We start from the raw sequence: 256301 nt of genomic DNA, 5'->3' as shown, positions 1-256301 counted from the left end.
CTGCGCTTCTCCTCCTAGAGCAGGTATGTCACCCGTGACTGCGGAAGGCGCGGCGTCTCCGGGGTCAGCGTTCCCAGAAGGGGAGCAGAATGAATGTCCAGGCCTGAAGACGCGCCCCGGCCTCGTCTGGAAAGCTCGGGGCGGTGGCGAGGGGCGCAGCCCCTTTCCGGCCTGCGGGGCGCGCGCTGCCGCTTTCGTTTTGGGTTTTATTTTGCTTTTCTTTTCCACCAGTAATCAGTGGGGGGGGGGGGGTTAACTTCTTATTTCTTTTTTGGTGGGGGGATGGATACTTTGCCCCCATGGACGATTCTCTGAAATAAGTCATCTATTCTTCAGGGTGATAGGGCTTCCCCCCCCCCCCCCATTGGTAATACATTCTTCTAAATTCTTTTTTTTTTAAGGTTATTCTCATTTAAATTTAGGGCCTACTTCCAAGAAAGCAGTTCCTTCCATTGTACAAGTGTTGGTTTTTTTTTTTTTTTTTGCTTTAAAAATTCAGCCTTTTTAACACTTAACTTCCAGTCCTTTTAATGGGGGGGGGGAAATCCCCCCGCCATCATTTTCTTTTAAACGTACGTCTCTATATTTTTAAACATCTTATTTAAACGTGGAAATGTAATTTTCAGAATGCCTTTTTACTTTCAAGCCCACCTGCTACATACATACACCCAGAGCTCATTTTATTTAATTGCTTAATAGAGAAGATTAAGCTGTTTCTTTAAGAATCTTAATTTCCCTTCAACACACACAGCTGCCCAGGCTCAGAGATACTCAGCAAGGAAAGCCACAAAGTTTGCTTCGCTGGAATGAGTTAGTTGAAACCTTAAATACCTCTTAAAAGACTAGATTAGCTAGTAGAATGGGACTCTTAAGATAGTCAGGCAACTGTATAATTAAAATAATTTATAAGGCAAATATACATCAGCTGTGGTGATCTGATCCCACTGTAGACAGACTTTTAGTCAACCTTTGACACTTTGAATGTTTGTGTTTGATGGTTTCAAAAGTATCAAAACCTAAAGAAGATAGCCTGGATTAAGTATGAGAGGAAATAAAACTATTTGTGAACATGGATTAACATCGCCTCTGCTAGGAAGAGTCACTATCTGTAAGTAAATATGTTGTTGACCTCTCTCTAATGGGACCAAACATTGCTTGGTGTTGCCAGAGAGCCACTTGCACCACAGCCCAGAGTTTATCAATACCAGCCATTCCAGAGCCAGATGTCTATGGGTCTCTGATAGGGAGCACTGTTGCCAAGTGCCAGTGTCTCAGACCTGTAATCCTAGCTACTCAGGACACTGATATCTGAGGGTAAAGGCAAAAAAATTCCATGAGACTCTTATCTCCAAGTAACTACTAAAAAGCCCTAAATGTAGCTATTGCTCAATGGGTAGAGCTCCAGCCTGGAGAGAAAAGCCAAGGGACAAAGCCCAAGCCTGAGTTCAATCCCTAGTAGTGGTACCCAACACTCCCCATAAAAGCACTGTTTGAACATGAGAAAGGGTAGCAATGTTTGTGAAGTAATGCACCTTCTATCTGGCGAATATAATGTAACCCTTCTATTAATTACAACAAAAATATATTAATAAAGTAAAATAAAAGAGCAAAAAAGCATTATTTGAAAGGAGGTAGAGTTCAAGGTCAGCCTGGGATGCGTAACAAGTTCCAGGTAAGATGGGGATACATAGAAATAGCAAGACTGTCTTAAAAGTCAAAAAGGAGAGAGGAAGAGAGGAGAGGGCAGGGGAAGAGAAGGGTTCAGTTGTTTGGTGAGGTTACCTCTTCCTGTGGTAGATCCTGCTGGCCTCCTCTTCAGGGGTTTCTCTTGGCAGAACCTTTCCCTTTCAAAACAATCTCCCTTCTGACGCATATATTAAGACTCAAGCATATCATCCATATTTGTCAGATGTTCAGTCAACCTCTAGAGCCCTCAGTGGCCTTGGAAGAAAACTGCATGTGCTGCTCTATAAAGCTGGAGGAGGTAAGGCTGGTAGGGGAGTGGAGGGGTCCATCAAGACTCTCATATGGAACATGAGTACCCGGCAGGATTTTCTTCATTTCTGTCCCTCTTATTACTTCTCAGTTTTCAAAGGCAATGAAAATTTGGTAATCTCGATTATAATGCCTTAAAGAAAGAAAAGTAATTAATGACTATGATGTTTTAAAAAGTGTTGTAAAAAAACCCCTTTGAATTGAGATTCAACTCCTAACTGAGATTCATTCAGAAACTCCTAAGTGCTTGGTATGTGCTCAAGGCAGAGAACAAAAGACCCATAATTCATGGAGCTTACATTCTAGTGGACAGAGTACAGTGCTTCAAAAAGTAAAGAATCTGGAGAGCAAAAGGACACAAATAGAGTATAAAATAAATAAATCAATAGAGTACACACATAAGGGTGGAATGAGAAAGTCTCTTTTGCTATGTAAGATGGGAGGACAAAGTAGAGTTCTGCCAAAAAAAATTGAAGGAAATGTGCATGTATCTGCAGGATAATTTTTCAGATAGATGGAATGGCTGTGGAAAAGCCCAAGGACTAACTATGTGTGTAGATGTCAAGTGAAGCACTGTGGCTAAGAAGGATTTTGACTAACAGTGACCACAGCAACCCACCAGCACCTTTTCCCAGGGTACTGTGGAGAGGCTACTTACTCTGACTGGAGAAAAAAGAAAATTTAGTAAAAGGCAGGCATTGGCTTGACTCTTGGTAGTCCAGAACCCTCCTAGGGAACATGGAGTCTCAGTAGAAAATCTGGGAATCTTAGCTGGAGATAGTGCTCATAAAGTTTTTAGAAACAGAGACATCTTGTTAAGCCTCCTTCAGTCAAATCCTCAATTCCAGTGACTTGCATAATTAGGAGCCAGGAAATAACTTCTAATTCAAGGAGATTTTTGTTGCTCAAATGCTGTACCCTGAGTGAAGTATTTCTCCATCTCTCAGTTCTTCTCGTCTGTTTCCTGCTGTCCTTCAGACAAAGATTCTTCAGAGTGGTGGCCACAGTCCCAGATTATCACCTTCCAATTTTAGAAACTCTGGTGGGAAAAGACTTCCTTTCCCAGGTAGCTCTGGAAGCCTTAATCATGCCTTACATCTGAGCCTTTCACTGGCCTGGAGTGCTGTGTGATTTGATTATTCAGGTCGAGGCCTGGATGGGAAAAGCTATCAGAAAAGAGTCCTATCTACAGATTAAGGGAAGGGGGAAGATACTTATTATATTTCTAACTTAATCTTGATTTCTTAGCCTTGATTTTTTTAAAAAAAATTAGAGAGTTGGGCAAGATAACAAAGTGATGCTTGCTGAGTATACTATAACTTCTATCTAAATGGCAGTAACAAGTCCTTTCTGCACACTTGTACAAGACTGAATTTACTGGCATGCCATTCACTCACATAAACATATAATACCATAAATAAGACAGGAAAAGGATAACCTGTTCTGAGGTGCTAATGAATAAATTCAAATATAACTTTAGATCTTAGTGAAGACATAACTGCCTGACTGATAGCTCTCCTACTTCTAGTTCTTCTGCTCTGAGTGGTATATGGAGAAAACATAAGCAGCACCATGGTAAGATCACATAAGTCTGTAAGTATTAGCTAAAGAAAAGAATGTTGAGGGAAACAAAGTCTCTCTTGTTGAGGTGTTAGTAGGATTTGAGTCTAACCATTCTAACATGGACCAGTTTCCACAACGTCCTTGACTGGGACTGTAGGGAAGTGATGGTGACAACAGTGCAGTTAGCCACAGCCACTCTGTGATCCAAGGTGACATTTTTAAAGCTTTTCCTCATGGTTTTAGAAGATGACAGTGCTCTCAGACATCCAGATAACCACAAATCATCACATACATCACCCCATCTCTAAACATCCTTCAGAAGACCACCTGTGTAACATCGAGGGAAGTGTTCCACTCAAATTTTTCTAGGCTTCTGGCTTGATTTGCAAAATGATTAGGATCTGGAAAAGTAAATGGTAAGTAAAATCTCCAGATGATGGCTGCTCTTCTTAAAGCTTGTGAGCCACCACTTTACACTTTGTCCTGAGATTGAACTGGGCTAGCTGGCTGCCTGACAGTTGCTTTCTCTACTTTTTTAAATCACATTTCTCTGGTTTCATTTGATACTTTATGACAAGTTGGTCCCCTTTGTTCCTGCAAGGATATTCATGGGATTCTTTCCCAAAAGTATGTATTAGGTGTACAAAGAAATATACCATAACAGAAAAGGCACTGGCGATTGATCAACCCTTCTGAATAGAAAGGGTGGGAAAAACTGTCTATGAGGAGAAACACACAAGGGAAAAGCAAGCTGACGTGGGGGTAGGGAGGTGTGTAGATAAAGCTTTGTTGATTGGTTTTACTCAGGACTGACCCTATCCAAGGAAGGATACTGGAATTTTCACAATCTTAGCATTTCATTTTCTAGAGAATATCAAGGCAATTTCAGTGATGTCGGGTGGATAACCTTAAAGACTAAAAAAAGAAAATCACATTAAGAAACAGCAAATCTAAGCTGGGGCCCAGTGGATCATGCCTGTAATCCTAGCTACTCAGGAGGCTGAGATCTAAGGATTAAGGTTCAAAGCCAGTCTAGCACAAAAGGACTGATACTCTTATCTCTAATTAACCTCTAGAAAATGGGAAGTGGGGCTTGGCTCAAGGATAGGGCCATAGCCTAAGCTGAAGAGCTCAGGGACAGCACCAAGGCTGAGTTCAAGCCCCATGACCCACAAAAAGAAAGAAGGAAGGAAGGAAGGAAAGAAAGAGAGAAAGAGAGAGAGAGAAAGAAAGAAAGAAAGAGAGAGAGAGAGAGAGAAAGAGAAACTAAGTGCCAGTGGCTCATACCTCTAATACTAGCTACTTAGGAGGAAGAAACCTGAAGGGTCCAGGCAGAAAAATTTTCTGGATTTCCAAAGAAAGTCTGGATAAGTAGGACTGCATTAAACTGCAGAGCTTATGTATGGCAAAGGACATAGCTAGCAAATTAACTAGGAAGTCTATAGAGTGGGACAAGATCTTCACTAACCTTAAAACAGACAAAGGCCTCATATCTAAAATATATCAACAGCTCAAAAAATTGAATCACTCCAAAACTAATCCCCAAAGAAGCAACCATCCCATTAAAAGATGGGCCAAAGATTTAAAGAGAATCTTCTCTGAAGAAGAACTTAGAATGGCCTATAGACACATGAAGAAATGCTCAACATCTCTGGCCATAAAAGAAATGCAAGTCAAAACAACTCTAAGATTTCACCTCACTCCAATTAGAATGGCCAGGATCAAGAAAACTAATAACAACAGATGCTGGAGGGGATGTGGCCAGGAGGGATCACTACTACACTGTTGGTGGGAGTATAAACTTTTCAACCACTATGGAAAGCAGTATGGCAGTTCCTCAAAAGACTAAACATAGAGCTCCCCTATAACCCAGCAATTCCACTACTTGGCATTTACCCAATCATCCAGAAACAAAGACATACTAAATCCACTAGCACGATGATGTTCATTGCCTCACCATTTACCATAGCAAAGATATGGAACCAACCCAGATGCCCCTTAGTTGATGAGTGGATCAACAAGATGTGGTATTTATACACAATGGAATTCTATGTTGCCATCAGAAAGAACATTGCCCTATTTGTAAGGAAATGGAGACTTAGAAAAAAATCATGTTAAGTGAAATAAGCCAGACTCAAAGGAACATAGGCTCAATGGTTTCCCTCACTTGTCATAATTAGTAGAAACCCTGGGCTCTCCTAGCAGAGATTTACAATAGAGCAAAACTGAGATACACAAGGCCTTAGGATCAGGCTAAATGAAAGGACCTCCAGGATATAGAAATAAAAGCCACATAATTTATGTTTGCTGTCCCTTGGTTATCTCATATTGTTACAGTAGTTTACCTTGTTATCTGATATATTGTATATATGTTTATTCGGTTATTTGAAATAGGACAAGGAAGGAAGGAAAACAAGGTGAGGGGTGGGGGTGGGGGTGGGAAATGGGGACCAAGACATGAGAAAGGTTATCAATGATTGTGAAGTAATGCATCTTCTATCTGGTGAATATAATGTAACTCTTCTATAAATTACAATAAAAATATTTTTAAAAATTGCTAGATTTCATCTCTAGTTAACTAACAAAATGCTAGACTGTAGGCATGGCTCAAATGGTAGAACACTAGCCATGAACAAGATTGCCCTGGTACTCCTACATGAAAGGAAGGAAGGAAGGGAGGAAAGGAGAAAGGGAAGGAGGTCCATAGGTCCATAGGAATAAGATTTCTCCAAAGAACTAATGCCTGCAATCTAAAATATAATCTCAGATGTAGGGTGATGTAGACTTAACCATGAACAATTTAGTAGCATTATAAAAAAACACATGTATACATCCACATATCTTACTCTCTCTCATGATGCTTCCCCGACTCCAGAATCGGTTATAACTAAAATTCATTACCCTACTAATAATTGCTCAGGTTAAGCCTTTGAACCCTTAAATATCTTTCCTTCCAAGCTGACTACAAGTAGCAAGTTTTTCATAAATCTGTGAATTAGTCATTAACTTCTGTGAAAGAGTAATTCTTTAGATTGCCTTTAGAGTAACAGCTAGTTTGGAACTTGATTTACTTTGACAAAATAATGGATGGAGGTAACCCATGAATGTCTGGAATGAATGAAAAAGAAGTTCAAGAGCCGGGAGTTTGGCCAGGTGGTAGAGTGCCTAGCATGATGAAGACTTGGGTTCGAGTCCTCAGTACCACAAACAGAGAGAAAAGCCGAAAGTGGTGCTGAGGCTCAAGTGGTAGAGCTCTAGCCTTGAGAAAGTCCAAGGACAGTGCTCAGGCCCTGAGCTCAAGCCCAGGACTGGCAAAAATAAATAAATAAAAGAATGAATGAATGAATGAATAAATAAAATGTGAGTTCTTAAAAAAAAAAGGGAGAAGTTCAAAGCTATGATCCATCTTACAGAGGTGGAATCATGGAATGACAGAGACAAACCCCAGAGCAATGTCTGTTATTAATACAGGGGCAGTCTCAGCTTAGAGCATGTGGATAGGGCAGATAAAAGATGGACAGGCTTCCTGTGTGGGGTCAATGCACTGTACCCTAGGCATTGGCTCTCGTCTTGATACTGACTTCCCTTCCCACCAGAAGATCCCCAACTCTGAATTCTTTAGCACCAGAGATACAGAAAAGAAAACAAAAAGAATGCAACTATAGGAGAGAGAAAAAAATGGAGAGAGAGCTTACCAAAGACCTCAAATTCCTCCAAGATCCTTTTAGTGAAAAATTTCAAAGAAATTGAAACATATAGAAAGACAAATGGATAGAAATGGGTTAAGTATCTATCAGAAGATGGAGATTTTGGTTTAGACCTAAGCAATATAAATTCAGTACAGGATATGTTTCGAAATGAGGGTTGTTTTTCCTTTTTAGACTTAAAATATTTGGGGGAGTGGGTTTTTCCAGATAAGGATATAGATAAAACACAGTACAAGCTTAGTGATATGTTGACAGCTATTTGACATTAGTCTCCTTCTCTCCACTCTCCTTTTCAATCTGTTCAAACTATATCAAAGCAGGTCGAATCCTCCAGAAATCAGACCTATAGACAGAAATTACAAAATAATAGGATTTGGGTATGATTTTTTAAAATTGATTAGATAAAAAAAAATCCACCCCCACAAATGTTTTAAGTCTAATAGGGAAAAACAACCCTCATTTCTGACTGTTGAGGAGCAGAGAAACAAGGCCTCAGAGAGAGACAGACACAGACACACAGAGACACAGAGACACAGAGAGAACTAAGGTTGTAGAAGAAGAAGCAGCCCAGTGCCCTGAGGAACTGACAAGCCATTGTGGCCTTAGACTTGAATGGTGGAAGAGAGGAGAAAATATTCTAAGAGATGACTAAGGCAGGTAACTAGGAGCTGGGGGGAAATGCTTTGGTGAGTTTCGTCATTTTCAAAGCACGGATAGACACTGGATATTAAAAGAAACCACATTATCTGATATATTCTATTCATTTTAAGGCATTTTTTCCCCCGCGCCCCTCCCAGAAACAACCTTTAGTACTTCAAAATAAATAGTGGCTGCTGGATATGATTTGAAACTGGGTGGCAGGTCAGCAGAGAAAGGATTCGAAATCAGAGGACTTTTTGAGAGCATAATTATACATATCGAAGGTAACAAAAGGAAAACAGTTTTTAAGGTAGCAAAGCCTAAAGAGAATTCGGATAATGTGGGTGCTATTCTTCACATTTTTCTATAGCTAATTAGAGAGAGCTGGGAAACACACAGTACTGCCCACAGTCCTGCCAACCCGTTATGGGCACTTTTAATTTCAGATAAATGGAGACCGTGGTTTCCACCCCCAGCTTGTCTTAGAGCACCCATTGTATTATCAAAGTAGATGAGTAAGAATAATAGCCTTCCAAGTATCTATAAAGAGCACCTTTCTCTTATGGATAGATACAAGTTTAAATCCCATCTCCATGTTAATGAAATCACTCTTGAATTTAGTCTTTAAAAAAAATCCCTTTTATACAGAAAATGTGACATTCAACTGAGTGGTTTAATTGGAGCCTAACACTTTTATGTGTATCTAAGTAGAAATCTCAGCTGTGTACATTTATCTCTCTGTCAATGTGTGTATTCTTTTCAGCAAATACCATGTGTGAATTTCTCATTTTAAAAAGCATTTATATTCATATTTATTGATCCACCTGTGTAAACACATATATATACATGTGCTTAAAGAGAAACTGAATAGCCATTTGCCCCCTTTATTAAATAAACTATAATGCATTTTTGAAAAGGTAATGAAATAATGCATAATTTAAAATATTAAATTCCATAGTTAGACTGAGTTTGTTTTTGGGGGGGTTGTTGTTGTTGTTGTTTGTTTGTTTGCCAGTCCTGGGCTTAAGCTCAGGGCCTAAGCATTCTCCATGGACTTTCTCAAGGCTAGAGCTCTACCACTTGAGCCTCAGCACCACTTCCAGCTTTTTTCTGTGTATGTAGTACCGAGGAATCAAACCTGGGTCTTCATGCATGCAAGAAAGGAACTCTACCACTAGGCCAAACTCCCAGCCCTAGACTGAGTTTTTTAAAGAGATCAATATATCAAACAATTGCATTGCTTTTTCAGTTTCCAACAAGACTTTGTAGCATTGGCCTATTGCATTTAGAAAAATACATAAGAGCTGTGTTTGTAATGTGTCTCCAATTAATATAAATGTAAGCAGAAATAAAGAAAATGTGCATGACTTAGAATATCATGGAATCTAGATGATAAATGGTCATTGTCCTGTTACTATCCAGTTTTTAGTTGAACGGATTGAAAAACTCTTACCATTTTGATACTTTACAACTTAGAAAAGGGACTATTTTCATTTTGGCTTTTTTATTCTTAATCATTCTAGGACTCCCTATGGCATAAAATCAAACATAGTCGTGGATTAAAATGCACCTGTTTAGAGCACATTTCGAAGGCCACCACACACAGAGGAAGCAGAAGCAGAAGCCGTCTGCTGAACTGTTACATCATCCACTGACAGACCAGAGGTCCAAGTTCCCCCATTTACCTGATGTCATTTGTACAAGCACCTCACTTTCCTGCACAATTTTGGTGTAAGTTATTGGATTATGTACTGTTGAAAGTAATTTGAAACAGAAGACTACAGGAAAGCCTCTTAGGGTTGTTGTGAAGGCATATAGGAATCATTTAATATAGTCTGATTATGTGTATAAGTAGTTGTGCTCAGCCACTGATTTTTTTATGTGATTGTGTGAAAAGAATTAATCTCTAGGCGTGAGTGTTCTTGTCTGTTAACTGAGAGTTCAGCAAAGTGAGTCCTAAGTTTCCTTCCACGTTCAATATTATGTAATTCTCACTATGTCTATGTGCTTTCAGTTTCTTCATTTTTATAATGGTATATTAAGAGCACTACCTCATAGACTACTGAGAGAATACAATGAATTAAGATAGAAATGTTTAGCACAGTGCCTAGCAGATAAGAAGTATTGTTAAGAGAATAAATGAATTGAAACAGAAATCCTTAGCACAGTGCCTAGCAATTTAAAGGACTTGATACAAATTAATCATGATTATAATAATGATGAAAAAGATGATGGTGATATTAAATATTAATGATATGGCCGTGACAACACATTCTCAGTATCATATATGTATTTATTTTTTCCAGATTCAGGATCAGAATTACCAAGGTTTTATTCTTCAGAGGTTTTATTCTTCAGAGATTCTTTAAGACTAAACTTAAGTCACTTTGTACAGTAAAATGTATGTTAGGATTTCCACTGGAAATATCTTGATGATCTAGTAGTCTTTAACTTTTTCCTATCAGTATCTTAAAAATTTAACTGTCTATTTCTGGCCATCATTTGTGACCCTGTATATGTGTTTACTTTCCTTCTAAAAAATACATGTGTGAAAATACATGCACACATACAAATAGACAGACAGACAGACAGATAGATAGACCCCTAAATCTCACACATGTTGACAAAATTCACTAAAATTTACTTGGAGATTTCCTTGTAGTCCCCTGCTTCCAATTATTTTAAATAGCACATCATGTAACCAAGTAAATCAATCCTGCTAACATATAATTGGCATGTGAAGAAAAGTTTTGATTTACTTGGAGCTACAGTTTGTGTAGGTCATTTCCTCACTCTCTTTAGGCTTTAAACAAATGTGAAATGCAACACACAGTTAAATAAAGCCAGCTGAGCCAAATGAACTGGTGAGTGTATTATAAATAGCAACGTAAGTTATACTTCAGATGCTAACTGTTTTGTCCTGATTTAATAATGACTTACATCATTTGACAAATGAGATAAGACCTTCACCTTTCCCTCTCTGGTCTAAACATCTAATAGTTGAAATATATTATTACCATCTGGTGTCTGACCTCTGAAGAACCCTAGTGATATCTGCATCACTTCAAGTACTCGAAGCTTATGTGCCAAAAACAAAACAAAACAACAACAAAAAAAACCCTCTCCTCAGTGTCTTGATTGGCAGACCCCAGTGAGACAGCTAAGAACCAAGGGAATCATAGAGATACAGTTCCAGATCAGCAAAAACTTTTTAATTCAAGCCAGGTTCATTTTTTTAGTTGGCACAACAAAGAAACTGTCACTATCAAAGTTGTGTTTGTGTTGGATCCCAGTCCTGAAAGAATGCCATCCTTATGTGTTCGCAGGGATGTTTGGATCTCTCTGTAAATTGTTTCACACCTTTCCAAGATGGCAATAATTTTAGCACCTTTCATCTTCAGGTAAAGTAATTAGAGAAAGCTGAAAGTAATATACAGGCTTGAAGTGTTAACTCAATAAAACAACATGAATCTGGCTATTTATTTAGTGTTCCTCGTACTGTGTTAGGGTCTAGAAAAAAAGACAGTATAAATATTTTTTTCCAGAGAAAAAATGTATTATCGGAAGGAAGGCAAATCACATGTAGAACAACAGTAAATAACATTGAGATGTAAAAAGAAGGGCCCAAGAAGATGGCACAGATACCACTTAGGAAGAGTTTTCTTGGTAGGAGTTATGGCCTGAGTATGGCATGTGCCCCCCAATAGTCGCATGTTAAAGCCAAATTCCCAACATAATGGTGATGGCATTTGCAGATGATCAGTTAGGAGGGTGAAATATTCACGAATGGGATTAGTGCCCTGAGAAAGCCAGAGATACCTCACCATCTTTTCATTCACTGAGCATATGATCAGAAGTCAGTAGTCTGTAAACTAGAAGAAAGCCACCTAGGTCCCATCAACAATGGCACTTTTGACTAATCTTGGACTTGCAGTTTGCAGAACTATGAAAAATAAATTTGCTTAGGTGGCACTCAGCCCATTAATGGTGCTGTAATTAAGATGATGAGTATGAAAATTACAATCTGAAGGATGATTTTTTTTTGAAAAATTGGAAGTGAAATGCAAATAAGGTAAAAGAGGAATCTAGAGTAGAATAGTGTCTGTGAACTACTGTGTAAATCATTGCATCAGTTAGGCGTAGGCAAAACTTGCTCCAGTAATAACCAATTCATCCAAATCAGTTACAGGCCCCGTATTTGTCAGAGGGAAGCCTAGGAGTAGAAGTTAAGCTGTCTACAAACACCAAACCAACAAGTGATAGAGGAAGAACTCATACCAAGTTTAAAAGCTCAAGCTATCCCCCAGATTTCATACAGCAACCTTAGAAAATGTTGCCCTCTTTGGCTGGCACTGCTAAAACAATCCCCATATACACAAGTGAAATGAACAGCATCAATTAAATACATCTGGCCAAAGCATGAACCAAGACATCCTCAGTCGACATATTTCCATTTCCAACCATCTACCCAGTACTTTATCCAATAAGCTTTCTGCACTTTGCTTAGAGTACGTTGATTAAAGTTTTAAGGTTCCAGAGAGTTCTTATGGGTGAGTAGAGCCCATAAAGAAACTGGTTCAATAGTATGAGTCACTAGCCTCAGAATTTCAGGTAGACAAGTACCTGATAATAAGAACTATTTCAAAGTGGTATTATTTTCCTGGAATTCACAAATGATGCTTATCATAGGAGACGTGGCTAGCTACTTGTTTGGGCATTCATTATTGGTCAGCCACCTGGATATATAGATGGAGTCAGAGGCAAACACTAAATCAACAAAAAAGAAATGGCAGAGATGTTCTCCCCGCAGTATTCAGCATTTCTGAACACTACCCTCTGTTGGAATTTCATATCTAATTCAGAACTTACCAACTTCAGAAAAATCTAGGCAATTTGGAGAGCATTCAAAAGAGACTACTAAGTAGAGCAAAATTCTAAATCTGACTAAATGTTCCCAATGTGACATTTCAATAAAATAACCTCAACTCACACAACTATACCGATAGAGGAACAGAATAGCAGATCTTTGCGTACTATGTGTATGAAATCTATGTTAAAACTTATTGTCATCCCAAATATGTGTGCTACATAAAGTGATTTTCTGTTTGGTTATATTTTTGACTTTGATTATCTTAAATTCCAATTTGTATTTATAAACAAAAAAAAACTTGCAACAGAATTAATTGGCAAAGGCAAAAAAATGTAAGTGAATAAAATAAGTATGAAAAAATGGTGGAGACCACAGAAAAACACCACTACCTAGAAACACAAAAACACTAGATTCATGCTGGGAGAAACCACATCTCTGACAGTAAGTGTTATTAAACATTGGAACATGTTGCTAAGGAATGTTAGGGAATCTCCCTTTCCCGAAAGTCTTTAAAAATAGGATCACATCTGTTTGGATGGGAGGAGTAATACAGCCTGATGAGGCAGTTTCTTGGATAAACCTATACTCTGGTTGTTTTCCCATTTTCATTTCAGATTGTGAAAAGGAACAACTTTACATCACTTGGAAAGCAGGGTCTTCCAATAATGTCATTTGCATTGCATCACAAAACTATTTCCATTGTTATTAGCTGTAGAAGGTAGGTGCTGACAGCATTCAGGCTATGCTTAAAACTCTACACAGTTGTAGTATTTCCTCCAGAAAAAGTACTGAGTTTTGTGTCCATGTAGCATAAGAGAGTCAATGTAAGGCAACAAATGTATAAAATCCGATGTTCCGTTTTTAAACTTTAACTTAGTAGTGTGTGGAGGCGAGAGGAAGGTCGGATTGCATAATCTTTATTAAAAACTAGAGTTGGCCCAAAACAGTATGCCAAGAGGTCAAAGGATATGTGTTCCCTTGGAGGAAATTAAATCTGTGAACTGGATGTGTTTGAGCTGCTTCCACATAACCAAAATTTCGTTATGTGCCACCACCCATGTGTCTGGTCCATATAATTGCACATGTATTCATTAAAGATCCTACTTCTTGTAAAGTCATTCTGAGAAATAGGTCTGTCCTTAAAGAGTACACGATTTAAAGACAAAGGAAAATCTTATACTCGTGTAATTTTCAAGATGCAGTTTAGGAAAAAAAAAATTGAAGCCACGTCTGTAATCCTAACTACTCAGGAGGCTGAGATCTGAGGATCACAGTTCAAAGCCATCTCAGGCATGAAAGTCCATGAGACTCTTAATCTCTAATTAATCACTAGAAAACTAGAAGTAGCACTGTGGATCAAGTGGTAGAGCAGTAGCCTTGAACTGAAGAGCTCAGGGACAGGGCTTAGGCCCAGAGTTCAAGCCACAGACCGATGGAAAGAAAAAAAGAGAGACTGTCATACCAAAAAAGACTTGGAACACTGGTTACAAAAACAAGTGAGCAAAGCAAAATTATACATTTAAAAATTCTAATACCAGAAACATCACATCTAGCTAAAGTACCATATTTTAAAAATTAATTCCTTGCTTCATCTACATCTAGAATTCTCTTTGATTTTAAATCACTGGATTTTGTTATATCTTTTCCTTTGGAAGGGAAAAAGACAGATAATTGAATCATTAATATGATGGATCAAAATTCATTTTCTTCCAGGTTCACAATTTAGTCACAATTGTAAGAAGTGACTTCTTAGGATTTTTATTTTGTCAAATACAGAAAAATTTCAATGTAATTTCTTTCATGTATAAACTGTTATTTATTAAAAAAATTCATGTTACCGACAGTTTTTTTTAATGTGTGAATAAATCTAAATACTCTTTGACTGATACTTTTTTTTCAAGAGGGGAATCTCTATTATACAATCACTGGCACTCAGTTTTTAGAACATAATCAAAAGTAGGCTAAGGGTTTGTATGTCATAGATATATATTAGTTTATGAAACAAAACATTATGTCTATGGAGTCATAGGTTTTGGTGTCTATATAGGTATGTTTATATTTCCATTACATGTCCATAGCATTGGGTATGCAAATATTGAGTCCTCGCTCTTGTACTCTTTGGATCTAATAGCCACATATTAAGGATACCATGCACCTTTTGTTCCTTAGGTCTTGACTTGTCCCACTCAACATGATTCGCTCTAGATTCATCCACTTCCCTGTGAATGCCATTATTTTATCTTGTGTGTTGGCTATGTAGAATTCCATTGTATATAAAGCACATTTTCTGTATCCATTCATCCGCAGTAGGGCATCTGGATTGTTTCCATTGCCTGGCTATTGTGAATAGTGCAGAGATGAACATAGCTGAGAAGGTGATACTTTTTTATAACACAACTTGTCAATAGTGTCTTTATTATAATACTATATTGTTGGGTTGATATTTTTATTTTTGTCAGTGTTCATATTGTGTATCAAATATGAAGGAAACAAGTGTCCCCCCAGGGATATATTTCTCTTCATTAATTAGATAATTAAAGATTTACTCAACCTACTCATACTTCTCTCTTACTTTTCAGGAGTTATTAGTCTTTGTATAATCTGGAAAAGACTGTAACTTGTTTCTTCATGCCAGAATAATTCCTATTTATTTTTGCCCAATTGTTTTCATATTTCATCAGTTTTATCTGGTTTTTCTCTCTATTCTTTAATATATTTATTCATAGGTAATAAAGTAATTTCAGTTCATACATCCAAAATGAGGAGTCATTGATTTCTTATGCTTTTTTTCCTCTTTCTTTTCTGTCAGTATACAATTATTATCTCTAAGTATTTGTAAAAAGAAGCTTCAGTTGAACTAATCAGTTCATGAGTGCAATGTACCTTAATCAGTGTCACCCTCTCCCTCAGTCTTTCCCAGCTCTCACAGCCTATCCATCCACTTAATTTTTTCTGTATTCTCATATACACATTGACTATTATGACCATATTTCCTACCCTTCCTCTCTAAATTGCAGCTAAATCTTTCTTTTTGTGACTTCCTCGATTCTGAATAAACTTTATATTTATTAGTTTTGTTTGTGTTTCTCCTCCATTCCTTAGGATACATAATTTAGAATCACTAATTTGCACTGTGCAATATTTTAAGATTTGAATTGCTTTCGTAAAGGCAAAGCAAACATGTTAGCCTTAGATTCTTTTTTTTTTTTTTTGCCAGTCCTGGGGCTTGAACTCAGGGCCTGGGCACTGTCCTTGGACACTTTTTGCTTAAGGCTAACACTCTGCCACTTAAGTCACAGAACCACTTCTGGCTTTTTCTGAATATGTGGTACCAAGGAATCGAACCCAGGTCTTCATGCCTCCTAGGCAAGCACTCTACCAACTAAGCTAAGGCTCCCGGCCCAACCTTAGATTCTGTAAGAAATACTCTTAGCACTTAAAAAATTGAAATACAATTATCAGTCAACTCAATGTTATTTTGAATATACTTGTGCAATCATTACCTTAAACAAGACAGATACCACTTCCCCTACTACAGAAAGTTGCTTTTGCTCCATTCCCATACCCTCATCCTTACCCATCATCATACCTAGGACAAGCTTATATCATGTTTATCACTATAATATCTCTAAGACTTTAGGTCTTGATCAGATATAATTTTCTCTGGAAAACCTGCATCTTCAGAAGGTAAGTTCACTTTTTGTTTAAGTCACAATTTATTTATATTCCACCTCTTGAAGTTTTTCATAACGCTTATTATTAAATGCTCACATGAAATTGTCTGTGGATGTGTAGTGTATATAAAGCCATTTAATTTTGATTCATAAGATAGTTTTTTTAATCTTATTTGAACATGGAAATGATTATAGTCTTTTTTGTGGCCTTCTATATACATCTCACAGAAATGAAGTTGAAAATGACTACTGATCTATCATTCTTTTCCTTGTTTTTAACTTCCTTGTTTTAGCTATTCAAACTTAATATCTGAAAATAATTTCATTATCTTGGTTGACTTGGATTATTTGGGCAATTCTTCCTGTTATATGTGTTAGCTGAGTCTGTATTATCTGAGGCTTGATTGGTAAGATTCCTTGGCAGGAAAATGGAAAGGCTGAGTTTAGCTTTGGATACCAGAAAAGCGTTCCTTCTCCCCCTCCTTCCTCCATTCCTTCTCTTCCTCTCTCCCTCTCTCCCTCTCCTTCTCTCTCTCTTTTTTTCTCTCTCTTTTCTCACCCCTCTCTTTCTCTTCCATGTTTAATATTTCTGGCTCAGAGCTCCTGCAAGTACAAGATCAGAAGGTCTTTTTAAGGTTTAGGCCCAGAACATATTGCTTCCATCATTTTCTGTTGCTTAAAGGATTAGCTGAACTCCAAGGCTAGAAGGCATAAGCTCTACCTTTTCACAGAGAAGGAAAAAGATGACCAAGAATTTGCATTTGTATTCAATCTCAACATTTTTCATGAACCGGGAGAACTGCTCACTCATACTGGAAAGTTCCTAGATATATCTACTCAAGCTTCTTTTCACCACAGCCGTGTCTATGTTTGTTGATGTCTTCTCTGATATCCAGGATCAATAGCTAATAACCAGGCAAATAGTTAATAGGACCCAGATCCAACAAATCAAATTAGAGAAAAGTTGAAAGACTAACATCAGTTCTAGTAATCAAAAACATATCTTTGGGACAAATTCAGCTATGACTTCTTTTTATAGATAAAGTTGTAGTGGAAACTCTTTTGCCCATTAATTTATATATAATCAGCAACAAATGATTTTACTCTAGAAGTTCACAGTTGAATATTATTATAGATAATATTATATTATATTATTATAGTAATAGTTTGCAGACCCCAGGTATAGATTGTAGAAGCAATTACAAAACCAAAAAAGCACCTTATCATGAGAAAACTCTATTCACATATTTGGAAATATAGTAGCAAGATATAAATCATTGTCACAGAGACAAAAGTTGTTTTACATTATTGCATGTTCATTCTTATTGTTGATGCTATTTTAGTCTGTATCCATCTACCTGTGAGTGGACCTTCATGTAAGTTGTTTGAAATGTTTAATTGTTGTAAGTAAAACTGTTATGAGCATTTATGTGTATTTCTTTGAGAGGATGTGCTAATATTTCTGTGTGTACATATGTAGGTAACAAGAGTAGGTTATGTAAATTGTGTATTCTTACCTTTTAAGGAACTTACTAGATGCTTACAAACACTTTCACTAGCAGTCTGTAATAATTTGTGCTCCTCCACATCTATGCCAATACTTTCTATGATGAGTCCTTTCATTTCTATTTCAATAGGCAAGTAATGGAATCACATGGTGGTTTTTTAAATTGCATTTTTCTGATGACACTCAAGTTAAACGTGTTTTCATATGTTTGGTAACTGCCATATACCTTTCTGATAAAATATGTTGAGATCTAATTCATATTTTCAAAATTTGAGGTGTCTCTTGTTGACTTCTGAAAGTTCTTTACATATTATAGGTAGAAGTTCTATATCAGAATTATGACTTAGAAATATTTTCTTTCAATCTATGCGTTACCTTCCATTCTCTTTTGAAGAGAAGTTCTATAGTTTCAGGAACTCTGGCACACCCCTGTTTTCCTGTTATGAATGATGTTTTTCATCATGTCATCTGAGAAATCCTTATCTAATCCAAGTTATCTAACACTTCCACTTAGGTTTTCTTTTAGATCGTATAATTGTTTTGATTTTTGTATGTAAGTCTATAATCCACTTTTGGTTAATTTTTCAAATGAGATATGACGTAAGTATCCAAGTTCACTTTACAGCATCAAGTTGCTCTGGAACTATTTATTAGAACTTGGAGAAACTATCTTTGGCCTACTGAAGTTAATTTGTCTCAGAACCCAAAGTCCATTGTCTTTTTTAGCGTTGGTTTATTTCTTGGTTCTGTTTTGTTGCATTGATTTGTCTCTCTTGATGTCAATACTGCACTATTTTAGTTACCATCAATCTCGTAATCAGAAAGTGTTAGTCCCTTTCTCTCTAGACTTTACTTTTTTTTTTTTTTTTGCCAGTCCTGGGCTTGGGCTCAGGGCCTGAGCACTGTCCTTGGACTTTCTCAAGGCTAGAGCTCTACCACTTGAGCCTCAGCACCACTTCCGGCTTTTTTCTATGTATGTGGTACCGAGGAATCGAACCCGGGTCTTCATGCATGCTAGGCAAGCACTTTAACCACTAGGCCAAACTCCCGGCCCTCTAGACTTTACTTCTATCTAAACTTTAGAATCAGTTCTTAGTTGCATCTTTGGTGAACAATTCCCATGGACTCCAATGCCTTACTACTTTAAGTTGATGCCTCTTTGACCAAGGGTGTTCACTGCCTGAAGAACACATGTAAAAACATGTTCAGTCCATGTGCTGGCAGTCCAAATTGCCTGGGAATTCACCCCTCATCATAGCTCTCAACCACAGGGAGATCAGAGCTGGGAAATAATTTCTGACTTCCTAGTTCCGCAGTGGAGCTATTCTATGGTGTACTTTAAACAGACTTTCCAAGGATTCTCCAACAGAATTAAACTCCTGTTTCCTGCTCATTAGCACACTTATCAACACATATTTTACTTGCATTACTACCTTACTTTTCTTCCTACTCTTTCCTTGCTCTTCTTGGGACTGCATGACCTAAAATTCTGCCTCAGAGAGGACTCGGTCTAACATAGTACCAGGAATGGCTCTTGAAAACAGAACTTTGGAGTGAAGTTATAAAATTAAATAATGGATAACAACTTTCTTTTATGCAAAAAAAGTTGGGCTCCAAAATGCCCAACACAATTCCTTAGTGTGACTGGAGAAATAAGACAGTACATGCAACCCTAGATCAAATACATCTCATTACAGACTCAATCTCCTTGGAGGGTAAGCAGATGCTCAAAGGCTACAGGAAGCTAGGATAACACTTTCTCTCCTAGTCCTATTAATTATTAGATTTTTTTTACAAAAATGATAGAAGGGAGCAGAGCAGGGTAGATTATAGTGGTCGCTAAAATGTCAACAAGAGATAGTCTCAATCATAGCTTTATTATTATGAGCATAACTGTGCTATATCTACATGGCTCCTAAAATAAGCTCTCATGTGTACTAGCACTTGATCTGGCAAATGTGTTCTACATTCATTAAGAAAGATGATCTATGGTCTGTTGTGTTTACCTGTCTGGTGGCCACACATTTCTTTTGTTTTGGTCTGTTCCTTAGACTTCCTTCTTTCTCCAGTTTTTCTTTTTTTTCAACCCCTTCTTTGATTACTTCCCATGGATACAACACAACTTATAACCATGTCCTTACTTTAGGGGCTGCTTGGAGTGGGATCTAAAGTAGCATTGTAGCCACTTTATTTTACTAAATGCTGGTGGGTAGCAGTGTATTGAAATATAACAACAATCCTAGTAAATCTTAATGAATGAAAGCTGTAAAACTTTCAGCGTAGATTTTTTTCAAAGCTTCTAGGGATATAGTTTTTTGTGTGTTTGTTTTGTTTCTGTTTTCCTTTAAATCTGAAGTGTACCTAAAGCATAAGACCTGGTGGGTGAGTCTGCCTTTACTGTGTGGCAGCCGTATAATCTTAGTGACACATAATAATGAATTCTTGCTCATGTATCTGCGGGTCAGCGTGGGTACAGCTGATTTTGTCTTTCTGGGCATGGCTCCAAATGTAGGTTGAGCCTGGATCTGTTCCAAATGTCTCCTATCTCCCCTGGACCAGTGCAATACAGACAGTTTCTTATCGTGATAAAAGCCAGGGGCACAAGGGAACATGTTCAACATTTCAAGCCTGTATTAAGCCACTATCTACATCATCCTCACTAGCATTCTCTTGACTAAACAAAGCCAGTAATGAATTCCACACTCCCCCCCCCCAAATCCCATCTTGGATGGATCAGATACATAAGAATTACTCATAGCAATGATTGGCTGGAATCTATTCAGGGGGCATTGGCATGATATAAGCTGAGAGAAAAGTAGCCATGAAGAGCCTTATAAGGCACACTATTATCCTAAGAGTAACAAGGAAATACCAAGGAAGTTTTAATAGAAAGTGGACATGACAAGATTGACATTTTAGACAACTCAATCTATCCACAAAGTGAATCCCAGAGAAAAGACAAGCCTGAGAAAGGAAGAACAAGTCATGAGTCTATTATAATAAGCTTGGGAAAACCTCAGGTCTGGTTTGTACTAGATTGGAGGTAAAGAGAATAGGGTAACCTGGGCTTAGTTTTTTTTTAATATCAGAGTTAAGCTGGGACCTAAATTTGCCTGTGAAATCGCTAATGGATGGTGTGTAAAATGAGCTGCAGACTAGAAAAGGAAACTTGGCACTTGCATAGGGAGAAGTCATGGCTTTGGTTTGGATGTTTGGTGCTTGATGTCCTGTAGACTCAGGCAATTCACAACAGAAACTTACACAGAATCATATACACAATAACTAAATCAGGAATAAAAAAGGAAGTCAATCATTATCGTTTTAATACATTTTTTTCCTAAAAATAGAAAGAATAAGGAACTTCCTCAGAATACAGGAAGTCTGGATCAAGGGCTGCTCTCATCAATTTGTTTACCTCAAGAGGTGAATCAATATTGTTAGTGATTTTTTTTCAGGCTGGCTTGGTCATAACTCAAAAGCCAGAGAGCTAGTACAATAAATTTTACTCACTTTGATATTTTTTTTTTAGCATTTCCAATTGAGTCTGATGGTTCCTTTGACAGATTTCCTGTTATATCAGAGATGAGGAGATGAGGTTCCTGCCGTCTTCTCCATCGACTACCTTAGAGAGCAATGCCACACTCAGTGACAGGACTGAATAATTGCCAATGTATTTTAATGACCAAGCAGAGAATGGCTTCTATCACCTCTGTCCAGAGACCGTTGCTCAGCCATAGTCACATGCTGTCAGCCCAGTTGCAAGAGGTAAGTCTAGATCCCATGACTTTCTAGGAATAAGATCTAGGATAGATCTGATGTGTGCTACTATGGTATTTTTTTAAAAACACAAACTTGTATTATATTCTGTAATTGTGAGAGAATGTCATACCATTTTCTGCTAGTTTAAAGCACATTGCCATTTAGATAACAAAGGTCTGCTTGATTCTTTCACAGAAATTCAAACTCTCATGCTAAAACTAGCACTTCATGGTCCTTCACCCTGAAGTCAGCAGCGTGAACACTTGCCACCATCTTCAGAGGGGAGAACTTGCAAAAATTTGACAGGCACACCTCCAAGCAATGTTATTACATGTTTCAAAATAGAAAATAATAATATGATTTTTACCAGTCTTAGGGCTTGAACTCAGGGCCTGACCACTGTCCTTGGGCTTTCTCAACGCTAGCCACTTGAGCCACAGCACCACTTCTGGCTTTTTCTGTGTATGTGGTACAAGGATTTGAACCCAGGTCTTCGTGCATGCTACCCAAGCACTCTACCACTAGGCCACGCTCCTGGCCCCCAAAATAATATTAGTTTTTAAAAAGTCTTTCATTAAGGTTCTTTTAAAGTTCTAAAGCAATTTCCTTTTCTTTTCAAACATGGTTAAAGAAAAGTTTTTCTAAGATAGACTATTGTACTGTATCTAGAACATTCAGCCTTTCTAATATTTATTGGAAGTTATATAGATTTTATTATCATAAATACAAATGGCTCAATCATTCTCTTGAACTATGTAGTGAATTTAAGTACTTTATAAGCCATGTCATGGAAATTTCAGCTTCTGTTTCATATTCAAAGTGGAATTTTTTCAGTAGTTGGACCCAGGTCTGATCTAAAGTCAATGGAGAAGGTTTGTAAATACTGAAATGTGTGCTAGTTATGAAATTTAGTGGTTTTAAGGAGGAAAAAAAACATGTAATGTACTGTATACTTCCAAATAGCTAAATAACAGTATTCTTAATGGGGGAAAAAATCTCATTTTTTTTCCTGGAACTGTGAATGGAAAACTCAGCTGCATACCAATCCATTTCAAGGGTCTGTAATCTTAGACCATTGAAGAGTTCCCCTTTCCAAGGAATGTTTCTCCATGTGGTTTCTAAACCTCCTGACTTTCTGCAAAAATTCAGCAGATGCTAGGAAGCACAGGAAAAATAACAACATGGAAACATCAGAGGTCTTCTTTAGCTTTTATGCCTGGCAGGGAACATTTCCATTTAGTGAGTGCATACATATTTTACTTCTGTTAAATTTACTACATATTTAGAACAAAATAGAGAACTAAAAGGGAGTGATAAGAATTTCCTCTTTCAACAGAAACACAATGTAAAGTTTTGCTCGGATCCAGTCTTAGATCCTACAAAGACATGTGTACAATTCAATCTTTAGGACACTGATACTTGGCTTTCTTCCCTTAAAAGAAAATATAGTGCTGGTGAAACATGGTAGCATGCTATTGTGTACAGAGTGAAAAAGAGGCTCTTTTCACTGTCATGCAATGATGAAGCACAGCAGAAGGGACCCCTGACATTGGTGCCCAGGTGTTTCAGAAAATGGTATCTGTACAGAGAATGAAAAAATATAATCATTTACCTCTTCTGGCCCCTATGTTTTTGATCCAGGATAGTACTCTACCACTTGAGTCACATACTCACTTCTGGCTTTTGGTTGTTTAATTAGAGCTAAGGGCTCATGGACTTTTCTGCCTGGGCTGGTTTTGAGTCATGATCCTCAGACCTCAGCTCTTGAGTAGCAAGAACTACAGGAATGGGTCACCAGTGCCCAACTTGAATTTTTTTTCCTGTGAAATTGAAATATCAATGCTTCATTTATGGGAAAGTGTGAAGATGGAAAAGTTAAAAGTAAAACTTTTAGTTTACTTATTGTTAAAAAATAACCACGTATCTCCCTATGGGACTATATAATATTGAAGATAATTTGAAATCAGTTTGTAACTTTTCTCCCTGCCAAGCCAGTTGTAGAAAAAGATATTCAAAATCAAAGCTAACATAACTAGTCACACATACACACATAAACTGGCAAACTAACGTCAAGTTATCATGGAGGAAGTGTAATCCTACAACTAAATGTAATCATGGAAGACAAACTTATATGTGTACATATACACAGGTAAACCTTTAAGTAAGTGTATCCAAATGGAGAGATTAGATGTGAGAAGCATTCCTCTCTATGGGATGAAATATTAGAGGTGATTCCCATGACTGGAGTCTGATGATTCCTCTCTGTATTAATATGGCTTCTTAGTCAATGTGGACATTTTTTTGCCAGTCCTGGGCTTGAATTCAGGGCCTGAGCACTTTCCCTGGGCTTTCCCGAGCCTAGAGCTCTGCCACTTGAGCCACAGCGCCACTTCTGGCTTTTTCTATGCATGTGGTACCGTGGAATCAAACCTGTGTCTTCATGCATGCTAGGCAAGCGCTCTACCACTAGGCCAAACTCCCAGCCCCATGTGGGCATTTTAACTGGTTCTTTCCTTGTTTCTGTCCTTTTCACTGTAGGTCAGAAACTGTGGATTGGATTAGTCCCTCCCTCCCACATCCTCAGCGTAGCTTAGCAGCTGCCACGGGGAGAACCAAGTGGCAATAATGATGGTAACAAAAGTTATCTCTATTCCTCTCAACCCCCATTTCACCCCAGTTACATTTTTACTTCTGTGGTCCTATTCCTCTTTCTCCTAACCTTTTTCTTATGCCAACCAACCCACCTACATACCCCCAAAACACCACTCACATGCTCATATGGAATCTGGTGTCTTTGGAACCACAGTACTTCCCTTCTATGTAAAGGAAAGGTAGGAAAGGGAAGGGAAGGGAGAGAAGGGGAAAGGATAAGAAGGAAAGGAAGGGAGGGAAAGGGGAAGGGAGGGAAAAGAAGGGAGGAGAGGGGAATGAAAGGAAAGGCTGAGATGTCAACCCTCTTGATGACACACCTCCAATGACCTAGATTAGATAGGTGATACTTGCACAACCTTGTGAATACACTTTCAAATGAAGAATTTCGTGGTATGTGAATTCTGTCCCTATAAGTTTTTTTTTCAGTTTCAATCTGGATGCTTAAGTGGCTCTATTTTAACTAACTTGAATAGATTGTTGAATTGAAAGTAATATGCAACAAACCATAATGCACAATGATCCTACTGATGTTTAAGTGTATACCTAACATGTAAATGTGAGGAGAGATGTCATTTTCCTCAGATAGTGAACTAAATTACCACAGACTTGGTGGCAGAACAGCAGCATACATCCATTTTCTCACAATTATGGAAGCCAGAAGCTCAAAGTCAAGGTCCACAGAAGTTCCTGCTACAGGTTCTGAGGGAGAAATTGTTCCTTGCCTCTGTCATAGCTTCTCTGGACCTGTGACAATCCTTAACATCCCTTGGCTTGTAGGCACAGCACACCAATCCCCCTTTCAAGTCTCCTTTATGTCACCTATTTCCCTCATCTTCTCTTCTTAATTCCCACTGGATCGTAGGCCCTTGATAATCTCACCTCGAGATCTTTAGCATCATTATATACCCAAGGATCATTTCCTAGATGTATCAACCCTGACAGGTTCCAGTGAACAGACTTTTCCTGGGAAGGCATTCATCAAACTACATATCTGCAGTAAAATATTCCAAAGAAAAAATTTGACACGTTTGATTTGAAATGGAAAGATCACTTTTCATTTACTTTATTGAAATAATTACAAGCAATATAAGTTATATTCTCAAAACCAACGGGGGAAATAGACAACGTTTGTGGAGAAAACTGAGGAACTGACATTTTTCAAGTACCTTAGATATAATTATAATTTGGGAGAGACTTTCAGAGGACAACTGGGTAGTTTAACTTTTAAGAATTTATGCTGTATTTTGTACAAAGATACATATCCAGTGGTGCCCATTATACGAGTTAATGGTGGTAAAAAATAAAAGAAAATCTTTTTGAAATGTGTTTTCCCTAGGCAAAGCTTCCTTATGGACCCAGTGCAAAAATAGACACACAATTCCGTCTTAAGCAAACATGGAGCATAGCAGAAAGGGATAATTTTCTGTATGTTTGCAAGGATAAAAGAAAGTCATACTATACAGTGGAATAAAAATAGCAAGTTAAAACAATATTTATTGTTTATTGATCTCATTTAAAATTAGTATTTATACAGAGGAAAAAATCCAAAAGAATGCAAGCAGCAGTTATATATTTGAGGGAAGATATTACAGAATTTTTATTAGTTGTTTTATTCATTTCTAGATTGCAGGAAAATTTAATAACAACCATCTATTATTTCTAATATAAAAAAGCAAACAATGAAAGTTCTTGACAGAGAGAGAGAGAGAGAGAGAGAGAGAGAGAGAGAGAGAGAGAGATCCCATAGAGTGGCATTGTTCCAGGACTGGGTCTCCGGCCAAGATTTAGACTGCAGCACAGCAGTGGACAGGACCTCCCTAAGCTGGAGCCTGTGAATGTCTTGATTGACATTCTCTGTCAGGCCTGGGCTTTCATGCATCTGGCATGGCTCAGCTGAGAACCCCCTTGAAATTTCCATGAAGAGGCCTCTTCTCAGTGTAAAGTACTGACTGTATCTTCATTTTCTGTGCAGCCAGAGAGCCAAGAATATTCCCTATGGGATTAAGCCATGCTCATCTAGTTACTTCCCAGCCATGTGACGTTCAGTAAGTTAATGGCTCTAGGGTGCCTAGAGGCAGAGGTCAATTTGGGGCAGGAGGGGTGAAGCTGAAGGGAAAAATTAGAACACCAAATAAAATTCTTTCATGGAGGTTCCAACATAGTAGATTCCAAAAAATGTCAAATGGCACATTACTACTTTCTCCCGATGTGCATTCACTGGCAGGTGAGTAATTTGGGCAGTATTTTGAAGGAGGGGTCCAGTCAAAGAAGACTTCTTTTATTTATCACCATGGTAAATAAATGATGGACCTTGATTAGATCCTTAGGCTGACTCTAGGAATGACAGGGACAGAATCAGGTAATAAAGAGTCAGCTTTCCTTCTAGCCTTGGGAAAGTCCAAGGACAATGCTCAGGCCCTGAGCTCAAGCCCAGGACTGGCACAAAAAACAAAACAAAACAACAACAACAAAAAGAATCTGCTTTCCTAATGAAGACTATCTTCTGCTTTTTTCTTTGCTATTGGATTCGTTGCTTTTCTGAAATACTGTATTGTGATAGAGGAACACTACTTACCCTATTTGAATCTCCCAATACAACAATGTCTCTTGCCATATGCATTTGTTGTGACAAATTGGTTTGTTGCATAGGTGCGACTATCTGACTACATTGTTACGTTTTCTAGAATACTAATTCCTAGGCATTTGTGCTATGTAGTTCATATTTAACTGTTGTAAGTTATTTTCCTTTAAATTTGTGTATTATATTGATTTTTAACAATACACACATAGATTATATTATTCATCACTTTTATTTCAGGATCATATAAAGAATCACATAAAATATTTATGACAAGAACATATGGAGGTTGAGAAGTAATCTAGAAGACCGTAAGTTCTCAACTTCAGCCAAAAGTCAAAAGGAGGGTGTTCTTCACGTGAAGTAGGGTAGATTAAATAACTATATGCTTTTACTGAAGGGTTAAGGACAAGGTTCTGTGCTCAAGCCCAAGTAGTACTCCTTCCATCCCCAAATCGATTATAAACTAGTGACACTGGCAAAACCTCAATTATTCTATTCTTCCCATTAGTGCAAAGGTACTCAAGATTACAGCCCATATTAGTTCTTCAAGTGTCAGAACCAAGGAGGCTGTGGTACCAAGCATAACCTTGCTGTCCTTCCTAATTTATCAAGCCCATAGACAAGTGATAGATGGTAGAAGAAGTGATAGGGAATAAGTGGGGAAAGAAAACTGAGGCTAGGCTAGGGTAGCTGTTGGCAGATGGGTGATGATGTTGTGAGTTGGATTAAAAATTATGGGGGGATTTGAGCCACAGTATCTCATTAATAATTTGCCAGGATCCCCGTTCTGCATGCTTTTTACTCAACCATCCTTGTTGCATCATTTCTTAAGGTGTCATCTAGCACCTAAAAGATAAAGTATAGGGCTTCTTCAGGTCTATGCTGATAGGTCAGAAGATGGATGAGAAACATAAAGCCTGTGACTTACATTTAAACATATTCTGTGGTACTTTTATTTTAGCACACATTTGTTGGAAAGTCTTCCTACACACAGTCACCAAGAACACCAACACAGGATGAGCTGAGGTGACTGCAGTCAAGTTTTCATACTTTTCCTGGCTAGGAAGAAATGACTGTCCAGACTTTCAACTTCAGACTACTCAGAATTTCAAGAGGCAAATAACAGCAAAGACAATGACAAATATGAGTGGATCAGGAGAGGCTATGAGTTCTCTGGTCTGGATTATTAACTCAAAACAAGTTGAAAACAAAATTTGCTTGGGATAATATAAAATACATGGATATCCTATGACCAAAGAAGGCACTATCTCCACTAAAGTGGAGATATGCTCAAATAGTATATGGTATACTGTATAGAATACTCTTCACTGGAGAGTAGAAGACAATCACTTGACAAGAAGAAGTAAAAAAGGAACTAAGAAAACATTTCGTACAAATATATGAGATCTTGAGGATGGAAACCATACGAGTAGATATAGCCAAGTTAGGGACTGTGGGCCAGAAACAAATGTGCTGAGTCCACTTTTGCCTTTGTGGCTTCTAATGACCCTATATATACCAATAATTTTGCTAGACTGAGAATTTGTGCTACAGAAGAGGATCCATTACTACACAAGAGTTTTAAAATATATATAAGTAGAAGTCTCTCTGGAAAATTCTATTCAGAGAAGAAAAGAACGAGTGCTCTACTGAGTGAGAGGCTTTAAAACTTGGTTTCAGTCCTAAGTTTAAGAGCAGACCACTGGACTAGAGAGGTAGATCCGTGGTGGACTGCTTCTCTGGCTTACATGAGGCTCAGTCTCCAGTGGTGAGGAATAGAGGGAAGTTTCTGAACAATATAGTAGCTATTTAAAAGGCACATCAATATTTAATTATAGTTGTCATAAAGTAAATGGTTGAAGGGAAAGATTATAAGGAACAATAGGAGCCTCTTTGATTTCACAGCGAAATCAAAGTGCATAGAATATGAGCTTGTGGGGGGCAAGAAAAGAAGAGGCTGCAAAAGATATCTTAGACAATGCAATACCATAATTTGGAATAACTTCACATGGAAAAGATGAAGCATTGGGAAGAGAAGTGTGGAGAGAAAGATGCTACCATTGAAGAGCTGATTACTCTTAACAGCAATTGTCATTAGTACCAGTATAGAAACTTCAGACATGTACGATGTGTTAGTCAGCTTCCCATGCTAAAATAACTTATAACGAGAAAATGTTTGTTGTTAGCTGGCTTATGGTTTTGAAAGTTCCTATCCAAGACTGAGGGGTCCCATTGTTTTAGGTCATGGATGAGATTGTACACCATGGAGGGAGCATGGGATATAAGCAGGACAAGAATATCACAATGGCTCACATCCTCACTCCTTTGCATGCACTTTCCCTCTAACATCAACATCTCTCCCAAGGCTCCGTCTCCACTGCCTCTCAGTTGCACCTCTTAGAAATCATGCCTTTAACAGGTAAAGCTGGGGAGAGCATACACCAGCCCACTGGAGTGCAATGTTGTTGGATTTGACCAGAAGAAATCTCTCCTCATCTAAAGAAGGTCCCAAATTAAAGGACAAATCAAGAGGAAGGGAGAAGTGTTGAGGAATCAGAGAGAGAATGCAAAATGTAAAGGAAGACAACAAGAACTATGCTTGGATCTTTGAAGTCAGTCAAGTGTGCTGATCCAAGGTTCAGTTGTTCTCGTTATAACTGGTGGTGGTAACTATGGCAATTGAACTCGGGACCTCATGCTTGCCAGGCAAGCACTCTACCACTTAAGCCATGCTTCCAATTCCTTTGTAAACAGGTTATTTTTTAGAAGAGCCTTGTTAGATTCCCGGAGCCAGTCTGGCCTGCAATTTTCCAATTTGTACTCCCCAGTGTTGCTAAGGATGACAAGCATGTGTCACTGTTCGCCACCCCCCCTCCAATCTTAGCTTCCCAAGGAGCTAAGATTAGAGATTCACTGCTGCATTCAATTAGATAAATACTTTTTCTTTCTTTCTTTTTTTTGTCAGTCCTAAGGCTTGAAGTATGGGCCTGGGTGCTGTCCCTGAGCTCCTTTTGCTCAAGGCTAGCACTCTACCACTTGAGCCACAGAGCCACTTCCATATTTTTCTCTGATTCAATTTGAGATAAATCTCACAGCCTACCTGCCCAGGCTGGCTTCAAACCTCCATCCTAAGACCTCCATCTCCTGAGTGGCTAGGATTACAGGCCACTGGTGCCTGGATATGTCAATACATTTATTTAAATGAGTCAATGCTAGAATAGTTTTGATGGCTTGATTCTTATTACTTTTAAATTTCTCCATATAGTAAAAATCGTGGAAACTTTGTAATAGATGGGAGGGGTTCTCTACAACCACAGTCCTTTTGTCTTGTCAGGTATTAGTCCTGTCCACTAATGAACAATGCAGAAGCAGAGGAGAAGCCAGGGAAGAAAATCATGACAGGAAAGAGGATCCAAGCAATGGGAGCACTGAGAAAAGAAGTGTGTAAGGGATGAGAATTATCTATTTCTTAATACTGTACAGAAGCAATAAGTACATGGTCACGTTCAATATTCCCATACTCCTGAGGAGTAAATATACAACTGAAGCGACACGATGGAGAAGCTTGACCAAGAGCACAGAACTGAAGCTGAGTTTGTACTCAGAACCCAATATCACCACCTTCTTCTCACTATGAGGAAATTAATATTTGGAGACTAGAAGGGGAAAAACAGGAAGAAAAGGGAAGGCAAGTCATTATATACCAATACTTTTGTGTAAGAAGAACATCTCAAACCATCACCAATGGTCATTGATGTGCTAAGGGAAATGAGATTAGACTATTTATTGAGGAAAGGATAAGTGAGAAGATCTCATTTTTACAAATGGAGTGGTCAGAAGAGACCCAAACAGTCCACATGGGACACAGTAGGAAAACTGTAAATAAGGCTAAGGGTGCCACTTTACCTCTGGCATCAGAATGTTGCCAGAACAATAGTTCAGAACAATAGTTCAGAACTAGTTTGAACAATAGTTCAATAGTAGAACAATAGTTTGAACAATAGTTCATAACTTGAGGGGAGGAGACCCCTCCCAGAAGACTCACCCTCCCCTCCCAGTGACCCCTTCCCCCAGCTTCTGTCAGACACTCATTTCAGGAAATAAAAATGGCAGGAAATTCAGCATTTGCTCTTGGCAGCACTTCCTTTCTCTTCCTACCATCCCCCACACTTCCCACTTGATCGCTGTGTTAGACTTGTTCTCCATCTTCATGTCCTTCATAAATGCTTCAATGTCTCCTTCCAAAGTGACTTTCTTAAGTGACATTCGTTACCTTGAGTCCAGATAGGATGAATAGATCAGCGCAATACAGCATGACTCTTGCTTGCCTGGGACGTTTCTGAACATTGTTTGTTTCATGAGCAATGCATGACAGATGGTGTGTGCAGTGGTGAGGATTCAGAACAGAGCAAAGTTTCCTACTGTTCCATCAGATGTTTCCACTCTCCGTTCCATCCACTAAGTGCTGACTTATTTTTCTTCCATAAACTTCAATTTGGCTTTTCCAAAAATACATCATACTTTTGGTATTCATCTTCAGACTTTCTTATGTGATTACTACAAGTCTCGATTTGAAATGTAACCTTCACACAGCATAGAATTTGTGACTGGCAGCAGCGACTGTATCAATCAGGACAAGTAGAATGCAATGCTTAGTGCTCAAAGAGCACCTGTGATCATTGAAACAAGGAAATGCAGTGGATGGAGTTACAGAATTAGTTTCAAATGTGTTTAGAGACAGAAACACAGCATTAAAAATAGCTGTTAAATCAAAATTAGTGTAATGGATTGGCTAACATAATAACCTCAAGGATGGTTCTATTCGTTTACATTTGGGTAACGGATGATACTCTCTTAGAAGCGCCAATCCTACCTTAGGATTGAGAGATGATAATGGAGGAGAGGAAAGCATTTGCATGCCAATACGCACATGTGTGTCCACACACACAACATTCAGCAAGGCATTGTTTAAACGTGATCATGTGTGAGCTTTGCCTTCCCCATCCCCACCCAGCACAGGGACTTGATGCAGTCATACTCTTCTCTAATGCAGGTTTTGTCTATTTCCTCTTTGCAGAGCCTCTAAACAACAACGGTGGAGAGGGAAAATAAGGGAACTTGTAGAGGTGTGGATGAAGATTTCTTAAACGAGCATTCCAGACAGAGTATCATATTTTCCTTCTTCCTTCTGAGTCAGATCATTTACAGAATCAAGTGACTGCTGATGTGCTGATCCAGGACAGAAATCAGATTCATCACATTAACCAGCAATTGAATCTATTACAGAGACCATTATCTAAAAAGAAACAAAAATTTAAACATTTCTCTTGGATGAAAGTTTCCCATTAAGAGACAACGTTTTGTTTAACAAAACTCTATCCTCTGAAACCTAGGGGAACATTTTCAAGGTTGTCCTGGAAGCCAATGGACACTTCTTGGCAACCTTCACAAAATGGAAAGTACTGTAGCTTCTTCTGCCAATTTTCTTGTGCACAATTGACCAGCACCCAAGAAGATCCAACCCCCCCACACACTGCGATGCTTTGTCCATCACATTGACCAACGAATCAATTAAAATAATTATTTTATTTTTACAGAAGACATTTGCCAAGTGGATTGCCATCTGTAATTGCTTTTTTAATACAGCATTCAGTAACATAATTGGCTAAAACTGTTGTTGACAGAATCCTAATGGTAATTACAAACTGAAGTGAAAACTAGGATATTGAAATCTGAATAATTTGGAGCAGCATTTTTAAAGCAACAGCAAAATAATTCTGCTATGTGGATTTGCCTTCTAGATTTTTCTCCCAGTATTCAATTCTGTGACTTCCTTGCATCCATTTAAAAAATATGTTGATTATTCTTTTGCCACTGCTTACAAGAATCATATGAGTTGTAAACAACAGTTTCATTAGGAAACTGTCATTAGGAACACCACAGTTACAGCAGAGAGTCATTTTTAGGGTTGGATACAGATATGCCAACTAGAATAAGGGTTTTTTTCTTTTTTTTCCTCTTTCCATTCTCCATCTGAACTAGCTATTCTGTTCAAGTTGTTTCAATGAACTAAGATACACAGTCCTTATGTGTTTTACTGTAGATCATGGTTGCTATTGCCCTTAGAATGAACTACAAAGTTTGACCAGATGCAGCGATGTACTCACTGGAAACGATGTTGAAAGTGACCTATGTAACTTGTGTGGGATAAGGAGGAAAACTAGAAGAGAGCAAAGGAAGGGGTGACATTGTCCAAAAAGAGGTGTGCTCTTTATCTGACGTACATAACTGTAACCCCTCTGTACATCATCTTATAATAACAATGTACAAAGAATAAGCCACAAATGCCTTCCCAGGGCATACAGTCTAGTCTATACCTACTTTGCTTATTTCAGTTCACCACTATGCTTCCCCCACTGAGGTTTAACTCCACAGGCCCTACTTGTTTTCCTACAACTTTCCAAGTTGCTTTGTTTTATTGGATGCTTGCTCTCCCTGTGTACTTTTTCTTAGCTCAAGTATCTGAATTGCTCCTTCTGGTCTTCCCCATTACCATTAGTTTATCTTTCTATTCTTCATTGCACTTTTCTGTACTTCAAATACAGTTTTTTTCTGTGTACTTGTTCATTTCCCACTCCTTGTGGCTCAAAGTAAATATATATATATACACATACATACATACATACATACATACATACATACATACATAATGAAGCATAAATCTCATTCCCTTTTCTGTTGCTTGAGTGTCCTGGGCCTACCACAGTGGAACAATGCTTGGTATTTCTCAGACAAGCAGCTGAACAACCGGATCCACAGTTCTAATGACTCACTACCAACTACAGCCCAAAAATATTAAGTGGAAATTCACAGAAATAAGTGATTCATTGGTTTTAAATTGCACACTTGGCATTTTGAGCAGTATGATGAACTCTCCCTCTATCTTGCTCCACACCCTTTGCTTTGGGGGTTTCCACTATATGCACGGCTTGCTTCATAGTTGTCCAGCAGTGAGTTTGGTTGTCATATTTTGTTTTTCTCCTGAGTTAATTCAGTGCGTGTGTTCAAGTACTGGATTCAGAAGACCATTGTAGAGGGAGGAGCCTTGAATGAGATCTCTGTTCACAAAGCCTACTTGTTGTTGGTCACCTGGTTTATATCTTTCAAGACGTCTCCGTTTAAATAGTTTAAATATTGGCACATGTCAACACTCCCTTTACTCTGAAGCTTGTAGGTATTCCTAAATGTAACAATTTAATTTACCACCAAGGCCTCTGAATACCAAAACTACCTGTACAATAATGGATAAAAGCCTGGGTTTGAGTCAGAGTTTTCTGCCACGCTATGACCTATGGAAATTTATTTTTTCAAAAAATTAAGCAACTCTGAGCAAGATATTTTCTAGAATCAATTGAAATGCCCAACAACCAATGAATAGATAAAGGAAATATGGTACATATATATTATCAGTATGACTCATCATAAAGGAAAGTGAAATCATGTCGTTTGCAGAAAAATGTATGGAACTGGAGGCCACACTCAAACAGCCAACTATCACATGGTTTTGCTTTACTTGTGGAAGCTACATTTAAAGGCCATATGTATTTTGGAGCATGTACATTTATATTCATATATATGTATATATATGAATATAGAGAGAGAAAGTGAGAGAGAGGGGGGAACATGATACTAACTATGTGTCCGCTTATGGGGATGAAGAAAAGGAGAAGGAGGGAAAAGAATGATGGAAAGTGAGCAATTTTCAAAACATAACCATATATGACGAGGACAGACCGAATCTCAATGAAAGCTACTGATCATTAGGAGGTTTTAGATGGAGAAAAAGGAAACAATAATCCAATTACAATAGAAACTATGTTCATCTGAAATATGGTGAAACTCCTTGATGAAATTCATACATAGTAAAAAAATAATAAATGACTGAAAGTGAAATAGGCTGTGTTTGTGGGAAGTACGTTTCAGTGGGGAAGTGTCAGAGAGAATAAATATGGTCAAAGCAGTTTATTTGCATATGTGAAAATAGAGTGATGAAACTTGCTGACATTGTTTTAGAGGACTGGAAGAGGAGGTGGAAGGGGATGAATTTGATCAGGATATATTGTGTGTATGCATAGAAATGTCAAAACGAAGCTTCCTCCTTATAAAAGTAATATGTTAATGAAATTGTAACTACAGTTTTAGGGACACTGAAGAAAAAGAAAGTTATATTGAAATGTGTTAAGGATTGTTTCTGATGGTTTTATGAATGTGAAATGTTGTCATATGGGTTCATGTAGTTATTCATACATAGTAATTAAGTTACCACGGGCTTCATTTTTTTATAGTTGAAAAAATATATGGAGTGGCTTTGGGTGAAAGATGGAGAAGCCAGATCTATTTTTCTGTGTAAGCAGAGCATGGGGACATGCCTAAATTATTCAGCTTGGCCAGGGAAAAATTTGCTTGCTTAATATCTCCTTTTTCCTCTAGAAGAATTAGTTTTTGCCAATGCATTTATTGCAAATGTTTATTTTATGCTGTTATTGTCTATTTGTCCGGCTGCATGCTTTTGTTTAGTCTCCTGGGTCCTCACACAGATATGAGACTGCACAGGTGAACAGAGATTTTTATTAACTTTTGAGCCTCTTTTGGTTCCCTAAGAATGTCCTTTATTATACTTCTGCATAACAATTTTATCCTTTAAGCTGTGGGTATCTTATGGAAGAAATGACTAAGAATATAACTAGGAAAAGAAAACACAGTTTTAAAAATCAGTATTATTTTGGACACTGTAGACCTATTTTTTTCTCTGCTTTTTTATTAATTGCTGAATTTAAACTATTTAATAATTATTTATAATGTAATTACAATTAACTGTAACTTATATTATATAATTTAATTTATAATACATGTTTATAATTAAAATATTTATATTTTAAGCTATTAATAATTATGAATATTATTACATAGTATGTTTATATGGCATTCTGAAATACATACATATACATTACCCTATATAATTATCATATTCTTTGAGTGAGAAAATAATACTTATTGGGATTGTCAACAATATAGTACATTGTTATTCATTATAGTCAGTGTTTTTAATGGTATATTCTTCTGAGCTTATTAATTCTAACTGAAATTTGTTTCTAATTTTGACTAGTATCTTCCTATCTTCCTACCTCCCCAACACTGTCAATTACTCTCTGTTTATATACATTTCTTTAGATATGATAACAAAAGTAAAATAAATATGTAAAATGCTGAAGGAAAAAACTATCAGACCATTTCACTTTAACCACCAGAAATACCCTTCAATTTTCACTCAATAATGAAGAGGCAGAAAGCTTTTAAAACAAATGAACAAAGCAGGATGCTAGTGGCTCCCACCTTTAATCCTACCCACTCAGGAAGCTGAGATCTGAGAACTGTGGTTCAAAGCCACACTTAAGGACCAAGAAAGTCAGAAGTGGAACGGTGGCTCGAGTGGTAGAATACTAACGTTGAGCAAAATAGCTCAGGGACAGCACCTGGGCCCTGCATTCAAGCCTCAGGTCCCACAAAAAAAAAAAAAAATGTCCTTAGGAAATCTGTGCCATGGAAATGTTAAAAGGCTTTTTTCAGGGAAATGATATAATAAATTTAGATTTTTGCAGAGGATTAAGAATGAAGAATGTGGGGTGGGGAGTTTGGCATAGTGGTTAAAGTGCTTGCCTAGCATGCATGAAGACCCGGGTTCGATTCCTCGGTACCACATACATAGAAAAAAGCCGGAAGTGGTGCTGAGGCTCAAGTGGTAGAGCTCTAGCCTTGAGAAAGTCCAAGGACAGTGCTCAGGCCCTGAGCTCAAGCCCAGGACTGGCAAAAAAAAAAAAGAATGAAGAATGTAGTAATGTACAGGGATGAATTTCCATCTACTATAGTTTTCATTGTAGAGATCTTTCTTATTAAGTTTATTTCTAGGGTTTTCTTTAGGTTAATTATGAGTGGAATGATTTTTCTGATTTCTAAATCAGTGAGTGTGTAGAAACGCTATAGATTTTCATAAGCTGATATTTTTGGTGTTAATTTTATATCCTACTATTCTGCTGAAAGTGTTTATTAAATTTAAGAGTCTTCTGAGTCCTTCATACTTTTAAGTAGATATTATTTGCCAATAGGACCATTTACTTCTTCCTTCTCTCTGATATCCCTTTTATTTATTTCTCTTGCCTTATTGCTGTGGCTGGATTCTTAACATTATGTAGGAAATGAGAGACAGTAAGCTATACGGTAGAAAGACAAAAACGAAATTTATAATCCTTTAGGGAAGAGTAATAGGAAGTAGTACTGCATATAGAATGGGATAATAAAAATGTTTGATCTACAATAGAAAGCAAAGAAAAAAAGAGAGAAAAGGAATGTCGAACAACTGGATCAAAAGGACCCTGTTTATAGTAAGATGACAGATGTAAACACACATATTAACAATCACAATAAACCTCAATTACTTAAAACATTCCAATGAAAAACTAGAGGCTATAAAACTGCATTTCAAATGTGACCTGATTATAAACTGTTTGTAAGATGTCCAATTTATTATTAAAAAGAATAAACACATATGGATAATCAAGACATAAAAGATAAAACAATAATTCTAAGAAAAAGAAGTATCAAGCCAGCCGTGATGGCTATGTGTATGTAATTCTCACTATTTAAAAGGCAGAGATTAAGAGGATAATAATAGCCTCTTATTATAAAGCATGGATAAAAAATACAGTTAGCAAGAGCCTACCTCATCTAACAATCTGGGGATGGTGGCCCACCCCAATTTGTCAGGGAGCTGTGGGTAAAAGGATTGTGGTCCAAGGCTGGACCTATGCAGATAAGACCATACCTGAAAAATATCTAAAGAAAAGAGGGTCTGGGCTGGGAGTTTGGCCTAGTGGTAGAGTGCTTGCCTAGCTTGCATGAAGACTCAGGTTTGATTCCTTGGTACCACATACACAGGAAAAGCCGGAAATGGTGCTGTGGCTCAAGTGGTAGAGCTCTAGCCTTGAGAAAACCCAAGAACAGTGCTCAGGCCCTGAGTTCAAGGCCTAGGACTGGTAAGAAAAGCAAACCAAAGAAAAGAAGTTCTGGAGTCATGGCTCAAGTGTTATAATACCTGTTTAGCAAGCACAACGCCCTGAGTTCAAACCCCAGTACCCCAAGAGAACTATCTTTTGAAATATTAGATAAGAAGAATTCAAAGCAAGGCATGTAAATCTAGGACCATGAAATGATAGCAAAATGCTGTAAAAACCTTACATGCCTGTGTATAATAATAGAGCTTCTAAATGTACTCAGCTAAACCGGTCAAGTTGAGGAATAGACACATTGCTTCCTCATTAATTGGAGACATAGGAAAGAAAGACAGAAAGCAGTCGGATTGGAAAAGACTTAATTGATATAACAATTTGCTTGATGTATTAAGAATTCTTCTCAAAATACATGAAACTCCAAGAGCATGAGGCTATGGCACAAGTGGAACGTGTACTTCTTGCTATTGGAATGCAAAATGGCACACACAGAGAAGAACAGCCTGTGAGCATATACTTACCAAAGTGAACATATGCTTACCAAAGAACCAGGCAATTCCAGTCCTAGGTATTTACACACAAAAAAAGACTTGTGCACAAAAGTCGCTTTATGAATAATACCCAAAGAACTGTGAAAGAACTCAAGTACCCATTCTTCAAATGGGAAGACATAACTGCCATAAAAATAATGACCTAATGACACATGCAACAATGAACAACATTAACCCAAACAAGAGAAACTGGCTACAAAACAACCTAAAATAAATGGTTCTCATGTATAAGACCTTAAAACTGACATCAGTCCAAAGCAACAGAAAACAATTCATGATCACTTGGGGCTGGAGGAAGCAACTGATGCGAAAGGAGCATGGGTAACTTCTTGGAGTGACAAGATGTTCTGTATCTTGATTGTTGCCTGTGCTTGCCCAAACTCACCAAACTTTATCCCTCTAGGAGTTGTGTTTTATTGTACAAGAGCTATTTTCCAGTGAAAATGATTTGTTAAAAAGCAACAACAGACAATGTGGGCACAAGCACTCTAGGTAACTGAATTCCAAATGGTACTTATCTTTTAGGTCTTCAGCATCAACGCTGGTAGTTTCTACACAATAATTTATTTGATAGTTCTGAAGTTATGAGAAGTCTACTTCCAAGTTTCTTCACATTTAGTGCTAAAGGTAGCTCACTGATTCCGAAAAGCTATCTTTTCACTAAGTTCTCCCATAGTGAAAGGGTATGAAAAGTTTGCTGTGACTCTTCGAGTGCTAATTCCATTCATAAAGCTTCTACCATCAAGATCACCCTTCAAAAGCCTGCTGTCTAATATCTTCACTTGGAGGATTATAGCAATTTGGGGACACGTTTAAACTTAGCAGCTCTGAAGTCAACACTTAGTCTGTAATCTTACAGCAAGTGACTTTATATTTCCCTCTCTCTCTCTCCCTCCCTCCTTCTTTCCTTTCTTCCTTCCTTCCTTCCTTCCTTCCTTCCTTCCTTCCTTCCTTCCTTCCTTCCTTCCTTCTTTTCTTCCGTCTTTGTTCCATTTTCTTTGTTTCTCTATCTCTCTCCCTCTCCCCTACTCTCTCAAATTCAAGCCCTCATTCTTGGAGGGCATACACTCTAACATGAGTTAGTCATGCCCTCAGTCCTTTGCTTTTCACTTATCTTCAGACTGTGTCTTCAGTTTTTGTTTGAATGTTGTTGTTGTTTTGCCTCAACTGTCTTGGGACACACCTCTACTTGCTGCATGGCTAGGATTACAGGCATCAAACACTGTGCCTGACCCATCCATTTTTTTTAATGTTTCTTCATTTGCAAAATGGGGCTAATACCTAACAAGATTGTTGCTACTAAAGGTACTCCAAATTCTATGTGAAATGTGAAATAAAAAACTAAGTTAGACTAATTTTTGTATGTTTATTTAACCATTTTTTAACTTTGCTTTTTGAGATATTTCAGCTTTGTGAAATAAAGAAATTCCACATACTTTTACCAACATTTCCCTGAAACATATTTTCTAATATAATCAAATTTTCAGAGTCAGGAAATTAACAATGATAGAGTATGATTTACCAAAATTTTATTTGAAAATTTACTAAATTTCCCTCTCAGATCATTTTGATCCCATGTTGTTTTTCCTTGCAATGGGCCCTTCACCTCCTTTGTTCTGAAACAGCCCCTAAATCCTTCAGGTGATTGTCTCTATCGAAGAGCACTGGTAGTTGATTTTTAGAAATATTTATAACTTTTGAATATCTGTTATATTTTCAAAAATAAACCAAAAATATTCTTTGGGTAAGAATACTACAGAAGTACCAGGCACAGCAGTGCATACTTTTAGTTCTACAAAAGGCATAGGAATTAGGATCATGTAATGAGGCCCTATCTGAATGATAATTCAAGTAAAAAGAAAATGGGGAAGGGGGCTATGCTTTAGGTAGAAGAGTACCTGCCTCACAACTATGAGCCCCTGAGTTCAACTGAGTTAAACATTCCAGTACCACAATAATAATAACAATCATAATGACACAGATGTGAGACTTTGCCCTAGAGTGTGGGAGGCATCTATGACTGCTTTGTTTCATTCTTGTTGAGGATCACATTGATCATGCAGTTCAGGTGGCAGTCCAGGAGTCATTATGTCAAGTCACTGCTTTTCCTGTTATAGTTAAGTAATTAATAGGGTGATGATTGGAGTCCATGTACAATCCTGTTCTCATATCTTCCTTTAGTAATTCTAGCCATCCACTTTTGATTCTTGTCTAAAACAATCATTCGCATTCTCTTTGGCAAGTGCTGATTCTCTGTTTTTATCCCTGCCTCCCCATTTTTATATTTGCTCATTTTTTTCCTCTAAGAAATAGCATTTCATTCTCTTCATTTACCTTTTCAATTTTCTATTTATGGTAATTTGGGTTTGTGGCTTCTTGTTATATTCAATGTGTTTTGATTGAAAATAATTATTCACTTCCTTTGGGTCAAATTGTCCTGAATTTCACCATTAGTCTCCTCTTCAAATTGGTTCCAGTTTTTCTTAGCTTTTTGGAGTGCCACATTATTCCCACGGAATATTCTAGATTCATCTTGCTCTTTATTTTTCTGCCTAGTCCTAGAATGAGCCATTTCTCTATGGAGTTCTACTTTCTTTCATTAGAAAATAGTTTAACACTATGTTCATGAAAGCTGTATTTGTATTATACAACTTCACAGCACACTGAGAAAATTAGTCTAGTAAACTGTGAGTAGTAGATGAAGCTAATAATCAAAAAACATAAGAAGCTGTTTCTTTTCTTTTTTCACTAAGTGACTGGATTTAAAATAATTTTTACCAATTCCATTTTATTAATAAAAATAATTTAGTTATTATTTTAGACCCTGTTCAATTAATCTGAAGTCAGGAAGGGCTGATAGAGAGGGGAAAGAGATGTTAATCTTTCATGTCAGATCTTTGGAAAATCTATCACAAAATGGTTCAGACACAAGTCTGCAAGCTTCTTTGCCTGAATCCAGGAGGGTTACTTAAGTCTCTTCTGCACTGAGACATAAAATTGAGGCCCTTAAAAAAAACAATGCCCATTGTACTTCTGTGAAAAACAGCAACTCTGCCACAATTTCAAAGAAATGATTGTCATATGGGTCATTTCATTTGATCAGTCTAATGTTCACATTAACTGTGCTGCATTTTAAAATCAAGCTTTGGCATCATTTCATCATTTTCAACACAGGAATGAACATTAACATAATTAGCATAAAAAACTGGCATAATAGTCCATGAAGGGATGCCTAACTGGTTAGGTTAAAGTCTAGGTTCTTATGGAAATCAGAGTGTATATACACATCCATATTTTTCCCAGACAGATTAAGGAGAAAAGGAAAGAAAGGGAGCATGAGTTACTTTGAGGGGTATATTGTATTCATTTGACTATTTCCATGGCTTTAAAAATATTAGTCTTTTTTCCCTGGACTATATTAACTTAATGAATTATAAATAAAATAAATCTTCTCTACCCTGTCACAGTAAAATTAGAATTAATTTAGAATTCTCAAGGACAATGAGGTCACCCCGCAGACATTGTGCTGGTGGTAACTTCTTTAGAATTGTGAAAGCTTCAGATATCTAGAAAGAGAATGAAAGTGTGCTAATGTGGCTCTCTTCCTTAGCCTTGCTCCAGATGGCATGCCATTTTCTACATCACAAGATCATTGAGTGAACTTCAGTGTCTCTCCCTGGGAGAAGTTACTATTAAGCTCAGGCCAGCCAGCAGAAGAGTTCTTTCTCAGGAATGTTGAGCAAATACATTTTTACCTGATACTGTAACCCTAGCGTCACCCTTGGCTCTAGAAGCTGTTCCTCCCACGTGGTCTGCAAAACAACTTGTCCTCATCTCACTCTGCCTATGATTCCACTTCATCTGCTGCTTATGGGTCTTGCAAGTGGCTGGGGATATGAAACAGAATATATAAGAAGCTGTAGAAAAGTAAAAGCATTTTAGATAGACTCTGGACAAGGTACAGCACTGATTACATCATTTCCATATTCTAAGGACTGGATTCAAAACACTACTGGTTCTATAATCTTGTGTTGACAAATAAACACTTAAGGAAGTTGTGTTGGCATGTGCTAGACTCTGTCTCATACTTACACAAAATTTAAGATTTCCAGACTCTCAAACACTAAGCAGAACTATCTTCTCATAGTGAAAATACTTCATTAGAATTTAGAATTAACTCTACGCCCAACCATTTCAGGAAAAAAAAAAAACCCTCAACCCATTAACTTTACATTTGTGTCTAAATTCTAAGCATGATTATGTTTTACAATAATATTTATTCTTGGGCTAGGAGAATGTCTTAATTTATAAATCACCAGTTTAGAAAATACCAGGGCCTGAGTTTAATTAGTCTTTTCTGTTTTGAAAGTAATATAAAATATTCCAGCTTTGTGTTACTATGGCAAATAATTGAAACTTTCAACTTCTACAGTTTGTTTTGGTTCATGATTAGAGTTTTTAGGCCATGGTCAGCCAGCCAGATTACATTTTGATCTTTTCATGGGTTAACGTATCATGGTGAAGGATTGTGACTAGAAGCAAAACTATTCACCTCATGACTGGAATGTGAAAAAGAAAGAGGTGACCAACAACCTACAATTCCATTTGAAGCATACCCTCAATGGCGTCAAACAGAATTGCCTCTTATAGTTTCCATCACCTCCCAATAGCCCCAAGCTGGGCACTAAGAATTTAACGAAGAGTACTTTGAGGGACATTTGAGATCATAATTATGTCACAGGTTCAATGCATACAGTTCTTCTGACATTGTAGAATAAAATATATGGTAAAATACAGGAAATGTAACCTAGTGTGAAAGTTCCACTGCTTGTGAGTCATACATAGCCAGCTATCATTGAAGGTCACCTCAGACATACACATGTGGATGTGGGGACACTTGTTATAGTACCAGATACTCAGGGGCAGAGTTAGGAGGATCACAGTGTGTCTTCCTAGAAAGTGTGAGGGCCTAATTTGAAACCCTAGTGCTGCCAAAAGAGACAATAAACAAGCAAACAAATAAATAGGGAGATTTAGTGCAAAAAGTAGAGTATTATTAAAGATTATATAGAGTATATCTATTAAAATATCTGTCTAGCCTCTATCTATCTATCTATCTATCTATCTATCTATCTATCTATCTATCTATCTATCTATCTATCTATCTGTATAACTTTGTACCCTCTAGAGAAGCTTTCTACCACTTGAACAATGATTCTAACTTTCATTATTTTTCCAAAAATGTCTCACACGTATGCCATGCTTTTTTTCTCTCTTTTGGCTTTCAATGTCTTTCCTTATTCTCTGTACTTACTATTTTAAGTATAACTTGTCATGGAGAGGTTTCTTTTCTTTGTCCATCTGTTGAGTGTTCTAAAAACCTCCCATACCTGGATTGGTTTATTTTTTTTCACATTTTGAACTGTTCTCTGCTATTATTCTTTTGAATACTTTCCCTGGGCATTTAGCTATCACCTATGCCCATTATCCATTCTCTTGTATATTTTCAACCCTTGACCTAGAATTAGGCTTTTTTTCCCCAAGGAGCCCAAATCCTTTGGTTGAAGAATAGTTATATAGACCTTGAGTTTGTTTAGCATGGAGATATGTTTTCTCCAATTTTAAGAACAAGTCATATATGTGTATATATATGTTAATACAGCAAAACATATTCTGTTTTCCTAGTAATATGCATTTTATGTACATACCTTATGCAAATCTTTACTCCCCCTTTTACCGCAGTAGGTATTGAACTCACAGTGTTTTGCATGCACTTTCCCAGTGAACTGAATACCTAGCCCCAAATTCATCCATTTGTCTTCATACTTTGTCTACTTTCATCAATTTGAGATAGACAGTTGTATAAAATACTCTTTCAAGTTACTTCATAACTTTCTTCATTTCTCTCTCCATTTCTTCCCTCATCTCTTTTTCTTATTCTTTCCTTCTCTTTCTCCCTCCCTTATTCCTATGCTTTTTTAATTTTAATAGACTTGAATTGGTTCCTTCATATTCTAACATTCTATTTTCAAATGCCTGTGTGGTAGCTTCCTGGAAATGTATGTGTTTGTGTGTTTACCCTGCTCTGTTTTGTTGAAAATCTACCTTTATATTTGACCATTAGAACTGTCATACCTTTGAGACCATAGGGATCAATTCGTTCTTTTGATAAAGAAATTGAGGGTCAGAGTTTTGAGAGGCTGCCCAAGATGAGCTAAGAACTTGCATGTATAAATAAATACCCAAACTGGGCCTACATCCAGTAGTCTATTTCCCAGGCAAATGCACATTTTACTGCGCATTGCCTTCACTCTATAAAAAGTACTTTGCTTGCAGTTGCTCTTGAAATTTCCCTTCCTATATAGAGATAGACAAGTTTGTGCCAATAGCTATTTGCCTGGACTTTATCATCTATTGTTCCAACAGGATGTCATGACTCCTTTTACAGCTTAACTTTATAACCTCTTTAAAAGGAAATGCTGAGCAAAATTCATGATTCTCTTACTTAGATAAAAGTGCCAGCCAGTTAATAATTTATAAAAAATTTTACTACCATATGGATTTTGCCCATCAAATACCATTTTCCAAGTCCATATGTGCTCTAAAATTTTAGGAGTATAAACAGTGCTGGTTTTTAAATCATCTCTCCAAAGACTTATAAAACAGTAAAGGAAATGAAATTTGTTAGCCTTGACAGTGATGCTATAAAGATATACTGTTACTTGTAGAAGGAGACATGCTCATTTGTATATTCTGGAAAGTTCCTTATTTTGTGGCTGTCATCTATCTGCTACAGTCTTCTGGGAGGGAATTTCTATTAAAAGTGTTCTATTTCCAATGGAACTACCAACATTTATTTCCAGTCTTCTTCCCATTCCCTACAGTTTGATATCCTCCTACATTAAAGTTGGGTTTCCATGTTTTTAGAGATTCCGTTCTGATCTACCATCATCCCTACGAGGCAAAACTTTAATGTAGTTTTAATTCATAGTCCTGGCTGTCATCTTGTATGACTTTCAGTGATGGTTCTTGGAACCATGATGGAAAGTATTTAGAGGTGATTGAAAATGGTGTGATGAGTCAGATTATTATTAGACATGGGTTGTAGATTTGATGGTGGATGGCGCTACTTTGTTAGGGTTCATGATTTTGGCTTGGGGCTTAATGACTCTCTGGCGCCACACACTGGTACCCTAGTCCGAGGCAGAGTCTTGTGGACCCTCCATCAATCAGTCCAGAAATAGGATCCCAGAGGGGTACCGGAGGAGAAGCTAGGTAAGAATCTCTGTTTCAGAGATAGAGAATTAACCAAGTAACTTTCTTGCCAACATTTTCTTCCATTCCGATAAGCCAGAGGAGGTGCATGTTCTCTTTCACTTCTGATCTTGTACTATATAGTTTTCTTTCTTTTCTGATTTGTACTACATACGTATAATACATAGTATTTTATTTTCTTTTTTCTTCTTTAACACTAATGTCTTCAAAATATTCAAAAGAAGAAAAAATGAAAATATCTACCCGATTCCTACATCATCACTAAGAGAAAACTATCATCATGTATTCCTCTTCCCTTTTTGACTATGGATTCCAAATACAACAGACTATGTAGGTATGCGTAACTTCTACTTGCTTTTTTTATTTCCCATTTTACCTCCAGTACTTTTCTACATCAGTAGATGCTGATCATTACTATCTTTTTAATAGTTGCATAATACTCCATTCTATAATTATACTGGGATTTATTTGGCCAGTTTCCTAGTGACAACCCTACCTATTCATTTTCTTATATATCCTCCTTCCATCTTCATTGGTAAATTGTCACCAGGACAAGCACTCCAGTAGGAATACTATGTGTTACTGTCATCTATACAGACATGAGCATTGTTTCTACCTGGAAGCTGCTGCCTTGCTTGACAATATGAGAATCATACTGAGGGCTGATTCATTTGATTTCATCTTGCTGGATTCCCTATCCATCACCTAATCTATCTTTCCATTGCGACTGCTGCTACTCATCTTCCTCCTTCTTTTCCTCCCTCCTTTACTCTTTCCATTGCCCTATCACTTAGCTACATCCAAATTCTCCTATTACTTTGTAGATTCCATGCTCAACATATCTCTCAACCCAAGGCCTTTCATGAACTTCTTTTGGTTGTCAAACAATTTCTCTTCTTCATCTTTTAGTTATTTGTCATCATTTTTAGTCCCTGGAACACTATGGGGTTTTTTTTGTCTTCTCAGAGATACCAGATTTATGAACTTGCTTTCTTAGGGTATTTCTGCTTTTAGGGATTTGGGGTGGTAGAAAAAGCGACAGCATGTCAGTATGCTTTCTATTTTTTTATGAGATTTTGTTATATAGCAATGATTAATGTTTATAAATGTTCTGTTTGTTGGTTATAGAGTACTTTACAGATTTTAATAACATTTCTTAATTGAGTAATTAAAATGTTTTACAAGTTACCATTTCTTATCTACTTAGGCAGTTCCTGGCAGGCAGGAAAATGACCCTGCAGTGGTACATCTTCTAATCCTCAGATTCTGAACCTGTTCAATTACAGGATAATGGAGAATCCAGAGCAATCATCAGTTGATCTTAAAACTGGAGAGGTTTCCCAGTAGGCTCAATATCTTTGCTCATATCTCTCAACTAAGCATTTCTTCTTGTTTCCATATTAGCTCATTGATCATAACTTTGTATGTTTGGTTTGTGGGTCTTGAACTCAGCCTGAGCGCTGTCCCTGAGGCTGTTTGTGCTCAAGACTACCATGCTACCACTTTGAGACACAGAGCCACATCCACGTTTTGAGTGGCTAATTGAGTCACAAAGAGACATTTCTACTGCAGCTGGGTTTGAACCATGATCCTCAGGGCTCAGTCTTCTGAGTAGCTAGGATTACAGTTCCACATTTGAAAGTAGGTCTCTTGCCAATGTATTATCTCAATTTTGTCTCTCTCTCTCTCTCTTTCAGCTTTGTTTTACATTTGGTGTCAGTTGTTTTTTCAATTTGTCATCACTTAGTTTTTCTCCATACTTTCAAGATAGTACTGAGATTCTTCAAATTTCTCTCATCCTCATTAAGAAGCTACTTTTTTTGTAGGTATTGCCCCACCCCCCCATTGATTTTAATATCTTTTCAGTCTTCTTAGCTGTTTCATTCAGTTGTCTAGTTGGCTTTTTTTTTTTGCCAGTCCTGTGGCTTGAGCTCAGGGCTGAGCATTGTCCTTGTGCTTTCTGAAGGCTAGCACTCTACCACTTGAGCCACAGCAACACTTCTGGCTTTTTCTATGTATGTGGGGTGCTGAGAAATCGAACCCGGCTCTTCATGCATGCTAGGCAAGCACTCTTACCACTAGGCTAAACTCCCAGCCCCCTCTAGTTGGCTTTTTTTATGCTCATCCTATTTGAGGACAAGCAAGGGTTTAATCATACTTCTTAATGACAAGGTTAAGTGTATTTTATCATTATTCCTTTGAATATTGCTCTGCCTTCTTGATTTTCTCCTTGTCTTCTGAAACTCTTCAATGAGAGAAAATTTGCATGTCCTTGGTGAAATAGGTCACACTGCAACATAGTGTCAGATAAAACAATGGAACCAATAAAGAAGAATGCCTATAAAAGGTTAACTAAGAGTGTGAAGAAATCTTGTGAAAAATGAAAGTATATTTAAACAGCAAGACAGAAAATGTCCTGTAGAGTATGTGTTCTTACTTTTAATAAATAGGAATTCAGTTTTGTCTGCTGAGTCTGTTTCACTGTTATAAGTGTTTGGTGTGAGTGCTTTTAATTGTTTTGTATATGTGTTTAGGATGTGTAAGGAAAATGACACTGGGTAGTACACAAGTGAATACAAATGTATTAACTGAAATATGGTAGCTTTAATGGAGAACTCAAATAGTATAATTCCTTAAGTAAAGTCAAAAGTCAACAAAATAAACACAAGGAAGCAGGTACTTGAAAGGTATGGGATTGGGCCAAGGAAAAGTAATAGATGAAGAGGACAAGTGAGGAAAATACTCATAAGAATCCAAATTAAGAAGTGAGGGATGGGGTGCGTAGGGGAGGGATGGGTGAGAATGTTGAAAGGGATGACATCGATCAAGATTGTACTCATAAACTGCTTTGTTAAATAACAACTTAAAGATCATGAAAAAGACAGAAAAGGAAAGAAAGAATGCCCAGCACAAGTATTCCATACCTGTAATCCCGTATACTCTGAGGATCATGGTTCAAAGCCAGTCCAGGCAGAAAAGTCTGAGACTCATCTCCAATGAACCACCAGAAAACCAGAAGTGGTGTTGAGCAGGTCCTGAGTTCAAGCTCTATGATGTACCAAAAAGAAAGAAAGAAAGAAAGAAAGTAAGTTGCTATGACTGGCTGAGAATAAGGTGCAATAACATGAGGAATGAATCAGCTTGATGACATCTTGAATCCTATACCATCTAGAGATAGTGGATAGTTTTTGTTAATATTCCTTTATGGGGATTTTTTTATATTTTAAAAATATTGGCTGTCGGGTTCCTTTGTCCCCGGTCCCTCTCGACTAGTAGGAGGGATGGGGAAAAACATACCCCGAATAGTCCAAGCCACGAGAGGAGAAAGCCCACTGTCCTCCTGCAGTCAGGCTTCTTTCCCGGGAGCACAAACAGAGACACCACGCACCTTCATCAAGGCAGGAAAATCTCTCTCTCCCAAAACCCCCATCCTGAGGAAGTTCCTCCAGCTAATATACCCCCACTCTAGGTCCCAGCAGAGAGTGATAAACTTTAACACACTTGTAACTAATTGTAATCAAGTCTTGCGCCCTGCCTCTTGAGGCTTGCCTTGTCTCAGCAGAAAGTTATTAGACATAGTGTTACTCAGCCCCCAACAATTGGCATAATTTTTTATTAAAGAATTTATTAACATTGATTTTTACATCATATTTCAAATGGCATGTTTAACAAACAAGTATTCAAGAAGGGAATCTCTATATACAATCACTGGCACTTAGTTTTTATAACATAATCAAAATTAGGCTAAGAGTTTGTATATCATAGATGCATATTAATTTATGAAATAAAACATTATGGCTATAGAGTCATACATTTTTACATCTATGTAGTTATGTTTATATTTCTAATACCATGTCCATAGTATTGGGTCTGCAAATATTGAGTCCTCACTCTTGTAATGTTTGGATCTAATAACCATATATTAAGGATATCATGTGCCTTTAAAAATCATTTTTTATTTGACACAAAAGAATTTTATATATTCCTAGAGTATGATGTATATGCTATGTAATAATAAAATCAATAATTAGTATTTATATCTTCTTTTGCATTTTCTTGTGTTTGGACACTTTGAACTGTTCTCTCCAGAACTTTATAAAAGGTTTAATAATTGTGAATTATTCATCCTACTGTTGTGTAGAGCACTAGAATTTATATCATCTCTCTTCACTTTTATACCTCCATCTCTCTTCTCCTTGGTCTTTCTAGGGTCTAGTCATCACTCTTTTGCTCTCATTTTCTTTATTCCAGCATTTATATATCTAAGAACATTTAATATTTGCCTGTCTTTGGCTCATTTCACTGAGCATCATATCCTCCAGGTCACTCCATTTTGCCCAAATGACAGTTTTCATTATTTCTATGGTCAAATGGAATTCCATTATATATTTATCTACCCATAAGTTGGTAGTTTAGTTAAAAACTCTGGTGGCCAAGAGCACTTTTGGGAAGCTAGAACTCTTTGGAGTTTTTGAGTAACTTAAAACAAACAGTTGAGTATCTGGATGAAAGTTCATCCTAGCTGACAAAGTAGTGTGCAAATACAGGTCTCCTGGTAGAGTTTTAGTCAATGCTGGTTCTTGAGGGATGAGTACTTTCACCAGATGGGTAGATGCTGTGAATCATTTGTGCCTGCAGGAAGAGTAAAAGAAACGCTGAATGTTAGGAAAAACTACCATTGCTATGACAGAGGAATGCATAAAAAGATGCACTAATGGAAGTTAACAAAGTAGGTTAAAGGTAGTTAACTGATGGAGGACATTAAATACACATATTAAAGGGGTGAGATTTCTTACAGGCCATGGGAAGTGGCTGACTATTTTTAGGGAGAGAAGTCATCTGATTGAAATATTTAGGAAGCTCATTTGGGTGACAGAGATAAAAGTAACATGACCATACAAGAGTAGAGGCAAGAAACACCGTGTCAGATAGTTTCTCAGGGGTAGGGACCTTTATTTTACCAAGGGCCATTTGGACATTTAGAATATAACTATAGGCAGGGTAACATTACCAACACAGGCAGAGAGGCTTGGGAAAATGGTAGAAGCATAGGTGTCTGTCATGTCAGGTGCAAAATAATTTTGCATGCAGAGGCCAGACATCCTCCTTTCCTGAGACTCATAAGTGAGCTAAGACACCAATATTTATTTATTATCTAAGTTGTTGTACAAGGAGTTGCCATTTAGCAATGCAGATTGTAAACACAATGAATCTTGATCAATATTACCCCTTTCAACATTCTCACAGATTTTTTTTTATAAATTTAAACTGAAATACCTTTCCTGAAGACAAAATGACATTTGTTTTAGTTTTTCACAGCCTGAGTCATACCTTCTTACTTACCTCTACTTCTGCTTAATTAAGGTGCATGCTTGGTCTCTAAAGGAGTGAGTTTAAGACTGGAAATACTTTTTTGTCTTTAAATTAAACTTATGTTTTAACAATGACACACAAGCATGATATTGTGTGAATAATATATATATATATGTATGTGGCATACACACATATTATGAGGTCAGGTGAAATATACCTATTTCCTCAAACATTTATCCTTTCATTATGTTGAAAACATTCGAAATCCTTAGAAATGTCTTTTAAACATTTATCCAACATTTTAGAAGGTAAAGGCAGAGAGGCACTTGACTCTCTTGGCAACGCTATCCATTTCTTATCTGCTACCCAGAGTAATACTGTTCTGCACCCCAAATCCTGGATACTACACTCCGTGAAACAAAACTCTGGTGCCCTTTGCGGGGTTTGTGTGGGAGGGTGACTTATGGCAGCCGTTTACTATTCTTCTAGCATGCTTATGAGATCTCAGCAATCACTACCACCCAACAAAGACATTTATAAAAATGTTTCTAATGGTACATAATAGCTTTCTCCACAGAATTCAGGTAGCGTGTTACTTTCACCATGCCTTCCAGGATATAAGACTGGTATCTCCAGACCTTCGAGCCCTGCTTTGCTATTTATAACACCACAGGTGGGTGCTGTGTTCAGAAACTAGAAATACTTCAGGGAAGAGAGTTTTTGAGATGGAAATAATGAGTACAGAGTATGCTTGCAGAGTTGGAATCAGAAGTCAACCATCCAGGCGGATCCTTTAGAACAGGAAGTTCACATCCTAAGTCCCAAAGAAGAATGGCCTGATAATGTGACCTTTGACACCCAGTCATGCTAGAGATGCTGAATCTGCAGACACCTGTATGGGAAGAGCAAGTATTTCAGGTCAGGTGAGCACTGGTGGCCAATTCACTATCAGCACTAGGGAGCCGGGGGTCTCAGTAGCCACTACTTCTTAAAGCTTTAAAGAGCCCTCCAGTGGGTTGCTGGCATTTAGAAATCTGATACCTCTGTAAAGTTCTTTATTGCAAATATAGTCCATTTTGAAGTCAGTAAATCTGTTATACACAGTAACATCAACCCAGCAGCTAGTGCCCACCGTGCATTTGTTATGTAAAACAAAATTTCTACCTGGGAAAGAGCAAAAAATAAAAATCAGACTAAACAACTTGGCATTGCATTGGGTATCTAAGGTAATTTTAAAAAGCTATCAGGAGCAAAGAGCATTAACTGAAAAACTGTAGGAAATGAGTAACTTTTTTTTTTTTGCCAGTCCTAGGGCTTGAACTCAGGGCCTGAGCACTGTCCTTTGACTTTCTCAAGGCAAGAGCTCTACCACTTGAGCCACAGTACCTTTCTGGCTTTCCCTGTGTATGTGGTACGGATGAATCAGACCCAGGTCTTTGTGCATGCTAAGCAAGCACTCTACCACTAGGCCAAACTCATGGCTCCAAAAGTGAAGTTTTAATTGTATTATTTACATTGTAAAGTATAATCTGTAGATTAATATTGTTTCAAAAGAATATCTGTAGAACACAAGATGATTAAACATGGGCTAACAAGCAAAGACAGAAGGAAGCACTGCAGATATTAACAAATAATGATCAAGTTCTAAAAAATTGTAGACTGACATTCTCATAAAGTAGTACTTCAGTCCAGGTTTATGTAAAATATTTCATATAAGATATAAAGCTTTTTATCCTGGTTAGAATCACAAAATAATAAAAACCAAACACATTGAAAGAGGTTCAAAATATTTGAGTATTTATTTACCAAAGAAATGAGCCCCAGAAATACTATTAAATGGCTTTATGAAAAAAATGTTAATTCCTTTTGGAACAAGGAATCTCATCCATGATTTTCTAAAATCTAACCAGGGAAAGTAGATCCAGCTTAGGTAAATAACATGCTAACCATAGATAACATATTATCTATACCTGGGAACCATTTGCTTACACCTTAGCTACTCAGGAGGCTAATATCTGGCGACAAAGTGTAAGGCCCTGGTTTTAAATATTACTACTGCAAAAAAAAAAGTTTACTAATGCCTTAGTAGTAAACATAAATCTATCTTTTGCCATCTATGAATATGTAAAACAGAAAATATACTCAACTTTTTCACATGATAATATGACTATACATCATCAAGAAAGAATTATTTTCTGCATCCCCCTTTGATCTTTTTGATTTAGAGATTGACTGGAAAACAAGAGGGCATTCATGATTTGCTGCGTTCTCTTTAACACTGTGTTCTCTCAGCCACCTTCGCTCCACATCCTCTGACTCAGACACTATTTGGAGAGAACACCTGTTTTAAATGGACCCACAGGAAATGCCTATGTGGTTTTTTCATAACCTGACCCAGCATTTGTATGGTTGAAACATGATCAGGATTATTTTTTTTTTTTTTTAAAGAAAAATTGCCGCCCACAAACCGATGCGACTTCAGTGTGACAACATTTACTGGAAGGTAGAGGGAATCCAGTTTATAGTTTGTTTTCCTCCTTTTAAGCTCTGAGGTTGTAGTGTAGGCATAGAATAAACAAGCCAAAAGGCAAAATCAGTATACCTCACCCAGGAAAGGGTTGAATTCAGTTCCACTCTCGTGGGGTTTTGCATTCAGACTTAGAATGATTTGTGGTTTAGCTGAATGCAAAAAAAAAAAAAAGTTACCTGGCACTGTTTGTTTTGTAGTTTTACGCGTATAAAAGCTCTTGTGTAGTGTTCACATTCGGTGTGTGTTCCATATTGAAGTGATACTGATAAGCCTCCTCCAGTGAGAATTTATATGAAGTTTCAGGGTCATCCACAGTAAGCTGTCAACAGGGGGAAAACAACAACAATAACCGTATTTGAAACAATGCCACTCCTGGGGGCCCCTCCACTGGCCTGTGCTCCCCAGTGCGCCCCGGAGCCCCGAGCTCCTCCCTCGGCCAAAAGCAATTCCCAAAGAGCAGCAAAGTTGCACGCAGGGGCCGCCGCCTCCCTGGATCCCGGGTCCTCTCTCCCGCGGGAGCTGTCATCAGCTCCCGTCCCAGATCTTGAGTGAGGCTGGCTGGCACTCCAGGGCCACCCGTCCCTTTCCGGGATGCCTAGGGGGCGCCCCCGGCCGGGTCTCCCAGGGGGATAGGGAGTGTTGGGGGGTGCCGGGGGAAGGCCGGAGTCGAGTGACGGAGATGACGCCAGACACGACGCCACGCCCCTGCCGGCCCCCGGGAGCGCCGGCAAACCGCGCCCCGCCCGCGCAGGTCGCCCGTGCTGCGCGCGCGTGCTGCACGCCGCGCCCGTCCCGCGGGGCGCGCGCGCCGCAGCCTCCGCCCCGCCCCGGCCGCCCCGCCCCGCCCCGTGCGGGTTCCCACGGCCCCCTCCCCTCGCCCCCCTGCGCCCGGCGCGCCCTGCGCCCGGCCCCGCCTGCCCAGGCCCTCGGTGAACATGGCGCTTGTCCCTTGCCAGGTGCTGCGGGTGGCCATCCTGCTGTCCTATTGCTCTATCCTGTGCAACTACAAGGCCATCGAAATGCCCTCGCATCAGACGTACGGAGGGAGCTGGAAATTCCTGACGTTCATTGATCTGGTAAGGCCGTCCCCTCCCCTTCCTTCCTCTAGCCACCCACCCGGCACCGGGGCGGGGGGGGGGGTGACTGCGTTTTGGAGTAGGGGGGGGCTGCGAGCACCTGCGCGCGTGCGCGCCGCCAGCCAGCACGCAGCTCCCAGTGCTCGGGTCTGGTGCTGTGAGCCCGTCTGTAGGCCTGGCTTTGGCACCCCTTGGCTACCTGGTACGTGGAGGTGGGGCAGAGCCAGGTGACATGCCATTTGGAGCGGGGACACAGACCTGCCTCTCAGGGGGAAGATTCTTCAATGTCCAAAAGGCATCGGATGTCCTTGATCCCCAGAGGCCTGGACTCCTTTGCCCATCCGGCGCTTTTCAGAACACCTGTCATCATGTGAACCTGCAGCACTTAAAGGAAGTGGCATTGTCTGGTGTCGCTTGGAGCTTTGCTTGAATGCGCCCAAATCCTCCGGCTAAGGGAGAGAAAGCACCCAATAAAGATTATCTTCTTTGCACCTGCGTTCTGCCCATCGTCAGTAATTTACTTTTAATCTTTTCCCCAGAATATCTGGGAGAGGGGAGATTTTCCAGAGTCCAGATTTTCCAGTCATTATCCATTGAACTTCTGGATTTCCAAATAAGTTTGCCTAGACAGTTCTTCTTGCCACAGTTTGATAGTTGTAATTGGCACTGGTGAAAAGGGTGAAAGGTCATTCATATAAAACAAAAGGTGGCCTTTGTGTGTAGATTCGTCCACCAACACAACTAGAGGACTATTAGCCATGGAGAGAGGGCTCAAGTAAAAGAACTCAGAGAAAATGTACAATTCCTGGCGTGCTAGAACTGTCTGTCCAAGACTCAACTCAAGGTTAGCCAAGCTAGAAAAAGGCATCTTTGTGGACTCTCCACGTTACTGAAGAGGACTGGATTCCTGTTTTAAGATCTCCTCAAAGACATCAGATGCTCGCACAAGTACAGTCAGAGCCCGTAGAAATACCATCTTACATTTGTAGTCGCTGTGATACTTTGGAGAAGAATGTAAGTTCTCCACTAGTATTCTAAACACAGAAGACTGCCAGGGAACAGTGCAGCTCAGGTTTCAACTTTCTCATCTTCCAGTTCTAACTATTGCCTCTCAAGTAGGGTGTTGCCAGCCAGTTCTCCTCCCTTTCTCCATTTCCTCCTCACATGGAGCTCAAGTCAAGGCCCTGGGTGGTGTTTATCTGCCTAACCTTTAGCACCGGAAATCCAGCCATGGTCGATTGGTTCATCAATGAGAACTGGTTTTGCCATTTCGTTGTATGCTGGTATCTTATATATGATATCACTGAGTGATATGATTTCATATCTGATATCTTCCAGAGTATGCTGGTAACATAAATATAGAAGTCATTTCTTTATATAAAGCACCAGAAATTGTGTCCCTTCTAAATGTTAAAGATGCATAGGTGCTATGTAAATATGTGTTCACAGATTCCCCCCCCCCCCCAGCAAAAGTCCTTTCATATCAAGGCCGTTGTCTATTCTATTCCTGGATGACTTGAGAATTGCCAAGAAGTGACCCCCCCCCCCAGGTTCTTGGGGCCCCGCTCTGTCATGTCCTTGTCTTAGATGATTGCAGCAGACGAGAGGGGTAGAAATTAAAGATGTTGGTTGACCCAAGGATGATTTTTTTTTACAAAAAATTTTAACTTTTGATATGAAGAAGTACTAGAGCAATTTGTTGTAGAGTCGTGTGGTTTTGAATTTAGCATCAGATGATTGATTCTACATATCTTAGTGGCAATAATTGCCATAATGCTGCTTCATTCCTACTCTAATATGTAGACCACGAGTTTAAGTTTAAAACTTATGTTTTGTATTTGTGTCTGGCCCTATGTTGGTACAAGGCCTTTAAGCACATACTCAGATTTTTGACATCATAGCTCCTGATTTAAATCAAATATTTGTCTTCCACAGAGAGTTCTTGTGAAAATGTACCTCTAAAGAGTACCAGTTCAAAGTGTGATTGTTTTAGGAAGATTTAGAGTTCTTAGAGCTTAAACATCTCAGAGCCTTTAAAATGGACCACTTGCCAGTGCTGTAGCATGACAAGGAAAGAGCAGGCTCCCAAATCTTTACCTGTTTAACTTTACATTCTTGTATGTTTTTTTAAGCACCGAGTAAAGCTTTATTTTCAAGTATTTCAGACAATTAGAATGATTCAAAGCTTATTGGAGCAAGTTTAGAGGAGGGTTTTAGGGTCTCAGGATTTTAATAAGAGGACCTCTTCTCTGGCCAGCTTGAATTGCAGAGTCAGGGAACCAATCTTGACGGCCACAATTGGATTCTATATTTTCTGTGGCATCAGTTTACTACAGTGGGATTCAGGAATCTCTGGCTAATATATCCTGGCACAGATGGGTCTGTGGTTGTGACCATTCCAGCCATATTCATATCTTTCTTTGGGCATGAGAATCATTCCAATAGGAGCCCAGCCCATAGCCAAAAGCTAAAGTACATGTTGTTGCTTTCACTAATCTTACATTGCTGTTCTTCAGTAACTTTTCTCCTTAGTATTGAGAGACTGTAAAACCTCTACTGCTTTTGGAAACATTAAATGGAAAGAGAAACACTGACTTGGTACGGTAGGCAGGAGACAGGCCCGAGGGGTGTCTTCATTCTAACACTCACAGCCTGTAGTAGGTGACAAAGCAAAATGAAATTAAGTTATTAACCAACTGACCTGAAGGTAAGAAAATTATTCTAGAATATTCAGTTAGGCCAAGTGTAATCATCAGGGACCTTAAGAGCAGAATGGAGAAGCATGAGAAGAGATGAGTCTGTTGGAAGAAGATATGGCTGTGGAAGAAAATGACAGAGATGTACAGGCTGGTTTTAAGAGAGGCCATGAGCCAAGGAACGTGGGAAGCACACAGAACCTGAAAAGGTCAGAGGTGTTTCCAAAAGAAACACTCTCTTGCTTAGATGGGTTTTAATCCAGTGAAACTTGTCTTGGACTTCTGACCTCCTGAAATAATAAACACATGTTGTTTGAGCCACTACATTTATGGTAACTTGTTATTACGGAAATAGAAAATGAATACACTTGGCTTTAAAGCCTCTGACCTAGAAAAAAAAATCAGTTTTAGCTGTACATAAGTGCCAGTGCTAGTGCATGCACACACATGCCCACACACATGTTACACATATAACAAAATAGATAATTAGTTAATTTCAGTTTTAACAAAAATGTAGGCTTTGGTGCTTCACCCATGAAACCAGGGGGAGACATTCAAACATACATATGTATTCCATGGGCCATGTGAGAGTCTTTACAAAGACTGAGAACAAAGACTGAGAACAACTGAGTATTGGAAATTCTAGGCCTTCTTCTCCACTGGGAAGTATTTCAGAAATGATTATGTAACATACCAGGCCCGGAGAAGGAACATATTTTACTGGAATTTGGAAGGAATAAAAATGACAGCAAATGGCTGTTCAGATCTTTCCTTAGTATCCCAGCTAATGAATTCTCTTCAGTCAATATTGATTTATTGCCTACTAGTTACACAATTTTCCAAATTACTTCCTGCCCAAATGTAGTAAAAGGAATCAAAATAAAGCCAGCATAGACTAAATGCAAAAGGACATTGTATGTTGACACTTCAAAAAAGTACTTAGAATAAAGTAAGGGCATGAGGTGCCAGTGGCTTAGGCCTATAATTCTAGCTACATAGGAGGCTGAGATCTGAGGATCGGGGTTCAAAGCCAAACTGAGCACAAAAGTCCATGAAACTCTTTATCTTCAATTAACCACCAGAAAACCAGAAGTGATATTGTGGCTCACTGTGGTAGAGCCCTAGCCTTGAGCTAGGGACAAAGTCCAGGCCCAGAGTTCAAGCCCCATGACTGACCAAAAAAAATAAAATAGGGGCTTAGAAATGTTTAAAGTCATGGAAGCTTCCCCAAATCTCACTGTAATTTAATATAATCACAGGACATGAGTGTTAGGATGTGGGCATCTTTGGGGGACCCTTTTCTGTCTTACCCCACCCAGTGTTTCCCATTCCAATTAATATCTCCAAAAGTTTTAATCCCAACACTTCTCAAAATCTTAAAATAATAAGACTTAAATAGAATATCCATTAGGACACCATTTTAATGTGAACTGTGTGCTATCAAGCAAGTTTAGTGAGAATCCACATAAAAAATGTGAACTCATTAATTGTTACAGCTAATTAAATTAATAATGATTTGAGGCCTTTGGAATTTTAAAGATGGAAGCAGACATCTGGCTAGGTCGTTAGCTCTACCTTGTGTTACTTGGAGAGTAACACAAGAGAGTCATCATTTCTTAGGGCTGTTTCTGCTCATTCTTCCTAAGTGGCTTTCCATTCATGCACTGGCAGAATGTAAAGGTTGAGACCCTGCCTACTCAGAGTGTGGACCGAGGCTGTCCCCACACCCTCATAATAGATCACTAAGTGGTTCTCGTGCACCTGCTAGTGTGATTAGAGCTGCTGAGGCCTGCGTTCTATTGTTTCCTCATTCAATATAAAATACTATATAGGATTCAGGACCTTGCATGCATTATGTCTGCCTGCTTTCAAAATACCGTTTAAAGCAGTTTCACTGGGAGAAGATTAAGCATATCTACATATATAAAATTGTAGCTTGACTAGAATGAGCTTATAAACATATAAGTAATTATGATGGGTGGTATGTAAGTGTATACAAAAGTGTTAACTGAAATGTGGTAGATTCACAGGAGAACTCAAATAGTGTGATTCCTTAGAAAGGCAAAGTCAAAGTTCAACAAAATAAAGTTCAGGGAATGGATGCTTGAAAGGTATGGGGTGGAGTCCAGGGGACAGGGGTAAACAAATGAAAAGGAGAAGAGGGGCAGGGAACATACTTAAGAATTCAGTGTACTTTAATGCAGTCCCACTTATCCAGCCTTTCTCTGATTTGTTGTGATTCTTGGTCCTTATTAAGAAAGTTTCGACCTGTGCCAAGGAGGCCTAGTGTATCTCCTATTCCTTCTTGTAAAATTTTCAAAGTGTCGGCTCTTGCCTCCAGGTCTTTGATCCATTTGGAGTTAATTCTAGTACAGGGTGACAAAGAAGGATCCAACTTTAGTTTTCTGCAGGTGCTTAACCAGTTCTGCCAGCACCACCTGTTGAAGAGGCTATCTTTCTTTCATTCTATTTTTTTGGCTCCCTTGTCAAAGGGCCATAGGTCTGTGATTTAATATCTGGGTCTTCAGTTCTATTCCATTGGTCTTCAGGCCTGTTCTTGTGCCAGTACCAAGCTGTTCCCTTCTATTAATCACAATAAAAATATATGAAAAAAATTGATATCACACTCATCCATAAGACAAAGTTTAATATTTTTACAATCTAATTCTAAAATGTACATCCTTCTATGTCTGCAAGTTTTACATTTGCAAACTCAACTAAGAACGGTTCAAAATATTAAAAATAAAATCGCACCTGTTCAGACCTTAAAAAAATTCAGTGTACATCCTGCAAAATTAAGAAATGTGAGGGAAAGGATGTGAGGGGTGGGGGGAAATGTTGAAAGGCCTGAACTGATCAAGATGCAACTCACAAACTGTTGTGAAATGGTAACTCCTTTGTGCATCTGCTTAAAGATAATAATAAAACAAGCATAAAATTTAAAACATATGTAGTTTGAAAATAAAAGAGAAAAGCAGTTTGAAAATAAAAGAGAAAAACAGTATCAGGCACCAGAGATGGACTATTTATTGCAATTAAGAAACAGACAGTCTTTAGAGCACACAACAAACAACCCCAAGCACTCCAGATGTAATAAAGGGAGCATAACAATTTACTTGGAAAATACAGTTTGTTTTTGGGCACTGACTTTTCAAGATTATCACTGATTATTATCTGTAGGACATTAAGGAGTAGCCTTTAATGTTTGTTTTAATTTTCTTAGCAAAAGTAAAGAAATATTCACACATTTCATACATATTCTATTATGATTTTATGAAAAACTGAAGTACAGTCTTGTATTTGGCTAGGTATTGGAATTTTTTTTTGGAATTTTAAGGTAAGGTAATCTAGGTAGTTGGTTGTTGTTATCTAAATCTAGAGGAGATTAAGAAAAACCACCAGGGAACAGAAGGAAGTTAGACCCCTGTGGACCCTTCTGGCTGTTCCAAGAGCTAGAAATGGTCAAGCTTATCTCTATGAGCTCTTCTTTCCCCCCTTCCACTCTTCCCTTCCCCCCTCCTCCTTTTGCTTTGAAATGGGAGAAATTTTGGCATTTAGAAAAATGTGTAAGAAGTAGGTTAAGATGCTTAAGTCTCCTAAATTTTACATCTGAGTTAGTCTTCTATTTATATACTTATCATAAGATACCTTTCTGACTGCAATTCATGTCTTAATTTACATAGGGAAGGAAATACTTTGGGAAGAGATTCCTCATGTCATTTATGTAATGCTGGCCTTTAATGTCGCTTATCACTGCTACAGAGTGCTATGTGAAGGCTCCTAGGTCAGTGGCTCCTCAGTGAACAAAATTAAGTGGGTTTTTGGTTCATTTATTTTATGAACCATATACATTTATGTATTTTGGTGGCACTAAGGATTGGATTCAGGGCCTCACACTTGCTAGGCAGGTGTTCTACGACTTGAATCATCTCTCTACTCTATGTGTTGATTCTTTTCCAGGTGAGGTCTTTCTGTATGCCTGAGCCTGCCTGCCTGGACTGTGATCCTTAGTGTTTCCTCAGGCCACTGAGAATGACAAGTTCATATTAATGTATTCTTCCCTTGCTTGATTGACACGGAATCTTGCCAACTTTTATTCCTGGGCTGGCTTGGACCCATAATTTTCTTATCTCTGCTTCCCAAGTAGCTAGTATTATAAGCTTGAGTCACCTTGCTTAGCTTATGTTTTATTTGGAGGATACAAAAGCAAATACAGTTTTTTCTTCAGAGTCTTACACTTGACCTCCAAATTATATAGCATGTTTATTCCTAAGATGGAGGAAGAATTGAAAGAATGCTTCTTTGCATGGCAGCTTCTTCAGTCTCTTGGCCAGTGCCTCCTGGGTGAAACATAAAGCAGAGATGGGTTTGCCAGAGTGGGGGCTTGTCCGATCTCCAGGGTTCTCTCCTCTGACTTGCAGATGTTATTGACATTTCAGGCAGTCACCTGACTGCTGGTTGAGGTCACTTCTTTGCCCAGCTGGGCACCAGTCCTCCATGTCTGGTATAATATTTAGCAGAATTGGTAACTGCTTTTGAGGGTTTTTGCCTGATGCACTGTGTTCCCCTGAAATGTCACATGGTTCTGTGGAAGTGTGAACAATACTTCTGTTTTCCACTTTGGATCCGAGCATTTCTGTGATCCAGATCTTTTACCCATTAAATCAAATCTTTTACCCATTGAAAAGTTGAATAGTTTTTTTGAATGTGAAACAGCACACCCACCTTGTTTGTTGAAATGACAATCATGTTAACTTTTTACCTGTAGTAGCTCAAACCAGATCCTGTGGATCTCTATTTTCTGAGTAGGTGGGACTACAAGCATGTACCACCATGCCCAACCTAAGTTTCCGCTTCCTTGTCATAACTATCCTAGGATGTTATTGGTAGTTGGAATGTTTTAAAAGAAACTGCCAAGCTGTTGTCCAGAGTGTTTGCACTTTTCACATAGCCACCAAAATATTTGAGAATGATAATGTTCTTCCCAATTCTGTGTGGATTATTTGATGTTGTCAGTATTATTTAATTTTGTCATTTTGGTTATCTCATTGTGGTTATACTTTGCATTGCTCGACTGCTAAATGACATATTTAGTTATTCCCTATATATTTGTTAGTGAGATAAACAGTACTAGTTTCTTAAATTTTACTTTCTTGTTTCTTACTGTTAGCATATACTGACATATTTGATTTGGGCATGTTAACTAACACCCTATGATTTTGCTAAACTCATTTATCAGCTCTAGATTGCATGTAATTTTTTTAGATACACAAAAATTCTGTTAATTTGAGACATTTGTCCCCTTTCTAATCAGCATGACATTTATTTCTATTTTATGTTTCATTGTATGGACTAAGACTTCCAGTGTATTATTGAACACATGAGATGAGAGCAGATATCTCTATCTTCTTTATTTCTTAGAGTAAAACATTCAATCTTTTACACTTATGTATATGTAGACGTATTTATACACACCTATATGGACAAATATAAACACAGATATACACTCATATATAGGAAACAAACAGGAAGATGACAGGGACAAAATACATACGTACATGTATATATATAATATTATATATGTCAACATAATTATAACAATATAACTCAAATTAATTTTCTGACAATGAATAGTAGATTCTTACTTTTTAAAAATCTACTATGATAAACTCTGTCCTTTAATAATGTATTAAGCCACATTTAGTTAGTCAGTTTAATAGTGTAACAGTGTAATTATTCACATGGTTGGATTTTGGTTACCATTTTTATTTGTTTTTTTCTCAATTCCTAGTACTTGTCTTCATTTAGATTTTTAAAAAAATATTTTATTACTCTATTCATTTAAATTTAGCTATTGGTTATTTCTATGTGTTATTATTTTATTTAATTATTTATTGGTTTATTTGTATAATGTCTTGCTTTGATGCTGTGGATCAAACCCAGGGCCTTGTGCATGCTAAGGATACACTGTCACTGAACTGTGCATCTAGTTGTGTACTATTTAACTTATCACTGTAAAGATTGCCATATATTCAACTTGCTATGTATAACTAGTTTAGTGTTTCCAGTAATTCATGGAACTCCCCCCGTTACTTTTACCCTTCCCATTGTATGTAATAGTGATTATGTAACCTGACAATCCCTTAGCCAATTATAATTTTTTTTGTACCAATACTGAGGCTTAAAGTCAGGGCCTGGGTACTGTCCTTGAGCTTTCTCTAGGCTAGTACTCTACCATTTGAGTCACAGCACCAGTTCCAGCTTTTTCTGTGTATGTTGTGCTGAGGAATCATACCCAGAACTTCATGCACTAGGACACACTCCTGGCCCTCAGTTACAACTTTTGTTAGTAACCATAAAATACTGGAGCCAGTTTAGTTAAATAGTCTATTTTCCCCGACATTACCAGTTCTTGTTTTTCCTTCAATCCTTCTGTATTTCTTCTTGTATCATTTACTATCAGCTTGACAGCTGATTTCCACATTTCATTAAAAGAAGCGATCTGCTGGCAGCCAATTCTTTTTGTTTTCCCTCAGCAACGAGTACTTTTTTCTACTTTCATTGTTACAGGAGATAACATTCTAGTTAACAGATGTTTTTCTTCACTTTTTAAAATCTTGTGCTACTGTCTTCTGGGCTCCATAATTTTTGAGAAGTAGTCCACAGTTATTCAAACCATTGTTTCCTTGAACTCAGCTATTTTTCTCTGGTTGCCTTTAAGACTTTTCTCCTTAGCTTTGATTTGGACTAGTTTCCCTGGGGAATTTTGGTTATAGTTTTTATGAATTTATCTTCTTTTTTGTCAGTCATGGGGCCTAAACTCTGGGCCTGGGCGCTGTCCCTGAGCTCTTCAGCTCAAGGCTATTGCTCTACCACTTGAGCCACAGCACCACTTCTGGTTTTCTAATGGTTAACTGGAGATAAAAGTCTCACAGACTTTAGTAGTTAGGCTGTCTTTGAACCCTAATCCTCAAATCTCAGCCTCCTGAGTAGCTAGGATTATTTGATAAGGGGTTGCTAACCTTCGTGAATCTATTGTATATCTTTCACTCAATTTGGAAAGGTTTCAGCTATTAACTTTCCAAATGCTGTTGCAATATCTTTTTCTGTGTTCTTCTGGGGCTCCAGTGATAAGAATGTCAGGCATATAGATTTTTATACTACATGTTGTTCTAGACTTGTTCTGTTTACTTCTAGTTCTTTTTTTCTGTTATTTACTTATTTATGGATTATTTTAAAAGCTTTTCATCTTTTATAATTTCTTTTCTTTTTTTTGCCGGTCCTGGGCTTGGGTTCAGGGCCTGAGCACTGTCCTTGGACTTTCTCAAGGTTAGCACTCTACCACTTGAGCCTCAGCACCACTCCTGGCTTTTTTTCTATGTATGTGGTACCAAGGAATCGAACCCAGGTCTTCGTGCATGCTAGGCAAGCACTCTACCACCAAGCCAAACTCCTAGCCCCATATTTCTTTTTTTTAATAATTTTTTATTGTGATTAATAGAAGAGTTACATTATATTCCCCAGATAGAAGGTGCATAACTTCACAAACATTGATACCCTTTCTCATGATATGGTCCCCATTTCCCTCCCACCCTCCCCCACTTATCTTGATTTCCCCCCTTCCCTATCCAATTTCATATAACTAATTAAGCACATATAAAATATATCAGATAACAAGGTGAAAAATTGTAACAATATGAGATAACCAAGGGATGGCAAAAGAGATGAGTGATAACATAGCACATTAAGAACAACAGTCACTTATTATATGACTTTTGTTTCCTTATCCTGAAGGTCCTTACATTTAGTGTCATACTATTTGGCCTAATGTCTCTAGATTTTGTTCTATTGTAAATCGCTGCTAAGAGAGCCCAAGGTTTCTACTGATTATGACAGATGAGGGAGACTATTGGGCCTATGTTCCTTTGAGTCTGGCTTACTTCACTTAATATGATTTTTCCTAAATCTTTCCATTTTCTTATAAATGGGGTGATGCCGTTCCTTCTGACAGCAGCATAGAATTCCATTGTGTATAAATACTACATCTTGTTGATCCATTCATCAACTGAGGGACATCTGGGTTGGTTCCATATCTTTGCTATGGTAAATAGTGCTGCAATGAACATCATTGTGCTAGTGGATTTAGTATGCCTTTGTCTCAGGACAGTTGGGTAAATGCCAAGTAGTGGAATTGCTGGGTCATAGGGGAGCTCTATGTCTTTTAGTCTTTTGAGGAACTGCCATACTGCTTTCCATAGTGGTTGAATGAGTTTGCACTCCCACCCACAGTGTAGTAGTGATCCCTCTGGCCACATCCCCCTCCAGCATCTGTTGTTATTAGTTTTCTTGATCCTGGCCATTCTAACTGGATCATCTTTTATAATTTCTATTGATATAGTTTAAGCTTCACCAGGTCTTTTCTTTGTTGTCTACATCATTTTCCTGAATCCATCTATTGATTTTTTAAAATTGGATATTGTATATTCCATTTTATATTCATCTGGTGCCTTTTTACAGTTTCTCTTTCCTAGCGATAAGTTTTTATCGTCCTTTTCAATAGTGTGCACCTTACTTTATAGGACAATTGCCGAAGAATTACCCTAAAATCTTTACCTCATAACTCCATCTTAAAAGGGGCATCTGCTAATATTTATAATATTGGCCTGATTTTTTGTTTGATTCTTTGGATTTCATGTTCTTTTGGTTTATACCTTAAGTACTTTTTATAATTATTTTTCAGTGATATTTTGTGTGCTCTAAAAAGCTTATGAAGAGTGTTGATTTGTTTGTTGTCTCCCAGGGAATATGGTGTCAGAAATCTCAATGCTTTTTCTTTGCTTTTCGGGTCTGACTGGAGCAGGCATCACTCGTAGTAGTTGGAGACAAGAGCCTGGTTTATGTGGTATTTCCATTGTGGGTGTGTCTCCTCTGCTGGAGGTTCATTTTGTCCATGGCTGAGTGTCAAGTGAGCTCCATCACAATAGTCATGTATCCATGCTGTCCACCTTTCCCCATACTCTCCAGTCTGCAGCTCACTCCTTTTTCTCAGATCCTCTTGCCAGATGGATGCAGCCAACTAAGACTCTTATTGTCCCATGCTGTCACGATTCCGACAGAACTGTGTGTGCCTTCACGATGAGCGGGAAAGAAAAGAGGGAAATCATACTCACCTTTGTCCTGTCGAGCTTTCTTCTTTTCATTGGCAGAGGGTCCCCCATTCAGGAGGATTTCGATGCCCAGGAGAAGGGGGGAAATGGGATTAAAGAAGAATCACAATTTCTACCACACAGAAGATTTTTTTAATTTAATTTTACTGTGAGTGTAATGTACAGAGGGGTTACAATTACGTAAATATGATCATGAGTACATTTCTTGTTGAACATTGTTATCCCTTCCCTCATTTTCTCCCGTTTTCCCTTCCCTCAAGTTGTAAAGTTCATTTTCAACATAATGTATTGTGAGTATGAATCCTCTGGCTGAGGAGGGGGTCTCTCCTGGAGCTTTGGTGTCAGTGGAAGAATCAGATACCCTCATGTTACATCTGGAGAACAAGGAAGAGTGAAACTTCTTCTACCTCATCCTGCTAAATTTTCACTTTTCTTCCCATTTCACGTGCTGTTGTGTCCAAAGTTCTCTGGTAACTGATTTTGTATCAGCTCAGAGTTTTTAATGGACAGTTAGAATTATAGGTGACGATCTACTCATTTGAACTAGCCCAGCAATACCGGCATATTTTGTGGTGTGAGTGTGTGCGTGTATGTGTGTGTGTGTGTGTGTGTGTGTGTGTGTGTGTGTGTGTGTGTGTGTGCGTGCATGTGTGTTATAGATAAGAATCTCGTGAACTCTTGCCCAGACTGGCTTCAAACTGTAATCTCCAGATTTCACCCTCCTGAATAGCTATGAATTCAAGTGTGAGCCACTAGCACTGAGATGTATATAGTTTTAATACCTATGTTTTTAAGCTTACAATCTTTTATAAACATTTTTCTATACACCATTATGCATTCTTTGTTCATATCAGTTTTCATGACTGTATGTTCTACTATGCATTGATTTCTGTTGATTATCTTAGTGGATAGATAGATCTTGGCACACATCTGTAGTTATTTACTTGGGATATGTTCTTAGGGGTAGAATGGCAACACTGAAGTCTTTAAGGCACTGATTTTTGTTTGTTTGCTTGTTTGTGTAGCAGCCCTGAGGCCTTATACTTTCCCAGAATGCCTTTACTACTGAATCATGCCCTTTAATACATGTTATTGTTTTGTTAGGGTCTTACTCCCTGCCTAGATATAAGCCTGAACCATCATCTGCTTATATTAGTCTTCCCTTTTTAACTGGGGAAATGCATCTGCCTGGGCTGGCTTGGGACATCTATCTTCTAAATCAGCCTCCCATATAGCTGGGATGATAGATGTGCATCACCACTCCCAACCAGCTGTCAGTTAAGAAGGGGTCCCACAAACTTGTCTGCCCAAGATGGCCTCAAACCATGTTTCTCTCATCCTCAGCATCCCAAGTTGCTTAGGATAACAGGCATAAGCTCCTGGCCCCTGGCTCAACTCCACCTCTTCCCACCCTATTCCCTGTCTCTTAAATTAGTACTCCAGCATTGGAACATTGGAGTACTGATTTCTCTGCATTCTCGTTAACACTATAGAATGGAATACTTAATAGAATAATGCCAGTAATCACTCAGGGTGCTTAAATCTCACAGAAGTTGTACAGAAATTGTCTAGATTAACTGACAGTCTTTCACCACATATCTCATAAATATAAGTGACTAGCTGTCTTTGACTCTGTGTTTATGAAGCTCAGTGGTATTAGGTACATTGCAATTGGGCTCATAAATCCTTGAGCCAAGCATAAATCTTCATGCGGTTAGAGCATGCTAATTAGTATCAGGTCGACAAGGCCCAACAGAGCAGAATGGCCTTCTGTACAGGAACCATGGGTTTGCTTCTGCATTCCATTCACCTTGCATTAAAATTGTACTTAGCTCAGTCATGAGTGATTTATTGGCTCCAACTTGAAAAGTTGGCCTTTCAGCAACAGGAATTTAAGGAAAGCATTTTTGCTGTTAGATGACACATCCCTTTCCTTGTAATATACTTAACATGTCCTTGCTTTTTTCTTTTTTCTTTTGAAATACTATTTTTTTCCCTGTCAACAGGGTGGCCTCATATTCATGATCCTCCTGCCTCAACCTCAAAGTACTTGGAGTGGACACATAAATTGCCATACATGGTCTCCTTGCTATTTAAGTGTACACACACACACACACACACACACACACACACACACACGAAAGTACAAATCTGGTCTGACACCAGTGGCTTACACCTGTAATTTTAGCTACTCAATAGGCTGTCATCTAAGGATCTTGGTTCAAGGTCAGCCTGGGCAGAAAAATTCCCGTGAGACTCATATCTCCGGTTAACCAGTCAAAAACCCAGAAGTAGAGCTGTGGCTCAAAATGATTTATAAAGCATTAGCCTTGAGCAAAATAGCTCAGAGACAGTACCCAGTCCCTGAATTCAAGCCCTACAATCACCACCACCAACAACAAAAGTAAAAATTCTTTGTGGAAGGGGAACATAGCCCTTTCTAAAATATCTGACCTACTCTATGCCAGAGAGATGACTTCTGTATCAGCACAGGTCCTGGCAGCAAAAACAGATGTCACACTTGAAGTAGATACTTGAAGTTTTCCAAAGGAACAATTTATATGTATGCCAGGTGTGGAGATTATTCTATACAGCACAGAACTTATGTCCAAGAAACTGAGAACTAATTGGTGCTGCTAGGCCTGCAGAGTAATCCACAGTACTCATCCTGTGTGCAAAGTTCTGTCAAGGCTAAGTGAGCAAAAGAAAGATGCCCACCGTCTCCACATCCTCTGTCCAGTCTGCTCATTGCTTCAGAGTAGAAGAAATCAGATGGTAAAAAAATGAAAAGCTTCTCTATGTAGTGCTTATTGGTCTACCAAAAATACAGAACAAAGTACCAAATTAAGGCTTGCTAACCTAAGTGCGTTCAGAAGTCTTTGGCTTACTTGCAACTAATTGTCTATGACAAGGGGCCATGTCTCTTCCCAATATTTATTTATACCTGAATATATAAAATGATAATGATTAATGTGGTTTCCTTACAAAGTATGTTACCCATTTACTGTAAAATGATGTATCAGTTAGTCTCTCCCATTGGACATCTGGCTGTGGGAGCATGGGATGTGAGTGCTCTGGCTCAGGAATCAGATTGAGTTTAAGCCTCAGCTTCTTCACTTACCAGCTGTGACTCTGGACAAACTTATTATCTCTTTGAGGCCACATGTTTCTGTTTTATTGGTTTTATACTGTAATAATAAGTACCTACCACAGAATCCTTAATAAACATATCAGAACTGATTTCTGTTTATTGCTCAAGGCTATCATGATATGACCTAGTTACAGTGATTAGAATTTCCCCCTGGTTACTTCAGGCACAGATGAAATGGTACATGTTATTTCTACAAGGTCTAGATTATAAAGAAAAGGATATTATATTTCCAAGAGAATATCTGATGAAACCCCCCTGGCTTTTTGCTGGAGTATGTCTTGCTCCATTATTTTATAGTAGGATATTTTTCTCCAATCTATTCTGCTATACAAGAAAATTGAGAACATACCATCTTTCCCCATCCTGAACTCACTCACATCCTCATTTTTTCCTTAGCAGTTTTTATTGTGGATCTCTAACTTGATGCTTACACGCTCTAGATCCTATAATGACTATATCCCTTTTTATTTCCACTCTTTTTCTCTCTTGGTTGATTGGCCTACCTTCACTTGCACCCAAGCAACTGGGCACAATTAAAGAATGCTATGGAAACTTGTAGTTTGGCATGACTTGATATTTGTGACTAAAGATATCAGGGAGTCCTCACTGTTGCTCAACAATGTACAATTGCTAGGTTTTTCTTACCAGCTTTCTTTCCTGTTTTCACAGGGCCTCTTCTGCCAGTATTTTCCTCTTCTGTAAACCTTCTTTCATCCTGTCACTCCTCCCTGCTGTTTATTGTAGGAAGAAAGCAAAAGCAGTCAGAGGAAATTCTACCACTGTCAAATCACTCACTCTACCTTTACCTGAATCTACTTGACTTTGACTGCTGTTAAGATGGATGTCTCTTCACTGAACACTGGTCCCAGAGCCTCTTGCCCACTTGAGTATTCAGTGACTCAATTGTTTCTTTCCCCTCCCGTGTTACACAACTTTCCATTTGAACGGCCTCATTTCCATCCATGTACAAACACGTGGTGCCATCTGTCATCTTAAACACAACAAAACAAATAAAAATCTGTCTTTATCTCAGGTGCTCTCGTCTCACCCTGTTTCTCTGGGTTCATTTTCAGCAGAACCACTTGGGAGGAGTCTGTATTTCTGGTTTTCACTTCCTCTTAACCCATTCTCTATTGAACACATCCGTTCTACTGAAAGAGTTCTAATCAAGGCCACCACTCACTACCATATATCTAAATGTCTGTCAGCTCTGAGCACTGTTTACTTTCAACTCTCAGGAACATTTGGTCCCCATTGGTCATTTTGCCTGTCTTCAGACACTTCTGAAATTTGACCTCTGAAAACACAACACTGGTCTGGCTGCCCACTCTGTTTCCTGTTTCTCTTTTGTTGTCCTTGCTTCTACATCTCCCTCTTCTTCATCCTCACTGTTGAATTCCCTGCTAGATCCTCTTCTTTTTCCAGTCTTCTACTGCCCTCGGAGGGCCCACTTCACACTGGAGCTTTTAATCTATTCCACTAATGACTATCCTTCTAATTAAAATGTTGACCTTCATTGCTCCTGATTTCCATATTCCAGCTGCCACCTTTTCCAACTTATATTCAAAACAAATCATAATTTTACCTTCCTCAGCTGGCTCCACTCCTTCTCCATCTAAGAAATTCCACCGTCCTCTAAGACTTATTGCATTGTGCAACCCCAGAGTGCATAGTTCTTAGGGGTCAACTGCATTTTAATTGGCATCCTTTATGTATTTTTCCAAAGGCTGTCTTATTTGTTATTTGTTTTTTTAGCACTAAATGTGTGACCATTTCAGCAACCGTATTTAACTTAACAATTTTTATATATTGGAAGGAGAGGTGTGATTCAAGTTGTAGTGAGTGAAAAAGCCAAGTAAGAGAGTAAAGCCCTGAGTTCAAGCTCTAACACTAGCACTCTCTCTCTGTCTTTCACACACAGACACACACACACCATTTCAGTTTATGCAGGCAAGGTGGCATAGGCCTATCATCCTATCCACTCAGAAGTAGTGGTTGTAGGATCATTGTTGGATGCCAGCCTTGCCCAAAAGTTGAAGAGATTTTGTCTGAACAAATGGCTGCATACAGTGGCCAATGCCTGTTAGCTCAGGGACTGGGGAAACACAATGACGGAGTGAAGTGACAGGGGAAAGCCCAAAGCAGGAGGATGGCAGCCCAGTTGGCCCGGCCTAACCTGAGACGCTACCTCAAAAATAACCAATGCACAAAGAATGGAGGCATTTCTCAAGTGGTATCACACCTGCAGAGCCAGCAAAAGATCCAGAGTTCAGTCACTCCCTGAAGTATTTTTATTCAGTTGGGTAGCTACTACTAGTTACATTATAATATACTTACAAAAAGCCAACTTAGATTGTGCAGAAATTTCAGTGAAGAGTTTTTGAGGAGTAGCAGTCACAAACTATTATTTCCTCCTCCTCCTCCTCCTCCTCCTCCTCCTCCTCCTCCTCCTCCTCCTCCTCCTCCTCCTCCTCTTCCTCTTTCTCCTCCTTCTGTTGCATATAGGGGTTACAATTCCATAATTCAGGCTGTGAGTAAAATGCTTTTAGGGTCAATGTCACCCCTGTTTCATTCTCCCCCATTTTCCCTCTCCCATATCTACCTACAAATTACATACTTTATTTTTACATAATGTATGTTGGATATAATAACTACATTCTTTCTCCTTCTATTCCTGATTCCTCAAAAGAAGTGGTTTTTATTTTATTTTATTTACAGCAATCCTGGATTTTAAACTCAGGAGGTTTCACTTACTAGACTGGAATGGTAGACAACAGAGGTATTCCTCCAGCTCTGTTTTTCTCCATTTTTTTTTAGGATAAGGCATTGCTTTTGACCTGGGTGCATGTCTAAGGCTCTGGTCATCTACTTCAGGTGTCCTGTCATGACTGAGATTACAGGTGCATATCACTACCTCTAGCTTCCGTTTGTGTAGAAAGAGTCTCATGAACTTTTCCACCCAGGCTAACTATGCATCTCAACTTTCAGTCTTTCATGTAGGGTGGGATAACATACATGGGCCCAGCTCAGGCCTTGGAAGGAGTTAGGTGAACTTCTGTGACTGGGCTGGTCTTTGAACCATGATCCCCCTATTTTCAGCATCCTTAATTGCTCAGATTACAATATGTCAGCTGGCACACTTTGCTTTTGACTGACAGTGGTTCATATTAGCAGCTCCTTTTATTTGCTGCTCTTACTGTAGAAACTCTTGTAAGCTTTTATCTAGATCATAGTACTTTCAAAGGTATTTCTAATCCTATAGATGCTTCTTTTGTGTAAACTGAGCTTAGATGCTCTATTGCAGAGACTATACAATATTCTCATTTAAGAGAGAGATTTTTTTTCAAAAGTTGATCAAGGAAAAAATGATATAGACTATTTGATGTGTGTCTGTTATTAAAGCAGGTAGAAAATTAATTTTATAGCCACTGTTGTTTTTCATGTTAGGCTCTTTGCCCAGGCAAGACTTTCCCTTTTCCCGTAGAAGTCACTACCATGCTGAGGTTTTCTTTTTTATAAATTGTATGTGCTATTAAACAACAATATTGTGTTGATTAGCTCTGCTTGATTAGGGCTTCCATAAAAATGGTACCATTATAAAAGCTTTCTTAATCCAAACAGAAATAGCATGCTTCAGCAGGGTAAACTTGACCGTACAATGGGCTATTGTGATGTTGTTTACATGCTTGTGTGTGTGTGTGTGTGTGTGTGTGTGTGTGTGTGTGTGCGTGTTTATTGCTTTCACTTACTGTGTAATTTGGACTTGCATCTGATTAGACAATTAGGAACTGGAGGGAAGATATGTAAATGTTACTGTCTAACTGACAGAATGATTTATTAGGAGCATATATTTGGGGACTGTCACCTGCTTTGTTATTTGGGAGGCCCCATGCCAAACCTCAACATGAGTGGCGGTGGCAGACCAGTGTCTAGCCATTTTAGAAAACTCAACCAAACTTGAATTCCATTCTAGGACAGTTTTGTTTGTTTGCCAGTGGTGTCATGCCAACTTTAAAATATATTTACTTTCTCTGTGGCTTCAGTCATCCTCGAGGAAACTCTTGCCACTTGTAGATGTAACCCATGGGTCCCATTGCCAGCCACCACTGAAAGGACTGTGCTGTCCTTTTGTCCTTTGCATGTTGATGGCCTTGCCATTCTCACTGCCAATGGCCTCTCTGCACCCTAGGTCTTATGCTCTGTTGCTTGTTTATTTTTACTCATGGCTGATGCTCTAGCCCTTGAGCCACATCTCTACTTGTGGCTTTTTGCTTTTAATTGGAGATAAGATTTCATAGATTTGTCTGGCTAGAGTGGCTTTGAACCACAGTCTTCTACCTCAACCTCTGGAGTAGTCTGGATTCTGGGCATGAGCCCCTGGTGCTGGGCTTAAAAATATTTTTTGATTTCCTATTTTGTCTCAGTGTGAGTTAAAAAATTCTTCCCGTGAGTTATATAAAGAACAGGGAAGAAATTTCCCGACATTCAGCTGTAACTTGGATTTACAAAATAAGAGAAACATTCAATTACCTGAGGAATCAATATAAATCTGTATTAGGAAAATGTATTAATGAAGGCTTCCTGATTTTAAAAGACTGCATGGCTGGCCATATCTGTCTTTATTTAGTTGCAAAGGCAAGCACTGTACACTTATCTTCCCTGGAAAATTTTATAAGAACCTAAGAGAGAGGAGAGAATAATTTGGTCATACTTCAAGTTTATTCTCTTACATAATTAATTTGAGCTCAGTACTATAAAATCTCCAAACTTAATTTGTGTAATAGTCAGCCTTCTTTCACTATGATAGAGTATCTGAGAACATCGTATTTAGAAAGAAGGAAGATTTATTTCAGCTCACAGTTCAGAGACTTCACTTGTTTCTGAATACTTACTGTGTGACACTGTTGTTAATTATGATATAGCTATGTCTAGTAACATGTAGCCCATGTCTTCAAAACTATCACAATTTAAAGAGGGTATTGGGACGTCACCATGGAGAATTACCAGGGAAATGTGATGAGAGATGTTCCAATTGTTATTGTTTGGTTCTCAGGTTAATAATTGTTAACCAAATTAATGCAAGCCACACTGGAAACCACATGGTGCATTGTGTGTATGTGTGTGTGTGTGTGTGTATCCTACAATCAGCGATATTTAGAAGTACGCTGTTTTAGTTCACTGAGGTCATTTTTATCATTGACAGTGTAGATTAGATAAATATAGAAGTTTTCTAACTGTGTTACCAAGTGTCCCGATAGATCTAACCCCACATTACTCACAGAAGGAGCCTTACCTGGATATAGAGAGAGGCTCAGTTCTTGGCCACAATTCTTAGTAGGAACGTAATAAAAAGTCATTGTCTCATCAGAATAGTTTGCCTTCCTTTTCTGCTCTAAAGGGAAAGAATTAGCAATGATCTTAACAGCTTGCTGCTGAAAATGATGTGGTGATAGAAATTTCTGGGGATTTCAATCACCCAGGGAAGCCTCTTCCTCTAGCCACCTGTCCGTCAGTGTGGAAACAAGGGCTGATCCCAATAGCTTTCAGAGACTTCACTGCCTGTCTCATCCTGAAGAACATATTTATGTAAGAGTTTTGCAGCCGATCATTATGTGGAAAAAGAAATGGTACTAAAATTATGAACAGAAACATTGAAAAGGTACATTGCATACAGAGTGTCACACAACAGCGTTTTCCTGTGTGTCTGCAGTCTTATCACAAGGGTAAGGAAGGACACTGGCTTCTTTTAATCCTGACCTGGCTGGAGCAGAAAGATTCTTTTTCCCATTGACAGTCTTCCCAGCCCGAGACTCCAGCTCTTCAGAAGGAGAGTGGTCCTTTCTCTCAGCTGAGCTTGTATGGTGCTTGGCTTGCTAAAGGCCCCCTATTGCTCCCAGATATGAGCTCTTTTGCTGTGTGTCCAGTACTGCATAAGAGGAAACAGACACAGTGAATGGCCCCAGTATGTTCAGGAAGGAGAACTAGTAGACTTGGAATTAAATCCCAGAAGTGAGTTTGTCTATCCTGGCCAGGAAATAGCATGTTACTAATATAGATTGGCACAGGCAGAATTCTCAGTGTGCTTCTCAGCTCACTGCCATAGTTCCAAGCTTTTATCACATTTTTTTTTGTATAAAATAAAGGCATCATGATCCACACCAGTGTGATCGGGCAAAGGTAACACAGACATGAGTGGAGATAAAGCAAAAGATCAAAAAGGATGTGTGGAAGCTGGGTGCCACTGGCTCATATTTGTAATAGGGGCTGAGATCTGAGGATTGTGGTTTGAAACCACCCCAGAAAGGAAAGTCCATCAGATTCTATATCCACTTAATCAGAGGTAGAGCTGTGGCTCAAGCGGTAGAGCCCTAGCTTTAACCAAAAAAGCTAAGGGACAGAACTTAGCTTCTGAATTTAAACCCGAGTCCCTGCATCAACACAAAATAAGTAAATAAATTAAAGTATGGGACTGGAGAATGGGCAGTGCTGAGGCAGCTGTAAGAGGAAGGACCTGCAGAGAAGTCAGGGAATCCTCAGGATGACCCCAGGACCAGTGAACCCAGTACAGGTCTTTGGAGAACAACCCATAGGAAGTTCAGAAATCTGTTATATATTCTAATTCTAATATCACTCACAGTCTTACGCTAAAGCATTTATCTAGGAGTATGATAGAATGCTTTTCCCAAGCTGACTGTAAACACTCTAAAATGGAGGTTCTGTGAAGAAAAAAGTATCAGATGATATCACTATTTCTCCCACAGCTTCAGCCAAAACCCATCAGCCCTTGAACTCTCAATAGGATGGAGACCGTTTTTGTGGAGGGGGGATATAATGCCGAGTTTTCCATTTGTCCTTTAGAAAATGAGTAGTCAGCTTTGCAAGTGAAACGCCAGGCAAGGCCCTTTCCACCCCTGCAGTGGGAAAGAGAACGTATCTCTGAGCCTCCAAATGGTGCAGCTGAGAGGAACGGGGAACTGATTTTGAAAACAGATGGTTGAATAGAGGCTGTTTAGGAAATGGTAGCTTTGCAATAAGGAGATGCAAAGTCTAGTAAATGTTGATGATGGGTTTGGATGCCTGTCTTTGTTGTACCCTTGTTCCTTTTGTGTTATGAGTTGAGTTATCCTTCTGAAATTCATAGATTGAAGTCTTGACTCCCAGGGCCACAGGCTGTGAGCTGTGAGCTAACTTGCAATAGGAGTCATGGCGATATAATTAGTGTGGATAAGGTTATGTAGAGCAGCATCAGCCCCAAATCCAAGATGACTAATGTCCTTATAAAAGGGGAAATATAGAGAGAGAGACATAGCTGCTAGGAGAACCCCATGGGAAGATGGAGGGTGACGCTGGCAGTGTTGCTACAAGCCACGAAAGCCAGCAAACTTCCAGTGCTCAGGAAGGGGTAGCTGGGAAGAAGGAATGAAATGAACTCTCCTCAGAGCTCATTCTACAGAAATGCTCATTGTAAATTTTCAGTTCTCCAAATAAAGATGGTAACTCCTGGGATTTGCTTCCAGCAGACAGATGATGTGACATCTCTATTTCCTCCCTGTCGCTTCCCATCCTCTCTGCATTCACTGAGGTGAGGAACTTCATCCTGATTGTTTCCAGATCTCCATGAAGAACATTTATGGGGCCTTCACAAATATTTACTGAGTGAGAAAACTGTGTGTCCATTTCTACTCGTAACTATTTAATGGTCTCTCAATAAGGAAAGCATATCTACGTTGCTTCTAATTCTGAAAGTCGTTTTAGGTCTCACCTGGGTGCTAGGTGAGGTTCAGTATGGCTTCCCTGTGTCTTCATTTACTTGGCCTGGGAAAAGAGATTTATTTGATTTTTTTCCTACAGTTCTGAAGGTGGGGATATCTAATATCATTGTCCTGGCAGGTTGGGCATCTATGGAGGGTCTGCTTCCTAGTTCATAAATGACCATCTTTTCCCTTCGCTTCACCTGATGGAGGAGAAGGATCTGGGGGTAGGGGGAGTCTCTTACACAGATTACTAACAGCACTCATGTGGACTCCACCTCTAAACCCCGAAACAGTGGACACTGGCTTATATAACTTAGGAATTTTGAGGGGACACAAACATTCAGATCATAGCACCTTGATTCATTTTTCTTTTCCTCAAATCCTACCAGTTTTTATGCAAAAAGTTAACACAATAATGTGCATAGTATCTATAGATAAGGGAAATTTGTATATCACTATTCCAGGAAAGTCTTTGCTTAAAAACTTCAGTAGTATCAAGCATTTGATTATTTGATTAAGATTCTTTTTTGGGGGGGGCATTGAGGAAAGCAGTTTTGCTTTTAAGTCATGAGTAAATAAAGTCAGGATTAACTTTACTATAAAGATGCTTACTCATTATAAAGAAATGCCTTGAGTAAATAAAGTGCAAGCAGGCACTTGTTTAGACTTAGCAAACTCTTCACTTATCCAATACATAGGTGCAGACCTCTGTTGTCCAGATCATGGAAATTAGTTGTCTAAAATTATGATGGTTTGTGAATGAATCAAGATATTTTTGAACTACATTTGAAAATGTGGGTATTTAATAGTATACTAGAAAACTTCCTTTAAAAATGCAAGCAGCATCCAGAAATAAAGCCACATACCTATAGTATGCCTATAGTTTATTCGACAAAAGAGCCAGAGATATACAGTGGAATGAACACAGCCTATTCAACTATTGGTGCTGGGAAAATTGGGCAGCCACATGCAGAAAACTAAAAATTGATCCTAGCCTTTCACCATGCACAATCATTAACTCAAAATGGATCAAATACCTCAATAACAGACATGAAACCACTACATGATAGAATACAAGGGTCACTGGAACTCATAGGCACAGGCAAAAACTCCCTGTATACAGTCCCAGCATCACAACAGATTGGAGAGAGACTCAACAAATGGGACTACCCAAAAATAAAAAAGTCTCTGCACAGACAAAGGAATAGCTACTGAATTAGAAAGACAGCCAACCAACTGGGAAAAGATATTTACCAATAAGACATCAGACAAATGCTTAATATCTAGTATCTACAGGGAACTCAAGAAACGAATCCCCCCAAACCCAAAAAACCAATCACTAAATGGGCAAGGGAACTAAAGATAGACTTATCAAAAGAAGAAGTTAAAATGGCAGAAAAACATATCAGAAAATGCTCATCATCCATGGTCATAAAGGAAATACAAATAAAACAACCCTAAGATACCACCTTACCCCAATAAGAATGGCCAAGATTTTGAACTCAGACATTGACAGATGCTCTTGGGGTTGTGGGGAAAGAGGAACCCTACTGCACTGCTGGTGGGATTGTAAACTAGTTTAGCCACTCTGGAACGCAGTGTGGATGTTTCTTAACTGAAAACAGACCTTCCCTATGTTCCTGCCGTACCATTCCTGGGCATCTACTCTGAACATCATAACCCAGGATATTATAAGGACACCTGCTCATCAATGTTCATCTCTGCACTATTCACAATAGCCAAGTGATGAAAACAACCCAGATGCCCTATGCAGATGAATGAATACAAAAATGTGGAATGTATATACATACATACATATATACATACAATGGAATTCTACATAGCCAACAGACAAGATAAAATAATGGCATTCGCTGGGAAGTGGATAATACTAGAGCAAATCATGTTGAGTGAGATAAGTCAAGACCAAAGGAACAAAAGGTGCATGGTCTCCTTGATATGTGGATATTAGACCTGAAGTGTACAAGAGCAAATATTCAGGTACCCAAGATTATTGACGGGGTCTTGGAGATATAAACATAACTACATAGACATAAAAATCTATGATGGGCTATTAGACATAATGTTTTATTACATATAATATATGACATGCAAACCCTCAACTTAATTTTAATTATGTTCTAAAACCTAAGTGCCAGTGATTGCACATAGAGATTCCCTTCTTGAATACTTCTTAAACATGACATTTGAAATATGTAAAAATCAGTGTTAATAAAATCTTTCAAAAACAAACAAAAATGCATGCAGCATACAGGTGTTGGAACACATCCATATTCTCAGCACTTGGGAAGATGAGAAAGCTAGGAATCACAATTGTGATGCCATCCTGGGCTCTGTAGTAAGTTCACGATCAGGCCCTGTGTTGCAAAACCAAATAAAAACAAATAAATATATAAATGCTAGCAATAAAAGTACGCCAAATGGCTAGATCTGAAGAGCTCAGCTTTTTTTTTTTAACTTGAGTTTTAACATGTGTACCAAGAAGAACAGAAGTAAAGGATTGGAAACAAAGAACAAATGAAATCACATAGACGGGGCTGAGAAATCATTTCTGAAAGTTTCATTTCTGAAATCAACAAAGTTATCCTTATATCTCATGATATTGTAGGAAACATTGTTAACTTCAGTTATCTTTTTGTGTATTCCAATTTCTGTGGTTCTTGTGTAGGTTGTGTTTTTTTTGTCCAACATAGAGAAAACAGAACAAATGCTTCCATTAAATTACTGGTTCATTCCATATTTGATAGGACAAAAATAATAAGACAATCATTTTCTGGAACTCTTGTTATTTGAGCTTGAGTTACATGCTTTGCACAAACAATTTGATCTATGGAAATGGCTATGCAGAAGCTTTGATGTGGGATCACATCTCTCAATTTTGGTCTAGTAACAAACATTTTCTGAGTAAGAAAAGATCATGCTCTAGTGGACAGAAGAGATGCTGCTCCAGAGCCCTGCCTTTCCTGCAGAAACATCCAGCTATAAAATGTGCATTCCAGTCAGGAGACTCTTTAAAACAATCTCTTGAGAAACCTCAAAACCAAGTGACAAAAGCTCACATGGGAAATGGGAAATATCTCCTTCCCATAGCTTTCAAAGGTTTTTGGTATCTGTTTAATAGCCAAACACTACAGAGAGAGAGAGAGAGAGAGAGAGAGAGAGAGAGAGAGAGAGAGAGAGAGAGAGAGAGAGAGAGAGAGAGAGAGAGAGAGAGAGAAGGGGGGGAGGGAAGGAGGGAGGGAGGGAGAGAGGGGGGGGAGAGGTGGGGCTCTTGGCTTTTCCTTCTTGCCATGTAGCCTGTTTGTAGGAATGAAACACAAGTCAGTTTGCAGCTCAGAGAATTCTCACTTAACAGAGGCCAAGAATCTGATGTATAATGTGGTGTATAAAATTACACTTTTAAGTGTGTGAGAGGATATTAGCAGTGCCTCTGCCATTGTAGATGTGGTGTGAACACAGTGGTCAACTTCCTAAGACAGTAATTGTTAGAAATACCTTTAAAATCCCTATGGGCTTCTCGGTGTGGACTGCCATAACTCTCTATACTCAACTGCCCATTATAACTATGCCCATTATTGACTGATTCATTCATTCCTTTATATCAAAACATAGCAGACATCCTGGAAAGAGCTTGTCCTATAAGGAAGCTGATAGAGTTTTTTTATAAAGGGAATATACCACTTGATTTGCACCCCAGAAGCTGCTTTGCATCCCCTGTGGGATGTTGATTCACTGTGGGTGAATCCTGTCCACTCAGCTCATGAGCCCCACAGGAATGTCATTATGTACTGTGTTTTTCTTCAGCTCTCTTTGTATGCCTGAAGGTAGCATGCATTTAGTCTTTATCATTGCTACGTAGGATTCCATTTAGCATATTTAAAACGTTACCTAATATTCTTTTGCCGATATACTTTGGGTTTCTTCCAGTGTTCAGATGTTCAGAAAACTTCTAAGCATCTCCTGTAAACATTTATATATATATATGTATATATATATATAGTAAATAATTTCTTGTCACCATAGCATGAAGAAAAGTATGTATATATAAATACACATGCATAGGCTTGGCTGCTTAGGAATAGAATAGCATCATTTCCCAGCTGTAGGGAATTCACGTATTCACTTTCTCTCTTTGGTACAAGTACTGTGACTTGAACTCAAAACCTGGATAATGTCCCTGAGATTTTTTGCTCAAGGATGATAATCTGCCACTTGAGACATAGCTGCTGTTTTTTTGGTAGTAAATTGGGAATAGACATCTTATGGACAGCTTTCCAGAGTGTTTTTAATTATTTGCATTACTACCAGCAGTGTTTTAGAACTCTAGCACTTCCACATGTAAACAATACTCTCTTCATGTCTCTCTTTTGTTCGTTTAAATATATGTCCTTCGGCTTAATCTCAGCCTAGGCACAGTTCTTGCATTTCTTTTGCTCAAGGCCAGTACTCTACCACTTGAGCCATAGTACCATTCCAGCTTTTTTTAGTAGTTTATTGGAGAAAATAGTCCTAGCTACTCAGGAGGCTGAGATCTGAGGACTGTGGTTTGAAGCCAGCCTGGGAACGAAAGCCCATGAGTTTTATCATTAATTATTCTCAGAAAAAAAAAAACAAAACAGAAGTGATGCTGTAACTCAACTTGTAGAGTTCTAGCCTTGAGTAGAAGGAGCTTAAGGACAGTACCCAGGCCTAGAGTATAAGGCTCAGGACTAGGAAAAAAAAAAAGAAGGAAGGAAGAAAGGAGAGAAGGGAAGGAGGGAGGGAGGGAGAGAATGGAAAGAAAGGAAAGAAGGATCTTAGAGACTTTCCTGCCTGGTCTGGCCTCAAACTGTGATCCCTAGATCTCACCCCGCAGAGTAGCTAGCATTGCAGGTGTGAGCCACTGGCACCCAGCTCAAATATATATTCTTTCACTATGATTTACCTTTTCTATTTATGGTATCTTTGAATCCATCTAATTTCTTACCTTAGGTGAAGCCTAATTTTTTGATCCACTTCTTACGGTGAGAAAGTTACTATTTAAACATGTATCTCTCCAATTCAAGATCATGAAGCTATTTTCCCCTCTGGAGAAGCTTTGTCATTTTACTTTTTTCATATGTTTCTCTGTGTGTTGTGTGAGGTAGGAGTCTAGCATTAATTCTCCTCACATTTGATAGAAATTGGTATTTCTCTGGCTTTTTGATGCTCCATTGGCCTCTTTATCTCTATACCCTTATCATAACTACATCAAGGAAGTTAAACGTTAATATTTGGTACTATAAACCTTCAAACCTTGTTCTTTTACTTTGTTTCACTCTTCGTGGCCCTTTCATATCCATTTAATTTAGAAGAAGCTTGTTACACATTTTACACAAAAGATTTGAAATTATTAATTGGGATGCTAATGTGTCTATAATCTATAATTTCGGGAGAATTGACTTTTTTTCAGTAGTCTCCAGAAGCATTGTATATTCACCATTTCTTGAAGTTGCCTTGAACCTTACCTCAGTGGTTTATGTTTTTCTCTGGGGAGATCTTGCACAACTTTCACTAGCTTTACTTCCAATTAGGTGCTTTCTGCTTGGTAAAGAGCTCCTTCTAGTTTGTATAGATACAAAAATCTCACATTCCTTAACACCACAGTACAGAGAAACACTATTTTCAACTGAAGAGAGGAAATGCTGTTCACCTTCAGGAGGAGGTGAGAGAGAGAGAGAGAGAGAGAGAGAGAGAGAGAGAGAGAGAGAGAGAGAGAGAGAGAGAGAGTGTGTGTGTGTGTGTGTGCGTGTGTATGTTTTGAGGTATGTGCGATGCAGTATTTCCTGTCCAGATGGAATCTTTGGAGTATCTTTCACCACAGCAGATGTGTGTGGGAAGAATGACAGAGTATATTGAGAAGCGAAGTTACTGAATGCCTTCAGTAATTGAATCGTTGAATGAAGAAACGCACGGATATTTTAAGTTCCTGCAGTACATTCATGGTTGCAAAACAAATGGCCATTCTAAACAAATGTACTGCTGTGTAGACTGTCCCCCCTCCATCCTCGACTGACCACCACCAACCAGTAGAGACAAAAAGTTTTCCAGTGAATAAGTCTGATGTTATCAAAGCAACTGAGTCAGGGGTACATCTTTGGAATTGCTATCTACCAGGTATATTCTCCATGGTAAAATATTTTTAAATGTAATAAATGATTCTAGTAAGCACAGTTTTGAGGTTGAGATAGGTTGGGACTCCTTTTGCTAACTACTCTGTTTTTGTTTTCATTTTTCCCAATTGTGCTTGAGGAAAGAATATTTCTTGCTTGCGTATTTCACTGTCTTGGCTCTATCTCACTTCCCATACTGGCTCCTGACTAAAAGAAGGTCCATTGAATGTACTCTCATCCTCAAGATACAAGGCCTGATAGTTGAAGGATTCAATGAAAACAGCAACAATAGCAACATCACCTTTCTGGTTCTATTTGATGTTTAAGGTTATTAGAATGTTCCTTTTCTATTCCAGTCCTCTTTTCCAACTTGCTGAACATTTATTCTTCAAGTTTTCCTGTTTCTCAGGCTCTTTGTCAGGCTGTGTTTTAGACTTTCTTTACTCCCTGTGTTGGTATTGCACACAGCTAGCTTCACATTTCTTCTTTTCTCATGACTTTATTTGATAAATTGGTATACTGCTGTTTCGAAAGCAAATCTTAAAATATTCAGTTGTACAAACATGTACGTCCAGCCTCCTGTGGGACTTATCAATTTAAGGGTCATAAAGATACTTGAAACTTAACATGTCAAAAGGAAACACTTGGACAAGCATATCATCTTGGGGATTGGCACATTTTCTAGTAGACCAGAAAGCTTGTTAATTTTCCAACACTATAACAAATACCAGAGAAAAGCAACATACAAAGAGGCATTACTGTATTGTCATCGCCGTCATTGTCATTGTCGTCTTCTTCGTTGTCATCATTATCATTACTATTATTTTGGTTAATGGTTTCAGAGATTTTCATTCATCATGGCAGGCAAGCATGATGGACGACCAATGGTCAACACATGACAATCAGAAAGCAAAGAGAATGACTATCTTAGTGGGTTCTTCTCTTTTCTCCACTGCCATCCTGTTTAGACCCTGAACTTAAAAGAGATGCTGCTGCTCTTATTTAGAGCTGGTCTCGTCTTCTTAATTAGTCCTCTATAAAAGTTCTCTCACAAACCCACTTAATCTCCTAGCTGACAAGAAAAATGAAACATCTCAGCTGAAACCTGGAAATGGTCACTGACTCTTCTTTCTGCTTGATCTCCTGGCTACCCTTCCTCCTCACTAACTTTTCACCATTCTGCAGCAAGGGTCTTCTTGTCTGTATCCACTGCCTTTGCTCTACTTCAACATAATCTCACACCTACATGACCTGACCAGCTTCCCATCCAACTCTTCTACCATTGGTGTTACCCCCTTCTAAACCAATATCCGTTCTCCGGGTGATTGTAATGAATAATTCGGATGACTGACTGGATTGGAATTGGAAACACCTAGGAGAGGATCAGTTCAAGAGGCGGGAAGGCTGGCTTTGCATGCAGTGCTATCCTATGGTTGGGAACTCAGATAAAATAAGTGGCGGAAAAGGAGAAGGCCGGCTCAGCAGAGGCTCCGCCATCCCTCAGTTCCTTAGCTCTCTGCTCTGCCACGCCTTCCTGACCACAATGGACTGACAACCTCAAAGCTGGCATCAAAATCCAGCTCATCTCCCTTTCAGTTTTCCTCAAGTATTTTGCTACAGATGTACAAAACTAACACAATGACCGTTCCAAAATATGCTCGTCCTCTCTTGAAAACCTGGCAGCAAGTCCCTTCTTTCTTTGGCACAAAAGCTAAGATCCTTCAGATGGCTTTAGAAACCAAGACACAATGGAGCCTCTTCTGTGTCTCGAGGCTCACCTGTTGATGTGACCCCTTGTCTACTTGTCAAGATTGTTTTCCAGACTGCTGCGGTTCCTTTCATCACCTTTGCCTGGTGTTCTCTGCTTCTGCGCAGTTGTCCTCTGCTTGTCATTCACCATCCTTCTACTACTGCCTCTCACTCTTCCGCCACATCTCAGCTCACTTAGCATGTTCTCTAGGGGGACTATATAAAATAGTGTGGATTCTATTAAAGAGTTTTTATGTGTTCGTCTCACTCTAAACTTCTTGACGACAAGGAATGTGTCTCTTTTTTATCCTCCCTTTATAAAAAGATGAGAATATAAAGATCACTGTTCAAGGCAGTGTTGCCTGTAAGTCCGAGGCACAAGGCAGGTGTTTTTAGAACATGGAAGAAGACTCACAGAGATCAACTGCACTGTCTTGAGACATCCCTAGAGAAGTGATGCATGGAAAAATGATCCTCAGAGTAAAGAAAACCCTGGCAACCACAGTCAGCTCGACCAGCTAATCCCTGGTGACTGTCCATTTGGATCTTCCATTACAGAGACATGTTTGTGAATTGAATTTTAACAACTATTACCTAGGCATAAAGGTAAATATTATTTGGTTTGGTAGGTGATAGTAGCATTAAGTCCTATTTCAGGGTACTTCATTAAAAGAATTGAAAGACTCAACATTCTGGGTCTGAGATTAAAAGCCAACCTCACTTAGTCTAAAAGTATAATTTCCAAATGTACTTAGCTATAGAATTTCAATCTGGTCCCTCTTCAGGTATAGTTGTCAAGTTCTAGAACAGTCTTGCAATGTGGGGGTCTGTAGTTTCCTTCTATCTCGAGTTAAGGTAAGGACACCTGGGGATTGAGGGCTATTCTAAAATACCATGAGCATTCTACCAGGTCAAAAGTAATAGCCAGAGTGAGATGATACCACTTCAGTCAGAGAAGGAAGCCAGGTTTGTCTGTACCAAGGACATCTGCTGTTTTACATCACTCTAGAGGTTGATCAGGTGGCATAGAGAATCTAGGCACTATGAACAAACTTAAGTCATTTGGAGAGCCCCTCAAAATCTAGGAAATACTAAGTGAGTCTACACAGCTGAGAAATTATTATTGAATTATACAATACTATATGGATACAACCTTCTACTCCCGTAAGCGTTCAGAAATGTTGTTTTGCCAGGTAAGCAATTTCTGAGTTTGAAATAGTCTAAATCACACTGAACCAAATGGTTTTATGTTTAAATCTTTTTTTTTGCCAGTCCTGGGGCTTGAACTCAGGTCCTCAGCACCATCCTTGGGCTTTCCTCAAGGTCAGTGCTCTACCACTTGAGCCACAGCACCACTTCTGGCTTTTTTTCAGTGTATGTGGTACTGAGGAATCTAACATAGAGCGTCACGCATGCTAGGCAAGCACTCTACCTCTAGGCCAAACTCCCAGCCCCTATGTCTAAATCTTTATAGCCAGGTATGATGCAGTTGAATTAATACGACATGTCCAAACTACATGCTCAAAGATTATACTCATTTGAAAATGTCTCTATTAAGATATATAAATGGAAACTAAGCAAACATAAAAACATGAAAAATTGTAAAAAAAAAAAAAAAAGGACTGGAATTTAGATCCAGAATAATTGCATTTGTTTACATGCTTATGCTGAGGTATTCATTTATGTGAGGGAAGGGAAGATGATATGATGTCTATATTTGCTTATATTTGAAGGAAACATTATGAGATGAAATAAAAGACTGCATTGAAATAAAAGGACCCAAGTCGTTTTGACTGGTACAGGAATAGAAGCTTGAGGCTGTCATTCTACTCTGGTGACCTATGCATCAGAGGGTTTGTATGACATAAGGACTAAAAGCAGCCTGTGTATCAACATATAGGAACTACTTGTAGATGATGACAGTATATGGAGTTGAGTAGACTTCCTGCTACAGAGCAGGCCCTCAGGCCTCTCAGTTCAACAACCATAGGTTCATAAGTAGTAGAAAATTCCCAGTAGATGTGCTGGCTGTGCTATCAGTAAGTAGAAGCAGAATGCCACGACACTTTTCAGCTGTACTCTCATCATAGCATTGCTGGTTAGGGTTAACTTGCTGTGGTTTTATGCTTTAATTTAGTCCAAATGTAGCCCCCCCCTCTCTGGTTCTGGGCATAGAACCAAGAACCAGTGATACTGGAATGAATGAAATGTTATCTTTGTCACTGATGGGCTCACAATCTTGATAGTGGTTATCATCTTTCCTGGATGAAATTCTTTTTCTTCTTATATTTATTGAATATTTCTTTTGTGCTCTTTCCCTGAAAGAGGGTCATTGGTGTGGAATTTGGAAGGGGAAGTGAGTAAAAATTAGTCCATCCTTAGCTTGACAATGGTAAGACTGTGGTAGATGGTTAAGTTCCTTTGCCTACCATGATAAAGAAGAGATTAGACTTTCGATCAAAAGGCCATGGTTCATCTTCAGGCTTCATAGCACATACTTGTTGAATGAACAAGGCAGGCCATTGTTCTTACAAAGCACAAAAAGGACAAGAATGGAAATTGCGTTGTTCATCCATTTGGCCCTTATTTGGCAGGGATTCAGCAGTCTATAAAAGTTCCTGCCCTCATGGAGTTTAGATTCTAGTATGGATGCCAGGAGTGGGGTAAGGAGATAAAAACAGTTCTTTAGAAATGAATGAGATGCACGAAGAACACGAGATGAGGAAGAAAGCTAAGGGTGAGGGACTACAGGTTTACCTGGAGTGAGAAGAACTCACCACAAATGAATGTTTGAATGAGAGGAGAGGAGGGAAACCGCCCTGAGGCAGAGTGGGGGACAACCAGGAGGAGCTCAGGGAAGGGCCTGTGGGTTGGATCATGAAGGATGATGGTTTCTGTTGGGCCTGAGGTAGGAAGCATCTTGAATATCATGAGCCTAGGGACATAACCTCACTCATGGGGCCTTCTGTCTACAGTATAGATTAAGGAAGGACAGAAAAGTGGCCACATAGCACAATTTCCCAACAATCAGATAAGAGAGGATAGTGATGCACACTACAATCCAGTCAGAGTCTGGATGATGGTTAAGATAGAATCAATAGTGTTTGTCAGTAGTCTCCATTAGCGAGGCAGAGGCAGCATCACTGTAAAGTCCTAGTCACTGTTGTCAGATCAGATAACTATGGGAGGATCAATTTTTTTGTCAAACACAAGGGGTTCCACTGTAGTGCATTCCACCAGCTCACGAACAGTGGACTTGGTTGACTCAGGGGCTTGTCCCTCTCTTACTCAGTGTTCCTTAGCAGAAACATCATTCGCCATATTTCCAGTCAGTCTTAGACAGAACAATGGCCTCTTGACTGTAACCCCTATTTAGTACATTGATTGGGGTGCCTCGTACAAGCACAATGCAACAGGAAAATAATATCTCAAAGCAGATTTTTCTTCTAGTGCTATGTATTTGAGGAGATTTGATCCAGGTTATTTGGAAGTCACAAAATTAAAATTGGGCTTTGTATATTTACTGAAACATTTTGTCTGGGCTCAGCATCAAGAATAGATTGAAAAAAAATGGAAGCAGATGTTATATACATGACATATAAGCTTCCCTATAGACAGAATGTAAATCTGGAAACATTTGATAATATACCTAATTCAGCACTACCATCTAATGTCAGTTATGAGAGGAAAGATGGAATTGATTTGCTCTTATTTGCCCATGTATCACTTTTAGCTACATGATTTCTTCCATCACTTATCAGTTTGAAATATCATCATTCAGGGGCTGCAATTTAATCAAGAGAGTTATTGACTATAAGTTGAACTTACCATGTATATCAAGAATGAAATATATACATCTATTTTACAATACTTAGCAAGTATGACTTTGCAATATACAAAGCTTTACCACCTAAGCCATTTATCTTTCATTTCCTTTCCCCTTTCTTCATCCCTCTCTCTCCTTCCTATCCTCCCATTCTCCTCTCCTCCTTCCTTCCCTTTATCTCTCTCCCACCTCTTTTTCCCTTTCTGTCTCTCTATCCTTTCTCTCTCTTTGCCTTCTCTCCTTTTCTCACCCACCCCTCCTTTTTGTCTCTGTCTCTGTTTGTCCGCTCTTTCCCCACAGGCAGATTGTCATAAAAATGTTACCGTTCACAAAATACAGAAGCTAATGGATCTGTATGCTAGGAGAATCTCCAAGATGTCTTTTTAGCAACTAGGTCTTCCTTTGGCAAAAGGAAGAAATATTAATTTGGATCAAATAAGTCTTAAACTTATAAACTACAAGTATTTGATTTCATTCAGGTAAAACCTTTGGTTAATGATTTAAAATAACATTATTAATGATTCTGATTTTAAAAACATTTCCCATGAAAATTGTACTGGGAATTACTCATAAGTTTGTAAACACCTAAATTTAGGTGTTTATTAAATGTAGGACATTAAGTCTTCAACTTTTTATTTACAGTTTCCTATTCTCGGTAAGATTTAATGTGTTATGTGATTATCAGTATAAAATTTAGTATACTTTTTAGTTTCTAAATAGTTTTTATTTTTCATTCTATTGAGGAAAGTATTAGTAATTTTCAAACCTCATTCTAGCTACAAAGGAAATGTAAATAGGAGGATTATGGTCCAAGATGGTCCAGGCAAATGGTAAGACCCTATTTGAAAATGGCTACTAAAGCAAAAGATATTTGGGAGTAAAGTTCATGTGGTAGAGCATGGGCTTGGAAAACATGAGGCAGAGAGAGAGAGAGAGAGAGAGAGAGAGAGAGAGAGAGAGAGAGAGAGAGAGAGAGAGAGAGAGAGAGAGAGAGAGGGAGAGAGAGAGAGAGAGAGGGCAAGCACGTGAGAAGGCATGAGAAGGAAGGAACGAGGGATGGTTGGAGGGAGAGAGAGAAAGAGAATGGGAAGGAAGGAAGGCAGGCAGGCAGGCAGACAGGCAGGCAGGCAGGAAGGAAGGAAATTGTTTCAATAAATCTCATAACCATTGAGTTTCTTGCCATCAATTTATGTACAGTTATATATACACAGCCTTTACCTAGTGCTGGGCAGATGCAAATCAATAGATTTAAAATATTTAAAGTAGAAGCTCCTAAGGACAGAGGACATATCTTTCTATTGACTTTTACTTTTACACATGCAGTTTTACTTGCATGTGTGTATGTAAGCTCTAATAACACTGTTTCCTTCCTAAATGTAGCTTGTGCATACATTCTGTATGACATTCTGATTGTATATCATCCATCAATTCAGATTGTATCTGACCTGGATTTAAGACAAGGACTTAAAACTTAGGTTTCGGATTTATCTTGCTCTTTAGTGCCTTCTCTTCGCACTGAACTAATCCCTGAGATAAATTGCCACCAGAGGTAAAAACTTAGGGAGATGAAAGCACATTGTACAGTGTTAGAAAATGTTATGCACACTTAGACAGATTTGCTTTATTAAATATGCAACATCATATTCTTTTCATAATAATCATGATCACTGTGCTTAAATCTAAGTGTCGTATACTTAGCACATGTAGATTCTGCTAAGCTGGACTATGAGGCATGTGTGACACATTCATATTTGCAGCTCACACACCATCCTTTGAGTTGTATGCATTTCTGTATTCATTGTTTACTCAGGGCTTTGAAATAGTAGTTAATCAATAAAGATTTGTTAAAGTTGGAAGTGGGAGACAGATCATGGTGTGTGCCTTTAAATGCATTGATTTTTCTACGGAGAAGCATTTGTATCAAGGAAGGGAAGGGTGGCCAATGGTGTGTTCAAAAGTGATTCATGCCGGGGCCGGGAGTTTGGTCTAGTGGTAGAGTGCTTGCCTAGCTTAAGCCCAGGAGTGGCAAAAAAGAAAAAAAAAATTTTTTTAAAGTGATTCATGCCAACACTCACAGTGAGAAATTTCAGCCTCTGTACTTTTATTTTTTGCCAGTTCTGAGCCTTGAACCCAGGGCCTGAGCACTGTCCTTGGACTTTCTCAAGGCTAGAGCTCTACCACTTGAGCCACAGCACCATTTCTGGCTTTTTCTATGTATATGTGGCACTGAGGAATCGAACCCGGGTCTTCGTGCATGGTAGGCAAACACTCTACCACTACGCCAAACTCCTGGCTCAGCCTCTGTACTTTTTAAGCAGCTCCCAGTATTGGGGTAGAACAGCCTTCCATATTTGTGAAGTTGTGGTCAGAACACTCTTTTGGGGGGAATTTTCTGTCATTTGTGGATTAGAGTGGCATCTCTGGGAAGGTCTTTCTCTGCCTCTATGGAACTACTATGGGACACAGGGTGATTAGGCGGTTCTGTTGTGAAGCACATTCAGATACTTTCTCAGGATGATGGTTCTTACCACTTAGACACTGGAAGTGATTATGTGATATTGTGATGGGTTTTATTGACAAGCTTTCCTTCTCAAAACTGCTTATTAAAGTACATTATTCTTGCCTTGGGAACAAGCTTCTTTTTCTTTCTTTCTGCGGGATGGTTTGCTTGCCAGTGATGACTTATAGTTGCTTTCATCGATTTTTATAGTGAGAGAGCAGTATGATGTAAGTATCAGTGCACATAGGCAAGGACTCTAAATCTTATCCTTCAAACCACAAGCTTGATGTTGCGGTCAGGACATCACCTCACAAATGGGTGTGGTGAAGGCTTCTTGAAAAAGTTCAGGCTTAGAGCACTCCATTTGTACGACAGATTTAGAAAAGAGAGTTGTGGTCATTAGTAAGAAGCTCCTGTTGGCCTTGGTGAGGCTAATCTACCATCATAGAAGATCATTCACTAAGTTGGTACAAGAACAAGGAAGGTGTGGGTGGAAGAGGGAAGCAGACCAAGAGCAAGCAAGCATACTGTAGTTTTAAATGCATCTGATTTGGGGCTCTGGAGTTTGGCCTAGTGGTAGAGTGCTTGCCTAGCATGCACAAAGGTTCGATTCCTGTGGCCCCAGTGGTAGAGTGCTAGCCTTGATGAAAGCCCAGGGACATTGTTCAGACTGAGTTCAAGCCCCAAGACTGGCAAAAAATACATCTGATTTCTCTACATAGTTGTACTCAAACATGTACCTGGCCAGAGACTCCAGGTACCTGATTGACTGCTTCAGGAGGTTCATATGTTGCAGGCCAGCAAGACACGGGACAGGAAAGGAAAAGTAATCCTTGGAGAGTTCCCACATAGTGGTTCTTAGAGTCCCTGTCTTTGAGTTCTCTTTGGCCCTCACTTTTGATTCCTTATGCACTATTCAAAAGTCAGTGGGATGACAGAGACTTTTGAAGTTGGTGTGAACTGGCAGTGCCTGTTGGTGGCTCCTGTGTCTTCCTCATGGAAGTTAAATTACCATGAACAGGTACTTTAACTCCAGTCACATTGAATCCTCACTCTATGTATGTTGCAAAGGCTGGTTTCTAGTAAAAACATCATAGAAAGTTTTATGAACTGAAAACACAATGACTTTTCATGCCTTGTCTGACCTCAAAATAGTTGACTATCGGTGAGATTTGGGAAGGCCTTAAGCTCACACCATTTCTCTTAATACGTTACTTACTCTTTTGCATAAGAGAGATGTCTCTTCCTCTTCCTTTTCACTTTCTCTCTCACACAATGTATATCCAAATAGATCAATGGACAGCAGATGTAGATACACACACAGCCTTTCTGTAGAATACCCTACTCCCTTCCTATTCTTCTTGGATTGAATTCATGGAATGTCACCTAAGATTTCATGTTCTCTAACTAGAAGATTCCAGGTACATTTTTCATTACTTCCTTATCATTTCCCCTTTAATTAATGTTCTCGTCCTCTTAAGAAGACTCCTCCAGGCCTTTCTTATGACACCAATAAATCTCGCTGCCTCCTTCCCATCTGTTCTCGCCACGGTTCCCCTTCTTTCTGCAATCCATGTCACTCCAGTTTCCACTGCTATCCCTTTATAGGTCCATCTTCTTTAACTTCTGTCTACTTGATCTGCAATTAACTTGAACAGAAGCAGAATCGTCAAGACAAATATCATGGTAGACTTATACTAATTTTGGGAAAGTACACCATAGTCAAATGTGTCCATATACTGTCCTACCATTTCTGTGCTTCCTCTCCCCTTCTCCTAATCAGATAAACTTACAAAGGGCAAAGTAATTCTGCACTGATACTCAGTAGACACTATATTGGAAATGAACTTAAACAGCTTGGAAGGAGGGCTGTTAGGAGAGAAAATACTGGGAGAAAATGAGGGAGGGGTGACACTGTTCAAAAAGAAATGTACTCAGTATCTGACTTATATAACTGTAACCTCCCTCCATACCACCTTTACAATAAGTTATTATTATTTTTTTGTGAGTGGTTTATGGGGCTTGCAATCAGCCTGGGAGCTGTCCCTGAGCTCTTCAGCTCAAGGCTATCGCCCTACTCTTGAGCCAAGCCCCACTTCCTGTTTTCTAGAGGTTAGTTGGAGATAAGAATCTCAAGTCCTTTTGTGCCTAGGCTGGCTTTGAACTTTGATCCTCAGATCTCAGCCTCCTGAATGGCTAGGATTACAGGCAGAGTCACTGCGCCTGGCTTAAGTTATTATTTTTTAATGGAGCTTTTTCTATCAAACAAAAGAAAAGCAACCATTGCCAAAAAAGGGAAAGAGTAAAAATAAGTCCTTATCATATTTAAGAGAGAAAGATACTTGAGTGAAAAAAATGTGTTCACAGATGTCATACATTCCAGGCCCTGGAAATCTTACAGTAGAGACAACTGTACTCTGAATTAAAAAAAATCACACAATGATTTCATTTCTTAAATCGTGTGTTGTTTTTCCTCTTTTGATGAATTTTTGAGTCTTCCCTGAGTTAGGCAGAAATACCCAAATTACTATAATGATGTGTGTGTGTGTGTGTGTGTGTGTGTGTGTGTGTGTGTGTTCTGTATATATACTGTAACTTCTGATGCAATAAAATTTTAACTGATGGTAGTGAAGATGATACATTACAATGAAATAAAACATTCTAGTTAAACTATGCCATGTATGTTTTGGGAATAAATAGTAGAGTCAAATTAATTTCCTCTGTAAATCAGAGTGTAATTGTATAATTATTTCCAGAGAAGAAAGGAAATACTATAACATTTTAATATCAAAACTATGTATATACAAAGGATTAAAAATATGAATGGAATTTGGGTATATTTTTATAGTTATGAAAATGATTCCCAAATCTAAAATGACTCAAGAAATTACTAAGGTTTCTGGACAAGAAGAGTTGAGGAGGTAGAAGAAAGATGTGAAAGAAATTGAAGAGTATGTTCTAGCGGGACAAATACTAAGAGATTTTGAATATCCTGGAAGGGCATTGTTCTTTCATTCTGATAAACCATTATTTATATTTCTTGGAGAGATATGATACATTTGACCACTTTATTTCTACATGGGGTGTAAAATAATAAGAGCAGCCAGCCTGCTAAGATCTCAAAGCCAGATGGTATGTATGTGTCACGCTGAGTTGACGGTTCTGAAATGCCAGCTTTGCAGAATGACTGGAGCTGAATCATACTTCAAGGTAATACTGTGTCAGACCCACTTGTGCTTCACCATGCAACCTTCACATTTTAATACCTAGCTTAGTAAGTTTCAAATTGCAGTGGATGATATGACACATACAAGCAGCAGAACACCAGGTAAAATGTTTCTAATGAAATTTGCTAACTGCCCTCTGAAATCCAATTATGAAAGTGGTAGAGTTTATATATTTATCTAAGGTCACCCTCAGGCGTCCACAAGAATGTTCTATTGCTGAGGTGAGGATAGGAAATAGGTAATTTTGTATGTGTAGGCATGTGTGTGTGTGTGTGTGTTTGTGTGGTACTCTGAATTAAACCTAAGAGGGCCTCATGTGTGCTCAGCAAGTACTTTACTATTTTAGCTATAGTCCCAGCCTCCTTATTGGTTTTTTATTTTGGAGGTAGCATATTACTAAATTTACATATGTTGGCCTCAGACTTATCATAGGCATCCTTGCATCCTTGGAATCAGGTACTCAGATACTTTCAAGGACTCTTTAATTCTGTGCTTGAATAAGCCATCCACATAGCTTGCCACAGATTTATTTCTTTTGGAGAACTCATGTGTTTCTTTTTCTTTTTAAAGATTCTACCAATATTTATTGACCATGGTCTATATGCTAGGCATTGTTCCAGATACTAGGAATAGAGCTGTTAACATCATGCTACATTCCTTAGTATAGATTAAAAAAAACACTTAGAACTTGAAGAAGCAATAGTTCTGTCCAGGGGTTTAGGAGGAAAGCTTTATGGAGGTAAGGTTTTTGCTTTTTTTAATGTTGTAAAGGTCATGAGCAGGGGGTTATAGTAACAAAAATAAGGTAATAAGTATATTTTTAAAGAACTCATGTTTTTTAGGAGATAATAAGTAGAATTGTAATTATTATTTTTTTACAAATAAGTCATCAGTAAGTCATTTCTAATCGAGGTCTGAAAATTTCCCCTGATTCTATGCCTGGTAAGATTTTAACTCCAGGGAACAATTTTCTCCTCTGTCCATAATTTGGATTGTCCTCTGTCCCGCTAGCACAGTCTGCTGTTTTTCCTCACGGCTCTGGGTCATCAACACCTTCACCCCCACTTTAGGATATTTACAAAATCATTGGTGTTAAGTGATCTAGAATTCTTTCCCTAGGGTGGTCCAGAAAAATACAGCTTATGTAAGCCATTCAATTTGTAATTGTTTTGGCAATGTCAAAACTGATAGCTGGTCTGGGAATATGGCTTATTAGTAGAGTGCTTGTCTAGCAGGCATGAAGTCCTGGATTCAGTTCCTCAGTACCACATAAACAGAAGTCGGTAATGGTGCTGTGGCTTAAATGATAAAGTGCTAACCTTGAGCAAAAGAAGCTCCCAGGACAATGCCCAATCCTTGAGTTCAAGCCCCAGTACTGGCAAAACAAACAAGCAAACTAAAACTTGATAGTTTCTTTAGTTAAATGGCCTGGGAATCTGTATTTATATTACTGTGGAACACTCATATATCACTAATTATCGAAAACCTGTGGAGGTCATTTTGTTTAAGTTTGACAACCCGAAGTTGTTTTCTATCAGTCCAGATTATTGTGTTTAATTGACATCTTTTTATAAGTCAAGGTTCAGCTTTCTATCATGTCCTTTAGTGGAAAGTGTCTAAATCAAAGAGATTAAAGTCCAAGAAACATTTCTTCATATTTGGACAGAGTTCTCTCTTTTATTATTCAAACTATTCTCATTCATATGCTTTTACTTCTTAAAATTATTTGCTAGCCTTGCTGGTCAGTATAACCACGCCACTGATGTGATGCGTAAAAGGGAAGATGGAGTTGAAAATAGGGGGTAGATGAGTGAAGATAGGAAATGGTGGAGTATGGAGTCATAAAATCCAATGCATATCCTACAAAACTAAGAAAATTGAGGGAAAGAGCAGGGTAGAGAGAAAAGAAGGGAAATGTTCAAAGGAGTGGCATTGATCACAGTGTATTGCTTCATAAACTGCTTTGTTGAATGGCAACAATACACAAATTAAAACTAAAATGCACATGTTCATGTGATAACTGATATTTTTTCTGTTGGCCTAGTTTAGGGGTGTGTGTGTGCGTGTCTGTGTGTGCGCATGCATGTGTGTTTGTTTGCATGTTTTACATTTGTCCCAAAGTGAATGAAAGTGAAAGTAGTGGTTTTTAGATGATTTTTTCAAACCTTAAACAGCAATTATAAGTATCTTATTATTTGCTGCTTGTATGGCCTGTTTTTTGTTTTTTTTTTCAGGTCCTGGAGCTTGAACTCGGCCTGAGCATTGTCCTTGAGCTCTTTAGTTCAAGGCTAGCTCTTGCCACTTGAGCCACAGCACCACTTCTGGTTTTCTGGCAGTTAACTGGAAATAATTGGTGCTCGGGTTGGCTTTGAACCATGACCCTCAGACCTCAGTCTCCTGAGTAGCTAGGATTACAGGCGTGAGCAGGCCATGGACCTGCTCCGTCAAGGAGATTCTGATGTTTACTTGCTGTGTGTCATGTTGCAGACCTAGAGCGTGTTGTGTTTTTCAACCCTTTATTGACCAGTTCTGGTGGTCATCTCTCCGTAGGTCATCCAGGCTGTCTTCTTCGGCATCTGTGTGCTGACTGATCTTTCCAGTCTTCTGACCAGAGGAAGCGGGAACCAAGAGCAGGAGCGGCAGCTCAAGAAGCTCATCTCTCTTCGAGACTGGATGTTAGCTGTGTTGGCCTTTCCTGTTGGGGTTGTGAGTATGACATAGCATGCATTTACCCACAGAGGAAACTTTAGAAAATCATGGTTTATTTCAGGTTTATAAGAAAAAGAAAACAGGCTGGGGCTCCCAGAGCTTGCTTCTCCATAGAAAAGGAAACCCAGAGCCTCACACTTGCTGAGCAATCCTCTGTGACTGATCTACCTCCCAGGCCTGAGGTTTCCATATTTGTTTGCTGCAGACTGGGTGGCTTAATCCACAAAAATTTACTTATTTTCTCACAGCGCTGGAGCCTGGAAATCTGAGCCCAAAATGTTGGCAGATTGGTTTCTTCTGAGGCCATTCCCCCACTTCTCCATGGCTGCTTTCTCTCTTCTTGCCTTCTCTTTTTTCTGTTAGTTATGTCTTCATATCCTTTCTCCCTCCTTCTCTCTTTCTCTCTCTCTCTGTGGTTATACTAGAGTTTTGGTGCTCTACCACATAAACCATACCCAGCCTTAATTTGCTTTAGGTTTTTTTTTTCCAGGGGATTTGAATTGTGGGCCTGGGCGCTGTCTGTGAGCTCTTCAACTCAAGGCTAGCACTCTACCACTTGAGCCACAGTACTACTTCTGGTTTTCTGGTGGTTAATTGGAATCTCATGGACTTTTTGTGCCAGGGATGGCTTTGAACCAAGATCCTCAGCTCTCAGCCTCCTGAGTAGCTAGGATTATAGTTGTTGGGCTGGTTGTGGACTGAGATCTTCCTAACTAAACCTCCCATATAGTTAGAATTACAGGTATCTGCTACCATGCTTAAGCTTATGTGTTGAGGGAGGTTCTTGCTAACTTTTTGTCCACATTGGCTTGAAACTGCTGTCCCCTCAATCTCTGTCTCCCTATTAATAGGTATGGGCCTTTCAGTTCCTGTTTTTAGAAGGAGATCAGAGTCTCCCCATGTCCTCATAACCTTAGATACTTCCTTAAAGACTAACATATTCTTATGCTTTGGGGGAGAGTTTAAGACTTTGGTGTATAGACTTCACAGGGAAAATGGTTTCACTTGTTATCTTCTGCAGCAACCCCAACTTGAAATGGATGACCGTTGGTCTGACTATTCAATATTTTTGAACTTGAGAGAGGAAGTCAGCAGGAGCTCATACCTCTTCGCTCTCCCAAATATTGCAGTAGATAATATCACATAAGTAAATGCTGCTTCATATTTAGGTCTCCTCTGGAATCATTAATTTTCGTGGTTTAACATTAGAGTTCCTTCACCACTCTATTTCCTTTGCACATCTGTCAATTCTTCATCATCTTATACATAAGCATGTTTTTTTTTTTCCCTAAAAGACCTTTGAGAGGATTTCAACCTGTGGGTAGCTAAAGAATGAGAGAATTCTTGTAGATCTCAAATTGTGAGGACAAGAGTGTGTTACTTAATTCAATTTCAGGTCTTACATTTGCCAGCTGATTTCTGGGAATAACAGAAGCCCCAGTGACGTGGGTAGCAAATGTACCAAATCCAAGGTTCATTATGAGAAAAGTCAGAAAGTTGTTCTTTAAATCCTTCCTTTGGCTCTTCCTATCTTCCAGGTCTTTAGCTGGCAGAGATCCTCACATGCTTGGCATTGACTTGCTTTTTCCCCTGTATGTGCTGAGTTGTGTTTACTTAGTTTGTGAGACTAACACAAGGGACTGGGAGCCTTGTAACCCAGTCACATGTCTCATTCCTTCATCCTTGCACTCACTTGTGGGCACTCACATTGAAACCAGCCAGCCAGTCTCACTGAGTCTGATGTTGAAATGCTTTACATGTTCTTCAATAACATTTCCTTCTTTGGTCTTGCCTTATAAAACTCAAATGTTTTTTATTGGAGTTGTCATCTAAGAGAAAAATGTCCCTTGGCATAAAATGTAAAGATACATACTTTCTACACAAAAGAATTCAATCTGAAAATCCAAGTCTGTCTGTGTGAATACATGTGTATTTTCTTCTTCATTTTTACCCATTATCCTCGAGTTTCTGTAGAAGTGCCATGGCCTCTGGAAGTCTTTGCTGGCTAGAAAGATTATAGGAGTAATATAATACTATGATGAACAACGCGAAAATATATTGTGTCTGTGAATAAACATAGCAAAATGAAACTCACTGAACGCTGTTGGGCACTTGGGGTTAGGGTGGTTGAAGTAAGTGAGTGAGAACCATTGGTGTACACTTACAAAATGAATAATAGGAATGCCAGCTGGTCCTGTGGGGGAGAGGAAGGGAGGTACTAATAGAAGGGGGAGGGTAAATGGAGAAGATGAAGGAGAGTGATTATGAAAAAATACTCAATGCATGTATATGAAAATAGAACAGTGGAGTTGTTTTGATGGGTTTGGGAAGATGTGTGTTTGTGTGGAAGGAATAAGGGTAAAGAGGTGGAGTGAGTCTAATAAAGCTACATGGTGTGTCCATTTGGCCATAGCAAAATGAAACCTTTTATAACTAAAAACGAGGAAAAATATAATCGATAATATAGAAAACAACAACAGCAATAATGAAACAAGTAAGCTAAGTGCTGTGGCATGCTCTTATGACTCTATCTGCTCAGGAGACAGAGACAAGAGCATCTTCTGAGACCAAATGTCTACAACCAGCTAAGGCAGCATTGTGAGATGCGCCTGTACTCCATCTCAAAAATAAATACATAAAACACACTACTAACATGTTTTCCCTTAGCTTCTCTTCTCTTGTCATGTGCTTTCAGACTGTCACATAGGGCAATTTTGCCCTATCACTCTTGCTCCTCCTTTCAGGGACTTTCCTTTGGGAAAATTTCTGTGCTTGAGATTTTGAAGTATTTGTCAATTCTCAGTGTCCTAGGAATTTATGCATATATGTTCTATGATTTGTAAATAGAACCATAGCCTTTTGGTTTCTTTCTCTCTTTTTGCCTTTTGGTTTCTTATTTTGTTTTCATTACATCTGATAACATTTCTCTCCATTCCACTATTTATGTTGTTTCATCACTGCTTCGGAAGAAGGAAGAGGAGTTAAAGATACTTTTCAGCTGCACTACTCAGAATGGGCACGTGAGCCTTTGCTGGTTGGGCAGTTTCCGGCTAGCAGGTGGGATGTCAGCTGAGCAGGCCGCCTCGGCTTCCTATGTTCTGTGCTGCCTGGGAGGTGGTGATCGGTATTCTGTATATCCCAGAGGAGTCAGGGAAGAACTAGAGGATTCAGGGATGACAGAATTGTACAACGTTATTTCCTTTTTTCATATTCTTTCCCCTTTGTAGTCACTGACCTACCATTCCCTCCCCACCTGCTCCCCTTGCAGTGAGAGGCCCACCCTGCAGGACTTAAGACCGCAAAGTGCTCAACACGGTATGGACACAGTTCTAAGGCCAGTAGCCTGCGCACATATGACTCCCTATCATGCATGCAAATGGCTCATGGTAACATTGAAGTGAACAAACACCTTTTAATATGTTGGTTAGTACAGTTAAAAGGAAAAAAAAAACCCCTATATAGCAAAACATCAAGCTCCCTCCATGTCCTTAGGGGCACTGGCCTGAGTGGGCTTTGAGACTCACTAAGGTCTCTGGAACTCTCTCCTGCCCCTCACCCTGACTGCGAAGTGACTGCCAACTTCTCGGTGCTCCCTGCTGCTTCCTGCTTGGCTTCTTAGAGCCCCTGCCTTGTATTTGTCATTCGGTTACTAAGAAATCAATATGATTTATTGTTCCACAGGTTAAAAAGGCAAGGGACATAAGAAGAGGGTGGTCCAGGTACCACCCTTGCTCTCGTTTTTTCCCCTGATCAGACTTCATGGGACTGAGCATTTCTTGGTGTTCTCTCTCTCTTCTCTCCCTCCCCCTCCTTTCTCTGTCATCCTCCTCTCCCTTGTCTCATTCTCTTCCTTTCTTCTTCTCCCTCTCTTCTGTTCCTCTCCTCTGTTCCCCTCCTCTCCTCTCTCACCTCAGCAGCGAGAAGACTTGAGTAGGTTATCTGGGACTTGTCATTTCTCCCCTAGTGCTTCCTCCAGGAAGAAGGTTAATTGAGAGTTGACAGTAATTGCTTCAGTGATTTGGTGACCTGTAGACCTAACATGTCTACTTCACCATCTCTTCATCTCAAGGAGATATAAAAATAACAAAACATCCCAATCAAAGATAATTGGAATAAACTTGAGTGTCTGCTTGACCTTGAAGAAATCAGGCAGGGCTGTAGGAATGAACATAGCATGGATTGCCTAGATTTGTGTCCATTCCCATCAGTGCAAAGCTGGCCTTGATGAGTAATGCTAATGGCTGGAAACTACCACCACTCCCCAAAGCCGTGCAACTCATTTCACAGGGATAACCCACGGGAGGCTCTTCTTACTGCGTGCAGTTTACTTCTGAACCCTGTCACCCCTTTAAAAAGGCATTACAAATAATTCTCTGACAATATGTAGTCTGCAAGCACCAAAATTTATTAGAAGCAATCAAACCAAGAGCGACTTTGGTCTCCTGTGAGTTTGATGACTTTTGTGCTGGCACATAGCATTATCGTTAAGAGAATATGCATATGCTTTTTTCATATATTTTTATTGTAATTAATAGATGGGTTACATTATATTCGCCAGATAGAAGGTGCATTAATTCACATACATTGCTACCCTTTCTCATGTGTTGGTCCCCATTTCCCTCCCCCCCATACCCACCCCTCATCTTGTTTTCCCCCCTTCCCTATCCAATTTCAAAACACTAAATACAAATATATCCAATATATCAGATAACAAAGTGAGATACTGTAACAATATAAGATAGCCAAGGGACAGCAAAAGAGATGAGAGATAACATAGTACATTAAGGACAACAATCACTCATTATATGGCTTTTCTTTCTATATCCTAGAGGTCCTTTCACTTAGCTTCATACTGTATGGCCTTATGTATCTAGGCTTTGTTCTACTGTGAATCTCTGCTAGAAGAGCCCAAGGTTTCTACTGATTATGACAAATGAGGGAAACCATTGAGCCTATGTTCCTTTGAGTCTGGCTTACTTCACTTAATATGATTTTTTTCTAAGTCTTTTCATTTCCTAACAAATGGGGCGATGTCATTCTTTCTGACAGCAGCGTAGAGAGTCTTCCCTAAAGAAGAAACAAAAATGGCCTATGGACGCATGAAGAAATGCTCAACATCTCCGGCCATAAAAGAAATGCAAATCAAAACAACTCTTAAGATTCCTCCTCACTCCAGTTAGAATGGCCAGGATCAAGAAAACTAATAAGAACAGATGCTGGAGGGGATGTGGCCAGGAGGGATCACTACTACACTGTTGGTGGGAGTGCAAACTCGTTCAACCACTATGGAAAGCAGTATGGCAGTGCCTCAAGACTAAACATAGAGCTCCCCTATGACCCAGCAATTCCACTACTTGGCATTTACCCAACCATCCAGAAACAAGGGCATACTAAATCCACTAGCAAAACAATGTTCATTGCAGCACTATTTACCATAGCAAAGATATGGAACCAACCCAAATGTCCCTCAGTTGATGAGTGGATCAACAAGATGTGGTATTTGTACACAATGGAATTCTATGAGAATATGCATATACTTTTAACCAAAAACAAAGACAGGAAAAATGAGTATGGTGAGTATAAAAATGCTTTTCTCAGAAACCTTATATGTGCTGCAAAATAGCTCTTTTATGATAAGGATTTCTGTATTTTCCATTCATTCAGCTCTGGGCATCTTGTTCATTCACAGTTAGTTGCTTGTCAACTCAGTAGTATCTTTTGTCCTGGTAATGCCATAGGTTGCTTGGTGTGGCTTGTTCTAGAATGTAGAAACACAGGCCCTTCCTTGGGTGGGTTTGAGAAAACTGGGAGATTTTACCTGCACTAGGCATGAAGAGTGTCCTAACCATAGCACATGTTTTATGAACCATTCAGGAATTTGTCATTCCTGTCTGAGTTTAGTCTCAAAGATGCTGGTTAAATGACCATTTTTGGTGTTACAGTCATGTAAAGATCTTATAGGTATCAACGTATTCAACTATCTCTAAGAGCTGTTTTCATTTGTGGTACCTACTGGCTTAAATGCTATATGGAGGACCTGGAGTGTGGCCTAGTGGTAGGGTGCTTTCCTAGTATTCATGAAGCCTTGGGCTTGATTCCTTAATACCACATACACAGAAAAGCCTGAACTGGTGCTGTGGCTAAAGTGGTAACAGTGCTAGCCTCAAGAAAGCTCAAAGATAGTGCCCAGACCCTGAGTTCAAGCCCCAGGAATGGCAAAAAAAAGGCTATATGGAAAATGGAATTCAAATGCAACTCCAAAATGCAAACTCCAAAAATGAAAATTATACTGCAGTTATTTTCCAAAAATAATTTTCAGAAATCTTTATCAATTGATATACTAGCTAACTTTAAGCTATCTTGAAGAACATTTTTGGTATGTATATAATTAAGATCAGCACACCCCTACAAATTCATATAACATTTTCATTCCTGCCTTATTTTCATTTATATTTTGGTGGTAGTGGTGCTGGAACTCATGGCTTTGCATGTGCTTTGTCAAGTATACTATAAGCCATATCCCCAGTCTACTGATTTTTAAATGTAATAGATGGACTTAAATGGGAGGCAAACATGCTAAAATTGATTGCTAATATTAATATCTGATAAGGTAAGACATAAAGGAAGATCATTCGATTTTATTTGAGATTTTAAATAAAAGCAAATATGCTTCCTTCTATTTTGATACTTGGGGGATTTTTCTTTTCTTTTTGCTGGTACTGGGGCTTGCACTCAGTGTTCTTGATCAGAACAGTTGCTTACAACTAGTGCTCTACTACTTGAGCCATGCCTCTACTCCAGCATTATTTTTGGTTAATTGGATATGGACTTTTCTGCCTGTGCTGGCTTTGAATTGTGATCCTCCAACTCTCAGTTTCCTGAATTGCTAGCATTATATGTGGAAGCCACTTGTGCACAACAGGGATAATTAGAAAAAAAATAACCTATCTTACTTTTAGCCTATATGCTCTGGAATTAACTTTAAAATATACTTAATATTTTCTCATGATCTCTATTAAGTTTTTATGCAAACTCTTTTTCTATCTTGTTGAAGCCTCTGCTGGTATTCTAAGTTTTTGAAAATCCTTTCTGCAAAGAACTAAGGCTGTAAGTTAACTTGTCTTAGAGGGGAAGTTCATAGATAATGATTCAGCCATATTTCCCTATTTGAGGAGAAAGACTCCTATAATTCAAAGCAAGTTGTCTGTCAATCCCATTTCTAATAGTTAGACATTGATTAGATAGATGAACCTGCTAGAGAACCAAAATGCTTCTCAACTATCTTATACATTCTCTCCTAAATGAGAACCACAGATTCGCACATGTTCATACTAATTCATATGAGTCAGCTTTCTGGGTGCTTACAAGCGTGTTTTTCCAAACAACAAATAGTCACACTTCATACAATTTGTCCATAGGTAAAATTTTACTTTTAATGATATTGTAGGATGTTGGGGGCCAAGTAACACTATGTCTAATAACTTTTTGCTGAGACAAGGCAAGGCACAAGAGGCAGGGTGTAAGACTTGATTACCATTGGTTACAAATGTGTTATTGTTTATCACTCTCTGCTGGGACCTAGAGTGAGGGTATATTAGCTGGAGGGACTTCCTCAGGAGGGGGGTTTATTAGAGAGAGATTTTCATGCCTTGCTGAAGCTGCATGGCGTCTCTGTTTGTGCTCTGGGGAAGGAAGGCTGAGTGCGGGAGGACAGTGGGCCCTGTTCTCTCGTGGCTCATCCTGGTCAGGGCGTGTTTTTCCCCATCCTTCCTACTAGTCGAGAGGGACCAGGGACGAAGGACCCCGACATACTGGCGCCCAACATGGGACACGAAATGGGGCACGAAAGGGGCACAATGGCGAGTTGAGCCAAGCAAGAGATACATGGAGGAGGGACTGAAGGGCCAGGGAAACCTGAAAGGCACAAAGAAAAAGAAAAAGGGACTGAAAGGCCAGGGAAACAGGAAGGGAAAATGCAGGCTGAAGTTGCTTACAGGGAAAAAGAAAAGGATAGGGAGGAAGACAGAGAAAGACAAAGAGAAAGAAAAAGAAAAGGTGGTAAACAGGAGAAAGGGAAGCAACTACCTACAAAAGTCAAAGAACTAAGAAAAAGAAAAAGGAGGGACTGGAGGGCCAGGGAAACCTGAAGGGAAAATGCAGGCTGAAATTGCTTGCAGGGAAAAAGAAAAAGACAGAAAAAAGGAAGAAGAAAAAAGGTGGTAAACAAGAGAAAGGGAAGCAACTACCTACAAAAGTCAAATAAGAAAAGGAAAATACAAAGAAAAACCCATAAAAAGGCAAAAGATAAAAAACCCATAAAGGCAAAAGATAGAAAATTGAGGAAAAAAACCAAAAACTCCTCCCAAAGCTAAGGAGAAAAAAGGCAAAGAAGCTGCAGCTGTGTCAAAGCGGAGAGGCAAACACAGCAGAAGCAGCTAGGTGTTTTTAACAGTAAAAGATTTTAACAGATCATTCCCAGTCCACCTCCGAAGCGCAGGTCACTTCGGCATGGTAGGGAGGAACCTCGCGGGAGTCTCTGGCCAGAGCGGTATAAGGGCGAGGCAATTTTAGAATAGAACGACTGATATTTTAAAATAGAACCGAATGGGTTCAGATCAGAACGATCGAATTTTGCACGAGTATGAATATGTGTGTGAATAGGTGTGAGTGAACATGTTCAAGGTTAAATTGTTAGCATGCTATGTGGGTAAATTAAGTCTAAACTATGTGGCAACTTATACGGGAGTAAACAGTTTAAGAACAGGTGAAAAGCTCAGAGACGCTTGGAAAAATACTTGAGCAAGAGAAAGAATTAAGTGGTAGTGATTTAGAAAGCCTGTGCTCCGGTGCAGAATAGTTGAAAACAGGCTAAAGCTTTTTAGGGCAAAATATAGAGACAACGCCCCTGAGTCAGTTTGAAGTTACAGAAAATGGATCTTCGCTCATAACCCCCTTAAAATGAAGGGACCAGAGTCATTTTTGGAAGATGAGATAGGACAGTAGTTTAAAACAAAAAAGGGGTATTGGAAGACTCTTCTAATTCTTCCATTGCCCTGCTATTCCCTATGGCTTGTGTGATAGTCTTTGTTTTTTCTATTGGTTTCAATCTCTATGTTGTTTAATGTTGGAATGCTTCCCTGTTTTCTCTGGCTGTTGTAGTCAGAGCCCCTCAGCATATACCAGTGCCTGTACAGGTGCTCATCAGTAAAAAAAAAAAAACAAAAAACAAAACTTAGATATTTTCCTGACCGTGGTGGTGGCCATTGCCACATCTGTAGCTGCTGTTACTGCCGGGAGTATTGCTCTTGCCACTGCGGTTCCTACAGAGATGCTTTGAATAAGCCATTAATCAGCATGTGAGGACTGGAATTGTTATGCTTGGTCAAAGTTGATTTATTGCATTCTGAAGCAGGTGATGAGCACCTTTTGTGTAGCTGCTTATTCCAGATTTTGCTTGACGGGAGTAACTTGATCAAAGATGGGCAGGATCGATGGGTTTGGATTTATTTTTGTGCGCCAGAATTGTAATATGTCCATATTGCTCGCCTACAAAGTCAACGCAGAAAGTGAATGCTAATGTGACAGGCATTTGCTCCCATGGAAATAGGTGCATCCCCTCAAGTCTGATCTGCTTAAATGGACGGCTGGTAGCCTATCAACCTAAGACAGGAGCCAAGTAAAAAGGACTTGGTGATCCCATGATAGGTAAGAAGACTAGCGAGCTTGGAGACACCTAAGACAGGCACAGTCGATCTGATATGCCCCACATATCCCAGGATTTTTTCTTTTTTCTACAATATAGATGGGGGAGCTGTTGGGGGCTGAGTAACCCCATGTCTAATAACTTTCTGCTGAGGCAAGGCATAAGAGCCAGGGCGCAAGACTTGGTTACCATTGGTTACAAAGGTGTTATTGTTTATCACTCTCTGCTGGGACCTAGAGTGAGGGTATATTAGCTGGAGGGACTTCCTCAGGGTGGGGGTTTTGGGAGAGAGAGATTTTCCTGCCTTGATGAAGGCGTCTCTGTTCATGCTCCGGGGAAGGAAGGATGAGTGCAGGAGGACAGTGGGCCCTGTTCTCTCGCAGCTCGTCCTGGTCGGGGTGTGTTTTTCCCCATCCTTCCTACTAGTTGAGAGGGACCGGGGACGAAGGACCCCGATAGTAGGACAACCCACATCTTTATAACCTGATCATTTGAAGACAGACGTTCTAGTCAAGTCTGTAATTATTTGTGGTAGGCCCGAGCCCACTGTGTAACAAGTACTGAGGGCTGGGGTGAAGGATGGTATGGACTGAGAGCTAACCTTGTCCTCTCAAGGTCTCAGTCTAGGGTGAGTGACTTGATTAGCTGTAGCAACAGTAGGTTCAAATGAGGCATGAGAAGAGTAGAATAACATGTGCCCAAAGTAGAGATATAGGCACAAAGAAGAAGATAATTTAAGGAGTGGGAGGGTCTGCTGGGAGACTTCCCAGAAATGATGTCTGACGATTGGTTTGAAGAATGACTAAGAATTTTTTGGATGTGCAAGTTAATGATGCTGTTACCTGCAAGTAAATGGATATTTTAAATAACTACCTGGCTCATTTGTCCACTTCAGTCAAATCTCTGGTCAAATAGCCACCTCTCCACAAAGCTTTGGGGATAATCTGTATAAATTTCTTGCTGATCTTCTCTAGAATGATCACTTCTAGTCATACTATGCGCTTATTCTTTTACTTGTGCAGTAAGTATATATCTGCTTGCATTTGGTTTAAATTCTGTGAGGCAGGAAGGTTGTGTGGTTTATTTGCTGCTGATTCTAAGCACCAGGAGTATTGTATAAGTAGTTCCATATTTAGTCACATGTAATCCATCCAATTGTGGCTTAGGCAATACAGAGACTTACCGTCTCATGAAACTATATGAATCTTGTAGAGACACAGTGTCAGGTTGGCCTTGCTCAGTATTAGTATTTAATTTCAAGTAGTTCTATTTTCCCCTTTTCCAGCTTTACTGGTTCCCTTTTTTGACCTTGGACTTGCCCACCAGGGTTTTAAGACTGCTGCTAAATTACCAAGGAACCCATTCTTTGTATCCATGTTGAAGGCATAAAGAAGAATAAAACAGTATGGGGAGCCTTCCCCATAGGTAACTCTCCTCCTCAGGCAATGCATCAATTCTAAGCATTCCACAGCAGATTCCCCTTGTGGCCCCACGTTTAGAACTACCGTATGGCTTGAAAAAGCTACATGGGTGGCCAGGAAAGCAGGTGGAAGAAAAAGTGTGGCCACCATGAAAGCTTAGATTAATCATGGTTTATACCCTTAGGGGCTGAATGCATAACTGCCCTGACAAAAGCAAAAGTTCCAGGAAACATTGTTAAGTACTAGGTTTTGAGAGTAACAGTAAAATGTCAAGTAAGTGAAAACAAATAGGATTTTGAGAATTTCTAGACTGTTATGAAATATACACAGCAAAGCTAGTGAGACTGATTTTGGACCTTGGCTGTTGTAGTGAAGGAAGTCATGTTTTCCTACACATTCTCTCCTGATCCCCTTGTAAACACCTCACCAAAATCATTGTCAGTCTGACGTCTAGAGAAGCTTTCTTGGAGAAAATCAGATTTCTTACACAATTGGTTCATGTGTAATTTCTGAAAGTCACTAAAAAATTAGAAGTGGTACTGGTTTTAGACCCCTGACTCAGAGATCCAGACAGCTGGATCTAATAAATGAAATTTCCTTTTAGTATCATCTTCTCTAGAAATTATACAAAATTGTTGTGCTTCTTTGTGCCATTTCACAGTTCTTCAGCTCTGGGAACACATGCTCACATGCACACACCACTCAGAAAACGAAGGTATCTTCTTTCTGTAATTTGTATATAAAATCTGTATTTGAAATTTGACAGCAAGAGAAGCTAGAATTGAAGGCCTGGCACTATGGCTCGTGCCTCTTATCTCAGCTATTCAGGAGACTGAGATTGGTAGAATTTCACTTAAAGTCAAGATAGAGTACAGTTATGGAGACCCAGTCACAACCAAATAGCAAGATAAGGTAGTCTATAATCTCAGCTTCTTGGGAGGTATGAATCGAGTCAGGACCCAAGACCAACTTAAGCAAAAGCATAAGGCCCTATCTGAACAAATGGCTGGGAGCAAGGTTCAAGAGGTAGAGGCAGTGTAAGGACCTGTGATCAAACTTCAGTACTTCAAAAAAGAAAACAAGCTATACCTGGTCTTTAGCAATGAGTATTTTCTTTGAAATCAACATGATTCCTGTCCCTGGAAATATGAGTCCTACAGCCAGTCTTCAGAATATCCTTGTTTAAGGAGCCAGGAACAAAATACAATGCAGCTGTTGGCACACACAAAAGAAAGAACATTATACATTTTATTTCTCTGTAGGTTCTCATCCACTTTCCATCTTTTTTTCATCCCTTATCTTCACATCCATTATGTGTGAACACAAAAAGAAAAATAGTAATTTAGGGTCTCTGCTATTACTGCTGTTCCTTTGGGTATACTGAAGTAACTCCTACCTGCTTTGGACTGATCAGAGTATACTGTGTTCATGGAAGGGAGGAGTTAGCAGCCTTCCACCTGCAGAAAACTTGTGTTGCCTATGTGCTCACCAGTGAATGATTTGCTAATTTCACCAGGCATAGCCGATGTTGGGGAGGTCTTCCACTCAACTTGTTTTCATATCCTTTTATGGACACTACTGAAATAAAAGTAAGACTCCCGAACACCAGGGAGGAAGAGGAGATAGGAGAGGGCGAGAAGTGGATGGAACAACCAGTCTTATGTGGTACTGCTCAATTAGTTCATTCTCTTTTTAAGCTCTCTGAGGAACAGGTTTTCCAGAAGATAACCCTTTAAAAGAATGGCCAATTAAGGAGGGATCACTACTACACTGTTGGTGGGAGTGCAAACTCGTTCGACCACTATGGAAAGCAGTGTGGCAGTGCCTCAAAAGGCTAAACACAGAACTCCCCTATGACCCAGCAATTCCACTACTTGGCATTTACCCAACCATCCAGAAACAAGGGCATACTAAATTCACCAGCACAACAATGTTCATTGCAGCACTATTCACCATAGCAAAGATATGGAACCAACCTAGATGTCCCTCAGTTGATGAGTGGATCAACAAGCTGTGGTATTTGTACACAATGGAATTCTATGCTGCTGTCAAAAAAAATGACATCGTCCCATTTGTTAGGAAATGGAAAGACTCATATTGGAAAAAATCATATTAAGTGAAGTAAGCCAGACTCAAAGGAACTTAGGCTCAATGGTTTCCCTCATTCGTCATAATCAGTAGAAACCTGGGGCTCTACTAGCAGAGATCTGCAATAGAGCAGAACCTAGATACATAAGGCCATATAGTATGAAGCTAATTGAAAGGACCTCCAGGATATTGAAACAAAAGCCATATAACGAATGATTGTTGTCCTTAATGTACTATGTTGTCTCTCATCTCCTTTGCTGTCCCTTGGTTATCTCATATTGTTACAGTATCTCACTTTGTTATCTGATATATTGAATTTATTTGTAATTGGTTATTTGAAATTTGATAGGGAAGGGGGGAAAACCAAGACGGATGGGGAGGTGTGGGGGGAGGGTAATGGGTACCAAGGCATGTGAAAGGGTATCAATGTATGTGAATTAATGCACCTTCTATCTGGCAAATATGTAACCCTTTTATTAATTACAATAAAAAAAGAATGGCCAATTATTCATACATCTTGTCATCCTTAGGGGAGAACACATACTAGGGGGATGTGACTTGGCAACTCCTGAGGGAGATGAAGAGCCTCACAGAGGTACCCAGAAGGGGCCTTTGGTACCCATCTACTTGTTTCTAGGTTTCCTTTCTGTTGTTCCCTTAGAGTAATGGGATAGGCTGTAAGGGAAGAACCCTAAAGATAAATGAGAGGATGTCCATGTTTCAAAGCATGGTTGGAGAGGAGTTGTCACAGCTGCTTAGAAGGACAAATGAGTAGAATCTGGTCCAGGACAGTGCCAGGCCAACATGTTAACCCTGAGTGAAAGCTCATGTGCTTTCAAGGAGATTCCCTCTTACCGCTTTATTTGCCTCGAAAACTACCTATATGATAAGAAGACTGATTTGGGGCTTTACTGTCTTGTCTTGAAAAATACTCATACTCCAGAGCCTGCAGTTTGAAATTGTTCTTACCTTGGCTTCTCATTTCAACAACTGCATATAGTATAACCCTGCACCATGTTTATCCAACAGCGTTTGTCTTAGTATGTAAAAATAAAAGTTTATATCCATTTGAATTAGCTATATTAAAAGTAAAAATTACTAATCTATCCAGCATCATGGGAAATAATGTCTAGCCTTTGAAGAACACCAAATTCATAGCTGCACAATTGCAGAAGAATGCTTTTGACAAGAAATGATCCAGCACATTTCACCAGAGCAGTGGTGTCCTAACATATGACTTATGCTTACTCAGTAAAATACTAAACATTTCGGAAAGCCACTTCATTCTGCTCTACCAAGACTGAGTTTTCAGTGAAAATTGCTTTTCTTTCCAAATGTGCAATGATTTTTGACAAGGATCTGAAGTGGTATAGGTTAAATCAACTAATCAGACAAAATCCTCTAGGGTCCTGGGCCCTGGTACTATGCAGTGAGGCCTTCTGTGAGTAATTTGGTCTCTCCTAGTGTTTTCTTCTGTATGATGGGAGAGGAATAGAGGGACATCCTACCCTTTTTAGAAGAAAAAGGAAGTCGGGAAGGTGGGCAGAAATCTAGCTAGATAGTATAATACATTCAGTTAATGTATGCTGAGTGCTAAACACCTGTGACTGTCAACCGTCCACTGGGATTCACTGCCTGTGGGAGTGGTAGTGCAAAATCAAGACATATTCAGTTACAGGAAGTCACTCATTGCTGCAGCTTTACTTCTAATGTGCTGCAAATGGATAGTTTACTAATTTTTCCTAAAGCCTTCTGCCAATATACATCTTTCCCGTCTCTAATTATTACCTCCCTTTATAATTGTCACTAGGGGGATTTATTTGCTAATACTATTAATTTGCATTGGGTTTACCTCCAGTATTTTTTATTTTCTACTGTCGGGTAATGTATAGAGGGGGTTACAGTTAAATTTGCCAGGTAGTAGGTTCATTACCTCTCACACATTGATGCCCCTTCTCATGTTTTTGTCCCCATTTCCTTCCCCTGCTGCCTCCAGTTTTGTAGCCATTCATGGGCAAAACTTCTAAGCATTTTTTTTGCCAGTCTTGGGCTTTAGCTCAGGGTCTAAGCACTGACCTTGGACTTTCTCAAGATTAGAGCTCTACCACTTGAGCCTCAGCACCACTTCCAGCTTTTTTCTATGCATGTGGTACCAAGGAACCGAACCCGGGTCTTCGTACATGCTAGGCAAGCACTCTACCACTAGGCCAAACTCCTGGCCCCTCTTAAGCATTTTTTTGTACATATTTCTTGATCCACCTGTGCAAAAAATTCTTCAGGAGAAAGCTTTCCAAACTGTGTTGTCGTGAAATACAAGAGAGTCAAGCTGTATTGATCACCTCCGCCTCTGAGAGTCTTGCCACAGTTTGAATCAGCCATGTCTCTAGCAGAGAATTGTAATCCCCCTTTGCTCCCTGAAAGGGTAATGGTGTATATGTTCCATGACACAGCTAAGTGACCAAACCCTGATTACTCTTCCTACATATAGAGAACAAGGTCCCCATACCTCCTTCGTGTCAATACCTCATGTTATCTTACTTTTTGTTATCTTAAAGTCCACTTTGAAGAAATGGTTGTGCCAAATATACCAAGATTAGCTCCCTAATGTATGTGATCAAAGAGAATTGACCATTTCTATTGTACTAGTGAACCCACCTATAGCACCGTGGATCATCTGGACTATCTGATCTTTTCCATTCTGTCTACTCAAGTGACTGTAATCTCTGTAGTTTTCCATCTTGCTTTGCAAGCACATCAGTGGCCCTGTTATATTGGTTTGTCCCTATTCTGGAATATATGACTTCCCCTTTAAGGCCTTATCTGCAATTTACCCTCTCATAATACACACTACTTAGCTAACCATGCCCCCATTCACGAGCATGGATTTCTAGGCAGTATAATCTTCAGCTGTCACTCTGCCAGAGAATACTGCCACCAGCACATGCCAACCCCAGGGAATTTGGATCCCACTGGTGAGAATGGTGAGAAAGAAAACATGAAGGCCATCATTCTAATGTTTCAGGCACTGTTGGAGCATCCTGACAAATTCTGCAGATTGAGACGATGTAGAATTAGGAGAATACAGCAAGACTGGGAAGGTTTCAGGCTGTTGACACAGGGATGACACAGACACAACTTCTGGGCATTCCATTCTTAAATCCAGAGAGCCAGCTGGATACAGGAACTTATTTTACCTCTGTCTGATAGGACAGAATACCATGAATGAGCACTTTATAAAGCAAGGAGGTTTATGTGCCTCATGTGAAAACGAGATGTAGTATCAGCATTCACCTGGCTTCTGTTATGAACCCCGTGGCAGATCAGTTCCTAGAAGAAAAAGAGAAAAGGGAAGGCAGGTTTATGGGGAAAAATATAGACCACAAGAAGACAACGGGAAGGGGCCGTTTGATTTATTTTTGTAATTACTCCCACTCACAGTATCCTGTTTAGAAGACCTCAATCCAGTGAGGAAAGCATTCATGCCGCTTCACAACTGTGAATTTTTGGGGAATAAGCCTCACAGTGGGGGTGAGTCCCAAACCAGGCCCAATGTATATATGCTGGAGTGCTAGGGAAAGACTTAAGCAAGAAGGGGAGTATGGGTCTGAGGGGAAAGAGAAGACTCAATATGACAAGCAGAAATAAGTCCATATTACTTCTGTAGCCAGTGGATGTGAGTAGTCTGAAATGTTTGAAATTCCATTAATGTATTTATGACTGAAAGACAAGAATGTGAGGGCTGGGAGTTTTGCCTAGTGGTAGAGTGCTTGCCTAGCATGCACAAAAGACCCAGGTTCAATTCCCCAGTTTCTCATATATAGAAAAAGCTGGAAGTGGTGCTGTGGATCAAGTGGTAGAGCTATAGACTTGAGAAAGCCCAAGGACAGTGCTCATGCCCTGAGTTCAAGGCCCAGGACTGCTATCTTGTGGCCTCATGTCAAGTTGGTCCAGAGAACCAACTTGATAGTTTATCTTACTGTAGGTGTACTTCTTTTCTCCCTTGTTCTTTTTTTTTCCTAAAATAATTGACTACAACTTTTCACCAAAAATTCTTTGTTCTGTGAAGCACAGATTTTTCTAGGGACCTCAGAATTATCTGTGACAGCCTCTAACATTATTTTGTTCAGTCATTCTACTGTTAATCCATTTAAATATATCTAATACTAATGTGCAAAAGAAAAATGTTTATAAAGAGGTTAAAAGCATTGACTCTGAGATTTCACCTCCTGGCTTGACCACTTATTAACTCTGACACTTGAAGTGATTGGAGGTCTCTAAGTAAAGTTTCTTTGTCTATAGCCATGAGAAAAATAACAATAAATGATAGCTACTCCTTGAAGTGCTATCTCACTGCCATGGTAATTCCCTGAGACATTGCTTGTGAAGTTTTTGGTTTATATGTTACAGAGGAAAAAAAGAAGTAAATGTAAGCCAGCCTTAAAGCACTGAGAAAGATTACATTTACACAATGCTTTCACCATGACAAAACTGTAGGGATGGAAAACAAATAAGTGGTTGCCAGGAGCCAGATCTATGGGGAGAGTAAGCTAGAAAGGAGTGTTATGGAGGGTTCTTAGCCATACTTGGTCTTGGTCATCATAATGATTACACAGATATTTACTGCGATAAGACTTCATAGTTCAGTGTAACCCTCTAGCTCTGGAAAAAATGAGCATAAAACCCTGGCCAAATCAAGAAATCTAATAATAACAGATGTTGGCAGGGATGTGGCCAGGAGGGATCACTACTACACTGTTGGGAGTGCAAACTCATTCAACCACTATGGAAAGCAGTATGGCAGTGACACAAAAGGCTAAACATAGACTCCCCTATGACCCCGCAATTCTACTACTTGGCATTTACCCAATCCTCCAGATACAAGGACATACTAAACCCACTAGCACAACGATGTTCACTGCAGCACTATTTAGCATAGCAAAGATATAGAACCAACTCAGATGGCCCTCAGTTGATGAGTGGATCAACAAGATGTGGTATTTATACGCAATGGAATTTTATGCTGCTGTCAGAAAGAACGACATTGCCACATTTGTAAGGAAATGGAAAGACTTAGAAAAAATTATATTAAGTGAAGTAAGTCAGACTTAAAGGTACATAGGCTCAATGGTTTCCCTCATTCCTCATAATCAGTAGAAACCTTGGGCTCTCCTAGCAGAGATTTACAGTAGAGCAAAACCTAGATACATAAGGCCATATAGTATGACACTAAATGAAAGGACCTCCAGAATATAGAAACAAAAGCCATAGGAGTGACTGGTGTCCTTAATGTACTATGTTATCCGTCATCTCTTTTGCTATCCCTTGGTTATCTCATATTGTTACAGTATGTTACCTTGTTAGCTGATATATTGTATATATGCTTATTTGGTTTTTTGAAATCGGATAGGGAAGGGGGGAAAACAAGATGTGGGGTGGGGGTGGGGGAAGGGAAATGGGGACCAAGACATGAGAAAGGGTATCAATATTTGTGAATTAATGTACCTTCTATCTGGTGAATATAATGTAATCCTTCTATTAATTACAATAAAAATATATGAAAAAAACCCTGCAAATTCTGAGTATGGCAATCTACAGTTTAACTAGTAGTGTTGTGCCTGTGTCTGTTTTCATCATTTCAAAAAGGTACCGTGGTTAGGTAAGATGTTCCCACTGGGCGAAAGCTGTGTGAAGGATGCACAAGAATAATGTGTGATTTTTTTTTTCAGACTCTTTAGGTAAATAGTTGTGCAGTATTTTAAAATAGAGTTTAAAGATACAAATATAAAGCACCAAAAAGAGGCATGATGATGAGATGATGGGAGAAGAGATAGACTGGTCTTTTCCCTCATGAAGCTTACATTCTACTGGGAAGAAAAAGTGCTAGTTAATTGCAAGGTTATGTTTGTTTTTAATCATGGCTTACATCAATTTATGTAGCACAAGTATAATTTGCTATGTGAATGCATGCAAAGAAAAGAATCAAGCTGGGCATGGCAGGGGAAGCCTCTTAAAGAGCATGGTACTTAGCTTTCACCCTACAGTAAATATGAGCAGGGTGGAATGTGGGAGGGAATTATGGGCCAGTAGGAGGAATCCTCATGCAGCCTGGAAGAACTAGCAAGTTTGCTAACAAGAAAATTGGAGTCAAGGGAGGGATAATACCATGGCAGTAACAATTAGTACTGCTTAGATTTTGAAAATAAGTTTTAAAATGAATTGCAAGGTACAGCTGTAATATTCACTAAGAAATGGCTCCTAGCTGGTCACTAATGCCTCACGCCACTACTATTAGCTACTCAGGAGGCTGAGATCTGAGGATCATGATTCAAAGCCAGCCAAAGCAGTAAAATCCATGAGACTGTTATCTTCAATTAATCACCAGAAAAACGGGAAGTAAGGCTATGGCTCAAAGTGGTAGTATGCAATCCTCAAGGGAAAAAAAGTTCAGGGACATCACCCCGGCCCTGAGTTCAAGCCCCATGACTGATTTAAAAGATTTTTTTGAACAAAGGAGGCTCTTTTAGAAGTGTATGAATTTGGGGCGTTGGAATAGGAGGAACGAACCTCAATGCTGGAAGGACCTGGAAAAAGACTTAGAGACCAGAGTAAAGGGAAGGTTTGATTTTTATCCTTCAACAAGGAAGAGGCCTTGGAAGTATTTTGCTGAGAAGCTCTCCAAAGTTAACTCTGAAGCCGTCATTTGATTTGTACTCTTTCCTGAGGAGAGGCATAGCAAGGAGCAAGGCAGCTCCCTGCCCCTGAGGGGACTCCCAAGAAAGTTTGTGGCTTAAGAAAATTGGTATCTGTGCACAATGCAATTCTATGCTGCCATCAGAAAGAATGACATCACCCCATTTGCAAGGAAATGGAAAGGTCTGGGAAAAAGTCATATTAAGTGAAATAAGGCAGACCTAAGGAATCATAGACTCCATGATTTCCCTTGTTTGTAATAATTAGTATATGTCTAGGATAGCAGAGGAACACAACAGCTCAGTAACTATGTCTGATCATATAAAATGATGTTAAGCAAAATGAACTCCTAGGTATGGAAACAAGAGGGTTTTAAAATTATTTTTAGCATACTGTTTGCAGTTATTTTCTTTTTCTTTCATTCCCCACCCCCCTCTGGCTTATTCGCTGTAGTCACTGTTTTTTATTTTGGTACCCTTATTCTTGTACATAAGTTTATCTGATTTTGTGTAAAGGAAGGGGAATCAAAAGGTAGGACAAAAGATGAACCAATGCAACAGAGATACACACAAGACACTATGTTGGAAATGAACTTTACAACTTGGGGGGGGGTGGAGAGTTGGGGGAGGTGGAGGGTGAGGGAAAGTGGGAGAAAACAAGGGAGGAGGTAACACTGTTCTCATTACCTTACTTATGTAAATGTAACCTCCCTGTATATTATCTTTACAATAAAATTAAATTTAAAAGAAAAAAGATTTTGTGGCCGGGACCTGCCAGCTGCTAATAGGTGACAATGGATTCCTCAGCTCTAAAGAGGAATGTGGGGACAGGTCTCACACTGTCCGCTATTCTTATTCGCATAAGTACAATGTTACATTTTATAGACCTTGCATTAACTACTCATCTCAGCTTTTACTTATACAGAGATGAAGTAGGAAAAACAATTTCCTTAATGTAGAAGAAAGTTCTGTGATGTTAGCCCCTACTAAAATTGAAAGACTCATACTGATCAGGAATATGAAAGAAAGATGGGAAAAATTATATTAAATGAAGTAACCCAGACCCAGAGAAATAAAGGTTGTACAGTTTCCCTCATTGATAGTAGATAGAATGTGCCTGTAACTTTGTAAGTAAATACATAGGGTGATATGCAAGTGGTTACAAATTAATAAACTTTATAAGAGACTTAATGGAGAGCTCAAATAGTATAATCCTTCAGAAATACCAGGTCAAAACTCAACAAAATCATCACCAGGAAATGTGCAAGCAGGCAGCAAGGGAGAGAGTAACAATGAAGGAGGCATGCATGGAGGAAAAATGCAGCCAAGAATTAAGAAATGCAGAAATCTAGACACAGCTCTTCACCAAGGGCAACTTGTCCTTTTCCATCTCCCAACATGAATTTCAGTTTTGATTTTTATATTTAACTTCTTGAATACTATTCACTAGCTTTTATCTTGGGTGGAGAACTCTAAAGTTTCAATGTTTCTTCTTTGCCCTCTTTTCTTTAATGGCATGTTATTTGCTCATAAAGTATATCTGTTTTGAAGTAATTTTTCTGGTTTGCATTATTCAAATGCCTTGTTTGTCACTTTTTGCTATATTTCTTTCACTTTTTTTCTGCCCGGGGCTTGAACTCAGGGCCTGCTTGCTCTCCCTGAGCTTTTTTGTTCAAGGTTAGCTCTCTACCACTTGTGTCACAGCGCCACTTCTGACTTGTTGGTAGCTAATTGGAGAGAACAGTCTCATGGACTTTGCTGACCAGTCTGGGTTCAAACCAAGATACCCAGATCTCAGCCTCCTGAGATCTGAGATCATCTAGGATTATAGGCATGAAGCTTGAGCCACTGGTGGCTAGCTCTTTTTTTTTTTACTTGTGAAAGACATTATTGCCCAGTATTTGTTATCTTGTTATTTCTCATCTTTAAACAAGTTTGCTCTTCCTGAGCCACCTATGTGTAAGAATAAGCCTGGAATCCAGATAGGGCACTGAGCTAGGGCAGCTTGAATTTCTATTCATTTCCCACCACTTCTTTGTCTAGGAACACTAGTTCTCAACTCAGTTATCACAACCCTTTGTTGCAGGGCCATGAAGTTTGGTCTTCAGCACAGAGCAGGGCTGTGGAATCAGGCACGTGACCACCAGACTTCTCTTGTGGACCTTATCATACCCACATCAGCTCCTTCAGGGATGAATGCTGGCCCTTGTCCACATTTAGCATCATCACCTGTGATAGAAGAACCCCAGTGCTCTGGAAACCTTGTGTTCCCAGCAAGGGTCATCTAGTGTCCTTCGGGGCAGGCCACCTGTCAGATCTCTCCGTTCTGCTCGTTCAGCCAGAGAGCGATAGGATCTTGTTTCTTCCCTCAGAGTTTCCCTGTCTTTATTTAGCTTTCTATGCTCTTCACAAGTAGAGATTTTTTTAAGGAGTCATGTTTAGATCATAGGGGCTTTGTTTTTAAGCAGTTTCATTATTGTTTCTCATTCATTCTCCTTATTTTAGGTTGGCTTAGGAAAGTTTGTAGTCCTCAATTTTGATCTAGAAGCTCAGAAGATTACTGTAGGACGATCATGCCACACAGGCAAAGAAGAGATCTGGACAGAAATCTTGAGAACGTATAATCTCTGAGCACAGCAGAGAGACAACACACTCTCTTCCTTACACAAAGGATACTCAAACCCCTCAGAGAACATAAAGGAAAAAGATTTGGGTCAATAAGAGGCAATGGAAGGAGTGAAATTGTATTTATTCATGCAGAGGGATGAATACACTGTATTTATTTATTCTTCAAATTTGTGTCATCTATGTGCTATTTATTTGCCAGGAAGGAAGAAATAAGGAGCAGACAACTTCTGGCCCTCTGATACTTCACTTCTGCAGGAGTCACACAAAGAACCACTGGGCAACAGTTAAAAATAAAAACAGCCAAGTCTGTTATCTGTCAGGGCCTATAATAGGTAAAGAGAGCAAAAGCTACCATGCAGAGGTACTACTTAAACTAGATCCAAAGAAACAACACACAACATTAAATAGAACTGTGGTGCAAGAGTGTCTCCGGGCAGACAGGGAGGTCCTGTCTCAAAAATCATGAATGCCAAAAAAGAGCTGGAAAGCACTTTACCAGCAAGGGCAAGGCCCTGAGTTCAAACCCTAAGATCACCAAGAATAAAAGGAAAATATTGTAACATGTTCCATGTGTCCATGGGAAAGGTGACAGGAAGAAGGCCAGGTGAATATGAGCCCTTCATTGTGTGGGAGTCTTCAAGATTAAAGCCAGGTAACAAGCACAACATACCACTTACTCCCATGTCCCATGTTTACAAATGGAATAAACCACAGCCAAATATCCCTGAAGATTACCTTTGAGAAACAATATGAACTTTGGAAAGCAAACCAAGAGAAATTTTGAAGCAAGATAATAAAGTCAGAAAACAAAATTTAAATATTTTCCTTATTAGTATTGGATAGTAGGAATATGAGTCAGTTAAAAGGAAAAACAATTCACAGACTCCTATCATGTTGAAGCTAAAGACTGTGAAGGAATGTTTGCTTGTTAACGAGCCTTCTTCTCTCAACAGTGGGTATCTGTGATCATGCTATATGGTTCTCATATACAGCTTTTTAGTCTCCATGGCAATTTTCTCTGCAACATTTTTTTGCACTCTAATTGGCTAAGATTATTCTTGAAAGTAAACCAAAGATGAAATTTCAGCTTCTATAATCCTGTATATGAGAGATTATTTTTTTTAAAAAGAAACAACTGATGCATCCAGTTCTCTTGATAGTGGTTTTCAATAATTCTAGAGGTTCAACTGAGGCATTAATGCTACCTGTATCTCAGATTTTTTATCTTGAAGCTAGAAGACCTGGAAAATGACTGGGCTCTTTCCATAATATTGCAAGTACAGTATTCTGGGCCTGGCAGCCAGCAAGCAGCAGGTGTTTGATGATTAGCTGGTTAGACAAGGAGCTTGTTTATGACAGTGGAACATTCCTGAATCACTTGGTGTGTCCACGAGAGACTATTTTTGTTTCAGATCCATGCCCTGGTTGTGGAGTTCAGATTTATTTTGGGTTTGCTGATGACCATGCTATCATGAGCCTATCAGGGCACAAAGCCAAGAAGCTACCATCTGTGCCATGTTTATACTTTAGGACTTATTCAGAAGACTGATTGCTCACTTAGCTGTGCCTTCTGGGGTTACACCTGGAAAGGTGAATCACTTTCTTAAAAGTCACTTTGCTTTGAACATGCCGTAGAGTCCCCTTTGTATATGGAGGGTGACTGAAGTTGCAATATTAAGTTGCCTTAGCGATGTCCCAAATGATCCCTCATGATGAACAGAAAGTAGCCACCACCAGCCCTGATTCCTTTCTTCTCCTGGGATTTGCTGGTTGGACTTGCCCTGTCTTCCATCATTTTCTCCATTCATTCATTCAACTACTGGCCAAATCTCCTGTTTTATGGTTGGTTCAGTACAGGCCCTTTTCTTGCTGTCATAAATGAGACTTTATTTGACTGTTTTCTATCTCTCCTCTACCATCACCTTAATGCAGTCTGGACTTGAATTCACTAAAACCACTCAGACTGCTAATTTGAAAAGCATTCAAGAAAAAACACTCATTTTACTATTAGATTTGTTATGTGTCTACTTTGAAGTTTATAAACGAAGTGCATTATAGATTCTCTTGACCTTATCCAAATTAGTGGGATCAAAACTGATAAAGTTACAATGGGATTCTATTTGTGACAGTTTCTATTTGTGACATGTGAAACTTCTAAACAAATGTTATTAAAAGTAGAAGGAAAACAAAAACTTTGAGGGTAGGAAAAGTCCAGTATGCTGTAGTCCAGCCTGATACAGGAAGATGATGTTGAAAGACCATTTAACAAAGATTCAAAGTAGCTATCTAATGTATGCCTTATGTGGTTGTTAAGAAATTCATTCCAGTCTAAAGTAAATAATTTAAAATTGTGAATACTTATTTATTATTTTTGAAATGCTATGTTTATACAGTTTTTTAAAATATAAACTGACTGAAAATAGTTGGTCCAAAAGCAAGATAAATAATTGGGACTCTAGTAACAAAACAAGGTATATAACTGCCAGCTGGCTATTGTGGTGATCACCCATTGTGTTAGATAAAACATTAATATTTTTTGGTAGGTCATGGGCTTGAACTCTGGGCCTGGGTGCTGTCCCTGAGCTCTTCAGCTCAAGGCTACCATCCTACTCCTTGAACCACAACCTCACTTCCCATTTTCTAGTGGTTAATTGGAGATAAGAGTCTCTGGTTCTTTAGGGCCTAAGCTGGCTTTGAACTGCGATCCTCAGATCTCAGCCCCCTGAGTAGTTAGGATTACAGGTGTGAACCACCACTCCTGGCTAAAACAGTACATTTTAAAGCTGATTTTAAAACTGATTTTCCCCCATCCCACCGAAGTTACATAAGTTACTAATGAGCTGGTTGGAAAACAACTTAGGAACCCATCTAATCACTAATCTTGAGCTACCCTGTATAACTAGGTCTCTTAAAAAAGGAATTATTAAAATATGTACTATCTGCATGAATAAAATCTGGAAGCATGCATCACTCAAGTTATTAAAAAGTAAAATAAAAGCTGTTTCTGTTTAATATTCCTGTTGCATCTTTCTTTTCTGTAGAGTTTTCTATTTTGAGACCTCTCTCTACAGAAAACTTACTCATAGTCTTTTGGCTTATTCCTTGGCCTTGCTGCAGTTAATGGCATTTACAAAAATGTACACTTTTTCCTTTACATAATGAATGTCAAGACTGTGGAGTCATCATTTCTCGATTTTATCCGAACTTCTTTTCTCATTGTTAGTTTGAAGAATGATTAAAAGTAAAAAAGAAAAGAATTTGAATTCTGTATATTCTCTTTCAATGATTATAATGCTAATCAGCCAAAATAAACCTAAACCCAGATGAACTTCTAAGTTATTCCAAAAGAATTAGGATTCTTCTTTGACCTTTCATATAACCTGCTTCTCCAAGCAACTGGAGTCCTTGCTGAGGCTGTATAAATTAATACATTTGCAGGAAATGTGACTTGGGGCTCTTTATAAGCAGTGGTTCCACTGTTGTTAGTGGTGAAGTGGAAACTAGAGAGGGTGAAGATTAATTTAAAACACATGGTGGGCTCAAGGAGCAGGGACATACCCCACAGTGTCTTGAATGCGTGCTAACTCTTTACAGTGCGGACTGTGATGCAAACAAACCACCAGTGAACTTTTAAACCCTCTGGAAAGCACGTGGACTGGCAGGATTAGCTCTGAAATGGCACTCTTCCTGACAGCAGGCCTCTTGGCTCTCCCTCACAGATTCCTTTGCCTGAGATCAAAGTCAGCAACCCAGGAGAGAAGAGGCACCCTAACCATCACCACTCACAGAGTGAAGCTAGAACCTTCTTTCCAGTTATTCCCTAGATTGTATCTTTGAAGTCTTTGAATAATAGATAACCAACCAAATGAATGTTGTAAAAAGGCAATGAATTTGAATTAAAATTCTTCTTTTCCCTTCCAGTTTGTTGTCGCTGTGTTCTGGATCATCTATGCATATGACAGAGAAATGATATACCCGAAGTTGCTTGATAATTTTATCCCAGGGTGGCTGAATCATGGAATGGTAAGTGAATTAAAAAAAAACAGCTGTTATTAAACAATCTATTAAAGAACCATTTTCCTACTTTAGACCTCCCCTAATCTACCCAAATAGCTGTCACATCCTAGATTGTGATGAGAAATAACAAGTAGAGAATAGTACTGTCTAGAACTAAATATTTCTCACTGTGACATTGAGTCATGATCTAAACTATATCCTTGATGGATCCGTAATTTATAAGAAGTGTCAGTGGTGTTAGATCATACACGGAAGGAACTTGGAGATGAATTTGAATTTGGTGCCACTTTTTTTCAGAACATAAGCACTGATAACCACGCGTGCAACCAATGACACTGCTCCAGCCCCTCCTCCCATCCAAGAGTCTGCGTTGGAAATAACTATCACACTTGGACAGTTTTCCCCAGATAGGCAGCAGAAGCTATTAATTCCCTCAGATTTATTGCAGGCATTTGGAAAGTGTCTAGTAATGCATTTGTCAGGGGTGTTTGCTGGGGTGTTTGCCTGAGGCTTTTTCCTTCTTCTCAGTCTCATTCTTTAATATGATATGTTTTCAGAGATGTTACCTCCATGCGTTTCAAGTCAAATACTTTAGATGGTTTGAACATCACTTTACAAGATTTGGGGTTAGATTTTTCTGCAGAGCAAATTTATACCATCATCCTTTTCCGTTTCTGGAATCGGGCACAGTTTTGTTATTAACTAAGAAGCCTGCATTTTAGTTACAGCAATTTTTAGAACAGTTCCAGGATGTTCCTGTTGAAAAGGGCAACCCATCACAGAAATTATAGGGGTATGAAGAGCTCGAAATCACAAGTCTTCCATCTAAAATAACCATTTCCCTTCCATACCCAATTCTGATACATTTTAAGTGGTATATACTAACAAACATTACTGTTGAGTAGACTTTTGAGCCCATTCTTTCTTAAGCCAAGTCTTCAACTGTGGCAGATCCCAAACAACTGGAATTTTCTTTGTGTTCAAAATCAGCCATGCTGTTGAAGGATTAACCTGACACGACTCATCTAGTTTCCTTCATGTAGGTTGGGTAATGTGGGTCTAAGAAGGTGAAAAGCTCTTGGATAACCCCATGCCTTTGCTGTCTTCTGCCGTAGATGCCCTCCTCATTTCTCTGAGTCTGACTCCTACTCATCCTGCTTTATCAAGTCTCTCCTAACTCACCAGGCAGAGTTAGCCATCTCATTATTTGTGCTTGCACACTATTCCCTATCTCTCGTATGCCTGCCTGTGTCTCTGTATCTTCTGCTTCACAGCAGAAGCTTTGAATCCTGATCACTTAACCCAGGTGCCAGTCATTTGGTAGGATGCCTATGTATTTAGGTAGTTAAGTAACTCACTATACCTAGTTTTCATAGCTAGCTGTAGTAGTAGTAGTTGCTAGAGTTTCGTTTGTTGGTTCATTGAGACTCTTCTGCATGCCAGGAATTCTATAGTGGTTGCACCAGCAAGTTCTCATAATGGCTCTATCAACAAGAAATTGAAATTTCATTTCCAAATGAAACTGAGATGGGTTACATAATTTGTTAAAATTACATAATTTGTTCAAGTCTCTGAACTAGGGTGACAGAAGTGGGCTCAAAACAAAGGCTTATTTGGTCTTCATATCTGCCTCTGTATGTGTGTGTGTGTGTGTGTGTGTGTGTGTGTGTGTGTGTGTGTGTTTCCTGAGCATGTAAAATATGGATCAATTCATAGAAATTGTTGCTCTCCATTGCTTTTATAACCGAATGTCAAGAAAATACAGTAGGAAACACATCTTCACAGTATTTCGCAGTCTTGTTTTAAAGTGCGTAGCACAGTTCATCTAAGATAGTTGACAATTAGCTAGTTATTAAACACACATGCTCCCCCCCCCCATTCATCAGGGCATTCATGATTCCTCATATCAGAAACCTGAGTGGAGACGGGTTTTACAAATCACCACTCTGGATGATAACGCTTCCCTCCCTCTGCCTCCATCCCCCCCCCCTAAATAAAACCAGACCTACCATACACTCTTTGAGGAGCAGACTTTGGTCACAAACACTAACCCACATTTTTGAGATTATGTCCAAATATGAGGAAGAGTAGCATCATCTAGACAATTTTCCATTAGGAGTCCCAATTGGAAGAGTGAGAATAGATTATGACATCCATGATTGCCTGCTGCCCAGTGTGAAGTAATTACCTTCTGACATGCGGAGGGCCTCGGCTGAGCACAAGCACGGGTCAAGACTGTATCCTAGGGGAAAACAAGATGATTGGGAGGGTGTGGGGGGAGGGAGAGGGGGACAAAAACATGAGAAGGGGTATCAATATGTGAGAAGTAATGCATCTACTACCTGGTAAATGTAACTGTAACCCTTCTATACATTACAATAAAGTTTTTTAAAGACTGTACCTTAGTGCAGTCCTGCAGTTCTCAGCCTATTTGCATTACCTTTAGGCCAGAGGACAAATCATACAATTTGCAGGTCCTTGTCCTAAATTTCTAATGATCCAAACAAATGGCTCATTAAGCACATGAATTAGAACTTGAACTTCGCTCACTGTAGTGAGTTAGAAAATTCTTACTACTGGGCATGAGCACTATTTCCAAACATAATGAGGACACAGACATCTAGGAAAGGGTAACGAATGAATGAATTAATCTATCTGATCCTCTGAGATAATGTGCCCTCAGTAGAATCTTTCAGGATGCATTGTTTCCCAGTATTCATGTCATTGCTTTCTTCATGTTCTAATTAACAGTTCCAGGATTACTGGCAAAAGAAATTATATACAATAGTAATTAATATAAAAATGACAATGCAATATTTTAATATCATGTTACTCTATAAATTGGCAATAAAATAGAAACATTGAATCCTGGAATTACAAGTAATTTAAATATTTTTCAATGTATTTATTTTTAATTCTCTTTAAGTAGTTACACAAAGGAGGCCCCATAGAACAAAGCACGATTGCAGTGAATATAATGAATTACATGATGAACATAGTATGAATATGAAGCATTTTTATTAGTGTCACCCCTTTAACGTTCTTAACACCCTTCACTGCTTCCCTTCTCTCAGGTTTGTGATGTATACATTTAACTCTTGGCTGTATCCTCTTCACCCTCCTCCCCTTCATTTGTCTACCCTGCTCCCTTTGGCCTCCTCTTCCCCCTTTTTAAATTTTTTTTTGCCAGTCCTGGGCCTTGAACTCAGGGCCTGGGCACTGTCCTGGGGCTTTTTCAAGGCTAGAACTCTACCACTTGAGCCACAGCACCATTTCTGGCTTTTTTTCTATGTATGTGGTACTGAGGAATCAAACCCAGGTCTTTGTGCCTGCTAGGCAAGCACTCTACCACTAGGCCAAATTCCCGGCCCTCCCCTTTCCCTTCTTGGATATACCCATTTCCTGGTGTTGATTTTGTTGAGCTTCGAGTTAGTCTTTCTAAAAGATTCTGCTGTTTGAGCTCTCCGTAGAGTCTATTATACTTCAGTTAGTTTATTTGTAACCACTTGCATGCCCCATGTGTATGCATATAGATTTATAGGCACATTCTAATTACCGCAAGTGAGAGAAACCATGCAACCTCTACTGCTTAAGTTGTATTTTTTTCCTCTATAGTTATCTTCACGATAAGGTCTCACTGCCTGAATAGCTGGCCTGGACCATGATTCTCCTGTTTATTCTTCATGCCTTACATAGGATGACAGGCATATGCAATGGGTTTTTCTGTAGTACTGAGGTAGGTCTCATGCAGTTCTTTGGTTAGAATGGAACTGTGAACCTGCCAACCTCAGCCTCCCTTCCAGCTGCCATGACCAGTGCTTCAAATATGTGTAGTTGTCGGTTGAGATCAGGACTTGTGAACATTTTGCTCTGGCTGGCCTCAGAACACTTGCAGTCTTCCCTGTTTTCATTTCATAGTAGTAGGTTTATAGATGTGAGCCATTAACTATTCACTGCATGTTGATAATTAGTAGGATGTTTGTACATTTGCTTTCGATGTTTGGAAGAATGCAACAGTAACTTTTCTATCGCTTTCCCATGATGTCAGCAGCAGAGCAAGGCAGTGGTGATGTCAGCAAACAAATTGATTTCCAGGCTATACTACAAACAGTCATGGACAAACGTGGTAGGCCTGCAAAACATGGGGTTTGAACATGAATTTAATTTCATGGAGCACACATTTTTTTAAAAATGTCAGTGACATGGGCTGGGAGCTTGGCCTAGTGCTTGCCTAGCATGCAGAAAGACCCGGGTTCCATTCCTCGGTTCCACATATGTAGGAAAAAAAAGCCGGAAGTGGTGCTGACGCTCAAGTGGTAGAGCTCTAGCCTTGAGAAAAGGAACCCAAAGACAGTGCTCAGGCCCTGAGCTCAAGTCCAGGACTGGCAAAAAAAAAAAAAAAAAAAATGTCAGTGACAATGCACAGCAACCCAGTACTCGGCTAAGCACTTGTGGTGTTAGGGGATGACGAAAACAAAACTATGCGGCTTTAAAGGATGAAAACAGCATATTTGAAATAAACGGAAGTAAATGAGAAAACAATACGACAAGCCAATAGAATTGTCCCCTAAGGGCTGTTTTTACTCTAACAAGGAAAAAAACACTGTGATTCTGCTCTGTTTCTTAGTTGCAAAAATAGAGCCCTGAACCTTTCTCTTCTGCTGCTTATAATTTTAAAGCATTGCTGGTGGAGTAAACATCCAAAGCAATAAATAAATATTTAAACCCTAGAATGATTATGGACTCTAGTTGATGCTACGAAAGGAAGAAAATAACGATGAGACAGTGGCTGTGCTGAGTGAAGCCCTAATTAGTGCTTCTAAAGCACTGAGGATGCAAGGCACAGCAGAAGGGTAGGATATTATTATTATTATTATTATTATTATTATTACTGAAGATCTTAAAACAGACAAGATCTTGATATTCTTGTCTTCACAGCAGGAGTTGTTCATTCCCTATATAATTTATGAGGAAGAAAAAAACTCAACCCCACCTCTCTTCATACTTGATTTGTCAGTTTTTCTCATTATATGTAACCCATCCTGCAGAGAACCATAATTTGGGCAACTATTCTGCTCAATATTATTTTGACATTTGGTAGTTAAGAAAGATTTTATACATCCATCCTCCCCAGAACAGAAGGCATTAAATGTTGCTTGGATGATCACTGGCATTATTCTCTTGGGAGCTCACATGACGTGGAGAATTTCCAGCTCTGGGGTGCACAGATTGCACATTTTTGTGATCCATGAGGCTTGTGCCACCTGAATATGAGATAGTTCATGAAGTAAGCTGTTGGTTCCAAGTAGGACCTCCCCAAAATTTCCTGGCCTTTCTCGGTGGAAATTAGTAGTCTATTTCAAATATCAATAACAGATACAATATAGTCCTACCTAAGAAGAGATGAATTTGTTAAATATTCATGACTTTTCTCCTCAAGAAGAAAATTGTACATATATGAAATATATGATATAATACACATTTCTTTTTTCCATACATTTTTTATTGTAATTAATAGAAGGGTTACATGGTATTTGCCAGATAGATGGTGCATTAATTCCCATACATTGATACCCTTTCACATGTCTTGGTCCCCATTTCCCCCCCCCACCCCTCATCTTGTTTTCCCCCCTTCCCTATCCAATTTCAAATAACCAAATACAAATATATCTGATATATCTGGTAACAACGTGAGATACTGTAACAATATGAGATAACCAAGGGACAGCAAAAGAGATGAGATATAACATAGTACCTTAAGAACAACATTCATTATATGGCTTATGTTTCTATATCCTAGAGATCCTTTCATTTAGCGTCCTACTATATGACTGTTTGTGTCAAGGTTTTGCTCTATTGCAAATCTCTGCTAGGAGAGCCCAAGATTTCTACTGATTATGACAAATGAGGGAAACATTTCTTTTTAAAATATATATTCATTGTAATAAACTTTGGTTCTGCTCAGATCCTTACATAGCTGTGTATCTACTCAATGCTCAATACATACCGGGATGCCAAGATAAACTTTAAATTATATTTATATATATTTATGTATATGCAAAATAAGTACTTTCATTAAGCTGTTAAAGTGGTGAAAGGAAATGTTTTAAATGTGAACTTATCTTGCTACTTTCACAAATAAAAGAAGTATTAATTTGAAACAATAAAAAATAAACTATAAGCTAGCTGGGGAAATATTTTAAATACAAGTAAGAAATCTGAACAGAGATCAGGAAGTTCTATGGGGCTTAAACTGTGGGCCTGGGCACTGTCCCTGAGTTCTTCAGCTCAAGGCTAGTACTCTCCCATATTGAGCCATAGTGCCACTTCTGGTTTTCTGGTGATTAATTGGAGATAAGAGTCTCACAGACTTTTTTGCCTAGACTGTCTTTGAACTGTGATCCTCACACCTCAGCCTCCTGAGTATCTAGGATTACAGGCATGAGTCACTGACACCTGGCTTATTTTTTTCCATTTGTTGTCTCAACCCCAAATATTGTAAATTACAGATATATTTTCTTTTTATTGTTGGGGTACCATATAGAGATGTTGCTGTTATTTCTTGAACACTGATAACCCTTCTCCTGTTTTTCTCCCCCTTTCCCTTCCCCACCCCCTCCCCAGATATATTTTCAAACCAGTATTTGACTGAATGGTGAGTAATTTTGTGAGGTAGAAAGATAAAGAAAACTGGAGGGATAAAGTGAAGACTGAAAAGCACATGGGAAGAGAAAACAGGGCCAATGGAGGGCTGGGATGGAAGGAATTGTGCATAAAGAAGATGGATGGGAGACGGTATTGAGAAAGAGGGAATCTGGAGGGGAAAGGGAGTGTCAAATGTCTTAAAGAATGCACAATGGTGAGTCACTGACCATAGCTTTTTGAGGCTTGGGGATTTTTTTTTTCCTTTTCAACCTGGCATAGCAAACATAGCATAGGTACTTAGTAAACACTTGATGGGACTTTGTTCTACCCCCCCCTCCCCACCATCAGATTTACTTGACTGTTACCTTCCTCATTCCTACCTGCTCAGTAAGGCCTACCCTGAATGGCCAGCTAGGCATTCCACTTTCACTTCTTCACCAGTCCATTGATATCCTCTTATGCTGCTTTGTCCTCTTTATCCCTTTTACATTGTAGGTAGGCTCAAGTTATATTGTATTTCTGGTTCATTGCTCATTTTCTGCCACTAGACTGTATTTCCATAAGGGCAAGGATCTTTGATGCTGTTACTTTTGTATGTCATGGCAGTTATGTGGTAATGTATAAGTATAATGCCACAGTCGATGAATATTTTTGAATGAGTTGACATATTTAATATTACTACTAATAGTACTACTACTATCTGTTCATATTTTCTCTCGCTCTCTTTTCTCTCTTTCTCTTCATAGTAGTTTACAGAGAACATAACTCTACACCGTTCACTTATTTCCTTATACCCTCTTGCACTTAGTCTTGGCTGCATGCTTCAGAATCATGCCCAATGTCCTGCTGCCCCCACAGGGAGTATTCCTGTACATGTAATATAGTCACTTACAATATATATGCTATTCACAGCTCATGAAGACCAGAATCAATGTGCAGAGCAGAGCACACATACCTGGAACATCTTACAGCTACTAGCACCTTTGCAGGTTATTTTATCTGGGTATTTATATAATAGTCAGACAATGAATTTTGAAGGTAATTTTATGCCATCAGAAATCTCTTTCTAGAACTAATTTTTCACGTAAGAGTGGAATTCAAAGTTAATCTTGTTTGGCTTATCTTCTGTCTTTTTTCCTACTTCCTTTAAAAATTGAGCAGGCCTGGTAGCCATGTTATTTCATAACAAGGGCTATAAGTTCTGTTCAGATATTGGGGGGGGGCGGTCAGCAAAATCCACAGTGTCGTTTGTTCCAATGCTTTCCCTCCTAATCCTTAAATCCAGAGGCATTTCAATGTAAACTTAATTCGCCTGTTTTCCATTCTTTTTCCCTCAGTCTTCATATTTCTGGGAGGGTTGGAAGCAGGCAGCAAGGTTCTGTCCCCGGCACCAGCTTTTGTCTTCATTGCCACAGACAGATCATTCAAAAGCCTCAGGTGCTTGGCAGAAGTCCAAACCTATATCATTTCCTTTGTAATTGAAGCTCCCACCTCAGCTCACAGCCTTGTGATGTCCAAAGAAAGTTGAGCAGAGAAGCTGCATTTGCTACTCTCTAACCATGGAATCCCAAAATCATAGACATGTGACCCTCAGGACTGTCCCTCTGGTCCAAGCAGTGCAGGAAGCCGAAGTTCACAAACAGCAATGTCCTGAAGCTGCTCCTTGAGCTTCTCCAGGGATGGAGCTCCAGTGGTAACTGTGGCCAGAGGGAAGTTGTAGGGCTGTGGGAAAAGCTGTCATAGAGAACTGAATCTTCTCGCCAATGCAAACCTGCCTTCTCTTTTCATCCAGTCGGCAGGACTTGAATGCCAGTCCTGTGGGTTCCTGTCATGTTCTATGAGTGGGCTGCACTGTCCCGTTTGACTTCATCCTCATAGTGTGCGTGCAGGTTTCTTCACAGCCTCTGTTTCCTGCTCCAGCTACCCCTGGAGGATTACATTCTTGCATTTGACACATGGACCCCAAGTGTCACTGGAACCAACTCATTAGCCTCTACTCTAAAGCTTCTCCACTTTCCCTGTGTTTATCTCAAGATGTGTCCAAATATCTACTCCTTATACCTCACCCCCTGACACAGTGAAATGACAAAGTCCTACTAGTCTTATTTCCCAAATATGCCCTGGCCTCCTCACAGCCGTCTTCTGCTTTTGTTCAGGATCTCATGATCTCTGAGCTGGACGGAGGCAAGAGGCTTTCTTCTCTTCCTGTTTCTCTGATCTATTTACCAGTCCTTTTCCATACTGCCGCTTAAGAACTGAAGCTTCAAGGGACTCCTGGTTGTTCCTCTCTGACACCAGCTGCAAGTCTGAGGCAGTTCTTGCTGGACTAGGGTGAATGGGTCTTTCTTTCCTGTCCCTCCTACTATGCATGATACTTTGATTCATGCAGCTGTGATTTCTCTAATTGCACTGCTGGTTAATCCTTGTTTACTTGTGTGTACTCCCAATAGTCTTTTATTAATCTTATCCTTAGAACCTAACTTTGTTTCACACTCAGTAAATGTTGATGGAAGAAATACTGTAGAGATCTTTTCCCAGCAGGTACCATTTCTGCTGACCATACTTCAGCTTGGCTTTATTTATTTTTAATTTTGTATGGTTTGACAAATGCATGACAAAGCCATTTAGCTATTGATATTGCTTATTAGTGTTACCTAAGCATTCACTAACTTTTTGAGTAGTTTCATTGTACTGAAACTTTGACACCTTAATTAATGTTATTGTTATCTTGCTTTTTTTGATTTGAGTGTGTACTCAATGTCTTACTAGTGAACTCCATCTTGTTAAACTCGGTGTGAGTACAGGTGAGCTGTGGGAAAGCATAGTGCTAAGAATCAGATGATTGAGTAGATTCATTAGGATTTCATTTTGAAAATATATTCTTTGTTTTTAATTGTATGCTAGAGTTTGCACCACTGTGTTCAAGTGGCTTCAGAGACAAAGGGTGAGAGATGTCAGCAAGAAAATAACTTGAGTTTTCAGCTCAGTCAGTCTTAGCCACACGGTCCCCACAGTTTGGGAAGACTTGCTAAGGTAGATACCGGCACTTACATGGAAAAGATATTAGTAATAGTGGAAGGGAAGGTTAGGCACCAGGAACAGACACAGAAAGTTATTTCTAGATGTAGGGACAGAGAAACAATAAACTACTTAATTATGTGTGTGTACTGGAGAGAAAGTTATGTGACAAGAGACCTCACGAGAAACAGGGACACAAGCTGGAACTGGCAACATGTAGGTAGTGGCGTGAAGCCAATCTCAACAGTAAAGAGGAGGTAATGGATTTTCCAAAGTTTGCTGAATTCTTGTGTCGGTCATGCTTAGTTAAAGTGGCAATTGAAGCTTCAGAGAGGCTAGAGTCATCATTTCAACCCTCCCATGGGCTGCAGCTCAGGGTGATAGTAAGAAAATGTTCACGACTGCTCCCATTCACATGCCTGCTTTATCCAAGTCCTGTAGGAAAACAGTGATCGGAAGAGAAGCAAACAATGTAAAGTGTTCAACTTATTTTTCTTCATGATCATTTGATTCTGACTCAATGATCAGACATGTCCCCCACATAGCACAGGCCTTTAGGGGTATTGAAGTCTTGGCTGTCTTCCCTTAGGCCATTTATGCCTTCTTTGCAAGTTAGGGATTTACCAGGCGGTCCTCAGATTCTCCCTTCCTAACATGTGGCTCACAGAATCACACCTGTCCTTCCCCGCCCCCACACTTCATGCAGGATAGTCTATACCAATTCCTCATTCCTTTGGCAAAACTGCCTCTCCAGAGTCTGTTCAGGCCTGCATCACCTTCTCTCTGACATTAATGGCTTTCTACTGCACACATTGCCTCTCCACAACTTTCTCTTCTTGATCGTCCTCGTTACCCAGCAGTACCTCTGCTTTATCTCCTGTGTTGTCCTGGATGAGTGTGGTTACATCTCTGAAACTTGATAGCTTTTTATGTCAAGCAATCTCAACAAAGTAGTATCTTATCAGCATAGTATCATCTAGCAAGTGCCTGGCATAGTGTAAGTCTCACAAATATCTTATGAGTGAGTGAATGAATTTTATCTTATTTCCTTACTTTCCCATTTGGGTGACCCTTTCTAAAAGGTAAGTAAGATTATTTTCCCTGCATCAATCTGACAGTAATTTATAGTCTCTACTTCGTTTCCATAGTTCTGACTCTAATGGCTTAGTGATCAATGATCCATTGTAGAACATTGTATCAGCCTTGTCAACTTCACTGGTTTGTAATCTCTAGATCAACCTTCCCCTACACACAGCAGAACTGTATGTACCAGTCTCTAATTGTCCCATATGGAAACTTGGCCACACAGCTCACTTAAAGAGACTTGGAGTGGTCCAGACATTAGTCAACTACTCAGTACCTCTGAATTTCCATAAATCATGTTAATGTCTTATGAAGGAGATAACTCTAAGCACAAGTTATCCTTATATTTCACCACACATCTCTCACTAGAACAGTGATTATATACGTAGTGTCTAACATTAGGACACTGAGAACATTTATTACCCTTTTTAATCCTTTTTCTCTAAGCAAGGATGATTTTAACATCTCTATGTCTATAGCCAGAGATTAAGTTTGCATAAAAGTTAAAATATACATAAATCTAAGAGCAATAACTAATCCTGATTGATAGAAAATTTTCCCTTTAATGCAACTACGTGCTTTGACCTGGCATACAGCTGGCAATGTGACCTGGCACATGTCCGTGTTAGGATTTGTGCCCGTCACCATCATGACACATATAAAGTGTGTCTTTTCCTCTCTGGTCTTCTGTCATTTCAGGAAAACACAAATATACCATTCTAGTTCTTTAAAAAATATTTTTACCAGTGAATATTCATTGTGCAAATTTCATTGGGTTTCATTTTCATACATGCATATAATCAACTTGGATTAGATATATTATTTCTCTTCTCTTTTGTTGCCCTTTGGTTAATCTCCTATTATTACAGTATCTGACTTTGTTAATTGACATATTGTATATACATTTGTTTATTTGAAATAGAAAAGGGAAGGGCAGAAAACAAGATGATTGGAGGGGGTGGAGTGGAAACTGGGGATGTATCAATATGTGAGAAGTAATGCACCTACTATCTGGCAAATATAACCCCTCTATACATTACAATAAAAAATTAAAAAATAATTCACTTCGTTGTTATTCTCCCTATTACAGTTTCTTTTCTCCCTTTCTACTAATAACACACTCACCCTCCCAGCAGGATACAAGTAAATTCAAAATGATACTTTAAGGGTTAATGGCTATCTTACAAGGTCAAGTGTCTCATGGGCAGAGATTCCTAAAAGAGTTGCGGTAATCATTCTATCCAATTCATGTTCAGGCCCTCTCTTCCTCTGTTCCCCCTTGGCTGAGTACTATGGGATGGTCAGACTTTCTGGACTTCACCTAAATTTGGTTATTTTCCATTGGATAATTTTAACATCTGTACCTGTGGGAATAGTTGAGTTTTAGAAGTGAGCTTTGGTTGTCTCTATTCTCCTTTTCTCACTTGTGGAGGGAAGGCTTTTCTGCGTTATGTACTTTTTAGCATCTACATAATTTTAACTTACTTTCTCATTTTATTGTGGTTTGCCCTTCCCCTTCTAGTTAATCTTCTTTTACCATCCTGTTTCTCTACCCTGTTTGCCATGGCCTTCCAAGGGCATGGACTTTTCAGTTGCCACATCAGTAAGCTCTTGTGTAAGCGAGCAAGCAAGTCATTGATTCTGAGTAGAAAGTCACTGGAAGCTGCCTTCATCAGATACCTTGTCTTGAACGTGAACCACCATTGATTTGGTTTCTCATATCAGCACTGCCTTTCCCATTTTTATTTTCTGGAGCATTGTCTTTAAATGGACTTCATTATGCTCATTTCATATGAGCATAAAATGTACTCTGATCAAATTCTTCACTCATTTTACTCCCTTTTTCTTTCCACTAATTCCTCTACCCAGAGTCTTTCTTAGAAAAAAAGTTGTACATGTGAGAGAAAACATGCGTTATTTACTTTTTTGAGCCTTCTTTTGAGTCTGGTTTATTTAACATGCTGCTCTTTAGTTCATTTTTCTTTATGGCTAAAGTGTGTGTGTGTGTGTGTGTGTGTGTGTGTGTGTGTATGCAGGGGGAGATTTTTCTTTAGTCACAATCATTCCAGGCACCCATCAACTGATGAATAACTATTTTGTACAGTCCTGCATTAAGCATGAGTATTGTATGCGCGTCTGTATTCCCTCAGGTATATGCCCAGGAGTGGTGCAGCAGGATCATATAGGAATTCCATTTTCAGGTTTGTGAGATACCTCCATACTGATTTCCACAGGAGCCATTTCATTTCTAAAAAGCTGCCTTCCTAAGAGCAGCAGACATTTGAGATACCTGGATAAGAAAACTTAACCAAGTGACTTCTTGTATTTTTCCTGGTTTTATTAGTATGTGAAAACTGGTTACTGTACATGATCAGTCAGAATAGAGTTCTCTGACAAGTCTTCTTAAGTTCCTCCACTGAGTTCCTTGAGAAGGAAACTTACAGCTTGTGGAGGCTTGAGGGTTGACTTCAGGAGTAAAAAGCATAATGTCTCCACAGGGTAGATCTATAAACATAAATCCTACATAATGAAATTAAATAGTCCTGTTATTAGTGATGTTAACTTTTTATATATTAATTAGGAAGTTAGTATCACATTTGATATAAAATTTCAATGGAAAAATTCTAATAGAAATCATGATACTTTTAAGAACACTGTGTTGATCCTTGTGGCATTCAAGCTAATGAAATTCCCTAAAAGTTCATCTAAAGTGTAAAGTATTTATCCGGGGATCCAAAGTTCAAATCGTTCTTATCCATTTTGAAGCATCTCATTTTGTGGCACCTATTGGAAAGAGCTTTGCTTAAATGCAGAATTTGGCAGCTAATCTTCACACATATGGCAAATGTGAACTAATCAGACCACAACTATTTTGCTGCATTCCATGGTGTCTCATTTATTTGTTTGATTTGCAACTATAGCAACTAGATTCCATCACTTTCGGCTTTTACGCAGACCTATAGTGTGATAGGTTTGGTTGACATTTGGCACTTGTCACTATATTCAATTGAAGGCATATGCACAAGCTCACCACAATTTAAACTTTTTTTTTCTTCCCCCACACTGGATAGGTCTGTAGCATTTGCCTAAAAATCTGAAAAGCAAACTTCTGTGAGGAAAGATGGCTATTAACAGATGTGGTGACCTTCTCTGTAATGTTTCAAATCTTACACTTTTTCTGGCATACTTTTTAAATGCCCATCTGACTTGGAAGTTGGCTGCTGATACAGAGCTAGCCTGCTCCTGCAATGACTCAAGGGTTGACCTAGTGCCGTGTGGGTGGTGTTCCCTGCATGCTGCTCTCTGTACAAAAGTTGGCAATGACCTTGAGACAGACTTTTGCCAAATTAGTGAAAAATGGGCCTTCAAGAATTGCCATTTCTCAAGTGATTTATGGAGGTGTATTTCCAGCATTTTCCCAAGAGGTCCACCCAATTTTGTCCTGGAGTTTTTAACATCCTGAAAGAATGATACCCTCAATTCTCGATTTTATTACACTTTGGAAAAATTAGGTAATGAAGAAAACTGGCACTGCATTATTGTTTCTCTTATGTGATTTTTTTTCAAATATTTGCTGAAGGAAATAGACACTGAAAGGGTACAATTAAACAGAAGATGGGGGTTGAAATGAAGGGTCAGGTAAAAAGGAAGATAAAGATGTAAATAGTGAAAGAAAAGATGGTAGAAAATGGTGCCTTCTTTTTTTTTTTTCACTTGTAAGTCGCCTGTTGATGAGATTTGAACTCATCAGACTTCAGGAGAATTTGATTGCAGTGTTCACACACATAGAATAAACTAATGTTGTTATTTAAACATCTTCAGCGAGGTTGATATTTGGTGGCTGCTCTCTGGCTTTCTGTCTTGCTCAGTAATGTGTTTATGTCTGTGCATGATGTTTCCTGATAGCACCTCTCATGCCAGTGAAATTGGCTGACATCTAAGCATCTGAATGAGGTAAAGCTAGAAGCTAGTATATCTCTGAAAGATCTCCCTCCACACCCTCCCCATTCTAGCACTCTAGTTCCTCTGACCCCCCTTCCACATCTGCACTGAGGCTGAGATAACCTGAGGTCAGGGCATTCAAGTTGGACAAGGGAGCCATCCTTAAGAAGCCATCTCTCCATTTTTTAGACAAAGTAAAAGTTCTAAAAGACCATTCAGCTCCTGTAAAATTCTCTAAGAAGACTGTAAGTGAGCAGCAGTCACTCTGAACTTTCATAATTGTGACCATCTTCTCTAAAATTGTCCTGAGAAACCCACAATCAGCTGATCAAGGGATATGTTATCCACAGCAACTTTCTTTTTTTTTTTTTTTTTTTTTTGCCAGTCCTGGGCTTGAGCTCAGGGCCTGAGCACTGTCCTTGGACTTTCTCAAGGCTAGAACTCTACCACTTGAGCCTCAGCACCACTCCCAGCTTTTTCTATATATGTGGTACCAAGGAATCGAACCCGGGTCTTCGTGCATGCTAGGCAAGCACTTTAACCACTAGGCCAAGTTCCTGGCCCCATCCACAGCAACTTTCTAGGACATTCTCCTTTACTTCTGGGATTTTCGAACAGGTAATGTGATATTTCTATTAGTTTAGACTGGAATCAGTAGAGTCACGGCATTTTTTTTCCTTCTAAACTCATGCTTTCAACACTCATCATTTTAGTTGTTTGCAAGCCTTGCAAAATAAGGTGATGTGCACTGAAGTATAATCTATAATTTTGCTTTACTGGTCATAGATTACAGAGTAACTTAACAATAAGAACCAATATCATATTTGTAAAGACATAGTTTATTGTACATCCAGTATTATATTGAAATCACATTTAGTTACTGTTAAGTAGGCTTTACAAAGTGTCATACACTAGGTTATTTGCTTATGAATCCATACTCCTCCACAGTTTCCTGTATTTGCTAAGTTTGTCTAAAATTTTCTGGCGAAGAAAATACAGAATGATTGTTTTATTGGTATCTCTTAAAATGGTCTGCTTCAAATTGTACTGCCACAGTAAAAGAACTTTTAAATTATTTTAATTGAGGAATACAGTTTTATAATAGTCTAACTCCCTAATTTAGAGCCCTATTTTTCCATATATTTTTATTGTAATTAATAGAAGGGTTATATTTTATTCACCACATAGAAGGTGCATTACTTTACCTTGATACTTTCTCATGTCTTGGTCCCCATTTCCCTCCCCCAACTCCCGCCCCTCATCTTTTTCCCCCCTTCCTTATCCCATTTCAAATAAGCATATTTACAATATATCAGCTAACAAGGTAAGACACTCTAACAATATGAGATAACAAAGGGACTGCAAAAGACATGAGAGATAACATAGTACATTAAGGACAACAATCACTCATATGGCTTTTGTTTCTATATCCTGTAGGTCCTTTCATTTAGCGTCATACTATATGGCCTTATGTATCTAGGTTTTGTTCTATTGCAAATCTCTGCTAGGAGAGCCCAAGGTTTCTACTGATTATGACAAATGAGGGAAACCATTGAGCCTATGTTCCTTTGAGTCTGACTTACTTCACTTAATATGATTTTTTTCTATGTCTTTCCCATTTCCTTACAAATGAGGCAATGTGGTTCTTTCTGATAGCAGCATAGAATTCCATTGTATATAAATACCACATCTTGTTGATCTACTCATCAACTGAGGGCCATCTGGGTTGGTTCCATATCTTTGGTAAATAATGCTGCAGTGAACATTGTTGTGCTAGTGGATTTAGTATGTCCTTGTTTCTGGAGGGTTGGGTAAATGCCAAGTAGTGGAATAGCTGGGTCATAGGGGAATTCTATGTTTAGTCTTTTGAGGAACTGCCATACTGCTTTCCATGGTGGATGAACGAGTTTGTACTCCCACCAATAGTGTAGTAGTGATCCAAAAGGAGTTGCTTTCCTAATTGTTGCCTCCTTCCTCTCATTGTTGGCATATAGGAACGTGGTTGATTTTTTTTTTTGCCAGTTATGGGCTTGAGCTCAGGGCCTGAGCACTGTCCTTGGACTTTCTCAAGGTCAGAGCTCTACCACTTGAGCCTCAGCACCACTTCAGGCTTTTTTCTATGTATGTGGTACCGAGGAATCGAACCCGGGTCTTCATGCATGCTAGGCAAGCACTTTAACCACTAGGCCAAACTCCCGGCCCCAAGGTGGTTGATTTTTGAGGGTTAATTTCATACCCTGCTACCTTGCCAAAGTTTTGAATCAGCTCAAACAGCTTGGGAATGGAGTCTATAGGGTTCTTTAAGTACAGAATCATGTCATCTGTAAAGAGGGAAAGTTTCACTTCCTCTTTCCCTATTTGGGTCCCCTTTATGCTTGCTTCTGGCCACATTCCCTCCAGCATCTGTTGTTACTAGATTTCTTGATCCTGGCCATTCTCACTGGAGTGAGGTGGAATCTTAAAATTGTTTTGATTTACATTTCTTTATGGCCAGAGATGTGGAGCATTTCTTCATGTGTCTATAGGCCATTCTTATTTCTTCTTCAGAGAAGAGTCTCTTTAAGTCCTTGGCCCATCTTTTAATGGGATGGTTGTTTCTTTGGAGATTAGTTTTAGAGTGATTCTATTTTTTTGAGCTGTTGATATATTTTAGATATGAGGCCTTTGTCTGTTGTATGATTAGTGAAGATCTTCTCCCACTCTGTAAACTTTCTAGTTAATTTGCTAGCTATGTTCTTTGCCATATAGAAGCTCTGCAGTTTAATGCAGTCCCACTTATCCAGACTTCCTCTGATTTGTTCTGTTTCTTGGTCCTTATTAAGAAAGTTTCAACCTGTGCCAAGGAGACCTAGTGTATGTCCTATTCCTTCTTGTAAAGTTTTCAGTGTATCTGCTTTTACCTCGAGGTCTTTGATCCATTTGGAGTTAATTCTAGTATAGGGTGACAAAGAAGGATCCAACTTTAGTTGTTTGCATGTGCTTAACCAGTTCTGCCAGCACCAATTGTTGAAGAGGCTGTCTTTTTTCCATTCTATTTTTTTTTTTGCTCCCTTATCAAAGATTAGGTGGCCATAGGTCTGTGGTTTAATATTTGGGTCCTCGGTTCTAGTCCGTTGCTCTTCAGGCCTGTTCTTGTTCCAGTACCAAGCTGTTTTGATTATTATAGCTCTGTAATAGTCTAAAGTTTGGTATTGAAATTCCTCCTGCGCTGTTCTTTCTGCTAAGAAGTGTTTTTGCTATCCGGGGTCTTTTATTATTCCATATGAAATTTTGGATTGCCTCTTCTATTTCTTTAAAGAATGACATTGGGATATTGATGGGTATTGCATTGAATTTGTAGATAACCCTTGGCAAGATTGTTATTTTCATAATATTGATTCTTCCAATCCAAGAGCATGGGAGGTTTTTCCATTTCCTCATTTCTGCTTTAATTTCCTTTTTCAGGATTTTAAAGTTTTCATAAAAAAGGTCCTTTACATTCTTAAGTTAATTCCTAGGTACTTTATTTTCTTTGAGGCTATTGCAAAAGAAGTTGCTTTCCTTATTGTTGCCTTGTTCCTCTCACTGTTGATTTTTGAAGGTTAATTTTATACCCTGCTACCTTGCGAAAGTTTTGAATCAGCTCAAGCAGCTTGGGAGTGGAGTCTATAGGGTTCATTAAGTACAGAATCATGTCATCTGCAAAGAGGGAAAGTTTCACTTCCTCTTTCCCTATTTGGGTCCCCTTTATGCTTGCTTCTTGCCGTATTGCTCTGTCTAGGAATTCTAATACTATGTTAAAAGAGGAGTGGAGAGAGTGGGCATCCTTGTCCTCATTCCTGATTTTAGAGGAAATGAGCCCTATTTTTAATGTGACTAATTTTGACTATATTGCCTAAAGCATTCCTCACCTTCTTGGATGAAGAAGGAACATATCAGAGACAGAAGTAGTGATTTACACCCATGGTCCTCACTCGTCAGGAGGATCACAGTTTGAAGCCAACCCAGGCAAAAAAGTTAGACTCCATCTCAATGAACAGGCCAATGTGTTAGTTAGTACTGTGCAGCTCTGCCGGAACCCCCAGGTCACAAAATGATTGACAGATGAAATATCATATCCTATCTGAAAAAGAACAAAGCAAAGAAAGAAAAAAAGGCTTGTGTTATGGCTCAAGGATGTTTCTTAGGCCATTCAGCCTACTTTAACAAAATATCCTGAACAGTCTATAAACACATCAATCTGTCATAGTTAAAAGTCCAAGATAAGCACTCTCCATGGGAAAGTCCTGGGGAGGACTCTCTTCAGGGTTCCACAATACTGACCTCCCTGTTTGTTCTCAGATTGCTGAAGGGACAAAGGATGTGGTGGCCGCAGTGAAGGGCACCAATCTCATTTATGATGACCTGATCACCTCCAAAAAACCTCTCCACACAATACCCCCCATTATAGGCTAGGATTTCACTTTGTAAACTTCAGGATGACACAGACACTGAGATCTTAGGAGGAAGACAAAAAGATAGAAAAGGGCAGAAGACAGTATCAGTCCCAGAGAACCTCATGGCCTTTGGCATTCAGGATCTTAGGTCAAAAGTCAAAGGAGCCAAGAGACAGTTTTGCATCAAAAGCTCTTATTTTATTTCTATCTGTGCCCTCCTTCCTGCTGACTCAGCGATCACAGAACCCCCTTCTCATTCTTGTGATATTTCCGTTTGTCTTTTTAATGCATATTTTAGATATGAGGGAAGCAGGAAGTTTCTCATAATTCAAGTTAACCAGAGAAGTTCATTTTTAAGCAATACGCAGAATCTACCTCCCCTTTAAAAAATGCAATTTATTATATGCACATGAGTAAACTATAAAGTATTTTCTTATGAGAGACTTTTTTTTCTGTTTCTTCGGACAGCCACCATTTTTCCAAAGCCCTTGGGTGATGACTGTTCTAAAGGGGTGCCATTTTGTTTTCTCTGTTTGGATGTATCATCATTGGAAATTATAGTCATTCCCTTCTGAGGTTTTACTTTCCATGGCTTTAGTTACCCATGGTAATCCATGACCTAAAACATTAAATCTAGAAATGAACAGTTCACATTTTTCAATGGGCCCACAATTCTGTATGATGAAATCTTACTCCTTCTCATTTTGTCCAGCCCAGGATGTAAACTAACCCTTTGGGTCTGAGGTGTCTAAACAAATTCCCCATTAATTTGTAGTATCTGTCTCACTTAGCACATGTCCTATCATAGTATTGCAGTTTTGGGGTTAAAGTAATCCCTCTGTTGTAGCCTGGTATGGAATCGCAATCTCAGCTTGAACTCAGCCTGGGTGCTGTCCCTGAGCTCTTCCACTCAAAGCTACTGTCCTACCCTCATTTTCTAGAGTTTTCTAGAGTCTCAGGTCCTTTTGTGCCCATTTTCTAGAGTTAATTGGAGTTAGTAGTCTCAGGTCCTTTTGTGCCCAGACTGGCTTTGAGCCTTAATCCTCAGATCTCTTCCTCCTGCGTAGCTAGGATTACAGGCATGAGCCACTGCACCAGGCCTGCTCTGATTATTTAGTTATTATTACTCTCGTGTTTAGTTTTTAAATTAAAATGTATTGTGGTACGTATGTATAGAGAAAAATTATATGTGTAGGGTTTGGTGCGTCTATCTTTCATATGTCTTGGAATATAACCTCATTGATGAGAGGGCTACTATTTCTCACATTTTCTACATTGTTTTCATTGGTATTCTTCATACGAACAAGACTGAAAGAAATATGACCCCCACTGAAACTCCACTTTCCCTTACAAGCCAACTTCATTAGTAGATGTCTAAACGGGTTGCTTTTCATGCCAGGTCAGTGGTATTCGTGGTAGGCAGCCCAGGTTTCCCCAGACCTCATACTTGGAATATCTGATTGATTCAAGCTGGGATGGGACCCACATAACATGTGTATTTTTTTTAATGTTCCTTTACATGGTTTTGAGACCAGTTTGAGTATGAATTTATTGCTCTCTCTGGCATCCTTGGGGTTCAAGGAAAGTGGTTATAGGAAGAACACGAAGAGGTCAGCCATCTTGGTGCTATCTGGGGCTGAGCTGAATGGAGGTGATAGCAAAGAGAGAACTCTGACTAAATTGGAACAAGCAGGCATGCTTAATGCTTGTGGGTTGCTTACGAGGTGGTGTCTCTGCATTGGCTTCTGCTGACATAAAATACTGGCACCATCCCTAGATTCTAGGGAAAAAATGAATTAATATTACCATTTATTAAATATTCAAAGTATGATACATGTGTCAATTATCATTAATCCTTGAAAGTATTTATGGAGTTCAATGATCTGTAACTAATTAGAGAGTGCACTTAACAGGGAATATGGGTTTCCGCTGAGTTACATGAAACAAAATATAAATCTTTTATATAACTCTATTTCCTTCAGAAAGGATTTTTACTTGTCAGTGGGATTTTTAAAGTTTTATTTTATTTTCTTGGATCACATTGCTTTTCCATAAATCCTATAAGCAGAATTACAATGAGGTGAGTCATAGTCTTAACACTTCTTTGATGCTGCGTCTGCCAGTACAGCTTGAAATATAGGAGACTTTCAAAAACTGTGCTTGAGGAAGATAGCAAAGGAAGGAAAATGGAATAAAAGAATGGAAAGAGAGGAACAGAGGGGAAAAGGAGTAACTAGTATGGCTGGGAGATCCTAGGAAGTGGTCTATGTGAGACAGAGAAAATGAGAGTCATGTAAGATACTCATTTACAGAGATTTGGGCAACAGATTTTGATTGATCACCTTCGTGCCTGGGACTTTTCTGATTTTCTTCCAGAGAAACTTTGGGCAAGAAGATATGAAAGTCTAGCTCTGATGACCAGTTTTAAGACGTTGAAGTTGGAAATGTTGGATAACTATGAAGATCTTTGAAGCAATTTCCGTTTATGCTGACTTCAGGGAACTCAAACAATTGGGTTTATCATGAAGTGGAGGTCAAGGTGGAGAGTGTAGCTTAAAGTGTGGTTGGCAAAACAAAGTGAAGCTCAGACCTGGAAGAGCTGTGTAACAGGAAGTAAGTTTAGATTTTCTATATCAGGAAAAAGGGTGTATGGGAAAGACTTGCATGCATAATATGACTGAATGTGCACAGTAAAGAGATGAGAGAAGAGGGGAGGGGGCCCTGAGAGAAGACCTGGGAGTTCAGAGACAGAAAGACCATAACCCGAGTTGCAAACTGTGTATAGTTTGGTCCTTTTGCAGCATGTGTGCAGAGCACATGGGTTTTGGGGGAAGTCTTAGTGGTTCCCAGATGAATCCCAATCAGTCTGGGTTCTAACTGGGAAAACACAGTCTGATCCTTCCATTTTTAGAAGAACTAGAAGCATCCTAACTACAGGGAAGAGAGGTTTTATGAGCATTTTCCAAAGCTTCTTTATTTCAGGGTGGAGACAGAAGAATTGGTAAGGACAATTAGGATTTCCCTGGGTTTAGGAAGGAAGGGAGGGTGCCTGAGAATGGAGCCTTGGCAGAGTGTAAAGGAGGACTGGGTGAAGGGAGGCTGGAGAGGGTCCTTATAGTATAGATCACCTCAGAGAAGTCAGAAAGGGAAATGCTTCCAGAGGCTGGGTCAAACCTTCCCAGGCTACATGAAGACAGAAGTTAACACAGCTACTAGGGAGGGAATCAGAATGACCAGAAGACTAGTGGGAAACTTCATGGCTTTGCATTTGTGCAGTCTTGCCCATCAACACAGTAGAAAGAGCAACAGCAAGAATAATATTAAAAAACACACCCCCATGACTTAGTCAATTAGAAGGCTGACTATATGACTTAGACATTTTATATCTGTTGCCTAAATCAGATTTGAGGAAATTTAAACATTTTAGTGCCTTCAGAAATGTCCATGGACATACCTCTAGAGCTAAGCCATTTGGTGTTTTTTTTTTTTGTATTTGATAAACATTCAGCTACAAAGCCATTTTTATTTCTTTTTTTATTGTAATTAATAAAAGGGTTACATGATATTTGCCAGATAGAAGGTGCATTAATTCACATACATTGATACCCTTTCATATGTCTTGGTACCCATTACCCTCCCCCCCACCCCCCCACCCGTCTTGGTTTTCCCCACTTCCCTATCAAATTTCAAATAACCAATTACAAATAAATTCAATATATCAGATAACAAAGTGAGATACTGTAACAATATGAGATACCCAAGGGACAGCAAAGGAGATGAGAGATAACATAGTACATTAAGGACAACAATCATTCGTTACATGGCTTTTGTTTCAATATCCTGGAGGTCCTTTCAATTAGCTTCATACTATATGGCCTTATGTATCAAGACTTTGCTCTATTGCAGATCTCTGCTAGTAGATCCCAAGATTTCTACTCATTATGACAAATGAGGGAAACCATTGAGCCTAAGTTCCTTTGAGTCTGGCTTACTTCACTTAATATGATCTTTTCTAAGTCTTTCCATTTCCTAACAAATGGGGCGATGTCGTTTTTTTTTGACAGCAGCATAGAATTCCATTGTGTACAGATACCACAACTTGTTGATCCACTCATCAACTGAGGGACATCTAGGTTGGTTCCATATCTTTGCTATGGTGAATAGTGCTGCAGTGAACATTGTTGTGCTAGTGGATTTAGTATGTCTTTGTTTCTGGATGGTTGGGTAAATGCCAAGTAGTGGAATTGCTGGGTCATAGGGGAGTTCTGTGTTTAGCCTTTTGAGGCACTGCCACACTGCTTTCCATAGTGGTTGAACGAGTTTGCACTTCTACTAACAGTGTAGTAGTGATCCCTCCTGGCCACATCCCCTCCAGCATCTGTTGTTATTAGTTTTCCTGATCCTGGCCATTCTAACTGGAGTGAGGTGGAATCTTAGAGTTGTTTTGATTTATGACCAGAGCTGTTGAGCATTTCTTCATGTGTCTATAGGCCATTTTTGTTTCTTCTTCAGAGAAGACTCTCTTTAAGTCTTTGGCCCATTTTTTAATGGGATGGTTGTTACTTTGGAGATTAGTTTTGGAGTGATTTTATTTTTTGAGTTGTTGATATATTTTAGATATGAGGCCTTTGTCCGTTGTTAGGTTGGTGAAGATCTTCTCCCACTCTGTAGGCTTCCTAATTAATTTACTAGCTATGTCCTTTGCCATACAAAAGAGCTAAGCCATTTGTTTCTGAGGAGATTCAAAATGGGAGATGTTACTTTATAAACAAAATGAAATCAGACTTGCCTTGGAGAAAAAAGTCTCCACTCAGATGTCATATAAATGCTTTGGACAAGGGGCCCAGACTTTGACTGTTTTTCAAGATACATGTATATATAGGAACCTGGAGGGGTGTTTTAAAGGTTACTGTGAAGATGAGATAGCAGTGTGCACAGCATGCCCATAACATCTTTGGAGGTATGTGCATACAGATGAGACATAAATGCCTCTGGGTTCTTTCTCATCATTTCTCTGATCTTACTGGTGATTAAAAAAAAGAGAAATGGAGAGAGGGAGAGAAAAAACTCAAGGAGCATAAAATGTTATTGAATTTGTATCAGTTGCCATGGTTACCCACATAGTTTCATTGCTTTATTAATGTGTAATTCCCTTTATTTATTTCTGGAAATATCATTATAATGAAACATAATAGTCACAGCCTCTTAGCAAGTTTCCCCATGTATCTGGGAGATGCTGACAATGGCTGTGATGAATGTGTGTGTGGTTTCTGGGCCACCTGTGTGCTGTTGATCCAGTAACTAGGACATCATTGTTTAGGAAAAGACAACTTGAAGTTAATGACTCGAGAAGCCATGAAAAGTTCAGATGTTTCCCCTCATGTGCTTGTTTTTTTCCTATAGGAAAATATTCCAAGACTTGATTCTTTTTCTGACTACTATAATTTAGACTTCTTGACATGTAAAAAATTTTAAAGTAATCATTATTCGTTACAAAAACAATTGGAGGTATTTAGAAGTTTTTATTCTGATCAATTCTTTTTAAAAGCTATCTTTACTAAATTTATTTCTGGTTTCATAAAAAGGTTTTCTGAGATACTGTTGATAGAGGTTTTGAACAAGTTTTTCCAAAAGTATTTATTTTCAGGTAATTCAGTTTGAAGCTGAATAAAGTGATTCATTATATTGTGGTGAGGCTGTGGACTGATCTCCATGTTCAATTCTCTTCTTCCTGGCATTCATCCAAACTACATTTCCCAGCATCCATTGCTCTTAAATCTGGCCATAAGAATCATGGGACAATTCAATGGAATTGGATCTTACTCTTAGCATTCTATTTTGGTGGCATCTGCAAGTGTAATGCAACAAATTGCTGGTTGAAAATACTTTTAAGAAATAGCATCTGTACTGGACATGTCCAGACTGTTGTCCGCTGGTCATTATTTCCTCAACAAAAAATTTAACAATGGTTTGTATAGCATTTATCTTGCATTAAGTACCTATGCAGTCTGCAAGTTATTTGAAGTTATTTGTATGCAGGTTTTCTGGAATGCATCCCCAAAGATCCCTAGAAGTTCCAGCTTCCTATGGCAGCCTTGAGTCTCAATTCTAGGTTAGTTAGTCACTCTGCCAGCTGGAATCCCTGAATAGCTTAGGTGGAATGGAGCTTAAGATAAAACCTCTTAAGATGTGAAGCTTTGTTATCCAAACTAATACACTGTTTATCAACACTTTCAGATGGGCTGTATGAGCCCTGAGGTAAGAACCAAGTTCTTCATCCACACATGTCTCCTACAGCTTCTTTGATGCCCTTTAGAAGAGAATAGGATAGTAGATTCTAGGTTCAGAGGTAATTGTATTATTTTGGTAAAGTCCTAGAGACATGAATAGAAACTTTCAGACCCTCTTACTTACATGGATAGGAAGCAAAGGAGAGAAAATTGATCTTTTCTAAATACTTCTATGTATTGTACTGAGGACTGCATTTAGTTCTCTGATATACCTAGACTTATTTATTCACTATAGTGAATAAACAGCTCTGTTGTTCCCATTTTACAGATTATTTTAAATGTCTGGTAGGCTAAATAATTTTTACCATAGCTATCATGAAGGTTCAAACAAAAGTTTTCCTGGGACCAGATGGAGCCAAGCTTTGTACTTTGCTGCATATTGTGGATCAACTATTAACATCAGTTGATCATCATCATACTTTAGGATAGAATGCCAGCTACCTTAGAAGCAAAAACAAACAATGTTTGATTACCTGTGATGTTGGGAGAAGAAACTCCCATCAATTATCAATTATCATGAAGTTTTAGTTAAGATATCAGAAGAGTAGCGTTAGCAGATTCAAAAGTTCAGCATTTATTTTTTCATTTAGGGTTTTTTCATCTGATTCTGCTGTTTGCACTAATGTTACTTTTTCCCTACATGAAGGCTAGTGACTCATTCCACCTCACCCACATTTAAGCCCTTCCAAAGGGATTGTAAGGAGCATGTAAGGAACATGATCCTTTCTAGTTAAGGGCATGAACTCATTATTTTTGCTTACAAAGGTTGCATGCTGGTGTGGAGATATAATTAAAGTCTAGGTAATACTATTTTGAAGTGCCAGTACATTTGTTCTTTAGAAGGGAACACAAAATATAGCAGCCTTTGCCACCTCTTCCTTTCCCACTTCTTGATGAACAGACTATAAAGGAAGAGTCAGATAACTGTTGCAGTAGAAGGAAGGAAATGAACAAAGGAAACTAAATTAAAAAAAATTGAAGATCTGTTTTTTACATATCCTCCTTCAGTGCATAGGTTAAGAGAATCTAGAGTTGATGATACACATTAGATTGCTTCAAAATAAGCTGTAACTATTAAATCAGTATTCACCAAACAAAATTAGCACAACAAAATGAGGACATTTGAACTAAGATTACCTATTAAAGCACTGTAAATAACTAGAATTAATTTTATTAAGTTTAATGTAAGACCAGATTATAAAACAAAGCATATTTACTGAGATACATAAGTGAACTGGTGTGACATCTGGACTTGGCTTTACAAATGGCAGAGGGGATGGTGAATAGAAGTAGATTGGGACCATATTGCTGATTTTTGAATTGCATGATAGGCATTATGCTATTCCTTCTAATTTTATGTGCATATGAAACATTCCACCTAAAAGTAAATAATTAAAAATTTTAGCTGTGCCTCAGTGTTCATATGTGGCACAGTTAAAATCACTCTGTGCGTGCGCGCACGCGTGTGTGTGCATGTACATTGGTGTTAGGACTTGAACTCAAGGACTGGCCACTGACCCTGAGCTTTTTTGCTCAAGATTAGTTCTCTGGTATTCTGTGAAATGAGAATCCTACATACTTTTGTTCTCAGGATGTCTTTGAACCACAAGCCTCAGATTTTAACATTCTGAGTACCTGGGATTACAGGTATGAGTCACTAGCACTCAGCTTTAAGTCATATCTTTTCTTTCCAGTTTATCACTTATTCTGAATGCATATGTATGCCTGGAAAACTCATCTCCATGTACAGCATTCATACCAATTTGCTTTTGAGTTAATTGAATAAAACGTCCATGCATGGCTGCTAAATGTTGTGAGGCAAAGGAGATAAAACAGAGTGAGGTGAAACTTCTGTATTAAGTCTTATTGAGGAAAGTATACGAGAAGTCTTAAAAGATTGGGGATTGCATCAGATTGGAAGGATCAGAAAAGATTCCCCTGATCTTCCAGGTTAAGCTCCAGTGGAAAGGTGGATTCTTGACAGATGGACACAATGAGAGAGTGATCCAAGCAAAAAGACCACCAAGAGAAAGACTCTAAGCCAGAGAGTGTGAGATGGCTTTCTGGTGACAGCAAAGAGAGATTTTCTTTTTTGCGTATGACTGCCTGGATACCTCATTAATGAAAAGCAGGGAATTAAATAAAGAGGGTTCATCTTAGAAAACTAATACTCTTTATGACTTTTTGTGTAGATTCGGGGTACCAGTGAGACTCATAATGAAATGTCCACATAGACTGTGGCATTGGGACACAGGTTAGGGTCGGTAACCGACTACATTAATAGCTAAAGTTGTTTATGGGTGTTAAATTTCCTACCTTAGAAATGAAGAAACAAGTTTTTAAAGTATGTTTTATTAGAGGATGAGCATGAAAACCACCACATCATTATAAGAATGATGTAATGATTTCAGTTGACATTAAAGGTCTTGTAAATGATTGGTATGAAAAGATTTTGTGTCCTCTCCCTCATACACACTGAATTCTCATTAATTACAGAGCTATCTAATCTCTACTTTCTTTTCTCAGCTTCTGGCTCCTCCCAAGAGCTGCAAAACTAGAGCTCATGGCATCTGCTCACCCTTTATCCCATCCTGAGTCAGAATTCTATCACTGACCATAATATTGGCCAAATCCATAGACATTGGTTAAGTCCCACTTTGGTGACTCTTTGAGCAGTTGTTTTTTTTTTCCCCTGTAACTTGTGACTTGTTTTCATAAAAGTCTCTCCTTCTCTCTGACTTTCTTCTAGGTGCTTCTTTCCCCATTTTATTTTAGGCATCTTCTCTTCTGAACATTTACAGATGATGGTACCTCAAGAACAGTGCTAGACGCTCCTCTTATCCTACAACCTCTCTCAAAGGGTCTCTTCCTCTCTATTGTATTTAAACCCTGGTCCTACCTCATCTGTCCCTTGCATTGCTCATACATATTTCATATGTAACTATGTATATGAGTATATCCAAAACTGAAATATGGAAACCTATCTCCTAAGCCTGTTCTGTACTTAAGTTTATAGTGCCAACATCTACCTTGCTTCTCAAGTCGTTAAATCATTTCATCTGAAAGAGTCCATAAGACAACTGTCCTAGGAGGCTCAGGAAAATACCATTTCACTATTCAGTGTTCTATTATGGCCCCTTCTGCCCCCTCCCACCCCCTCCCACACACAGCTTATTCTATAATACTTGAAGTGTATTCTATCATACCTGAAGAGTAAAGCTTTCTTTTGCAACTTGACTATAACATAGTTTGATTTAGTCACCAAATTGAAGATTGCCTTCAAACTATATATTGTTAAAGAATTTTATCAGTACCTATACTGACTAGCCAACTACAAAGGGCAGATGGTCAAGGCTAACCACCAAGGACTGCAGAAAGATAAGAACCTGAGAAATCCATCTGAGATGCAGATGCACCATTGCTTTTCTTGCTGTGATTAGAAACCCACAGCCAGGGACAACCATATCATACCATGCTCTGCTCCACACTTTGGTTTGAGCAAACATCAACCCTAATTTTGGTTTTTGTCACTGAAGGGGAAAGCCTTTCCTTTCTATCCTCCTAGAATAGAAAGAGGATAAAATTAGATATACGTAGTCGGCATTCTTTTAAGTCACAGTGCTATAGAAGAAAATGGAACCACTTTTAGTTCTACCTCAGAAACTAGAACGTTGATTGTAAATCTAATTGACAGTGTCATTCTTACTTCTTCTCTATAACCTCACCCACGTCAATTATAGCAGCATCGGACTGCCCGAGTGTGTGCATGTGTGTGAGGAGGAAGCACAGACATGAAGAATGAATAAACTTGTGAAGTGAGAATAAAGCTAGGCTTTACATCTAGGCTCTTTGAACCACTCAGTTTTACCATGTTGTACAGAAACTACTTCTGCAAGTCTGTTTCTCATCATTCCCATTGTGTCACTGATGTAAAATCAATTTAATTTTATTACAGTTTTCAGAAACAAAGTAAGCACTCTCAAATCAAAGGCAATTATATCATAGGACTGTCCTTGAAAACCCTAAACATTTTGTTGTTGTTTGTTTTGTTTCCTTTAGTGTGTGTGCTTTTTTAAAAAATGTATTTATATTTTAATGTTGGGGTAATGTATAGAGAAATCAGTTACATTCATCAGGTAGTGGGTACATTGCTTCTTGAACATTGATATCCCTTCTCATGTTTTTCTCCCACTTTCCCTCCCCCCACTACTCCTTCTTACCTCATGTGCCTGAGGCTTTTAGCTTCAAGGTTAGGCTAATTGCAAAAATATAGAGCAATTCTTGGCTATTGACTTTGAAAACTGGGTCATACAATTCATAACAGTGAGAATTTTTTGTTCTTGTTATTTCTAAAAGTTAAAACAGGATTGTTTTTAGATAAACAACAAAAAAATGATGGGCAAGACTTGCTTTGCATATCAGGAGCTAGCACCTGAGGATCCATCCTTACCTCAGTCATAGAACTGGGGAGCCTGGAAGCCTGGTGTCTGAGGACTGTCCTGATGAGGAAAGGAGATGAGCTTTTAGCTGTTGACAGGAGAACCTGCGGTTTAGATGCCCTTGTTTCCTGGGAATGGGGGCTATGGGAGCCTCTGAGGGATGTGGAGAAACCCTGCAGTCTTGGTTTGGGTAGACAGCATGACAGCAGCTGGGACACACAGCGGAGGCTGGTTGATGTCTCCAGGGAGCACAAAGCATTGTGTTTGTCAGAGGCTGCCCTGAGAGGGGCTCAGAGGGCCTCGGAGTCCTGATAGATGAACACGGTCAGCAAATTTGATGTTGTCTCTGTGCCAGGGTCTGTGGAAACAGAAACGATGTTGTCAGCAAAAACACTGTGGGCTGAAGTCCCCAACAGGGAGGGAAAGGAACAAAGCAGAGAATGGACCAGATGTTGCTCCTCTGATGTCCATGCTCCATGATGCATGTGACCCGTTGTAGAATATACATCCTATCCCAGGAAAAAGAGAAGGGGGAGAACCCTAATTTGTTTGTGTTGAAGTTGGGATTTGGCTTGAAAAAATTGAAGATTGAGTTTCCTGGAAGTAGCTGTAATTCTGGTTAGCTAAGTTCCTTAAGGTCACATAGCTGGAGAGTAATGCAGCCAACTAGGGTTCTAGCCTAGGCATTCTGACTTAGCTGTGTATATCCTAAACCACCAGGCTATTCTAGATCATTCGCTAGTCAACTTGACTACACTCACTCCCCAGAACCAAATGGAATGCTTCTAAAGACATGAAGACAAGGTGAAATTTCACTGTGGAACTATATATTTGTTTTAAGATCAGTTTAGAGTAACATTAAAATGTTTCAGAATGGAAGAAATGTAGGCATCGATTCTCTTTCTCACCACCTTCTTTTGCTCGGACAATTACAAATTCATGCACATTGGAGAAATTAAATGTTTCCTATGTAACTAGAACCAAGAAAGTTGGGACCTATAAATAGATGCTTTAAAGACAGAATTCTGGGTAGAAGCAGAGAGAACTTCTTTACCATCTCACATCCCCAAAGATAGAGTGAGCATCCTCAGATGACATCAGTATGATATCCCTAGAGACACTGTAGCATTGTCGACATCCCACCTACTGCTGAGAAGGGACCTCAGAGAGAGGAATTCAGTAGAGGACATATGGCTGGATGACATGACCTTTATGGTCCCTTCCAGACTTTGAAATTCTGCCATTTTAGAATGAATGCTGTGAAAGCCAGATGGCTGTGTGCTTAAAGAGAGTAAAGTGAGAAGATGGAAATAGTGGGCAGAAACCAGTGTTCCTCAAGATGGTTACCTTTGAGGGAGGCAGAGTAGGTGTAAGGGAAGCTTCTCACACTGACAAGAACAGATTTGTGCCTACAAGTTGAAATCAATGAAAAGGGAAAATTAGAGATTGGAGAGGGTTTTATTCTGGTACCTGTTGTTTCTCAGCATACCACAGTGGTTCCTCCTTTTCTGAGGAAAAGGTGTCTTGAGATCCACACTTAAAAGTAAATTGTTAATGCCAATCCTTCAATGCACTGTGTTTTTTCTCTATGCATACCTCCTTCCTGCTTGTCTTAAAGTTTAATAAGAAATGAACAATCCTATCTGAAAGTAGAACAGTCATAGTCATAATAAAACATTATGAAGATGTGGTCTCTCTATGTACTGTCCTGTACTCACTCCTTTGCTTGTGATAATGTGAGATGAGAGAAGTGACTACATGGTGGAATGAAGGTAGATTAATGGCATACTCAGGGTGGCGAGAGTTGGGCCGGGCACCAGTGACTCACGCCTATAATCCTAGCTCCTCAAGAAGCTCACATCTGAAGATCTAATTCAAAACCCTACCAGACAAGGAAGTCTCTTATCTCCAACGAACCTTCAAAAAATCAGAAGTGGAACTGTGGCTCAAGAGGTACAGCATTAGCCTTGAGAACAAAAAAGCAAAGGGATCGCACCCAGGCCCTGAGTATAAGCCCCAGAATCAACACACACACACACACACACACACACACACACACACACACACTAATTAATTTTGGAATATTCTATTTAGTATTGTTTGGCCATTTGACCAAAGAGAAATTGTGGATTTTGTGGGAGAGACTGTACCCCAAACCCAGTGGCTTTCAGCACCAATCATTGCATTTCTCAGGATTGTGTTAGTCTGGAATGGAGGCAGTGCTCAGCAAGGTAATTCTCTTCTACTTACTCCCAGTTGTCACTGATCTTTGGCCTGGATGGTCTAGTGCCTTGGTAGGGAACACACGTGAACATGGGCTCTCTAGACCTTTAGTGATTTTTTTTTGCCAGTTATGGGGCTTGAATTCAGGGGCTGGGCACTGTCCCTGAACTTCTTTTCTCAAAGCTAGTGCTCTACCACTTGAGCCATGGCACCACTTCCAGCCTTTTCTGTTCCTGTGGTACTGAGGACTCAAACCCTGGAGATTCATGAATGTTATGCAAGCACTCTACCATTGAGTTCAGCTCCTTCTTTAGTGATTTTGTTTTTGCTAGTCCTGGAGCTTGAACTCAGTGTGTGGGCACTATCTATGGACACTTTTTGCTCAAGGCTAGCTGTCACTTGACCCACAGTGCCACTTCCAGCTTTTTCTGTGTATGTGGTACAGAGGAATCAAAGCCCAGGGCTTCATGCATACTAGGTGAGCACTCTACCACTGTGCCACATTCCTGGCCTCCCTTTAGTGATTCCTTATTGACAGATTATACCTGTCAGATTAATATTCTAGGATGCCAATCACAAAGTTAACAGTTTTGAAGACAGCCTCAGAAGCTCAGAGTGTCACTTCCGCTGCACTTGTTGGGCAATCCAGTTCAGGTCCAAGGGGAGAAGAACAGTCAGGAAATGTCATGAAAATTTATAATCATCTTTCACACCTCTTACACTTGCTCAGTAAAAGAAGATCCTGAACAATCTGGGTATCCAAACTGAGCAAAAGTAAAGGCTGTATCCTTAGAATGATAGAGGGATTTGTTTGTCTTAGTGATAAGAAAATTGGAATAAAATCAAGGCAAAGCAGTATCTATTTCCATAGATTTTTAAGTAAAGCAGGAATATTTAGTAGAAATGCAATTTCCCATGATGAAAAGTATTCTACTTTACCCGCTGTTCACAGATTCATATGTGTGTATGTATGCCAAGACTTGGGCTTGAACTCAGGGCCTAGGTGTTGTCCCTTAGCTTTTTTAGTCAAGGCTGGATTGCTGTCACTTGAGCCACAGCTCTACTTCTGGATTTTTGCTGCTTACTTGGAGATAAGAGTCTCAAGAACCTTACACCTGGGATCACTTTAGACCTCAACCCCATGAGTAGCCACAGATGTGAGCTGCCAGTGCCTGGACATCCATAGATTTTAAACTATAGATGCTTTCATATTCTGTTGCTATACTGTCACTGCATTCACTAGGCAGAATTCTATCTGGAAGATAAGTGTATGTAAGACTTTTGGGCTCAGACTTGCAATGCTCTTCATGTATCCCAAATTTTTTGGATAGTCTTGGATGGTAGGGAAGGAAAATTGACCTCTCTGGAAAATAAGTTCATCTATGGCTTTATTCCCAGAACACACCAGAGCCTTGTGGCTCAAGTAGTAAAATGTGAAATCTGCTTTCTTCCAATTATCCAGATAATCTCCTGAAATCCCCTAGTGGATAAAAACTGAGCCACATGAGGGTGGCAGTCTGGCTGTGATTCAAAGCTGCAGTAGTAACTGTGGCTTGGCTGCTGCCAGGTCCCCAGAGCTGCTGGATGGGGTGATTTATGCAGCCTGGCCTTTTTGCATCCTTTTGATAAGTATCTTTAGAAGCTTACTAATTAATGTTAAAGGAATGTTTCTTGTTGGCTCTGTGTCTTATTCTTTTCACATTATGCATTCTGGAGATGAATGTTGAGAATGCCTAAGTACGTTACCTTTACTCATCAGTGTTTTCTGTTGTTGATATAAAGGGTACCAAATGGGATTTGCTGCAGGATAGCTGCATTTGGAATGTGACAATTTGCCAAGTCAGAATCACACTTGCCCATCCAGCACAGATGTGGATTTTGCGGTTGTTTTATTTTAAAACATGTATGTCTGTGGTGCCATTGATTAATGTAATGCAGCATTAATGTGTTATTACAACACCCTAGGGCTTGCATGAGGTCTTTCAGCCAGCAACAAAGACTTTCCCAAACTAAAAATGTTATTAAAATACAGATTGCATGGCAGTAATAACTATCAACTGGGAGACAGTGAATATGCAGTATAATTACTATGTAATCTCACTCTTCCACATCATTTCTAATCATCAATAACTATTTAGTTATTCCGTCTGCTTCTAGATGAGGAGGATATCATGATGGTATTGTTACATGACTTCTTTTGTTTTCCCCAGCATTGTCCCAGGGCTTGTCTCATCACATCTGTGAGATGGTTCTAGCAGCAAAATAAATAAAATAAAATAAAATTCCTCTTCCTCTACCATTAGTGGCTACAGTGCACTCATTCTGGATCTATTTTAAGTATCAGCATTTTCTTCTTTTTCAAGGTGGTTTTTCATTTTTAACCCTAATAATTTCCCCTATTACAAAAAATCCAGGGTATAATTTTTCTTAATGAATTAGCTGATGGAAATTTTAAGTAAATACAAACATCTCTGATAAAAACATACTGAACTGTTCGGGCTGGGAGTTTGGCCTAGTGATGGAGCGCTTGCCTAGCATGCACGAAGACCTGGGTTCGATTCCTCGGTACCACATACTTAGAAAAAGCCAGAAAAAGCCAGAAGTGGTGCGGAGGCTCAAGTGGTAGAGTTATAGCCTTAAGAAAAATCCAAGGACAGTACTCAGGCCCTGAGCTTAAGCCCAGGACTGGCAAAAAAAAAAAATACTCAACTGTGTGATGATTCTATTGCCAGTCTGCTAACAGAAAGGCTCTTAAATTCCAGGAATGATTTTGTTGATTTCAAATAGCTCTATAAGGGGGTGGATATATGGTTGTCCATCAAGTTCATGGCCTCAAGTTCCCATCCCAGCCCTGCCAAAATAAGCATCAAATATTTATTTGATTAGCAAAATGACAAGTCTTTGCTTTTTAGTACGTCTATCATAGCCTTATAGTGAATTTTAAACTCCTAAAATTTCTAAAATCGAGAACAAAGCAAAAATTTTAGAAACTGAGAGCTCCTTAATTGAAATAAAATTGTTCCATAATGAAATTTTATGAATCAGCATTAGTATAAATAATTTACAACTAGCATAATAAGATCATCAAGTTCAAGCATGCAGAAATCATTTCATAGTCTTTGCTAATAGAGCTAATAGAGGTCAATTTAAATAAGGGAGTCTACTGATCTAAAATAATGCCTTCTTCAAAAGCCCAAATGGATTAAATAGAGGGTATTTCTCTATTTTACCATCTCTTATATTTTATACACATTTTAATAGACTTTTTAAAATAAATTTCAATCACAGTTGACTGAATAATTAAGGTAAGGACTCTCTTGAATAGCCGATGGTTTCTGTCCCTGCGAGAATAGAAATCATGACATCATAAGAAGTATAAATTCAGGAATTACTAGTGTAAGAACACTTACTCCATTAGAGTGGCAATGGTATCTTCAGGCAGGTGAGGGAAGATATAACTCCTTTCTAATACCTCCTCCTTCTTGAATAGTTTTTTTCCCCTTTGTTCCAGTTGTAATGACTTAAGACTTAAACTGCATCCTTTGACTATTTTCTCTAAAACCACCAGATAAAATACCTTCCATAGCCCAGTTATATAGTCCAGTTGTGTTTTTCTGGTGTTTGTATTCCCACAGTTGCAAATAAAAAGTATATTTTTAGTTTTAGAATTTTTCCTTTCCATTAGAGAAAGATCCCTGAAGATTTGTGGCACCACTGTTATTTCTGTTATTACCATTACTTCCATAGCAGCAAGCTATGACTTTGTAAGAAACTATGTTTACAGAAAGCAATTATCGAGGTGAACATTATAGCTACATGTAGCAGAATTTCAATCTAGATTTGCATAACAATTATAACACACACAAACCCTTCCCAAATTTATGTAACAGAATATAATCTCCTGGATTCTCCTGCCCATATTGCAGAGGTGAGAACAATTCTTTGGGCTGTGATAGTAGAATGAGAGTCCAAGCTACTCGTGTTCTTGGTCAGAAAACACAAAATAAATGAGGTTGTACTGGCATGTAATCCTGGGGGTGGATTTAAGGACAAATTAGAGGGGAATCAAAGAAAATAAATTTCCAATTTTCCACAGCTCATTTTGTTCAGCACAAACATACCACTGACATACATATTCATTTTTGCCTGGAAGATTTATTCTCTCAAATTTTCAGTCAGAATCATTTCTTAAATTTAGGAAATTTCTGATCTCCTTTTCTCTCTTTAGGGTCAGATTTTATGGCAAAATGTGATTGTGTTGCATGAAGGATAATTTCTAGTGAGACCTAATTCAATATAAGATAGGAAAAGACTAAAACCCAGAGAAAACAGGCTAAGGCATGCAGTGTGGGGTCTTTGTCTTCATATGAGTCAAGCTAGCTTGCATTACCAATTTTCTCTGAAAACAGAATGCCAACATCTTTTTGATGGACAATGCCTGATGCATACAGAAAAGCTAACTAGGAAGGAAAGTTATTTCTCTGTGGTGTTTTCATGGAATCATCTAACTCAGCAGCTTCTGGCACCAGGACTCTGAAGCCATCTTGCAAAAGGGCCAGTCACATAAGAGCAATGAGGCTACTTCCTGCTTCCTGCTGAGAGCTTGCAGTTGCATGGAGAACACAGGCAAAAATCCAGAATGAGAGAGAGAGAAGGCTGCAAATAAATGAGGCGAAGTGACACAGATGCTGCCAACTCTGTTATGTAATCAGGGGCAGGAAGGGTCAGTGATGCTAGGTTTTGTTAGACTGTCAAGGCTTAATCCTTATGAGACCTTTTTAGGAACTGAAGGCTGAAATTTAGTGAGAGGAATCTGCATGCTTCAGAGGTATCCAGCAACATCGTAGCATCATAAAATCTGGCAACCACTGTGGAAATTAAAAATTAGACTCAGCACGTTCATACTGCATCAAAGCAATTCCATAGAAACTGTGTAGTCTCATTGTGCAATTATTAGAAGCCTATCTGAGCTATATAAAAAATTTTCCCAAATATTAAAAAGTCTGTCCTTGGCCGGAAATTTGGTCTAGCAATAAGAGTGCTTGCCTAGCATGCATGAAGACCTGGGTTCGATTCTTCAGTACCATATACATAGAAAAAGCTGGAAATGGTGTTATGGCTCAAGTGGTAGAGCTCTAGCCTTGAGAAAGTCCAAGGACATTGCTCAGACTCTGAGTTCAAGCCCAGGACTGGCAAAAAAAGAAAAAGAAAAAAATGTCTGTCCTTGTGGATTCATTTGTCCCGCTATAGTCCCAATACAGAAGAGGCTGAGGAGGGAAGATCACAAATTCATAGCACTGGTTACCTCATGAGATCTCAAAAATAGAAAGCAAAACGGTGGATGAATTGTTAATTTGCTGATTTTAAAATAAGTTTATCCTGGGTTATCCAGGTGGGCTCCAAGTGTAATCACAAGCATTATGATAATGATGATAAGTCTGAGATAATTTGTTATAGCAGCCCCATCAAACTAATACAACATACAATTGATTCTCTTTATAATGATGTTAGAAATGAATGAATCTATTATCTTGTGATTGTTAATCTTGATTATCAACTTCATTGGCTGGGAAGTGTGTGTCTTTGAGGACATTTCCACTGAGGATTCACATAGCTTGAGTTCTGGATGCAGGTAAAGGAGAGTTGACTCAGCGTCTCAGGGCTTTCTCTGTCTCTGTCTGTCGGTCTGTCTGTTTACCTGTCTGTCTGCCTCTCTCCCTCTCTCCTTCTTCCCCCTCCCCCTGCCTCTCTCTTTCCACTTCCTGGCTTGCATGAGAACTACTCAGCTACTCTGCCACTTTTCCACCATGATTGAGTGAAACCTCCGAAATCTGTCCTTTATCTTGTTTTTATTAGGCATTTTATGATAACGAGAAAGCTAAATGTACTTGTTTGGTTCTTCCTTCATACTCAAGAATATTTCATCCTGAAAAGCAGAGGCTGGATGGCTGTGTTCACTGTTGTATCTCAAAAGCTAAGAGTAGAAGCCTTGGGTACACAGGTGATCAAAAAATCCTCTTTGAGTGCTAAGTAAATAATTGTGTTCATTAATGAATGAATTTCCTATTCCACTTTTCTCCCTGTTCTCCCACAAGATACACATAAAGGACATTAAGGAGAAGCCAAACAGAATGAGGCACAAGAAACCAGAAAGTAAGAAATGCAAGTTTCAGAAATATCAATTGCAAAACAATTAAAATGTAAACATCCTGTATGTTTGAAAGAACTTTGTGATAGAGAATATAAAACTGGAATGAAATAACTTATACAGGAAGAAGACTAGTGATGTTCATCCACAGCAAAGTATTCAGTTCCTTTTTAGGCTGACTTACCGTATTGCCACAAATACTTTTTTCCCAGGATGCAACTAGTGCAACTAACCTGTAGCAATAAATCTAGTGAAAGAACTGGATGCGGCAGTCAAACCGGACAGATCATTTATCATGAAGCAAAATGGGTTTTGCCTATCAATATTGTCAATATCAATCATTTTTTCCATGGTATGGGTTGTCTTCCTACTTTGGGAGTGTGTAGACAGATTTTTTTTTTAGGTTGTCTCTCACTTTGTAGCCCAGATTGAAAACAGATTTTTTTAACCCTGTCTTTTCTTTAAATGCTTCATGTGTCTGCAAATATTTACAATCATGTGCTGCCAAACAGCATTTAAGCCAATGATAGGTGACATATGCAGCCATGGTCCCTGTAGATTAAAATAGAAGTGAAAAATTCATGTTCTCTAGTAGTGCCTTTTCTATTGGATAATTGATCACAATAGTAAACCATTTATCTATTGTATTTATTACTGTAACATGATTCATAGCTAAGTAAGAAGAGGCCCATGCCATTCATATATAGATGACGGATGACAGGTAATGATAGGTACTGATACGTTAATACATAATGCATAGGAACATGTGTATACACACACACACACACATACACAAACACAATATGATGTCCACAGCAATCAAATTATCTAGCAAATTGTCCCCATTGTTTAATGCCATATGACCACATTAAGCATTGAATATATGTTAAGCTCCTTAATTAAGCCTCTAATTTAAGCACCTTACAACCTTATGTATGCAAATGAACAAATGGGGCCTGCCCAGGGTATGTGGCATGGTGAGATTACACCATAAATTAGTAATAATCTTAACTCCAGCCAACTTGACCCAGGGAGCCATTTCTACTCCCCACCCCAGGACATGGTTCTGGGTGCTTTGGACAAACAAGAAGTACATCACACCCAGCCCTTGGTCTTTGGGAAACTTCCACTCTTAAAGAAGAGGCATATAAAAAATATCATACAAATATCTGTTACGCCTCTGTGAGCAGGGTTTGTGGAACACAGTAGAGTGAATGCCAGTGATCCTAACATGGTTTCTTCTTAGTTTATCTTCTGGAGAAAAGTCAAATTAACATTTACTCATAAATATGTCTTTATAGTGGTTTGTGTGCAAACCTTAGGTCAAGTAGAAGTTGCTGAGGTGTGATCTGAGTTGTGTCTTTGTAATTGTGATGATAAATTGATTTCTGTATTACTTGTTTCATAGAATATTGTACGTTCTCTGAATGTCCTTTGTCTAAGTCTGAACTTTTCAGCTTAATCACTCTTCTCTTCAGCATTTGGATCCAGACAATTCTTTGTGGAGGTGAGGTACCATCCTGTTCAGTGTATGATGTTGACTATCCTACCTGACTTCTTCCCATCAGTAAAGCTCCCACCTCACCCCTCCAAAATTCTACTACCAAAACTATCTCCCCTTATTTTTTGGCATGGCCCCCAGAAAGCAAAGCTGCAAAAATGGTTCTGGGTTGAGAATCATGGTAACGCACTGATCATATGTACCCTGTCTATTCTGAAAACCAGATCTTCCATATTACTTCTAGACCCTTCAGCTGACGTGCAACTCATTCAGCCAGCCCCCTCCTGCCCCTCAGCAAGGAAGATGCACATCAATAGGAGGAAATCAGACCATCAAGATGAGGCCAGACCTTTTCTGGATTTTTACCTCATTCTGTCTCCCAGACGAAACTTACCCTTAGGTCCCTAAGCACTGAAGATGTTTTAAAGTGTTGACTGCAGAGCAGAAGAGAGGAAGGAAAGAAACCTTGCTAAACAGGGCCAAATGAGAGAGGATAGGAAAATGGAGGTGGAAAGAGCTTTTGACAAGTTAACAGGACTGAGGCCTACGTTAAAATGGTTGTAAGGAAAATACTTCCAGATAGACGTGTACAACTGACTGACCAGATAACAAATTCTGAGCTGTTGGTAAAAATATATTACTTTTAGTTATACCTCTTTCAGATCATAATCCTGTATCATATAATGAGAGTTGGTGCCACATAGCCCTTTCTTCTTAGTAAAGAAAGATGAGGAAGAACATTAAGTGGTGGGTATGTGAACAGAAAGCCCTTACTTTTGCTGTTTTTCAGGCCAGGCTTAGCTTCACAAGAAGCACTAGCAACGGCCATCTATTTGTCTTCCTACACTATGTGCTTATGTCACATTCTTACCCCGTGCCTCTGTGCAACTAAAATGACCAATGTAAAAACATAATGTAATTTTAAAACATTTAAAAACAATGGAAAGCCAAGTGGGCTTCAAAATTATGTCTAACCAGCTTAGCATCTGTTCCCATATAACAGCTACATAAGACTTTCTGCTTCTTAGCAGGACCAGGTTTAATCCCAAAAGCCTGTTGATTTTCTCTGAGGGATATGGCCAAAGGAAGACAATTGAAATGGCAAGGTAGACACTACTGGAGCAGCTTCTTAAATGCCATTGATTCTTGTCTCAACTCCCAAACAGACCTGGCACTGCCCCTCTGAATACCCACACCCATCGGTTGTTCCCAGAGGTTCTGTCTTTTCTGCGGTAAAATCCAAGGAAAGGTTTTTCTGTTTTATTTTTTGCCCAACCAGGGGCTTGAATTCAGGGCCTGGGCACTGTCCTTGGGCTTTCTCAAGATTAGCACTCTACCACTTGAGCCACTGCAGCACTACTGGCATTTTCTATGTATGTGGTACCAAGGAATTGAACCCAGGTCTTTGTGCATGCTAGACAAGCACTCTACCACTAGACCAAACTCCTAGCCCCAAAAGTTAATTTTTTTCAATATGCTAAGAGTTCTGATATTGTACCGCTTTAAATTAATTATATGTTTAGTTGCCTTTTCCCTCTGTTTTCTTAAACCATAAATCATTACTGTAAGCTATTAAAAGCCAATCCCTGTTCTCAGTTCTAGGGACATCAAGATTAAATAGTTGTCTCTCAGTGTGTGTGTGTGTGTGTTTGTGTGCTTTCTAGCATAGCTGCTCCTCTCCCTGAAATAATACCACAATCCACAGATACTCAAGATTCTTACATAAAATGACAGTGTTTGAAAATCATGTCACACACATCATCTCATATCCTTTTTTTTTATTTGCCAGTCCTGGGGCTTGAATCCAGGGTCTGGGCACTGTCCTTGGGCTTTCTCAAATCTAGCACTGTACCATTTAAGCCACAGCACCACTTCTGGCTTTTTCTATGTATGTGGCACTGAGGAATCAAAACTGGGTTTTTGTGCATGCCAGGCAAGCACTCTACCGCTAGGCCAAACTCATGGCCCATTATCTCATATACTTTTAAAACCCTATATTAGTTATGATACTAAATACAACACAAATTCTATATAAATAGTTCTACTATACTGTTTAGGAAATAAGACAAGAAAAAAGGCATTTCTACATATTCAGCACTGGTAGAATTTTTTTAAAATATATAATACAATTTAATATAACATAATGATATACTTATTATTATACTTATATCATCTATAGTAAATAACTCAATACACAGTACACACATTTAAAAATATATATATGCATATAATTTGTTCATATGTCTCAGGCATTGACCTGGATCCCTGGAGATCAGGGGCTAAGGGTCAGGACAGTCTGTTTTCCTTGTTCTCACCCTGGACCTGGAACATGACAGGTACTTAGTGTGCATATTAGAACAGTACCAGGTAGTAAGACCCATCACAGGAATGGATTGGTCAGTCACTAATTGATTACCTAAGATAGTAGAAGTTATAGTTTGTCACAATACAAATTCTTCCTTTTTAAAAAATTATTATCCCCAACCAGAAAGGATATGAATTACCTATAGGTTACAATACTTTTAAGATCACTAAATAGTATTTTGTTGCAAAGACTGCTTCCTGGCCTAATTCAGCATCCATGTGCTCCTTTCTCCAGAGCACTGGGAATTCGTAGCTCTAGCTAAGCTGGTGACCACCAAGAGTGAAACAACAACCAAAACCCTGGTATTTCTTTGCATCTAGCTATGGCAAAGGATTAAGTTCTGGCAAATAAAATAGAAGCCAAAGAGAGCTAACACACCAGGGAGGCGCAAGGAAGGTCTCCCTTTACCAGCAACTTTTCTTTCTTCCAGCCTCAGTTTCTAGGTTTAGTGTTTCGTGTCCCTGTATTTTGGGGAGGACTATGAGGTGGTCTGGAGAGGAGTGTCAAGTGTGAGTAAGCAAAGCAGAAGGAATAAGTTGGTTTCCTGACAGTCAGGTTAGTCCTGCAGTCCTGAGCTCTGGCCTTTTTAAGTTGAGACATAAATAAATGAACACCCTCAGGCAGCAATTGACAAATGTTTTTGTAAAAGGCATGATACTAAATACTTTAGGCTTTGTAGGCTATGCAGTCTCTGTCACAACTGCCCAACTTTTGCCTTAGTCCAAAAGCAGCAGACACAAGACATAAACAAAGGAATGACTGCACTGGAATAAAATTTTCATCACAAAAGCAGGTGGCAGCCTGAATTTCATCCATGGGCTGGATCCCTGTCCTAAGGCACTGGGATCACAAATCTTTCTGATATATGTGACGGCATTTTACCCTAATTAGAACATCATGTTTGATGAGATGAAGCTTGATTTGGAAGAGAGAAACTGGCAATGCTTTTGTTTCATTAAAAAAAAAATTTTCTTCAGTTAGCCCCATTTTCCTTAGCTATCCTGATTTGGATATGAAGTTCTGACATGTCTCTTTCCAAACTCTCTGATTATTAAGTCCAGCTGACTTAGATCCCGGGTTTTTCTGGGTTTCTTTCAGTCCCATTGTGTTCAGTTTGGAGGTTTCCAGCAGAATATAAATGGTACAGGCATCAGGTGTGTGGATGTGGGAAATAAAGGACAGAAGGCAAGGCCTGTGTAACTGAGTGAACACCATACTGAGAATTCACCAATGTGTTAGAATTATAGGATAAAACTTTCAGGCTGGATTTTTTTCAGTCCTACTCTGTTACCAGAGTGATTGTACAAGCTGAATTGATGTTTAACAGCAGGGCAAGAGCTGGTCTTGAAGATTCTTTTCAGCAAAGACTTTGTGTGATGCTGTTAGGATGTCTTGGCTTTTCTGGTTTGGCTCATCCTGTGAAAAGAGAACAATGCAGTGGGGAGCAGGAGGAGCAAATTGATTCCCCCAACATGCAAACTCCAACTGAATGGTAGTGACATGTGGTACTCTTACAAAGAAGGACTCTGGGGCTGCACTGGAGTTTAATCATCAGCGGTCAGTGCTGAATGACCAATGTAATTCCCCAGGGCTTAGAGTGAGCAAGAGGAGGGCTTTCCACAGGTCAACACTGGATGTATAGACTCACACAGCATGCAGGCCAGAAAGGGCACATGGTTTAAATAGTCTCTCCTCTGGTTCTCCATTCTATAGATGGCTTTATTAGTAATGAAAGTAGCCCACGCAGGGTTCCTTGACTCGTTGGTAGTAAAACTACTCTTAGAAATCAATACTGCATGGGTCAAGTGGTAGCATATCTGCCTATAAATCTACAGTGGTTTTTGTTGTGGTTGTTGCTAAGTTTAAATCAGCACTATAATATTAGGTTTCTTTGTTCTTATACTTTTTATTTTGTATAATTTCTTTCTAAGGTAGAGCTTGAACTGGCTTTTTAGTACGATCTTTGCTCGGTTCCCACTATGGAACTTTCAGAGCTCTTCTTTACAGCACTTTATGAGCCTGATCATTCCAACTCTGTTCCATTCTGAAAAGCCCAGATGTCTTCCAATAATTGCTCATTGGTGTTGTTTCAATAGTGTGCAGAGACATATTCTGTTCCTTATAATCAAAAGCTAATGGCTGATAAAGACATGTATCCCAGGAAGTGGGCTCTCAGGAAAGACATTCTCAAGGAAACAGAGTTTGTAATTATTAGCCTCCATTATGTAGAATGTAATGAAAGCCCCCTTGAAAGTCCAGACTGGGATTCTAACAGCTCAGAAACCCTGGTGATGAATCAGTTAAAGGCAGTTCTGTTCACCTTATCTTAGCTGCTTATCAAGGATAACAGTTTAGGTGAGAAACTCTAGGGTATAGAAACAAGAGGTTTACCTTGTGTGATTGTTGTTCTTAAGGTACTATGCTATTTCTTTTCTCTTTTTTCCCTATGGTTAATCTCATGTTGTTACTGTATCTGACTTTGTTACCTAGTATATTGTATATACATATTTATTTGTTTATTTGAAATAGGGAAGGAAATGGGGGAAACAAGATGATTAGAAGGGGTAGTAGGAGGAAAACAGGGACAAAAACATGAGAAGGGGTATCAATGTGTGAGAAGTAATGCACCTACTACCTGATGAATGTAACTGTAATCCCTCTATACATTATCCCACAATAAAAATTTGAAAAAATTTAAAGAGTTTAGGTGACCACTGTCATTGATGAACAAAAAGGATATGCAGAATTCAAGGGTCTTGAGGTAGTACGATGGTGGCATCAGAGAAAATGAAGAAGTGGAATGATAAGCTCATATCTACCGGAGCATGCTTCAAAACAAAAGAAAAATCCAGAAACTTTCAATAGTCAGGTAGAAACTTTTTTGACAACCTTAAATAGAATAGAATCAAACTCCAAAAGAAAACAACTCCACAAAGTTGTTTAATCATGTGAGCGTTTGCATCACAGTCTTGGTTGGAGTCAAGTGTGTTCAGGAGATTCCAATTACCTGAAAACACTCTCCCACACTCAGCTTCCCTTGCTTTGAGTTTGACACTTCCTATTCTGCCCAAAGTAGAATCTTCTCCTTGGCTGCCTCACTTCCTGCACAAGTGTATTTCAGAGAGGACACTGGTCTTCCTGTCTTGGTGAGCAATGCAGAAGCTCAGCTGCTGCCAAGCCTGTTAGCTCATTAATGAAATATTTTTCTTCAAAAATATTAGATTGTCATGTCCTCCCTGGAAAAGCAATCATATTTATTTCTGTATCTCTTCTATCCTTTGATTTTACCGTAAATCATTTTTTGCTAGTCCTGGGGCTTGAACACAGGACCTTAGCACTGCCATTGGGCTTTATCGAAGTTAGAACTCTACCACTTGATCCACAGCACCACTTCTAGCTTTTTCTATGCATGTGGTATCCAGGAACAGAACCCAGGGCTTTGTGCATGCTAGGCAAGCACTCTACCACTAGGCCAAACTCCCAGCCCATAGGTCATTTTTAAAATTTTTAAAAATTGTAATTAATAGAGGAGTTACAGTTGTATTCACCAGATAGCAGTAGCATTACCTCAGAATTTATTAACTTTCATAGTTCAGAGTAACTTTTGCTTACATAAGGTTATGAAGACTTCCATAAGTAGGACTCAATAAATCTTTAGTTTAGAGTCGTAATAATTCTTCATCTAAAGTGAACCAGTTTATTAAATTAAAAACATTAGCAATTAATCAATGACTAAAGATACATCATGAAAAGTAATTTCTAAATAAGTAAGATTTCTCAGGCAATCGGTACTTTCATCATCAAACTTCATCTTCCTTTAGTCACTACTTAATTTTCCCCAGTTCCTCTTCTAATGTTTGTTATTGTTCTTTATTTAAGAGGTACTATTACCACATTATACGAAAATAAAGAAAAATGAACATAACCCATTTTCCTGTCATTGTTACATTTAGTTTATTTCTCTCTGGGCTTTGTCATTTGCCCTCTCCCTCACTAAAATATTATGATAAACATAAAGATTCTGCTTAGCTTTTTGAATGTCATACATGATATGCCTTTCACCTCTTAGTGTCTCATGCCTCTTTCCTCTGGTTGCATGATATTCCAAACATTGCATTGTTTAGTAATTTGTGTTAGTCTGCTTTCTCTCATTATGACAAAGAAAGGGTTATTCTGGCTCATAGTTTCATTGGCGTCAATCAAGCCATGGTTACTTGGCTCCCTTGCTTCTGGGCATTGCAGACAGCATATGGTGGTGCATAACAACAGCTCACATGGACAAGAGATAGAAACATATGGAAGGAGAGAAGATGAAGACTGGGCTGATATTAGGATGTAGACCCCCAATGAAGCATTCCTTTCAACTGGGTCCCACCACTTCTCACCTTCAAATAACGAGGCCAGATCGCTCATGATCCATTCCCTTCCCCAAAGCTTGACCGTGGAACATGGCTGCAAGACTTCAGCACATAAATACTCAGGAGATATAGTCAATGCCAAAGTTGTGACTATTATTAAGGAATGGAATTTTGCTTATTTCACTAAGCCCCTCTTAAGTATTTCATTATTCATTCAATCAAATTGAATTTTTTTTGTCCAGCCTAAATTGCTCCCTTAAACACTATTTCCTCAAACATCTTGATGGATAGAGGATTTTTTTTAATGTTATTTTTTTAATTGAAGATAGATTCCCAGAAGTTGGAATACTAAGGGTGGGGTGTGACCACGTCTATGGACTGGTGTTTGTTCCCTAGCTGGCATCCACAAGAGCGAAGCCCCCATTTCCCATCCTGCGGAAAACACTGGCACAATAGAAGGAACTGCAGCAACTCATTGTTACTTTAATGTGTTCTCGTTATTCTCCTTTTATTAGTAGTATGTATTAACTGAACAGATTAATGGGATTTGTTGTAATATTTTCATATATGATATGCTTTGGTCCTATTACTAATACTGCCTCTTATCCCCACATTTCCCTCGTGCTTTTCCCATTCCATAACCCTTCAACTTCCATATACATTTATTCTCTAAATTCAGTATCAGAGAATGTAATATTGTCCTTCTAGTTTTGGCTTATTTTTGCTAAGCATAGTGATGTTTGGGTATATCCATTTTCCTGAAAATGACATGATCTCAGTCTTCTTGATAACTGAGTTCTGTATATGTAACAGTTCTGTATATGTAACTACATTTTCTTCAATGCATTTTTCCCTGGATGTCCCTCAGTTAGCTAGGCTGATTCTGTGACTTGGCTGTTGTGCAAGAATTTAATAGTATTCCTAGAGGAAAAGGAACTATCCTCTCAGGTTAGTTTAGGACACAATAGCACATGTAGCTGGCAGTGAGCACAGGGCCTTTGCAGGTCACCCTTCGAGAGCCTCTCAAAGCTGGCCCCTTCTCTTATTTTTGGTTTTACTTTGTATTTCACCTAAGAGAAGCACTTTTTTTGCCATCTTTGATACTCTTTTTCAGTTCAGCACATGAAATAGTTACATAGAGAGTCATTCATATATTGAGTAGATTTATGTTTATGTGTGCTTTCTTTTGGCTCTCTCACCAGCACCCTAACAAGTGTCTGGCCTGCAGGAGGTGTTTTATTTGTAGATAATTTATTAATAATCTGGACAAGTAGTCATTATCACCTCTAGTGTACAAGGGAAGAAAGTGAAACATGGAGAGGTATAGTTCACAACTTGAAAGTCACCTCAGAAAACAAGAACCTGGATTCAAACTCAAGTTTGACCCAAGAGCCGGTCTTGAGTAGCATTTAGCCTCTGCCCGTGGAACCATTTTTCAGCTCTCATTATTAGGCTCATTGACTTGATAGAATTACTAATAAGGAGTGATGATGATGGTGACAATTATTGTTTATTCTCTTGAGTATTTATTGGGCTTTTCTTTGCTCATCTGAGTGACAGATAATCATTTTATAGATACATCAGTGTTCCCAGAGTTCTTTCCATGAGACACAAAACAATCTTCCTTCATGTATCTTTTCATCAAGTAACAAATAACAAAGCAGAGTGAGTTCTTCCTAGCTTCCATGTTGTAGAGTTGATTGACATCTGTTCTGAACTGATGTAGACATTCCTCATCTGGCTTCCATAGTCAGCAGCTAGTAAACCAATCACCTGTAGATAACGTTCAAGGTAGTTTACTTGCCATGAATGCTTTAAAGAATACTATTATCACTGCTTCATGTAATGGTGATATTCTTTGACTTAGCTAGTAGGCAAGGCATTTATTAAGGAAACTGGGTCCTTACCACTGCCCTTGAATAACTGATTTTGTCCTTGCTTTTGGCTTTCATGTTTACTCAGAGAACTTTTTAACATCTATACCTTCTTCCCTCCACAACTTGAATGTTATACTGTTGAGGAGATGATGAATGAACCCTGTGAACTCATTAAAACCCAGTACAAATCTGTTAAGTTCTGTTGTTTGGAGTCTGTGGCTTCAGTTTCTTCCCATTGAAAACATTTTAGTCCAAACTCTAGTGTGGTCTCCACCAGTGGTAACTGGCTGCCTCCAATAAATAGTATCAGTGTTTGAACCTCGTGTGGCTCATCAGTTTCATTTATTGCTGAAGTTTTTATTCTGTTTCATTGAAATAATGGGAAAATATAACAGCAGCTAATGAGGCAACAGCTATCCTAAATCCTTTTCTTGGGTTGTCACATTTAGTAGCCAGTAGTATAACCTGGTAAAATAGTTATGAACTGTTCATTCCCTGCACCTTTTTTTTTCACTGCAACGTGAATGTGCATTCCCTACTTTCTGATATCTATCTTCCTCAATGGCATGATTTTATATAGTAAATCTATGTAAAGTATTTCAAACAATGCCTGGCATAGAGAGAACACTTAAGAAATATCACTACTGATAGCCATATTTCTTTCTTGATGTTCAACAGATTCAGTATTTAGGCTCACTGTGGAGCATGTAATTTTCTACCTTAAATCAACTCACAGTACAATAGACAGGATGATAAGGTAGAAAGAGCAATTCATTGCGAGAGACCTAAGGTCTTGTAGCTAAGACCTAAGGCTATAGCTTTGTCTTTTAACAGGTTGTGAATAGCCCAGCAAGTCTGTTAGTCGCTGGGGGCTTTGATTTCTCCATTTACAATGCCATGTGTGAACCTGGTGATCTCAGAGATTCTTTGTCCAGTATTTTTCCATCTTAGACAATTGTCTATTGCTATTATTGAATATTATAGATGAAGTAATTGGTAGAAAGTGAGGAAAGAGGGGGGTGGATTTAGCTCAAGGTTGTGAGACTAGAATGTCTACAACACGGTGTTGAAATCTGATGAGAGCCTTTCTGTTACATTATAAAATAGAAAAGGGCATCACACAACTTGAACTGGCCTTATAGCTCATGTATGTCTTTTTCTAAAACTACTGACCCCACCAAGGGAGCTAAACTTGTGACTCTGGGTACCTTCTAAACACCCCACCCCAATTCCTTCAACATGTGTCTTCGAGAGTTCAGTTTCTAACACATAAATTCCAGGAGGTAACCTAAACAGTAGGATTTCCACAGTTATTAAGCAGAATGTAAATTTGACCATAGTTATGCCCACATCCCTATACTTTTCCATGTACACAGAGTGTTAAAGAGATCCAAATCACCATTGTAGAACAGGTATGTTAGGAAATACTTCATAAGAAAGATTTTTTAATTTAATTTTATTATTGGGGTGATGTACAGAGGGGTTACAGTACATTGCGCCTTGAATATTGTTACCCCTACCCATGTTTTCTCCCACTTTCCTCCCCTACCCTCCTACTCACCTTGATTTTCCCTTAACCTTCCTATTTTCAAATACACAAATGAATGTATATACAATATACCAGGTACCAAAGTCAGATACAGTAACATGAGATAAACCTTAAGGGCAAAAGAAGAAAAAGAAATAGTTTCAAATAGTACATTAAGAACAACAACCACGAAGATAAATCTCTTGTTTCCATATCCTGAAGTTCACATTGCTTAAAAGACCCTCTAGGGCTTCCTTTTATCTGCCCTCCCAAGTGTCATAGCCAATTGGTTTAGAAATTTTAGGAAAATTATTTTAGGGAATTAGAGAAAATATAGTATAAACTGCACTGACAATAATATTGAGTTTGGTTTGTTTGTTTTTTAAATCAATGGCTTATGATCACATAGAAGGTGATGTGTTGCGTGAGAAGCGTTGGCTCAGGAGTCAGGAGTCTCTAAGTGTTATTCCAGTCTCAGCTCAGCCACCGTCTAGTTTTCTAGCAAATGACATTGAACTTTCCTGGGCCTTAGTTTGTCAATGGTCGAGCCATTTTTGAAAATCAAAAAAATTCCAATTTTCAAGCCCTCTGCAGCTAAGTTCTTCATGTGAAAACAATGCTCGTATGAAATTCAATTGACGGGAAAGCATTTGGTCTCTCCTTTTTCCTTTCTTTGCCAAGAGTAATGAGAGTTGGTGTGGAAAAAAAATATTCTGCTGTGAAAAGGTTCATTCAGCCTTTTCTTAATAGATCAAGTGGTTGGTATTTCTGCTGGCTCCTGAAATACATTACAAATCGCAATCTGGAAAAAGTTCCACAGCAGCTCCAAGCCTTCCTGCTGAATTTGGATATATCTGTAGGTCTTACTCCGTAGCTCATCCTTAACAACTGACAAAATATTTACTTTGCTCAGTACAGAAAAGGCTCACACTTTCCAAAATATTAAAACTAGGTTGGATTCAGAACACAGACAATGAGGCAAAAAGTTGGACCTCTATTTGAAGCCATGTAGTTGAATCATTTTCCAGAGTGCCATAAGAAATAGAGCCCTAGTGGATGTTTATGCTCCATGGAAATGGGGAAAATGGGAGAAGCCAGCCAGCATCTGTCTTACATATATCCTGTGTACATCAGCAGTTCCCACACAGGGCTATCTAGCCTAACAACATCAGAATCTTCTTGCTCCCAGTTAGAAAATTACAATTCTACCAACTCATCTCAGACCTCCTGAGTCAAAAAGTTTCCAGATATGGCCCAGAAATCTATGCCGATATAGTCCCCCAGTTAATTACGTCCAAATAACTTTGATGTTGATAAAAGTTTGAGATCCACTGTTTTACTGTATGCATAACATATATGAAGTGTACCAGTGAAGTGTATCAATCCTTATTACCATTCACTTGAAATATGAAGCAATGAGACTTGTAACTAAATTCTCATCAAAATTTGGGAGTATTTCTTTTGTGTAATACCATTTGTCCCTTTGTCTTCGAATTCCTTCCCTACCATCACTGCTTGCTCCTAGCAATAAGAGAGAAAGAGAAAGTGAAAGAAAGAGAAAGAAAAAGAGAAAGTGTTTAGGAGAGCATCATACTTGTATGAAGCTAGTGATTTTAATTTAAAGTGACCTGCATTAATATGTGCACACACACGAGAGGGAAAGAGAGATATATGCTAGTACTAGGGCTTGAACTCAGGATCTGGGAGCTGTCCCTTATGTATTTTACTCAAAGCTAATTATCCTCATCCTGTGAGGGAGAGGGTTGAGAAGCGGCAAATACATCTGGTGTTGGGAGCCAGAGTGGAATCAAACTGTACCTTGACTTGCATCAGACAATGGCTTTATTGTCTTATTGTTTTCTGGCCCTATTCTATGTAAATAACCTGAGAATTACCATATGAATGTAACACCTGGAGGTTCCCTGGGTCTGAAGGAGGGAAGAAGCAGGAGTGAAAAATAAACGCGGCAGTCTTTACCTGGACTGCGGACATCCGGACCCGGTGTGTCTGTCTCTCTCCTATTTCTTCCTAGTTCTTGCCCCCGATTTCAGGAACCTCAATCTGCGAACCCTGGTTTGCTGCCGGTTGGCCCCGGCAATCTGGCTCCTGCCTTTTGACTTCAAACAACTTTGATGGAAGGGAAATTCAATAATGTCTATTGACTGAATGAAAGTTACCTTTTCCCGCCAAGTAGTTAAACATGTTGTGTGCCATTGAAAAATAACCAAAAGTTCCTAAAGGATGTGATAAGACATGCCCTATGTTCTAAAGTATGATCTGTTTTGAAGAATGTGTGTTATAGAGCTACTAGATGAAATATTGGAGAGATAGTTGTTAAATCCATTTAGTCAATAGCTACTAAGGTTTCTTGGTCGCTGACTTCTTTTTTTCTCTAGATGACCTTTCTATTGGTAATAGAAGTCTCTCACTATTGTCATACAGAGAGTTATCAGTGTTAGTAAAGCCCGAGTATAATGAGGGTATGACAGCATTGGGTACATATATGTTAACAACTTTTTTTGATGGATTCCTTAAATGACACCTAGCAAATATTGCCTTAAAAGGTAGGAAGGAAGATTGGTTCATGGACTATAGCAAGTTGGTCAAAACACACTACACAAATCTATGAAATTTTCACATGAAACTCTGTTGTGCTATTAACAAATCCTAGGAATATGGCAAGGATTTGTATTTATTTTGCTTCTTGATCAATATTTTCCATATTTAAGATTTTAAAACATTTAAGTTAAAAGTAGTGATGGGAGCTGGCACCCTGGCTCACGCGTGTAATCCTAGATACTCAGAAGGTTGAGGATTGAGGTTCAAAGCCAACCCCAGGCACAAAAGGACCTTAGACTCTTATTTCCAATTAACCACTAGAAAAAAAAAAGAGAAATGGGGCTGGCACAAGGATTGGGCAGTAGCCTTGAGCTGAAGAGCTCAGGGACAATGTCCGGGCCCAGGGGTAGGGTGGTAGCCTTGAGCTGAATGAGCTGTAGAGCCCAGGGAAAGTGCCCAGGCCCAGAGTTCAACCTCCATGACCCACACACACACAAAAGTAGTGATGGGGCCAAGGGGAGAAGAGGGATAGATAAATGAGAGGAGGAAGTAGTGGTAGAATGCAGTCAAGAATTCCTTGTATATAACACAAAATTAGGAAAAGTAATGGGAGGTGTGAGTTGAAGGAGAGTTTGCTGATAAACTGCTTTGTTAAACACACCTCTTTTGTACAGCTACTTTAAGATAATAAAACCTTTTGGGAATTAAATTCATTAGTTAAATGTAGTTGTGAACATAAAATTTTTAAAACTATCCCAAACTTTTTTCGGAATCTTCACATATATAGTAATTACTTGATAAGAAAAAAAATGGGTAAGAAAGACAAGTTTTATACATATAGTGAAAATCCAGCATTTGCTTACAAATCAGGATGTAGAACAATTTTAGAGTTGGTTCTTGATTACCTGCCTCTAAATTCCAAGATGTTTAGAGCACCTTTGACACCCATAGGGACATCAGCAAGGAAGATCATTGGAGGAGGAGTCACCCCGCCCCTTTGGCAGCAGCCAGTGAGGAGGGCAGGAAATGCACAAGGCAGCCAATGAACACGGAGGATAAAAAAAAACAAAAACTTAGCTTCCCCTAAGGCCCTTCAGTGACCACCAGAGGCCTGGCTCAGTGGGTTGAGCACAAGCCAAGGAGAAGCAGAGTGGGAACCGAGTTTGAGTCCCAGTTTCACATATAAAGAAAGAACAGAGCCATGGCTTTGGCAAGTTAAAAAAGAAAATCTCTGGCCTCAATTCCTAAAATATGAATGGTGGCCGGCCAAGTGACCTAGTGGTAGAGTGCTTGCCTAGCATGCATGAAGACCTGGGTTCCATTCCTCAGTGCCACATACATAGAAAAAGCTGGAAGTGGTGCTGTGGCTCGGTAGAGCACCAGCCTTGGGCAAAAGAGACTCAGGGACAGTGCCCAGGCCCTGAATTCAAGACCCAAGATTGAGGGGGGGAGGGGGAAGTCAGCATCAACCCTTCATTCTAACATTCATTAATTTTTTTTGAACCAGGGGACTTGAACTTGGGGCTGTGCACCCCCAGTCAACTTTTTTCCCCAAGTTCTTGTCTACTTTAAAAGTTTCTTTAAAAGAAAGTGTTGATCTGAATCTGTATGGAAAAGCTACCCACTTGCAAAAAGTCTAGTTGCAATTATTTGTGAATCCATATAATGGTGCAACAAAGAACCCAGTTTACTTTTTCAGTTTCAACATTTATCCACCTTTTAGACTTAACAAAGTCCTCTTTTCTAGTGCAGAGTCACCTTTATATAGTCTCTCCATAAAATGATATTTCTCCAGCTGCTTCTCCTTCCCTTTTTTATCCAGAAATATTTTTCTCTGCATAAGATAATTACTCAAATAATTCTTTCAACTGTTGTGAGAACTTTTACCCCACTTTTATCTTAGCATGGGTTTCTGGAAGAGAAATATAGGTACTTGACTTGTATTGAATTTAAAATGCTAGGTCTTCTGATTAACCAAGGGGCAGCTTCTTCACTTTCCTTCTCTGGGAACTCTGGCTGTCCAAGCAGGCCACTAGCTGTCTTGTTCCCATCGATAACCTGATGATATTCCACTGTTGGGTTATTTCCCTTGACAGAGATGGACTTTTAATGGCAGCAGGAGGAGATTTGTCCCAGGAAGCAAGAATTTGCCCCTTCAATTGTAGTCAGGCTATCAACCAATTATTCAGGGTCTGGTACAGATGAGATGCCAGGTAAAGGGTTGAAGGTTACTTCAAACAAACAAAACAGACTTTCCTGCTTGAACTGACTGTTACCATGGAGAAGTCATTTCTTCCAATTTAGTACAAAGACTAGCGCTCTCTTTGGACTAAAATGGTTTCCCATGGAGAATCCTCACAGATCATTTAGCATTCTTTCAGCAGACCTCCAGCATTTACTTCACTGCCTTAAATGTCTGGGCCTTAGAGAAGCTGGCAGCAGTCCACTGTAAAGATGCACAGCCAACTACAGAGACCCAGAACCAGGCAGATAGGATCGGGGTGAGGCTGCAGAAGGAACTGCAGAATCTTCACTTGGTGATCCATGTTAGTGACTCAGCTGTTCTCTCATGTCCACTGTGTCTGTCCATTTTTATCTGCTGGGTATCTATTATCCAGCGTCCTTCACCATCTCTGATTGTCCCTTTTCTTCTTGATTAGAGATATCAAACACTTTTGTTTGTTTGGGGTTCAACTATGTAGTCCAGGCTAGCCCACCTAGGACATCCTCCTGCCTCGGCCTTCTGAGTGGTGAGATCGCAGGCACTGACTTCAAGTGTGGCTTCATAGACTTTAAAACCTTTTGTGAAGCAGCTTCTTATATGTAAAGCGGACACAAGCTGAACTGCTGAATAGAGCAGCTCGACTTGGCTCTCCCTCTCAGCCCTTCTCATCACTCGAAAGTACACACAAAGACTCCTTGGAATATGCTTTGAAAACCTCTGCTCTTTTCTCTACCTTTGGGCTTTTTCATAGTTTACCTTTCACTTTTTAAAATTATATATTAATTTATTATCTTTAAGCAGTTGTACAAAGGAGTTACCATTCATCCCATCAGTTTATGAATACAATGCATCTTGATCAATGACCCCTTTCATCATTCTCCCCCAGCCCTCCCAAATTACCTCCTCCCACATTATTTTATAACTGCACTTACCTCCCCACCTTCACGCATCTGCTCCCCTCCCCCTTGGCACAGCCCTTCACCTTTCAAATACCCACTTCCTGATATTCATTTTGGGGGTCTGTGCGCTAGTCATTCTACGGGATTGCATCATTGGAATTCTCCCCTGAAAATACCGTATCTTGGTTCACTTTCTTCATGACTTAGGATGACCACTCAAGGCCCACAAGAGAGAATTGAATGGACTTTCAGTTTTCCTTGTTTGTTTATGCCAGGCCTATTTATAGGCAGGCTGTCCTGTTCTTGAGGGAAGTACTATATCTGACCACATCTGTTGTGGTCAAGACAAGGTTGGGGTTAAATGGAAGCAAAATGTGGCTCAGGAAGGCTGTTCCTGTACCCAGGAAGCCTGGGTAACACACAAGTGTTCCAAGAACATCAGCAACGCAAGAATCCAAGGAGAGAAGCTGAGTAACCATTGGGGAATCTGGACCATCTTTCCTGTATAAACAAGCAGGTTTCGGGTTTAGACTTGGGGACTATTAGAAGTCTACCACCATAGAAAGAAACAGTCCAAAGGGTAGATACAGTCTGGGGAACTGGGAAAATAAAAGTAACTTTTATCTGCCTCCCGGATAGGTGTGGAGCTAACTTTTCAAAAATGTCTTTTTGCCCCTTTTCAAGATATAAAGTATAAAACACCAACTTAGTCTCCATTTAAGAGTTCAATACTCGTTCCCTGCAAAAGGCAAAGCTGCTTCTGTGGACACAGGAAGCATTGCATGGAGGGATGTCGGGCAAAGACTTTTTTTTTGTAGTGTTGGATCACACCAGTGCCATGGTAGAAACCCAGATTTGGGGCCTGTGGGGGGAATGGTGATATTGCCACTTCCAGGAAGCAAAATGTGACTGAAAGTGGAGCCTGCGCCTCCAGTAGGAGCAAGGCTGCAGGCCCTGTGACAGCAGCAATTCAACTCCATGCCTACAATTTGAACAAAGCACTTAAAACTACTTGTCCTCACCACTGCTATTTGAAGAACTTTGGTTCCAAAAAAAGGAGTTAGCCTGAAGAGAATGAAGTTATAACGCTGGCTCTGCCAGCAGTTCATGGAGTAGTTGTGCTCTATTTGTGGAGCCTTTGCTTTCTCTTTCTATGACAGAGGCATTCCACAATGAATATGTCACCAGCTGGGAATGCCAACAAAGCATTCTCAACACTCTGCTATCAGTTCACTCTCCTCTATCTCCCTTTAGGTGCTATTACATGTAGTTGAAACAAATGGAAACTGGGGAAATGTCATGTACATTTTTAACTGTGAAATTTAATCCTTAAAACTCACAGAAGCATTGCATAGTGGCCTACATCTGTAATCCCAGTACTTGGGAGTCTGAGGAACGAAGGTCAGTGTTTAGGGCCAGTCTGAGCTACAGAGACACTTGCTCCTGCCAAAAACAAAAACAAAACAGAAACAAAACATAGGTGAGTAGTAGATAGTGTTTAATAGATATATAGGTAATGATAGATACTGATGATAGAGATAGATTAGATAATGATTGATACATATGATAGAATAGGATAGACAGACAGATAGACAGACAGAGACAGATAGGTAGATAGAAATACGACTCAGAGCAATGACTTTTTTCTTAATATTTTTAAAGCATTGTCATTATTTGGTAAGTTTTGATATTTGAACTTTCAGAAAAATATTTGACTATAAGGATGCGGAAAACTATTGATGGTTTATGTAATAGAAGAAAATTTAGATAGCTTCATTATTGAGGAAGCAAATGATATTACATGAGACTTTCCAGGAATTTCCTGACCTTAGTGTCTCTTTTATCTCAAAGTAATTGGAAATGTGGTTCGGAGCTAACAGATCTTTTATTTCATTTTGAATTTCTTTTTTTACTTTTTATTGTATTTAATTGTCGAGGGTGATATATAGAGGGGTTATAGTTACATTCATCAGGTAGTGGGTACTTCTTGAACATTGATACCCCTTCCCATGTTTCTCTCCCACTTTCTCCCCCTAAAACACTTATTTTCTCACCCTCTTTCATTTCATCCCAACTAGATGATCAGCTTCTAAAGCTTTAAGATACCAACTTGATTATATTACTTGCATATTTAAAATCCTCAGTATTTCTCCTTTGTCACCCAGTGGATGGTGATGATATGCTTATTTCTAGTGATAGTAGAATTAAATATCTTAACTATCATATATTAAGGATATACCTGACATTAGTAAGAAAAATAATGTGCCATTACATTATTGAATTTTATTAATAATAGGTATATATGAATGGTGTATATTATGTTTAAGATAGGAAAATTAAGTGATCAACATAGAATTCATTTTTAAAATGTCAAGTAACTAGTGTTACAAATTGTTTTTCCTTATGGCAAGGCTCATAAAGATAAGAGAATGAATTTTGCTAAGTGTTAACCGACAGGAGAAGGTTTGAAGCTTATCATGTCTCCATCTCATCACACTTCATTTCAGTCATAGAGAAATATGATCTTTTTATATATGTAGCTAATTTCCACTCTTTAAGTTTGAATTAAAGCATCATTTTTTTCATGTAAGATATGCATGACCTTGGGAAATTCACTTAAACTTACTGAGCTTTAGTTTTCTCATCTAAAAATGTAGGACTAGAGATAAATAGACCCAGCAGATATTTCTTGAAAGTTCCTGGGACTGTGTCAGCTTGTAATAAATGATACAAATATAGTGGGATACAACATTTTATCTTTATATCTCTCACAGTACACAGAGCAAGTACTCATTAAATTGTCACTGAAGTCCAAGTTTGAAATGCTGTTGACTTAATCAAGGTAACACTCATGAAATGACAGTGAATTAATGCAGAAATGTTAGAGAAAGAGTGTCTACCTCCACAGAGCTTAATTTAGTTTGAGACTGAACTCCTGATTACAGATAACTCTAGTATGAAGTTTAAAGTATATACTATAAGATAGAAATCGAATGTTACAGACAAGGATGAGGAAAATTTACATAAGGAAAGCTTCTCAGAAAAGGTGATACCCAGCCTGAATGAGGAGTGACTCATGGTTAGAGAGAAGCAAGTCTATAAGCACGGGCTTAGCTACAGTACAGCACGGTCCTACAGAAACAGAATGTCAGACATATTAAACAAAAACACAAACATGGGTAAAATTAATTTTAAGAGTATTTTTGGAAGCCGGGCTTGGTGGCTCATACCTGTAATCCTAGTGACTCAGGAGGCTGAAATCTGAAGATCACAGTTCAAAGCCAGCCAGAGCACTAAAGTCCATGAGACTCTTACCTCCATTTAACCACCAGAAAGCTGGAAGTGGTATTGTGGCTAAAGGGTAGGGCACTAGCCTGGAGCTGAACTGCTCAGGGACAGAGCCCATGCCCAGAGTTCAAGCCCCATGACAGAGGGGAAAAAAAAAGTATTTTTGGTGTGTGTGTGTGTGTACTTTTTAATTCATTAATCTCATATTTAATAGTTTATCATTATTTGGACTCTTCAAGCTCCATAGGTTCCTAAACCAAAAATGCCACGTTTCGGCTAATCTCCCTGGGCCCTTGAACCCTAACTGAAATGTATACAGACTAATGCCTGCCACTTGGGACTGTGAGGAAAGCAGCTTTCCTCTTGCCCTGCCTGGTAAAGTAGCCAATCCCATTCCTGAACATCTGGTATCTTTCCTACTTTAGTCACCACCCAAACCGCTAGTCCCTGCAGCCCAGGAAGTAGCTGAAACATGAGTGACTCCAATACTATCACCCCGCCTATGGACCACAGGCATGACTCTACCTGGTCTTGCAGCCAATTCCTGAAATCTCAACATCTTAAATTGAAATCTTTTTTTTTTTTTTTTGCCAGTCCTGGGCTTAAGCTCAGGGCCTGAGCACTGTCCTTGGATTTTTCTCAAGGTTAGAGCTCTACCACTTGAGCCTCAGCACCACTTCTGGCTTTTTCTAAGTATGTGGTACCAAGGAATCGAACCCGGGTCTTCGTGCATGCTAGGCAAGCACTCTACCACTAGGCCAAACTCCCAGCCCTAAATTGAAATCTTAAAATGGAATATTTCTTAAATTTCAAAACCAAGTCTAAGAGGACATGGCATCAGATGATTGATCTATTTTGCTCCAATGAAAAGATCGGCCAATTCAGGAACTGATGGTGGTATAATGGCATCGTGAAGATAGCTTCTGTTTATGTATCTTGGGAAATCATCTTAATTTTGCTATACCAGATATAAACAACATCGATGGTTTCTCTATATGTTCATAGTTCCGTGAGCTCATTCATTATTGTTTTTCTTGCTTTACAAAAGAAAAGAATCTATCCTGTGAGTTGGATACTGCTGGGAAGCTGGCCCTAGATGGTCTGCCTTCTGTCTGTGGTGTTCCAGGTGCAGACAATGATGTTCTGAAGGCTCCATTGCCCCCCGCCCCGCACCCCCCAGAGCACATCCTGCTGTGGACTGTGATAGACACGGTCTCTATGGGGAGGGAAGATTCAGACTTTGACAGGTTTTCCCTCTGGTAAACAAAACACAAGTCAACTTTCCTTTCCAAAGGTACAGGATTTCTTTGTTATAATCTCATCATCTGCCTCCTAAAAGAAGGACAAGTAACAGTGAGATTGGATCCCATTGCTTGTGTCAATGGCCTTCTTCTGAAGGTAGATGAAAGTGACCCATGATAAGGTCAGGAGCATCCATGAGAGGGCTTTGCAGAGGAAAGAGAAAGCCCTGCCTCGGACTTCCCCATGTGTGAGAGAGCACAGTAGGCATTTCAAATAAGAAGAGATTATCGATTGAGCTCTGACTAGGAGTCATTGTCTGTAGATATAAAATAAATTGAACTACTGGAGAAATAAATATTAGGGGCAATTCGAGAAAGAGCTCATCCAGCCAGTCCTCTCTTATAAACTGTTTCCACAGAAATTTTTTTGAATTGGGGAGGGGGTATGGACTGTGAGCTTTTATCAGATAGATCTTAATGAGGACCCTTTCATCAGAGGGAAAACAAAATGTATTCTTGCCAGGTCAAAAAATACCAAAAATGACTAATGCTCATCTAAGAATTAAACTTCAAACCTAAACCAACACCACCACTAGCAATGGGGTAAAACAGGAATGCTTGGGCTTTAATGTAGAAAGTCCCTTTCATAACAGGTGATGTGTGTTGCGTGGCATATACTGTGAGGAGAAACACTGGTGGTGGTAAGCAGGAGACTTTAGTCAGATGGTTTTGAAATGGGACATGGGGTTTTATTCCCTGAGCTCAAATGCATTTCCATTTGGGGATGAGAGGAAGGACCTTCATTAATTCTGCACATTACTGCTTACATGCACACATTCAATCATTCGTTAGGTATTGAGGGTCTGCTGCAGGTTAGATTGTGTGGAAGGCACCAAGGGTTGAAAGACAGATGAATTGTTGGGAGAAAAAATTCTGGTAGCAAAAGCAAGCTGCAATGTGAGGTGCTAGGTATGGGTAAGGAGCTATGGAAACCCAGGAGAAATGCTTTGTCTTCAGATAGGCTACTGGGAGACCTCTACTCCCGAAAGCCTTTTACCCTAAATAGAATTTAATCCAGCCTTTCATCAACACAAATCTCTGTGAGGTAAAATGCTCCATGTTTTATAATATTGGAAGAAGAAAAAGAATCTGAAACGCATCTTTTTTTTACATCTGACTGTGTTTTATAGATTAACAGCAGGAAAAAAGTACATAGGAAGTGTACATATTTATAGGATGTTTTCTGACTTGAAGTAGCTAAACCTGTGTGTGAGGAAGGAAGTCTGAGAAACAAGCTTCTAGAACAGAAAGCAGCCTTTCTGTGCTAAATGTCTTTCTAGCCTGCTCTGTTCCCGGGCCTCACATCTCACCCACCTCTCCCTTAATACAAACATAGAATAAAAGTCTAAGTTTATGGCTGAGGTCTTATAGCAAAAGACTTACATATATTTTCATGTTTTTCTCTTGTTAGTTTTGCATGAAAGTTTTTCTACACTGAAGAGATAAGTAAACCTGTGTATTTTTTCTGCTAGGTTTGATGAAGAAAATTATTCACTTGCCAGGCACTGGTGGGAGGCAGAGAGGGGCCAGGAGTGTGGTCTCTTGTGCTTGCCTAGCATGCACGAAGACCCGGGTTCGATTCCTCGCTACCTTATACATAGAAAAAGCTGGAAGTGGTGCTGAGGCTCAAGTGGTAGAGCTCTAGCCTTGAGAAAGTCCAAGGACAGTGCTCAGGCCCTGAGCTCAAGCCCAGGACTGGCAAAAAAAAAAATAGGCTGGATTATTGGGAGGGGTGGAGAGAGGGAAAGTGGGAGAAAAACATGAGAAGGGGTATCACTGTTCAAGAAGTATTGTACCCACTACCTGACAAATGTAGCTGTAACCCCTCCATACTTTACCCCGGCAATAATATACAATTTTAAAAAGATGGTGAATGCACCAGTAAAGTACGTTTTATTTTGTACTTGAAAAAATAGGTTGAAAATTGAGGATGACCGTTCAAAATCATCCCCTCAGATGAAAATCCAAGAGACTCTTATCTCCAGGTAACCAGTAAAAACATGGTAGAGGTATTGAGAAGTAAAAGTGTGACTCAAGTGGTAGATTCCAGCCTTGAGCAATAAAAACCAAGAAAGAGGAAGTGGCCCTGAATTCAACTACACAACACACAAACACACACACACACACACACACACACACACACACATACACACACACACGCATGCATATCTGTTCTTATGCTCTTGTAGCTGTTTGTTCCAAATCTTCTTTCTTCAAAAGTAAGGATTTTCTTTGTAAGAAGGGCATCTCAGGGAAGTCTCACTTGCTTCAAGGGGAGATCCCAAAATGCTTACTAAGTGTATGACCTGCTCTGAAGGAGAAAGAGAGAAGGATGAAATGAAGACCACCTTTCGGTTTCTTCCATCTTCTCTCAAGCCTTTCGTATTACTAATCACATTGCTGTTTTCCTGTAGGTAGTAAGCCCCAGTGAAATGGGAGGTTTCACCTGATCAGGACAGTTTGATATGTTTGATCCTGGGAAGCCTTTGTGAGCTCACGGGCTGTGCCAGTTCTCAGGAGTGGAGCACATAAGGCTGTTGTCCCTCCTGGTGACCTTCGAAGCCATCTGGGCCTGGAGCTGTGTCTGTCCAGCCCAGCCCAGCAGGGCAGAGCCTCTGCCTGCGTATGCAGATGCCTCATTCGGACGCCATGTCTGTGACTCACGCCATCTGTTGGTAATTTGTCGTTTCTCTGGAGTCAGGGTTTTCAAAGCACTCTGTGTCTGGCATCCCTCCATGAGGTGCAGAGTGCGATTTCCTGAACCCTCTTCTCATCCGGCCTGGTGGCTGGGCCCCAGCACTGAGTCAGGCTGCCATGAATGTAATGATGTTGTCCTTCGCTCTTCAGAGAGCCTCCCACCAAGTGCTTGCCCCCTTTTGAGCCAGTTATGCTCTTTGTAGGACTTGTTTGAAGTTCAGCCAAGCTGGCAGCCATGGGGTTCCACTTTTACAACCTCGAGCAACGTAGGCTCAGGTCCTCTGTGTCACCCGACCATCTGCTTAACTTTTTCTCTCTTCAGACTGTAAGCAAAATGAGCCACCTAACCCCCCCTCCCCCCAAAAAAAGAAAAAAGCTTCCCCCCAAATAAAACATTTGCATCAGATCAGCCTAAATGACTACTTTAATGTTCTGAATCCCATTTTTTCCATGTCTCCGAGAAAAATTATATCATCGGCAAGAAACTAGACAACCATAATAGCTTTACAGAAACTCAGTGAAGGCTCGGACACTTCCTATCATTTAAGGAATATGAGGCTTACATAGGTGACATCACTTACCATGACACTTCCTTTAGTGAGTTAGAAGCCTAGTCCTTGACCTAGCTGGCTGTAGAGAACAAGCGGTTAACTTAACAGTATAATAGCCGCTGCTATTAATTAATTAGTATGTCTCACAGGCCTTAAATATAGTATCACACATCCGTTAGCAATTCCTACTCACTCATCTACCCAGCAAGTATTTTTGAGCAGTTGCTCTGCTATGCACTGTGTTGAGCTACAAAAGATATAATGGTGAAGTCTCGTCTTGTTTAGACCACATGATATGCATGAGTAATGGCAAATATAGTATCTGCTCATGTCCAGCTTTCTAGTAATTGAACTTCTCAAGAAGCTGGGAATCTAAAAAAGATGGATAGGAAGCTCTATGTGTGTCTCAGTGAAATTGTTCCGCTTCTTTTCCTCTTGATTCTTTCAGCTGTTGATCAGACAACATGTAAGTTACTTATGACTCTAGTTGAATTTAGGTTTGAAGTAAGTTTAGATTTTTTAGAAATTATAAAGAAAAGGAAAAGAGCAAAGGCTAGATTCATGAGAGGATCAAGACAAAGAACTTCAGCAAATGACAACCCCAGAATATCTGTGTGCATATAATAGACTAATGGGGGGCGGGGGAAATGACTAGAAACTTAGTGGATTTTCTCACCAAAACACTCAATAGGTAAGTGTTTGGTGTTATTTTCAGTTGCTCAGCCATGCCACAGAGGACCCAATTTTGTGGTAATTTTGTAGATTTCACTCTACAAAATATGTCACTGTTTTCTGGCCATCTTCATTTTTCTTGTCCTTGCTGGTACAAAGAGGTCATATATGAGACCCTAAGCTAATCACAATTCAGGTCTGCGTGTGAAGATTCTGCTTTCTCCATGCACATGGGATCCTTAACAGCTACAAAATCTATGTTTCATTTGCAGGGAAGAAAGTAATGATGTCTGTCAGAAAGAATTATATTTGTACTTGTATTATTTTGGAATTGTATTTGTGTTTGGTCACTTAGCCCTAGAAAAGTCTGCCTGAAAACAAAATTGTAATAAGTGGAAATACTCAACACATGAATGATAGGGAAAACATCTTGGAGAAAAATTTTTGTTGTCCTTGAAACAGAAAAGTAGAGATAAGATCACCATTAAGACATCTCTGTGAGCTCCCTGTGGTTAGTTAATATTGGAATAAAGAAGGAACAGCTATAACTTCTCTTCAGTTCAGACATTTTCAAAATATTACTGGGAATGGTAGATTTTACTAGGATAACTTCAAAAAATCTGTTTATCCAAAACTCTTTATTGCATTGGACATCATAATACAATGATGATGGAGACACATTCAGTCACAGGTAGGAATGTCAGCTATTCACACATTTCTATCACACTTGTAGGATAATAAATGCTTTGGATAATAAGTGCTTTGCCAGTTGGGCACTGGTGGCTCCTGCCTGTAATCTTAGCTACTCAGAAAGCTTAGCTGGATGGATTGTGGTTCAAGGATACCTGTCTAGGAAAGCCTGTGAGACTCTTATCTCCACTAAACTACCAAAACAAGCTGGAAGTAGAGCTGTGGCTCAAGTGATCGAGTGCTAGCATTGAGCAAAAAAAGCTGAGAGATTGCACCCAGGCCTCTTGAGTTCAAACCCAAGACTGGCATAAAAAAAAAATAGAAATGCAGCCCCGCCCTCTTGGAGCCTGTGGAGGCCTGCTGGGAACAGAACTTCTAAAAGGCAACATGTCCGGAAGGCAGTGGTACAAGGCCATTTTTGCTGGCTATAAGCGCGGTCTTTGGAACCAAAGGGAGCACACAGCTCTCAAACTCGAAGGTGTTTATGCTCGAGGTGATACCAATTTCTACTTGGGCAAGAGATGTGCTTATGTATACAAAGCAAAAAACAACACAGTGACTCCTGGCGGCAAACCTAACAAAACCAGAGTAATCTGGGGAAAGGTAACTTGTGCCCATGGAAACAGTGGCATGGTTCGGGCCAAACTCCACAGCAACCTTCCTACTAAGGCCATTGGACACAGAATCCGTGTGATGCTGTATCCCTCCAGAGTTTAATGAAAATTAAATAAAGTAAATCTGTGCTCTTGTAAAAAAAATAGACATGCTTTGCCAAACATATGAACAGACACACTACAGAAGAATAAGACTGTCAGAAAATTCAAGAGGAATTGTCTTTTCCATGCCTTGCACAAGACCTGACACATGCTGTGTTTTGAACATGGTTATTGGCTAAATGGATGATTGAATAAACAAAGTGAAAATCTGACCAGTGGTGGTGACCTTTTATGCTAGCTACCTAAACAACTGGAATTTACCCAGTGATCCCTGGATTTGCTATCTTACCATCTCTTGATTCGAGGATTTGATAACTTCTGAAATTAGTCAAAAGGTGGGAAGGTGGAGGCAAGGGTTCTCCCTATTAATAGAAATATGAAGTATATGAGGGCCCAGGAAGAACAAAGCCAATGCCAAAGCCTATCTATAATGGAGAAACAGATGAAGTGGGCAAAGAACAAGCATTTATCAAACTTATCATGAAAAAGATGGGAAGTTTATATTATAGATTCATCATCTAAACCTCCTAGGTTTGAGTCTCAGCTTCCTGGCTATATTAATTCTGGCAAGTCCAGTGTCTAAGTTTTCCCATCTTTAAGGGAAAAAATGAAAATAGTAACTAATTCAAAGAATTTAGTCATGAGGGCTAAATGAATATATGTAGTGTAATTCTTCATCATTAGAAACTTGGAAAACACTCAATACTATTCAAGTCCTGACTACTTTGGCTTTAAAACAACCCCAGGAAATAAGTGTTTCACTCTTTTCAGAAGATAAAAGTTTAGAGACATAAAATTGAGGATCTAGGTGTCATAGGTCAGTTAGATCGTAAGCAGCAGAATTGGGAATGAAATTTAGATCTGGCCATATATCCTCTACTGTAAGACATTTATATGGCTACAGATTAGCATGCTGTAAGTTTAAAAAAAAACTATTAATCTGAATGTGACTGAAAAAATAGCTGAGAGTTCATGGACTTTTTCTTTCATCAAGGTTGATGTTTCTACATAAAACAGATTGGCCACAGATACCTCTTGTTTCCTGGATCATAACATTAGGAAATCATAGATTTCAGCACCCTGTCCTATCTCTGACCCTAACCTTGGAACCATGACAAGTAGGATTTTCCTAACATAGGAAACTATTGATGGTAAAGGAGCATCTGTTTTGGTTCTTTTGGTTTTGGTTGTATTTTTTGGTGTGGTTTATCTTGTTTTATTTATCTTTTAGTTTCCAATGGTCATGAACTATGTGTGTGTGAGTGTGTGTGTTTGCCTATTTTTATTTTTTTTCTTTTTGATAATTCTTTATTTGAACATATTATTGTAATATATATGATATATGTGGATAAGCATATATATTAAAATAAACAAGACTTACTGAAAAGGAAAAAATTAAAAATAGGTAATTCAATCCCAAAATTTTAGAAATTTCTTTAACAATCTGTCTGTCGAATCCAATTATATAAGTGCTTCTTCTCAGTTTCTATATTTTCTTTACCATGGGTCTGTACCAATGACCAGTCCTGTCTGCCGACAATATCTGAATAACTGCTTTCAACAAAGAGCTACTTATCGCTCAGATGGAAATCCTACACATTTTTGTTTGTTCTTACCTTATGGAAAATTACTCAGATTTCTGTAGCTTCTCCTTTACAAACATTTGGCTGATATTTGAAAGGCAACCTGGAGAACCTTTGTCTTTGATCACAGGGTGTTTAAAAATTGATCTTAAAGAATTTAACAGAACAGCCTCTACAGCTGCTCCTGTGTTAATCACACAGAAAATGTTCGTCTTTTCTTGTGGAACTAGAGTTTGGATGCAGACTAAAGTCACTTTTAATAAAGGCAAGAGAGAGCTCCTGAAAGAGACAGACCCTGGTCATACTTCACAAACACTATTTTAGCACAGAACTAGCTCAAATCCCTACATGGAATCTGAATCTCTGTGTGAAAAGATCTGACCGTCTTAGAACCCTGTGGAGTCTTTTGTTCCTCAGCCTACATCCCACCTCAAATCAGACTTTTTTTTGATAGCTTATTAGAATTTCTGTTTAGTCCCAAAATGCAGATTCCAAGTTGGCTGCCCCTATCTTCCCACTTCTGGGCTGAGCCACTAAGGGACTCATAGGAAGAAAGGAGTGAAGGACTCTATTTCTGTGCAGCCCCGCTGTTACACCTCCTAGAAAACGCTCCACTTTCTGTCTCATTTCATTCCATTTATATGTAATGAGTATTTGCACTATGCTTTCTATGTATTCTAGCAAATTGCAATGGTGAGCAACCCTCACTGTTTCATAGTGATGAGCATGCTAAACCCCAGGCCATATACCGTAAGGGCACATGGATACGTCTTGATTTGTTCACCATCTCTTTTCTTCCAAGAGGAAAGGCAAAAGCATTGGGAAGAGGCTGGGATGAGCAGGAGTGTGGGTAGACTTTACCTTTACTCCAAAACAGTGGGCCAATGTGAATCCTGCCCTACTTCGACTGTTTTTTCTGTTACTTTGTCAGTGAGGAGAAGGCTAACAATACATAGAGTACATACTCAAAATACATACTCAAAATAGCTAGTTATTGACATTTATATTCAGTTCTGTCTAATTCATAAGTCATAGGTGCTTTCTACTGAGCCACACTGTGGAGAGTTCACAACCCAATGATGTTAGAGAGGTGGCTTGGATATTTCACCATGAATTACCATGAGCCCAAGAAGTGTCAGGACAATGGCACCTGTGGATCAAGTTATTTTTTTAATTCATAAAAATACAAGAAAAGTAAAATGTAACACTCAGAACCTGCCACAACACACTTTCATTCCATACAAATGGTAATGTCTTACACGTCTCTGCAAGAAGCATATGCATGATAGCTTTTGTTTGGCCTGGAGTATCTGTCTCTCTTAAACTAGTTAATATGTGATCTGTGTAAAGCAGAATGCCATCACTGAACCTCGTGGATATCTGATGCCCTGTATAAATGATCCACCACAGTTATTAGGTGCTTCCAGCATTAGTTCCAGCCTAGATCTGCATAAAGTTTGTGTGAAAATGGAGCTAGTCCTTGATATCAGGCTAGAAGGTGTTTCCATAACCCCATTGGGTCTGTATATAAATTTATTTCCTTTCTCTTATAATCACCATCAATCCACCTTCTTTTTCAATCCTTAATAAATAAGAAGTTGTTATGGACAAGCATTTGTAATTGAATGTGTAGATATTAAATCCTTATCAAAGTTTTATGATCAATCCAAAGAGATAAAAAAGCCAAATAATTCCAGGATGGATCATCTGGAGTAGTAATCTTACAATGTCAAAAGACATCATAAAAATGACACTCATCGGAGTTCCCCCAAAAGAGAAAGCCTTTGAGTTCTTGGAATTAGAACGATGCTTTCTAATAATGGTACATTTGCTTGGAAGCTTAGCCTTAGCTTTGAATGACCTGGCAGTTAAAAGTTGCCGGATAAAGTATCTTGGACACTTTACCAAACGCCAGGAATCTTCTGACCAGCTAACATCTCTTCTTCTGACCAGCTGGCATCTCCTCTTTCAACATATCTGATCTTGAGTCACCCCAAGTTAACTTGTGCATTTTATTTGGCTACATGGGTGTTGTTAAATTACAGATATAAGCAGCGTAGGATGGAGACTTTCTATGGCTTGCTTCAGAAGAAAAAGATTTCTTTGACTATGGTTCAGAAATACTACCTGAATACCATGGAGGTTGGAATAAAACAAGAAATCCCTTGGCATGTGGGGTGAAAACAGGGTTTATTGGAGGAGGGTTTTCTGAACAGAGTTGAAGTTAAGGTGGCAAAAAAAAGCAGCAGCAGGCATCTGAAATCTCTAATTTCTAATCTCTTCCGTGTACACTGGATGTTCTTTCCCTTTGAGCCACAAAACCTTCTCTCTCTACACAGTGGGCATTGGTGAGCACAAACATGTGTAAGAAAGCTGCACATGTAGCATTCCTGTTTCAAGTCACCTCTCTTCCTTCCAACCCAGACTTAACTAATTAATCAGCATTCTTTGCTGCCAAGTCTGTTTCTCTGGCAACAAAATTTCCTTCTTACCTCAAAACTTCAAGAAAGTTCTCTTGGACCATGACAGGTACTCCGAGTTGAAGCCCATTTGCTTTCTTTGGTTAGTGCTTGTAATGCAATGATGAATAAAAATCCAGTTCCTGAAACAGATGTCTCAACAAATTTTACCATATTGTGAAATCAAATGGTAGAATTTCTGTGTCAAATGGTATTGAGCTTAGATACAGGAATAACTGTGTGTTCCTGGAAGAACTTGGAAGTTTCTCTAGGAGAAAATGACTGGGAGATTAGAGGGCAAGGGAATTCTTTTTCAGTCAAGTAGTCAAAGCAATGGACACTTCTGGGCCTTATGAAGGTGCTTTGTCAGCCTGACTCTCAACAGGGAAGTTGATGGCTAGAGATGCGGTGTTTGCTTTAGGTCAGGAGCTTGAAGTTTTGGGTTTTGTTTTTTTTTCTGATAGAACAATTCCAGTTCTGAGGCATGTGCTACCAACGAGTACCATGAAATTTTGCACTAGGACTATTATGCATTCTCAGCTTACGAATGTGGAGCCTCTGGTAATGCAGGAAATGTATTACATGACTGTGTCCTTCATGATGTCACTGCTAAGGACATGCATGCTGTGTGCTTATAAAAGTGGAAGAGGGAGAGAAGAGAAGACTTGCCTCATCAGGTTAGGTACACTGCAAACAAAACACCACGGCATCAAGGGGCTGGGCTGAACTGCTCACTGAACGTGTGTTATGCCATCGATCAGGGCTGGAAAAACAGGGGAATTTCAGAAGAGTCCCAGAACCTGGATGTTCACTTCGATGTTTTATAAAATTTGTATAGTCAGCATTTTTGACAAATACATAAATTCCACTTGAGATACACAAATTCATCCCCATGTTCCTGGGGGAGCCTTTCTCCCCAGCCACTTACAGTTACTCCCTGAGTAATCAGTAAATAAATATGCCTTAAGAAAATAGACTCAGCCAGCCGGGCGTGATAGCTCACGCCTGTAATCCTAGCTACCTAGAAGGCTAAGATCTGTGGATCAAGGTTCAAAGCCAGCCCAAGCACAAAAGGACCTTGAGACTCTTATCTCCAATTAACCCCTAGAAAACGAAAGTGGGGCTTGGCTCAAAAATAGGGTGGTAGCCTTGAGCTGAAAAGCTCATGGACAGCACCCAGGCCAAGTTGAAGCCCATGAGCCACAAAAACAAGAAAAGAAAAAGAAAAAGGAAAGAAAATATAATCTAGCCTGAAGAAGCAAATCTGTTACTGGTTAAGGAAGCAAGGAAGCACTCCCTACTTTTTTAGCATTTTGTGATTATTTATCAGGACATTGAGCATTAGTCAAGTTAACATTATAATAATTGCTTATACGTTATAGAACAGTTGGGACATTTTCTCTCTATCATTTGATTCTCACAATCATTGCATAGAGCTAAACAGAAAAATATATTCTTAAATCTGTTTTAGTGTAAAATAGCACCACTGGCTAGAGTCTGGTTAAAAAAGTTTTAAGAAAAAGATAAAAGAAATCTTATTTAAACAGAATTTTTAAAAAGTTGACTTATAGGGGGGAAAACAAGATGAGGGGAGGGGTGGTGGGAGGGAAATGGGAACAAAAACATGAGAAGGGATATCAATGTATGTAAAGTAATGCACCTTCTATCTGGCAAATATAATGTAACCCTTCTATTATAATAAAAAAACAAACAAACAAAAAAAAAGGTTGACTGATATCTGCAGTGAGAATTTGAGGACACTAAATATACCATCCTTTTCCTATTCCAGACTAGTAAAATCATAGAAGGATCACTTCAGATTCATAAGACTCCTTTAATCTTTTGAGGGTAAATAAGCATCCAAAAGAGTTACCTAATTTGAAAAAGTGGGTCCCATGGTATGAAACTTGAATGATTAGTCCAACATGGAGCATTGCTGTTACTAGAGCACATTTTGTTTTGCCAGTCCTGAGGCTTGAATTCAGGTCCCGGGCACTGTCTTTGAGTTTTCTAAAGGCTAACACTCTACCATTTGAGCCACAGCACCATTTCCTGCTTTGTCTGTGTATATGGTACCAAAGAATTGAACGCAAGGCTTTATGTGTACTAGGCAAGCACCCTACCACTAGGCCACACTCCCAGCCTCTAGAACACATTTTCATAAGTGCAAAAGGTGTCCCCTGAGAGAATAAAAAAGAAGTCAGATTTTTAAGAAACTACAGGAAAGAGAAAGCTCTTGAGATGACCATAGTGAGGAAGGAGCAAGGAAAGCGGTAGTGACCACAGTGGAGAGGTGGACAGATGGGTGGTGAATAATGAGTACAAAACTCCAAAGAAGAGTTTACAGCAATGGCATCTATTTACACAAAAGTAATAAAAAATAAGAATTATAAAGAGAGAACACAGCTTCAAGGGAAGAGTTTTTTGAGGGTGTAGAATTTAATGGTGAATTTGAATTATTTCCCCTGAGGCGCCATACTAAATTTACTGCTTCTTTCATTTTATTGATACTATAATGGAATTTGATGCACTCTAATTCAGGAACTGAAATGTTTATTCATTTCAAACGTCAGCACAAAACCCAATCAAAACAAATTATGACTCCTCCCAAAGCTCCAGTTATACAGAATGATAATTGCTTTGAAAAGAAATAAAGAAGTTTGATATGAGGATGTTCTTTACTTTCAGCTCCCAAAGTGGAGTTCTTCCTCTAGGTCTCTCTGTAGTCATGTTTGAGTGTTTCTAACCTGCAAGGAAAACACTGGCAATTTGTTAGTAGTCATTTTCATTTATAGAACCTTTGGTTTGGGAACTTACAAACATCATCTAGACACCTAACAGAAAGCTAGTTGTTGCATGCCTACAACAAAAGTACTTTATGACAAGTTCAGCTAATGAGCCTAGGCGTGAAGACATGGTCGGTGCTCAGGTAACAAGAAATCAGGGTTCCAGTTCTGGCCCCTGCTTACTAGCTGACTTAACACAGAGAAGCTATGGAAACTCTCTGGATTTCATTTGGGTTTTTTCCTCCAGAGACAGCAGGAATTAAATGAGATGAATTTTTTTCATCCTTCATGTCTTATGGGAAGAACTGATTAGAGCTGTTGACAGGATTCAGCTCTTCAAGGCAAGATTCCCAACATGGCAGTTTGCTTGAGCAAAGCCAACAAAGGAGAATACCTGCTAACAGAACAAAACCAATCGTCTTATCTATCCCAGTCCATTATAATAGTACTATCTCCTCCACTTTACCATATACTGTAGATTAGAAGTAAGTCACTCTGCCAGCCCTTCTTTTAACAGGAACCCTGATCCTTTGAGAAACATCTTACAAATGGTCTCCTGCTCTTGGAAAGTATCATAAACTTTCCCTAAGTATTGACTGGGGTCACATTCCAAAACTTTGTTTCTTGCCTAGCTAACACTATAATTTTGTTATGGAAACAACCGAATCCAATTCCTGGGTTTAACACCCACATATAAGGCCTCTTTTATCCAAAATATACCAAATATGCCAACCAAACTGCTCTAACCAACATTTGTTCCATTGTTATTCTGTGCCAATGTATTTTTACAGATTTCAAGTTGAGTTTCTGAGACTAATTTTCCACCTAAAAGATCTTCAATATAGCCATGTAGGAAGTTAGTTCTGCATACAGCGATGGCTAACTGGCTACTGTTTTGCACTATGCATATGAACAGTTTTCCCAAACAAAAATATGTAGCTGGTGTGGATCAGCAAGGAATTTACTGTATTGTTATTCCATGAAGTGCTCAATATTTGCAGTGAAAATCCGTATGTTACAAAAGGCATAATGTGTATTTCAAGGAATGATTTCAGTTTTCAGTTGTTTAAGTAAATTAAAAACCTTTACTTGGACAACACTGCATCTCCTATCCTGAAATTCCTAGTCCCTGTTGAGACAAACTCTCATGGGTTGCTAAGAATGCCATCTCTTCTCCCTACAGCCCAGTATAGAAGGGTTTGCCTGCAGCAGAAATTCATTTGAATAGTTAGATTCATCAAAGACTGATCCTTTTGAAATCTTCTCTTGCTTCCTAACCTTTGGGGAGTGCTTTGAACTCAGTTACCACTGACCCTGCTCCTCTTCAAAGGCTTGCTCGCTTCTGAACAGGGTTACAAATACCTTTTGAACATGATGAGACCCTGCCTTATCTGGGTTTGTTGGTGCAAAAAACAGTAAACAAAAATTATAATGAGTGACAGTAGCAGTTCTTGGTCATTATCAAGACAGCTGAGGAACATCTTGAAATCAAAGGAAGCCACCTCCAGAGGGCACTTTGCATGCCTGGTGTTTATTTGTGCTTCAGCTCTCTAGGAGCCAGCATGAAGCAAGCAAAGGCATCTAAAGGCAGCTCACACATATAAAGGAATATCTGTCCAAGTAGGTATCCCAAAACCATCATGGCAAATTTGCAACGATGTGAGTTATTCTAGTAGGAGCCCTTCACAAGCATAGGAATGGCTATGCCTTAAAATGTGGCCCAGTCCTAGACATGCTTGTGGGTATATTGGCTGTATTTATAAACACAAACTGAAATGAAAGCTCTGAAGAGCTTTCCTTTATTTCCTTTGACTTACTTGTGGGGTTTTTTTTCTCAGTTTAAGCTAATAAGCCAGATAAGTCATTTTAGTTCTAATTATGTATCTTTTGAGTTTAAACTCCGTTTACACTTAAGCCATGCTCTGAGCTCTTTTTGCTAGAAGTTGTGGCTTTTTTTTTTTCCTAATGAAGTCTTGCTTTTTTGCCCAAGCCGGCTTATATGACAAGCTACCACACCCAGCTTTTTATTGGCCTTGAACTGAAATATTTGGGGTTAATTGTAGATGAGTCTCATAGACTTTCCTTCTTGCCTGGCTTCAAACCATTATCTATCATCTATCTATCTATCTATCCATCCATCTATCTATCTAAATTGCATATTACATAACATATACATTATATATACATATATATGTATGTGTGAAAACCAAGAAACTATAAAGGAAGTCCTGAAACTATGAGTGTACATAAACCTCCTCCCTGTTGGGTATTTGTCATTGCAATAGAAAGGCTCAGCAGGTGTGGGTTATCCTGGGGCCTTTCTCCTTCACTTCCTAAAATGGCCAGTTCATGCTGTGTCTTCTGTGGCCTTTCTCTGTATAACCACATCTTTGGAATCTCTTCTTTTTCTTAGGATACCAGTCCTAAGATTAAGATTTGGACTTCATTTAACCTTAATTAGCTATTTAAAGAGTCTGTCTCATAATATAGTCACATTGGAAGATAGGGCTTCACCTTATAGATTTTAGGGAATACAAATCAATTCATCACACAAGTTCACCCACTGTGTCCATGGATGAGTAAATGGTGGTGGCCAGTCATTGGGTACATATGTCGATTTTCATAGGAATAGAGAGTATGTTCACACTTGTTGTGGGAATTAAAAATGTTAATAAATATTCAATGTTAATAAATACTCAAAATTCTATGATTCCTTTTCTACTTACAATGATATACACTAATCATTCACAAAGATTCAGTGATTCTCTAGAGCATTTTGTTCTGTCCCCTTTAATTCTGAAACATTCATTCTGTTTTGCTCATAATTTTTTAGCCTTCCATGATCTCTAAATTAGTGATGTGTATTTCTTATTAGTGTACAGTTTCAGACTCATTTATATACAATATTAAGTTTTTTAAGCAAATATTCTATATTAAGCATATATTATATATATATTTGCTTAGAAAACAAGAAAATATTTGAGCTAGACAAAGAGAACAGCAATTAAAAACCAATTAAGAGTTTAGGATATGATAAAGTATTGCAAAAATAAATAAGTGAATACATTCATAAAAGTAGACCATGTACTGTTGTGTCCTCTAATGTATGAAAGGAAAAGTGAAAACAAGAGCTGGGAAATGGATAGCATGAAAAAAGCATGAATAAATCAGAATTATTGACTAGAAAAGAGAGGATAAATGATAGGAAATTATCCTCACAACTGTTTTCTCTCCTTCCGTTGCATTGTTGTGTGGGGCCTCATACATTGTACTCTGAGGTACTAGTTTGTTGCCTACTTTATGCTAAGCATTTCCTGAACCTGAGTGTTAGATTTTCGTTTGCTCTCAATCATTTTTATTTTGGAAAATTTTGACATTTTTTTCTTGCACCATGAATTTCAAAATTTCCTTGGTTATCACACCCTTAATACAAGCAAAATCTTATGTAAATACTAAATACATAAAAGTAGAACTGCTTTTGATGAAATAGAGGAGGAAAGGGGGTTGTCCTGAAATAAATTATCCTCTATTATCAATATTTCCCTATTATGTATTATCAATGCATAATATATTATCAATATTTCCTTCTTTTCTCCATTGATCTGTAGCAAATTTGTGTGAATGTGTGTTGGCATGCATGCACACACACATACATAAAGGAACCCTGAAGCGTGAATTCAGGGCCTAGATTCTGTTCTTGAGCTTTTTGCTCAAATGTATCTCTCTACCACTTGAGCCACAGCTCTACTACTTTTTGGTGGTTCACTGGAAATAAAAGCCTCACAGACTTTCCTACCCAGATCTCAGATCTGCAGTTTTCAGATCTCAGCCTCCTGAGTAGCTAGCATTGCTAATGTGAGCCACAGGCACGTACCTTGTAGAGGGTTCTTACTTTGTTTATTTAATATTCTCCATATGTTGGAATATTAGAAGAAATATTACAAGAAAGAAAATTGTTCTGATTTTTTTACTTGAGGGCAAAATTATTTGGACACAATTTATTTTCCCAGACTCCAACCTCACTTCCATTTTGTCACTTTAGGACTATGAAAAGGAAGGAGGGAAGCTGGAAATTTTAAATCATATCATTGGCCTTTCAAACGTTGTCAACGTTTACTTTTATTTGGGGTGAAAGTATACAGCTAGAGAAACAGAACCCACATACTTGAGACATCCCATGAGTTGCTCAGGAATTGTTTTTGAAATAATCATGTCAAAGTCCCTGTTCCATTTTTGCTAAAGTCACAGTCTCATTTACAAAGGCAACTGTCAGCCCCAGGACTTTGGTTCATGCTGATGGTTTGGGGGACATGTTCAAAGATGCTGGCATTTCATCTCAATTCTGGAGTGAACAACGCCAGAATCGCTAAAAATCAAATGAAATTTGAAATGTGTTATTTTGTATTTAAGAGTGATCTTGGATATTTTCCAAGCAGTAAAACTTTAGTATTTTTGTTTTTGGTTTTTGGTTTTATTTTGTTTAATTTTTATTTGACGATCTCACAAAATTGAGAAAACCTTTAGAATAATTTAAACCCGTGACATTAACACAAATAAAACACTTGCAAATCTTTGGGATTTCAACAGAAATGTGTACTTTCCAAATGCATTCATATATGTGCTTGAGGTGTTATACATAGTGTTAAGTTTTTGGAAACATGTTTCTGAGTGCTTTTTTGTTTGTGGGGTTGTTTCAGGTTGATTTCGTTTTGTTTCGGTGTTTTATTACGTTTTGCTTTTATTCTTACAACATTTCCAGCTCTAAATGGCTCAGCAAAGAAGGAAAATTACCTTAATGTTCCCTTCAGATATTTTTTTTATAAGTTGATGCCTTAACTTGCCAACACACTGACTTTGTATCATGGGTTTTTATAGTCAGGATGCTGGGTTATATGCCATGTGTTATGGAGGCAAAGAAATATAATCTATAGCCCCTTTCTCCTGTGCGCTCATGCCCTCTAGATTCTATAACACCATTCATGGGCAAAGGTAACTTCTTCAGGGAAATCTCACACATCGCAGTGTCCAGTAATGTTGGTGGAAGGAGACAGTTCTAACTAGAATCATGTGGTTGAAGGACAGGCTGAGATTATCCTGCCTTATTATCACCTCCTGCTAGCTTTCAAGGTTAAGAGCACATGCAGTGGATATGCTCTTGCTAATCAGAATTTAGGTAGTTAAAGAAAAGAGAGGGAAGGGGAAAGAAACTGATAACTATTGCATATTCATGTAGGTCAAAGCATGGGTTTACATAATTTAGTCCTCAAGACAATCCTACAAGAACAATGACATTACCCCATTGGACAAATATTAAAAATGAGACAAACTAAGTTGACTTGCAGGTTCTCTAATTAAGCATTAAGTCATATCTAGATTTAATTCTCCAAAGACAAAGGCCAGATACTTCCCACCAGACAAAAATACTTTTCTGTATAAATGCTAGAGAAAGTGGCTAAGTTTAATCCTCCATAAAGTTAAAGTAAGTCTGCTTAGCTTCTTATTAGAAGGAATGGTAGGTGTGACTGGACAAACCCACACTCCCAATACCAGCACTCTCGACTGAAGTCATAGATAGGATTCATGTCCGCACTGACTTGGTAATGTTGAATTCATGTGATTCCCCAGCAGAGACTCAATGCCTTTGAGAGGCTCAAGCCTTTGCTAGCCTAAAAGAGAGAAGTATCTTCTGTACTACTCCATACCCTTTCGCAAAATTCATAAAACATTTGTGAAGGATTTTTCTTCTACATGTTCCTTGCAAGTTCCTCTAAGACAAGTATTTTGTGGATCTCATTGGCAGAGAAAAATAAAGACTGGCCATCTCAGTAGATTGTAGAAAGAACCCTGAAAGGCATTGCTAAAATGGAGCTAAAGAAACATTATAGAGTTTATAAATGAAGGGTTATGTTGATAAGAATTTGAGCTTTTTATCAACTTTAGAAAGAAGTTCTGGCTTTATTTTGTTCCCAGCAGTCACAAAAGTTACTGATCACTCTGTCTTCATTCTCTAGCAAGCTCATTTTCTACCATCTAGCCATGAAACACAGGTTTCTTTAAGGATTACTGTTCAGACCTCTTCTAGTTTGTTTTCCTCTTCAGGCCTTGCACCATGTGGCATGTGCCACTGAGGGATGTCCCCTGCCCACTTCTTGCTTAAACAGACTTTTCTTCCAAACAAGCATTATCTACATATATCCATTTCACTACCCAGGGAGGAATCTTTCTCAAGCTCCACAGCCATAAGAAATAGAATGTCATTAAGTTTCCTCAGTACAAACCTATCCAGAACCAAACTTTGTGCACCCCCAAACCTGGTCTGCTTCTGGTGACCTCTGTCTAGTTTTACCAGCCAGAAATCCAAAAAACTCCCAGTGTTGCATATGAGCAGTAGGTTGGATAATGGAAACACTGAAAGTACCAAAGTTGGGTCAGGGCGGGGAAGCTGAGCATGAAATTAGTTTTGGATTTATTGCATTTTTAACTGACTGAAATTTTTGGTACCATAAGATTTGGATATAGTGAGGTAGAGTGCAAATGAACTGCTTCGATAGCAGATATTGTTTCTTAGGGGTTTTTTTTTGCCAAAGTTGTATCAGAGAAATAGTCTTATACACACCTTGAAAACACTATCTTTGGTCCTGCCTACTGTATCAGTTCAATAAGATAGAACTGTGATAGTATTTGTTAGGGAGATGTGTGCAGGGAAGAGGGGGGTCACACACCTTTTTGGGTCTTGAAGTTAGGGCCTAGACACTGTCCCTGAGTTTCTTTTACTCAAAACTAGCCATCTACCACTTGACCCACAGCTCCACATCCAGTTGTTTTGGTACGAGATAAGAGACACAGGGACTTTACTGCCCCAGCTGCCTTCAAACCAGGATCCTCAGGTCTCAGCCTCCTGAGTAGCCAGGATCACAGACATGAGCCATGAGGCCTAGTTTATAGATGGGATTTTTGCTTTTCTGTGGGAATCAGTAAACTTTATCTACTCTTTCACTCATCCATGATTATAAATTTTCTATGTGGGCCAGTGAGGTCCACTCTTATCTTCAGATCACACAGAAATCTTTGGAATGCTGTGGTCACAAGGAAGAATCAGGGGAGGACAAGCTAGAGCAATAAAATGATGAGAATGCAAACACTGAGTGCTCATTTGGTACCAGATGCTAGGAGGAATGCTTTTTACTCCCACATTTTACCCTTAGGTGGTTGGTCTTTTTAACCCCATTTCATAGTTCTGGGAACTGAGGGCACAAAGCTAGAATCCAACCTAGGACTCACTTCAGAGCCCTTTGCTGACATCTGGAACAGCTTTCAACTCATCCATCAATATCATTTGCACAGAGAAGTCCTAAGGTAACTTCTTCCTTTTATTTACCAACAATTCACAAGAATATCTTTCTCTTTGGCTTTAGCTCTTCATCTCTGCAATGGGAAGAAAGTTTAAGTTTCATACACACAAGCAAACAGCCTGGAGATGATGTAAAACCTCAGTGTAACCTAAAATTTCTGATATTTCAGAGAAGCAGAGAAGACAGAGGGAAAACATAGAAACTCACCAGGGTGAATTTCTTCCAGTATGTGGTTCAGTTTGTGGAAAACATATGAATGCTAGCAGCCTTGGTCTAAGTGGGCAAAAATTTCCCCCTGAAAAGCAGCTTTTTGTTTAATGTCAAGATTTATAGGGGAAAAATAACAAAGATATCTAAAAGCATATTTAGATTGTAATTATTAGCTTTCTGTGTGTGTGTGTGAATGTGTGTGTGTGTGAATGTGTGTGTGTGTGTGTGTGTGTGTATGTGTGTGTGTTGTGTGTGTTAAAGGCTTGAGTCTGGGCTGGGATGTGGCTCTGTAATAGAGCAATTGTGTATCATGTGCAATACCCCAGGTTCAGTCTCATTAACATAATTACAATTGACTCATGGGAAGAAAAAAGTCATCTGTTAGAGGCACATCCAAACCAACAGTTCTAACTTTGCAATAAGTTACAATGCTTCTTGAAGTCCTTTTTTTCCCTTGGTTTTTAAGTTTAAGTTGATTGATAACTCATGGAATGTGGGATATGTGAATGGTTGGTTTATGGTCAGTTACTCTTCATGATTATCTTCTAGAAAATGTGTGAGTTATGAGACAGTGTCTAACTGATCTTGCTTTTGAAAAATAGAATCAGATGACATGTTGCAGGTGCTGCTGAGAGGCTCTCAGCCATGGACATTCAGTGACTACATTAAAGAAGACAGCCTAAGCATTTGCAAGAGGAAGTGTTTTCCTCTTGCATAGCAAAAGCATCTTTCTATGAAATCTGCTTGCAAATTGAACTGTACCAGGAGAAGGTAAATGGCCTTCATAGGAAATATCAAACACTTCATGCCATTAAAACAGGGTGACATCATTTTTCAAGGTACATTTTTCTTTAGCAAATTGAAATCTCAATCCACAAGTAAAAAGACTGGAGGAATTCTTTTGCTGTGGAGAAAAAGTGGATCACACAACTTTGCTTTACATTTGAGATCTAGCTGGAAGACAAGAACTGTCCTATTTTATGTCTGAATTTTTCCAAGCTGTAAAGAACATGGTGAACAGAGAAAATAGAGAAATTCTTTTCTGGTGTGTGTGTGTGTGTGTGTGTGTGTGTGTGTGTGTGTGTGTGCTGGCATTTGAGCTCAGGGCTTCCTACTCTTACCCTTTTTTTTGTTCAAGGCTGACATTCTATCACTAGAACCAAACATGAAGTTCTGAAAATAAGGAAATATTGAAAGATAATTTAGTTCTTTATTATCTATTTGGTGCTGGTTGGTCCTGGGGCTTGAACTCAGAGACTAGGCTCTGTTCCTGAACATTTTTGCTTAAGGCTAGCACTCTACCACTTGAGGCACAATTTCTACTTCAGCTTTTGATGATTAATTGGAGATAAGAGTCTCAAGGGCTTTTCCTGTCCAGGATGGCTGGAACCGTGATCTTCAGATCTCAGCCTACTGAATAACTAGAATTATAGGCATAAGCCACCAACATTCAGAACATTTATCTCGGAATAAAGGAAAACCTTTGTATCTATCAGTCACTCCTACTTAATAATATCTATGTTTTAAGAAGAAGGGATACTTCTGAATTTCTAGAACAGTAAAAGGAATTTTATAAAACAGTATAAATATACCTCAAAACCAGAACTGAAAATTGAAAAATCTATGTAAGTCTTATAGTCTACCATGTGGAAGATCTTAGAAGATATGTAGCAGTAAGTTTCCACTTGGCTTACCCAGAGGGCTAATCCAGACATAGGTCATTTAGGAGACCACAGAAGACACTCCTGCAATTTACTCTTCTACCTAAACATTGTGGTCACCTTTTCAGATGCAATATGCATTTTTAATGTAATGCTCTCTAATATATTGTAATACTCTCTAATTTTCTCCCCTTTGCATCCCTCTTCAAACAAATATACAGGACTATCCTGGATCATTATGTATCAAATTAACAATGTAATAATCAAGTCCGCAGGGGAAAGCCACAAGGAATACTTGTAAGAACAACAGCTTGGTGCTTGGAACTTGAAATGACTCTTTGAGCCATGACTGTGTATAGATAAGGGAACTCAGTACATGGCCTCCCTCGGGCCAGTTGCTTTTCTGAGTTATAATTTCCCATGGCTTTACCCTAGCATGGCTTATGATGACCAAGAATAATTTTTAAATTGGTCCCATAACACACAAGTATCAAATATACTAATGAATATTTAGTTATACCTCTTTTATCTCATAGCTTTCCTTTTAGCTTTCCTTTTCAATTTCATCTCCTGTTACTTTACTGATTTTTTCCTTTTTTTTTTTCCACTTAAGCATCTTCCTCCTTCTCCATGTGTTATTTCTGATCTCTGGAAACTTGTATGGTTGCCCTTTCTCTTACTAATTTCTCAACTTACATTATAAATTCTGCCCTGTTTCTTCACATTTCTGTTTCCTTTTAAAAGATGCTTTATTCTACTGTTTTTCTAGACCCATGACACTTTTTCCTTAATGCATTCTTTAATTGTTCTTAATTTATCTTTAGTAACAATGTCAAACAGTTTTAAAAGACTTTTTAAAGTATAAAAGTAGAGAAACAAGAAAGATCACTTCTGGGCATTCAAAGGATTGTATTATTAACATTTTAATAGACTGTTTTACAAGTAAGCTATATAAAACTAATTACAGCTGGTCAAGGTGTCTCACAGCTGCAATCCTTGCTACTAAGGAGGCTGAGATCTGGGGATCAAGATTCAGAGCCAGTCTGGGCACAAAAGGACCTGAGACTCTTATCCCCAATTGACCTCTAGAAAATGGGAAGTGGGGCTTGGCTCAAGGATAAGGTGGTAGCTTTGAGCTGAAGAGCTCAGGGACACAGCCCAGGACCAGGGGTAAGGTGGTAGCTTTGAGCTGAAGAGCTCAGGGATGGAGCCCAGTCCAAGTTCAAGCCACATGACCCACCAAAAAAAAAAAAAAAACCTAATTACAGTTTTTGATGTCTAAATCTGATAATGTAGATATCTTTCTAAGTACCTCTTAATTACTGCGTAATATACCATTGGGTAGCCATAGCTTAGTTTAAACACCATTTCCTGATAGTAGATTCTTGAGATTATTTCTGATCATTTTGCTATGACAAGTAGCAGAAAAGGAAATAGCTTTATTTACTCAGCTAAAAAAGAATGTATTTCAGCTTACATTTGTTTCTTTTATTTAGGCCGATGATTATTTCTTCAGCCCAGATTCTTAGAACTGAATGGCACTCTTTGTAAAAACAAAAATTTAGGCCCCTTGATAACAGGGTCGATTTAGTTATAAACTAGTGATTGTGGTCTCTTGTTTGTCCAGGGACCAAGATCACTTGCCCTTCAGCTCGTTCTGGCATCCTTGTTTTCATCTTCAGGAAAGGTCTGCTGATTTAGTAGAACATGGCAACAGAGCACATGCGCACATGTTTGCCACAGATTTGTCTCATATCAGCCTTGGTTCATTTATTCTTTCTCCCTTCGTTTACCTTCCCATTCTCCTGCATCCTGCACTGCTAATTTCTCACGCTCATCCTCCTTCTTCCTTTCTGCTTGTTTTTCCTCCCCTCGAGTTATTTTTGTAATTCTCTTTTGTCTGGTGTCCAGTAGCATGTAGAGCAGTGGAACCCAAATTGCATTTTAAGATCATTTTTATGAGTCGTTCTCTGCAGGCATCGTCAAGGCCCCAAGTTCTCTTTTGGTCCCCCACTGTGAAAAACTGATTGGCAGCTGGTGCCTGGCACTCACAGGAAACCCTGCAGGAGGTGCCCAGAGCTATGGCGGATAAAGCGTGGCCAAGCCAACACAAGGTGGGGTACCAGATGTCACCCCATTATGTTCCTTTGAAATCCAAACAAAGCCCCAGATTCAGGATCGTTTCCTTGAGACTCCCCAGTTGGAAACTGGAGTCAATCCAACATCTCACAACAGCTGGTCTCCCTAGGCTAGGATTTATGTGTCTTGCAGAAAACTTTACCTGCGAGTTATTGATTGGTTTCTGTGAAGCAATCAAACAGTCTTTCGAAGACCCAAAGCACAGTTCTCTCTGCTGAAAATAAAAAGAAGGTCATATATCATCAAACACACCAGCAGTCTTATTACAGGCTTGAGAACTCTGAGAGCGATATGTTTTCCTTCTTATTTATGACCCCCATGTTAACCTTGGGGGCTGTGTACTGGTGCTTACTGCTTTGCAATGACTACATTCCACTCTTGTTAGGAGACTATCCTCCCTCTGAAAACAAACTAATAGCATACAAGTATATGCTTTCAAGGGAGACCAGCAGATGAGAATGAAATCGTCTCATCACCCCATTCACGTTGGGAAGTCTGAATCTTTCCAAAATCTCGTTGTTTCTTATCAGCTCAGGTCACTTGCGTGTGTGCCTTTCCCCTGTCCTCCTAAGGGGAAGAACTAGAAAACTGGCAGTTTCTTGATGAAGAACAAGAAAAGAAAACAAAACAATAAATTAAAACTATTCACACACACACACACACACACACACACACACACACACATACACATACACATCACCCCCCAAATATACTGGGGTATTGGTTATGTCCCTGGGATCTGGGGACATTTCAGTAAACAAAACACAATCATGTGTTTTTTAAGTAGTTATGAAAGCATTTCTATTCATTCACCTAGCTAGTGGTACATTTCCTGTTGTCAATCCAACAACTCTATTTTATGGCTTGTCTTCACAGCCGGCAATGTTCCTGTTAGCTCCATTGCTTGGTAAAATCTGGGAACCCCTCTCCTCCCTGGCTCTCTCCCCCACTCTCCTGGCTGCCTAACTGTCCCCAACCCAGATTCTCAGACCTCACAGTAAGATTTTGGAGCTAACTCTCTCCATTAGAAACAAACAAAATAAATTGTTTCCATTCCCCCAAAGGAATGTGCTAAAGCCTCTTTCCTCTTTAACATGGATATAATTTAAGTCTGGCAAGAGCTAAAGACAATATACCGCACAGGGAGGGGAAAGGTTCTGAGAAAGGACCCTGACAGAGAGAAGTAGGCTTGCCCCAGTCTTCAGTCTTCTCTGTGACCTTAAAATGACAGGACTGTAACCTTCATGCTTCCCACAGAATCTCCACCCACCTTCTCATTCCACAAAATGCATATGAAGCAACTATGACCTTCTTCAAAATCAGTGCCTGTTCCTTCCTACTGGCTGCTGAGAAGTGTTTGTGAAGTCAAGCTTTAAATGTGCACTTCCTCCTTTTATTAATCTTCAGCTACTGCCATAGGCAGGAGCATCTAAGCATCCTTTAGTGATATTTCTCTTCCTTACATTCATTTAGAACCCTGCTTATCTGAGGTATTCCATGGATGATGGATCATAATAAGAAAAGAATATGGCCCATTCACTGCACGTGTTAAGAAATCTCCAGAGTTAATCTGTTTAAAAATTGATCATGGATATTGCATTGTGAGCTTAAAATTTGCTATGAAGAAAGACCTTAAGTGTTGTGCGCGCACACACACACACACTTTCATCAGCTGGTGGCTATGTTAATAAGTTTGAATCTGGTGATCATTTCATCAGAATATTTATAAACAACTAATATTTAGTGTTTGCAATTACACCTCAGTAAACAGGTGACACTGATGAAAAGCAATAACAATTGATAATGCGTAATATCATAATCACAGCTCATTCTAACTCTGCTTCAAGGAATAAACTATCTTTATCAGAAAAGCCCCCAAGCTCTTTTGCAACATCCGCCTTTTCTCCTTCCTTCCCTTTCCTCTTTTCATCTATGTTTGCCGGATATCTCCTCCATGAAGACCTGATCAAGTCCACCATCTTTGTTTAAGTTCTGGAAGCCATGTTAGATGGATGCAGGAACTGCCCAAGGTGAGACCCAGGGCAAGTTGGGGCTCCAGGAAAGAGTCCTTAGAAATTATGTTCCAGGGGCCTTGTTTGTCTTCACTTATCAACAAAGACACCAGATCTTCTTAGAGGATCCTAGCTTCTTTTACTCTTTAGTCTTTGATCCTACATTTAGCAAGACATCTATTGACTCCACTTAAACTTTCAGTCTGTTACATTTTTCAGAACTTACCAACTTCCCGGTCTCATATATAAACAGCACATGGGTCCTCCTTAAAATCCTCAATTCAGTTTATTCCTGGTTCCAGTGTTTCAAGGTCTGGCTTGTTAAGCCTACTTCATTCAACCCATCATTTCCCCCATTCTATAAGTTCTGTGTTGTCTTTCCCCCATGCTTTTCTCCCTCATCTACTTAGACTTTTGAAGCTGCAAAGAATCTCAGGCCTCCAAATTTGATCCTAACCTCATCTCTTCTTGAATGGTTCCCATATATCTTGGATTCATGAGTAACAATGTGAAAGGTGTTGGAATCAGGAAGTTCTGTTGGCTGGAGATAGGGTGGACTAATGAGAGGCGACACGGGACAGTCTGCGCTGACAAGGAAGGCTTCTCTGGTGAAGACCCCTCTTTTCTACTCATACATCTGTGATTGCTCTGTTTACACAAATGGCCACACACTGGTGATCTGAATTTTAGGAAATCAACAAAAATAGATATGGAGAAGGGTCCATAGCTGTGAGTAAGCTTCTAAAAGGTACCAAAAATACATATGGCTATAATGTATAAATATGTAATTGCTTCTGTATATATCAGTCCTGGATTTGGACTTGGAGCCTGGGGGGATATCCCTAATCTTTTTTTTCTTGCCTTTTCTCCCAAGCCTAGTGTCCTACTACTGCAGACACAGCTCCGCTTCCAGCTTCTGAGGGGTGAACTGGAAATAAAAGTCTCATAGACTTTCTTATCTGGTCTGGTTTTGAACTGTGATCCTCAGGTCTCAAATTCCTGAGTAGTAAAGATCATAGGCAAGCATCACGTGCACCTGTCCTGATATATAAATTTTCAAACCATATCTCTACTCCTGACTCAGCTGCCAAAGCTAATGAAAATGTCAGGTTTCTGTGGTTTAGTTGAACCCTACACGGCAATGTTGTAATGCTGTTGATCTCATATTTGTCTGGCCAAAATATATAGTTTTGATTAATGATACCAAAACAGAGAGGATTATGACTTGATAGATACCACTGGAGAAGTAAAATGTTTACAATATTGGTATGTGGATGAAACTAAGAAAACATAAGAAAAGAAACAAACCGAAATAGGCTATGCAACCTTGTGGAGCTTGAAGTCTATTATTCCATCCAGACACCCTCCAAGTGCATTGTGAGAGACTTGGCATATGGTGAAATCCATGCGGCTGAAATTGCTTCCTGAGCCTAGAGTCCACCAGGGTCACCACCAGCCCTGCCTTAGTCATCTGAGTACCATGTTCAAGGCTACAAAAACACAATGAGAACATGGAGTACCAGGGAAGTCTCCATTAATAGGAAACCTAGATTCAGATCAAAAGATGGCTTACCACGCAGGACCTTGAATAAAATTGCCATGGTCTGGCTGGTAGGTTTATCAGCACACGTTGAGGATACAGAAAGTGCATAGGAATTTAATGAACTGGGCCCAGGGTGACAGAGATGTTATCCATTTCTAAGTCCTTTTCCCACCCATTCCATACCATCTTCCCAGCCACATCTCTGTAAACATTAATGTTGCTTTGTCTTGCAAACCAAAGACTGGGGCAGAACAGTTTTGAGTTGTGAGCTAAACTGTGACTTTTGCCTTTTACCTTCCGCTGAAATCTTTGGGAGCATATTTGACTACCTTGTGCTTTCAGGACTCCATCTGACAGTACTATCATATGTCATAGAATCATTATGGGGGGGAAAAACCCACAAGTTATATCTGGTCATACGTTTAATAGAGATTCTCTGAGAGCTTCATTTTGTTTACTAGGTAATAGAGATGAACTTGAAGACTAAAACTGAAATCATCTCCATTCCTTAAGTATGTTGGCATGCATGTGTGCATTTGTGTGTGTGTGTTTACATGTATATGTAAACACAATAGTGTGCCTATGTGTGGGTATGGCTATATGCATGGGTGTGTGACTTATGGGTATATGCTTAGGAGTGCACGGTGTGTGCTGGCTGCATGTCTTCAAGGAGATGTGCTTGTGAGCATATGAGTATCTGTATTTGAATGTATTTCCATGTTTCTGTGATGGATGAGCGCCTATGTGTCTTTGTACAACTGTGTATGTTTGCATGTATGTGAATCTCTATTGTGAATGTACATATTTGCATATGTCTTCAGAGATGTGTGTATGCATGGTGCATCCTGAGTGTGTTTGCCTGAGTAGTGCTTGCATATATGTGCATGAGTATAGGTGTGTTTTCAAGTGTGTACCTAACTTTACATATGTGTGTGCTTGATATGTGTTCAGGGCTGTGTAGAGACATTTACATTCACTACTAATACAATACCATTAGCAGGGTGCATGCCACTGTCTTGAACCTCATGGTTCTCTGCTTTTGATTATACTGACTGCTCCAAAATCCCTCTAAACTAATCCTAATCAACGTGGAAGCCACCACGCTCAGGCATGAGGTTGTCGTGTGTGAGTATTTGCAGATGTCAATGCAAGGAAGGCAGGAATTTAGGAGGACAGATCAAGGCTTAGTCACTGAAAAATACATGCCAGTGCTTCTCTGCTCCAGAGTCCCAGCACAGCCCCCGAGAAAAACTTGTCATGACAGCAAATCAATAATCTCTTGGAGATGATTCATTTCTGAAATATGCCTGATTAATTATGCCAGTGCATGTTTGGCAACAGTGCTTTGCTCCAGATTAACCTAATGCTTTTTGCATGAAGCAGGGTTATAACTCAAACTCATAAGTCAAATTTGACATTTCAAATCAAGCTTTAAAAGGTTTAGGTTATAGATTTTATAATGTTGCCATGTCAAACATAATTGCTCTTATTGCTGCTCGTAGGCATTTGCCAATCAATCAAAACAATATTTGCTTATCATAAACCAGGATAAATTTAAAACCATTTGAAACCATTGTATTTGAGGAATCTCTGGAGTCATTGGTCCACTTCTATCTTGTAATAAGGAACTGTGAGAACATTATTAAGAGCAATGCAGAGGCCAGGAGTTTGGCCTAATAGGAGAGTACTTACCTAGCATGCATGAAGACTCAGGTTCAATTCCTCAGCACCACATACATAGAAAATGCTGGAAGTGGTGCTGTGTCTTAAGTGGAAGAGCACTAGCCTTGAGAAATCCCAAGAACGGTGCTCGGGCCTTGAGTTCAAGCCAGGACTGACAAAAATTTTTTTTTTTAATTTTTTTGAAAAGCAGTGCAACTGGATTACTATTTCTACTTCAAAAAAATTAATACCTCTGCATATTTTGTGAATATGCAGCTTTAATTTGGTGACTTATTCCCATATTAATATGATTTAGTAGAACATGGTAACAGAGCACATGCGCACATGTTTGCCACAGATTTGTCTCATATCAGCCTTGGTTCATTTAATATGATTAGGGACAAAGTACTACTCTGTCATAAACAGTTCTAACTTTTACTTGGAATGAATAAATTTTAAGTTTACTTATGCATTGCATTCTAGAACTTATTTCTCCATTCTTCTTAAACTATAGGGCTTTTTTTCCTAGTAAAAATTAATAGAAAAATAAGATTTGCTTATGGGAAAGTCAGGCTTTTTTTTTTGCAAAATTTGAGGATTATTATTATTTCTCCTTGAAATGTTCCCTTGGCTTCAGGGTCTCAGAGTCAGTTCCCCTTAGGCTAATTCTAGCCTTACATAGAGAATTATACCATGCCTCAAATGGGTGGGGATGGTGGTATACCTCGGTAATCACAGCTATTGGAAGGCAGTGGTAGTGAGATTAGCCAACCTAGACAAGAAGTATAAAGATCCTTTCTGAAAAACCAAGCTAAAAACCTAAGAAGATTGGGCGCATAACTCAAGTGGTAGAGCTCTTGCCTAACAATCACAAAGCCCTGAGTTCAAATCCCAGTACCACCATAATAGTTAGCAAGTTGGGCTTCCCTCTAAGTTCATAGCATGATCTTAGAGAAGGGAACCAAGTGGTCAGATCTTGGAGGATGCTGGCCTACCTAGATGAGCACTCAGGGTCTGAGCACTGTTCTTGGGATTTCTCAAGGCTAGTGGTTTGCCACTTGAGCCACAGCACCACTTCTGGCTTTTCCTATGTATGTGGTAATGAGGAGTTGAAACCCGGTCTTCATGCATGCTAGGCAAGCACTCTACAACTAGGCCAAAGTCCCGGCCCAAGAGAGATGAATTTCTGAAAAGCAGGTAAAGAGGATGAAAAAAACCAAATTCTAGTTTCTCATAAATTTTTGTCTTTATTTCAGAATGTTCATAAGTGTCACTTTTTTTGTATATGCAACCTATACTTGTCATTTCCTCATGATCTTCTTTCTTTTTTTTGTGGGGATGGGGGGAGTGGTAGTTTGAACTCCTTACATCATACTTACATTAAGCATTTATTCTGCCTCACTACCAGACCCTTTTATGCATTAGTTATTTTCAAGATACAATGTTTTTTATATCCCAAACAAGCAGGGATGTGATCTCTGTATTTGTCCTTCTTTTCTTGTTGAGATGACAGACATGAGCCGCCTCCTAGCCATTGTCCCTGCTCCACAGCTTCAGATACAGGCACGTACCATGATACCCAGCCATCAGGTGAGATGAAGTCTCATGCTTCCTAGCCTGGCCTAGAGCCACAAGTCCCCAATTACTGCCAGACAGGTAGTTACAATTACAGGCTTGAGCCACCACACTTCACCTATTTTCTCATAATCTTTAAGAAAACACTTCAATGCTTTTAAATATTACTGATTACAAGATCACTAAATTCACTCTTTTTTCTTGCCTCCTATTTCTTCTCTGTCTCTGTCTCCTTCTGCCTCTCTGTCTCTGTTTCTGTCTCTCCCTTCCTCTCTGTCTTTCTCTCTCCCCCTCTCCTCTCTCTCATAAAGTATGCCATTGAACAGACAAGCCAGTACTCACAAATTTCAGAAAGGAAGGTCTGGGTGTCAGTGACGTGCTGGGTTACTCTGCACCCACTCTGTGTCCATAGAGTCAGTGCTCCAGCATGCAGGTAACAATTGTTCTCAGGTTTGAATGTAAGGCCATTCAAACCTCAGCCTGGAAATCACCAGCCTGAAAGGTGAGGATGTGAAAGAAGTTTCAGGGTTCCCCCTTTTCAGACAAAGACATGGGAAGGAGAAGTATAATCTTCCCCTATATATGATTTCCCACTGTTCCTTAGACAATAAGGCTCTAGGGTTAAAAAGAAGGAGTCAGAGTTGAACTGTCAACTATAAGCACAAGCTTGTTTTCTTCCAGTTACATAAACTTGAGCAATGTTCTTAACTTTTTTTTTTTTGCCAGTCCTGGGCTTGAGCTCAGGGCCTGAGCACTGTCCTTGGACTTTCTCAAGGCTAGAGCTCTACCACTTAAGCCTCAGCACCACTTCCGGCTTTTTTTTCTATGTATGTGGTACCAAGGAATTGAACCCGGGTCTTCATGCATGCTAGGCAAGCACTTTAACTACTAGGCCAAACTCCCAGCCCTTTTTTTTTTGGCCAGTCCTGGACTTGAGCTCAGGGCCTGAGTACTGTCCTTGGACTTTCTGAAGGGTAGAGTTCTACCACTTGAGCCTCAGCACCATTTCTGGCTTTTTTCTATGTATGTGGTACCGAGGAATCGAACCCGGGTCTTCGTGCATGCTAGGCAAGCACTCTACCACTAGGCCAAACTCCCAGCCTGTTCTTAACTTCTAAGGCCCTCATTTTCTATAAAATAGAATTGGTGATGATGATGATGATGATGACAAACAAAAAAATACCCCAAGAGATTAGTGAAAAACTAAATGAGGTTTAAAGTGTTTAGTTCAGTTCCTGGCATGGAATAAGAGATCTTACAGAATAAATTCATTATTTACATGTATTGTGAAAGTAATTTTACTATGATATGATGTATGCAGCCCTAATGAATAGGGTCTTTTCAAAGGTGAGTTTTTATCAAACTAATTGAAGCACATTTCCCCAAACAGCAAATTGCTAAAGACAAAGATCTGTTTTGTCTTGGATATAGTCTAAGAACTTCTGGCTTGGACCATAATACATGTTATACAAGTACAGAAAATGTTTGTATGAGGTGAATAAAGGAAGGGAGGGAAGGAGGAAGAGAAGGATGGCTGGTGGAAGGAAGGAAGATGGGAAGGAAGGAGCATGGGAGGAATACTGTATCTTATTTCAAGCACAGGTTTTGAAGTCTGGTAGATCTGAAGTCAAATACTGTGCCATTTGTGAGTTCTATACTACTTACAACAGGTTCTCCTCATTCCCCAATGTAAATAATGTATATAGTGAAGGTGAAGAAAACTACTACACAAGGATTCCTGTGAGAATGGAATGTAATTGTATAAACTCATTGTTTATTAGCTCAGTTAATTGTAACTCTCCCATTACTATGTATTCCATATTTATGTACATCAGTTAATGATTGGAGAAACATCATAAACAGAGCATGGGAAAGCCACCTTTTTGTGTGTACACACCAAGTAGATAGATACTTCCCAAGGCAACAAGCTATCATTCTGTTCTTTTTTTTCCCAATTTTTCTTATACCATGGCACTTAGCTGAGTAAAGGCAGAAAGAAGAGTAGAAAGCAGAAAATTGTAGGTGAGAAGGCAGAAAAAGGGAGTGGCAGATTAGAAGGTTGGAGAGAACTGAATCCCTATTTTTGTTAAAGACAAGCAGAATGGAAGCAAGGACAAAAAGCAACATGGAAGATTAATCCTCCTCCCTTCTGCTCCCCTCTTCTCTTCCTCTAGCACAATCTTTCCACTATTAACACCAAATGTGTTTCCCTTAAATGACACAAGAACCATTTAACCTGTGAAGGCACACAAGCATCCACAGGCCTCCCCATAGCCCATCCCAGATCATCTAGACTTCTGTCCTCATAGTGCCTTGCAGTGGTGGTGTCTCCATGGTGGAGGGTGCAATGCCTTTCCACGCTTCTTCTTGCCTTGTGGATGAACTCATAGCTTTACCGTTTCTTCTGTGTATCCACCCCTCATCATAACTGAGGGAGAAATCTTCCCCTGCTGCTAAGCAGAGTCTTTGTGGCATCTGAGGTCTGCCTGTAACTCATCATTCTGTCATCGTTGGTTTCCCTGGAGACAACCATAAGGCAGGACATTCTGTGAGAACTTCAGTTATTCCCTGAGAAGCACTCATGGAAGACGTGAACATTAGTCCACTCAAAAATCACCATTACATTTTATGGCACCAAGTGGAACATTTCAAAAAAGGAATGACTTAGTTGGTGGTCCATAAGCTGCTAGGGAGAAAATTCACCCCCCACACTGGGGCCCCAATAATTCCATGGCCCCTTGGCACCTGGGGGAGGCTGTCAGTAGGAAGATTCAGTGAGATATATTTACACCCTTGGAGTCATATTAAAAATGCTTCTAAATAGAAAAGGAGCGGTCCATGAACCAGTCACTCTCCTAGTTTCTATGATGCATAGATTAATCTTCATTACAAAGATGTGTGTGTGTGTTTGTGTGTGTGTGTGTGTGTGTGTGTGCTGATTATATGACACTATTGATTGCTTTAATATCATTACTAACGCCATATCCTAAGAGTTGTTGGAGCTAATGTGAGACCTGAATGGATCCTAAATGTAGTACTTCAGCTCACCAGAGCTTTGGGAACATTTTAACCCTACATATGTGTTTGTTCCATCATAACCAGCATCTTGGACCCTAGGTTAGTGGTTCTGGCTTCCTTTTGCATGTGAGGTTGCCCCTGTGTGAGCGCCATTCATGCTGACTTGGCAGTCATCAGGAACAGATGGCGAATGTCATGCTAGAAGGGCACCATCAAAGGAGCTCTGGCCATTTCTGGAGAGAGTCTGCGTCATATTCATAGGCATCACCACATTCAGACAAAGCAGCTCAGCCCTTAGGAGAAGGGAGCCCATGGCAAGCGGTAGCTCCATGGGACTTCCAGAGAAACACAAACTGTAGCCCTTGAGACTGGTGTATTCCCTTTTATTTAAAATGCGCAAGCGTCTTTGCTAGGAAAGCAGAGCACAGGTGGCCTTTGGAGCTGCCGATTGTCTGAATTTTTTTCCTGTAATTGATTAATTCTATCAAACAAAAAGGCAAGAACACGTTCACCTGATGATAAAGTATGGCCACTACTACGAGAATATTACCAGACATTGTCTAGATCCTACCAATGTCCCATTATAAGAGATGAAAGTTCACAGGTGCTTGTGCCTCAGTCTCTCATGAGACTGAGATCTGAGAATCATGGTTTGATGCTAGCCCGATAAATCTGTGAGAATCTTTCAACTCCGGTAAACTGACAAAAAGCCAGCCTTAAGCAAAAAAAAAAAAAAAAAAAAGCTAAGCAAAAGGGTTAGGAATATAGGAAAGTGGTTTAATGGTAGAGTGCAGGCTTGAAGCCCTGGGTTCAGTTCCTCAGCACCACATAAACAGAAGAGGATGTAAGTGATATTATGGCTCAAGTAGAAGAGTGCTAGCCTTGAGCAAAAGAAACTCGGAGACAGGGCCCAGGCCCTGGGTTCAAGCCCCAGAATTGGCAAAAAAAAAAAAAAAAAAGTAAATAACATGAGATCTTAAATTCAAGTCCCAACACTAATACCAAGAAAAAACTTACAGTTGTCACTGAGCCTGATCACTTGGTTTTCCAATTACCTGTGCTGTTATTTCTCTCACAGGAAGAGGAGAAATGCCCCCACCTGATTGTGAATTTATAGTTGCTCCAGGGGAGGGCTTACCTCAGTTCTGTGCCACCCCACCTGAGGCGATGTTCCTCTAACACTGGCCTTGTATTTAGAGCCCAGGGATCTAGCAAGGGTTAGATGACTCAGTGTCCATTTCCCCATGTTTCTGATGTCACCCTCTCTATCACTTTAAATCATATTTTGCTAAAGCAAGGGGTTTTCTTTTGCAAACTGGAAATTTCTCCTTGCTTTATTTCCCAATAAAATGTTATTATTTTTTCAGCCCCTTTCATTATATGGGTGACAGAGAGTATAAAGTGAAAAACAAAACGAACAAGATATTCTAGTTATAATCTGGAGTGTACAACTTTTTATATCCCCTGGCAGTGTTTCATATGATTTTTATTTCTTGTGACCCTCACAGGGTCTCTCCTTCACCCCATCCTCCTAGACACATCCATTCATATCATGCTGGTAAGACACGGGTGTACACCCCCCCACCACCACAGACACACAGCCTTCCTGGTGTTTGTGGTCATATCGCCCTAGTATGTAAGGAGACCTAGGCATTCTAACAAACATGAAGACAAGACCAAATTCACCTGGTAATGAGACACCGTGCTGTGGTGAGAATTCCCCCAGAACATGCCTATCTTTTCCACTTTTGCAAGAACACACATGGAGTTTCCAGCTCCCTCATTACCTAATTAGACTGCTCATACCTCACCTTCCAAAGCTGGTTTTGCTTCCAAAGAAGAAATGAATTGTACCTCGTGCTTCTGTAGCAACAGCAGTACGACTCTCCTATTGAAAAATATTTTTAGAGAGAAGGAGGAAAACAAAGCAAACAGAGATTGGGGAGTTAAATGTAGTTTTTAAATCTTATTTACTCTTTTAGAATTCTGCACTCTGGTGGTCACTATCAGTTCTAGAAATCTAAGATAATTCATGAGAGGATCCTACATTGACCAAGCCTCTTGCTTACGTTCATACCAACTCACCACATGCTTTCCTCCTTCTGTGGATAGCAAAGATTTATTCTAAAACTTCTCAACATTGATTACCATCCCTGGTCATCGAAAGCTTTCCCCAATAGCCAGACCCACCACGTGTGGTGTCAACTTATTTCTTCAGCCTTGTTAAGTGTCATCATACACCTAACCTCCCTATTCATCTATGTTTCTGGCAAAAGCAGTTTGGGAAGATTTTAAGTTGCATTCAGTTAAGCCTGTTGGTCTTGAGCTGTGGGTAAAACAGTAGATCTTTGTGGAAAGTGTATGGCAAATAAAGCCACTTGCCTATTGGCCAGGAAGTGAAAGAGTGACAGGCTATTTTCCCATGGTTCCCTCTTAGGAAACCCCTCAATGGCACCACACGACAGCCATTAAAAACAAGCTAAAAACCAGTTCCATGATAATTTAAGTGGCACAAGACATGACTTTAAATGAATACTGAGCCATAAAATAAAAAGTTAATTCCTTCTTTGTTATCCTTGGTTCTTGATTCTAGTTAGAGGATTTTCTACTTCACATCACTGTGTCCAATGTTCTCTCACACTTACTGATGGCTGTGTTTAACACATAGTCTCAGAATTTTGGTTTTGGTAAGATCTGAGGCTCTCAGTTCAAAACCAGCCAAGAAGGTGACTTTATCTCCAATTAACTAGCAAAAAGCCAGAAGTAGAATGTGGTTTAAGTGGTAGAGCACCAGCCTTAAGTGAACAAGCTAAGCAAGAGTACAACATCCCAAACTGGTACAAAACCAAGCATAAAACAGACAAAAACAGTCATTTGGTTCATGTAGGGCAACATTTACATGCTCGATAAATATTTAACACTATATTTACTTTTGTCAATATATGTCCTTCATTAGCGAAGAGAATTCGCATTATAAATATTTATAGAAGCTCTATGTTCTGTGTATGAGAAACTTGATACTGGCCAAATTTACACATCCACAGATGACCACTCAAAGAGTTATTATCATTGCTCACGTCACTGATAGAGCAAGCTTCCCTTTCTTCATATTAAAATGCCAATCTTAAAGTGAGATAGAACGAGCTCCCCTTTTTCAAAGAGATTTTCTACTTAGTATCGTCAGAGTACATCCTAACCTTTTCAAGTGTAACATCTGTTAATCAGCAAGTAGTCTACATTTAAAAAATAGTAATAATAACTAGGAAGTAGAGATGTGGCTCAACTTATAGAGCACCAGCCTTAAGCAGAAAAAAAACTAGTAACTAACCATATTCAAGTCAATTATTTTAACAAATATAAATTTGTTAAAAATGCCTTATTTTCTATTCATTTTGGATCAAAGAAGAGTTAGAGTTTAGGAATTTCCTTCTTCCCTGCTTGCTTTCTTGCATTCTTTCTTCCTCTTTATCTCTCTTTTTCCTTCTTTCCTTCCTTCCTTCTTCTTTCCCTCCCTCCTTCCCTCCTTCAATATTAATGCTGGGGCTTACAGCCTGAATGTTGTATCTTCGCTTTTTCACACAAAACTGGAATTCTATCATTTGAGCCACAGCCCCACTTCCAGCTTCTTGCTGGATAAAAATGGAGATAAGTATCTCATTGACTTAGCTACCTAAATTGGCTTCAAACCACAATCCTTAGACCTTGGCCTCCTGAGTAGCTCAGATAACAGGGATGAACCATTCACTACCAGCTTAGACATTTCTTAATATTCATAAACCAAAAATAACACTGTCATTGAGAACCCACACATGCTATCCAAACCAACATGATCATCATGTAAAAGTTTGCTTTTCAGGGACATTTTTCTTTGTATAATTTAATACGACTTATCCCTATGTAACTAACTATGCATTTAAATTTTACATTGTAAAATTATTGTTCACATCACTAATTGTTGGTTAAATTCCCAGTCAGTGTCATGTGAGGTAACTAACACCAACAGAATAGATACTAAAAATGTTTTCTTTTTCTCTCTATTACACACATGTGTGCTTTGCTTGGTTCCCTACAGAGCTAATGATACCGTTTTCAAACAGTAGTAATATTAACAAAGATAGAAAGTGAAAAAATATAAAGCAAGCCAACTGTAGTCACTCACCTGGCATCCTTGCAGTGTCACACTCTAATTACTAATGATCTGCTATCTAGAACAGTTATCAAGAGGAAAAGATTAAGGCATAGAATGTCCATGGTCAATATTTCTTAGAAAATCATGTGTTTCTGTTTTCTCTGTAAGCATGAACAATCGCTTTGAAGATAATTAGCTTAGTATTCCAACCATGTCTTTTACCTGCCAACCTGTCCCCATTCTTTTAAAATACTTAACAAAATTCTGAAATCATAACATCCAATTTCCTATGTTTTCCTTATATAGGCAAACATTACAGCAAGAGTACAACAAAGATCCTTTCAAAACACCTTTCATTTTGGAAGGTGTTCCATATAATTCAGACCTTTTCTGGGTCCATTCTCAGTTCCTCCATCTTTGTAGATAATGTGTTTGTGTGTGTAGTGCACATAACATATATCCTGACCCAGTATTATCTAAGAAGCTTATCGATCCTTATGTCAATCCAAATACTCCCATTTTTAGATTTTAGGTATTTAAGCATTTGGCTTTCTTTTCTTCCTACCCTTTGAATATGACACATCTTATGTGTTTGGTGTAGAGTAACCATTGGCTTAAGAAACAACAAAAATAAGATTCTACTTGTCCAACCCTCATAGAAGTAAATTTAACATTCTCTCTCTCCATTCTCTCTCTCTCTCTCTCTCTCTCTGTCTCTCTCTCTCTCTCTCTCTCTCTCTCTCTCTCTCTCTCTCTCTCTCTCTCTCTCCCTCCCTTCCTCCCTCCCTCCCTCCCCCTCTCTCTATGTGTGTGTGTGTGTGTGCGTGTGCATGTGTGTGCTGTGTGTGTGTGTGTGCGTGTGCATGTGTGTGCATGTGTACGCATGTGTACGGTGTATGCTAGGGTTTGAAGCAGGACCTTGAACTGGCTAGGTAGCCACTCCACCATGTAAGCTTTGCCTCCATCCCTTTGGCTATCATTGTGTTTCCAGCAGGGCTCTGCTGTGGCTAGGATGACAGGTGTGCAGTACCTCACCCAGTTTTTATATCCGTTAAGATGAGGTTTTATGAACTATTTGCCCATACTGGTCTTCAGGCACAATCCTCTGTTTTTTAACCTAATACTGATCCATACACAATTTGACAGTATATATTGGTAGCATTGAAATTTCCATAGGATTTTGGCTCTTAGGAAATTATTAAACATTCAGATTAAAAAATGTCTATCATGACAATTCTAATTAATATTCTAAGAACCCTTAAGTACTTAAAGACTCAAGAACAAGAATTGGTTGAGGAATATTAGTGTGTCTACATAATAAAGTTTTAGAGGGAAACCCTCAGGGCCGATGCTCTAGAAGGATTTCTAAAATGATATATCAAAAATTCTCAGGCCAGGATAAAAATCTAAAGCAAACTTCCTTCCCAGTCCATTGTGAATGATGTATACATGATATGAACAAGGAGTAAGAAAACGGTACATAAAATTTTCCCATCGTGGACATCAAATAAGATAAAATAAAATTTAAAAAGTAAGATATGGAAGGAAAATACCATTGCAACAACTGCAGTAAGACATGTTTTCTGTCCATTCTCCCTCCTTGGTGAGCCACATAACTGCTTTCTGTTGTGGCTCTTTCCTGTAAATTTACAGTATTGGCTCGGCCATTGGAAAGAAAACTGGTAAAGAAAGGTGATAAGGATCTGTGTCACCTAGTGTCTGTTCTTTTTCAGCACACAACCGTTTTGCCTTTTATATTAATCGAGATGAGGACCTCGCACCATCAGTATCCCAGCAGAAGCAGTGGACTGGCGGCCATATGCACCTTCTCGGTGGGCTATATATTATGGTAAGGCCTATGCCTGCTGGGCTTTCATATTCTATTAGATTCTGCACTGCTAAATTTGGGTACATGTTGCAATATTGATATAATCACTAGCAGATTCACACTGCGTGCCTCATTTGGTTCAAGACCTGGGCTTTGTCTCATTTCCCCAGATGCTTATATTTTTAGAAAGTATATGCCAAACCTCACACAGCAGGAATTTGTTGAACAATCCCATGTAAGCAGTGGTTCTTCCAAGGCTACATTTTTCAACTCTTTTTCAAACTAAATGTTTTTCTTGGATACTCATTTTATGCTTAAGGCCTTTTTTTTTTTGGTATGGCATTTGTTGTTGTTGTTACTGCTGCTTTAATTTGGGGGGACAGGGGAGTTGCAACAAACACAAGTGCAAAAAGAGAAAATGGGTTCTTGGAACAAACACCTTCAACTTAATAGGAAACAAATTAAAAATGTACATATGTATGGATCTGTTTTAAACCAGTTCCAGAATTAGCTGTTCCCTATAGAATGTGTGGAATATTGAGGTAAATAAACCAGAAGAAATGTCCTTGTGACCTGTTGGTCATCTTGAGTGAGAGGCCAGTTTTATCTGTATTTTCCCCGGCCAAGTTACTTCATCTTAATTTCAATTTTTATTCTGCTTTAGCATTTCAAAACATCTTTATCTTAATGTGAAGACTGCTTATTTCTTTTTAGAGCTCCAAAGCCTCTTGGAAGTATTAACACACATGGAGGAAGTCCCTCCCATCAGCATGTCTGCCTCTTGGGACTCTTGTCCTGGCTTGTAGGTCACCACCCTCCCCCCTCCTTGTTGCCTGAAGGACTGGAGAATGTCCTGCCCAAACACCCACAACTGCATGTAATCCTGCCAAAAGTCCAGAGCTCTTTGGGAAGCCCTGTCTCCATGGAGTATTTTTTTGCTCCAGCCAGCCCAGAAATACAAGATAAGGTATCTCTCCAGCACAGGATTCACATACTGTTTACCTGAGCAATCACATGATGTTCCAGATCTAAGCAGAAGAAGAATCTGCTGGGGAAATCACTCTAAGTGGTGGGACCTAAGGGACACACTGAAGACAGACCCGCAGAAAGAGCATGCAGTGAAGTCCACCCATCTGCCACTTTGCCCACCCATGAAAAGACCATTTGCTAGGATTAGGGCTGGAGTTGCTTCTTGAATCATTTTCTAGAGTTTTGGACTTTCTTCCTACCTGAAATCTCACATATTGACTTTCTGTGATAAAGAAGGCCAGATAATTAGTATTCTCAGGTAGGTAAGATGTGACCAATGCTCTGCTTTAAATTGACCTTATATGCTTTATACCTATGAACTTACTAGTCAATGACTATCACCTCTTAGAATAATCAAGTTGCAAAATGACATGATCTTTTCAGGCTAGCCACAAAGATAAAGCAAAGTGACCTGCCTTTAGCTTTAGTTAAAAAATAACTGACGGTTCATGCCTGTGATCTTAACTACTCAAGAGGCTGAGATCTGAAGCTGGTGGGTGGTTCAAAGCCAGCACCAAGCAAGAAAATCTGTGCAACTCTTGTCTCCAATTCTCTGGCAAAATGCCAGCTGTGGCTCAAGTGGTAGAGTGTCACAGCCTTGAGTGAAAAAGCTAAGGGACATTATTTAGGTCCTGAGAATGATGAATGGATGGATGGATGGATAGATAAATAAATAAACAAACAAACAAACAAACCCATCCATCCATCCATCCATCCATCCAACCTCTCATCCACTAACCCCTTCCCCAAATACAGACATTACTTTACACCACATGGGCTTGCCTGTGCAACAATGTTGTTCCCTCTGGGACCTGTGGTGTATTTCTGAGAATTCATTTCTCTGCTATTAAATTAATTGGCAGAGCCCCAGAGAGTTCAGGAACTGTGTTGTTTCTGATGGCCTTTCTTCCCCCTATATGTATAATCAGTCCATGTTCCAAGGAGACACATGGGAGATACCGCACAGTGCTCATTATAGACCCCCAAGATCCCTCATTAAAATGAAGCATGACTACTGCTCTTCATGCCAAGTGAAGCTTGCCAGCCCGTGTTCTCCCTCAGCAAAGCAGTAACTTGTTTGGACATGTATTTGCATTCACCAGCGAATTCCCTCAGATTTGTTCTGAGAAAGCTTTCAGAGTCAACTTTTTTCCCTTTGGTGTTCTGCCCTTGGCATCGCGAACTATGCCAAGTGCAAAACAATATCCCTTGCATCATGTCACATTATATAAATCCAAGGATTTAATTGTTATCCAGAAAAAAGGCACTGGCTTTTGTTCCTTTCCATGCTATCTCAGGGCAGACATGCCAGGGACACAACACTGAAAAGTTTGCGACATGGCATCTTTTGATAGCATACCAATGTTATAACTGGACATTCCAGAACCTCGTGCCAAGACAGAAGAAAGCTTTCTTATCATGTGTAAATTATAACATAAACAGATCTCCTTTACAACACTGAGTAAAGTTGACTCAACTCCATAACTTGGGGCTGCTGGTCAAGCTGTTTGTCTGCTTTTCTTGGCTTCTCACTGGCTAGCGATTCTTACAAGTCTCTCTCCCTATCGAAGGCTGTTCACTTCCTACATTTGGATTGTGGGTTGAGAAAGTGAGGAAGACATCTGTGCTTCCAAGTGTCTCATTGGTCTACCTCATTGGTCCATTTCCCAAGTCTACGTTAGTCCTCCTCAGGCTTGTCATGGAGAGGCCATCACAGACTCCTTCTGTCACAACCACTTCTATCTGCCCACTTTATTTTTCTCTCCACTTGTCCAAATGTTTTGGACACAAGCATCCCCTTGTCTATGTGTGGAAAACTCCAATATCTTCCTAGATATCTCTCCTCTACAAGGACCTCCAATATACATATATATAGTATTGTATATATAATATGATATATATTGTATATATCTGCACCCTATTTGAAGGAACCTCCCTCATAAAAGAGAGGATGCTCATTATCTCATGCTAGGTACAGCACAGAAAGCCTCACAATTACTAATGTTAATGTGATTATCAAGGATTGCTATTCTTTGGGGACGTTGTGCCAAGTGTTTTTTTAAATACCATCTTATTTAGTCCCCCCCCAAAAAAAATAACTTTTTGAGATAAGCATTGCTTGACTATTTTATAGAGAAGGAAGTTAAAAATGAGTGAGGTGTTATGACTTGTCCAGGACAAGTCATGGGCTCTTACTAGAAATATAGTGCAAGTATGGCTAAGGCTATCCTCTAAACCTTCCCTCTTCTGCCTCCTTCTACCTGAAGAATAACTCTGTGCATCAGTAGGTTTTGTTTTGTTTTGTTTTGTTTTGAAGTAACACATCAGAAGTCACCAGTTCTAGTTGAGTCTGTTTACTGGGCTGCACATTTTCTCCTTCACTTTCCTGAACTTACTCCAATATAATGTACAGAAGAGGATATGATATACCTCAGGAGTCCTACAGCGCAAGGAGTGATAGCTCACAGTAAACATTTGCTGTTATCAGCTCTGGGAAGCAACTCAACAAATTATAAAAAGAGAGCCAAGCACAGTGGCTCACGCCTATAATCCTAGCTACTCAGGAGACTGAGAGCTAAGGATTGCGGTTCAGAGCCAGCCTAGACACTAACGTGTGTGAGACTCTTATCTCCAATTAACCATTAGAAAACTGGAAGTGGTGCTGTGGCTCAAGGGGTAGAGTGGTAGCCTTGAGCTGAAGAACTCAGGGACAGCACCCAGCTCCAGAGTTCAAGCCCCACGATCGACAAAAAAAAAAAAAAAAAAAAAAAAGAGTGCCTCACATTTTTCTTTTCAAAGGGTTGAGAAATGTACTTGGGATGCCCTAAGTTATTTATTTCATTTTTATATGCTTTGCTTTAAAGATCAAAAACAACTCTAAAGGATATGAAAATAATAGACCATTTCTTACTATCTTGGTGTTCTGAAGGCTTTAGATAAACTCCATATTCCAGATTGCATTCTTCTAAAAGTATTCATTGAATTACTTTCCAATGCAAAAGGTAGAGAAAAATCAAAATTAAGTAGGACCTTTTTTGCTGATGCAATTCTAAATTGGCTCAGATTAGAATTCTACTTTGCACTAAACTTGATTACCCTTTAATGATACCATAGTGGATTTTTGTCTTATGGAAACTTCTGTATTTTCTCACATAAATTATTTCTATTTTCATACATTATCTTTAAACAGAAATGTCCTGGAAAACAAAAATAAGAATGTCCAAAAATTAAGAAGTCTGAGAAATATCTTTAGTCATCAGTAAGTAAAACTTGCAGCAAGAAAAATGAAAGTTGAGGCCCCGTTTTCTCTAATTTCACTGGGAGCGTCTTCATCAGCAAATCAAATCCCACCAATCAACATATAGTTGTTCTTTGACCAGAGAATGCTATATCCTCATTTCAATTTGAACCATTCATGATACTCTAACAACCTATCTGCTTGGATTTTTCATCTGTAAAAGTATTTGAAAGTTTTACTAGCGTTGGCTCCAAGCTGAGAGCATAAAGAGCTGGTGTTCTCCAGAGAGAACAGAGGATTCCTCATGGATCTGGTCTGACATACAGGGATGCTGGCCATTGAACTGACTTGGTAGCCCACACGGGAAACCCAATCCCCGACTATGACTCAGGAAGCAGCAGGAAACTGCATGAGCCACCAAGAGCAGTGTTCGCGAAATGCTGCAGAGGTCAAGGAAGCCAAACATGTACCCCACAATAGTATTATTATGGTCTTTACCAGTCCTAGCAGCAGGTTTTACACCTGGAAAATGCACAAAGAAGGCTTCACACATGTGCACTTCATGCAGAAATAAGCATTTACACGTCAATCTCCTCAGCACTGATGTGTAAGAAGTGGGATTAGTGAGAGAAATAGGGGCACTGCACAGCCATGGGCAAAGAAGTCAAAGCGTTTATCCTTCTCCTATTCCATATACTAACCATGTGGACAGGGAAGAGACACCCAGGAACCAGGCAGGGCTCTCTTCCTCAGAGAACTGGAATGTATGGTAGAATGAGGATGCAAAGTTCCCTCCATTGAGACTTCAGCAGTTAACCTGGTATGAGAGCAAGCAGAAAGCCAGCATGTTGTAACAGAGCAAGTGAGCATCTCCAAGCCTCCTGAGTGAGGACCTGGGAAGCCATTGTAAGGGCTTTGTGACCTTGTGACTCGGGGTGCAAAGGAAAGGCACCAGAAAGATTGAACAAAGGATTGGCATGACTAGGATGTTTTTTGAACGATCCCTGAGATCAGAGTGGACTGGGAGCTGAGATGGGATAGGGAGAAGAGATGGATAAGAGGCTGTAGAAGCAATTCTGGTGATGGATGATGTGCTCTGGACCCCAATGGTAGAAATGGTGGTGGCAGGATTCTGAGAACATTAAAGACCTTGTAACTGGAATTCTCAACAAAAGCCTTAAACTCCAGATTCAACCCCTTTCTTAGTATGGGAGAAAATAATGGTCACTCTTTCTCTAGAAAATGTCACATCTTGAGTTGGTGAAATTAGCTGGCGTGGTATAGAAGGACTTGATCTAGTGCCAGGAATCTTTAGACGTGAGGAGCCTTCTACAGCAGTGGACAGAGACAAGACTGTAGGAAAAAAGTTTGCCCAGTGTAGAGGGAAGGTGCCCAATGTTGAAGATAGAGGAAAGAACAGTCGTGAGGACTGTCTGTGGACCATCTCTGCAGGCTGGAAAAGGGAAGGAAATAGATTTTCCTCCAGAGCCTCCAGAAAGAAACACACGGACTTGCTGACATCTTGATTTTAGTCTCTCCTCCTCACCAACTTTATTTTATGTTCATTTTATCATCGTCTGTTCATCTTAGGAGTGTTAGTCCTGCTTCCTGGGGATTGTGTCTTCTTGGAAACGTAGTTAGAATGTTTAAAGACTTCTCTGAAATTTTCTTATAGGTCCTACATTAAGCTCTCTGTTTCCCCTGAGAATTGAGAATGTCATTGCTTTCCCATTATTCAAATCTGCTTGTTTTTACAAGCTCTCTGTTAAGAGTGTGTTTTCTCATCAAGGAACAGGAAGTCTATTGAGGACTTACCAGCTGAGAGTGTGGCTTTTCCACTGGGGTATAGGTCAAACCAGTTTCTTACATCTGCATCTGGACAGAAAAGGCCTTGGTGTACAGTTCATCTGGAATCCCAGTATTTATTATTGGACATTTCATCTCCTTCCTTACCCACTGCCCCCCTCCCAAGAGCTGATTCTCAGACATTCTGTGGGTACCTGAAGAACTAGACATTCTCCCTCACACTGGCTGCTTACTGTGATTCCCACCCTGGAATTGTGTCATGAAGACCCTTCCCACACACCCCCAACTGCCTCCCACAACCTCATACCCTCACTGCTTTCTCTCAGGCGTCTGGGATCACCTTCCATGCTATCCTTTCCTTGATACTCTGTGGCAATTTCTCCATGTGAACAATTCTATCCACCCTTTACCCTCCACCTCACCCTCTCCAGGCTCTGGGAAGATGGCCCAATTGGTATTTCACAGAGAAAAGTCAAGGGCATTAGACAGGGTGCGGGGCAGGGGGAGTTATTCAAGTTCCTCCTGCAAACACACTTCCTGGGTCCATCCTATCTTCCACAACAACATGGCTTTGTATGCATTTCTACAGCCTCCTCCTCTGTGTCTGGCTTTACCCCAGCTCTTCTGGGTTCTCATCCATGGGTCCTCACTTCTCTCTTCTCCAACTTCAGTCTCACTTCTTGATCCTTTTCCCTGCTAGGCAGTCATCTACATCACCCCCATTCTCATTACTCCACTTATATGGACCAGATAATGCAGTAACTGGAAGACTGTATTCATGCGCCAAACTGCCTGAGCCTGTACTTTTCCTCTGTCAAGGTTATAAACCTTAGGTAAGCCACCTCACCTCTGTGCCTTTATGCCCTCATCTGTAGAGAGGGATAAGAATTGTACCTGTCTCGTAAAGTTATTGTGATTATTAGAATAATGTTCATCTGAATATATGTAAATCATTCTCATATGGCTTAAGATTTCATTGCTTTAACAAAATCTTTTACAGCAAGTCTGTTTTGCCTGGGAATCTTTGTTGGCATCTTCTTGATTGGCATTTTATCCTCCCCTTACCAAAATGCTCTCTTGCCATGACTTTGGTTATGTAACCATCTCCCTATCCCAGAATGCCATGATGATGCCTCTCTTCCTTCGGTACTCACTACCCAAAGTTTCTTGTTATAATTCTTCCAAGCCCAGCCCTGGGTCTGTGGCTGCTGCTGCCCATTCTCTCTCAATTGACCTGCCCCCTCGGTCTTTAGCCCAAATCTCCTGACCCTGTACCATATCTACTTGCTTAACAATTGCAAAACAATCTCATGTCATACCTGATTTCCTGTTCCACCTCCAAACCTAGATCCACCCAGTAAAGTCACCTACCCACTTATACATGCCAGATTCCTATGAGATATCATCTATCCATCTCTGTTGGGCCAACAATGACAGGCAGCCAGTCACTTACACGTTTCTGATCCTTTACCTCCAAGATACATTAAGAATCCTCAAGCTTTGCTCTGTCTCCACAGCCAACATCGTGGTCCAAGTTGTCTTTTCCTCTGTCACTACCTATATAGAACTACTATGTACAGATCACTGAGTAATGTTTTTTAATGTGAGGACTTTGCTCCCAGAGTGTAAATGGTTTCTCATTACCTCATTAGATTAAGTTCAGAGCTACTTACATGGTTTAGGTGCCCCTGGATTGTCTGACCCCTGACCTCATCCTCTTCTTTCCTCTTTGCTTACTAACCCAGCCAAAGTGACCTTTTTTTCTCACTATTAATAACTTCCTCCATGCTACCATCCAATCCACCACTCCCCAACCATAATTTCTACCATTGTTAGCTCCAGTTGAACTTCTCTTTTAGGTTTCCAGCTTTCATATCTCTTTCTTGGGGAAACCTCTGATTTCCAAGGCACAGTTCAGCCCCTCTATAGTACATTGCCCTAATTCTCTATTTATTTCTTCCAGTGATGTCAAAACTATTTGTAGTCATGTGTCTTTTTTCAATTCTCTTCCCAAAGCCCTCTCATTTTACTATTTAAATAAGCAATAAAAAGATCAATACTTGAAATCATCTTGGAGAAAACAGGGACCATTATCTATTTCATCCTCGTAACATAAGTCTAAATATCAAGAGTCGGTATAATTAAGATAAATTGTTTAACAAGAGAAACTATGCTCATATGTGAGTTACAAATGAAAGCAAAGTAGGAAAAATAATATATTATGCTCATTGTATGGATACTACACACACACACACACACACACACACACACACACACACACACACACACCATTTTCTTTCATTTAGCTCAATCGTAACCACACAAATTGTTTATAACATGCCCCTATTGTCTATTTTTATAAAATTGAATTTAGCTTTATTGTTTCTTCTCCCATCTGCCTGATTCATTTCAGTTGGCAACTAGCTCTGGTGAACTTGTACGGGAAACCTCATAGACCACATCGCTTGCTTGACTGATGTCTGTATGGGAGATGATCCAGTTGAGGCAGTAAAAGCAGCAGCTCAAGTAGAGAGCAGGCTTCATTTATTAACCAAACTCTCCGTTTCCCTCAGGCAAGCCTTCTCAGTGTCTCTGGGAGTGGCGATGCATGGTGGAGGCTCACAACACACTCTGTGGGGCTGCATGACAAAGGTTTACAGTAACCCCAGTTCTGCCAAACATTACCTTTAGTAGACGGTTTCCACAGCCACCCATTGCCACAAAGAAAACTTCCTGGCATTTCTCCCTCCCACAGCACTAAGCCATGGAAGGCTCCCAGGAAGCACCAAATAAAAATGGATTGAAAATAGTAAACAATTCAAATGAGTTACGCATATACCCCGAAAGTCAATAGAATTCAAAACCAAAAGATGGTTTATTTGAAATGATAGAAATTTCCCTAAAATCAGTGGGATTTCACGTGGTTAAGACTCATTTCTCTAGTACTTTTCAAAGCCCAAGAAGCAACCATCTTAATACTGTTACCATCATATTCTCCCATATTCTGATGAGATAGCTTGGTACTTGTTGATCCATGACCAAATTAACTAACTTTTTTGTTCAGTTTATTACCTTTAAGTAGTTGTACTAAAAGGTTTCAAATCAACATGTCGACTTATGTGAACAGTACATCTGGATCAACATCACCTTCTCTTGTTTCACAATTAATTTTCTTAATCAAATGTCTATTGATTGCCAAGCATGTGCTGGATGTTGTGCTAAGTTGGGAGGGGTAAACAATAGATTCAGATGGCTCTGCATCAAAGACTTTTAGTTCTAAGACTTGGATTAATGATGTTTTCTAGCTTTGCTGCAAGAAAGAAGGAGTAATTCATTCGTAAATTCTTTCCAGCCTCTAGAGTAATCTAAGAATACAGGGAAATCCAAAGTACTCAAATTTGAATTGATAGGGACTATTATTATTATTAACAATAATAATAATAATAAGTGGCCCTAGAGGAAGGCTCTTTAAGAAAAGCTACATGGAGGAAGTCACATATAAGCTACTTCTTTGAGGACAGATAGGATTTAGCCTTTGAAAATCTGGATGATATCCTGGGAGAAAAAGAATATGACCTAGAGGCAAAAGAGGAAATTCCACCCTCCCTCAATGAACCAAAGACTTCCATGTACCTGGAATAACAGGGCAGATAATTTTTCTTCAACCATTATAGTATAAATTCTACCTAACTGCCAATCCCTCTGGCCAAATTCTTTTTTTTTGCCAGTCCTGGGACTTGACTCAGGGTCTGGGGGCACCACTTCCAGCTTTTTCTGGGTATGTGGTACCAAGGAATCAAACCCAGGTCTTCATGCATGCTAGGTAAGCACTCTACTGCTAGGCCATACTCCCTGCCCAGCTGGCCAAAATTTTAGTTTTTCACTATGTGGCCTTGGTTTTGATTGGTTGGTGGTCAGTAGCTGGTAGAGTGGGTGTTTTGCCTCTTCCTACCCAGTTTCCTATGGCCTTCTCCACCTTCTTTCATGTATTCCCTAGTGTTGTACACCACTGAGCAAACTCACACGGCCTCACATCCATTTTTCTCTTGGCCAGAGAATTTGTTTTTAAAATGTAACTTTTGCTATGTCAACCCTTCTACTTAAATTCCTTCAATAGTTTGTTTTTTCCTGCTTGAGGTTTCTGGGTGTTTGGGGGTTTGAAAAAAAAATGTTTTAGTACACTTTGATTTTTTTTCTTGCTCAGTGATGTATCCTTGGCCTGTGACAGTAGAAAAACCAAGAATGATGAACAAATATCTTACATAAATTTAAGCAATGCAAGCTGAGCTCTGGGTGGCTCATGCCTGTAACCCTAGCTACTCAGGAGGCTGAGATCTGAGACTCACTGTGGCTCAAGAGGTAGAGTGCTAGCCTTGAGCTCAGAGACAGCACCCAGGCCCAGAGTTCAAGCCTTACAACCAAATAAAAAATTTAAACAATGCATAATTTTATAGGTACAGATACAAAACACATTGCATTGCTAATGATTAAGTTCGTCCCATGATATTCTGCTAGAAAAACATTGAATAAGAAAGAAAATTGAGTCCTTTTATTTTTTTCTGCAAGATATTTTGAGGCCATTTTACTGGAGACTTTATGTAAATTCACTGTGTAATAGGTTCCCTCATATTTGTTCTTCTACACTTTAAAAGTGTGGTTTTATATAAGAAAATATATTTTACACTTTGCCCTGTATAATGCCATTCTGTCTCTCTCTGGATCGTGGAGTCCTAAACTTAGATTAATGATGTTTTCTAGCTTTGCTGGAATACTGAAAGAAGTGACAATTCATTCATAAATTCTTTCCAGCCTCTAGAGAAATCTAAGAATTGTCATTAGGACTCCATTGTTGAGATGCATTCATTCCCTAGAGAATGAATAGCTCACAAGAAGTTGTCAGTGAGCCAAAGAGCCATCACACAAGAGTAAGTCCCTTCCACTAACACTTCAATATTAGTCCCTCTTTGCTTCTCCAAGTGCCCAACCACTATAATCAAAGTTATGTGAAGAATTTTAGAGAACTATATAATAAGGAAATAGTTAATGTGCATGCAGTGTCAAATAGTACTCTTTGCCTACCCATTGGACAAAGACAGGTGTGTTTGTAAAAAGCCATATACCAGGCTAAGCATGGCAGTGCATGCCTATAAGCCTGCCTACTTAGGAAACAGATGAGAGGGTCATAGTCTAAGGCTAACCTAGGAAAAAGTATGAGACTGTCTTAAAAAGAATTAAAGCAAAAGGGGTTATGGGTTGAGCTCAAGTGATAGTGCACTTGCCTAGAAAATCCAAAGCCAGTACCAAACAAAAAATAAAAAACAACAAAACAAACACACACAAAAATAGCCATATCCCAGATAGAGAAACCTAATACAAAATTTAAACTTCTACTGGGTCAAACTTTGTAGAAAAAAAATAAAATCCCCCCTTTAATATACTACTTCTTCTTATTTGTGACTATGACAACATGAAACATTAAAGCATATTTTTATTCTTTTTCTCATTTAAAAAAACTTTATTGTAAGGGTGTTACAGTTTTTATATTGTAAAGGGGTTATAGTTACACAGATCCTTTTGAACGGTGTTATCCACTCACTTTTTCTCATTTTTGAAACGGTTTTGTTGCCTTTACTGCTGAATACACCACCAAGACTGGGTTAAAGGTCTTATACATTTTCTTGTAATGTTCCTTCAATCTATTATCTGCCAGTCTCCTGAGACCAGCTTTTGTCTTTGGAGAATGACCTGCTTTTATTTCAGGGTATGTTTTAAGATTCTAATTTAATTATTTCATCAAGATTAAATTCATCTTGTCAGTTATTTTAATTTTTTATAACTTGTTCATAGAACATCCTTTCAATTTCAGATTAACATGTTTTTAATGTTGGTTGTTTTCCTAACAGATAATGTCTATTTTGTTTCGTACATTCTAGTTCCTTCAAAAATAGTAACCAAACACACATTTAATCTTTAGGGAACACATTTGATCTCTGCAAGCTAACATACAGAAAGTGAACTGTATCTGATGGTGGCCCATTTAAAAATGTTTGCAGGGCTGGGAACTGGTGGCTCACGCTTATAATTCTAGCTCTTCAAGAAGCTGAGATCTGAGGACTCTGGTTCGTGGCCATCCAAGAGTCTGAAAGAATCTTATCTCTAATTAACCACCCAAAAGCGGAGTTATGGCTAATGTGGTAAAGCACTATCCTTGAGCACAAAAGCTTAGGAACAGTGCCCAGGCCTTGAGATCAAGCCCTAGGACCAGCACACACACACACACACACACACACACACACACAGACACACACACACACACACACACACACACACACACACACACAGAAGTATGTACTTTATGTATTTGTACAGGCAGTGATGAGACAAACTCATGCCAGTCAACACCTGCTGCCAGGTCAATATAATAGCTAGACAAATTGCTTATTCTCAAGATAGAAATAATGTTAATTTTCATTGTGATTTGGTCTAAGGCTATAGGTTCTAAACTCAATAACAACTATTTTAATTAACAGATTTTTTTCAATGTGTATTTATAGCATTAATGCTACAAAGGATTTTCATTTTGGTACTTCCAGTCATCCCTGGAAGGTACTTTGATCTAATTCTCCTTCCTCTTTCTTAATCCCTCTGACTCCCCCATAAGTGCGTAGATATCCCTCTTAGATGTTCACTTTCCTTCTTTCAGATATATGCCTAATAGGATGAACGGTAGTTCTTTTTTAGTGTTTTGAGGAATTTCCATCATTTCCCTAGTGACCACAGTAATTTATATTCCTACTAACAATGTAAAGGAGTTCCTTTTGTCCTCATCTGTACCAGCATTTGTTAAAGATAGTCACTCTGACTGGACTAAAATGGAGGCTCAGTGTTGTTTTGATTTGTATATTGTTTATGGCTAAGGACTTTTACAATAACAATAAAAATAAAATAGGGTCTTATGTTCATGCCCAAACCAATCTGAACTTGATTTTCATATTTATGCTTGCCACATAACTGAGATAGCAGGTATGTGTTACCACAGCAGCTTTTATTGGTTGAGAGGAGTCTCACATATTTTTTGCCTGCGTTAACTTTGAACCAAAATCCTTCTGATCTCTACCTCCTAAGTAGCTAGGATTATAGACTAGAACCACTGTGTTTGACTAAGCTGCATTTTTTGGTATAATGTGTTTTGAGTCTTGTTTTTAAATTGAGACTGCTAGGCTATTGTCTTTTGATTTCAGAATTGAAACCATTAGCATTCAACATTATTATTATTATTGAAGTTATGTATAATTGCTATCATTAGCTATTTTGTAATATTTAATTTTTTCCTAATCCTCATTTGTCTATTTCAACTCTCAAGATTTATTCCTTCTTTAGTCACATATAGATAATATAGTTAAACTTAAAACAGTGAATTTTTCTTTGAGGAAGGCAATATGTAGCCAACACATACAAATTAAATGTACTTGATCTCTTGAAATGTAGCTGGAAGTGTTCCATCTTATTAGTTTGCTTTTGACAGTTTATTTCTAAGTGCATACATCTTTAAACCAACTATGTAGCTTGTTTTTACAAGTGACCAATAGTGAAAGATGGCCTTGAATTGACTCTGGTTTCACAATCCAAAGTACATCTTAATGTAGCTTCCACTGAGCTTATCTAATAATGAGGTTGGACAAAAATAATACTGCCTCAGATTGCAATGTTCAAGGCATTCATTAAAGTTAATAATCAGTGCTCTTGTATAGAAGTTTTATGCTTAACATTGATAGGCCCTTTATTGTGTGCAGTTTGCTGGCATTCAAGTAACAAGGAGCTTACCACAAAGGCCATCAGGTGGGTTTCCATAGTAGCATTCCTTTTGTTATTCACATTTGTAACCTAGATGACATCTGAATACTCCACATGTCACAGCTTAATAAAAAGAAATGGAATGCTGATAATCGTAGTACCATCAAGAAGTTGGTCTCTGGGTGTTATTCCAGGAGAAACCAGGATGTCTACTAGGATTTTCTTCTCAAGCAGCTGTCCGCTAAGCAAGAATTGATATCCCTTTGATCTTATTAACATATTAACGGCATACCCTTATCTCATTCCTGTATTATAAACTAAATGGTGGGTAGAATTGTTTCATCAGAGATGAATTTCATGCAGGGCAAGTTTGTGATTGTGCACTAAGAATGCAATGTAAAACCATGAGTTAAAAAAATGACTTATGTAAATATAAGAATAACATTGAAGAATGACAATAGTTTATGTTGAGTTTACATGTATGTTCGGTGACTCTCCTAACCTGGATTTGTGCATTCTTGTTTTTATCACCTGAGTTGTGAATTCATATTGGCTTATGAAAGCATAGAAATTCCTGTATCTCTTCAAGAAACCTAACAGTGAGCCAGACCATTCTTGAAAAATGGGAGTTCTGCCATTGTTTCTGGACAGGGCAAAGTAGCATAGTTTTCTCATTTAATTAGCAAAAAAAATCTAGTACTTTTTTGTTTTTATCTAATGGATAGGAAATCCAAATTGTTCCACATTCTGGAAAGAAGGCACCAGCACTGAGGTAGAAGTGTTCTATATTCCTTATTCTCAACCATCCCCCTGTCCACTCATATTAACTCGCTGGTTCTACCTGATTAAAGACTGCAGTATCAGACCCTTTCTACCTGCAGATCTCAGCAATGAGTCTCTTGTTGGACTGAGATAGCCCCACTGACCCAAGGATCCTGCTAACTAGTCTCTTCAGCCACAGAGCTTCATCAGCATGTACCTAATAGGAGTACATAGACTATCCCACCCAAAAATGGATGCATATTCTTCTCAAGTACACAGGGAACATTTTCTGGGATGTAGTACATGCTAAGTCGCAAAACAAATCTTAACAAATTTAAGGACACTGAAGACATCGCGAGTGGCTTTTTTGACCTCAGTGGATGAGAGAACAATAACATGCCAATGCGCTTCCTCTTCCCTTCTAGTTTAAATGTGTGGCCTCTCCCTGCTGTCAACACTGAGGTCACGTGGGCTACAGCAATCCCTTGTTGAGTTTCTGCTTCCCTTCTGAAAGAGCGCATGCTCCTTCCAGTTCTCCAATGTGTCAACTTGATGTTTAGTACCTGGATGCTTTGACAAGTTCCAAATGGTTAAAGTTAAGGACAGCCAGTCATGAATTTGTATTAAAAGAAATTCAACTTGAATTCTGTCTAGGAAAACATCACCATAAAACCAGGGTAAACTATATACTGAGTAGGATTCTATGGAAACAAATTATTTGTAACGTGCCAGAAGATATGTCAGAGGAAAATTTTCTGAAGTCAGTTATTAGCCTGCCCTTATGGATAAATCATCCTGATATTGCTGATTTAGAATCAGGAAGAAAACACATTCCCTCATTACCTCATTACAGGAATTCATTCCAGAAGGCACATACAATTTGCTTCTTTCCCTAAGGATGGGTGGAGGGACCTGTAACCTTGAAAACATTGGTGTGTGTGAGAAGCACAGGGAAATACCATATATTTCTTCCTAAGGATCAGTGGAAAGGTTTTTTGATCATTGTATTTGCTTCATTTCCTTTTTAATCTAAAGTAAGTTATGATAAACACATTATGTTATCTGACAGTCACATCTTTAAGGTAGCCAGTATTGTTCACGTCACCTAAACGAAGAGGAAGTGAAGGCTCAAAGTTCCATGTCATACAAGGTAATCTAAAACTATATAGATGAGCTAGAACATATAGAGAACACACTATATATCTATCTATAGATATATAAAACGCGTGGATCCCAGTACAAAATTAGAATGTGTAAGCTTTCTTTAAACAGTAAGACTTGTAAAATAATGACCCAAATATAAGAAAAAAATAGACTTCTGCCAGGTGTCAGTGGCCCACGCCTGTAACATTAGCTACTTAGGAGATAAGAGTCTGCGTGGGCTGGCTTGGAACTGCAGTACTTAGATTTTAGCCTCCTATTAATCACCAAAAAGCCAAAAGTGGAGCTGTGGCTCAAATGGTAGAATGTGAGTTTTGAGTTAAAAAAAAATAAACTCAAGGACAATACTTACAGCCTGAGTTCAAGCCCCAGGACCAGAAGAAAAAAAAAAAGAAAAGCCTCTGTAGTTATATCTGTAACTGAACTAAGGATATTTCTAAGCTGAAGCTACTTCAACAGAGCTTCACACTGGATAACGCTGATTGGAATTTGCCTATGTATTTATTTTTATCAGAATCATGAACTTCACCTAAAAAAACTTTTTGATACTTGTTTCCATCTAAGCAAATGTCCCCTAGTTCTCTGAGCCTTAACGTATCTTCACTAAAGAGTCTTGGCAAAGCCACCACACAGGCTGATCTGCCCTCACCACTGTATACTCTGTCTCCACTAGTGATGACTTTATGTGACACAATGTAAACACCCACGAAATGTCTGTGAGGACTGAGGGTAAATATCAGTGGTAGAGTATATGCTTAGCATGGGTGAGGATCTGAGTTTTATCCCCAAAGAAGGAAAAGAACAGAAGAGAAGGGAGAAGAGAAGGTGGGGGGAGGGGAGATTTGTCAAATAAACAAATGAGTCCATGAACTCTTTAAAAGTCGAGTGGAACTCCAGATTCCCAAAAATCTAGCAAGAACCAGTCCCCATTCAGTCGAATTAGAGAACAGTCCAAGAGACCTGTTGGCCTTAACTTAGATACATCAAAAGAGAACACTTGAGCCAAAAGTCAAAGTTTCATGGAGGTCCCATGAGAGGTTCACAGCTCCACTGGGTGTGAGGCAGACTTGTATCTTCTGTCTCCAGAACACATGCTTATATCTGCCATGCAGCACATAAACATAGTAGGACTAATGCGCACACGATGTGATTGTTTCTTAGGAGGTAAGTTACTGCCTTCCCTAAAGGAAGGGTTTATTATTTTATCCCCGAGATTCCCCTCTCCTCTGGAGAAGTTGTAAAATATGACCCATGGGTTTTATAAGACATTTGATCCTGTGTTAAAACTTCACCAGAAGTAATTTATGTTGCATCTTGCAAAATTTCTGCATCTCACACATTTTCTATGAGCGTGAATTACTTGTAGAGTCAGTGGGAGAAAAGCAATGCTTTGTAGACACAGGTTTCATACTTAGACTCACTGATGCATTCTGAGCACACTAAAACCTTTCCAGGGCATGGATCCCATTCATCAGTCTGGCGTTTGACATAGTAGAGGAGGCTGGTACACAAGGAGAAGACCAGCTATGGAGATGTACATCCAAATTTGCCACCACCCAACCTATCTGCTCTTCAGTGTCCTCATCTGTAAAATGGGACCGATACAATATCTTCCCCCAAGGAACTGCTCATGTGAAGCCTTTAGCACAGTCACTGTCATGAAGTATACGGTGTCAGCAGTGAGTCACTCTTCTAAAAATGCATCTTTATGTTGTGCCTTGGGAACTAATGACTTTGCTTTCGAACAACCTAGCTCCAGCTCACAACTGTAATCTTAGCTACTCAGGCGCTGAGATCTGAGGTACACTGTTCACAGCCAGCCTGGCCAGAAAAGTCACCACCATCACTCATGATTTCTGTGATGGAGTAGAACCATGGCCATGTGGAAAGAAGAGCTGATGAACTTCCAGCTGACCTCAGTTTACTTTTGGTTTTGGTTTTGTTTAGGGTGACTACTTGTCATTTATGTTCAGTCAACAACCAAAGTATATGTAAATAATAGGAACTTGAAACCTGTCATTTTTCTTGCTTCCACGTGATGGGTGGGAAATCAATTTTCTAATACTTCCTAGTTCTCCACGTGTCTATGCTCACAGACGTTGTCTGTTCTATCTTGGAATCTCTTATCCCCTGGTTTCAAACAACTGTACTCTTCTTTTCCCATGTCATCAGCCCATATTTTGGGTCCCCTTTGTTTGATCTCATTCTTGTCCTACCTCTTAAATCTTGACCTTGACCAGTGCTTTCTCATGGACCCACTGTTTCCATGCCCTGTATTCTTACCTAGATGACTTCATTCCAATTTACTTTTACCAGAGATGTGTACTAAATTACACATGGTCAGAGACTTCATCATAAAATTTCCATTTGTGTGCATAAAATACTTTGTTCATATTCAAACCCCCATTACTTTCTTACCCCCCCTCCTTCCTTTACCTTCTCCCTCCACCTCTCTAAATGTCCTTTTACATTTGTAACTTTGTACTTGCTTTGCATGTTGATTTGGTTTGCTTTCCCCCTCACATCCACAAATGAGAGGACTCATGATATTTGCCCCAGTGAGGCTGCCCCACTTCATTTCTCAGGGTGTTCCAATAACTTCAACCATCGTCTTTTTGCCCATGGACTTGTTGCTAGATATCAAGTCTTTCTATAATCTAGATCCTTGTAACCAACTGCCTTCAGGACAATCCTACCTGGATATCTCCCTGTCAACAAGTCTGAGCAGAACTCCTCATGCCCTGAAGCCAGCTCCCTTACTTTTCCTATCACAGGAAACAACATCCCTCCCCACCCAGCTCATCAAGCCAGGAATCTATGATTCACCCCTAACTCATCTCTCTGCCCTCATTGTTGAAATCTAATCAATCACCAAGTACTCTAGCACTCTTTCCTAAATCAGTGCTTGTCCATATTTTTAAACTATGAATTAAAGAAACATCTTCTTGTGTCATGACCTGGCCAGCATGCATGTACATGTAAGCACTTACATACATGTCCACAGGACTGAAAACAGTTTTGCAAAACAGTTTTGATCCTCATTATATATTCAAGGCCCTCTTCTGGTTTCTGTTTTTATTTTCTTACTGTTATTTTAGATGGTAGCAACCAGTTAATTCACTTTGCAAGACAAGGAAGAAAATATCTGGTATGTAATATTTACCATTGTCCTTAGTGTAATTAATCCCATCGTGGCGGGACTCAGGCTCCCAACACTTAGACACTTCCTAAAGATCTAACAATGAGCTCTCATAACCACCTGCAGATTGTCATTTCTTGTGACTTGCAGTTCAATAGACATTAGTATACATATCTTTTACATCCATCTATTAACTCTTATTCCCACTGCTACCGTTTTCTGTCATAGTCACTATTTTTTTTAATCAATTGTTTGTTCAGGTCAAACTGATCTATGTCAAAACTGTTTAAGATGTTTTGAAGACTCTCTATATTATAGCATAATCTACAAGTTTACCATGGCTCAGAATCCAGCTACAGTTTGGCACTTGCCATCCCTTACTTGATCTCAACAAAAATATTTTCTTTATTAATATCTAAGAATGTATTCTTCTTCTCAGGTCTTTGGATACGCAATACATTTGGGCTAGAAAGGCTTTTCTTCCCTCATCTTTACCCAACTAAACCTTTTTTATCTCTCTATCCCAGTTTGAATGGTTTCTCCAATCATTCATTCCTCTACTATATGACTAGCATTGTGGTAAGTGCTAGGAGTACAAAGAAGAGCAAAAACTGGCACAGTTGCTCATCTTATAGGACTTGTACCTCAATTCAACTTGTACTTAAATTTAAATTTAAGTAGTAATAAAAAAGTATTAAAAATAAAAAATTCAGCTGGAAACCAGTGGCTCATTCCTGTAATCCTAACTGTTCAAGAGACTGAGATCTGAGGATCCTATTAAAAGCCAGGCCAGGAGAAAAAATCCATGAAATATTTATCTCCAATTAACTAGAAAAAAGAAAAAGTGGAGTGGAGATGTGGCTCAAGTGGCAGAGCCACTTGAAATACAGGAAAATCAAGAAACTAAATGAAAGCCAATATAATAGGAATGCAAGGAAGAACAGGAGCAAGGAATGAGATAGGGCCATGTAGACAGGTAGATGCCTCTGTAAATATGGAATTCTCCACTTGCTATCTTTAACAAAAAAAGCAAAGGAAGGCCATTGACATGTTGAAAGTAGGGATATAATGTGTTTAGATTTCTGCTTTGGAAAGATCCTGTGGCAGCTGTGAGGATGGATTGAAAGAGGGCAAAAATAGATGTGGAAGCAAATTAGAGACTAGTGCAGTGTTCTAGACAGAGATGATTGTAACACAAATTAAGATGCTGATGATGGAGATAGAAAAAGAAGCAATGTAATATAAGGCTCCCTTCATTGGACAGGGCAATGGATTGACTATATGTGATGACAGAGGGGGGAAATGCCAGAGAGGTGACTTGAAGGTGCTTCAGTTGCAAAGCTTAACTGTAGTAGCATTCTTAGAGACAGGAATACAGAAAATCTGGCCAGGGAGGTAAATATATTTGACTTAAGGAACCTTTCAGATGTGTGAAATGAGATGTTTTAATGACTGTTTGATAACCTTTTCTGAGATAAAGAAGTCTAAGTTAATATATAAATTTGTGAAATATTCATATAGGTAATAAGACTTGAAGTAATAGCCATAAATGTCTTCATCAGCCAGGAGTTTTTAATATGAGAAGGATTAGACGCTCGGCCTCAAGAAAAGGTTACAGTCAATGGTGGAATCATACAAAACAAAGAAAGCAAGGAAGGAAGGAAGGGAGGGAGGGAGGGAGGGAGGGAGGGAGGGAAGAAGGAAGGAAGGAAGGAAGGAAGGAAGGAAGGAAGGAAGGAAGGGAGGGAGGGAGGGAGGGAGGGAGGGAGGAAGGAAGGAAGGGAGGAAGGAAGGAAGGGAGGAAGGGAGGAAGGGAGGAAGGGAGGAAGAGAGGGAAGGGGGGAAGGGAGGAAGGGAGGGAAGGGGGGAAAACAAGATGAGGGATGGGGGTGGGGGGAGGGAAATGAGGACCAAAACATGAGAAAGGGTATCAATGTATGTGAAGTAATGCATCTTCTATCTGGTGAATATAATATAACCCTTCTATTAATTACAATAAAAATATATGAAAAAGGGGCCGGGAGTTTGGCCTAGTGGTAGAGTCCTTGACTAGCATGCACGAAGACCCGGGTTCGATTCCTTGGTACCACATACATAGAAAAAAGCTGGAAGTGGTGCTGAGGCTCAAGTGGTAGAGCTCTAGCCTTAAGGAAAGTCCAAGGACAGTGCTCAGGCCCTGATCTCAAGCCCAGGACAGGCAATATATGTGTACATATACATATATATATATGTATATGAAAAAGAAAAAATGGAAGAAAGAAAGAGAGAGAGAAAGGGACAGAGGAGGAGAGAGGGAGGAAAAGAAAGGAAGAAAGGAAAAAAAGGAAGGAGGGAGAGAGGGAGGAGAGAAAAGAAAGAAGGCATTTGAACATATTTTTCAGCTATGAATATATAGAAAAAGCAAAGGAAGTGGAGGTGTGCCTCAAATGGTAGAGCAAAAACACTAAGCAAGAGCGAGAGGGAGTGGGGAAGAAGAAAAAAAAGCAAGAGGGACTGAATTTAAACACTAATGATGGGATAAAGCAGATACTAGTCCCTGTGTAGCCATGACAACTCTTCCCTGACCTTTCCTTAATTCTGGCTGTACTTGCAAGGTTCCTGTAGTAGATGCATCCCTCCTTAGACTGCACTCCATCGGAACAGAAATTACCCATCCTCATGTGCTGTTAGCACAGTGTTCACATGGGAGGCATGGGTAAGTGTTATTTTTTAATTACACATTTAAGATGAATGGAAATTAAACTACTTTAATAAAAGTATTTCATCTGCAAGTCTTACACTTATAAATACTTATACGCTAGCACATTCATGCTTATTTCTAGACCTAACATTAAACTAGGTGCCATTGCCCTCAGCATAAGCTGTTTGGGCACTAAGACAAGAGGGACCTACCATGAATAAGAAGTTGAAAGTCAGCTAGGAGCCAGGAACTCTCCACCATGGATGAACCAGGCCATGAGTCACCTTAGTGCAGAAAATCGAGGCCTGATAACATCAAGAAAACAAATGGTGAAAACACAGCCTGTTAGGACAAGTGGATGCATCATTCATCATCCACATGAAGCTAGGTGGAACCCCGAGTAACAGGACTTCTGTATCCAGGATCACGTGATGACCTACCAAATCCTAAAAGCAGAGAAGGGGGGAAAGGAAAGGGAGGGGAGAAGAAAGGAGAGGGGGGAAAGAGAAAGGAAAGAAAGATAATCAAGAAAGGGGATAGGAAGAGAAAGGAAAAGAAATAGGAAGGGAAGGAGAGGGGAGGGGAGGGGAGGGGAGAGAACCCTCACTTCTACTTTGGACACAATGCTCATTACCTTACTAAGGGAAAGCATGGCCACATAGCAAAACATGAAATTAATTGTGCATTTCTTTCCCAGTTTTGACCAGGAAAGTTTAGAAGTCATTTAGCTTGGCCTCAGTTTCTTTACCTGACAAATAGGATAAAATGAAGGGAGTTATAAGGTAACTTCTGCCATACCCAGAGAGTTGTGCAAGGTGGCTGGAAGTGTATTTCTGATTTTTCAGAAGATATTTGGGTTGGTGACATAAGTCTAGGAATTTTCCAAAGGTGGGTCAGATGTGGTTATTTTTGTTGTAGCACTGATTTGGAATTACAGGGTGACAAATGTAGATTGCAAACAGTGTCTGAGACTCAGGGCTATCATCAGAAGCAATGCTAAAACCTGCAGGTGAAAGGTTCATTCCACTAAAAGCAAAGAATACCAGAGAGGGGAATAAAAAGTATAGTGAGCCAGTCATTGGTGACTCACCCTTGTACTCCTAGATACTCAGGAGACTGAGATCTGAGAATTGCAGTTCAGTTCAAAGCCAGCTTGGGCAGGAAAGTTTATAAGAATATCTCCAGTTAGCCACCAGAAAACTGGAAGTAGAGCTGTTGACTGAAAGTGGTAGAGCGCTAGCCTTGAGCTAAAGAGCTGGGGGACAGCATTCAGGCCCTGAGTTCAAGTCCCACAACCCACAAAAAAGAAAAAGTATAGTGAAAATTTCTGATTTGAGTTGTTCCTGATGTTCTTAATTGAGGAAGCAGTTTTAGCATGAGTAAGACCACAACTGTATACATTGATTAGGAAAAAAATCAGTAACAATTTATGATATTAAATTTGGGGAATGTTGCATGTTCTCTCCATGACTTGATGGATGCATCACACCTCGATTAAAGAGACCAAATTGCCAAATTGCCTCTGATTTATGAACAAACACAAGGTCTTATATGAGAGCCCCAGGCAGTAGTTCTAACAATTTGATAGCTACTGGCTCTCATAAAGGCTTCAGCTTATTTTTCTTTTTATTTTGGACAGTTACTACTGTGTGAACCCTAAGGGTTTTTGCTCTAAGGGTTTTTCCAACCCTTTCAATAACCACTGCCTGTCTGTGGCTCACATCCCATAATTCTAGTTACTTAGGAGACTGAGATCTGAGGATCACGATCTGAAGCCAGCCCAGCAGGCAAATCCCTGAGACTCTTTATCTCCAATTAACCTGCAAAAAGCTGTATGTGGAGCTGTGGCTCAGTGATAGAGCACAATCATTGAACACAAAACCTCAGTCATAATACCCAGGGCCTGAGTTCACAAAATAAGCTAATAGTAGTAGTAGTAGTAGTAATACTTATTCCAAAGGTAATAAAATTACTTGTATTTCATCTGCTCTCCACAACTGTAACTTTTGATAAAATAATGGGCCCCTGAGCATGATGGAAAACAGCTCCTAACAATCATGTCAAGACAGACACAATGAAGCAAGTACTGTAACTACACTTCTGAAAGCAATGCCGTTGAGGATGTTGTTGTTCCCTCTGAGCCAAAAGTAGATCCAGAACACAAACAAACATGATCACAAGTAAGCATAGAGAATAGGAGGAAAAAATAAAAAGAATGAAGTGAACGTAAAGGCTAGAATAGGGAGTCTAGTATTTGCTGGGTTATAGGGCATTCTGCCTATACAAGCACCTCGGGTTTATACCTGGCTGAGGGGCAGCTTGTACCTGGTACACCTTTTCCTGGTTTTTATTATGATGTGATTGTCTAATGCTACATTGTTTCCTTGTGTAAAGGAGGGATTACAGAGATTACATAGTGGTATTAAATCACCCAACAGTATCAAACCAAAATCTTCTAAGTATCATCAAAGACAAGAGGAAACTGTGAAAGTTCCAGTATGGAGGGGACCAGTTGCAGTGCAGGGTCCCAGAGGAGCACAGACAAGGACATTCCTGGGAAGTTCAGGCAAATCTCAGTAACAGGAAGTTGAGTTACTATTAGTTGCCACTGAGTTGTAGTAACAGGTGGCGTACAGCACGCTAACAAGATATTTCCAGGCTAACATGGGACATCCACGATGCCCACCACTTCAGTGAGTTCTAAACTATTTTCAGAATACAGAAGTTTTCCGACATATTTCTGGTAGTTCCTGAATATCAGAAGCAAATGGTGACAGACGACCACTGAAGGCTGGTGATGGAATCTGACTGCCTTTGTAGCACAGTGGGTTTGACAACAGCCGTGAGAGTAATGCCATCTTTGTCTTCTTTCTCCTTTCTCTGGCAGGGTGTGCTGGGTGCATCATGTCACCGGCATGTGGGTGTATCCTTTCCTGGAACACATAGGCTCTGGAGCCAGAATCATCTTCTTCGGGGCAACAACCATCCTAATGAACTTCCTGTATGTGCTGGGAGAAGTTCTGAACAGTTATATCTGGGACACACAGAGAAGTAAGTTCATTCTAGACCCTAACAATCGACGGCTGCCTTCAAGAGCAGGAACAAAGCCAGAGGTGCCTGCCTCTTCTTCAGTTCTTCACGCAGTATCTCTGCTCAAGTTTCATTTTGACAATTATATTTATTTAGGAGCTGCTGGCATTTTTGTCTGAAAAGTTTATGACTCACTCCATCTCCTTAGGTGGTAATCCAAATCTAAGGAGAAAAGAAGCATGTCCATAAAACATTTTATAGAGGAGAAAAAAATCTATTTTTTTCCACCGTTAACACTAAAGATGTTTGACTCTGATAACAATAACAACAAAAAAAACCCTGCCTTACCTGAAAGACCACCAAATAAAGTAGATAATTTTTTTGGGGGGGGGGCGCAGTCATGGGGCTTGAACTAGGCCTGAGCACTGTCCCTGAGCTCTTCAGTTCAAGGCTACCATCCTACCCTTGAGCCAAGCCCCACTTCCCATTTTCTAGAGTTTACTTGGAGATAAGAGTCTCAGGTCCTTTTGTGCCTGGCTGGCTTTGAACCTTGATCCTCAGATCTCAGCCTCCTGAGTAGCTAGGATTACAGGTGTGAGCCACCACACCTGGCTTAGATAATTTTTTGAGTGTAATCAAATAGTCTCCTTAAATGTCACCTGAGCCAAACATGGTAGGCCTGTAATCCCAACACAGGAGGCTGAATCAGGAAGACATACGTTCAAGACCAGTGTGGACTACAGATATACCAAACAGATTTCTCGGATTTTAAGTCATCTTTTGTGTGAGTGCATAAAACTCAAAGAGTCTCCCACCTCCATGCCATGAGAAGGCTAAATAGCACAAAATACTGGGCTGGAAGTGTAGCCTAGTGGTATAGTGCCTGCCCCACCTGCATGAAGCCCTGGGTTCAATTCCTTGGTACCACATTTACAGAAAAAACCAGAAGTGGTGCTATGGCTCAAGTGGTAGAGCCTTAGCCTTGAGAAAAGCCCTAGTATAGTGCCCAAGCCCTGAGTTCAAGCCCCAGGACTGGCAAAAATAGTAATAATAGGGCTAGAAGCATAGTCTAGTGGTAGAGTACTCACCTAGCATGCACGATGCCCTGGGTTCGATTCCTTGGTACCACATACTACGAAAAAGCTAGAAGTAGTGCTGTGGCTCTAGTTGCAGGGCACTAACCTTGAACAAAAAATGTCCAAGGACAGTGCCCAGGCCCTGAGTTCAAGCCCCAGGACTGGCAAAGAAAAAATAGTAATAATGGGGCGGGGAACATAGCTTAATGGTACAGTGCTTGCCTAGCATGCATGAAGCCATGGGTTCAATTCCTTGGTATCACATACCCAGAAAAAGCCAGAAGTGGCTCTGTGGCTCTAGTGGCAGAGCACAGCCTTGAGCAAAAAGTGCCCAAGGACAGCGCCCAAGCCCTGAGTTCAAGCCCTAGGACTGGCAAAAAAATAGTAATAATGATGATAATAATAATAATAATAACACAAAATGCTTCTGGCAAGAAGGACACCCTCTCTTCTAAGTGGCTGCATTTTTTAAGGTTTAAAGGTGGCAAAGAGATACATGTAGCAAAAGGTAATATTTCATTGCTACGAAAGCTCTTTTCACCTATAATTTAATGTCTCTTGTTTCCATTCTGGAGAGCAGAGCCTCCATCTTGATGAAGCACATAACTTTGTCTAAGGCATGCAAAATCTGTCCATGGATGTATGTAAGATGATGTAAATACTGGAAGGTGAGGGGCAACAGCAGAGATCTGCAATGGTTTCAGTTCTGCATGGAAGTATATCCAGAGATGCTGCAGGGAGCGGGGAGCTCTGGCCATCTTCCATTCAATCCTGGCATTTTATTGAGTACCCTGCTTTGTGTCAGACACTTGTCCCTGAAGCTCAGTCTAACAGACAAATAAACCAGAGTGTTTCATGGTTTATTCCTGAGCCCTAATTTTGTTATTATACATGTATCTGAGACTGTGTCAAGTTATTCACCAATACCAAATGGCTCCAAGAAGCTGAGGTTTCTTTGATCAGCAGCTTCTGGTTTTGATAAATAGTCTGCTAGAAAATATCAAAATGTTTATTATTCATGCCATGAGTTAAGAAACCAGAAATTAATCTTGTAATAATGTTCCCTCTGCATGAGGAGAATAGTAATCTTTCTCTATCAGCTATAGAAGTGTTTAGTTAACCTACAATAGTCTTGAAAAGTGATTTGGCCATTGTGAAAGGATGGCCTTAAATCCAGGAGAGATAAATATCTACTCAAGATAAAAAGTATGTTACTTTTCAGCAGTTTCAAACGGGAAATGGTGCTACTATAGATGGACTCTGAGGATAGTGGTTCAAAGCCTGCTCAGGCAGGAAGTCCCTGAGACTCTTATTTCCAGTTAACCAGCAGAAAAGTAGAAATGGCACTGTGGCTCTAAAGTAGTAGAGGGCAAGTCTTGAGCAGAAAAGCTCAGGGACAGTACCCAAGCCCTGAGTTCAAGCCCTACAATGAACACAACAATAACAAAATACCAGAGCAAAAAAAGCTGGAAGCATGGCTGAAGTGGTAAAAACACCTGTCTATTGAGCACAAAACTCAATACTACCACCAAGAGTGAATAGATGGATGGTGGGTAGGAAGGGAGATAGATAGATAGATAGATAGATAGATAGATAGATAGATAGATAGATAGATTTGTCTTCTTCCTATAATTCAAAGATGTTCGGGCCATCAGTGAAGAAGATGGCTTATAAGTCTTTCCAGGACAATCACCTCTATTTCTGGCTTCTGCTGAGTAGGTTGATTGGACCCATGAGTCAGATGCCTAATTTCCTTAGCAAATGATTGTCTAGCCACATGCTTGACATTCTCTCCCATTCTGATGTACTGAGGGCTTCAACATGAAGGGCAGGGTGGAAGTAAGGGAAAGTCCTGACACAACACAATTCCATACACCTGACTGAGTGATGAGTCTTATCAAAATGAAATTTGGTAAGACCAGAAATGATAGTATCCAGAGTGAAAGAGTGGGTGAGGACAGAGAAAACAAGTGAGTAATGGGTAGGTAGACGCCCTAGGCAGCCTCCTTCTCCACCCACCCCAGGCCTTGCCCCCTGGTGGAGCCCCTCTCCCAGCCTATCTCCAGCTCAAGGTGGGTGCTTCTTGTCCTCTCTGTATCACAAGTTCAGCCTGCCTCAACTTGGTAAAGGGTCATTTTCCGCATTTTGTGTGGAAATTGCACTTCCCGATCTGACAAACATATGCAACTATCTAATTATTCCCTCTGCCTCTCAGCTGACAAACTGAGGTAGGTTGGGACCTATTTTCCCTCTCCATCAGTGAATAATCCCAGGTCCCAACGCTGAAGATTCCACCTTTCCTGCCACGAAAGCCCCAAACAGGCAGTGCTTTGAAGGAAAAATACTTCAGGAAAAGCAAACTCTGATAGCTTCTGCACAGGAGAGAGCACATGGGAGAGAAGTGGGTCTCCATAGCCTGGGCTGTTTGAATGGAACATGGGTTATGTTTCCTGCCTTTAACTTGGATACCCAGTAACAAAACACACGGCATCTTCTTGCCCTCATCTGTGCTCATCCTTCAAATGCTCTTGCTCTTCAGTCTCAAGTTTTCTTTAAGATGATTTATGGGAAGTTCTTTGGGGAAAGTGTAGACCTCTGACAGTTCCTTAGCTATGGAAATCAAATGAAAGTTTGAGGACACCTTGTGTGTCTGTTGGGGCTGTCCTCAACTCACAATCTTTCTGATATCACAGCCAACCAATGAGCTACTGGAGCCTGGCTTTAAAAAAAAAAAAAAAAAAAAAAAAAAAAAAACTTTTAGAGCTGGGAGCATGGCCTAATGGCCGAGCATGCATGAAGCCCTGGGTTCAATTCCTCAGTACCACATACACAGAAAAAGCCAGAAGTGGTGCTGTGACTCAAGTGATAGAGTGCTAGCCTTGAGAAAGCCCAAAGACAGTGCCCAGGCCCTGAGTTCAAGCCCCAGTACTGGCAAAAAAAATATTTTAAGTATATGCAAGTATGTAAACAGTTCTTGCAGCAATGGGGTCTCCATGAGCTTTCAAAAAATAAATTTAAAAATATAATAAAGACATTTTTGACTTTTGACAATCCATAGATGGGGCCTTGAAAGGGACAGAACTAGAACAAAATATCTCTGAATTTTGTTTTTTCTAAACATACATGGCTATGTGGCTTAGTTGCTGGAAACTGGTTAAGAAGTAGGCCGGCTGGGGTTGCCACGTAAACTTGATGAGTCAAGCCTCTGCTTGTGTCATGATCCTTGCTCCCAAGAGCCTGCCGAGCTCCCTGTGTGGCGGAGGTATTGTGTCCTGACTCAGGGACAGAGTGGGCAGAGAATGTTTCTAGAAAAAAGTTGTAAATGGCTTTTCTTAGCTAGGAATACTATACAGGATTGTGAAGAAGGGGGGACAGGAAAGCGTTGTGAGGAGATAAGGTTTTTATGAGCTCTTTTAGCAAACCCACTTGGCCAAATTAAACCCTTTTTTTTCAATTTGTAGGTATGGAAGAAGAGAAAGAGAAACCTAAATTGGAATGACATCCAACTTGATGGAATGAGCAAAACCAGTCTGTCTCTGAATTACCACCTGGGCATTGATGGTGCAAAAGGGAAAACTTTAGAGGAAGCAATGGCATCAGCTCATCTTCCTGACATGGATGAAGGACACCTTTTAGTGTATAAATACATATTTTAAAAAAATGCAATACTCTGGTTTCCAAATTAACTCACCTCATTGTGATTTAAAGGTGTTAATCTCCCCCCAAATCTCTGATTGACCATATCTTTGCTTTTCTAGTTTTAAAACTAAAATTAGTTCATTGGAATTTCATTTCTACAATTATGAATCCACTTCATCACGAGAGAATAAAAATTCCATTGTGTTTCTTTCCAAGACTGAAAGGGACAGAGGGGATACACGGCGCCGAGGTCTATAGTTGTAAGGGGGTTGGGATGGAGAGCCACTGCAGGAGGTGGCGAGGAAGCAGGATAGATGGTTCCTGTTGCAATAAAGCCACAGTTGCCTCAAAAAAGAGCAATGTTAGTAATAATTATATCGATGTAGTCAAAACCCTGAGTGTGCTTGAATCTCCTGATTTAATCTTGTGAAACTCTTCCTACATGCAAACCTTAACTTTAATAAAGACCAACCAACCTAAGCTTTCTGTCTGCATGGTGCCTCTCAAAGTCCTAAGAATACTGGAATTTCGGTCTTCCTTTTGCTTCTCTCATCTACCTGATAAAGTGGATTGGCACTACTTGGTTCTTTTTTGTAATTTCTGCTATTGTTGTCATTGTTGTTTGTAAGGATATTTTTGGAGAATTCCAAAAATTATTGTTTGCAAAAGCTGGTTTACAAAAACTTGACTGTAATTATTTTCAATGCAGGAACTATAATGTTATGTAAATTATAAAATTACCTAACAAAATGTAGTGGTTGATTATATATGCTAGTATCAATGAGTGATATAAAACCATTTACTTGAAAACTTATTAAATTTAGTTAGAAGTTTAATTTAAATGTTCTCTCTATATATGCATATATACACATATGCAGATATTTATTTCTTCTTTCTAATCTATAACCACTTCTCAAGTGAGCCTGATTTTTTACATTGGCTACTGCCAATGGCCCAGTACTGACCTGAGAAGTTTCTAAGAGATTCCTGATTATTTATACATAATTCAAAGTAAATATACTTCAATAATAAGTGTTTAAAATTTACAATATAATTTTATAAGATTTTATTAAAATTTCAGCCATAGTTAATAACAAAATTACATAGGAAACAGAAAACATATAAAATACCTTGAAGTAACTGCACACAAATGTAACAAGATGAATAAATACAAGAAGATCTGATTTTTGTTCAAAAAGGATTACATTTTCATACTAGATCACAAAGGGAAAGTTTAATTCCTACTCTGCACATTGTAAAATAGAAAAAAACTGAATTAATTCTGAAAGACTGAAAACAAGCAAAAGTACACCCTAAAATGGGACACAGAAAGGAACAAGGATTGTGGTTTTAATACCTATGAGAAAGTGAGGCTCCACTGCTGGGAGAGTGTTCATTCTACATATTCCTTTTAAGTTATATTACCTGTTCTTAAAAAGCAACAATCATGTTTGCATTTGTATAGGCTCTTCTAAATACACACAGCAACAGCCACACGGTTATAATCTAAAACTTAAATTTGTGATTTTTCTAATAATTGAGTGACCAACACTGATAGTTTTGTCCTTCATTAAGCCAATGAGATTATCTGATACTGAGAAGCTAGACTCACTCAAAATCATCTCATTTATTGGTATGAAAGATCTGAGGCTCATTGAAGAAGTTTCCAGCATGTGCCATTGAAGTGTAGAATGCAGAGCTTTCAGATTTGTGCATCAGAAAAACAATGAAAAAGTTGTGAAACACAAGTCAAAGAATTTTCATCACAAATGGCTATGATTTGCCATAGGTTTTCCAGCTTTGCTTGGAAGAGATGGAAGCCAATTTGGTCGAGCCTCATTGAATAAACTTTTTTACGCATAAGTCAAAACAATATGTGCAGTAAAAATCCTCTCAAGAAAACTTTAAAAATGTGTAAAACCAACCAAAACATTAAAGATTTATTAATGCTGTGTTATGTTTACATGTTTGAAAAGCATACTATTTGATGAAATCCTCTCTGTGTAGATATATGTAACATAAAAGTCTAATCCCCAGTTCTGCCCCTTCACTAGACCAAAACTCTTCGTTTTTGTCTCATCCCCATTTAATATTAATCTTGTCCTTTTTGAAATTTAAACTTCCAAAAGTTCTTCCTCCCCAGACCTCCTTGAGACTGGGAAAGAGAAGGAACACTGTAGACTTGCACAGAAAACGACATCAGATTGTGCTGACACTGGTGACGTCTGAGAACTTATCTCCATCTGGGCTCATGTTTTGCACCGCCCTCTTCTATCTTGTTCCCATGGCAACAAGCAGTCTACTCCACTAAGTCTCTGCTTCAGGCAAACCCCAGTTCCCTTCCATCACAGGCCCTCATCACTGCTTGCCAAACCAAGGGTGGGGTGGGAACACAGGCTGCCCAGGGGCCCTTTCTCTCTCCCTCAACAGCAATGCTAACTGCTCTGTCAGCTCAGCGTCACAGAGCACACCCCTCTCCCACAGCAATGCCTGGGAGTGGAATGACATGGGTCCCTCTTGCCAAAACAAGAGGGTGGAACAAATTGTAACTTTCTTGCTCTGCCTCACAGGCTTTCCACCAAGGGACAGGAAAGAAAAGGAAGGGCATTGTCAGTGCTTCAAGAACTCTTGTTTTCTTGAAAAGAATTGATATCCTCATTCTTCTGTATACTCTGTTCCATAATGACCAAAGGGATTGGGTTTAAGAAACTGGTTTTTCTGGGTGCCATCTATTAGCGCATCCATGTTGCATGACTGGCATTGAGAAAGCATTTCTCTGAACTTACAAAGTGAAGTACTTGGCAAGTTCTATCCTGGACTATGGATTTCCGTTGACAGCTACAGGAAAAAACAAACTTCACCCTTTCTTATTACTTGTGTACTCTGGTCATCCTGGTGGGAAAGTCATCATTCATTGTAGAATTGCTATATTGCAAAATGGTTTTCCAACGGCAGATCACTATTCAGCTAAGGAGTAAGTTTTCCTTTGAAATCAATTTAAGGTCACAATGTGGCAGTCATTTGTTAGGTCCCTATATTGATTACAAGTAAAACTGAGATTAAAAATTGTATTGTTTTGTTTTCTGAGACCTGGAGGTAGTACAAATGAGAGAAGAAAGTCTAATCTAAACACATAGATCTTACCAAGTGTGAGAAAGTCTAGCAATCCACATTTGTTATCTCTCCAAGTAGAATATTGAAACAAACTTCAAAATAATTTGTATCTGAGGAATTACTGCTTCCTGCTGTGAAGAAGTAATAAGATCTGCCATGCACACACACATGCACACACAACTATAACTCGAAAAAATGATTATAAACAGTAACTG

General features: G+C 39.2%; 1 protein-coding gene and 1 pseudogene across 2 annotated transcripts; both read left to right on the top strand.

Annotated features, from left to right (window-relative positions):
* The first annotated feature begins 54526 nt into the window (after positions 1–54526).
* Positions 54527–253452, top strand: Aig1 (androgen induced 1). 2 transcript variants are annotated; one of them, XM_090338018.1, is made up of 6 exons: positions 54530–54755; positions 97528–97683; positions 124137–124238; positions 223524–223639; positions 248115–248278; positions 252795–253452. In XM_090338018.1, exons 1-6 carry the CDS (start codon positions 54615–54617, stop codon positions 252830–252832), a joined length of 717 nt encoding a protein of 238 aa, XP_090194144.1. In that variant the 5' UTR covers positions 54530–54614; the 3' UTR covers positions 252833–253452. The 2 variants fall into 2 exon arrangements, with proteins under 2 accessions (XP_090194145.1, XP_090194144.1); XM_090338019.1 differs by lacking the exon at positions 223524–223639 and having other exon boundaries at positions 54527–54755.
* Positions 189284–189703, top strand: LOC150059578 (large ribosomal subunit protein eL33 pseudogene; annotated as a pseudogene).
* Positions 253453–256301: the final 2849 nt, after the last annotated feature.

This window comes from Megascapheus bottae, chromosome 8 (genome assembly GCF_031878675.1).
Source record: "Megascapheus bottae isolate mThoBot1 chromosome 8, mThoBot2.hap1, whole genome shotgun sequence".
Classification (NCBI taxonomy): Eukaryota; Metazoa; Chordata; class Mammalia; order Rodentia; family Geomyidae; genus Megascapheus; species Megascapheus bottae.
Note: the sequence above shows the minus strand (reverse complement) of the source record. Positions and strands in the feature narration are given on the sequence as shown.

Coding starts and splice junctions, on each gene's coding strand:
- Aig1 (XM_090338018.1), top strand. CDS start 54,615: ATGGCGCTTGTCCCTTGCCAGGTGCTGCGGGTGGCCATCCTGCTGTCC. Junction 223,640..248,114: donor TCGGTGGGCTATATATTATG/GTAAGGCCTATG, acceptor TTTCTCTGGCAG/GGTGTGCTGGGTGCATCATG. Junction 248,279..252,794: donor TATCTGGGACACACAGAGAA/GTAAGTTCATTC, acceptor TTCAATTTGTAG/GTATGGAAGAAGAGAAAGAG.